General features: G+C 42.9%; 7 protein-coding genes across 10 annotated transcripts in view; 3 read left to right on the top strand and 4 right to left on the bottom strand.

The window, feature by feature from the left end:
* The window catches only part of LOC139343133 (multiple PDZ domain protein), a 35,811-nt gene extending 24,884 nt beyond the window's left edge, over positions 1 to 10,927 (top strand). Inside the window, exons 27-45 of the mRNA XM_070980610.1 lie at positions 138 to 209; positions 716 to 815; positions 2,012 to 2,220; positions 2,638 to 2,729; positions 2,853 to 2,973; positions 3,196 to 3,288; positions 3,995 to 4,069; positions 4,216 to 4,560; positions 4,850 to 4,933; positions 5,379 to 5,572; positions 6,995 to 7,142; positions 7,255 to 7,326; positions 7,521 to 7,644; positions 7,802 to 7,845; positions 8,163 to 8,285; positions 8,679 to 8,783; positions 9,445 to 9,548; positions 10,175 to 10,298; positions 10,763 to 10,927. Coding sequence (XP_070836711.1) covers positions 138 to 209; positions 716 to 815; positions 2,012 to 2,220; positions 2,638 to 2,729; positions 2,853 to 2,973; positions 3,196 to 3,288; positions 3,995 to 4,069; positions 4,216 to 4,560; positions 4,850 to 4,933; positions 5,379 to 5,572; positions 6,995 to 7,142; positions 7,255 to 7,326; positions 7,521 to 7,644; positions 7,802 to 7,845; positions 8,163 to 8,285; positions 8,679 to 8,783; positions 9,445 to 9,548; positions 10,175 to 10,298; positions 10,763 to 10,909 — 2,376 coding nt within the window. The 3' untranslated portion in view covers positions 10,910 to 10,927. The remainder of the gene's footprint in view (positions 1 to 137; positions 210 to 715; positions 816 to 2,011; positions 2,221 to 2,637; positions 2,730 to 2,852; positions 2,974 to 3,195; positions 3,289 to 3,994; positions 4,070 to 4,215; positions 4,561 to 4,849; positions 4,934 to 5,378; positions 5,573 to 6,994; positions 7,143 to 7,254; positions 7,327 to 7,520; positions 7,645 to 7,801; positions 7,846 to 8,162; positions 8,286 to 8,678; positions 8,784 to 9,444; positions 9,549 to 10,174; positions 10,299 to 10,762) is intronic.
* A 6,419-nt stretch (positions 10,928 to 17,346) lies between these two features.
* On the bottom strand, positions 17,347 to 22,969 carry tyrp1b (tyrosinase-related protein 1b). Its single transcript, XM_070979648.1, has 9 exons — positions 22,933 to 22,969; positions 21,678 to 22,036; positions 21,300 to 21,408; positions 20,488 to 20,698; positions 19,929 to 20,133; positions 18,442 to 18,609; positions 17,984 to 18,163; positions 17,745 to 17,891; positions 17,347 to 17,657 (listed from the first exon to the last, which is right to left on the bottom strand). The coding sequence occupies exons 1-9, from the start codon at positions 22,944 to 22,946 to the stop codon at positions 17,452 to 17,454; spliced, it is 1,599 nt and encodes a 532-aa protein (XP_070835749.1). The 5' UTR covers positions 22,947 to 22,969; the 3' UTR covers positions 17,347 to 17,451.
* A 46,242-nt stretch (positions 22,970 to 69,211) lies between these two features.
* On the top strand, positions 69,212 to 215,847 carry ptprdb (protein tyrosine phosphatase receptor type Db). Of its 2 annotated transcripts, XM_070986640.1 has the most exons (45): positions 69,212 to 69,344; positions 69,530 to 69,642; positions 94,758 to 94,783; positions 110,292 to 110,367; positions 111,722 to 111,766; positions 152,972 to 153,121; positions 164,381 to 164,526; positions 166,943 to 167,084; positions 174,638 to 174,826; positions 176,105 to 176,113; positions 178,015 to 178,032; positions 179,785 to 179,895; positions 181,577 to 181,846; positions 182,127 to 182,236; positions 182,732 to 182,929; positions 183,046 to 183,171; positions 183,282 to 183,429; positions 183,558 to 183,703; positions 183,940 to 184,084; positions 184,934 to 185,236; positions 186,475 to 186,668; positions 187,407 to 187,433; positions 188,073 to 188,190; positions 188,479 to 189,066; positions 189,477 to 189,571; positions 190,135 to 190,391; positions 191,600 to 191,693; positions 193,232 to 193,456; positions 193,544 to 193,704; positions 195,333 to 195,344; positions 196,005 to 196,117; positions 196,237 to 196,278; positions 196,820 to 196,917; positions 199,026 to 199,149; positions 201,357 to 201,532; positions 203,026 to 203,049; positions 204,790 to 204,909; positions 206,223 to 206,377; positions 208,068 to 208,353; positions 212,105 to 212,283; positions 212,434 to 212,560; positions 213,794 to 213,919; positions 214,002 to 214,156; positions 214,549 to 214,684; positions 214,782 to 215,847. In XM_070986640.1, the coding sequence occupies exons 6-45, from the start codon at positions 153,037 to 153,039 to the stop codon at positions 214,848 to 214,850; spliced, it is 5,847 nt and encodes a 1,948-aa protein (XP_070842741.1). In that variant the 5' UTR covers positions 69,212 to 69,344; positions 69,530 to 69,642; positions 94,758 to 94,783; positions 110,292 to 110,367; positions 111,722 to 111,766; positions 152,972 to 153,036; the 3' UTR covers positions 214,851 to 215,847. The 2 variants fall into 2 exon arrangements, with proteins under 2 accessions (XP_070842741.1, XP_070842747.1); XM_070986646.1 differs by lacking the exons at positions 69,212 to 69,344; positions 69,530 to 69,642; positions 94,758 to 94,783; ... (7 more) ...; positions 178,015 to 178,032; positions 179,785 to 179,895 and adding an exon at positions 180,952 to 181,039.
* A 6,020-nt stretch (positions 215,848 to 221,867) lies between these two features.
* Positions 221,868 to 250,736, bottom strand: kdm4c (lysine (K)-specific demethylase 4C). Of its 3 annotated transcripts, none has more exons than XM_070975199.1 (22): positions 250,613 to 250,736; positions 247,891 to 248,057; positions 247,365 to 247,540; positions 247,102 to 247,216; positions 246,364 to 246,557; positions 243,583 to 243,632; positions 242,739 to 242,842; positions 242,339 to 242,476; positions 241,935 to 242,128; positions 241,292 to 241,521; positions 238,989 to 241,075; positions 238,764 to 238,875; positions 237,451 to 237,632; positions 236,306 to 236,549; positions 233,622 to 233,698; positions 232,782 to 232,837; positions 232,506 to 232,614; positions 227,598 to 227,792; positions 226,802 to 226,972; positions 224,366 to 224,485; positions 223,090 to 223,182; positions 221,868 to 222,960 (listed from the first exon to the last, which is right to left on the bottom strand). In XM_070975199.1, the coding sequence occupies exons 2-22, from the start codon at positions 248,032 to 248,034 to the stop codon at positions 222,793 to 222,795; spliced, it is 4,959 nt and encodes a 1,652-aa protein (XP_070831300.1). In that variant the 5' UTR covers positions 248,035 to 248,057; positions 250,613 to 250,736; the 3' UTR covers positions 221,868 to 222,792. The 3 variants fall into 3 exon arrangements, with proteins under 3 accessions (XP_070831300.1, XP_070831303.1, XP_070831302.1); XM_070975202.1 differs by having other exon boundaries at positions 223,105 to 223,182; XM_070975201.1 differs by having other exon boundaries at positions 241,292 to 241,518.
* Positions 250,737 to 252,284: 1,548 nt separating this feature from the next.
* On the top strand, positions 252,285 to 267,907 carry ecpas (Ecm29 proteasome adaptor and scaffold). The gene is made up of 49 exons (XM_070978854.1): positions 252,285 to 252,342; positions 253,139 to 253,269; positions 253,573 to 253,689; positions 254,040 to 254,158; positions 254,388 to 254,537; positions 254,663 to 254,840; positions 255,071 to 255,210; positions 255,417 to 255,495; positions 255,582 to 255,701; positions 255,855 to 255,940; positions 256,048 to 256,123; positions 256,259 to 256,308; positions 256,409 to 256,475; positions 256,561 to 256,683; positions 256,802 to 256,905; positions 257,075 to 257,198; positions 257,319 to 257,399; positions 257,488 to 257,704; positions 258,050 to 258,141; positions 259,055 to 259,189; positions 259,295 to 259,463; positions 259,594 to 259,766; positions 259,955 to 260,056; positions 260,189 to 260,312; positions 260,494 to 260,639; positions 260,943 to 260,997; positions 261,125 to 261,239; positions 261,360 to 261,428; positions 261,554 to 261,671; positions 261,782 to 261,949; positions 262,054 to 262,133; positions 262,417 to 262,522; positions 262,663 to 262,710; positions 262,806 to 262,924; positions 263,151 to 263,301; positions 263,415 to 263,480; positions 263,606 to 263,695; positions 263,862 to 263,928; positions 264,018 to 264,109; positions 264,213 to 264,279; positions 264,453 to 264,650; positions 264,775 to 264,986; positions 265,070 to 265,113; positions 265,229 to 265,421; positions 265,515 to 265,674; positions 265,895 to 266,000; positions 266,151 to 266,239; positions 266,328 to 266,399; positions 266,917 to 267,907. Exons 1-49 carry the CDS (start codon positions 252,321 to 252,323, stop codon positions 267,054 to 267,056), a joined length of 5,550 nt encoding a protein of 1,849 aa, XP_070834955.1. The 5' UTR covers positions 252,285 to 252,320; the 3' UTR covers positions 267,057 to 267,907.
* A 934-nt stretch (positions 267,908 to 268,841) lies between these two features.
* Positions 268,842 to 276,752, bottom strand: smc2 (structural maintenance of chromosomes 2). Its single transcript, XM_070981750.1, has 25 exons — positions 276,425 to 276,752; positions 276,057 to 276,206; positions 275,833 to 275,955; positions 275,707 to 275,745; positions 275,500 to 275,610; positions 275,327 to 275,371; positions 274,964 to 275,197; positions 274,609 to 274,758; positions 274,260 to 274,493; positions 273,962 to 274,121; positions 273,621 to 273,738; positions 273,248 to 273,386; positions 272,997 to 273,116; positions 272,647 to 272,851; positions 272,202 to 272,337; positions 271,915 to 272,039; positions 271,518 to 271,711; positions 271,253 to 271,396; positions 271,056 to 271,130; positions 270,702 to 270,821; positions 270,346 to 270,546; positions 270,135 to 270,251; positions 269,778 to 269,938; positions 269,518 to 269,665; positions 268,842 to 269,369 (listed from the first exon to the last, which is right to left on the bottom strand). Exons 1-25 carry the CDS (start codon positions 276,590 to 276,592, stop codon positions 269,184 to 269,186), a joined length of 3,603 nt encoding a protein of 1,200 aa, XP_070837851.1. The 5' UTR covers positions 276,593 to 276,752; the 3' UTR covers positions 268,842 to 269,183.
* A 1,322-nt stretch (positions 276,753 to 278,074) lies between these two features.
* On the bottom strand, positions 278,075 to 279,763 carry exoc1l (exocyst complex component 1 like). Its single transcript, XM_070991314.1, has 3 exons — positions 279,643 to 279,763; positions 279,138 to 279,316; positions 278,075 to 278,344 (listed from the first exon to the last, which is right to left on the bottom strand). Exons 1-3 carry the CDS (start codon positions 279,761 to 279,763, stop codon positions 278,075 to 278,077), a joined length of 570 nt encoding a protein of 189 aa, XP_070847415.1.
* Positions 279,764 to 280,968: the final 1,205 nt, after the last annotated feature.

Here is a 280,968-nt window from a genome sequence, read left to right as displayed (position 1 = left end):
TAGAGGCATGAGTCACTTACACCTACATGGCATTCCAAAAGTAACGAAGACGCTTTAAAGGGTTTTTTGAGGGACAGATTGCTGTTTTGATGGTGATGTGTACAGGACTACATCTGTGTTTCCCCTCATCATCATAGGAAGCAGAGACTCTCAGTGGTCTGTTCCTTAGTCTCTCCCCTTCAAACCCCTTCACTCCCACCCCCTTTAAGGTTGGTATATTGTTATGTGTATGCGTGTGTGTGTGTTTGCGCACACGTGTATGTGTATGTGTGTTATCATGGGTATGCAGTATCTTAAAAGCAACCCTGCATTAGCATTTGGGCGAAGCCAACTTCCAAAAACTTAATTAACGTGCATATTTGTAGATAGAACCCTTGTAGTTCAAAGTCCCTTGCAGCTACCTTGTTTGTTTAAACCCTTTGTTTTTCTCTTTGGTGGAGATTCATAACTCTCTAAATAGACAGCACATTCTTTTGAAGTTATTTTTCCATGCACTTGTAAGTTAGTTGCAAAATAATGCATGATTCTGGTCATCTTTCATGTTATTTTTAGCTGACATTAAAATTATGTTCATTAATTCATCCTGTTCGTCAGTTTTTCCCAGTGCTACATCAAGCACATTGAACAAGCCCCAGGGGTAGTCCAACTCATGCCTGAAGGACCCCTGAGGCATTTCCAACTCTGCCTGTTCAATAATGCAAAAACTTCTCCCAAGGTACCTTCGCCGACATCAGATAGAATGACTCGAAGAAGCCCCATAACTGCAACAACACCAATCACAGCGGCAGCTGAAGGCGAGGATGACACTGGCAGGAGTAAGTCTGCATCATAAAGACGTCACATAGACATATGCAGAGGTCCTCCAAAGCCCCCAGGACCAGGAGCTGTGTGGAAACTTTTGTATAGTAGCCATTGTCCCTCAGTTCAGGTCACATGAGGCCCCCTGGCTTTTGAGACTTTATGCTGGACGCCATCCATTACAAAAGAAAAAGCTGTCGTGAGCGTCACATACATTCAGAAACTACTCTTTGAATTAACACAGTTTCGAACATTATTGAAAAGTCTATTGTATGAAAGCCACCAAGGGCCATATGAGCAAATTGTTTCCATGGCGTGCTCATGTGAAGCCAGTTTGCAAGGCCTAGACTATAATGAGAATGCATAATGAGACCACAAAGCAAAAGCTTATAAATCGTGTTTTTACTGTACAGCTTGTCCTTGGAGAGAATTGAGACTTTCAGTCACCTCTGTGGCACAAAAAACTGTTATTCAAGTTGTATTGCTATTGCTTTGCTCAATGCACATACAGTATTAAAAGAGCCCTGCTGACTTTTCTCTCTGTTTACGTTCACTGTTACTCACGAAAATCCACCATGTGAATCCCTGAGGTGGTGAATATATTTATGTCCTCATAAAACATGTTCAAAGCCGATGTTTTCTGAAAAGTTTGAAACATGCGTTGTTTACATCCATGTTTGTTGACGTGGCGCAGCTTCCTGTAGACCAGCAAAATAGTGTGAAACTTGCATGCAAACATGCTCGTAAGTAAGTCCACATGACCATACATATTTACACATGTGCGAATATGATTCAAGCAAATCTTTGTGCGCATAGTCTACGCAGAAGTAAATACACATTGATGCAGATAAGCACACATAAAAAATTACCAAGCACAGAGAAATCCACACTGACACACGGAGCCTATATATATCATCTATTTTGTGGTACAGTACATGCGCGTGCACACACAAGCCACGTACAGTCATACTGTACGTGTGCATTATGCAGAAACACAGACATCCTTCATCTCTCCCTCAGCATGACTGACATCATCCCTTCCAGACAAATTGCAGCAACACACACTCACACAAGCTCCTCTAGGGTGTATTGCTGCCTCTCCACATGAAGTGTCAGTCATTACATGTAGCATTTCACTTTTTTTTTTTTTTTTAGCTTACCCATCATATCCTCCTCCTAACAGCCCCCTGTTTGTTAACTCTGTCTCTCCTAGAAAAGATGCTTCAGCGTTATGGCAGCCTGTCTGGGAAGCTCCACATGATTGAGCTGGAGAAGGATCCTGCAGCTCAGGGCCTAGGAATCAGCCTTGTAGGGAATAAAGACGGCTCCAGGGCCCGTATGAGTGTCTATGTGGCCGATATAGACCCTCAGGGACCTGCTGGTTTAGATGGGAGGATATGGGTTGGAGACGAGCTGCTGGAGGTAAGGAATGTGAATGGGGAAAATAAGGAACAATCAGTTAGGAGGGTCTGAGATTAACAGATGGGAGGCTTTTTAGGGGCCAAGAAGTCCTAGAGAGAGACACCACATCAGAGTCAAAATTGAGAGCAGCAAAAGCAGTGGGATGTGGGTACGAGGCATGGATCAGTTGAGAGCGTTGAGCACCTGCACAGTAGATTTATCAGACAAATTACCATTTGAAGGATGGTTGGTGCTGGGCTGGATTGTCGCAATGAGCAACCGTGATAGAAATGGTGAGGAAAATCAAGGCGGAGGAGCAGCAGAGAGGGGGAGGGGAGTTAGATGTAGATGACAGAAGATGGCAGATTCATGTGGAGATGGATGGGATGAAGGAAAAGATCGATGAGGAGATGGAACATGACGTGATTTTTCTTCTAGATCAACGGTCAGATCTTGTACGGCCGAAGTCACCAAAATGCCTCCACCATCATCAATAACACTCCGTCTAAAGTCAAGATAATTCTCATCAGGTAGGACGTGCCGGGTGATTTTGCGGGGGTATTTCCATTTCTGCAAAACTTTTACCAAACAGGATTTACTGATGGTGTTGATGACCATCCCACTGATCATTTGTTTTGGTTTTGTTTTATTAGGAATAAAGCAGCTCAAGGTCAAATGACCCAGGGATCCAGAACAGAGTGTGAGGACACAGTCGACTCCCAGACAGAGCCTGGAGGATTTACCAGAGACATCCAGCACGTCATTCTGCCTCAGGTGCAATATTTTCAGTAAATCTTGGCATTAAGCATTGTCAGACCTCCAGCTGCATATATCTAGCAGCTCAAGCAGCCGGCTGGGTGGTGACAGACCTCTTGCTATAGCAGAAACAGGCTTAATACCACAGGAAATTGATGGCAAATACATACATTTTACACACAACTTTCATGAACTCTTGGTTCAAAATTAGAGTTGGTCATCTGCTTTTTTCCCCCGCAGGATCACGCAGGTCTTGGCCTCTGCCTGGCAGAGGAGGAGTCCAAGGAAGGAGTGGTGGTCAGGTCCCTGATCCAGCACGGCACTGCCAGTAAGGTGTGATGACATGATCAGTATTATTGTCATAATCTTCATCATCGGGACATAAATCTGCGTGTAGCCTGCATCCTATAACTGTATCTCAACCATTTTGGTGTTCCTCTCTCATCCATAGTTTATAGAAATCATCACTTGTTCATTTATTATCAATATATAGTACTTCAGTAGAAGCACTACAGTACTAAAATGTACTTGAAGGTAATGGAGTGGCCCCTGTCAGAGTGTTGTAGGATATTATTTGAGCCTCTTTCAACTGCTTTATCCATTGTTGTGCAGTTTATAATGATGCATCTTATTTTAGAAGATAGTCCTGTTTTGAATGTAAAATCTTGATCTTCATAGTAACTCATCTCCTCCATCACAGTGGACCTCATCCTAATCATTTGAAATTTGCAATCAATGATCTATCAGGATCACTGTACAGTACACGCAGCTGTAAACTGATGCGCTGGCTCTCGTCTCTTGGTATTTCTGGTAATATTTAAAGCAGATAAACTTTGAGATGATGGTTGCCATGTTTTGAAGTGGTGTCATCATGTACTAATAAGCTTTCATGTCGGGCCCCAGGCAACAGTTATTCAGATATTTGTCCAGAGGGTGTGCTTGATTTTTAATCTCGCTTCCTAGCCCTCCCCCTGTTACATACACTTTCACGCATTTTGCTCATCTTCCATTTTTTATTCATGTTTGCCTCTGCGTGCAGGACGGCAGGGTAAAGGTTGGAGACAGAATCATAGCGGTGGGTGATGAACCTGTGGCAGGACTGTCAGTGGACAAGGTGCAAATACACACACGCACGCACACACACACACACACACACACACACACACACACACACACACACACACACACACACACACACTATGATCTTCAAGGTCAGGCAGATTTAATAATTTATGACTCACCTGTCTTCTCTGTATTCAGGTGTCCAGCTTGATTCTCAAACACCGGGTCACTGTCAAGCTCTCCATCAGCCGCTCCAAGAGCCTCTCCTCCTCTGCCTCCCTACCTCCCCTGACATCTCTCTCCTATCCCTGCTCGCTCTCTCCCGCTTCCTCCCTAACCCTCCCTGCGCCCTCGTCTTCCTCGTCATCCCTCAGTACAATGCAGACCTCCCCCACAGGGCGGTCTGATTGGCTAGGATCAGCTCCTGCAACTTCTGACCCCCTGAGCTGTCCAGTTGTGGCTGGCAGAGAAACAATCATAGAGATTTGTAAAGGAAAAGTAGGCCTGGGCCTCAGCATTGTAGGAGGATTTGACACTCTGCTGGTGAGAGCAGCCAATGTGATATTTGACATCAACTTTTCATATAGTACTGTTAGATGAAGGGACATTTGTTAGTAATTTGTAATCATTTAAAAAAAATCTAGATTTACAGCATTGCATTAGGCAGTGTGAGCTTGTTTAATGCGTCTGTGTAGACAGTGAAAGTGGTGATGCTGTATTGTGGAAATAACTTTTTATGTTTAAGCGGATGTTGTCTAAAATACTAAATAGTAAAATATTGATTAAATGTAGATGCTGTAATAAAAGAAGTGTTTTTTGATTTGGCCACCAGGGGGCAGTAATAATCCATGAAGTAAATGATGGAGGAGCGGCACAGAGAGATGGAAGGCTGCAGGCTGGAGACCAGATATTAGAGGTATTGTGTGTATACACAAACAATATATTCGTTTGGCTGAATCAGTCTGTGACTCTCAGGGAAACCAAATGTGGCCGCGTTAGTCAGTCAGCTCATTTTAAACTGCAGTGTTTTGGCAAGATGCTGTAAAACCAATGAAGCGACACAATCAGAAATACAAATGTAAGACAATAAGATTCTGAAAGCAACAAAATCAGCATGCACAAGGCAGCGCAGAAATCACGCAGAGCAACAGAAAGAACTGATGGCTCAAAGCAGTGACATGCTTGTAGATTGATGCCAGGGCCTTTGATGGAGCCGTGAGTCATGATAAAGCACTCCTTGTCATTAGTTGTGGTAAAATCCATCTGTCGTCTGTGACACTACAGCAGTTACTCTATTCTCCTCTAACCCTGTTTTACAACTACGGGCCGTGTTTCCCCTCATCTCTGCCACTTTCTCCCAGGTAAATGGAATTGACTTGCGGCAGGCCACTCACGATGAGGCCATTGGCGTGCTGCGACTCACCACCCAGCGTGTTCGCCTGTGCGTCTTCAGGCACCAGGAGGCCTACAGGGAGGAGGACCTGTGGGACGTGTTCAGCCTGGAGCTGAAGCCTCGTCCTGGAGAGGGGCTGGGGTTCACCACTGTGGGAAAGAGGCATGTTCATCATGTTGATTAATAGAATGAAAGTTATTGGACATTGTAGTTCAAATCCTAGATGTTACTTTGTAAAGCTTGAGTTTGCCTGGCGACTGTAAGCCAGTGGAAGAGGTTGATATTGACATAAACAAGCAGCAGTGGTTTTGAATTTGACACCATCTTGGCTGTCTGTGGCTCGGGAGGTAGGGTGGGTCTGGATCCCGTCCACATGTCGAAGTGTCCGTGTGTCCAAAGACGCTGATTCCCAAGTTCCTCCTGATGGATGAGTTAGTGCTGTTTGTGAGTGTGTGAGTGAATGGGTGAATGAAAGGCCAATTGTAAAGAGCTTTATCCGTTAAGGCAGACAAGAGCTACATAAATGCAGTCCACTCTTACATCTACTGAAGAGGAGGAACAGGTGAAGGCCATGCATTTTCTGAATGACGCCGCTCTGTAAAAAAGCAAGTGATTAAGCAAGAATGTCAGTGTTGCTAGAATTTAGCAACGTTTTTTATAGTTTCAGTGAAAAACAACATTTTCTAATCTCCTGATAGTTGGTTTAAGCTGAATCAAAAGGCCCACAGTATAATTTTCATGTACAGAAATCGTGTTGATAAAGCCTCTGAACCAATCAAAGCTCACCGATCCAACTCACTGTGGTCTGTCCAGTCCTGGATGTGTGAGTTTAACTCAGTTGTCCTTATTCGCCCTCTGAATGTAAAACTCATTTTTGTTCTTCATTTCAAAATATCAAAAAAGACTTTGAAGCCCACTTTGTCTACCCTCATTTGATAAAGCAAAAATAATCACAAAAAAGTCAGAATCTATCATATTTGCAATTTATTTGTCTTTTTGATGTAGTATCAGATGCTAGCATTTGCTTTTAGAAATTTCAGTAGTGCTTTCATTTTTGAAGTAGATTTTTGAAGTATTTTTGAAAAAGTGATACAGTTTTTGCTCTTTTTTTAATTGACCCACTTTAGAGAGGATAACTATTCTTATGTCATTTAAAGTATTATAAAATTTCATGTCAAGGGTGTATGATAATGAAACGCCTTTGTGCAACATAAATACTCTGAGACCTTACAAAGGGGAGAGTGTTCTCGAGCTGTGAGCCCTTCACCAAGTTAGATTTCAGCGACTCTGTAGCAACAGGGATCATTATTGTAAAAATAATGCGTGATGGACACATAATGAAATCACACGCCGTTGCAGCATGCAGTAATGACCATAAAGGTCAGAGAAGCAGGCTGTAGGGTCACACTGCAGGGAAGACATGGGAAACATCATCTCTGAAGAGTTTAGGTGCCGATTTTCAAGCAGCTTCATGTATTTACACAATCAAGTGTGACGCTCTGCAGAACAGCAGGCTTATAGGTCATAATTAATTCTATGGGCGTGGAACAGATGCCGTGTCTGACCTCTGTTTTCCCCCAACAGTAATGACACGGGCATCTTTGTGTCAGATATCATCAGAGGAGGCGTAGCAGATTCAGATGGCAGGTTGTTGCTAGGTGACCAGATTCTGTCAATCAACGGGGAAGATGTCCGTGCAGCATCACAGGAACATGCACAGAAGCTTCTACAGGTCTGACACATTCACACTTACACATGCAAAGTCTGTAAACTAATTTGTGGTGAGTTATGTGTTTTTTATGGATTCATCATGAGATGAGTGAGATGTGTCACTTTGCTCTCAGTGTTGCAGTGGAACGTTCCACCTGGAGGTGGCTCGTTTTAAAGCCGGGCTGCAGTACTCACAGCGGAGCCAGGTAAACTGTCCCCTGTCTTCGTCCAACCCCTGTCAGGCTGTCAAAGAAAATATGATGTTGTCAGGCTTTGAGATTTCTGATTTAGCTCTGATTTCTTTCATACTGAGTCCAGACTTGTCAATCATTTTACTATTGTCTGTAGTTGAACTATTACTCTTTTGCACTATTTTAACAATAGTACTCTGTGAACTTAGGAATACTTTAAGTTGTGTTTTATCCAGAGCGAAGACTCCGACTGTTCCACCCTGACCTCCTCAAGTGCATGCGATGCTTCCCTTGGCCAGCAGAGGGAGACAGACGACAAAACAGGGAGTTTCTGTGAGTGGCCCCCATGTTCTGAAAGCAAAAGCATATAACTAGTGAGACTTTAATCACTGTCACCTGTATTTCATATGTGCAGCAGTTTACTTTCAGCAGGAATAACGTTTTTCTTCAAGCTTATTAAGTAGACATACATCTCCTTCCACTCCCACAGCATTTCAAGACCACCCTGTCATCAGAGAAGTAATGATACAGAAGGTGAGACATAAAATCATGGAATAATGATCAATTTTTTTTTTCTATTTGTGCCCCATACTGTCTAAGAGAAACTGACTTTCAACACTTTGATGTACATTTTCAGAAACAGCCTTTGTTCTTTATCTCTAATGATGAACTATATACACACATATATGTATATATACATAAATATGTATATACATATATATATATATGTATACACACACCGTACCAAGCTGGACTCCAAGCTTTCATAACATTAGGTGTTTGTGTCATGTGCAGAATCTGCCGTGTGCATTATCTTACATATGTGTTATGTGTGTGTGGTGACACCACAGGGCCCTCATGACGCCCTGGGCATCAGTGTAGCAGGAGGAGTGGGCAGTCCCCATGACAACGTACCTCTTTTTATTGCTACCATGGATACCAATGGACTGGCTGCCAAAACACAGCAATTACAGGTGGGGAGTGTTGATGAATATGTGCCTGTGTGTGTGTGTGTGTGTGTGTGTATTGTGTATTCATCACGTAGTGGAGACAAGTCTGTCACTCTCATCACAATGTGAGCTGCTTTCCTGTCTGGGGTCAAAAGTCAGTCCTCACACAGTTAACCGTTTATTTAAGTGTAATGACTTGATTTTAGGGTTAAGATTTGAAATGTGTCTGTGTTAAGGTGAAATAAAGGAGAAGCTGCACACTCTGCTGCATATTAATTAGAATAAAGACCTGTGTTGCAATGCCGCCTTTCTCAGGGTTTAAAAATAGCATACCGCAGGTTATACATATGGGTCGCTGTAGAGTATCCCTCTTGTCGACTTGGAAAAGAAGTGAGTGTGTTTGTGTGTGACAATCAGACAGGAGACAGGATCCTCAGTCTCAACGGTGTGTCCATGGAGGGAATGACTCACGTCCAAGCGGGAGTCCTGCTGGACAGCGCCTCCGGAACCATCAGTCTGCAGGTAATGTCGAAGGGTGACATACAGTAGTTAATCTCAAATGCCTCTGAGGCACTAAGTTGCAGGTTTTAGTTCAGTGTTGTCAGAGCAGTCATGCGCCACAACCTGGTTCTTCACTTTTATGTAAATGAACTGTACAAAACTCAACTCAGACATCACGTTGCATATAATAAAAACAGCTCAAACTTCAAGTCTCTAACAATGAATACAAATTAGATAGTTTTAGATAGACAGTCATCCTTTCATTATCAGTCGTTTGCATGTGAATGCTATACTGTAATTTTAAGACAATAGTGTGTCTGACGCTGATTTCACGCTGTTTGTGTTCATGTTAATAAGCCTCTGGAAAGATTTTTCTTCTGAGGGAGAAAAAGAGGTATTTGTCCGGATGTCATTTGTTCTTGACAAGTGCATTGTGTGTAAGCAAAATACATAAATTAATGAATAAAAATCAAAAGGTTTTTCTTTTTTATTACTCACACTGTATTAACATTAGTGCAGGCATGACCATGTTATTCCAGCAGAAGGATTATTGTGTATCTAGTTCATGCCTTTCTGCCATGCTGCAGAAATACGTTCATCTACCTCAATTTTACTCTGTACCTTTTCTATAATGCTTTGTGTGCGTGTGTGTGTGTGTGTGTGTGTGTGTGTGTGTATCTAGGTGGCAGCAGGTTCCAGTGGGTGCAGCACAAAGGACCACAATAATGTGCATGCACAGTCGTCAGGCCAACCCAGCAGCGCGCCCCGCTTTCACAACAACCTCCGGTGAGAATCAGTTTCGTGACGGTCTCCTGCTGTTGTACAATCTTACTTCGGTTCCCCGATGGTTTATTCACTGAATAAGGACAAAGGCAGACCCCGGTCCCCTTGACGATAATGACATAGTGCAGACATTGTGTGAGAAGCCTTGGGACCAGTGTGCTTTTGGCTGGAGTGAGCTGCGCGGTTTGTTGTGAATTGTGTTTTTTTGTTTTTTTTTTTCAGTTGATTACTTTCAAGTTATTTTTAAGGCAATTTTCAGCTGAAATATCAAAGACCAATTTCTTGGTTTCATTTCATTGATCCACACTAAATAGCACATGCGAAGACACTGTAAAACGTCACAATCTGGTAACAGAAGTACATTCATTACTTGTACTAATAATTATTTTTAACGCCAGAAATATCAGCATAGGCTATTGGTCTTAAATCTGCTGCAACTGTAATAATTCTGGGATCCATCACATTTAAGCTTACAGCTCTTCCTCTCCTTTCTCACCTACTGTCTGTCTTGATGAGATGAGGACACAAACTGACAGCATATTTCAATGCAGAGTTAAAGCAACACTTGCCCTCGAAAGCACACTAGCAGAGCCCAGCGATGCACATTGTTTGGCCTTATATTCCCGCAGTGCTCGCATGTATAAGACCATCACTCTGGAGAGAGGCTCCTCAGGCCTGGGCTTCAGCATCGTAGGAGGGTTCGGCAGCCCTCACGGAGACCTGCCGATCTACATCAAAACCGTCTTCAACAAGGTGAGAGAACATCTCCCAGGAAGGAATCTGTCATGGGAGATCCTGGTGCTCGGAAATCTAATCTCAGCACAGCAGGGTGTTCAGTTATAGAGAGCAACGCAAAGGTAGGAAGCTCCAGTTAGAAACTGCAACAGGCTTGAGGTTTTTAACAGCTGCTGATAATAATATATGCTGTAACTTGTAAAAAAGATAATGAATTATTTCATTATTTCACCCTACGCACGTCATTGGTTTATTGTGTTGCATCCTGTCATTGTGCAGCAGTTTACCATTTTAAACATCTTGTCATGTTTGATGTGTTCAATAGGATTGAAGTTCTAATGATATTTCATGCTGTCACATTTGATTTCGCTTGTTCCATTTTGTTGTCTTTCGTCTGCATCTCTCAGTGTCGTGGTAATGGTACAGACAGCTTGTGATGTCTGATCTGCACGCGCTGACGGACTGGTCTTTGTGCTCTGCAGGGGGCGGCCGTAGAGGACGGCAGGCTGAAGCGTGGGGATCAGATCATTGCCGTGAATGGACACTGTCTGGAGGGCGCGACTCACGCCGAAGCTGTGGACATCCTGAAGAAGACCAAGGGAACTGTTGTCCTCACCGTACTCTCCTGAGACACAGTTCGTCATGTCTTTGCATAATGCAGCCGCCTCCTGCACAACTTCACGCACATCTTAGAAGGCAGATGTGGACACCTCAAGTTATATTTGTTTTGTTCATAGTCCTAAGAAGAGTAGAAGTGTACATTTATCTGCATTTAGTTTGGGGCAGCTACCTCTAACTGCAGCACAGCCTGCACACAGTATTCCCATTTTAAACCCATATTCCTGTGAAGGTGTTATTTGAATTCATGTGTTCATATTATACGAATCTTCATATCCCAATCATGAACGTCTCTGCATTCATACAAACATGATTTTTAAATTACCATGAAAGCGATGCTCATAGAAACCAAAGCACCATAAGCTGACATTAAATAAGCCAATACCACAGGGTCCCAACTGATGACAATATACTGCATCTTACGTAAACTGTTCGAGGTATTTATTACATAGTTATGCATTGATATGCGTCATTGCTCGTGCAAACATGCTCATGAATAAATTACCATCCCTAAACCTCTCAATCTGCCGACCGCACGTATGAATGCAGTAGAAACGTCTCTAAAGGCACAGTGTCACATGTATTTAATGCTGTCTCTGGACGTCATTCAGCGTGATAAACTCCGAACACCCAAAACATGCCAAGTGCTTCTGCCAATCTTTTGTATGGCAATAAGCTTTTAGGACATTTGCTTTACTCTTCATTCTCATATTCTTATCATAGATAGGGCGCTGCAGTTGCTTGAATAATCAATGTGTTGCGTGGCATGTTGATAATTAATGATAATCACCTTATGTTACGCAGGTAGAATGGAAGAAACTCGTTTTGTTACATCTGCTGAAAGCATCTGTTAATACCGGTTACTTCTGTGGGATATTTATTTATTATTTGACTTGGTCAGTTGTTTTTTAGGACTTCAAATGAATATTGTCATAGCGTAATGTGCAATCTTTATTTAGAAACATCTTCATATCTGTTTTATATAAATGTATGTACAATGTGATATTTATGTTTTCTTCACGGTAATTTGTCAGTAACCCTCATAGCCCCAACACACACACACACACACACACACACACACACACACACACACACACACACACACACACACACACACACACACACACACACACACACACACACACGTATAACATTGTTTAACTGTTTGTACTCAAAGCGATCTTATTAAATGTTCATTTGTTAGAGATTTGTATACAAAACTACTTCACTGTAGTTCAGGACTTGTTTTATTCTGCTCACGTGTACCTCTGTGTATGATGTCACAGTGTAAAAAGCACTCACCTTAAATATGATTTTTTTAATTTTAATGAGGGGTGACAACAGCACAGAAGTCTTTCTTGTTATCTGATACTGTGTGATGTCCCTCTCTGGAATAATGTTGAGTAGGGTAAGCCAGTGGATATCACATTGTTTGACTTTCAAAGCCGGCAGATACGCAGACCAGAAAGAAGTATTTGAGAAAATCTGAGATTCCTGAACTGTTGAACAAGGACGTCTGTGCCTGCAGTTACATTTTTAAGCAGGGATGCAAGAATTTTTTTTCACATTTTTTGCATATTTTTGCATCTGTTTCCAAATCAGTGAGCTGAATTTTGCCTTGGAGATGTTTTATCGCCGTGGTTGTGCTCTTTGTCTCTCGCTCTTTCTCTCGTCTTTGTCAAGTGCGAATACATATTCAGCAACACTCAAGTTTAGTCAAGGTGCCAGGATGAAATGTCATACAGTATATCATGGAATGACAGGGTAGCACTGGATCACAGGGGAGAGAGGAGAGGAGAGGAGAGGAGAGGAGAGGAGAGGAGAGGAGAGGAGAGGAGAGGAGAGGAGAGGAGAGGAGAGGAGAGGAGGATTAGTTAGGGAAGTACAACATCGTAGAGAAAACTAAAGAAATTAGGCCAAAGTTAGGGCAAAGATACTTTCAACCTGAGTCATAGAAATGCCACAGGGGCATAATCAAGTGCCATTTTTTTTTAATGCACAGAATTTTCAGTTTAATTACCAGAGTTACTGGTGACAACTTGACAAACAATACATTTGCACACAAATATCTCATTTAGGAAATAGAGCGCATCTAGGGAGATCCTGTCTGGAGCCTCCGCATTAATCAAAGCCATCTGTTCACGTTGCAAGCTTTATTGAAACCCCGCCATCGCGGGCTGGTTTATCCTTCTCCAGATGAACGATTGCCTTGCCTAAAGGCTGGCATGAAGAGGGTTTTAAGATTGAGAAATGACGAGATGCTCTTTGTGCATTTAAACAGGATGCGTCTCAGGATATAGTGGTTCTTCTTTATTGAAAAATAACGCTCATATCTGCTGCTTGTTTGGCATCTAAAAACAAATCTACATATTTCTAATGCTATATTTTGATCATGTGACCTTGCAGCTCTTGTGGGAGTGGCAGGGTGCAGATGTATTGACATCTCCCTTTCTTCTCTTTCATGAAAGCAGAAAACTGATCTGGTTTTCACAGCCTGGCTCATATTCCCTTTCCCTCAAACATTTATGAGGAGTATGCCAGCAGGCCACTGGCAACGGGACCTTTTCTACAGCATGGCCCATCTTACCCTCTTTTAAAACATACAGAGGGGCGGTCTACTGACGACAGTGCATGTTTCTGCAGCTGAGAATAAGATGACTTTCATGAGCGCACACTTGACATGAAAGGCACTAATGATCTTCTCTCCTGGGAGGGTGGCAGCGGCCAAATTATTGCTCTGTGTGCGACTGTCACATCTATCCATATTAATAAATCCACAGGATTGTGTCTTCTTGCTGTCAGTGTAACCTGCTGGTACAGAGGGAACAGCCAACTGACGGTAGATCAAAAAAAAAAAACCCTCTTCTTCTTCTTCTTCTTCTCTTTCCATTCCTGTAAGTTCCTTTTTCAAGACACCAGCCTGCACTGCACAAATGCCAATCCTAAGTAATTCAGTCCAGTGCTGAATCTTAAAATCGTGCTTTCCTTAAAGCCAGATAAAAATATCCCGACTGATTTGCTGTAGCCACTGTACATACTGTAGGTTTTCAGTAGTTAGAGTAAATTACAGTTATCAATTTAGACGCTACCAGTTCCACGTCAATACAGAGCCAAGTTTGTCACAAACAATGAGCTGGACTGATGGGAAATCTGGCACAGAGAAACATGCGCGGCTGTTTTAATGCCGTATTATTCAGTGGCATAGCCCGAAGCCAGAAATAATTTGACACAATCATGCAGTTATAGCAGAGAAGCTCTGCATGACACGCCACATCATCTTGTTATGACTTTTAAAACCGCTCTGTCTCATTAAAAGAAGAATCTGCCCATCAAATGATTCCACTCTTCTGAAAGCAGATTATTAGGAAGCTTCCCTCCTTTATCCATTCCCTCATCCATCGATACTGTATATAACTTTAGGCAAGGCTGTAGCCAGGATTATAGAAACACTGATTGCAACCAGCCCCTCCAGCTGCATATCATTTTGAAAAACCTGAAAATATTTCGATTCATTTTGATAGTTTTCCCTGTTTTATTCATTTATTCCTTGAGTAAAATTCTTAATTTATTAAAAAAAAAACAGTGACAGTTTCTCACTTTCACCTCATGCAAGATTGTTCTCTAAATTGTTCTGTTTATTAATGTTTTTTCATTTTTCTCATCTGTGAAAATGGTAAAATTCAAAACACTGAGCGCAGAAAAACTATTGGTATCCGCATTTTCAAAAGCTATTTTGTGTAACTTTAAACTATGAAAGGTAAACTGCACCTCAGCCCACTGAATACCTAGAGAAGTATACTACGGACATGACCTTTCTGTCCTCAAAGACAACTACTGTACAGCTCTGCTTAAGCCTCCACAAATTCAACCTTGAGCGATTGCTTTAGTGCGTAATTACGCAGAGGGCTGTAATCTCTGAGAGGGAGCGATTGCTGGCAGATGAAAAGGTCATAACAGGACATAGAAAGTCTTTATCCGTCATGCATTCAGCAGCACAGAACCTGCCCTTTGTTTGTTCCTTACGCCTCACAGCAGTTTTGGTTTCTTCTTCAAAATGTAGGACAAAAATTGAGCCAAAATCACTAAGGCTTACATACAAGAATAAAACTGAACTGAACTGTGTCGAGGTTAATTTGAGCGCAAGGGAAGATGACCTTGACGTTACACGTTGTCACTAAGGAGTATGTGCAAGTTCTGCAGCCTGCTTCCCTTTTGAAGATATGTATGAGCTTCAAGGTGACATCCTCACTCAGTGATGTATTAATATCAAGAATTTAGACTTTAATAATGGTTTTATTATTTAAGATTGTATAGCATGTTCGCGGCATGGTAAGGCAGCAGGTAGCGTGCGTGCCGGTCGCCGGTTCGATCCCCGGGTCGGGCGGGGCCTATCTGTGTGAAGTTCTCTCCGGGCACTCCGGCTTCCTCCCACAGACCAAAAACATGCTCATTAGGTTAATGGGTGACTCTAAATTGGCCTTAGGTGTGAGTGTGAGTGTGAATGGTTGTCTGTATGTGTTGCCCTGCCATCGGCTGGCGACCGGTTCAGGGTGTACCTCGCCTCTCGCCCGCTGACAGCTGGGATAGGCTCCAGCACCCCCGCAACCCCGAAAGGCATAGGTGGTATAGGAAATCGATGGATGGATGGATGGATGGATGGATGGATGGATGGATGGATGGATGGATGGATGGATAGCATGTACTTAAAACATTTGTCCAAATCTCTTTAGTCATACTCAGGTGGTGTTCTGTTCATTTTTAAGAGGGGGGGCTGCCCAAAAGGATCACCCTCCTGCCCCCATGACACCAACCAACACACACACTTACATTTATCTTCTAAAGGGAATTGTTGCAGGACGCCTTATATATATATAAAGATAGGATATATAGTAATTCTAAATTAATTATTGATATAAGAATTACAATTTGAATTCAATAGAACTGCTTTGAGGCTAAATGCAGATTTTCTTTCCTTTAATGAATATGGACATCACATGACCTGCTTCACTCCCAGGTTACACCAAACATCTACAGTATAGTATGGTGATGCATTTTTAAGAGCACAGAGCTACTGAACGATCATATTCTGTTATACTGTGTCTCTATGATCCTTGCTCCCTCCTCTGTGACTACACATTGCTACTTGTCACTGATCATGAATGTGACACTACTCTATAGAGTATATAGGCTACCATATAGTACAGAACGGAGTATTTATAGATTAGAGAATATTATAGATCCACAACAAAACTGACGGAAAAGCAGTACAAAGAGAAAAGGGCACATTTACAAATCTGTTTTCTTCAGCGGCACAGACGGCTCTGTGGATAGACAGCAGAGTTAGGCGACTGATATGTCAGAGCCGTGGCTGGAGCCATAGATTCTAACTTGCACAAACCTCAGTCAGATAAAGGATCAATGAGTAAGGCAGACAACATATTCAACTAAACGACCCCTGTGCCCCAGCACTCTCTGTGCGGGGATGGAGAGGGGAGATGACAGGTTAACAAGGAGGAGGCATTTTGGTCATTTTGCTAACAAGGTGGATGGTGTTCCACCCTCATCTCTACTCAAAATACCTGCTGTTCATACTTCAGTCGTTCCTTTTGGTCCAGCAAAATTGCAGGTCTTATTCAGCCCGACGTGTGCTATTCCCTACATGCGGCAAGATACTTTGGTCATTTTTAGCAAACTTGTTGACAGATGCAAACATCCCCATAATAAGCAGAAATACATAAAGAGAAAGAAAAATAAACCTTATGTCACTAGAATCCATTTCTTAAGTGTGAACTAATCACAGATTATCATAATGACTTGATCATGACAGGAATTCATGACACATCATGCATTAAATCATCATGGCTCATGCATGAGTTAAATAATGCCTAAATATATGATGTGTACCTTTATTACAGCGTTACCTCCTGTCGCAGTAATGTGCTATATCCACATGGGGGCATGTGTGTGCCGTTATGGATATTTGCATAGACTTGATCTGTCTCACTGGTGAGACACAACATTAAATCTAAGTGGTTTGATTTGAGTGTTGGCCTCAGGCTTCAGACAAGCAAATATGTGCCTGCAGCAAAAGGCCTCTAGTAGAAAGACCTGTCTGCGGTCTGTTCATACCATACAGCACATTATTTATATTTTATTTACAGTTACAGGCCTAGATTAAGAATGAATGGAAAACGGAGTCTAGCAATCACATTTTGTCTGCATGAGCATATTAGCAACATGTAGCTGGAATCTAAAAAGAGACATAATCGGGGAGAAATAGTCCCTTATATTGTCTACCACGAGCAATTTACCCTTTTTTTTTCTTTTTTGCTGAGCTGCTCTGACCCCTTGACTGCAGTCTGATCTCTTCTGCTGTATGTGTCAAAAGCAAAAGATCCACTAGACTCCCTGCAGATTATAGCAAATACGCCGACACGGACAAACGGACTCTGGGTTCAAAACCAGTTCAACTTTATTAGAAGAAGTGGGGGAATAAAAAAAAAAGCAAAACAAGTGCATGAAAATGTTTAGGCCTCTCTGGAAAGGCATGGATTTAGACAACAGACTGTGATTTATCCAGCCTTCGGTCATCCTCTGAGTAGCGTCGGAACGTCTCTCCCAGCAGTGGCTCCAGGGCCTCGGCTGAGCGGTAGGAGCGAGCGCGCACGGCGCAGGCGATGACGCCGCCCACCACCGCCACCACCAGCACCGCCGCAACAATGGCTATGGTGATGATCTCAGACAGGGTGTAGGCACGGGCTGTGGAGAAAAAGTGGAGGGTCATCAAGGGTCACCGGGTTTTGTGGATGAGTGTGTGTGTGTGCATGCGTGTGTGCTGCTGCTCACTTGGCCACTGGACCTCATAGGAGTATCCCAGGTTTTCTGGGGCAGAGAGAAACATCTCAGCATTGGTGACAGGAGGCCAAAAAGGAACCATGTTGAATCTCCGGTTGTGCCCAATGGGAGCATTCTCCTCAGGGTAAACTATTTCACCTGCAGGAAGAGAACAAATAGGTGTATCCATCTATTCACCCTTCTGACTGGGTTACGTTTCTGTATGTGCATCTAGTTCAGTCTGTGCGCACCTGCTTGGTGCCTGCTGAGCCACTCGTCGAAGACTGCATCGGTGAATGTGTGCAGCAGTACAAAGATGGGATCGTTGGGCGAGAGATGGGTCTGTCCGCCCGTCCCGTTGAGGAAGAGGTGGGCCAAGTTGTGGAGGCTGCGGATCACCGGGTCATACGTCCCCTGGGGGGCGCTGTAGCCTAGAAAATATGGAAAAACAAAGCCATTAAATGAGAGCTCAGATTTACCAAAATTAGGAACAACAAATTCCATATTGGAGCTAACTATATATGCATGTGGGTGGATGGTTTAGTGAGTGCGTGTGTGTGTTTTTGGCTTCATGCTTGTATCTATGCAGTCGCACAGCATTTTAGCAGCTTTGTAGTCAGAGCTGAGCCCAACTGAAGAGCCCTTTGATTGACCAGAGGATGTTAATTAAGTGCTGTTTGAGTCTGACTCATGACGCATAACTGTGCACCTTCAATGGTGTTCCTGAAGCTCTCGGAGGAGGTGGAGTAGTAAGGTGGAGTGTCGAAGGTGTTGAGCTCCAGACAGTCCAACACATCCTGGGGTTGTGGCAGTCTCTGCACCATGGGCCGAGCCACGTTGCCCGCTGGGTTCCTCCTGATGGGGCTGGTCTCCGTGTCTGTGGGGTGAGGACAGAACCCAAAGTCGGAGTTAAAATGATCTAACTCAAATGAAATCTATTTACCTCTAAACTCAGCCAAAACACTACAAGTTCACATTTTGTCTAAGGGAGAACTCAATTGTAGATCAGACACATGCCAGTGGTCCCCTTAGAAATGGAAAGAGAGATGATTAGAAATGTTGTATTATTTAACTACTTTCTAATTCTATGTAGGAGTCCAGACTAGTTTGATCTGTCTTAAACATGACAGGATGGCAGTTTTCCTTTTTAATTATTCACTAAATGTCAACATTCGTGAGTGAGAGCTCTGCGACTGAACAGAAGTTTTTTTTCCCCTCTCGCTTGCGTGATCTCTTTCTTTCTTCCTTTTTTTATGCTTTCTCTCCCATATGTACACACACACACACACACACACACACACACACACACACACACACACACGCACACACACACACACACACACACACACACACACAAGTGTCTAAACAGAAGGCTACATCACTGAGTTGTCTGTCTGTTTGAAGATTATTCCCTCAGATCAAAGGAACCAGTAGACTGCTAGATTCCTGTCTTCAACAAGCACATGCACAAATGAGGCAACCCCCCAACCCATTTAAGGAGACGCTGCTTGTTGACGCAGGAAATACCAAGCTTGTCATGACTCTCTAAGGGGATTAATGAGACGGATCACTCACACGTTGGCCACTCACATGTTATACCTGCCATCAAATTCCTTCAGCTTTTATATTACACATAAGAAATTGTTCAAAAAGGACGCCCTCCACTCTTTTAATGTGTTTGTAGTAAAGCACTACAGTAAAAGGAGATTAATTCCACAATTTCCAGATGAAAAAAAAATTCAAGCCATTGTAGAGATGGTTGTAATCTGGTGCCAGTGTGGAATGAGATCCAATCCCTGCAAATCTGATCACCTAAAGTCCAGCTTATTACAGTGTTACACAGAGCTGCCTTATTCTAGTTTAAACTGCTTGACCCATTGAGAATTAACACCTGAAAAACTACTGCGCGTTCTCATGTGTGCTGTAGAAAAATTCGAGATGCAGTGTGCTGTACTTAGGATGCACGCAGCAACTGAGAAGAAGTTGGTGTGGAGTAGTTTCAAACAAATTGTAGTAATAGCGAGCATTATCGAATGCAGCACAACAGCTGTGGGGTATTATTTATAGCAGCTTATGTTCTACATGCTCTCTTTATGAGCTCTTTGCCCTCTTTTCCGATGCAGCTCAGACTATGCTGTACATCAACGCCACTCTCTTGCACAGTGCATTGTGGTGTGTGTCTGAGACGGCCCTCACTGTTGCACACAGTGCCCAAAGTGTCGTAGTCATCCACGCTCTCACAGATGACCCTCCACTGGGAGAACACGGAGTTGGCGCTGATGGAGCTCGTGTCAAAGGAGCTCCTGGCTCCCATCAGGTCGTCGGTGCAGATGTCACACTCGTTGCCTCCGATGGCAAAGTTCCAGTAGGGCAGAGCAAACGTGGCGTCGCCCAGCATGTCCTGCATACGGTGGGTGGAATAGAATGGATCAACAGATACATGCATGTGTAAAAAAAAAAAATCCTGATTCAAGATTGGCTTTGCACTTTCATTCCTTTCATTCCCTCACTTTCTAACCATTTTCCACCTTTCATGTCTTTCTGTTTTACCCCTGTCTGTTATCCTCCCCCCCTGCCCCCCTCTCCTCCAGGATAGCTCCCCACTCTGTCTCCATCACTTCAAATCCCCACACTCTTTCCTTCCTCCCCTTACTGTATCATCCCTTCTCCTTCTTCATCACTCAATCAGCCCCAAAAGCTTCCTCTGCTTTCCCTTGTACTTTGCACCACCCCTCCTCTCCGTCCCTCCATTCACCTGCATGTCTCTCTCCAGCTGCAGCAGATGAAAACGGTGCCAGGTGACAAAACCGGGGCCCTCGTGGGAGAAGTCTACACCACCAAAGCTGACCTGGCCCGGCCCCAGGTACGTTTTACTGACTGAGTAGTAGTGGGTCCAAACAAAGTAGTTGTAAATTGTGACGTTCTCAAACTGCGGGGTGCCATCGGGCCCGAACACCTCCTGGTACCTGCAGATGATGGGGACAGTAAAGGTCGCTGTGTGTTGTTTTGCAATACAGAAACGACGCTCACAACTCATATTAGTTGATTTGATGTGTGAGAATATATGCTTTTCTTTCTGTGCATAGCCGGCTTGGGGGACGTCAAATATGAGGCCTGTAGCTAAGATCCTGCTCGGCCATCAATAAAAAGAAATAAAATTTTTTATTAGCAGGTTAAAAGGGTTCATCTACCTACAGCTGAGAAATGCTTAAAAATTAATCTACTATAATCCTCAGCTGACTTGGAAGGAGGTTATTCACAGATTTATGTACTGTTACTCAGAAGATTAGAAATCCCTTTACTCCTGCCTAAACTGATAATTTGTTCTTCCACCTGCAGCTTAAACAGAACGCTGCCATGAGAATTTTTCTATGATTTTACTGATAATTTTTAAAACACAGCATGGGTTCACCCATAGCTATATTACTGAGCTTTCAAATGCCAGACTCAGCTAGACTGAGCCTGTAAGTCCTTGGGCTAAACTATCTGCTCTACAGTCTTGATACAAGACCAAATACTGGCTGAATAACAATCAGTCTTCCTTATATATATATGTAATATATGTACCGTCGTGTACAGATGACCAGGTCAGGGTGCACAGTCCTCTTAGCTTGGTCCAAAGCGTTAACAAATGCCTGCTTCTCAGCTGCACTCAACAGCATGATATTCCTCCTTACTGGAATGAGGTTAATGGAGGAAGGAGACAGGAGGGCAGGAAGAGAGAGTATAAAGGGTTGTTGAGATGTAGGAGGAAGAGAGGAGGAAAGAAAAATGTTATGAAAAATTTAATTACATCTCTTTCCCTAACAATAAATGTTGTCTTCATTCCCTTGACTGATGTATTTTCTTACATATTTGAGCCCCACTCAGAACTTACAAGGTGCAGCAAGAGCTAAGCATTGAATTTTTTTCCAGTGCTGAGTTAGACAGCATCCACTGTCTTACCCACAGAGATCCTCTGGTCGCAATTTGGCCCCGTCAGCCCATGTCGACATCGTCCACAGTTGTAGCCGGTGAAATTCCCATTACACCGGCATGTGCGGTTGAAAAATCTCAGAGGCCACCTCTCTCTGTCATCACGCCCCGCATAAGGGTACTGGGGCCCATGGCGGCGGTTGTCTGCGGCGATGAACACACATTGGCCCCTTCCCGTGCTGGAGCCACACTCGTCCCCAGCAGCCCCTGTAGGAGACGGGCAGCACTGGCCACTCTGCAGCCCCTCGGGGGTGACGCACTCCCGGGGGAACTGGGCCAGCGTTAGCGTGGCACACAGGGTCACCACCAGGAGAACCACTCTCCATACGCTACCAAAGTCCGGAGAGAAGGACGAGACGAGGATGAAGCGAGAGGAGCGGAAGAGTATTTTAGGGACATGAGGTGAGTTAGATGTGAAGATAAAGTTAAGAAACGCAGAGAGTGTAGACACATTTTACATGTTGAGAATTGTTTGACATCCATCCATCCATCTTTTTCTAAACCGCTTATCGTGTTTAGGGGCCGCCGTCTATCCCAGCACACATTTGAAGCCAAAAAAATTCAATACACTGCAGACACACACTTCAGTTAAGCTCAAAACTCAAAGGGTTGGTGTTCTCTTGTTCAAGCCAATTGTCTTAACATTATTCCAAAACTTCACTTCTTACGCTTCTTACACGCCCCTGCAGGCAGCACGAGTCGTTATTCATAATTCACAAAGCCATTAGCTTTCAACTCTTACAAGTTCAGAAATGCTTTCAACAATAGACATCTAGAGATGATTTGCTTCAACCTTTTTTTGGAGTTCGACTTGCTTGTCTTTTGAAGTTTGTTGATTACGGACGAATGAAGGAGTGACTAGTAATTTGGCAGGAGCAATTATTTTAAAACAAAACTGTGGTATCATCCAAGAAAAGTTACCAATTTGAAAACAAAAAAAAAAAAAGTTTTTTGCAAATCTTTTGCAGAGATACTGCATGTTATGAATGATTGAATGCGTTATTCAACCCTACGCAACATGGGCTGTTACGTGGCAATCTGTTGCGTATCCTCATCTGAAATAAAACTGGATTCTCCTTATTTAACCTTGCCAGTAGCTTAATCGTACATTAGTATCATGTCCACTTTCAATTTGTAAATGATGCTGAATGTAGCAAATTGTAAGACTTCCTGAATTCAGTAGTTCATTATGCAAAAGACCATCCATGTAATGTGTTTCCCGTACCTCTGACTGTGCATGCTGCTCCTCTCTGTCTGCAGAACTGTAGCCCCCCAAGAGTCGGCTCATTCTCATTTCCTGGCTTAAATAGCTATTGAGCGCATGACCAGCCCTTGTGTAAGCACACACATGCACGCACGCACACAGTACACATGGATACACTTGAGGGTTCAAGCTCTCAAACACTCTTTGCCTTGTGATCATAACCCAAATGACGCCAGTGTGTATGTGTATGTGGTCACTGACACAATAAAAGAGCATTCATGCTTAAGTCAGACTTGAGTAAATTTTTGTGCACAGTCCATAAGTATGCAGGGATTTTGCTCCTCCATTCTCAAAAAAATTCTGCCATTTTAACAAAAAACTCTGCATAGGAATACGCAAAAACACCACTGGTTGGCTCTTTCAGGAGAATAACCCTAAAGCCAATGTTGCCGGTAGTCTACCTGCCACTAGAGGGCTGACTGATTTGTAAATTTGCCATCAGATCTCATCTGAAACCAGCGACGTTGGCTGCGAAGTCATTTGAGTGCTGGCTTATATAGCAGTGACCGCATTCTGACGCCACTGAAAGACACTGTAACAATGGAAGAGTGACTCAACTTTTAGGTATGTGTAGACATGTAGAAAGTCCAGTTAGCGAGGCTAGCGCCAGCACGATTACGGGAAATTGCCTCGTGTAAAGAAAGGAGATAAAGCGCACACTTTGTCTCACAAGGAGTTTTCTAAAAGCTCCATTTTCAGTGACCTAAAACTACTTTTGTGTGTGGACAAAAGGCCAGAATTCCTAGAAAAAGCCAAGTTTTAAAGAAACAGCCGCAAATGTGTGGTCTAATCACCAGACATGTAACAATGTAATAATGGTTTGGTTTGTGTGGAGGTAGTCAGGCATCTGGAGAAAAAATCTTTGTGGGCACAAATGAATGATTTGTTCCCTGTAATGACTTCATTTATATGCTGAAGTTATCAAAAATTTCAAACCGGTGGGGGGGCAAGAACAAAAGCACAAATTCAACATTATCACTTTAATTTGGCTCAAGTCATAAAGGATGATACAAAGGTCAGGAGTTATGTGGAATAAAAATCAAATCAAGTTTACACTTCATCTCAATAATGAAAAATCTATGTGTTTTTGTAGGCTAGTGTTGTACATTTCTATGACACCGTGCAGATAGTTCTCCACGATAGAGCCAAAGCACTTTGTGAATAAATCAGACTGAATTGCTGGAAAAACTGTTCATACCCGCTGCCCTCTTTACATCATGTTCAGCAGCTTTGTACAGCATGACTGATTTGGTTGGGATGAAGAACATTTCTTAACAATTTCAATTCTAGCCTAAAAGATCTCGCAGACATTTAACTCTATTCACAACATTTTTATCTCATTTACATACACACTCACATACATGCTGAGAGTAATTTTAACATGCTTTAACATGCGCTTCCTCCTCACTCAGTCACACAAGTGTGCTCATCTGTTAATGTGCGCACCTCCAAACATTCACACATGCCAAATATGTTAATCTCTTTCCACTCACACACACACACACACACACACACACACACACACACACACACACACACACACACACACACACACACACACACACACACACACACACACACACACACACAGAGCGATAAACACCAATACAAATGTGTTGCATGTACAGTAGTTATTACAGTTAGAAACCAAGGCAGTCTGTGTTGGGTTGGTTAGGGTTGGAGAATTTAGGGTACTTCACTGGATAAATTGGGGTTAGATGCAGGTATGGAGAGTGGCTTTTGGGGGGTTTATTTTGGTAGGAACAGATGAAACATTTGGGCCCCTAGAGAATAGAAGTCCTGAGGTCTTGTGAGGAGTCTGGTCCTGGTCCAGTGTTGGCCAACTCCTCTGTGGAGCGGGGCGGGAAGTCAGACATGGCTATCGCATGCTCCTCTTCATGTTGCTCTTTGTTCTGGGCCAGGGTTGAAGCCACATCAGATGAGTCAAGTGCTGCTATCCTGGTAGAGAGGACAGCAGAGCAGTTGGCAACCTTTTAACGGTTGTAATGGATAAATTGCACAAAGGGAAAAGGCAGGGCCGCTTGATAGCATGGATAGTCACTGTGACTGGGTGTAATACAAGCTATTTGATACAAATAAGCTTTGCTGTACACAAACACAAAGACAGGTTGATTCTGATGGCACACTTAGGGTACCAGTAAAATTCCAACAACTTAATTTGATGCATTCATAATGGCTTTCAAACTGCTGTTGAATATGCTGCTGTGAGCAAATGTGAATATTTTCACTGCAAGGTCTGTTTATTTAATGACTTCCACACCAGATGGAGAAGCACACAGACTGTGGTGGAAGGAGATTTGCTGGAAGGTAATGACACAGCCAGATATAAATAGATCACTTGACATTATTGACTAATTGCAGGTGACGGTGTCCTGGATGAAAGAATTTCTAAAAGTGCTGCGTGCGTTTTAACATGCCCTCGCTGATTTAGCCTCAAGGGTATCCAAACCACCGTCTCAAGTGTCATTCCAGATGTACAAAGCATGTATGCTGAAGGGCTTCCTCACACCCAGAATGCACTGCGGTCATTCATTACTTCTTCTGCTGTAATCTGCTGCCCAAACCTAATGCGTCCCACCGAAGTAGAAGGTTTTCTGGGTCAGGTCGGCACTGTTTGGTTCTCTACAGCATTTTATGCAATTACTTTTATTTTTAATGCAATAACTTGTGGTTGAACTTGTGGATCTCTTTAATTTATTTACTTCCTGCTTTCCAACTGGCTACATGCATGATGTATGGCGCTATGTGTTCCCAAGTTGTAAGTACAAATAAAGGAAAGCCTGTTTAACCGTTCATCTGATCTGCCTCAGGATTGTAGAGCAGTCAGTCAGGAGCAGCCCTTCCTTGTGACTCCAAAACCACCATTTTGCCTCTGCAGATGCTGTATACCAAGTTCAATACACCAGAGCATATAACAGACTCGTCGATCCACCAGAGGATAGCGTGGCAGTGTCACGCTTAGCCTCACCCAGGCGTGATAAGAACACGTGTGTACGAACGTGATTATGATGTGAGCAAAGGAAGAACGTAGTATGAATGGAGGAGAAACGTGTGTTATTTCGACTCAAACTTTGATCTTTTCCAAAAACTGTTCAAGCAGTTTTGGCGACTCAGCAGGCTTTACTTAGAAAGTCTAATTTGACAATTTGGCATATTTATTATTGCTAACTTAACTGCGGAATGAGAACGTGTTCTTTTGACGTCTTGGCATTGCAAAATGTGGCACTGACGCAATGACGTGTCGATACTGATATCTTTGGTCGGTGGCAATCGTGTATCTGCTGCACAAATTACAGCTTCCATTTTCAACACAGACAAACATCAAGCTAAAGGAACACATTTTAGGTTCCAACATGTATATGATCTCTTTTCCCCTGGCTTCCACCTTTCATCTACACAAGCTTGCTTTGCACCTCAGCTTCCAGGATCCTTGTATGTGCAATGAGCCGCACTTTGTGCCTTTATTGTTAAGATGATGCTTCTGCTAAAGAAGTGACTTTTAGATAGTATTCTAAAAGTGACTTCTGGTGTTTGTCGGCCGTGTTTTTTAGTGATTCCCTCTTCCAATGACAACTGGATTGTCACTTCTGCTATAAAATCTCTTAACAAGGACACATTTCAAGATGACTCTGTCGACTGTTTAATAATTCAGTGTTGCTTTGTTATCGTCTGTGCTATGCACACACCAGACTTCTCCTTTCACTTGCACAAGCAACAGACATACACTCACAGGATCACATATACTTCACTTAAAGTGTGCGCTTGAGTTTTGCTTCTATAAACAGACTGTCAGTCTTTAATACTGCTGTCTTGTTTTTTCTCTTTTTTTTTTTTACACACATCCTCACTCCATACTTTTACATATTCACTCCACACACGTGCACACACACACACACACACACACACACACACACACACACACACACACACACACACACACACACACACACACACACACATACACACAAATGCCTTTGGCTTATTATTGATCCGAGCCTGCTAGTCTGATTAGGAAAAAAAAAAGTGGTATTATCCAGTAATGCTTTGGGTTCACGGGACTCACCCTCTCATGTGACCAAGTGAGCAGCCTCCTGAGTGCATAGCTTACAAAAAAGCCAGAAGGAAATCAGCTGAGAAACACACAACTGGTGGTTCCTATGAACCACAAGTTTTCAGGTCAGTGCACCACATTTAGGCGGCCGACAATGGACAAGTCTGACATATGGCTAGTGTTAGTGACAAGGAGACCGACACCGACAGAAAAACCTACTCGAGGGGGGAATCTGGGAGAGAGAAAGGAAGAGCCTAGCATAAAGGGAGTCTCTCAGCTCAGTGAAATCACGTCAACCTTGAAATGGTTTAAATGAGACAAAAGACCTGCGTACTGTATTCTTAGCTCCCAATAAATCTATCGTAGCAGTGTTTAGAGGTCGTTGTACGTCAATCTGTGACAAAGGCTCATGAAGGCTGACCATGGGAGCTTTGTCTTTGCTCTATTAAATTTATTGGGAGGAATCAGTACAGTATGCAGACAGTTCACCTAAAGTTTCATTTTTTTGATTTAGCGACTGTGAAAAAAACAAAAAAAAAGGAAGTGTTCCCATACACAGTACAAGGGGTGTTAGAGTGCGCTTGCTCATCCACCATCATCTAAACACCGAATGAGGAAATATCTGTTGGAAAAATGGTGTTCATCCCTTCAGCAGAGCTCCAAAGACATGTCAAGAAGCACTGAAGCTAGTTCTGGCAGTTCATGGTAGTTCAAAAGACCTTTTTTTTTGCTTTAATTCATAACCCATCTGTATGAAGCTTTGTATGCAGTTTTCTATGTTAGATGATAGATATTTGAACGTACTGTTGAGTGTCCCCATTGCCTGCAGGAAGTGTGTCGTCACTGCAGTCACCTCCTGTAGCTGCCTCGGGCTCAACACACCCTTCCTCACATGCCCGCTGTGGGGCCAGGGTACTGCATACACACATACACAAACAAACACATAAAAATCTCAGATATTACTGTTATTGCTGACTGCTGCCCTTCTATAGATTAATACATGTTGCATTGGGCCATGAGGAAAAATAATCTAAAACTAGTACAGCATATTACTGAAAGACCATTTTCTTTTTGTGAGCAAGTTGCTGAACTAATACTGAGCACAGTCTCCTCATGTCATCATCTATCAGTGTGGAAATGTTAGCCACAGCTCGGGCAACATCAGAAGCAATCATGTACCAGCACTGCTGTAAGTCCCATCTGTGATTGTAGCGCTGTTGGTACTGCAAATAGCAATCAGATGGCTTATTTAGGCTATTAGAGAAGGAGCGCTAGGATATGGTTGGTGCTAATGTGAATGCAGACTGAACATTAATTTAATTTCCATTCATAAAAAAATGAAAAGAGGAAGTCTGTTTCACAAAGACTGAGCCAGAACAGAAATGCATGCTACAGTATGGTAAGATTAGGATTGTAGTGGAAATCTATTTCTGCGTAAGGCTGTTGGATGTACAATGTAGCTCAGCCTTCCCCAGTTATATCAATGGATGACTGGCCACAGGAAATACTATTGGCTAGAAGTAGAGCAGGATTAAATAAAGGATATCTGGACTGTACACTGAGTCCACCAGATATTTCTGGGCTTTAAGACAACTCTTTTGAATAAATCTTGCCTGAGATTAAGCGTACAGAAACCGTTGCTACCTACCTGTTTCTGTTATGACATTTGAGGATATAGATAATGATCACAGCAGTCTCCAAAACCAGGAAGGCTGCAGTAGAAATAGCGCCAATCTTCCATGCCTCCAGGCTCAGCTCACGTGTCTCTAAACAGACACATTAAGGCAGAGACAGCCAAAGGGGTGTACAGGAATTTACCCATCAAGAACAAGACATCTGATACACTACGCTTTGCAACAGCTAAATCAACGGTCCCTCAACTGCCCATAAAGGAGGCTGTACTCTGACATCCCATCTATTTTACATCATATTACAGTTTTCCAGAAAAAAACAAGATACTTTCTTTAAGGTCTACCATCCAGCTGTTCTGAATTATGCTATAAGTCAAAAAGGGGCATGCCTTCGATGCACAGGGGCATAGAAGGAGTATGAAGTAAATATTCATGTCAGTGAGGCAGAAAATAGCATTTTATATTGTGACGAGAGGTCCCAACTTTCTGGTCTTCCCCCACCAGTGTGGAGTTAGCCTGCTCCACTGCTTACTCAAATGGAACAACATTAACTTGGCCATCTGCATATTTTGTTGGCAGAATCACGATGATGGTCTGTTTTCTTTTTCTTTATTCCACCCAAGTTTTAAGATGCAGAAAATCTGCTGTGATATATAACCAAACCCCTTTATAGTCTGATACACAGTTCTGAAACTGTACTTGAGAACTGCAGCATATATTATTTTTATTTCAAAGTTCAAATGAAATGCTGTCTTTAAGGAGAAATTAAGGAAGAATATGATCAAAACCAGAAGTGTACATAAGGGCCCAAGGAGTCAGCTGTAATATATTGTGTTTTCCTTTAATATGCTGATGTCTTCTTCTATTTTACCTTTGGTTCCAGCTATATCTTCCACCAGCTCATTGGCCTCTCCTGGTTCCTCCCCTGCTGCCTGAGGTGGTTCAGCGAAAGCATCCTTCACAAAATTATCCAGTGTAGGTTGGACCACAACATGGTCATGAAGCAAAAGGTCATCTGCAGGGGTGATGATCTCGTTACCATGGTTAGATTTCTCACCCAGGGTATTTTCTTCAATCTCCACCTGACCTAGGGATGGGCTTGTGGTTGGAGCCTTGTTCCCAAGGCTCTGCTCTATGGAGGCGTCAGCACCATCGTCAGGCTCGGGGGCAGAGATCACCAGCACTTCTAGAAGAGGGGTTTGGTATGTGACACACACATGAAAATGAAGCCAAGAGGCCAAAGTTTAGGGTTTGTCGAGTGGACCTATGGAATGTAGAATAATGCATAGAGGTGCTGCAGCTGAGAGTAGCAGGTGGGTCGTGATTTGCATGCATTTCTAACATTTCATAATATCACAGTGTCTTTACAGTGCAGAATGTGTGCTTGACAGATCAGTCTTTGCATGTGTCACAGTAATCACTGGGCTTTTAGAGAATTTTAGAAGTTTCCACTGATAAATAATTGATGTTCATGTCAAGACATTCTGAGTAAACATTTTCTCAAGTGCTTTCCACCAAAAGCCTCTGGAAACATTTCAAAACCTTGCTCGTTTTCAAGCCAAAATGCACAGCTAAAACAAGAGCAGGCATGCTGAACGTTTCTGCCTTATCTTACCAGGGCATGGGCTGGTAACCAATATTATTGTAAAGTAATATTGTAAGTAAGTAAGTAAGGACTTCTAATCTTCATGTAAGAGCTTTTCTCTCTTAAAGTAGGTTAAGATGCAAACAATGCAAGCTTAACCAAAGCTGCTGAGTCTAATGTAACTGAATGTTTAAAGATAAATACCATTGCAGTTTTAGGATTTTGTGACCCACATTAGGAACAGGTTTTACGTATTCAACATTTCAGATAGTTAATAGATAAGGATGTGCTGAAAGTAAAGTCAATAAGGCAGCTGAGGTATGGAGCTCATTAATAAAATGGGATGTGGAGAAGATTTGTTGGTTATTTTGAGGTTTCAGATGTTGTTTGTAGGCTCAAGGGGGGCACGTGGGGGCCAGTTTCAGACCATCGCACTAACGCCTGATTTGTGCCAGCTTTCAATTCCACTGCACAAACACATATACAACATTTTTCTGCTATTTCCATGTTGGAACCATTTCTCACCTTGATCCTCTTTTTCGCTGACATGTGAGGTCTCTGAGGTGATCTGCTCCTCTTCTCCTGCTTGTTGGTCACCCAGTCCCTTGTTTACCAATGATTCCTCCTTGATTACACTCTCTCCATGTCTTTCACCCCCTTCTGCTTCCCTCATTTCCGCATCCTGCGTTTCTTCCTCTTCACCATCTCCTCCATCCACCACTAAATGTTGGTCCACCACTATGTTTACATCTTCCTCTGCTGGCTGCTTTTCTACAGTTTGTGCAGTCTCAATTTCATGATTATCAGAGGGCTTTACTATCACCTCACTTTCCATTTCATCTACCTGAGTTTGTACCTCCAGAGCTTCCTCTTTTCCCTCTACATCCCCACCCTGCTCCACATCAGCCACCACCAGGCGAGGGTCAGACTCTACCACAGCTTCCTGCTCTTGCTCTGCACTTACTGCTACCTTCACAACAGCTGGAGTTTCCTCTGTGTGCTGTATGTCTGTTTCAACTGCTCCCTTTTCTTCTGACAACTCAACCTGCTCCTTGTTGTCCTCCACACCTGCCTCCTCCGGTGCAAAATACCCACCTGTCTCTTCTAATACAGCTGCAGTTTCCTCTACAACGTCATGACTGACTTTGGTGTCTAGAGACTCATCGATAACCTCCACCTCCTCTGCTTTTCCAGTTTCTACTCCTGCCGTGGTCTCCTCCACAGATCCAGCTGCAGTCTCACCCACCCCAACACCTCCTTTATCCTCTTCAGCTACATCTTCTAATGTATCCACTTCTGCTACCTCCCGCTCGTTTTCACCTCCAGCATCTCTCCTCCCCATATCTTCACCTTCCACCTCCTCCTCCTCCTCCACTGCCTGCTGCAACACCTCTGCCTCTGTGTCACTTTCAGTCTCTCCTTTTTCATCCCCCAGTGCATCCTCCTCAACCGTTTCCTGCTCTGCTGCTTCATCTGCTTTTGCTTCACCCCCTACTTCCACCTGCCCCAACGCTGCCTCCACCACCCTCTCCAGCAGCTCCTTCAGCACTTCTTCTGCCCCACGGCCCTCCACTTGCTCCGAAGCCTCCTGCACAGCCTGCTGCACCTCTTTCAGGCTAGGGGGGGCCACCACAGGTACCACTTCTGAGGGGGGCAGCTCTGGTTCTTGGGGTAAGGCCTGGCCATCCTGAAGGGTGACCACTGTGGAGGACTGGATGGAGGCAGACTGACCTAAGGAGATAGTATATATGTATATATATATATATTATTGTTTTGTAGAAGCTGGAAACACCAGAAAAACTTGGAGTATGTGATCAATAGTGCTATGTATTATGATACTGATGATGAACAAATGTTGACCAGTCAAGCACAAGGTCCAAGGATTGTGGTAATGCCATATGTGATGCCATAATTACTGCAAATCACTTCATGAAAAATGTAGCAACATTCTGCATGAATTTATTTGTTCCTTAGTTCATTCATTCAATCACACAGTCATTCACTCATTTATTCATTGTTTCAAAATACAAAAACAAAGGCACGTGGTTAGATGCACATCTACCTAACCTATTTGCATGATGCCACCCTACCTTCAGACGTCAAGTGTTGTAACAACAAAACCACTAGGAATCCTCTCAAAAAGCAGTACTCCATGTTGTCAGAGAAAACATAAAGAGATATACTCCAAACCAGTCCCAGTCTCTCACAGGAAAACACTCTTTACTTCCTTTCGTCCCTTCAGTCTTGGTCAAACGTCAAACGTGAGTGTGTACACCAGTACAAGATGTACGCTGTGTGCATAGACTCTGGATGGCTGGACAGTAAATTAGGCAGGGAGGGTAATGTTAGCAGGTGACGCTGAAAGGAGGGAGGGTGAAAAATATTACCACCCCGAAGTGTCTTTGCACCACCAGGTGTCTCTACGAGAGTTAGGGGTTGAGGGTAAAGTAGCACTTCAATGTTAAGTGCTTTTGAGACCCTTACAAGGGCTGTGGTGAAGCTTGGGCGGCATGTCACACACACAATGAACTCTTGAGCGGCAATTATAGGTGGGCTGTGAGTTTGGGGCGTGAGTGATGCTACTATTAGGGCTTGGCATAGAGCTAGAGGAAGTAGATCTGAGCGTAACACAAAAACACTCGAGGCGAAAGTTTATAATAATGCCACAATGCACCTGATAAAAAGCAGCATTGCCTTGAGTTAGTGTGTCATGCAAAAGATGTAGAATGGCTTCTCTTGTGTGTGTTAGGAACACACACAGTTTTTTATGAATCATTTTATATGGCTTTTCTTTCTACCATCATACACTATACATCTACTGTATGTCACCAGTCCTGCATGGCTGCATGCATAGCTAGGATTAGAATGAGACAGTGATGCCTCATGGTTTCCACTGTTAGGTTATCCAACAAAGACGCCCATGTCTATCCTGTTATGTAATACAAGGAATGTTTATGCCACATGGATGTCTAGCATGTCCCTGTTCAGTCTCACGATGGCATGGTTAGTGTAGGAATACACGGAAATTGTAAGTAGGTGTTACATTAATTGGGATCTATCTGTAAATGTACAGTGTCAGCCACGGTGTAACGCTACAGGCAATGAAATATCCCCAGTTGAATTTTTTTTCAATTACTGCATTGCATTATTTATATTCATTCACAAACTTGTCTAGCAACATTGAAAAAATATGATGAAACTGATGACCAAACAAACATGCTGGATTGATACAGTGGAGGTAATAGGAGCTGGTGTTTTTGTAGTTTTTTGCCATGCTAGCTTCGAGGCTTGAGCGGTGGCAATGTTGGACTGAATCATCTCAACAGCTCACACAACTTGGATTTCCATAAAATGTTTGTACAGACATGCATGATTCCCAGACAATTAAACCTAAAGAGTTGGACTTTTCCTCTATTTGTGGCTTTGAGTGAAAATATCTCAGCTACATTATTGGATGATTTTTACTTATCACTTCATTGACCCTTTAAGTGCCCATCTAGTTCCATCAGCAGGTCATAAAGTATTGGCAAAACTCACATTCCTATCAGCCTCAGCTGTGCTTTGTGTTCAGTGCTAATTAGCACATAATAGCATGTTAACACATTAACTAAGATGGTGAATGTGGTTAACATAGCTGCCAAACATCTGCATGTCAGTATTGTCATTGTGAGCATGCTAGCATGCTAACATTAAAGCATGGCTGTTCGGTCTTTTTTGGTGGCATTTGACATAACTGTTATTGAGACAATGGCTTTGTGTCAGTCAGGTTAGCTTAAAAGCAGAGCATCATTGTGGAGTAAAGAGAAATGCGTGCTGTTCAAATCACCCCAGTTCACTATAGTAGAGAATCAATAGCACCTAATAAACATTACTTTGGTCACACCAGCACAGATATCAGAGTCATAGTTGGATCAATTCTGCACCATCCATCTTTATGCTTTATTTTCAGTTGCTTGATTTATTTACAATCATTTATTGTCATGCTAAATGCATTTTTACATCAATTGTGGCATCATGAAGTGAGCCATTTATACTTAACATAAATAGCCCTATTCATTGATGGCAGGGTCAGCGGGATAAGGACTGAGGCTTAAGTAGTTCTGTCTAAACTGAGTAAATGGAGTTAAATATTACAAGAGAGCCGGCATTGAAATGTGAAATTCTCAGCTATTCCCTCCAGGTAAAGATATCATAAATCTCTTATGTCTGTCTGCCCTTCACTGTCCCCTTCCCCTTTGAGAGGAATAATGCGCCTTTGGTAGATCATACGTTGTTGCCCTGTGATCTAGCCAATAAAAGTAGCCCTTCTGGGCAGCTTTAATGTAGCCTTTCAATGAAATCAGCTGATCCTGACTGTACGCTCCATTGACTCTCATGCCAAAAGACCAGCGTGACAAAACTATAAACCTGTGTCATGGAACCAATGAGATTTCTTGACCCACAAGCTTATCATCTAGCTGGCTCCGCAGCAGGAACACTGACAGTCTGCTCTAAGCTATAAAAGTAACTACGGAAATAATAGACTTTTTCACTGTCACTGTTTGTATAAGAACATCGTCTCAGTGTTATTCTCCGTGGTCTTTGTGCTGCTTTTGAAGCCACGGGGGGTTCTGCACAGCGATCTCTGCTTCAGTTCGATTGACTCGACAATTCAGTGCCAAATCTGCACTTCTGCATATGAAGAGTCTCTGTTCTCTGTCTGAAAACAAACTGTGGATAGAAACTGAGACTTGAGGGCTTCAGAGGAGTAACAAAATATACATCTGAATTGTTTTCTTCTCCTCTTGCTTTGTTGCATTCTTTTGAAATCTCTCAAACTCCAAATTTTCTGCACTCTCTCTCTCTCTCTCTCTCTCTCTCTCTCTCTTTCTCATTTTCTCTCATTCGTGACTGCAGGAGATTACGTCTGAAAGGTTAATACAGTCACATGAGCTTCACACTGTGCTTTGTGCTACCAGGCAGTAGTGCTTCATACTTGGCTTGTGACTGGACTGGAGAGGGGGATTATAATGAAGGATACTGTATATTGTTGCCGTACACATGCAGATGCAAAGCCCCTTCACACACACAGCACAGTGTTAGAAATATGAAATATGAATTTAAGTGAATGTGAGATTCACACACAAATCTGATTTATTAGTCACACACACAATATGCAGAGTTAGGGAGGGAAACTGCACACACCATGCTTCTGTGAAATTCTTCTCCGCATTTGACCCATCCTTGGTCAGTCCTTCCTCCACGGCAGACCAGGAGCGGTCAGGTATGATCTTCTTGCATGTTTTTAGTGGGGTTTTTTAAGGAGGAAACCCCAGGTGAGCACGGGGAGAACATGCGAACTCCACACAGAAAGGCCCTTTTTCCTCGAGCAGCAGGCACCGAAGGCATGGTGGAGGACACACCCCCAGCGCCCACAGCAGGAATCAAACCGGGACCTTCTAGCTGTGAGGCGACAGTGTTGCCACCATGCCAACGTGCCACCTAATTTTAGTAATGTTAATGTTAGTTTGCACTCTCATTCAGACGAATTATATTAGGATGCATATGGGAATAAACTTAAAAATGAAATCAAATATTTCTCTATAGAAACATCAGTGATTGGTACTGTAAACACCACTCTTTCTCGTAAGGGTCTAAGTGGTTAGATCACCCTTATTGCACGTCATTTAATAAACCAAAGCTATCGTGGTGAGAGTAGCTCTGGTGTTTGGTTGTGCAGCATCTGAAGCCGGTCTATGTTTAGGCCTGGGAGGACCACCACCCTGTGCAGCGCTGTGAGTCCATAGGAGTTGCTGTCTGTATTTCACATGTCAGTGTTGGAATTTCAGATGAGCTCTCCGTGAAATGGGGGCAGGGGAGGTGAGTAATCAACACTCTGGCCTGGTCCACTGCCAGTAGTCACCGACACTAACTACTAGTCTGAGCAGCAAAATATGACACATGTAGTCCCTTTGAACACTTTTATTTAGACACTTACACACAATTTCAGCTGACACAAATTTTTAAAGTTTTCTATTCATGTTAGGAATTAGTGTTTCATGATGGTGTCAAGTTTGTTAAAGTAAAACACCCTAAACCTGGTCCAGCTCATGCCAATCAGCTGCACACAGTGTCAACATTTTCAGACTTAGATTTGTAGTTGTAGTCTTACTTATGCCACTTTTGGGCAAGAAAACTACTGTCACATTTATAGTAAAACATATGCCGTCCCTCATAGCACTATACAGCACATAAAGTGATCATTTTCAGGACAAGGGTGGCATTATCTTGGTGGAGCAGAGATATTTGAATCCACCACACTTGCTCTAATAATCAAGAACAGTAATAACTAAATAAAATACCTGCATGTAGATTCAATGAAGTTGTTTACTCGTGCTTACTTCAATTGTGCATTGAGAGGCAAACTACTAGGTGAACCCAATGTGGGTTAAGGGCTCTTGCAGTTGAGGTCATTGCCAGGGGCCAGCAGAGGGGGCTATCAGCTTTAAATGTGCATTCATAGTGATGGCATGACCATACTATGATGCACCGTTCATTGACACTGGGCAGAGGTTGAGTCTGAGGGCATCAACGTTACTTTGTAATGTACAACCGTGCTGCATCTCTCGAAAGTACTAAACAATTTTTGAAGTGAAAAGAGAGCCGTGCTTTTGATTGATTTAGCAGAGAAATGTCTGAAATTATATGCCACTAACAATACAGGAAGGAGTTCCATTTCATCTCTTCTCTTCTCTCTCTCTTCCCCTCTTTGCTCTCTGTCTCTCTGTCTGTAGTTTCAGGAATTTTTCAAAAGGATGTTCCCCAAATATCTAGGACATCTTTTTGGGTCACCATTAAAATGATCCTCCAAACTTATAAAACATGCAGAGAAGTTACCTTTTTTTGCATATATGGAGATCTGAGCCTTCCTGCCGACACAAACAACAACAACATCAACCAGTACCAACAACAGGAATAATGTATGCTCTCATTATTATTCCTATTTAGAGTTCTAATTTATTCGGCCTTAGTGGGGAACAGCAGTTTCAAAGGAAAAACCATGAAGAGTGGCTTGTTGATAAGGCACGAAAGTTAAGTCAAATTATTCAGTCTTCCCCTCTGTTTTTCCCTCTCATTTCCACTCACACATGAAAACACAAACACATCTTCTACATGCACACATCACTCAGCATCCTCACTTCAAGCGGTGACAATTTACAATTAATTAGAGGGAACCCATATTTCCTTGCTTGTTTATGCCTTTTGCAAAGTGATGATCCTCAAGCTCAAAGCAGAGCAGAGAAGACAGAAGCCCAGAACCTCCCCCGTCTGGTCCATATGCTTGGAGCAGCCTTTATCAGTGAAAGATTGACAGCCGCATATGAACTGCCAAATAAAACATCCCAGTCACTCCCCCTCATAAATGCACATCCAACGCCAGAAGAGAGCTGCACGAGTGGCTAAGTGCTTGCATTTTCTTTTGTTGTGCTGTTGTTTGGATAAAATGATAATGATGGTTGTCACAGAGAATGACCTCTAACCGTGCCTCGCCGTTACGTTAGTTATAGGTGTGTGTGCACACATGTATTCCTCTGTGTGAGCACTTAATGTGCAGGAACTGTAGAGGGAGCACATTTGTCCAACTGCTTTCAACCACTACTCTCACATGCTCACTTTATTGTCTGCCAACATACAACAGTTTCTTTCTTTTTCTGTGATGTCAAAAAAAGAGAGAAAACAATACCTCCCTGCACATTTCTGCTTCTCCTTGTAAAATGGAACACTTATATAAGGCACCATTGTGGATTACATAAATGTCTCAAAGTTATCAATATTTCATCCTCTGTGCGTTTGATGTGTTTGGTAATTGGATATTTATGTTGTCGGCTTCCTCTCTCAAAACCCCCGTCGCACTTTAGCATTTGTGCACATGTGAGCGTGCATATGTATAGTACATGCATAACTGCAATGTGTGTGTGCTTGCAAAAGCATATTAGCGTGTGTATTAGTTTTTCTGTCTGTATGTGCTTGTATGTTTGCATGTGTTTCTTCTTGTCTTTTGCAGTTTTCTTGGAACAAAGACAACAGTTCTAAGAGCGGATTCGTTCAAAAAGAAAAATGCAAAGTCTTTGTGTGTTCGTGTGGTGGTGGTCTGAGCCCTTTCTTACATTAGGCATGGCAAGTCAAGGAGGGCCCCCCACAGGAGAAAGAGAGTCTTTGTGTGTTCAGATGGAGCAGTGCTGCTATTAGTGCATTTATGCGTGCATATGTCATTTCTCATCTTCTCCTCACTCTGGGATGGTCAGGTAGAGAAGAGAGCTGGGAGGTTTGTGTGTCTCGTGCTGTCTCCCCGGAGCAGGCAGAGCTGGTGGTTCTCCTTTGATGAAGACAGCGTACAAGAAGAGAAGAGAAGAAGAGGAGGAGAAAGAGGAGGAGGAGGAGCAGTAGTATGGAACGCCTTAGTGGGAAGTTGAATCTAATAAATGTTTCACATTTCTGACAGTTAACGTGACAAAAGAACTGTCTGTGTCTAGAAAGTATCTGACAAACCATTCAACGACCGGCCTGGGTATCGTAGTATGGTGACTGGTGACTCAGTGGAATAGCACGGAGGCAAATGGAGGAAAGGAGGAGGAGGAGGAGTGTGCACCATATTTATGGATGGAGATGAAGATAGAGAAGAGAGCATACAGGCAGCAGCTGACATTTCTGGATGCAGTTCCCTTTTGTGACCGAGCGAGGGAGCTGTTGGGTTTCAATACAGTGATCCCAGAGGAGCAGAAGGAGAAGCCTGCCAAGACAAAAAAGAAAGTGAGAAAAAACATGGGAACAGAGAGAGGGAGGGAGGGTGAAACAGTGAGACAGCGAGGAGGAGGGAGCGAAGAGAAGGAGCCTGACTAGTACCTTCACGGTCCATTACATCACTGTTCTCTATGAGAATACTCCTCTCTGGCTTACGTCAGTGGGAAGGACTCCAATCACACTGTTGGTACAGGAGCAACACCTTCATCATGCTATAACACAACAACAAATACATTCCTTCAACTCCTAAATGCTCAGAACACTGCAGAGGATATATGACATTCAGTGTGGCACATGTGATATTTACTGCACGTTCCATGCGTCCAAGCCATGCCATAGCGGAGAGCAGAATGTTACGAGGAAGAGTGGATTTTAGGCTGTTAAACATGAGAGCAAATGCAGCTCCTCATAGTTATTCTGGTGCTCTAGACAGCTTTACTGCTCATCAGACTAACAGCACCTCTGCCCCGCTGCTGATGTGCCTGCTTACCTGCCTGCCTCCTCAGCAGTTCAGCAGAAACTTGTCTCAAAGTACACGAGAGGAAGGGAGAGAGAAAAGAGGCAGCGGCAGAGTGCACAAGAGTGTGAGCTGATACGTGATATGAGACTCCGCTCGCATGTGCAGGCATTTGTGCATACTTTGGGCCCAGGTCTGTTGGTGCATGCATGTGAATGTGTGGGTAGGGGGTGGTGGGTGTTACAGCCCTGTGTGCTTGGGATCATCACATCAACAGCCCTGAGTGTGTGGGTTGGGGGGTGGGTGTTACAGCCCTGTGTGTGTGGGCTAATGATCCCAGGCACTCTTCCTCTGCCATGTGAAAGCAGCTCAGTGCCTGGAGGTCCCAGATAACCTGTTTGTGTGATTTTGCTGTGGCTGCGGATATTCCAGTCTTATCATCAATCATTAGACTTCCTCGCTAGCTGTTTGAATCAGGTTTACCCTGCTGTGAACACATTTAGTGTAACAGGATCTGCGTGGGTGTGTGTGTGGGTTTGTGTGAATGCGCTCGTGTGTGCATGTCCTGCTGTGAACGCAGATACAGCACCACTCAGCACTGGACATCGCAGCAGGCAGCACCTGAGAGAGATTGAGAAAGGAAGGTGTGTGCATGTGTGTATTTTTACAGCTATCTTTATGAGAACCTATTTGAGTTTTAGATCTTGAGACTGAAAAAAAAAGTAAGGACATTTTGGCTGGTCCTTATCTTTGAACAGACCTTCAAAGGTTCAGACTTGGATTGAAACATTACAAATAGCTTTAGGTTAGGGTGAGGCATTTAGTTGTGATTGTTAGGGTTAGGGTAAGGGGCTAAGGAATGCTTATGTCAATGAGTGTCCTCACAAGACTAGAAGTGCAAACGTGTGTGCCTGTGTTCGTGTGTGCGGTGTGTGAAAATGCTGTTCTATGAAAAGGTGGAGAGTGGAAAAAGAAGACGGGAGGAGGGAGTGAGTGTGCTTCAAATCAGCGAGCAGCAAACAGAGCTGTAGAGTAATACCTAAGAGACACTGGGCACATCGTTTCACAGGCACAAGCACACAAACATGCGCACGCACGCGTGTGTGCACACAAACACACACACCATCCAGGTGCAGCGGCTGGTGTCTGCATGTGATGAAGCAGCTCCTCCCAGGCAGAAATAGGTCAGAGACCTCAGGGCCCTTAGAAGGCTGGCCTCTCTGTTTCTCTGTCTATGTCACAAACACACGGGCACACACACACACACACACACACACACACACACACACACACACACACACACACACACACACACACTACAGACCATCCAGTCCCAAGACAATACTCTAACCTACAACCTACACATGTAGGCCCAGCCATTGTCTGCCTGGATTGCTTTAGCGCAGTCATATTATGAACACACATACAAAAAGAGACATTTGTTGTGTGTTTTCCTAAAATATCAGAATCAATTTTATTATGTGAACAGACACAAGTAGGACACTATTCTGTACATACAAGCAGGTGACAAATGGATGCATATATAAGTATATGTAAAAAGCAACAATGAACAACAACATACAATGTACATTAACAAGTTGCAAAAAAGAATACAATGTTGTTTGATTGGCCTATAAATTAAATGCAATAATACAGTGTGTTGTAAGAGGTCAGTTTAAACTAACTGGCTGTGGCTGAAGAGGTGAAACAGGTCCAATCACAGGCTTGGTGGTTTGACCCCCAGCTTTGACCCCCAGCTCCTCCTGTCCACATCTCAAAGCAAATTGCTGGTCAGGCCAGCACCTTGCATAGTAGCTGGCTGCCACCAGTGTGTATGAATGGGGGCCAAATTAATTTTGTATTAAAGCAAGTGATTAGAGAAGATGCTGCCAACACCAAGTAAGATATAATTCACATGCAAGTGTGTGATTGGACAAGTTATTCACCAGAGTTTACATGCAAAGTTGCAGTCGGACTAGCACAGACCATCCGTAGTATCTGAGGCACAATTTATGGCTGACAGCCTGCACATCATCACCATAAAGGGCTTAGAAGAGTAAGATCCATTGTGACTAGAAACCAGTGAGCTTTACGTCTTTATCTTTATAAGGTGACAAAATATGCACCACCTTCTATTAAATTTGAAAGAAGAATGGTGACATTTGTAGAGCACTGAGCCACTGTGGTGCTAATTAACCACAGCTCACAGTGAAAATAAAGTGCAAATATAGCAGATCTAAAAGTGGTAACTGTATGGAAATGTGATACAAAGGTGAACTGGGGGATTGACCGTGAACACATGCGACAGTTTCTCATTTTTTTGTCACTTCAGCTCTAGTTCAGGTGCTTTGGTTTTTTTTTTTTGTTTGTTTGTTTTTTAGATACGGTTGAAACAGGAAACAGTGATAGAATCAATATTTTGTCTGCAAAATATTTTCACTCAATTTAAAAACATCCTCAACTTTTACAGAAAACTTCTGCTTAAGTTCCTGCTAACAATTATAAATGCACGAGCAGATGTGGCATCCATTCGAATTTCAAAAGTTGGTTTTAGAGTAACCCCAAAAATATTCGCTTTCTCGTGGCTTTGACCAATTTTTCTGACGCCGTAAGCAAAACTGGCACTTTCTTTGACAGCTCCTCAGGCTGGTTGAACTGAGATTTGTTTGAAAGATGGAAACCACTAAGTTTTACAGTATATGCAGTATACTTTGTATTAATTAGATTTACAAGAAGACAACTTAGCATTATTCATGTTCTAGTATGCTCTTGAAGAAAGGTTTTATTTTAATTTCGGTCTGTGGCATTATTTTAATCGTCCTGTTCTGGTTGGCTGAGAGGCTGTAGAAAGTCCTCCTCACAAAAAGATATTGTTTGGTATGAAAAAAGTAATGTTTTGTACATGACTAAGAAAGCACTGTAAACTCTAAAATAGAAATAGAAGGTTAGTCAAAGGTTCGTGCTGTTGGAGTATTATCTGCCCATACTCTGGATTGACAAAGCCGTTTCAGCCTCTTCAATCTAACCAATGAGTAGACTGCTGAGGGCCAAAGGAAAATGCCTTCCCAAAATATTTAGAGCCTAATTGCACCATTACGGTTCAGTCATGATCCAGGGTCACTTTTTTTTCTGAACTGCAAAACAAATTCAGAATCGAAGGGTATTTGGAGGAAGAAACAGTTACAACAGTATTCTCCCCTAGCATGCAACACTGTGGGGACATCGACTAAATGGAAGTTTTAATCACTTAATAATTCTTCTTTTGGAGCCAAAACTATTTCTATTGTAAATAATAAAACTGGTGTTAGGGCTGCACGGTGGCGCAGCAGGTAGCGCACGTGCCTCACAGCAAGAAGGTCGCCGGTTCAATTCCTGGGTCGGGCCTTCCTGTGTGAAGTTTGCATGTTCTTCCCGTGCCTGCGTGGGTTTTCTCCGGGCACTCCGGCTTCCTCCCACAGACCAAAAACATGCTCGTTAGGTTAATTGGTGACTCTAAATTGCCCCTAGGAGTGAGTGTGAGTGTGAATGGTTGTGTGTTTGTGCCCTGTGATCGGCTGGCGATCGGTCCAGGGTGTACCCCGCCTCCCGCCCGTTGACAGCCGAGATAGGCTCCGGCCCCCCCCGCGACCCCGAAAGGGATAAGCGGCATAGAAAATGGATGGATGGATGGAAATCTGGCGTCTGAATTCCAGAGTTTTTACATATGTTAAAATCACCATCACCGATGGAGGGAAGAAAACCTCCAAATATCAGGTTGGCAGGCGGTTCCAAAAGTGGTGTGTTTAGAGCTGAATCTGGGTAACAGCCAGGTCCTGACCCCCTGATAGAAGTCCCTGAAATTAGTCAGCAACCATTAGGTCATGGTTTTAAAGGGGCGTCTGCTCGCCAGACAAACTGACGCAACCACACATAAGCTGCCTCTCTCTTCTCGTCTGTATCTGGATGCTGGATTAGCAGTTATGGCCGAGGTATGGGAATGAGGCTTACCTGCGAGTGGAAGCCTCAGTCCCTTAGCGGAAGAGAGGGAGATTAGCCCAGTACATAAACACATTGGGATTACTCACTACCAGGGATTAATGGATGCATGGATACAGTTGGTTTATGTTCCTACAGCATGTATATTTATGCATTTATATGAGCTCTGAACGCAGGGCTTTCTCCCTCCATGCTCATGCATTTCAAAGATTCCTTGCAGTGAGATTACTTCCACAGAGAGTTGGGGCACTTTGAGCCTCTCAAACACAGAAACCGATGAGGGGGGGAGATTAGTCAGCGAATCTAAATCGACACATGACAAACTGCTGAGATACCCTCCCCCATTTCAAAATTGAATCGTGCTATCTTGTTTACTTACAAGTTTTGCCCGTGTCAGTCAGTTGGTGGCTATTTATTTGTTTGAATCAATATTGGTATTTTTTATTCTGTTTACTTGCAAGTTCTGCCCAGTCAGTGAGTCGGTAGCTATTTGTTTGTCCAGAATCAATATTTTTGTTACATCCTCACCTGCTAAGCAAAGCAGCTGCCATCGCAGGGAAAAGACCTTATGTAACTCAGCAAGGAGCCCGCCGAACTGAACAGATGAGTTACTATAGACAAAGGACATGTTAGTGTGTGTGTGCGTGCGTGTTTGTGTATACACATGTTTGCATGAATGCATGGCATATAGTCAAGGTTTGCTCTCATTTTTGCAGGAGCCAAATCAGGGAAGGGCAGCGATTCGTCGTGCCTCATTTGAAGTACAACTTGGTAAAACGTAATTGGTCTCCTGACACATGCAATCGCACACAAACACGCAGTCACTCACTCACTCGCTCGCTCGCACGCTCGCTCTCTCACTTGCTCATTCTCTGTTTTCCATGCCTTTGAACACATCAGATTGCATTAGCCGGAGAACAAAGACTGTGTACTTTGGATGATGTTGATTAGTCAATTACACAACAGGGAGTATGATAAGAAAACTCTTGCAGATCTCATGAATATAATGCATCATTATGTCCTCAACCAACTTCTTTTGAAGGGGTTCCCCATACTTTTGATAGACTGTGCACACAGCATCTGTGTTAGGATAGGGAGAAGCACAGGTTGTCAATCAGGCTGTGAGTATCTCCGAGTAAATGAGGAAGTCTTATTTCGTAGCTGTGACACATACTTGCATACTGAATCCTCATCACTTGTGCAGTGTTAACGTTCCCTTTATTTGAAATGTCACGAGCGCTGATGGGTGTCTTCACTGTGGGGTATACATGACATTTTCCACTATGTAAAAATGTAATGTTTATCTTAACAAGGTTTCACACAGCGACACAGCAGTATGAATGATGCGCAGGAGTTTCCTCTGCTAACAGAAGAACAAAGGAAGTCGTTTTCTTTTGGACTAATGGTTCAGCCACAGCCACCTAATAAAACTTAACAATAAAATGCAATATGAGCTCATCTTTCCCTTAAATCTGCTTCTGGTCCCGGGATGCGTATGTCTTGACGATCTGTCAAATATTAGGTCAGGCATTTCAGAGGAGCCTTCGTGTTGTTCGTTATTCTCCGGCTTACTGAGGGAGACATGAAGGAGCGTCTTCTCCCTGCTTCAGGTTTCAAAGCCTTGTTACAGCTACGCGCTGGAAACAAAGCATATGTTCTCATCTCGACTTTTAAGAGAACCTACTTGCTATTTATATCCCGTCACCAGGAGGAGAGAGATGACAGTTCTCGCTTCTTCTGCTTTCTCTCTCTCTCTAAACTTCCTCTGATAAAAAAAAAGAATTAAGCAATCAGTCATTTTCTCTTCTCCCTACAGCATTCGCCGTTGTGCAGCATTGGCACCAGCGTGTGTGTGTGACTAGTGTCCCTGATGCTTCACCTACTCATAAAAAGTACCGATCCAGTTTGCTGTCATCCTTGGATGACAACTGCAGCAAATCAAAGGCGCATCAACACTTGTAACTTTGTGAAATACACGACTGCATGTTTGACGCTACATTTTAAATAAAATAACATTTAAGTAATATCTTTCTAACAAAATGAGTGCTTCCCGAGATGCTATGTGTGAAGATGAAAGCGGTGTTGTGCTCAGGAGGGTGGGAAAACACAGAGAAGTGAGCAAAAAGGAGGGAAACATATCGCCTGACAGGCGGCACACTTTCTTGGCATTGTTGATGATAAGACGCCTCACAAATTAAGTTAGAAAACTTAACATTGTTCATTGTTTGTTCTCATTGTTTGTTCTCAACTGATTGCGCCGCAATGTGCAGATCATATGGAAGTGACTCCACCTGAGGGAACGCGTTAGGTCGAAGAAGCTCCGCTTCATTTTAAATGTGAGAAGAGGTTAAAACTGAAAGCATCTTCTATACAGTAACTCTTTGGTGAAATCAGTGCTTTTTGATCATTGTGTTTGACATTAGTTAAATCAACCTAATTCACATGGAACAATAAACAATAGAGCTTTTACAACAGCGTGGTTGCAAAGATTCAGCTGTGCATCTTTCACAAGGACAAAATGCAAAGGAGGTGATTTGCTGTGAGCAAACACCTAACTGAAAACTGAAGTGAATGAAATACGATGAAGCCTTTCCTGATGTCACGTTCACTGTCAGTACAGAATTAAAGGCTTGTGTCTTTTGCGCTGAAAGCTGCTTGGTTTAAAGTTTAACCTGCATCCTTCATTTAGACGCCAGTAACATACGTAAAGGTGACAAGGAACATGCATCATGTTCATGATGTTATCTAAATGCAAAACTTATCACTGATTTCCCCAGAATCATTAACGCTTGATCACCGCTGACCTGGTCGCTGACAGACAAGACAAATACACAAATCCAGGATGGAAAGATAACAGCTCTGAATTATCTCTGTAATATGCTGCAGTTACAACATTTAATGCTGATTTTCTGGCCACTGAGCTTTACACATCCTCATCTAATGGGATTCATCTAATTACACTGTTTTCTGGTTGTTGTCTTGCCTCTGGGATCCCTGACTGTTGAGTTCTCTCACTGTAGCTCGCCTCCAGGAACCCTGTAATTCTAAAGATCACAGAACCTGAGAAACATTTTAATGGCTGCTGAATTGAGCATCTCTTCAGGCAACAGCTCAACTTTCTCCCACTCAGAAACTTTTCCTGGAGCATTACATGCGACCCACCAACTACTTCTTCACTGTTGCCTACTCTCTTTCGCTCCATGTGGGGTCCTCCCACCACTGCCTACATCCTGTGGCTGATAGTGAGTGGAGCAGAGAGGGGAGTTCTTCCCATTTGAACTGCTTCAGAGACCATCTAACTTAATTGCCTTCAGGGTTATTGTGGGGTTTCATACTTTGCATGAAGCCTTCAAGATGGCCCTCAATGACAACAGTCATTAGTATCTGAATTACTACGCAGGAGCATTCAGAGCTTGATAGCTGCTGTACTGGTGTACTCTCTGGTGTTCTTGTTTGTGCTTTCTGAGTTTGTTGCATGTAAATTAAATGGCTGTTGTTGCCATTCTGCCATGGCATCTCATCCCCTCTTTTGCAAGGGAAAGTCTATGTGGGCATATTGTTGCTCTGCACTACTCAGACTGGACAGAAATAAAACACAATTCTCAAGAGTTGCAATATTTTTGGGGATGATTAAATAAGTTGTAAGACTGGTTGAAAGATAACTGTATGGTGTTAAAGTCAAACTAGAGTTACAAAAAAAAAAAAATCGCATGCAAGTGATTGATCATTAAAATTCAGAAAAAATACATCTGTCAAAATGTGCCTGTTTAGTCTCAAACCTCAAGTCAGCGGGCCATAGTGTTTATTTGAGTAAAGAAGCACCATGTCTACGTGTTTAGCCTGATAACTTGAGCTTGCATCCCAAGAGAGACAAGATACTGCTGCAGCTGTTTTCACTTGTTTTGCCTGGTTAGATCGCTCACAGGACATCTCAGCTAGTTTTTTGTTCTCTTTAATATTTTATTGCATCTTTTATGGAAGGACCACCTACACTTTAAATACTCTAACAATGTATTGTGTTGATGTCAATTACCTGAACCTGAGCAGAGTTCTGATTAGCCGGACTAAGTGAAAACACCTGTGTGCGGGTGCAGGACCTTTAGTGTTTCACCAGAGTGACAGGTAGTGGTCAGCTAATTGAAAAGATATCCAGCTCCTCTACCAGAGGAAATTTGTTGTACAGGCAATCAATACACCATTTCCACAGCCAGACATTTTAACTTGGCACTGCAGGAAACACACAGACATGATTAATAACATTCATGATGACTCAATTATAGTGAGCGTCCCAGTAGGCTATGTAAGTCCACCAGCATGCACAAAGACATGTTTCACAGCACATTTTGACCTGTCGTAGCAAGATGAGCACAGGGGCAACTAATAACAGCAATGATCCTGCATTCCATGGCATGCATGTTCCAGAGGCCTGGGATTATGCACACTGGCTCACTGGCTTTGCTTACTGAGACACTGATCAGTGTTATCCGTAACACCTGTTCTTTTCCTGCTATGACAAGTCAAAACGTTTGCAGTGGAAAAAGGTCTGTTTGGTGTTTCCAGCGCACACTTGAGCAGCTTCTTTAATAAGGGCTGCTTGAATCTAATAACTTTCAGTCGATACTGGCCATAACTTTATGTTGTCTGGTATTGGGTTTGCAAACAATTCTTGCATTACCTTTATTCTGAGTAACCAAAAATTGTTTCCTAATGAGTCCTTTGCAATTCAAAGAAAGTTTCTAGCATCCTCAATGCAATGTCATCACAAACTATACCATATACTACTGATATTTGATATGACAACATATCAAGTTGAGCACAGTAATGAGGAGTCTTTAGCAGATATGTAACTCATCTTAGCCACTAACTACTAGTGGCATCTGAGGAAAAGAAAAACGTAGGTGTAAACTATCCTGACATAATAATAATAATCATGAAAATAATGAAACTTGCTTCTTGAGTCTTGCTGCCCACAAGAGAATAGCTTTCTCAGTCTTCCCACTCAGCGTGTGTGTGTTAACTTGTTTCCCCATCTTGGCAACTACACAAAACATTCTCACTCAGCATACCTTTTTTTTCCTTATTTTGAAATGTATTAGTCATTATAATTTCAAAAAATGTTCTTGGTGTTTGGGACAACTGTGAGTAAAGTTTGTTTTATTTTAATTCCATTCTATACATTGATGTTTTGAGTGTTTTTAGTTCATAAAAAAATTAGTTGTCCACCATTTCTTCCAAGTCTTTTTTTTTTTGGGTTGGCATATGTCACACTGCAGACCAGTTGCAGTTTCTCTGTAAATGCCAATATTATGCTCGAAAAAAGCATTAATTCTATTTGCAAATTGTACTGTTACTAAAAGCAAATGTCTTAGAAGCATATCACTTCTCATACTGCCTTTGTCTCACCGAAGTGCAATGAATTTCATTTTAGTGCTACTTTGCTGTTGGCAAGCTGAGACCATTTAACTAGTTGTGGATTTAATGGCAGCTGTACAGCTCCACCATTCAAAAAGCCCATCTGTGTTAGGAATATTCATAGTATAAGAGGTAAACAGCACAGAATGTCAGCATTTAAATCTGCGTTTTCTCTTATGTTGGGGCTCCATTGTCCTTGCAGGAATGAGGTGTCATCTCTGCACACTGAGGTAAACTAAGAGCACAATTCTAACGTAAAGCTGCTGAAGTTATAAACATTAAGACAAAAGACTCGACTGTGGAACAAAAAAAAAGTTATTGCACAGCTTAAGGCTCTACATCTGTTTGACATGATAGATTTGTCTTGGATCCCGGCTTTGAAAAGATATGTCTCTACACAGATAGTGATTGGACAGTTCTGGGTCAGTGGAAAAGCATACAGTGTGAACTGATAAATGACTGTGAATTGTAAAACGTAATACAGATGTGATGTTCCCACTAAAATCTTGTCATGCTCTATTGTCTCGGTTTCCTTATTTTCCCTTTTCTTTGGCAGTTTCACATAATAAACTGAACTCGTCCTGCTCATGTCAGGATTATAGCTGTCACTTTGGTTTCCTGACAGGCCTGTGGGTTTGCCTTTGGAGCACTTGATTTGGAGACTTTAAAAGATTTTGTGGTTCATTCACCTGAATAATCAATTATAATGCCAAAACAAAAAAAAAAAAAAACCCTTCACAGTTAGATTCTTTATTTTGGTATTGGCTCAAGGTACTTACTGGCACACTTAATGAGCATGCCATCAATGGTGAGAAGATGATTCAATGATCTTACAATTCAAGACTGTAGGTAACATTTCTTGTAATGAGTATTTTGAGACTGAACCAACCAGTGTTGTGGTGGTTCAAAGGTCCTCTGTCAAATGAGTTATAGGAGACTTCCCTCCAAGAAATGTGACAGCATCAGTCATTTCAGCTGATGTCCCACCACAGCCTGTCCACGTTGAAGTGACAAAGCCTTCTAGTAGCTGCTGGTATTATTATCATTGGGAGCAAAAGAGGAAATAGTGTGATGTTAGACAGCCACAAAGACTGCAGATGGAAGACTTCAGGGTGGTTTGACAACCAACAGAACATCTGATTGTAATGCCATTATGTACTGTAGACAATGAAATTCAATTGATTGTTGGACTATTTGCCAGCGCAGTCTGTCACAGAGTGATGAACCCCTTCCCATCTTTCCTTCAGAAAGACTCCACCTCTCTGGGAGGCTCTTTTTATACCCAATCATGTTCTCACCTGCTGCCAGTTAAGCTAATTCATTGTGAGATGTTCCACCAGCTGTTTTCTTTCAGCATTTCACAACTTTTCCAGTCTTTTGTTGCCACTGGCCCAACTCGTTGAAATGTGTTGTGTTGTTGGCATTAAATTCTAAATGAGGACATCATTTTCAAGAAACAATAAAATTTCTCAGTTTCAGCATTTGATATGTTGGGCTCTATTTTCGATTCCGCCGCCGGCGCAGCAGAGGCGCGGCGCAAAGTCAGGTCCGCTTCACTGATGGGGTGTGGTGGCGCACACTGTGGTATTTTCGTGCACTGCCCTGCCGGCGCAACTACTCCCCTTCTCATCTCAGTCCCACCCAGCGGCGCAACTCGGAAGGAGGGAGGGGAGAAGGCATGGAGTGGGTTTGACACAGCCGAGTCCAGTCTTCACCGATCACACCAGCTCCTCGCCTCACCTTTAAAAATGCTGCTGGCGAGGTGCATGGCGAGTTTTGAGGATGACTGAGCCTGCGCAGGAAAGTGTCCAACGCCAAAACTTCTCCCAGGAGGAGACTGACGTTCTGGTCCGGGAGGTCCAGGCTTGCAGTGGCCGGATCTACAGCCTCACGAAATTTATTTCAAAACTGTCTATCTGTTTAGTGTGGAAAGTTATTGATCGTCAGATGTTTTTTGAACTGATTTAACCGCAAATACTCACTTAATGACAAAGCTGGGCGGCGAGGCGCTCCCTCCTAAAACTATCAAATGACTCTAGCACCCATGAATTGCTCTCCCACAGAGCTGTCGCCCACTGTCCTGCTTTCCCTCATAGTAAATTGATAATATAAGCTATCTTAGCCCGTTCACCAGGATACTACGAACACTGTAGTAGGAAACGGCTACAGGACCCCGGATCCCTGGCATACTGCTCGGGTGGAGGGACAAAGGGCTCTGGACAGTGGTGGAGAAGCAGAATGGGTGGTGAGCGGCGTTCTGTCTTCCTAAAGAGTATTTTCTTAAGTTCACTGGAGAACACTCAGAGGGCCACTGAGAGGCAGAAATCATCTGGCACTCTCCGCAATCTCCGGAATTGAGATCGACACCAGCTGTGTCAGTGCCAGCTCCCAAACTCCGCCCAACCTCACCTGAAAGAGGACAAAACGAAAAGACATGCCACACACAACTATAAAGGGAACTAAAAAACATATATGTCGCACCAATCATAACAATTAGCTTTTTTGAAGTTATCTGCATTCATCTGCACATATCTGTTCGTAAAGATTGTTGTCGAGTTTGAAAGAAAAGTTTTAATCAGACTGTAAGACTGGAAGTCCCCCTGAGGCTAAATGGTCATCAGATGGGTCTTTAGATTGACTAGGTTTTTACCCTTGAGATGGCAAATTCTCATATTAATCATATCGGCAACCATCAAATGGTTTTCTTTTGTAAGGAATCAATGAGCAACCTGTTCTGCTGTTTAGGTATGACCATATTTTTTGCTGTTGAGTGACAACCTTGTATCTATAATTAGTCAAATGATGAAAAGCCTCAGTTATTGCTTGATGAAATGTTGATAATAGCCTATTGATTTTAAACTGCTTTATTTTCCCATGAAGGCGGGGGGGGGGTTACCCCTCAGAGAAGCGTGTAACCCTTTATTTGAAGAAGTAGAGATGTCAGATATTGGATTTTCAGCAGGTATATGTTCATTCATCACCTGACAGTAAATAATACAGTAGAATAGCAACGTGATTGCGAAGGCATCGTAAGGAACAAACATGATTTATATGTCTTTGTGATAATAAGTAGTTTTAGTAAGAGACAGAGTCAAAGTTTATTGTTGTTACAAATATTGCCATCATAGCTCTGTTTAAAGTGTCTTTCTTGCCTGATCTGACAGCCATGCGTTAACAACTGGGCAAACCAAAAATGATCTTTACGTGGAATGTCATTTTTTAATATCACTGATCATTATTCTAGATACTTAACTTTGTTTTTTGCCCTGCAGGCAACCAGACTGTCACACGTGGCTATGATTTGCCATAATTTTCTGTTTGTGGCATTTAATCAAGTTCATTTTTCTGATAATAAATGGAACAAGACGGCACCATCAGTGTTATATCAGATGATTTTGCATACCGTTTTTATTTCACGCAAAGACAATTTATACAGAAAAGTGCACACTGTGAAAGCAATGAGTGTCGTCTGTTCGTCAGTATAATAATTTTTAGAATGTGTGAGTTACTTGTCACTTTTATTATTGCTATGTGCAATATGCTATATTGTTAGTTAGTCCAAGAGCTATGAAACATTCCTGCACTGGCACTGAGGACAGAGGAATGATTAACAAGTGTTTCATCATTTCATTATTTCAATAACTGGTGTTGCACTGATTAAGTGCATTCCTTAAATTGTGATCACTCATTCTCATGTTTATGAGGGTATTAATCTCTGGAGAGTTAGACCCGACATTTGTTATTACTGTGTGCTTTTCCACTTTCTCCTCTGCCTCAGACTAGCCCTTATAACTGTGATCACTGAGGCCTGAAAAGAGACAGTTATCTTACTCAAAGTCTCAAAGGTTTGGTTCATCTATTAAAACAAAAAAGCTTGCTAAATGTTAGCGAACGCTGCGCCACTCATCTAAAGTTTTGTCTCCCGAAGTCGAACCACCTGTTCTTAAATGAACTTTCTCACAAATGTCAAATATGTGAATAGAAAACCGAAACTTAGCTCTCCCTTTGTATACCAGGAGCAGTAAAGAGTAACAAAACAGTGGTTTTGCAAATCGTTCTTGGTCAATTTGCATTCTGGTTTTCATAGAGATCGTAGAGGCGTGTTTATGTTTTCATCTTTTACAAGTATGCAAATTCAAATCCACGCCATATTAAAAAAAGAGTCCCCAAAATAAAACTTTAATAACAACTTTCATTTCAATATTAAGGTTACACCGTGCTTTGTGTCAAAATAACAGATTATTGAGCCATTTCAAATACGTCTCTGCAAGACCAGGATTACATTCAGTGACACGTGAACGGCATTATTGGTAAGACTTAGACACTCATCTAAGGCATCACAGACATTCCAATAGGCTATGTAATAGCTGCAAACTGTATTCACACCACTGTGATGATGATTGTCGAATGAGCGCACATGTAGTTCTGCATGATTTGACAGTAATATATTCTGATTCAGATACTTTGGACCTCTGACCCTCAGGAAAAATTCTCAAAACCTTACAGATGGACTCCTCACTCCTAGGATGGTTGCCCACAGCTTTACTGTATGACTGTGAGTGGCATTATCTTAGATCACGGATGCCCAAACTAATGATAAAAAGGTAAACAGTTGTATTGGAAGGATTTGTGGTATTTCCTCACAAAATAAGGAAAAGTGAAAATAGGGCTTAATCTGTTTTTGGTAGCTTATTATTAGTAATGCAGCTAAATCTCCATCACAGCTGAGGGGCTTTGCGCCTCAGTAACCCCGGGAGAAACTACTCCATGATCAAAGTGAGACCTCAACACAAACTTGCAAAGACCGAAACATCAGGGGGGGGCTTGACTGAGAGGAAAGGTTCTTGTTGGACGTTCAAGGTAGCCATAGACCGGTGGCGCACAGCTCACACAGTTTAAACACAAGGACACTTGGGGTTCGAGTTTCCAGAGAGGTCATGGACAAATATCAACATTCAGCAGTGCAATATCTTCTAGACACAAAAATAAACAGCTGGACCAGCTTGGTAGATCCAAACGCACAGTATAATGTGGATTTGCTGAGAAATCCTGGTGGATCAAGTCTGGCTGAGGGGACACAGAATCAAAGAAGCTCTTTTCAAAACCTCTATCTGGTAGCAGCTATGAGGAGCTGTAGAGGGTGTATGGATTTTGTCATATATGCACCCCCTCTTTTTTATGAAATCTATATCCTCTGTAGCAACCGTCATCAGTACTTGTGGCTGATGGTGACTCATGGTGAGTTGTGAAAGGGTTTCCAAAGGTCCTTTAAAAGTAACAAAACTACAAAACAAAACCAACATGGAACCACCAACTGCAAATGCAATATATGCAGCCTCTCAAATTAGGAACTTTCTCAAGGCATTGGAGTTGTATGGGACATCAGAAAATCGTGTTCTGTGCAGTTATGTTCTGTTGAATGTTCATGTTGAACAGGAATAAATTCACTTACTTTGCAAGTGATTCTGAACTCTGATTTTCTATCACATCTTTTCTACTTTTGTTGCCTGTATGGATGTGAAGTTGGTCTTAAATTGCATTCATAATGACCTTAAAAGGTTTTAAACTTAACTTGCTGATGCCTGAAGAAACCCTGTGTGCTTCATCTATTCTTCTCAGGGATCTTCTCAGCAAGTAAAGAAATCTTTTCAATGCTAATTGCTTTTTCAAAGACAACTTATTTCATATTACAGAGACAACTCGCCTCTCTGCCCTGGTTTGGTCAGACTCTAATCACTGCTGTCTCCTCAGCTGCTGCCAGTGACATTAGGGCCAAAGAGTGTTCAGTGATGTCATAGGTGATGGCCTATGCACCTAAGTATTTGCATAGCATTAGCTGTGAGAAGAGAGTGTATGGAGATGCAAAAAGTATCATTACACTGGGAAACACTTGAGAAAAGGCAGCAGAAGCACATATAATCAACAGGTGTGAGAATACGGCCACAATTAACAGGTTTGGCAATGAAAATGTTTTTTGGATTGTTCAAATTTCTCTAGTACTTGTGAATTTTCTTAATACAAGAGCAGAGATTCATTTGCTCACAGAACCCCTTGGACTTTGTTTCATGGACTGTTTTCACTTCAGGATTTTGTTCTGTTTTGATCATAAGGTAAAATGTAAGCTACATATTATTACCATTAAAAGAACAACAATAACAGTATAAATGCTTGGACATCGACTGCTTTAATTATAATTTCTTTGTGTTTTTGAAATACAGATCTGGTCATATCACCCAGTTCACTAATACAGTTTTAGTTGGACTTCAAACTGAAACTATTTGCCACCAGAATTAGAAACATTATACATACATTAAAGCATGTGGACAATTCAGAAATGGTAAAAACTGATTTTTCACATGTATATCAAAAATAAATAAATAACATGCTGCCTATGGTGACATCCATTGTCATGTTTCTTCCCATAGACCTCCAGGATGAATAACGCTACCCTTGGAAACACCTCTTTGCTGCCCGTCCCTGACATCTCAAACATCGATGTAACAACGATGCTCAGTATATTCAGCCTGATCCTCCAGTTCCCTGTCAATATCTACATCCTGCAGCTGATCATATCAAGGCACCGCATCACACTGGAGTTCTTTACTTTCATAGAGGCAATTTTTGAACTCTTCATCTGCCTCTACTACATTTTAGAAATGGCTGCATATGTTTTTCCAGATGCATATTTGCTGAAGATCAGAATGCTTTTCTTGGGATTTTTAGTCACAGGTCGTCCGTGTGTCCTGTCATTGATTTGTGTGGAGCGCTATCTAGCAGTCGTTAAACCGGTGGTTTTCTTGAGGTTAAAGCCACTGAAGTACAAACTGGCCATGTCTGGGATTATCTGGTCATGGACACTGCTTATTGTCTGCGTGAGATTTTTATTGAGTTTGGTATTTCACCACATTGTTGCAGTGCAGATTTCTGTGTGCTGTGTGGTGAAGCTTTACTGCTGTATTGCATGTCTTCTGGTCCTAAAACAGCCTGGTCCAGGAGAAGGGGACAGGCAGAAACAGGGGATGAACAACATAAAACTTAAGGCATTTAGGACAATATTGATCCTCACAGTATCAGTTATCCTTGTATACGTCCCCTTGGTGGTTGCTGTGGCTTTAAAATATTACTTGACAAAAAAACTGTTTCTGACAGTCATTAGTGTGTGTTACACCTGCACCACCTTTACAGGGTTTGTTCAGGCTTTGCTGATCCTGCAGAGGTTTGGGAAACTGCCTTCTATTGAGTGGCCTTAACATGGAAGTTTGAGTGTGAAGCCAGTGTGATCTTTGATACAGTGTCCATCTTTGCATTTTCAAGACAACATGTAACATTACTGCTCCACCACAATGCCATTCTCAATGAGTTACCACTCATTTCAACATCAATGCAGCAGACTTTCAGCCTGGACATTATGCAAAACTACAATTTCTACTACAAACAATCGAAGCCTTACTTAAGGTCATTGACTTTGGTGTGTTTGCATATCATTTGCAAAAGGTTTTACATCGGCATTCAAGTTTCGAACAGCTGAGACCCCCACTGGAAAATGTTTCAGACAACATTAGGGTTGTGCTAGTACCAAAGTAGCATGCTACCAAAGTAAGATGTCATTTTTGAGAGGACAGTGCTCAATCTCCCTGCCAAAAATCATATGGGCTTGTTATTTTTATTCTTTTTTTAAGTTACAATCCATTTTGTCCTGGTAAGTTTTACAGCAGTTTGCTTATTTTTTGTGTTTATGATTCATGTTGATTTAGCTATCATATGTAGATTCAAACTCAGATTGTGACTAGCTGATTGCAGCTTACTTACCTTTTGATACCCAGCCAGTGGCTATAAGGTAACCACCATAAATTAGCCAACACAAACCATAAATCTGCATTTCAAAATAAAGCTTTTCTTAAATGTAATGTCGACTTTTAAGATATTCAACTGTGCTATACCCTCCAGAATTTGCACTGGTTCACTGCAATTCAATGGACATGTCTTATTGCTTAAATGTAGCATGCTTGCTTACCAGAGATTGAAGGCATCTGATTATATTTGTTTTGTTAGTCACTGAAGGAATTGATTTTTCAAAACTCCTGTTCCTCCTTGTCTGAAAATAAAAGATATTCTGCAAGTATGCTTAATCTTTTTACAGGGCAGCTAGAAGGCAAGATGGATGGAAATCACGGACTACTGGTTGTTGAATCTCATCTGATCCACTGTGCAGATGGCCAGGCTCCATTCATAATCAATATCGTTCTTGGTCTCCCTGCCAACATGTGTGTCATGTGGTTAATATTGGCAGGACCCGGAGACAAAGCTGCAGAAATCTTTTGTCTTAACCAGGCCATTTGTGAGGTTGCCATCTGTAAAGCAAATGTGATATTGTTAATTGCAAAAAACACTACAGTTTCCAATGTTGCAAATGTGACCAACCTCTGGTACACTGTCAGATTTTCGTTTGGATTCCTGTTGTCAGGGTGCCCTCTGTTCATGAGCACTGTCTGTTTGGAGTGCTATTTGGCAGTCACACATCCTGTGACATTCTTGAAGTACAAGCTGTTGGCACACAGGCTAGCTGGAACTGTACTTTCTTGGCTGTGTGTTGTATAACCCTTATATGGATACCATATCCGGCCATTTACTATTTGTGTTTTAGCATGTCTTTCATCTGGTTTCTGGTGCAGCTCTTTTGTTGCGTTGAGACCCTTCGTGCTCTTGGACCAGGAGAAAGGATGAGCAATGGGATGAACAGTGAAGATCTCACCTGTCTACCCCACATCATTTCAATCATTTCGCTTGGTCATTCAGAAGAGGACAGTGCTGAACTCTTTTGCTTTACCACGTACATGTCTTTGGTTTGAGGATTCATCCCACCCCTCCTCTACATTCACAGAGCTGGAAAATATTGTTTCAAAGATACAGGATAAACATCAGCAACATGATGCTCAATACTTAAAACATCAAAGTGATAACTTTGATCATCGTAATAGTTACTGCTTAAGTAGAAAGTAGAATCACATGATGGAACAGTTTGGGAAATATGCTTACTCGCTTTCTTTCCAAGAGTGAAATGAGAAAATCAATGACACCTCTATGCGTGAGTTAGCAGCTTGAGCCAGGAGGCGATCAGCCTGTCTTCCCCAAGCGAGGGGAAACAGGCAGCCTGGCTCTGTCAGAAGTTCACCTACCAGCACATCTAAAGCTCAAACAAATGAACACGTTTTATCTTGTTTGTGTAATCCATAGACAAGCAGACAGTTTGTGGATTAGTTGGACATACAATCTTCATGTCAGTCTCAGAAAGAAAGCAAACAAATTTATCACCCAAAATGTTAATTTTAGCTAATAGACTGCACTCTTCTGATTGCTGCCTGCAGGTTTGCTCAGTCTGACAGCTGCGTTTCACCAGCTTAAAATCTTGTCTTTGCAGACCTCCACTGATTTAACTGGGGTCCTTTAACCCCGCTGCAGTAATGTCAAAGTGCACTCACAGGTGTGACATATTGCATAAGTGACTCTTTCGTGTTACTTGTAATTCAAACTCATCTACCTTTCAATTCAGTTATTGATTTTTCTTCTACATGTACTGCATACAATCATGTAAATGATGAACTTTAAGGTGCCTTTTTTTTTTTTTACTTGAGCCTGCTCTGTTGTATGGGAGGGTAAGACATGCTCACTTTTTGCTTTAGATGTTGTAGCATAAATGTAGACCTGTCAACATTTGTGCTGATCTGACATTTACTCATGAACTGTGTACTCTAAACAGTGCATATTAGAAAAATCACTCTGTACTCTTTTCTGTTGATTTGACATCACAAATGGAGGTATTGTGTTGTACACCTTTCAGAGCTGTTTGGCTTTTTTTCACTGAAGGACAGCGTGGCAGCATCTGTGAGCTTTAGGACTTTGTGAATCGTGCTTCTGTTTTGTTAACAGTTTTCAGCAATGACTTCACAACTGATCATTTGAATATGCAAATCCCAGACCCCATGCTCAAAGCTCTGTCACAATCAATATCCTTTTGTATCTCAATAGAGGTGATAAAGAAAAAAACATGTCACCACATGACTGACTTAAAAATTGAAACATATTTCTAAGGTTTAATACTAAAAGTGTGTGAATGTTGTGTTTGGTATTTCTCCTGATCTTTTTTTTTTTTTTTTTTTTCTTTTTCATTTATGCTGTTTGCCATCAGGGCCTTTTATAGATATATATTTATATATACACTCATTTTTTCACCTTGATGTGTACATTACAGCCCTGTCTATTCTGTACCTTTATTCACTTGCTTTGTTGTCCCTGTTCTTAGCAGTTGCGCATCTGTTCCTGCATAAGTACATTGGGGGCAATGAAAAAATTCATATGTGTTCACATACTTGGCCAATAAAGATCATTCTGATGTTGCAGAATGAAATATCTTTAAATCGGTGCGTCTGTTAACTTTGAGTCGTTGCCTTTTGTTTCTCTCTAACTCAGCTGAGTGCAGTTTCTGTGATGACTAAGACTGAGAGAGACTGTTCACTAGAGACCCTACACACACCCCACCGCCACCGCCGCCACCACCGCCACCGCCGCCACCACAGCCACCTGCTTGTCATGAACGAAGTCTTTGTGATTGACACAACTATCTCATCTGCCTTCCTCTCACGGCCAGTAAACTCCACAGCCAAAAAGCAGTGACCTAGTCTGTTTGATGAGAGCAGATCATAAACTTGATTTCCAAGAGAAAGTATTTTAAATCTGAGTTGAAATTGGAAGTCACCTCAATTAAATTTGCTCCAGGCACAAATTGCAACCGCCATTACTGGCTCACAGCTCTCCTTCAAAACATGTGAAATACTAAAATGTGATTTGCTTATCCTTCACCTTCTTTATTGTCCTGTTTCTTTTTTTTTTTTTTTCAGCTTTCTTCTCGTCCTTCCTCAGAAGCTTTCCGGTTCTGTGTTCGGTTAGAAAGTATGTTTCACACTGGCCTTCCTCCTCAGTCATTTCAAGGATGAAGAATTACAATCATACCAATAAGCTCAATGACACATCATCAATCAGTGGTACATCGCTTTGGAAGATTCCCTGCTTCAAAAAGATTTAACGCTCTAGAGTGTTTTTAACTAGTTTAAACACAAAGGAAAAGGAAATTGTCAGTGGGCTTTTTATTTGGTTTATCATGGTCGAGCATGTAATGTGTGGGAATTACAGAGGAACCGGCTCATTTAATCCTTTTTCACAGATTTGCAGATTGATTAATGACAGATGACTTTCTATGTGTGCACTCTCAAAACCAAAGGATGTTTTTGAGCGGCACGACAGGTTTTATTAGAGAAAACAAAAGAAATCACATCTTATTGGCGTCATGTTTTAATATTCAAATCACTTGATTTCAGTGGACTAACTGATCCCACATAAAGCAACCACTTGTTTTAATGTTGGCTATGTATTCAAATGGTAAACCCATGAAAAGCAACCGCTTGGTTTGGTGTTGTGCTTCTTGCGTTGTTCTGTCACTTTATTTTTGGAAGGAAAGTAAAGGCTTTAAGTGCAGCTGCAGGCTAGCCTGTTGGCAGCTGTATGCTAATGGCTGGCCTTGTTTGTCACTTTGAAATCAAAGCAAGTCTTATTCTGGTCAGTGCTGGCCTTAAGGCCATCAGTTTTAGGCATGCAATGGAGAAAAAAAGAAATAAATAAAACCAGTTTAGTTATTGTTATTGACAAAGGACTAGTGTCATTGAAAAGCAACATGCTAAAAGCTTCTTTTTACTTTCATAGTTAGAGAGGGTTGGTCAGGAAAAACTTTTGCAGTGTTGAAAAGTGTAAAAACTCTATCTGTGAGTTTATTATGCAAAAAAACATGAGTTTTGGGGAAGGAACCAAGTACAAAAATAAAGGCAGGATCCCACAACTGGTGCTGCAGAGGAAGTGATCGTCACTGCGATTTCTCTAATCACTTCGGCTCTGTCACTCTTTTTTTGCACCTCACGCTCCCTTCAACTTCTTCTCCCCCTGCCCTGATTCTTTACCTTATGTCTTCGCACCAAGTTTCTCTTTGAATCCTTTCAAGTCCCCCCTCAGTTTTCTTTTCTTCGTATCAATTCCCTTTCTATCTCCCCCTGTCTCTCTCTACCTTTCTCCTCTCTCTCTCTCGATCTTTCATGCCTTCCTCCCTTCCTCTCCATGTAGGCTGTGTGATATGTAAATGCGCAGACAGCTGCTCTCGTTCCCCGAGTTTTGATTCAGCAGTCGGCGTAATTAACGGCTCTGCGAACTATGACTCATCCCAAACTAGGTGAGAGCAGCTCCATCAGCCAATGAGCTCTCTCTTTCTCTTTTCTCTCAGTGTAGTCTCCTCTTTCCATATCTCTCTCTCTCTCTCTCTCTCTCTCTCTCTCACACACACACACACACACACACACACACACACACGCACACAGTGCGATATTTACTGAGACACTTGCACACCTATCCCCTCCCCAAAGACAAACCCTAAAACACTCGGGGTCATCTCCCAGTGGCGGACTGGACTGGTGCACTGTTTTTCCTGCCCTCTCTTGTCCTGGGTCTTCCTTCGTCCTCATCTTCCTCCTTCTCTCCTCTCTCTTTTTGACTACAACCTGCAGTAACTTCTCTGCTCTCTGGCCCTCTCATCCTCCCCGAGTCTACTTATCTCTTTAATGGGGATATCAATTAACACAGGAAACTGGGACCCCAAGGCCCTTAGAGAATTAATGCATAACATCTTAAGCCACTGAGACAGGCTCCAATGTGCTCATCTGCTCGCTCTCCTATACTGTACTCTTTCCCTTCCTATTTTTCTTCTTCTGCAGAAAAAAGTGATTCATTTTCTCTTCCAGGGGTTGCTGTTTACACAGTGGCAGAAGGTTTTATGTTACCTTTTTATAATTTGGCAGAGGTTGGTGAACTGCATCTGTACACCCTTTCAGGGAAGTTGCAAACACACACTCTGTTTTGACAACGTGGCAGGTGTGGAGATTCGACTGTGGGAATAGCCCACAGGTCACTATGGGCATAAAAAAACACACACGAGGGAGGTAAAATGACTTTAAATATAAAGGCGGTTTAAATAAAAAGACTAGTTATATGTGACCACATGATATGTGAAATCAGCATGTCATCACATTATTCTTCCTTGTAACACAGTGCTGTTTTAGTGGTTTGATTATCAGCAGTAAAATTGCAATTACTGTAATAAAGTATTTGTATGAAGCAAGGAAAAAATGTTAAGTGCACGGTGACAAAAGAGGCTCGAGCTTTTGGCTATTGCAGCTATTTTTGATTTGATGCCACAGAAAGAGCAGAGACCCCGGCCAACAAAGCTGAACGTATAACACGACCGTCCACAAACACACCGCCACCTTTCATCACACTACATAAGCATCACACTACAGATTGCATTAGCACTGGACGCTGGTATTGGATATAAATCTTATCCTGCAGAATCATCCAGTATGATTCATTTATACAGGGAAACTGGGCTGGGCAGCGTGGTGTAAATTCTGAACAAGATCCCAACGATAGGTAAGAATCGATATCATTTTTCAGAAGCAATGAGCAATGCAATCACCCTCTTAAAGAGTGGAATACATGGAATTTCGTTAGGGAGAGAGAGACAGCAGTAACAGATTATTATTTTTCCCATAGTAACTTTCTCAAGCAGTGGCAATCAGTAATATTTCATTGCACTGCAGAATAATTAATACACCAGCAGGGGTTTGCAAGTACAGCTGTTCAAAGTCATTCACTCCTCTGTTAAATCAATGGCTGCTTTACTTAAATTTCAAGCGTTTTGAACTGTGAGGCTGCCTTGATTGTGTGTATTTGCTGGGAAAGCCATGGAAAAACACTAGGCACTCCAATCCAGAGCCAGACTTCACCTTCAGAGCACATGTGCTCTGTGATAGGCCTTTTTCACAGCAGACAGCATGACTTATTACACAGAAGCGCAGATGGAACAATAACATTAACGGCGACTTTGTTCTATGCAAGTGTCCCAGTAAGCAATGACAACGTGACAGTGAGCAAGCATGCACAACCCTGAAACTGAAGCAGCTAAATGGAATTCCTCCATCGGTCATTTTATTATTCATATCTGTGTTTTTCCTGCTTTAATTTGTCATATTGTTCTTCGGTGATAAAGGTCTATTTGTTCATTTTCTTTGCAACCAAGTGCAGTGAACTCAGGTGCAGCATTTCAGAAGCAAAAGCAGCACTCGACATTAAAACTGAAACCTTTACAAACACTCATCACTATCCTGTCTTGTCTTTGTAACTATGTACTATGTATGGGTGACACTTTGAATGCACGTCATGCTAATTTTATCTATTAGTTCTAGCTTCTCTGATCTGTTTGTAGTCAGTGGGGATGCGCTTGCCAGTGTAAAAGTCAACATTTGTCTTAACCTCGAATTACTGAAGGTGGGCAGCTGGAAAGTGAGACAAATCAGGTCAATGAAGAGGTGCTACTTTCAATAACGTTAATTCAAACTGATGCTTCTTTGACATGCTGTCAGCATTTAGGTCTGAGCATTTGAAAAATGTAATCAGCAAACACACTAAACAAGCAAAGCGTAAATGGATTTGACTTATTTACACACAATGTCATCTGAAATATTGTGCTTTTCACGTGTGTCTGTCGCTGGTTTTCATTCCTGATGTCTGAGAGCTGCCCTGTCATCATCTTCTACTAATATTTGTGTACAGGCATATTTCACTGGTTGCACCTTCAATAACAGTGAATCAGTAGCTGCAGAAGCATAAGTAGTGGAAACTAAGGTGAACAAAAGTGTTATATAACTAACTGTGTATTTCACATGAAACGCTTTGAGGCCACAATCTTCAAGATGACTCAGTGTGTTGCTGCCTCCCCTTCCTCAGCTGAAACAAGGTATCATAAATATTTTCTTAAACCTCAAAAATCCAACAGGGTGACTTGACCTTATGGTGTGAGGTTACATTAGGCTTCTATTTTCTGCTGTGTCAGAGCCTAAGGTCAACAGTGAAATGACAATAATCAATGTCTAAACGGAGGCACAGCCGGGAGGTGATGACCTGTAGAGGCAGAAGAGGATATGGGCTAATATTAATGGCGTTATTGATAGTCCCAGTCATCTTGAAAGAGAAACACTCAAATCCCACCCACGCTTCACCCTCTTGCACACAGAAGTAGTATTAGTAATAGTCTCATGGGAGTTTATTTTGCCTTCTTAAACATTTAAACTTTCAAAGATGAGTCTGAAAGAGGAATATATGTTGGAAAATGAATCCTTGTCCTCTTGTTCCTCACAGTGGTTTAACCATGTCCTATCAATAGAAGCGCTGTCAAACCGAGCACACACACACCTCACGAAACACACAGCTTTCGCTTTAACCCATCCACCACTGATGCGATCAAAGAGGTGAGTTAAACCGCCACCTCTGAGATAAAATTCAAAACCAATCAGAGCTGATCCCATTCATATCCATTACGCTCTGAACTGGATCAATAGTGACAAGGTCTGCAGCTCATCGCTCTGGGGCTGTCAGCAGGGGAAGCCCTAATCTATAGGAAAATGGCCGGCAACCAGCTCGAGCTGGAGGAGCACCGTATAAATGAAACATGGATGTTTATCAAGCTGGATGAGATTTATTTAGATATGTGTATGATTAACTGTTTGATGTTACTCTTTGAACACCATGTGAGCCAGGGCTTTATCAGATGGGAGGGGGGTGCCTGTGTGTGTGTGTGTGTGTGTGTGTGTGTGTGTGTGTGTGTGTGTGTGTGTGTGTGTGTGTGTGTGTGTGTGTGTGTGTGTGTGTGTGTGTGTGTGTGTGTGCATATGTGTTGTCTTTTTACCCCCTTTATGGCGTTTGAAATGCTTTTTTTTCCCCTTATTTTAAACCATGTTGCTTTGGTACCCCCTGAGCTTTCAAACCCCTGGGTGGTCGATATGGCCTAGTTTTTGAATTTCCTGCTGCACACAGAGCGGCACACAAACAACTGGCACACATACAATGCACCGTCAGCCACACTCATGCAGCACGCACACACAGGCAGCAATACATACCTTGTAAGCGAATTGTCAGAACACATATGAAGGTGCCTTATTTTTTTTTTTTATCCCTTTTCATTCCAGAGAGGACAAGAAAAGCATCTGAAGAGGGAAAAGGGAGGATGAATCGAGGGAGGAGGTGAGAGAAGAGGACAAGGAGGAGAGGAGGAGGGGGGAAATGAAGGAGGAAGAGGAGGGGAAGAAAGGGAGGACTGAAATATAATAATGTGTCACAGTATATGGAGCTGAGCCAAGATACACGCTGTGAATAATCTGTGGTGGTTTTTTGCTGAACCGGTTGTTGTAGCATTAAAAATATAATGCCAAATATGTCCCAGTGTCTGGCTTGCCTTAATGATGACAGCCTGGGGGATGGATAATTAAGACAAAGGGATGAGCAGTTTGCCTCTATATAGTTTTAATAGTTTTCCAATGAGTCTTATTCACTGTTATTGTATAGCACATTGATACTCTGACCGACCAGTGACTCCATCCGTGCTACTTTATCGGAGATCCCACTATAAAAGACTCCTGAGCAGAAAACGAAAATGGTGTTACGAGGTGCTCTGAATGTACAAAATAGCAAAAAATGCCATAAAAAGTGAAAACTCTGCTTTGTCCATTTTTAAAAATACATCCTGCCAATCTCCAAGGTCTGCAGCTGTTTTATACAAACAGCAAAGCACATGGAAACTGGCCTTGGGGAGCCTGCGTAAGAAACACTAGGCAAAGAATTTCATCTTATTATTTGGGTGAATCACAGAAGCGAATACAGATGGACAGATGGATACAGATATAACAGCAGGTGCATAGCAATAAGGTTCATCACCTTGAAATCCAGGTTTAGACCTAAATCTACTGAAGTGTTGAGTCCCAGAGTGTCTTAAATAAACCGCTGTGAAGCCAACGTAGCTTTTCACAAGCCTGAAACTTTAAATCCAGAGAGTGAAGGTTTTATAATATGCACTTCTGCCCTTCTGTATGACTTCCTCTGTCAGCCCTTCACAAGGAGAAATGAAAACGATCTGATTGATTAACCAATTATCTGACTGACCAGCTGACTCAATGATTGTAGGAAAAATCTTATAACACTGTTAAAAGAACATTTGTCTACCAAAAAAAAATAAAAAATCAAAGAGCTGTGTCCCATGCGGCGCAAGCACGGGTCAGCATCCCACGATGTTGGACCTAACACAAAAAAAAACACGCCAGTGAACCTACATGCATGTGCATACGGACACACACAAGTTACACAAGTACAGAGCTGACGCACGCACACAAAAACACACACACATTTCATCCCACATGCGCTGTAAATAGAGAGCAGGATGTTGCAGACATTTGGGTGCATGAACAAACAAGAGATGCTCCTCGAAAGGAAGCGGTAAAAAGAGAGAGAGAGAGAGAGAGAGAGAGAGAGGGAGAGAGAGAGAGTGAGCAGGGAAGGAGGGATGGATGACAGAGGGGTAAAGAGATAGAGAGGATGGAGAAAGAGAGAGAGAGAGAGAGAGAAAGAGAGACGGGAAAGTAGAGCTAAGGGTAGGTGGACAGATGAAGTGGTGACTCAGGAATGAGATATGAAAAGAAAAGATTCAGCACTTGGAATTATTCTCCTCCTCCTCCTCCTTTTTCCTCTGTCATTCTCTCTGTGGACAGTTAAGGTAGCATGAGACAGACACGCATCTCGCCATGAACTCTGCCCTTTTTCTGCTCACTCTGTCCATCTGCTGTCCTCCCTCTCTCTCCTGCCCTTCCTCTTCTCTCTCTTTCCTCTCACTCCGTCTCTTTGTCTCCTCGTGCGGGAGAGAGTCCACGGGTCTGTCACTCTCACCTTGAGCGCCGCAGCAGTCACCAAGCAGTCAAGATTGCACTTATTAAAACAGGGGATTTTGGAGGCACAAACTCTTCTGCCTGCAGGATCTGCAGAAGATTCATATATGTGTATAAAAGCGTGATGCAAAAGTGAAATAGAAGATAATTCTAGTCAAATAAAATACTACAGCAGTTGGCACAGTTGCCATGCACCAAAAAAAGAATCCCTTTGAAAATGAAACATTACACCTACACATTTTTTCACAGCTTTCAACTCCTGCTAACATTGTAGCAGTCCTGTAATGATGCTGTAATGTCTGACCGGTGTATGGAGGTCTATTTGTGCTCTGCATCCTGCCCTTGGCTGTGTGAGGATGACAGAAGGCTGTCACCTGTGTGATTTGGAGGAGGAGTGACAATGAAAAGCATTTTAGATTCTGCTTTCCATGGTGTCATAACTTTTTATGGCAATGTCCAGCATGTTTGACGTGACATATACATGCAGATAGAGGTACAAGTCCAGGAGCTAAAGGCTTGTCATCACTGCATGAAAGCTTTGTTTGTGGAATTTGTAATATTGATACAACCATATACTGCGTTTGACAGTGGATGTAGTATCACGTTTGTTTGCTTTCTTTCCTCTTTTGTCATCTCTTGTCTCTGTAATGTACATGCAGGTTTTCCATCTATGGATAATCTCTAGCTGAGGTGGTAAGCTTCCCAGATGTCGACGCATCTTGTCTCGTAATCAATTTAATTGGTAGATGATGGCCTAAACACTACATGGCATTTGTTGTGTGAAACAGTGCCAGGTTAAGGCTTTGTTTCGTAGATGTTTTTTTAATTTGTAAGATGTTTTATAAGGGGGGGGGTGTCTCTGTTTAACACAAGGTGGTCCAGTCCTGCTTCAGAACGCTGCTGTAAAGGTCTAACATGCTCATTCATTCATTCATTTCACACTGTGTCTAAGGTAACATTGCATTACTGTATTCTTCTCTGTAAAAGCAGCGATGCAATTTAATTAAGTACAATTTGAGGTACTTTACATGAGTATTCCCATTGTATGCAGCTTTATACTTCCTCTTTACTACATCTCGGAGGCACGTGTTGTACTTTTTACTCCACTACATTTGTCTGGCAGTTTTAGTTACGAGTTACTTTTCAGATTACATTTTTTCATACCCTTCCTGTCTGATGAAAATCCATGTATCTCTAAATTTGGCCATTTTGAATTGGAATGTTTCTGATAGACTGAAGGATTAAGTGTTCCTTATGGGTTGAGGAAATTCCCCTTAATCTAAATAAACTATTTAAACCCTTCTTGGATTAGTTGGAAAATGCATTGTGGAAAAGCTGAAAACAGGGCTGTTTTCGTGAGCTCATGAAAAGTTGACTACTTAGAGATATGGCTCCGAAAAAGTGTCTCACAGGAGGGGGACACTACAGACACGGTGGTCTTATAGAATATGATGCATTGCTGTAAACTACCCAACAGAATGTGAAGTGGTTAACATTAGCAACCACAGCAGCATAATACAACACATTAATGCAGCAGTAACATCAACCCAAAATCATCATATATAATAATAAAACACTGACAGGGACCATTTTACTGCAGAATGAGTACTTTCACTTTTGATACTTAGATTTTGCTGACAATGCTTACATACTTTTTGGTTAAAAAGAGTTTTGAATGCACTCGAGTATTTAAGAATCTGCAGCAGTCGGCTACATTCATCAAAACAGCGGAGGACTATTGCGTTTGTGGTTCTCACCAAATTAATTTGAGGGTTATAAACACTGCGAGTGCTGCAGGTCTCTGGAGACGCCTCCACCACCTGAGGTAAGTCTGACCGCTCGCCAAACAGTCCCAGGTCATCTCTTTGAAAGCATCTTTGGGGAGCCTACTGTACCTTGAAGAGGACGAGGGAAGGTAGATGTATTTTGAAGTTACCACCCTCTCTCTCTCGCTCCCATTTTTATTTTCCAAAAAACAAATTATCTTTACTGGTGTTGGAAATAAGTAGGTTACAATATTTCCAACAGGGATTGTAGAATAAATGTATCATCTTTCCGTGTGTGTGTGTGTGTGTGTGTGTGTGTGTGTGTGTGTGTGTGTGTGTGTGTGTGTGTGTGTGGCAGGACCCCACAGTCTTTCCTTGTGACTGCGCGCCTCAGGGCAGTGCATGTTGACGGTGGCTGTATCACAGCGCTGTGACCCTAAAGCTGCACCTCAGATGCCTTTGAGTGCCTCTGCAGAATTGGAAAATAGTTATCAAGACTTTGGATGAGTTCACCTGGTATATTTTCTCGTAACGCAAAGGTGGTTTGCGTCTATATATCTTGACCTACTTGAATAACTTTTAAGTGGTGGCTTGTTTAATTCAATTCACTGAATCTGTCTCTCACCGCGGCACCTCTGATCTCTCTCTCTCTCTCTCTCTCTCTCTCTCTCTCTCTCTCTCTCTCTCTCTCTCTCTCTCTCTCTCTCCTCCGGAGCTTATCTCGGTGCGCATCGTCAGCATCAGTTTGAAGTCAAATCTGACAGCCGCTGCCTTGCCCGGTCCTTTTTTCCGTCTCTTTCACTCTCTGGTGGTCATCCCGTCTCATTTAAGAGGTACAGACTCGGATTAGTGGGCTAAACGTGTGTAATTATTGATGTACTTTTTGGGGGGAGGAGGGGGGTTGAATGGGTGGGTGACTGGTGGAGGGGGTTGACCTCGATTGCCGCCCGGGATGAGAGACTCCATAGGCTGCCGTGCTTTCTCTCAATGTGGTCTTACCTTTTCTCCCTCTTTGCAGTTCAGTCGGGACTGTGGGAGAGCGCGTCTGATCGCTGTCCTCAACTTGGGGCGAAGAAAGACGGGAAACTCCTCGGGATTCTCCGTACACCGAGCTCTGATCCGGATATTCTGGTGAGCACACTTTGGCCAAAAAAAGAAAATGTTGCTTGATTTGAATCCTTTGCATTGTCACTTGAAAGTGCTCCTTCTGGTTTGTTGTCGGAACGGGCGTGTCTACGCGTCCCTCGCACTTTTTCCTCTCCTCTGAAACGGTCGCACTTCCAGGAGCATTTCGTGGATTGTTTTCTCGCGCCAGGAGCTGGAAAAGGCAGCGTGGCAGCGCAGCTCCTTCGCTCCTCTCTTTCATTTTTTTTTTCTTTTCCCCCATGGCTGCGAAGTTCTCGCTTATTTTGCACGGGAATTAAACGTGGCCATTTGTGAGAATTATCAGTGGGCATTCCTATCACGGAGGGGGGGAGAGAGTGAAATTGAGGCGGCCGGGGGGTGAGGGAGTGGGGGAGAGATGAGGTGAGAGGAGTAGGAGTGTGAGAAGAAACATTTGAGGGATCCCTCAGGGCAGCGCGTCCTCCCTCCTTTTATGAGAGGGATTTTATTGGTCTTTTATTCCTCTACAATGATGACATTGTCTGATATTGTTCTAAAGCCTCTACTTAATATGCTATTATTGTCAGTGCCATTACTCCCCTTTATGCTGCATATATATAGTGACATCCTACAGTACTGCTGGCTGTGCTGTAGGCAGAAATCTATGGGGCCATTTGCTGCTTTTATTATCCTGTTTATCAATTAAGCTTGTCTATAATGGAGATATCACACTTCCTCCAACATAAAACATTACTCTCCCACACACCATCCGTTAGCATCTCACCTCCCACATAGCCACACTTGCTGTCCACAGCCGATTATCTGGTTATGTGCCACCATTTGCACTAATAGAGAGTCCCTACTTAATGTAATGACAACTCGATCTGTCAGCCCATGCACAACAGAGGGCCGCTTAAAGGCTCATAAGCGGTGTCATAAAGGGCAGATTGAGAAGCCGTAAAAGACACAGAGGACATGACAAAGTGCCTGTGGAGGTTGTTTGAGTAGTTTGCTGATGTGTTTTATTGTCCATGTACAGTATGGGGCTGTCACTGTGAAGCATGTACCCAGGAATGTGTGTGTCTGAGTAGTTTTGTGTGTGTGTGTGTGTGTGTGTGTGTGTGTGTGTGTGTGTGTGTGTGTGTGTGTGTGTGTGTGTGTGTGTGTGTGTGTCAGCTCTGCTCAGTCGTGTGTATGCAAGGAAGGAATGAGGGAGCAAAAGGAAAAAGGGGACAGAAAGAGGGAGAGAGAGAAAGAGAGAGATTATGCTAACTCAAAGTATTGGAGGAAGAGGAAAACCCATGTAAGCAGTTTTTCTTTTCACTCATATATTTATATATTTAGCTGTCAGGGCCTTCGCTGATACACAGTAGGTTCTTCTGGCTTTGACATGCTTGTCACCAGGATGAGGTTTATATGAAAGAAGGCCACTGCTTATTTTAGCTAAGCTGTGCAACTGCAAGACAAACAAGGGGAGGCTAAGAGGATTGACCAAACAAGACCACCGACTTAAACGCAAATAAAGGCGGATTATAACACAGGTAGCATGAGAGGAAATTGCTGGACAGCAGATGAGGGTCCAGTGGAACGTGTCTCTCCGCTCAGTTATTTGCAGCGGCCCGAAAGCTGAGGTGAGAGCGCGGGAAGAAATGATGCACTACACCGGCGGGTGATATTTAATCATGAGAATTTGTGCCATGTTAGGAGCTAAGGGTAAAATTAACAACAAATCAAAGGGAGTTTATTTCAGGGGGAGAGCACTGCATGTCATCCCTCCTCAATTTCCCTCCAGTTCAGATGAGTGGCGGTCTGGGACTCTCACAGATGCTTCGACAGAGGTGCTTAACCTCACTGCAGACACGGCCGGGCAATCATGCAATGAACCGATCATTTCAACTTTCTCAGTTGATGTGCTGACACGGTGTCACTGATGGCAGTCAAGATGATGATGATGACAGTGTTCTGGCTGATGATAGTTATACCACAGATCATCTGATTATCGCCGATGCCGTTGATAAAGTAGGCAGGTAGGTGCATTACATCATGGTGTTACAGCGCTGCAGTCAGCAGTTCAGTGCTACATCTTAACCAGATCAAAAGGACTTGATTTCCCAGAATGCTCTCCACGCTAAGAGCTATGTGACTTGGATTGGAGCAGAGGCAAACATGGGGTTAAAGGGCTCCCGCAAGAAGCAGACAAGTTGAGTATGTTTTGACAGCGTGAAAGAATGGATCCCCTTGTATTTGGCGTTGTTGTTAAGATGGTGGGCTGGCAGCATCATCGCAGTCTTAAGAACATGACAGTCCGTGCAAAATGGTAGCGGCACACAAAGCCAATCCTGATTTTTCCATGTGACAGATTGTGTGTGTGTATGTGTGTGTGTGTGTGTTTTTTTCTTTCCTCCGGTTGTTGTTTGTTCTCTCAGATGCACACTTACTAGATCGCACATAACAGGCACATACACACTCAAACATACTTACGCACATTATCTAATATTTAACATTGATTAACATGACAAACAAAGCATTCAACACGTTCTCAAAAATACAAAAAACACATTGATTCAGGGCCGCAGTCACACTTGCCCACACACTTAGGTAAAACCTTATTGTGTCTTGAACGTACCCACCCATTCTGTAATACAGTACGTGGCCTTGGGCTTAAAAATATCTTGAGTACAAACACACAGGCACACACACACAGTTTTAGCAGGGACAACCCTGTTGTGCTGGCACAAAACCAGAGAGCTGGTGATAACGAGGTTGAAGTTAGTTAGGATTTTAGCTGTGCCTCAACCTCCTAACACCCTTTCTAAATCTGATTCATCCCAAAATGAGATGTTTTTCCAAGAGAGGGAGATGAAAACACTCTCTCCCTCTCCTCTTCCCTTGCCAAATACAGTTGAGCCCCCCCCCCACCACCACCTTCTATTACTCTCATACTCTCACACACTATCTGTTTCACACCCCGTTCCTCCCTCCCGTTCTCTCACATCTCTCTCTTCTCTCCTCCCCTGGCACCTCGATGTGTTTCTCTTTAATTGAGATGCATTTCAATGTGGTGCAAATTAGCTTTCTACAGCTCCAGTCTAAACTTGCACTGTGTGTGTGCCCATGCATGTATGTGCGCACGTGTAATCCATACGTGTGTGTGTGTGTGCGCGCGTGTGTGAATAGAATTCCCACAGTTGAGAGCGCTACCTTCCTGTTCGTTTCTCCAACGCCTCCTCTGATGCCTCCTCTCTCCCACAAACTTACATTTTTAGTACAGCATTAACAACGTTGACTGGTTTGGACTCCTTCATTTTCTGTCTCCTGGCTGGAGGAATTAACTCGGCCTCCCCTCTCTTCGCATTTGAATTCTGATGTGTGCCTCCGAGAGATGACAGTGCGTGGCAGCTCATTAGGGACGGGGCTAGGTATCAGGAGGGTCAGGGGGCTTTATAGAGACATGTTTCAGCTATGCAATGCTTGTCGTCCTCAGCTGATCTGATCTGGTTACTGTTTTGCGAAAGGGAAAGGCAAGCTGGCGATACTCTGTACTCTGTGCAGGTTTAGGGCACAAGTGCACAGGCGCTGCCAGCGAAAGGAAACTACGGTTTAACTCTCTTAAAATGTTTTTTTTTAGTCGACTGCTCAAGCAGCAGAATCACGTTCACGAGCAAATCATTGCCAATTAATGGCTCTTTTGAGAAAATTATCTAAAAATTAGAGCAGCGGTTCCCCCCGCTCATCTTCCGAATCCTTCCCAACTCAGTGGTTCGGAAGATGAACCCGATCAGCAGCAAAAGCACTTTTTCAACACGGCACATCTTCACTTCACTCTGTCTGACCTTTCTCTAATTTTTGCTTTTGTTTTGGGAAATATTGAATTTTGTTTGAACTTTCCAGGCCCCAAAAAACTCTTCAAAGGAAACAATCTGAGATGATTATTCTTGGGTTGAGCATGTGTAACCTGTGATAGGGGATTTGCAAGTAGATGTGATAGTAAAGATTTTTTTTAGCTGTAAGATAAATACGGCGGAGTATCTCGAAGCAGGTTTTTCCAAGTGATCTCTGGTGTGTGCATGTTCGTGTGTGTGTGTGAGCGTGAATGTTGCATGGTGCACTTTGTGGCACTTTGTGCATGTGTGTGCGTGCACACGTATACGTGAGAGAGCGAGAAGCGCAGTTAGGGAGAGTGATGCTGACAGTGGGGTGACCTTGGGGCTCCCAGTCTTCCTCCTGTCGATGAAGGGGATGACTTAGTGCCTCCCTCCCCACCCATGATGGCTCATTTATTATCATTAGGCACACAGTCAAAAGATGCTGCTCAGGCCCTCAAAACAGAGTGGTACGTCTGGGGTGTGTGTGTGCGCGCATCACAGCGAGTGAGAGGCAATAGGACAGAGACAGAAAAGGAAGTCTTATCTCTTATGATAAGTGCTGCACACCCGAGCATATGTGTCTGTCAGTCTGTGTTTGTTACAGGTGCCACTGCCTTTGTGTAAGTGTCTGAACGTGTGTTTACCCGTATCTTGATGGAAGACGCGCTCACCTGTCAGTCCACATCTGCCACTGGGACCTGCCTCCCTGCCTGCTTACCATGCAGTATAAATAACGGTTAATGCCATAACCCTAACCTTACGTCACCAGTCAGCCAACGAGCAACATCACTGGTATATGGGTGCATCAGGGCGGGCCTCTGTGCTATCGTTTCTCAGCGTGATGGATGGAGACTTCTGCAGGCCAGTCAATACCCAATCTGAGCCCCACTGTCCTGATTTAAGATACAGCAGCACCCAGGTGACACACTCAGAAGCACGCCACTTTAATCACTCTGAGCATCAACTCCACACTGCCAAGATTGGTGTGGTGGTGGGTAAAGTGTGTGTGTGTGTGTGTGTGTGTGTGTGTGTGTGTGTGTGTGTGTGTGTGTGTGTGTGTGTGTGTGTGTGTGTGTGTGTGTGTGTGTGTGCGTGTGTGTGTTTGTTTGTATTAGTATCTCACTCAGTCAAGCACTGCTGTAATCACACAGCGATCGGCAAGTGCCTGCACTTCTGACAGAGTTAACACTTCTTTAGAATGGAGAGGGAGACACATAAATAATGTTTACAAGGGAGGATTTATGCGACGCGTCGCTTGCGAGGTGACAGAAAACATACATGAAGAAAGAATGTGGAGTTAAGGGCATAAAATTTGTATGAAGCCTCATGTAAGATGAAAGTTCTTGTGCGGTAACCTCGTCTGCCACAAGACATGTTTATGCACGTCTAATTGATTGCAAAACGGAGGAAATGTCTTGTTTTTTTGCCTGGATTCGATTCAGAGGTTTTTCCAATCTGTGAAGTGTGACATCCTTATAATAAGTGACAGAGAGGAGGCCAGACTGAATGATTGGGCATTCAACGCATATAAGACATTCGTGGGATTTGTGTCCTGTGTCCTGCATGTTAAGGCTACAAGGCAGCTATATTCAGGTCAGGGATAGATTGTGGTTTTGGTTTAATATCCATCTCAAGTCAGTGTTTACTTTTTCAACCTTTAACCAAGATTGTTACTTTTCTCGAACCTTACCCAATTACTGAGTTACCTTCACTAACACTTAAAAACATTGCTCATGCTTTAGCTGCCAGGAGAGCATTTGGAGGGAGATACAACCCTAGTCAAGATCTAAAAAGCCTTTTTTTCCCCTTCTTTGTTCTCCAAAAAAATTCCATCCACACAAGCAGATAAAAACATCTCCACCATATCTCCATATGAAAATGCAAAACCACAGCTGAAGCGTTGCCAAGCATGCCTCCTATTTCTGTACAATCACCACTGAGGTAATTGGCTATATCTTGACATAATTGCGCACCATGTTTACATCAGTCTAGATACAGGCATGTAAACACAGCATTTCTATTCTGTTTTATTCATATCCTATTTTATTTTACTTTATTTTTTCATTATTACATTTTGCCCAGCTGTGCACCATGCATATGAATGAATGACAATAAACAAATCAGTCAAATCGGTCATCAGAAGCCTGAATAAAATCCTTTTCCGGGAGGCTACTAGAGGTCCAACTATATTCCTATATTTGCAACCAGATCTTATCCAAAACCAGCGATGCTGGGAGTGGAGCTAGTGTCACTGAAGAGTTGGATTTTGTAGCATTGATGCCTCCGTTCATCAGTAGAAGTGGAAGACTAACTGTGCATTTATATGTAAACATGTAAAGAATCCTGTTAGCAAAGTTTGCGCAAGCACTTGTTTGGCCATTGTACAAAATCTCCTTATTTAGTCAAAGCAGATCACGGTGCATTTCTTTGTTATCCAATAAAAAATATAGTCAGTACAGCATAATTTTACTTAAATTAGTGGCATCTAAAAGTAATTTTTGTCCAACACGGTTGCATTTAGTCCTGTCCAAATCTATTGGGCCAGCACGTCAGATTGGCAATCGTTGTGCTTTATGCAAGGATGGAGAAGTGAGAGTATTGCATGAAAAGGTGGGCAACTTATGTTCTGCATGCTCAGTGTGTGCAATTTCCCCACTGTTTCAGTTCATGAGCGCATCATTGTGCAGAAAATGCTTCAGTGCGTGTGGTAATCCAGAGAAGATTGTGTTTGTATGAACAAGCAGCTGGATATCGCTACTTTATCAGAGAGTAATCTGTTTGCATTGGCTCAAATTGTTCCCTCTTGACATTTCATCTTTCACATACGTTCACAACACATACTTGACTTGCGTACACAGAAACACACTTCCACACGCACACACACACGCACTTCCACAGCCCCTCCCCTGCAGCCCCTCCACTTTGGCTGTTAGTCTAATTTATGAGGTGCCGTTAATTTGGCCTAAACGCTCGTTGCGAGACCTCCCTCCTCTCTCATCCCTTCATCTCTGCATCCCTCCTTCTCATCCTCCTTCTCATCAGTCACTCGGCAGAGTAAATCAGAGGGGTGGTATTGCACAGCAGGCAATACATAGACTGGACACCTTGACTAATATACCACTGTCCTTCTCCCTCCCTCCCTCTCACCCTGTCTATCTAACTCTCTCCGTCACTGCTCCCCCTCCCCACCTCCATCTCTCTTGCCCGCTGTCTAAATCAAATTTGGCTCCGCTCCTCTCCTCTGTTCATCTTTTAGTTTTGCTTCTTCCTCATTTCTATCTACACTTCATTTACCCCTCCAGTGCACTTTCTCGCCACTCTTCTGCCCCCCCACCACTGCCTCCACGCTTCTGCCTCGTACCTCTCTTCCTCTACGCTCTATCTTTGCTCCCTTCGTTCGTCTTGCTCCTCCTTGCCTCCTTCCCCTTCTCCTGTTCTCATGTTAGGTGTAAATTTAGAACAGAAGGCATGAGGGGATGCTTTGCATGTGTGTGTGTGTGTGTGTGTGTGTGTGTGTGTGTGTGTGTGTGTGTGTGTGAGAAAGAGAAACTCCACATGAAAGCTTCTCAGAGTCCCCATACAGCGCTCAGATGGGGCTGATTAAAAACCTAAAGCCTTGGTTTTCATCCACATTTGGATTCAGAAAAAAAAATCAGATACAGAGCACACACGCTCTCGTGCGCATTTGCATTCACACATTAAGGCACACACACACACACACACACACACACACACACACACACACACACACACACACACACACACACACACACAAACACACATTTATCTTCCTTCCTCTTATTTCACTCTTTGCCTCTCTACTTGTGTCTTTCCTCTCTCTGTGTCTGACTAAAGGTGATTCTTCCAGAGACAGTGGAAGTGAACAGAAACAACATCAGGCATCTGAAACTCCCTCATCGCTTTACGCCACATTGTTCTCTCTAATTCCATACATGGCGCACACTTGGGAGTAACCCTGCGCTGTACTCACTGTGCCGGACTGCCCAGCACACCTATACATCACTGTCCATCTCTCCGGCTTTCTCTCTGTCTCTTTTCCAACCCCCCCCCCCACACACACACACACACACACACACACACACACACACACACTCTCCCCAATCCCCCCACCCCATCGTTCTGGGTTTCATGTCTATTTATTTTCCTTCGTCTCCTTCTCATGTCTCATCTTTCACAGCCATCTTTGTCCTTTCTCCTCTCTTCTTCAAATTCCCACAGCACAAAGGGCTTAGCTACTTCTCAATAAATGTAACAACATCTAGCCTCCTGTTCTCTGCCTAACCCCCCCCACCACCACCACCACCACCACCATCTCTCCCTCGCTCATCTCTTCGTCACTTCTCCCTCTCTCAGCGGGTTTCCTACTAGTGCACACTTACAGTCACAAGATAAAGCATGCTACCTCTGCCTTATCCCTCTGTGTATTATATAAAGCCACCATGGTTATCATTAAGCAAGAACACCTTAGAACATTGCCTCATTCTATATAAAGATCAGACTCTCTTTGGAGCAGAAAATTGACTTAATTAGAGTAGAATAGAATACAACCAGCCAGCAATGGAATTATTAAGGATGATACGGATTTGAGAGTATATGTGCTGATATTGACTTATATAAACATTTTGACATGCTTATTTTTTATTGTTTACTTAACAAGGGCGATGCAAAATTAGTTTATTGTAGCAGATGTAGCTAAAAGTCTCACCTGTGATCCCAGGGGGAGTGCTTTCAGCGATGTGCTGGTTGGCACTGCAAAGGAGTTAAAACACTTTGCCTCAGAACAAATATAATTAGACAACATTATTATGGCCAAATCTAAACAGACGATGAAAGTGCCCAACTAAGCAGCCTAACATCAGTATTCTAAAGTATAATTAGAATAAGAGAGCTGAGCATTTTCCAGATACCTATGTAACCTTTAACACAGCGCAACATTTAATTTTAATACAGCGTAGCTTAGCTCTGCAAGTCTGAGCGTCATTACATTTCTCCCGAATGAAAGTAGCAGTAGCGGTAGCAGTAAGTTGAAATTACTGCACCCCCTGATACTAGATGGTAAATTCCACATTCAGGCTGCTCTAAATTAAAAAGAACCAAATTTTCGCTTTCCATTTGTGGAGGCGCTTGTTGACCCCCAAGACGGCACTACAGGTTGTCACAAAGTGCTAAAGCAGTGGTGGATTGTGGTACCATAAGCCAACATTAACCCTAGTTTACAAAAAGATCCTTCAAATTTGGCTGTTGATGAAAAAATGGCATATGGTTGTGGATTATTGTAAAATGTAGATTCTAAATAAAGATTGTAGCTTTTAAAAAACATATATACAAAATAAACTTGAATTAAGTCAAGTAGGGCTGCAACAATTACTCAATTGACAAGAAAAAAAGTGATAAAATGTGCTGCTTCCAGCTTCTTCGGTGTGATTATTTGCTGTTTTTCTAAAATGTAAACAGAATATTTTGGGGTTTTTAACTGTTTGGTTGGACAAAATGGGACATTTGAAGACATATTCTTGTACTCTGGGAAACTGGGTTGACATTTTTTACTATTTTCTGACATAATAATACATTTTATTTATAGGCGCCTTTCTTGACACTCAAGGTCACCTTACACCATCAATCATAAAAACAGACACAATATTAAAAGAAACAATAAAGATAAAATGCAAAATATAATTTAAATTAGGCAATGCAGCTGTGATCAGAGGGAGTAAGCTAGTTTAAATAGACATAGACATATTGATTAATCAAGAAATAAATTGGCAAATTAATCAGTAATTAAAATAATGTTGGTTGCTGCCTTAAGGAAAGCAAAAGTTAAATATAGATAAAAATGTAACCTATAATGTTTTTCCATATCTGCCAACATTCATACTGATATTTCCGTGACAGGCCAAGACAGCAATAAAATAGAACCAAAAATAAAAATTGAACAGGATTGTGGTTTTGGAGGCATTATACTGTATACAGAACGTTAACCAGTCAATTTCAGCAGGAGCTACTTCGTAGATATATTGCATGCTCGCCCATACAACTGACTTGCAAAATTTAATTCACCAGTAAATACATTCAGGTCATGTTCTTTGGCTCAACAGCATAAATCAGGAGTTATCAGCTTCTGGCAATGCTGGCAGCCAGCTAACACAGACAGGTAAGTGCAGGATGATGAATTATTATTACCGTATATAAAAAGATTTTTTCTCTCTTGATCCCAACTTAGTTTTGGGGGATCACTGGACACGTTTAACACACTTATTGTAAATGTGGTAATATATGGATTTACACATGTGAAAAGCACATCCCTCATATCACAGTTCCCCGCCCACCATGATTCAACACATTCAACTTCAATAATAATCACATTCAATGACAGACATGAAACCCGCAAATCAAGTATGAATTGGGTGTATTTTCTTGTGTGAATCCATTATGTGGCTGTATCCCTGTGAGATCTCTGGGAGGCAGGCCAAGTGTCGCTGGCTGAGCCATCTCCATTCGCTGTGTCTGTTCAGTCAGCCACACAGAAGACAGATAGAACCACCAGTCTGCTCACCCCTCCAGTCGCACCAATGTAATCAGACCTCAGCAGCCATAAACCACCGGCTATGGACACTCTGCCTAGCCCGCTGTCACACACACACAAACACACACCCACACACGGAAACACAATCCCAAGTACACAGATACAGACAAATGAATGCAAGTGTAGACCCGTGCGCGAGCGACGGATTTGCACGCGTGAGCTTAGACGCAAGCTGCAGACACACAAATCTGAAAAATAGCGCTGCAGCATTGGCTCACACACGCACGCGTATCTGCACACGCCGACACATATATATACACACACATAGCTTAAAGTGCGCCGTCGAGTACTTAGCGGCGGTCCTCCATAAGTTGAGGTTTTCTGCCCGAGGAGCTTAGCCCAACATGTCCCACTCTGCTGGGGGAGGAAGGATGTCTTCTGGCCCAGAGGGAATCTTCACCATGTTACTCATCCTGCCACCATTATGTGCGTGTGTGCGTGTCTATGCGTGCATAGATGGACTACCGTCTACTGTGTGTGTGAGTTATGTGAAAGCTTGTGTCTTTATCTCCCACCCTCTCCGTCTCTTCCCTTCCATCGCTGTTTTAGCACCTCCATCAGTGTCTGTTTTGCCCCTCACCACCGCCTGCGTCTCAGGCCATTTTGTGTCTGTTTGTCTTTTTGTTATCGTGTATCTTTTGTTCTCCTCCTCAACAAACTAACACTCACTGTCTCCCATCTCCCTTCTCCCTGTCTTTCTTGACTCTCTCTCTCTCTCTCTCTCCCCGGCTTTGTGATGTGAACGATGGTGGATGACTGTGCTTTAGGAGATTTACTGCTGGATCCCGTCTCTGTCAGGTGTGGAGACGAAAGGAAAGCGATGAAAGGGGGGGCAGGGGTGGGTGGGGGGAGAAGCAGATGGAAGATAGAGCAGTAGACAGGGAGATGACGAAGGGAAAGAGGGGAAGGAAATGGAATCAGAGGATGAGGGTAAAGAAAGGGATGAGAAAGAGAAGATTATGCAGGGGAGCATAGAATGAGATAGAATAAGAGAACTGAACGGAGTATAGAATAGAAAGAGAGGCTACACTATGAGTTTTGAAACAGTCTCTGCATATAACTTGACAGAATGGCTCCATGCTCGGATATAACCGAGTCTCCTTTCTCTTTGACGTTGCCTCTTTTTCTCATTTTCTCACCCAAACATAAACACAACGGAAATCCAAACTCACTCTTACGGATACAAATATATGAATTGTGTTGGTTCCAGGTGAAACTTGCATTCGCACTGCCCACAAACCAATTTTTGTTCCTTGGAAAATGCAAAGATTTGCTGATCACACTTTAAAACCAACTCTCGGCGGTTAAGCGCTGCGGGCATTGTGAGGGGTTAAAGTTGCGGCTGAAGGGTCACACTGAGTGTGTTTAACCCACTAATAGACCATTCGCACACTTTAATGCCCCCGAGGAGAAACACACACACCTTGAAAGACCAGGCTGGCTGTCTTAGTGCAAAGCAGAATATATGGACACAAACATGCTATGCTTGTGAGGACCATCCATTTATTGCTGTTTTTCTGGCTGTGGTTCAGGAGGCAGAGCGGCCATCCTTCTATCAGAAGGTCAGTGGTTTGATCCTTGGCCCCGGCAGTCTACATGTCGAAGTTTCCTCGGGCAAGATACTGAACTATGAATTGCTCCTGATGCCGTGCCATTTGTGTGTGAGTGTGTGTGAATGGGTGAATGCAGGCTTGTGTTGTAAAAGCGCTTTGAGTGGTCATTAGACTAGAAAAGTGCTTTAGAAATACAGTCCATGCACCATTTCCATCATTCTAACATTATGACTCACCATAATCATCATAAGCATTGAATTTTGAAGTTTTTGAGTTTGGTCCATTTGAACAATTTACCTAAATAGAAACAAATTAGAATAAACTGACTCAAATATATGTCCCTTGACCATATTTTTCTCTAATGATTCACTTTCACTTTGGCATACACTAATGCATGTGAAGTGATTGTAGGCGTAGATAGTTAGATTATTAAACGTCTGTCAGTTTTCTGCAGATTGTTAACATCAACATGAAATAATGTGCTTTTATCATATTATTTTGACCATATTAACTTTTGCTGCAGCAGTCAAACTTTGACAGAACCAGATATGCAGTGGGAAAACATGCTAATGTATTCATCCAGCATACAGCTGATGGTTATGATCAACTTAACTAAAATAGTTACAAAAAGAAATTGTGGCTACAACAGACTAGAATCAATGACATCTGGAGATCCAGTTTAATTCCACAGTAATTACTCCACAGTAATTAAATTAAACATCCTGTAATTACGCTAGCAGTTGTTTGAGATTTAAGTGCAAAAATTTATATTAGCTGTGTTATGAAGAAACTTGCCGTAAAGCACAACTGCTCCTTATCCTGGAAGGCCAAAAATAGCCTCTCATCAAAACAACACAAGGGGCTGCACTGGTGTGGGCGTGTGGCTGCAGGTACTGGTGAGAAGATGAGATACAAACGAGGAAGTCCAGATTGAAGCCTTATCACACAACAAGACACTGCGCAGCAGTTTCCACTCCTCCGAGGAAGGATTTTACAACTCTTATCTCATCAGCAAGAATTTGCTCCTCTGCCCAGGCACAGATAAATACAATTTGCACGTTGCTACATAGCACAAGGCTATAGGTTTATAGACTATACATACAAAAGACTTAACCACAGAAACAAGTCATTGATCTGTAAAGAACATACAGATGGTGTTGGGAGTAAAGCATTAGAAAAGTAACACATTGCAGGACTTTATCACTTTTTGCACTAACAAAGTGATATGTTATTAAATCTCAGTGATAGTTTTACAGTCATTATATCACATAACGTGTTACTTTGAGCTTTTCAGTGTAGAAAAACTCTACCATTTAATGATGTTCAACACAGGGAATACGACCTGAACAACACAGCGTGGGTCCAGAAACTGGACTATAAAGCTATAAACTAGCACAAAAATGAAAGTTACCAACATTAACCACCATGTTCTGCATAGATACATTACAAACACTATTGTGCAAACACTAAGTAACGTTTTGGAATATAAAACAGCAAGCTGAAAGTCATCTAGCCCAGCATGGCATGATGGGAAATGTAGGCCATCGCTATAGCGCCCGCTTTCAGCAAACTTGGTGCAAAAGAGGCGCGTGTATGTGTGTGTCCGTGTGTGTGTGTGTGTGTGTGTGTGTGTGTGTGTGTGTGTGTGTGTGTGTGTGTGTGTGTGTGTGTGTGGCTGTCTCTGTCCAGAGAGCAGCACACTCTGCTCTGCCTAGGTTGCAAAATGTAGATAAATATATTTATTCAGTGCCTTTTTATTGGCCATCACCCCGGCGTATTGTGGAAAAAAATAGACTCGAAGCGTAAATAAACCCTTCAGGCCGCGGTTACGCCCGTGAGACACAGCTGAAATGCCAGCCTGCACGGAACAAGCTGCAGAGATTAAAATGAGAGTGGCTCTTGTGCAAGTAGGAAAAACAGGTTTGATAAAATTCCTGTCAAAACCAATCATAAGGTAAGCTAACATTGCCATAGAGACCAGGCTATAGCGGCAAGAACGTTATTATTACAAACCAAAATATAACCGTGACATATAGTCAAATATAATGATAGTTGTACTTTTGCAGCTACTTTGGTGATTGCAATACAAAAGTTGTGTCATCAGTAATTCATTACTCTACACAGACAGTAATATATGTAGGTGACTTATCACTTTCAAATGACAGTAACTAGTAATATGTTACATTATATTTTGAAAGCAATCTGCCCAACACTGCATGCAGATGACTCACATGGCTACATCTGTGGTACTACTCTGTGGTTTTTTGCAAAATGACTTTTAGTATTAAAATGTGTTCACGCCAGGATGCATTTATTGTCAGGCTTGTACAATCCATGACTGGTGGTCAGGTTCACACTATGTTAGTCTGTCAGTGACAGCAATGCTGGCAGTTCTGTCGGCACAATCGGGACACCTCATGTCATCAAAACATGGCTCATCCTCAGAATGCTGCTGCATACAATTAACACTATTTTCCAAGATAGAGTATGAGAATGGTAATTAACGACTCATGCATTTTCAGACGCAGTCAGATTTGAGTTAACTGAGTGCAATGACACCAAAACGTCTGCCTTCTGCAGTATTACCCACAATGAATCTGACCCATCTCCATTGTCATCAGAGGAGGCTGAATCCAGCATAAGAACAAATTGTGTACCTCTGTTTGCATCTTGACACCTTATGCTTTGGTGTAACTCACATAACTTAAATGGTTTCATTTCACTTCATTGTACAGTGTCCCTGCTGTAATAAACAGCAAATATATATTTCATAAGTAAATAAATATAATAAAAAAGTTTATTCTCCAAAGGACAGCCAACAAAAAAACTACTAACCTCACATTTACACAGAGAGATGTTCAACACACAAACATGACAAACGTCTGTATATGCATGAATGACCACGTTATGTGCTGTGGAGAAAACTAGAAAACCAAAAATGGGTGATGTATTGAGAGAGAGAGCAGAACCAGAAATGGTTTGAGGCACCCATCTGTCAAAGAAAAGAAGAGGAGAGACGGGCTGAGAGACAGACAGAGACGGTGAAAGAGAGGAAGAGTGAAGGGGGTAGGATTGACAAACTGCAAACAGCGTGCGGATGTACAGACACGGACTGTGAGACAGAAAGCAAGAAAAGAGACAAAGGGGGCGAAGCGACGGAGCGCAGAGACAGAGGAAGCAGACAGAGACAGGAAGAGGGAGTGAAAGACAGGCAGCCTGAAAGAGTGACAGAGTGCAGTCCTGAGAGGGAGAGTGTGTGGGTGAATGTGAGAGCAGCGCTAGCTAACTCGTCTGTCAGTCTGAATCTGTGATTGACACCTTGGGGTCCGGCGCTCCTCTCTTAGCCCGCTGGCTCTTCCTGTCAGGATGTAGGGCACGGGGTCACACACACACGCACACACACAAGCACTCGTACATACCTACTGTGAGATTTGTGACAGCCACACACATCCTTACATGATGGAAAATATGGAGTGATTGTCCATTTGTGTATACGTGTGTCTCTTTGTGTCTTCTTACGTGCACAAACACACACACACACACACTAACGGCAGACGCACACATTCAGCTGGGGTCTAGCAGAGGGGAGGTCTCCTGTGGGGTCTACTATTGCTGACTGGACCTTAACCTTTGACATATGACCTTTGACCTTTACACTGTCAGCAGTACATTTTTTCACTGGACCCATCTTTCACTTCAGACAGTCTGCGTGTGGGTATGTGTGCTTAGTGCGTGTGCATGTGCACACAAGTAAATTCACGATTTTATATTTATGCACAGAAGCCAGTTCCTTATTTATTGCTCAGGATCTTGCTCTTTCTTTCTCTCTCTCTTTCTACATACACACACACACACACACACACACACACACACACACACTCTCACATCAATATCATAAAACAAAGAGTGTATCAACATGCATAAAATTGCATATATGTGTTTAAATAGTTATACGTACATGCATACACACACATATCAGTGTCCTTTGATGATGATTACAATATGTCCTCTACAGTAAGTCCTGACCTCACACTCCACGCTGAAACACTGCATCTGTGTGTGTGTGTGTGTGTGTGTGTGCGTGTGTGTGTGTGTGTGTGTGTGTGTGTGTGTGTGTGTGTGTGTGTGTGTGTGTGTGTGTGTGCCATAAAAAGAAGAACATTAGCATAGCGCTGCTAAGAGTGAACTGTGTTTATGCAACATAAGGAGAGTATTTTATTTGATTCTTCTGTGAATGGACACGTGTGTCTTTTCACTCACATGCTAACTCAAGGTCCACTTTTTAGCTTTGTCTGGAGTTGTCAGTTACATTTCAGTGCGAATGGTCTGTTGTCATGGAGATGACTCAGTTGTCATCATGTGATGCAAGTATGGAACTTGACAGTCCGCGACAGCAAGTGGTCATATAGGTATGGGAGACTGTAGCTGTAACCCCTTTAGTGCCGGACCATACAGGCACAATAATGGCTTGAATTTAATTCTGACATTGCTCTGTATTTGAATATCACTCTTCACGTCCTTGGAGGAGCTTTGTTTTTGTACATGTCTTTCTTACATTCTGAAAGTCAAGTGAAAACTTTCTTTTGTGCGTGCATATAATTAAAAACATCTATTGAAAGACATGATCAAACCAAAGGGCAAATTTATGCATATAATGAGGCAGAATTTTTTGCATAATGCAGATGCATAGATTTCTAAATAAAAAACAAATAAAACAAGAATTTATGTTCATGATTATTTTAAAATTGTTAACATGTTATTTGAATAAGAGCTGATGATTAAAACCTGATCTTGGAAAAGTTTTACCATCAACACTGACCTTCATAAATTTCACCAACAAAATATGGTCCAATTCCAGCTGAGATGACATTTTTGATCTTACACATATTACACATTTCAAGACTGAACTTTACAAGCAGCTTTCATTAATGGGAAGAGATGTGATGCACCAAATGTTCCTACATCACATGTATCTGTGTAGCTTTAATTTCTTTTTTTCAAAATGTCACATGTACATGCACACACATACGCACACACACATCTTCGCTCTAATGAGAGGAAGTGTCCATCTGGCTGTCTGTATGTGTGTGTGTGTTTAAGTTTGAGTGTGTGTGCTTGTGTGTGCACCAGTAGGGGTTTGTGACTAATGGGGTCATTATTGATGCTGAGTCAGGAATACCGCTGATTGCAATGGTTGGATACCGACCTAACGAGTGTACAAATACACACACACTACACGCATGCATGCACACATGCATGAATACACACTCTGCCTCTCTCTCCCCCTCATACACACACATTTTCATTTCTTTGAGACTCTCATAGGTGCACTTATGCACATAAACCTCCCACCTCAGCTAATAAACTTACTCACCCAGACATCCTTGTCTCAACCTTTTTAGACCTCCCACACACATACACACACGCACACACACGCACACACACATGCATGCACGCACAAACACACACACATGCACGCACACACACACAGTCCTGTTTCCATCACTTCCTTAGCTTTACATTCAATTCCTGCAGACTTACCATAACCCTAACCATTACCATTACTAACCCTAATCCAAGTCTTAACTTAAGATTTAATGATCTATATTATGGAAACTTGCGTTGTGTCCCCAGAAGGAAGACAGCATGTTCTCTACATCACCAGCCACGTGGCAGTTGTTGTGTCACCTCCTTATTTGTGACAGTGTTACAAATGAAAAACCTGAAACATAAAACATGATATAAGTGCACATGTTAGCTCATACAGTGTAAAGTCAGACACTTCCCAGACAGAAAACTGTGATGAACTGTGGCTGAGGAACATCCACCATTCTTTTAAGCGTGATAGTTAACCTTGAGCAAATAATAGGTGAATCATTTCAAATGGAAAGTTTCATCTGAGAGGTACGATAGGTGTAAAAGATATAACAAAGACGTGAGCTCTGAAAATGTGAGCAAATGAAATGAAACAGGATGAAGTCACAGTATACTGAAGTGTGTTGTATACTCCTGACTGTGTGATTCCCTCGCTGTTCATCATCGGATCATCAGCAGCAAATTTTCACATATGCAACAAAGTATCTCAAATATGCTTGATGGATGGGCACATATTTCCGGTACAGACATTAATGAACATCAAATGATGTCTCCTAAAGACTTTTCTTCCAGTGTCAGCAGCCGGTTGACATTTGTAGTTCACAGTAGGTCTCCATCCAAACGTGGTGCAAACTTTGATCGAATTTCGCGAAAATCTGTGAAAGAAGACGTGAATTCAATAGTGTTTCCTTAGGGTTATGTGATTTTAAGAAGTTGGTTCGTTGAGATAAACAGTGACAAGATGATGTAATCAAACCAGCGGCAGTCTCCTTATTGCTCCACACAAATCTGATGTTTTCATTAGTGCGTTATTAACGCATTAACGTAAATCAATTTTAACGGCGTCATTTTTTTTTAGCGCAAGATTAATGTTCTTTGTGACCTAGTGCACTTGTAGTTTTTTATGAACAAAACAATAGGCATGCCCCACGCACGTGTTTGGTCTTGCCTGCTTGCTAGCTGTGAAAGAGTAGGCTACCGGTTTGTGTGGATGTGAAGCGCGAAACGCAGAATTGGATGCGAACAAGATTCTGAATGAAAAGTTTAGTTTCAAAAAGTTGTCAGATGGGTCGACTGACAAGATCAAAGTTATCTGTGTGTACTGTCGGTGTGACCTGAATTATCACCGTAGCACATCCAGTCTGAAATACCACTTGATGGCCAAACACATGGCGAATGCGAATTCTCCACCACCTCCTTGTCAAAATCAGGCGACAATGGATGGCTTTCGACGGAGGTATATGGATGCTATTATGTTGAAAGGAAACTTAAGAAAGGAAAGTTTAAGCCATGGTAAATTCATGGGACGTTTAGAATAGATAAAATTGTGCAATTAATTGTTAGTTAACTATGACATTCATGAGATTTCGTCCCTCCATTGGACCATAAGCTTCAATGGATGTTTGAGTCACATGCTTCATGTGCAGAACCTCATGAGTCTGTTTTCAATGGTCATTATATGTCACATTTTGCTTTTATCAATACAACTTTTCTATCTCAGCCCACCTAATATTTTGAGATTTTAAAAATTTTAAAAATTTCTCAACAAGCTGCTAGCGTGACAGTAGACTCAATGTCTCCTGAATATGCCTCTTGTGAGTGCAACTGTAAATTTGTGAATTTTGTCATTTTCTATGATTGATCATTCTTTTGGACAACAGAAATTTGTAAAACATGATCACAGTGTCTCTCTTGTTAAAGCTTAGACACTGCTGATCTGCTGACTGTCTGAAGTAATCACCACTTCTCTCACTTTGGGAAACCAAGAGTTCAGTGAGTCTAAAGTAAATTGTAAACGATTATATGAACCTTTATATAGGCAACGCACTTAAGCAAATCAGTAGGAAACTGACTGACATGTTCACTTATAGCTGTGTGTGCGTGTGTTTAATGATAAGCCATTATGTGTGCCACCAGTATGTGTATCTTTGTCGTCTGCAGTGTGTGTTTGTGCTTGTCTGCCCTCTCAAACACAGACATAGTGTCAACTTTGTGATCACCTTATCGCAGCATCACGAGTAAACGAGCATTCACATCACGATTATTCCCAATGTTTTAGCCTTCAGTGTAAGACTGTGACTGTCTGGATTTTTTCTTAACGTGGTGAAAAAGCAATGAATCCTAACAATTTTTCAGAAGATTGTTCATCCAGCCTTGAACAGCAATGTCTTTTTGGCAGACTTCGTAAACTGAATCCACCGCTGAATTTCTGTTCAGTTGTTTTTGTTTTAAGCCATCCACTGTCAATCCCATTAGAGTGATGGCTCGGGTTGAGTCTGTCGACCCTGCGTCAACCCACGTCAGACTTCAGGGTCACATGGGGCTTGTTTTCTTTTTGTTGTTGTTTTTTTTTTGGATGGCGGTTAATGATAACTTAATGATTATTGTGTTTATTAGATTTCATATCACACTATGATGTCATGGGAACTCTCGCCCTGTGTCACAGCCCTAATTCAATTAGACATTTGCATCCATGTTTGTGCACACATGTGGTTGCACATGGTGTGTGTGTGTGTGTGTGTGTGTGTGTGTGTGTGTGTGTGTGTGTGTGTGTGTGTGTGTGTGTGTGTGTGTGTTTCCAGCATTGATGTGACAGTGTTCATTGTTTCATTGTTCCTGAAAGCCACTGTAGTTTCTAAATCAAGTCTTTATGAGGCTCTGCTGCTCTGGGCAGGCCATTAACATTTCATGCCACCCTGGCTCCCTCTCTGTCTTGCTCCTATGGGCATTAAGCAGAAATTCCCTCCATGAATAATCCCTAAACCACAGTGACTGTGTTTATTCACATCTTAGATCCTTTTGTGCTTTTGTTTAAAAAAAAAAAAGTTTTAGAAGACAGCTGTTGACCTTCATCCTGAGCTCAGCCTTTTGCACATGAACTTTGTATTCTAGTTCATTTTGACAAAGCGATTTTCATAATGCCTGTGGAGGAACAGATTTTTTGAAATCAGAGTAGAGCTGTAGGGGGAAATTTTTCTCTTAAGTTTCATCACTTTGCCAGACTTTATTGTCTCTGTCTCTCGCTATGTCCTCACTCTCTTAACATTCACCACTCACTTGTCAGCTCTGAAGCGCAGCTTGCCTTAAGTATCGGGATTCAGCGTGTAAGCTCATCTCATTATCCCCGTTTGTGTGTGGACGTGCGCGCGTGTGTGTGTGCGCGCACTTCATGTATGAGTGTATAACTGACTGTGAGAGTGTGAGTGAGTGATGGGTGTGTAAGCCCCCCTCTCTTGCGCTCTGTTTGAAATAAAGCGACAGATAATCGCAGGGCTCTGGCGAAGCGAGCTCATCTGAGCGCCAATCGATACGGGTGCCATAGCTTCAAAGCAATCCTTCAAAGAGGAGAGAAATAGCCATATGCTCTACGTGCTCTGTGTGTGCGTGCGCGCGTCTGAGTGTGTATGAGAAAGAGGCAGGGCGAGAGAGCCGGAGCCGGTGTGTGTGGAGGGAGAGAGAGAGAGAGATGCAAAAGGAGGAGAGAGACAGAGTCAGGGAGTCTCTCTGTGCAGATGAAAACAGTTTTCATTTGGTAGCAAACATTATCATATCACAGTTGACATGCGAAGCGCTTGTGATGCAACTGATGTCGCTATTTAAATTGGACAAAATCATTGTTTCGTTAGCTGGTAATCTCCTGATATTATGGCTCTGTCATCTTTTATTCAGCAAACCGGCAGCAGCTGTGGCCTTTGTTGAGAAATTGGGCTGGGAGGAGACACACACACACACACACACACACACACACACACACACACACACACTGAGATAGAGTTTAAAGACCAGGAGGTAGTGTGTGTGTAAGTGGTGAGTGAAGCAGTGAATAGACTATACAGTGCACCGTGAGACAGAGGGAACTGAATGTGTGCAGGAAGGAAGAGTGCAAGGACGAGAGAATGACAGAGTGAGAAAGGGAGAAGGAGGTGTACAAAGATGTGTTTATATGTGAGACTAAAAGCAGGAGAGAGATCCCCCCGCCATGCCGTGTTTAGCAGTGCCATCTCACCTTCCTCAAAGTGAAAATGAGAATGTATTTTTGACTTGTTGGTGTAAAAAAAAAAAAAACTTGTCTGGAAGTTTGTGCGGCAGTCTGTTGGTGAGTGCGATAGGATATGTGTTTTTTTTCTCTCTGCGCGTGCAAATGTGGTTTTATCAAGTTTGCATGTCTGTGTGTGTGTGTGTGTGTGTGTGTGTGTGTGTGTGTGTGCAAACTTGTATGTGTGTCAGCATGTCTAATTAGCTGAGACAAGCAGGTGTAAAACAGTAATTAATGACACAACTGACTGACTTCATTATCTCCACATGAGCTTCTCGTGCTGGCTGAACAAACACACACACACACACACAGTTGCAAACATACTTTACATGTGGAAAAGATTACGCCACCAGTTTGTACGTGTGTGTGAGAGAGACAGAGGGATTGAGTGTGTTTTATATGCTTTATTACAAAATAGTAGAGCAGCGGCATGTCGAGCAAGTGGACACAATCATCACACATGTCGTCGTTCGGCCACTCAAACACTCATTTAGTTTGCAAATGGACTCATTACTAATGAATCACAAGCTGCTTTAGAGCAGGCTGAGCACACAGTAATGGTTTGGCCAGCCTCCAGAATACAGACACTACGACACACACACACACACACACACACTCACATTGACAGAGATTGAAAGCGAGTGTCCAAAAGCTCCAATTACCTTCACATCCAATGTAAGAGAACAAGCTGGAAAGCTAATTACAAGTCCCACACATGTAGATGAGAATCATTCAAGTACACACTCTCGCTCTCTAGTAAATGCTCTGTCACCAGAAATAGCATTTTCTTGTTTTTGCCTGCGATTGTTACTGCTAACAACAAGCTTGTTATGGGAAATATGGCTGTGTCATTGTTTTATTATCGTAAGCTGTGATTACAACCCCTGAGCCCAGCGATCTTTATTGAATCATCAATAAGCCTGTATAATTGAGTAATTCCAGTTTTAGCCAGATTGATTTACACTTCAGTACTCTGCTAGGCTTCAGTGAGATCAGATGATATTAGATGCCTCTATGTTGTCATTCAGTAAGTGGAATAAATATGTTTTTATTTATCATTCAAGTCCTATCAGTCTTTTTCTCCCAGTGGTTTACCAAGACATAAATACAGCTGATGCTGTCTCTCGTCCTCTGGTGAGCGAGTGCGATGGCAGTGATTGGACAGAGTAATTGGACCTAATGAATATGTCAACAGCCTGTTTCTTTCTCTCTCCATTAAACACAACTGGATTAGATTTACCGTGCTTACTCCGACAACTTAAAGACTCCATCAGTAGGCTACTTTCCACACGCACACACTCACACATACACACATCTGCATGCACATACACACACACAGAGAATTGGCTGAGCTCAGTAGATCAATGGCCTCTTGGTCAATGTCTCCTTCGGGAGGGTAATCTATCTGCTCCTCACTAATGAATCAGTCTGATCGCTCTGCGTGTGTGTGAGTGTGTGTGTGTGGGTTTGAATGTCTTTGTGCATTCATGGGTGTCAGGTTGTCTCTGCAGTGTATGGATACGGTGTCATGCTGTTTGTTCTTAGGTTAATCGCAGACTGAATCTATCATTCTGTGGAAGTCACACACGTGCACACCATTAACCGTGTATGTGTACTTTGAATGTGGAAATGACAAATCTCATTAATACAAGAGCATGTCAATAATCCTGAAATAAGACATACATCTTCACCTCGTATTAAAAGACTCTCGCGACTACAAAAACCCCACAGTGGTGGTGACGCAGATCTGGAGTTTGTTGCAGTTTGCTGCCACTTTTTAAAAGCGTTTTCAACACCTTTCTTTTTCTAACAGCTTTCTGTCAGCACCTTTTGTCAAATTAGTTTTCCCAAAGTATCTTTGTTAACCAAATTGTCTTTGACACGTGAAAAAGTTGCTGCTGTTGTCTCAGTTGCCTGTCTCTTTGTTGCTGAAAAGACATTAACATTGTCCAATATTTGCCCCCCGTTCACTTCCATTCTGTCCGAGCAAAAGGGGGAAAAAAACATGTGACATGTGACCGTGCTCTTACTCTCACAATTTTGGAACTGCTAAGGTCATTTTGGTCAGTCATCACCTCTGCTCATCCTCATGTCAGCCACAAAAGACCTCAAATTCTGCAATAGTTATTGTATTTGTCCCCAAAACCAAACTTACCAGAAACCTTCTCCAACTGCAAAATTGGCAAAAAAAAAAATGACTCCAGGCCACAAACCTAACCTCTGAATTTATATGGATACATTGTGGAGACTCTTAAATACAAATTATTGTCTATTCAAGTTCTATTTAGAGTAAAATAAGAAAATGTTGCCTCGATTCTATTTTGGTGACCTTTTCAGAAAGAGCTACAGCTTCTTTGTGCAGCAAGAACACATTATTTTTCAAATGAGCTCAACCTTTACAGTATGTCTGACTGCAGTTTAGGTAGCATCTGCTTGTTAGTTTGCTTAATTAGGAAACTTTTTTCTAATCTGTCAGTGTATCAGAACAAGCTCGTAGGATGTGCTGTCCGACCACGTCAGAAATCATGTGTTGTACCAAATGGCCACAATGGAAGATGGAAAGCCGGCTGCCATATAGAAGGGTAAAAGCTATGTCGTTTAAATGTGGGAATATATGGTGCAGGTTTTCAGTCAGTCTCTCCTGGAAGACAGAATAGTTGAGTTAAGAATTAAAAAGGAGACAGAGAGAGAGAGAAGTTCAAACCCTGGCTCCTGGCTCACCTCTCAAAAGCTGGCCGAGCGCGGCGTGAAGTGGATGTGAATGTCAGATCGGCGGTTTTGAAAAGTTACAAAATGGTCGGACACAGACCCCTGTAATCCGACGTCGGAAAAAATGTGAGGAGAGAGGGTTTCCAAAGCTATTCAACCAACCAACAAACACTTCTGACGGAGTATACTGGCAGCTTAAGGCCGTTTGCATCCAAGGCTGCATGTATTGCAGCCAGGAGAGCATAGCAGTGTGAAGTACAGTAGGTCAGTGGTTGGCAAGGGAAGACAGAAAAGAACAACACCCAACAAACCAGTACTATCACCACACTTCCTGCTCTGCTGGACTGGGGTCTGATAAAGTCTGGATCTGCAGAGGGAAGGGAGGAGAGGAATAAACATTGTATGGGTTCCAGAGACTCAGTAAAAACCATGAGGGCTATTTCGAGATTTTTTTTTTTCTTTCTGTTTTTTCAAAGTTCTCTCTGGAGCAGCCCCCTCAAAAGCGCATTTAAGGACAGCCTCTGTGATTTTTTTGTATTTTAATGATGCAACTGTCAACTGGTATTTGGTGCAGCAGAAGCTGTCTCATTTTGCGCTGTGAATCCACTCCAGCGCTTTCAAATCTCTGTACTTCTACCTCACATATTTTCCTGTGAAGTGTCTTCGAAAGTTCTTGTTCTGCAACTTCGCCCTATAATAATCTAATTTCAATCTTTCTCCTCTTCCCCTCTTGTTCCTCCGTCTCTCTTCTCTCTCCCCTTTTTCTCTCCTCTTTGCAGTTTGACGCGTTGAAGTGCTTCTTAAGGTAAGAGAGACTCTCACTTGTGTTTTCCTTTTCTTGTACTTTTTTCCTCTGATTTTCAACCCATAAAACGCAGCATGCCATCAGCGCTTGGCACAGTGTGCGTATCACGAAACAATCTGCGTCCTCAAAATTTATTTGGCTCAGGATCCTGCTCACTGAGACACAATAACATTGTGTTAAGGTAACAAAGAGACACTCTGTGTAGCTCTCCCACTGCACTCCCCTGGTAAAGCCATGATCAGAAATGCACAGAGCTGAATCGGTAGCCAATAGGACACCTCAATGGGGATTATACAGCATGTATAAAACATTTACATCTTTCCATTAGTCAATAAATAATTTTAATCAATAAGTTATATCAGAATGGCTGTGTAGTTATTCTGAGCAGTACACACAGACAGTAATAATACACAGTAAATCCTCTTCCACAGTGTTTTGCAACTGAATCTTCCCGTCACAAGCAGTTAGTCATAACTGAGTCTGTCTGCAAAAAAGAAAAAAATGCCTTATAGTTTTTAAAAGGCAGGGCCACTATTATTGTTTATTTATGGATTACTGGTTTCAGCTGTAGTATATCTCAAACTTATTACTTTCAGGCTGGGATGCTCTGTAATAATATCAGCAGACTCACAATACTTTCAAGAGAAAATTAAATGTGCTACAGTACCATACAACCGCGCCTGACCTTGTGGTGGGGCATACGGGATGTGTGTGTAATATCAGACTGCAGTGTACAGTGTGAGCACGGGCAAACCAGGTGGCGTGCATGCAGTGTGTTTTTGTTTATCAGTTGAAACGGCTTTCTCTTCAGATGTCTTTTGGTCGTATGTGGTGTAATTTTAGAGCACAGTGGTTTGAGTTTATCTAACTTGCTATGAAAAAAGTGTGAACCCCGTAATGTGCATGCATTTCTCTATGGTTCCTCAAAATACAGCTGGACTGTAGATTACTGTTTATTGTCTCCTCATGTGAAAAGGTAGCTTGGTAAAAAATAAATAATAATAAAAATAAAAACATTAAAGTATCATAGTTCACTGTGTATTTTTTAAGAAATGAAAGAAAGCTGCATATTACCAACACTTTTAATTTGAAAAGCCCCACACAGCCATGATAAACAGAGCCCCGAATCTGACAAAATCAGTAAAAGGCTGTCAGATAAGACAAATACATATGAATATTACTTAATAAGCTAAAATAAGTATATTAGTTACATAAGTTATGTACATAAGTTTAGCTATGTTATGTACTTGACCGCGGCACGGTGGAACAGCAGGTAGTGCGGGTGCCTCACAGCAAGAAGGTCGCTGGTTCAATCCCCGGGTCAGGCAGAGCCTTTCTGTGTGAAGTTTGCATGTTCTTCCTGTGCATGCGTGGGTTCTCTCCGGGCACTCCCACTTCCTCCCACAGACCAAAAACATGCTCATTAGGTTAATTGGTGACTCTGAAATTGCCCCTAGGTGTGAGAGTGAATGGTTGTATGTCTGTATATGTTGCCCTGCAATCGACTGGCGACCGGCTCAGGGTGTACCCCACCTCTCGCCCGTCGACAGCTGGGATAGGCTCCAGCCCCCCCGCAACCCCAAAAGGGATAGTCGGTATAGACAATGGATGGATGGATGGATGGATGGATGGATGGATGGATGGATGGATGGATGTACTTGACCTACGTTAATTACGTCACATGAACTAACGAAGCTAACGTATACAGAAGCTGAAATAAGTCAGTGTTGACTTTTGGTTTCACACAGGACATGAACAAGTGAACGTCCTGTGTTTGACCCATCCATCCAACCCAACCATCCACCTTGATCTCCTCTCTACATAGACTTGTTTGCTCTTTATACGACATCACCACTTCCTCATTTGCTCCCATCATAATTAATACTGAGCACAGGTCCCGTCAGCCAGGATAAGTGAAAACACCTTTAACTTGGCTACTGTATGCATCACATTTAAAAATTTCTGACCGTGGTCATTCTCAGACCCAAAAACACTCACACTGAAAGGCTGAAAGCAACTATGAACTGCACCCAGTATGACAGCACTGTCTCATTTTTGTACAAACATTGCCATAAGAACAATTCAAATGTTACTATAATACCATAAAATGCTGCACATGTCTAAAAACAATAATATAATTTTGTTACAGAGCAGCACAAAAGCAACTAAGAGGTTGTCAAACTTTCTGCTCTGCATTTGAAAATGAAATAGTGCCACATATCAATATTGAGCAAACGCTGTGATACTGTAATTATTGCTGAATTTTGTCCAAGGCACCCACACCTTTCTCAGAACTGAGGACAACTAGAGAGGGATGCCAATCCTGCAAAGAAGTCAAGACATAAAAAGCACAATAATTGCAGCTACAAGCTTTTCACCAAACACAGATGCCATGTTAGCGTGCCCTTTAGTGGTTGTTTTCTTTGGTGCCCAAGGTTGTGCGTCAGATTTTAACATTTCTGTGTGTGTGTTTGTCTGTGTACACGAGGGCATATGTCTACATCCTGTCTCCCTCCTTGTGTGTGTCTGGTTCCCAGTGTTTGGAGTATGCTCTGGTGGGACTGTGTGAAGAGCCTCATTAGTGGCTAAGGTTTGGCCGGCCCGCTGCTACTGGAGACTCACCCGAGGGCACAAAGTCATATGTTGCTCTACTGCTGGCCCATCTGCCACATTGGAACTCACTTGAGACTCTAATTTTTGTATCATTTTCTGTGCGCTAGCATCTGTGTAAGCAATGGTAAAAGGTAACCAAGCACATTTGCTCAAGTATTGTAATCTAGTACAATCAAGTCAATACGCAGCACCAAAGAAAACAGGTCCAGATATTATATAATACCTTAACTTGCTCCATGAGCTGTGTGTGACAGTTGATTAAACTACCCTGTGTATAAAGCACTTCAAATTAGCTCCACCTTAAGCAACTGCAACATTCAACTACAGCACCAAAAATCATGACATAATCATAGGAAACTAATACACTTTCACACATGTGCTGCAACCGTGAACTTATCTAGACATCACGCTGTATATGAGAACACAAATGCATACGTTTTGCATCATGTCCTGCCACCTGCACCCTGGTGCCACCCCTTGCATAGACCAGAGGCCTGTACCATAAAGCTGGATTACGGCTTAGCGAGATAACTTCAGGCTTAACCCTGGCTTTTCGGTACCATAAAGGTGGCTTACTTTCTATCGGGCTGCGTTGCCGTGGTAACCTATGCTGAACACCTAACCTGCTCCGGAGCAGGATAAGTTCAGGATAAGAGCTCAGCTGGTATAAAAGCCCCACCTACTGACCAATCAGTTCTCTTGGAAAATGGCCTGTCCGTTTTATGAGAACCCGGTGGATCTTGGTGCACAGCTTGTGCGAAGAGCACTCAGGCACGAGAGAATATTTAGAGATCGCTGTAATCCGTTCGAATTGTCTGAACAATCACTGTACGAAAGGTACAGGTTTTCGGGAGAGGGGTTACAATACATCTGTCAGCTGCTGGAGCCTTACATCAGTAATGTAACGCACCGCAACCACGCGCTGACAGTCCCGCAGACAGTGTGCATTGCACTGAGGTTTTTTGCCACAGGTAATATATTTCTTAGTGATGTTTGTAATTATTATGATGTCTTTAAATCCCTCGTTGGATGGGTTACAAGCAAGCCACAGATAAAATGCCATTAATCAATTATTTGTTTAAGTAAATCATGGATTGATTCATTCATTCATAGGTACTTTTATGTATTCTGTTGGCGATGCCGAAAACCTCGGGAAAAACACAGTATGTAGAGCTATTCATAAAGTCGTGGGGGCCCTGACTGAGCTTGTCGATGCATTCGTGGTGTTTCCCGGCCACCTGCCCACGCAATGCATCAAAGAGGGCTTTTATGACATCGCAGGTAAGCAAGGTTGCTGTGTAATTTGCATAATGTAGACTAAGCCCTGGGATGTTTGCCGTTGTATATTGTATTGTATATAGCCTCCAACATGTAGGCCTGCATATACATATGCTACATGTATAAGATATAGTAAGCGTACTGACCACTTTGAAGTATATTTTTATACTTATGTTTGATTTGCTCCCATGTTCTCTTTGCTCCACTCGGGTTGCATCTGAAATAATAAGGCTACGATCACATGCCATAATGAAAAATTTCATACACACATACATTTATGGAACACACAAATGTTACTGTAGTCAGATATACAAGTGCAGTCATAGTGGGGAAGTAATATTATAATGGCACTAATTTACGCATTGACACAGTCGGCGATTTTTTGCCAGCAATCCTTGCGCCGTTTGGCAGCTGCAACTGTGTTGCTTTTTGCCTGGATTATTGATTTGTATTCCTCGTATTTATTAATTATTATTGTTTGCTCCTCCGTAGTGAAATATGCGGCTCGGGCTGATTTTTCCATGTTTGCGATTGGTCGCATGCAGCAAACTCCGCCCTTTTTATGTGAGCGCGCACAGATCTAGACTGGACAAGCCTGAATTGAATTAGTGAGTTGATAGCCGGCTTTATGGTACCGAAAATCCAGAGGGCGGATGTCTCGTTAAGTGAAGCCCGATAAGTAAGAGGAAGCCCGGCTAGGTTAATCAAGCTTTATGGTTCAGGCCTCAGGAGTATTTCCAGTAGATGAGAATGTATCTGTTGTTGTTGTGGTGCGCTGCATGTGTGAAAGGCCAACACTTGATTCGTGAGTTCATATGAGAAAACGGCTCATGATAATAATTACTTTTACTTTTTAAGTGGATTTTGTTGCTAATATTCTTTTAAGCATATTTCAAGGCAAGCATGATCAAGCGATCAAGAACAAATACGACTGCTTGTACAGTGAGCATGTTGCTAACTATGAGCATGTGTGTTTACGTTGTGAAATTGTGTAGCTGTCTGGATGTCGGCTGATAACGTTTTGGGGGGCTAGTTCAATTATGATTTCATTGCTGGCCAGATACATAGATTCATTTATAGACATGATTGGACAGAGTGACCCCTGTGTCAACGAGTCCAACGCATGATGTCACTGTATGTGTTCAACAGCTCCAAACAACTGAAGTTGTGTAAGGTGTTGTGTTTGTGATAAAAACTCATTTAAAGCCTTGGCTTTAATAGCTCCGCTCAGCAGGAGAAAGGTTAATTATCACATCCTGTTACTGACAGATAGGACACCTCCTCCTGTCAAGCACACACACATACACTTCAAACCACACAAACGCGGAGACCATCAAATGAAACTGTGCGTGCGTGCGTGCGTGCGTGCGTGCGTGCGTGCGTGCGTGCCTGCGTGCCTGCGTGCCTGCCTGCGTGCGTGCGTGCGTGCCTGCGTGCGTGCCTGCGTGCGTATCTGTCATATAAAGATGTAATCCAGCATCTGTTGTCCTCATTTCCCTCATCACTCGATTGAGGCCTTCATTTCTTTTTCCTCTACTCATGTCCCCCTGCCTCCCTCCTCCTCTCACACCACCCATAATCACAATATGACGGGAGCGATGCCACGAAATTCATTCATGAAGTCGTTCCTTAGGAAGAAACGGACGAAGTCCCCTCGGATCACGTTTCTTCACTTTGAGAGAATGTGTGAATTGGGCAGGTTTATCACGTCTCTTGAAAAACGGGGCGCAATTCAAAGATGAAATGACAGTTGAGTGGACAGAGGTGTTCAGTGGGTGTGAAGCAGCGAACCACAGAAAATGATTGCTGTTGTGTTCTCTGAAAGATGCCAAACAGTCTAGAGCGAGGAAAATTAAGATGACAACTGAAAAGGAACCACAAAGAAGTAGAGGAATTTCTTTTCTTCTAAAAATGGACCACTCCACTTTAGGTTGTGAACCCTTTCACAATATTTCTACGCTCTTTCACTCGACTCTTCTTTCCACTTTATCTTGCTCCTCAGAATTCCCATCTTCCTCCTTTACCCCCACTCACCTCAACATTTCTTTTTCCTCTTATCCTCCTATTTTTGTGCGCATCCACCCCCTACTTGTGGCGTCTCCCTCTCTCTTTCTCCCACCTCCTCCCACTCTCCATCCTCATTTCATTGCCAGTCTAGACAGCTCCAGCAGCAGGTGCTGAGGCCGGGAGAGGTGGGAAAAAAATAGGGTGAGAAGACGGGAGACAGGGAGGGAGCAAGGGAGGAAAGGAGCCAAGGGGATAAGGAAGACTGAGTGGGAACAGGGAGAGATTAATAGATCAAGCGTCGAGGCATATGATGAAAGTTTAGAGGAGTATGGAGAGGAAAGGAAAGGAAATGAAAGGAAAGGAGAGGGATGGGTCAGGTTAAGGTAGGATTGGAGTAGAGGGGGGGGGGCAAATATGGGTAAAGCAGAGATCTGCGTAAATCAGGTAGGTGTTATGCAGAGGGGAGAGGTGCGGAAGAGGCTATTTTAATGCAGGGTAGAATTCAGGTGCTCGAGGTGGGAAGAGAAGGAAGTGGCAAAGAAAGGAGGAAGGGGAAGCGACAGGAGGTGTGGAACAAAGGGACGAGTGAGAGAAGAAGTGTGGAGGGAAGGGGGGGTAAAGAGGCTGGGGGGAGAAGAAGGAGAAAAAGTCCTAAGAAAAGGTGGTGGGAAGTGAGAGAAAGGAGGGGGCACATGGATGGATGGATGGATGGATGGATGGATGGATGGATGGATGGATGGATGGATGGATGGATGGATGGATGGATGGATGGATGGATGGAGTATGTGCAGGGGAGAGGACAGGAACAGTGTTGTGCTTTTTACGGGAGGACGCCGGCTGCAAGGAAGTGAGGCAGGTAATAAGGGCATAGCTCATTCCTGTGGAGCAGCCTCTATCTTATTAGTGACTGCCTCTCACTGGATGAACTCATATGCACCTCGTTTTTCACCAACAGTATGACAGCACATGCTTGGGAAGAAACAAACACACGTGCGCACACACACACACACACACACATTCATGCATGTTCATACAGCCGCGGGAGCGATGACAGGAGAAATCTGCTCCTCCTTCCTGATGTGAGGAGAGAATACCATCAGTGCAGAAAAACCAACAGCTCACAACAAAGTGTCAGGTTGGAGAATTGCCCTGGAGACACATGTAAAGCAGTTTTTGAGATGCTCTACATTATGAGAGAGAGTCTGAGTGAAAAAATGTAATCAGTTACTCACTCCTCTACATATTAATCAATAGAAAAGTATCGCATTACTTATTAAAATGCAAAACTAATTGGATTACTTTCAGAACTCAGCCCAACTGCATCAAAGGTGCTTTTAAACAGTTTCAAAGCTTCCACAGCCAAATGTCTCAGAATCTGCATTTAACTCATCATCTTTCTGTTCTATTGTTATATAATTAATGCCTCTCATGAAATGGTCTGTGTTGAACAATGAAAAAAAATCAGGAGAGACTTTATTCTGAGTGAAGAAATAATGTTTTTTATTGCCAATAAAGATGCGAATTGGTAGAGTCCTTGGGTTGCTGAAGATGTGAGTATTTTATGAAACCCACCTGATGGAGTCCAGACACTGGTGGTGAAGAGCATGCTGAAGATGTGGATGTGATGAGGAGTGGATTCTGATGAACTCTGCATGGCAGGAGGGGAATGGGGTGGGGGAGGGTCGCAGGGATTTGGCGTTAAAAATGACAGCTGACAGCAGCAGGGATGAGAACAGATTTAAAGTTTGACAGCAACACCGTGATTGGCTGATTGAAATTGTGGCAAAATCTGGTTTAACTCAAAGAATAAATGCACGTACTCAGCTGACTAGACTAGAGGAAGCTGGAAAAGAGAGAGAGAGAGAGAGAGAGAGAGAGAGAGAGAGAGAGAGAGAGAGAGAGAGAGAGAGAGAGGGAATTGTGAATGAACGAGCGTAAAGATGATTGAACTTAAGCTGAGCTTCATAAATATGTACAGGCTACTATTATGACTATTTACTTACTGATTTATTGATCTTATGAAATAACCGAAGCAGAAATGTGTTAAACATTCATTCAGAATTTCATTTATTAAACATCGTTCATTCAGAAGTATGAGTGCTCCAAACAGAATGACATGACGTGACATAATACAACAAAACTAAACAGAACTTTCTGATTCTGAGGGGAGCAAAAAGTGAGCAGCGGACGTCAATGGGTGCCAGAAAAATCAGCACTGTTGGGATTCTGAGAAACTTGGCAATGTCAAACATTTTCATGTGAAGGACCTCCAAAATAGATGCACAATAGACCACAGACCCATGTTTGAGAGGATTTTGTCTGAAAGAATCCCCTCTGAGAGGATACATTATCTGGCAGTTAGTGTGATAAAAGTGAAATTCATTTATTTGCCCTCTTGCTGGGAACCTCCTGCAGCCCTCTCAAGGACCCCTGGTGGTCAGATAATAGTTTGGAAAACATTCTTCTAGACACCTCGATAACCTCAACACAAAGTGGGTCAAATTTGGGATATCACAAGAATCAATACATAGATAGTTTACCACAGATCATTCCATATCAATGCCAGCATTTTGAAAACTAATACTATTGTCTTTGGCTATCAGTAGTATCAAAGCTTCACTCTGTAAGTCTGCTATTCTAATATAGCCAGTGTCGGTTGCAACAAAGTTTCAGTCATACAACTGCAATTGTCAAAGTAACAAAGCGTTATGTTTAGTCAGTGGCAGACTGAGGCAGTCTGAGCAGCAGGTGTGGAGCAAATAAAAAGGACACTAGCTGCATGCAATGCAGCATCAGTGTGCAGAAAGTCACGATGCATTCATGGTGAAACAGTTCCTGCATCAGGTTTTCTTTATTTTTTTTGCACATGGGGCCACCGCAGAAGGCATTTTATCATGTTTGCTCTGTTTTTATATCACAGGAGTATCCAAGAGTCCACCAGTGTGTTCAGTAACTGTATTCTAATTACTGAATTACAAAAGGAAATCACATTACTGTAACTTGTTCCTAATGCATTACTGCTCAGTACTGGTGAATGAAAGACATTTCAGTGGAAGAAAAGGCAAACAAAAAGAACACAGCCTCATATCTGTGGGAACCAGATGTGAAGCCAGTCATTTGTTGCTCACTCAGCGAGTCCAAGATCACTTATATTAAGAAGCACCTGTGGAAAAACTCAGCCTGTTCCAAGCACAGAAACAGATCATCTTCTGTTCAGCTAACAACCTTGTACACTTAAAGTGGGTGTCTGAGTGCTGTATAATCAGTCGCTGCAGGGAATTTAGTAATTGCAAGATATTTAACAAAATCCCCTGCTATCTTGCAAGGGTTTGCAATTTGGACCAGTCCCCACACTTCTACTTCATAAACCCTCCCAAATCCTTTTAATTTTAACTAAAACAGTGTCATTGTGTCAGAACAATTCAATCAAAGAGGTCTAGTGAGCATTTAGAAACAATTTCAAACAGCTGTTAAAGCAAAATGAGGAAATAGAGTCGAACTAATTGTCTTACAGTTTCGCAGAAAAGCCACCAGGAATTCATTACAGTCAAAAACGTATTTTACAACAAAGCCCAACTGTCTCGACGCCACACACATGAAGGCACACATGCACGGTTAAAACATATTTTCAATCCCATCCTGTCCTTTAAAGTGAAAGTTCATTTGTGTTATTGTAATTTACCGTCTCCACTGTGACATTTTCTGCCGTGAATGAAGACTGACCCCGTCAGACTTCTCACCCGCTGAAGTCTATGCAAACCCAAGGACTAATGGTTTGGAGGAATTTAAGAATCTATTCCAATCATTTTAATTAAATTTATGCATATTCTTCCCTGTGAAGAATTTGGGGCAGCTATATCAGCAAGAGGGGGAAGAAAAAGAGAGAGAAAGAGAAAATGGGTCACTTTGGCAGAGGGACTGGGAGGCTTCATTAGGAAACCCGTTGCAGTCTTTCTGTGGCCATTCTAATTCTGCTCCAGCATTCCCATTCTGCACTCGTGGGATTCCAGTATCTGCCTAACATTCATGACCTCGTCAAAGGCAAGAAATAAGCAGGTGTCAGGTCGTGCTGGCTTCACCCACCTCCACCTCTGTGACACTCTGCCACCTTTCCCTATTTATTCAGCCTAGATTAACGCTCCGTCTCGCTCTCCTTGAAGGAAAAAAAAAAAAAAAATGTCAGGTATTTCATATCCAGAACTTTGCAGGTGCTTAGTGAGGAAAGCTGCATGCATTGTCTTTGCCAGCGAAGGATTAGAATGTTAACACTGAGACAATTTGATGTTAACTGTGCGAGAGAATTAGATGTACTGTGTAATTTTGCCTTTCGAAGATGGTGACTGAGCAAATGGAAGAGGGCAAACCCTCCACTTCGGAAGCGCTCCTTCCCTCTTAGATCTCATTTGCCCTTCCTCGTTTGCTATAATTGTCCGTGCCTCCCTCTCTTCTTCACCCTGTAACACTGGTTCATTTTTCTTGCTTCCCCTCTGTGTTGTAGACACTTTCTTTCACTTCTTTCGCTCCTTCAGTCCTTCATTCTCTTGGCCTCGAGCACAGTAGCGTCTAATATGTCTTTAAAAGTAGGACACCACTGAGTAATTTGTTGCACCTACCAAATGATAACTCAGAATTGTCACCATATATCCATGACTGCAGGGCCACCCCAAGCTCACAATAGCATCTGCTGCGCTGGAGAACAGCCATTGTGATTTTCTCATCATTGGAGTGTTAAATAGAATTTCAAAATATAGGATTATTTCACAAAGACGTGACACCGTTTCACAGCAGATGTTTGTGCCCTTTGTGTAAGCTGCATTATTACGCTGCCATTACACAGAATTTGCTGTGTTGTATTGCTTACAGCCTCCCTCTGCTGTGACTTTTCTTGCTGCCAGTGCGCATGAAGAGAGGAGCTTCTGTGTTTCAGCCTTTTTCTCTGCACTGTTGTGAAGTAGGTCTAGAGGCTTGAAGTGGTTTGGCCTCTCAAGGGGCAGAATGGAGAAGATAATTACTTCTGTGCAATCGTCAATGAGATTTACCAAAAGCCCTCGACACTGAAGGGACATTCCAACAGTTTTAGGCCTGAATATCAGTTTACCAGTCTCAATGTCATCAGGGTTATCTTATCGTGGACTGGGAGACTACTTTTTTTTTTTAACACCAGAATCATAAACTGGGGTTCGAGAGTTTGAAGAACGTAGGTGTTTGTCAAACATTGAGAGTCAAAAAGATGCTATTCAGTTGTATTATTGGGATTGTCGGATGGAGCTTGACCCATACTAGGGACTAAAAGTCAAAATGTCCATTCTTATTTCAGACACAGGAAATCCAAAACTGAATCACTGGAGAGCTCTTGCAGTGTTGTTTCAACATTTGAAACACGGCCATGTGTTTTGTGGACCACTGTGTCTCAGCATGTGGAGCAGGTTGTCCACCAATCCGAAGGTCGGTGATTTGATCCTCCAGAAGATACTGAAACCCAAATTACCCCTGATGTTGTGAAGTGCTCTGAGTGGACAAAGTAGACTAGAAAAACGCTTTATAAATGTAGGCCATTTACCATTTAAACCAACCAGCACAACCACCTGTTAACACAAGACTAACATATTATCATGCATCTGACATGTTAGCAAACAATTGCCTTCTGGCACATTGAGCACACACAGAGACAACATTAGCATTAGTCATGTTTTCAGCCAATGTAAGTCCAGCATTGACTCTCCATTTAGCTCTGTTTTGGTGCCGATTCTCTGCAGGGTTCATCAGCTAGTTGCTAACTTTGTCTCTGTGACATTTCATGCAGGGTATGTCGTGTAAAGCGGGTTTATCAGAACTTTTATGCTGGAGTTGATGAAGTCAAAAGACGTGTTTTTTGGTGACAATGAATCAAGAACCAAGTTAAGTTGCAGAAACCAAAACAATGAGCAGAAAGACAATAAAATACTTTGTAGAGCTGAGGGGAGCTGCAGATTATGTTATTGTCTGTGGTTTGTCACTACAAGCAACCATTTTACATTACATTAAGCACATTTTTTCCATTATTAATATAACAATGCTGTTTAGTGCTGCTGTAAAGTCACCACTGTGAAATGTGCTAAATTGTCTAAGACGCAGTATAAAAGCCCTGTGTGCCAACAAGGAAATCCAAATTCCAACCCTTTAACTCTAACCGAACTATACAACCTACTGTAAAGTCAACGTGAAGTCAAAGGACATGCGCAACGGTGGGTATTTCTGTCATTGTTCTCGTGCACATGTGTGTCATGGATTGACGTCTGCTCGACAGGGTCAATAGAGGTATCAGATTTAAAACCAACTCTCCAGTTTACATCCCAACAAATTCAGTTGCATTAATCTGTTCAATCAAGACGCGAAGGCGCACTGGAGCATTGTAATCTGACTCAACTCAAAATGCCAGATTTAGCTGTACTTATCCTGCTTTAGGTTTTAAGAGGAGCTAATTTTTTATGTAGTTTAGGATTAAAGTGTGACTTGAATTCCTATCCTGTGTGTGCTTCTTCTCTGTCTCTCTGTTATCTCGCTCGTCTCATGTACAGGTTGCTGGATGAGTACACAGAGACGATAACAGGCGTTCAATAATCCTCAGGCCACTGCAGGCCTTCGTCTGTCTCGAGAGTTTCAAGATGTGCGGGTCACTTCAGAACGCTCGCTTGACTTGCATTTGTGCATCATGTATCACCCCAAAGTGCTTAATCATCCTTGCCGGGGCAGATCATACTCCTATTCCTTTGTGTCAGACGCACACATACACAAGTTGTAAACAAGTTCAAGTTGTTTACGCAAAACTGTGTCATGCTGCTCTGAGGGTCCCTATTGCCAAGTTGACCTGCAGCAGCCTCCTCAACATTCTGGGCAAACTTGGATCAGTGCTGCATACGCACCTCGAAAGAGTAAACATGTTTACAGAGTTGCTTCTGCAATATACTTTCTCTAGAAAATTACACAACTGATGTGCATACGATCTTGAAACATCACTTAACGGCCACTGTAAAAAGAGACGGTGCAGCGTGACGGGGGTTTTGTCTGGAGACTAATTTTGTAGGTAACCATGTCAGTGTTATGCATGGCCTTACTGTGGCACCACATTTAAAGTAGGGCTTAAGAGATGGCCCTCTGATGCCCACTCTGCTCACCCTCCTTACCCACTTGCCTTGATGTTGAGTCCATTTGACAGAAACCTAAGAAGAGTGTTTCACACATGCTGAGTGAAGCCAAACCAAAGTAAACCGAGTTCCACTGAGCTGCCCTGGTTAGCGTTAGACATCAAAAAATTATCTGGGCCATTGCTGTGCAGGTCAGTGCAGAAATAGTTTGGTTCATGGAGTGAAAAGGGTATGTGAAAGCACTTTAGTGACCTAAATAATATGCAGCTTTGCCAGTGAATCATTTCTGCCACCAGCAGAAACCTTTAAGGTGATGTCCAGACGGCGCAACAAGAGTTGAATTCCCTTCATATTACTATCAACATTTTGACTTTCACTGAATAGTCACTTCAGCCATCAACATAAAAGGGTTTCAAAGGCTGCTCTGAAGGGTTCCCCTGGGAGTCCTCACAGAGATTCAAAGCAACTAAAAGGGTTCGCAGATAGACTTTCACCATGGGTGCCACTTCATCACAGAAAAATCAGGGAGAAAACTACAGTAATGCAATGTCCACCGAAAACAGGATAAACATAACTTGTCCCCAGCTCATTGTGCAAGACCTGTAAACTGAAATTGCTTTCGCCAACATGAGCTTTCCAAATGATCTACTTTCTAAACTCTTCCACTCCCGCACAAGGCTGCCGAGGCTTTAATTACTTCTGCTGGGCCAGCACAGGTGAAGCACATTCTCACTAACAAGGTGGTTTCCAACCAGGGAGCACTGAAACACCAACAGGAAAACAACAAGATGGAGAGGAAAACTGGCGCCCACAATAGAGGGTAACCGATGCTTATAATAATCCTCCACCCAACTGATTTCACCAGCCACTGTCAGATCATTACAGAAGGAACATGGTGCAAGTAGAAAGGAAGCTAGGGAGGAATGTGTCATCGACTGAAAATAAAAGTATGAACTAGTTTTCACACATGGTGCACATACATTCGCCACAGTGCTCGCACTGTATATGCAGCACTGAAATCTATCTCGTGTCTGAATTAGATCATCAGAGCACAAATTCCTCCAACGACTCTTGATTACATCACCAGAAATGTGGCCATTATGTCCTGAAAACGGTGAGTCGTTAGAGGTCAAGGAATGCAATAGAAATGATATATGGCCTGGTTTTCATTTGTAATTAAATCACCCTCAGTCTTTACATCATCAGATCCTGCAGTTAATGTATGCTGCCATCATCGTCTCTGCCCTTATTTAGTAAGTCGGTCAGCAGCACAAACACAGGAGTGGTGTAACAGCACAGACTAGTGGTGACTCTGTGTTATGGCACCTTGCACCACTTGCCACTGATCGCATCTATCTAACTATCTTAATGTATGCTGTGCTCTCGTTTTTGTTATTTTTGCTGTAAAATATCCTGCCTGAAACTTGGCACAACCTTCTGCAAAGTGTGTTCTGCTATAAATGAGCTCTGACTGAAGAATCAGAAAGTGTTAAATCTGCTCAGACTGGATATTTACGCAAAATAGGCTATAAACAGCTGTACTGCAGTGGCTGATTCACATCACTACTGCAGAAGGCCTCAAAGTTCAAGCCAGATTTCATAACAAAAATAACTATGCAACTGCCTATGAGACCTATCCCGATTTCACTCCACCGGTGATGTGATATCTAGTTTGCTGTGACTCGGTGCGCTCTGCTGCACTCCATAGACGGCAGAGGAATTCTGGACAACAGCATCGGGTCTGTGCAATCGCAAAGAGTAACATCTGGATGTGTGTGGATGTGGATGTGTGTTACTCACATTGTGGGGACATAAATCTCTTAACTCATTGTGGGGACTCGCCTTCCTTATGGGTACAAAACGCCATAATCCCCATAATGTAAATCATTAAATTTTAGGGTGAAGACTTGAATTAATGTTAGGTTAAGGTTAGGGTGATGGTTAGGGTCAGGCAAGCAGTGGTTATGGTTAGGGTTAGGGTAAGAGTCCGGGAAATGAATGTAAGTCTGATGGAAACACAATTGGATGTGTGTTTGGTGTGTGTGTGTGCGTGTGTGTATGGTTTCTCTTTGCTTATGTCTCACATGCCTCTATGCCAGTATTCACACACGTGTCCTAATGTAACCCCTTTGATCTGTCAGAGTGTGTTCTTATCCTACTGAGGTGCTGTATGCTTTTCAGGCCCTCATCCTCTCACAGCCCGTACGGCTTGTAAGTAGCTTGCGTGGAAGCCTTAAAAGCCTTCAGTATAGGAGTTGAGCCTGGGCTGTCCACTTCACCTGAAGCGCCCCTGGAAAAATTATAGCATTCAATCTGCAGGCTGTGATCAATATCATATAAACACGCACACAAAAGGCACTTGAATTGCAAAGGCAGGTGCAAAGCAGACACAAACACGAGGAACTTTTTCAGAGTTGGCTTCCAGAGCGTTCTGAAAGGCTCTGTTCCTAATCCCTTTCCTACTTTATCTCTTCTTCTCTCTGCAGGAGAATTCTGGGGAGATTTCTTACTCTTTCAGTCCTCAAGGATGAAGCAGCACAGTGGACCTGCGTACTGAAACAGGTAAGTGCTGAATATCACGATGACCTTCAAACAGACTGATGCACTCACATAAACTTCCTTCCCTCTGTGTCAAAAAGCAGATTTGTTCAGGGCCAGATTTGTGTATGATTTATGATGGTAAAAGGCTGTGCCGTGTCCACTGACTGAGACGTTCAGAGGGGAGAAAGAGAGCGGGATGGGATGTCGCTTCTGAGAAAGAGAGCAAAGGAAGCACATTGAGAGACTCATCCTCAGGGACAGAAAGAGCTAGTGAAGACACCGTGGACAGGATGAAAGTTTAACCAAACATCAGCTCCCCGCAGGAGCGGCAAATCTGCTGCCGTCGCAGTGGACAGACTGGGGGAAAGACATGCAAAGAGACAGACCGGCAGACAGGACAAGACAGAGCGGCGATCCCCAGCTGTTTTTAAAACGCTGCCTCTGATACATTATTGAATACGCAGCTCTCCAACGCATCGCTGAGCTTTCCTCTCATGTTAGCGCTCAAGTTCGCATCGCGTCACCATTCTAAATATAAAGCATTCGCTCACCCCTCTTCGGTTTGTTGAAAGATGCAGAGGCTGTGTGTGTGTGTGTGTGTGTGTGTGTGTGTGTGTGTGTGTGTGTGTGTGTGTGTGTGTGTGTGTGTGTGTGTGTGTGTGTGTGTGTGTTGCTCTGAGTGGCACTTTCCTTTTCTGAGGCTGGCTGGAGTTTGAGTTGAGTAGGTGCGTGTATGCGCGCGTGCGTGCGTGAGAGACTCATTTTTTGAAGCAAGCCTCAGCAAACTTCAAAAAACAAAAATAGAGTTCATCAAACTCTTTGAAAGTGTCGTTAGACGATGCACGGAAGATACAAGGCAAGCGGAGCGCTTCACTGGGAGTCGCACGTACTGTACACTGAAAGAAGTGAGATGTTATCGAGGGGATTGATTTTGAATCAGACAGCATGTGGAACACTGCAGGTCTGACTGTCAATGCAGCAGGAACTTTGTTTGCACAACTCAGCTATCCCTCCTTTATCCTAGCTCCCATTTTCCCTGTTTAATAAGTTGGGTTTGGGTGGATGATTTGAGGTCAGTGTCCTAAGACTCTGTGCAGGTGGAGTACCAGGTCTGGTCTACAGGTGGCAGCAGAGCAACATACCCAGCAGGCATGTTTCTTTAGCACCCTTGATCGGCCCATTTTACCAGCAAATCCCAGCACTGGCCTCCCTTTAGCTCTCTCTCTCGTCTCGTGGAAGACAAGTTTTCAAGCAAATGATTCTTCCTGTCCAAGAAAGGACTGTGTAAAGAACAATCAATAGGACTTTTTGTTCATACATCAAACGTGCAGACAGCTCAAACTGACATGAAAAATCTTGTCTTGTTCTATTTCAGCTCCCGCTTTAAAACTTAATGTTTCAGGATGAACCATGAGCAAAGGTAAGAAACTTGTCTTAAACCTGACCTTATTTCAGCGTGCGTGTGTGTGTGCGTGTGTGTGTGTGTGTGTGTGTGTGTGTGTGTGTGTGTGTGTGTGTGTGTGTGTGTGTGTGTGTGTGTGTGTGTGTGAATGAACACATGCCCGCAAGCGTTTGTACACAGATGCACGCTTTCCTATCTTTTTGTGAGGATGCATGGACACCTGGGTCCAAGTGCTGCTGGGGGTCCGTGCAGTTGTGTGAATGTTTGAGGGTGTGTGTCTCTGTTTTCTGACAGATGTTGTAACGACATGATTGGCCCTCTGGCTGCCAGCAGCTCTGTGTGAGGTTGCTATAGTGACTGTGGGTTGAGTGTTGGGGAGGCCAGAGTGGAGTATGAGGGTGCTGAGAATGAGGAGAGGGGGTGGAATAGGAAATGAAGTGCCTGGTGCCTCCGGCCTGTGTGTGTGTGTGTGTGTGTGTGTGTGTGTGTGTGTGTGTGTGTGTGTGTGTGTGTGTGTGTGTGTGTGTGTGTGTGTCTGTTTCTGTTTTCGTGTGGGTGTGTTTGTGTGACGTTTATGTCTATTTGTTTGTGTATTTGGAAAAGAGCACAGCGCTGAAGAGACACTCATCTGTGTAATTGGGAATTTGATCAAGACAATTCACTCAAACACAGTCGATCATTTATGCACACACACACACACACACACACACACACACATGTTGAGCCTGCGTAGGAGCGACAGAGACGGGGTTCCTGTGATGGCTGGAGCGTGGGCTGAGGATAACCTGCTCTGCCTCACAGACCAGCACCACGAGTGGGTCGCACTATGTATCACTTATCACTTAAATTGCAGTGTCAGTGGAGCCGTTATGCAAACTGGTACAAGTGAGGGAAATGCCCCCTGCCTTAGTGAGACTGTAAGACATCATGCAGCCGCTGCAAGATCAAGGCTCAAGTTCAGCTTGTTCTGAGGAAGTGCTTATCAGCCCCAGGGTCAAGACCACTGCAAGGGGGTGTAAATCAACCTGAGGGGTCTCTAGCTTTTGCTTTTCTTTTTTGAAGTACCAAACCACTTTTCCATCCTCAGGCCTCAAGCATCAAATGAAACAACCTGAGAGGAGAAAACGTATCTTTGGTTGAACTGAGTGTATCTCAAACGTGACATGATTTTGAGTACCTCAACTCAGGATATCTGCCGGTATAGAGAGCTGATCCACGACCAGTGCTCTCTTTTTTAAAATCTGTATACCTCTTAGTGTGGAACTCATAAACATCAGCCCAATGCCAACAGGCTGTGAGTGACTGAATGGAAGTGATATTGAAAGGACAGAATTTTATCTTGACATGGATGAAGACACTGTGGATCGTCACATCATGGCCGTTTAATAAGTCACTGATACCGATCGAGCGTCTTTGATCCCTGCATCCCCTGTCGTCTACCCTCCAACATGACCACCTGTAAACATCAAAGTTTACAACATCCAACAATAAGACACCGGTTTTCTCCTTCTCTGTGAATGGCATCTATTGGTTTGGGAGGTTATGGGTCAAAACCTGAGACTAAAACTTTTATTTCTATTTGAGAATTCATTAAGGCGTCCATTTTCTCTTTTGGACATTTCTGGTCCATTCAAATTCCACATAATCTGATCTTTTGAATCTGTCTTTTTTCTTATTATTTTTTTGATAAAGTTAACATAAGTTTATCGTCAACATCAATTTATTGTATTTTTGGCTTTGCTGTCATAATTACTTTTTTTTTTCTCATTAGTTGTGTTTTTGTGTGTGTTAGTGTGATATGTGTAGGCTGTGTTTCCTTTTCTTCTGAGAATTAAACAGAAGAAAATGAATGTTAAATGTTAATGCAAATATGAAAAGCTAGCAGATGGGATTTTTTTTCAAGAAATATGTGACAGGGTGTATAAAAATCTGAGTGTTTTAATCACTGAGGTGAAAAACATCCCATCAGAACTCTGAGTTATTTGATGTGTTCCCGGGGGACCACCTTAAGTGAACCAATCGCAGTTTACGTAACAATCACAGCAACCCTGAGGCTCTGCTGCCAGCCTGCTTTGTATAATAGACATGGTGAGCGATATAATGTGCTGTACCATGCAGGGCTGGCTCCACACAGGGATTACACCTAGATGATTCTTCAATAGAGAATTTAGTCTCAGGTAGTCAAGCTTAATCCGCGCCTGTGGAAGCGGACCACAGTGCCGTGGAGCCGTGGCCAGATATGACAGAGAACAGAGAGCAGCCAGATTAGTTCATACTAGGAAAAAGGGCTGAGCTTGAAGCCGCCTGACAGAGCGTCTCTTGACAGCTCCTCCCAAATCTCTCTACTCTCTCTAATGCAGTCTGAGGGAAACATTGTTCCCCTTTCAGTCTTTTTGACTGTCTCTTTCTTTCTCCTGCTCTGCCCCTGTCTCTCTGTGTGAGGTGAGAGCGAGACATAGAGTAAGAGAGAGAGAGAGAGAGTGTGTGTGTGTGTGTGTGTGTGTGTGTGTGTGTGTGTGTGTGTGTGTGTGTGTGTGTGTGTGTGTGTGTGTCTTATCGCTTCATTAGCCTGTAGATTTCTGGGTCATTCATAGCCTTGTTCCCACTGTTTCAGATGCTGTAATTACCCTCACATGAGTCACATCTGATAATTAGGATGGTCTGAGCAGGACTCAACCACACACACACACACACACACACACACACACACACACACACACACACACAGTTCGTGCTTACACATGTGACACACATGCCCACATACACACACATCAGTCATTAGTAGGGAGCTTAACATGCAGTACAGTGCTAATGGGATTATCATTGGTGAGGGTCCCACTCATCAACCTCTTACTCCTCTCTATTCATCTTCAAGCACCGTTCTTGAACACTAAGGAGAACCTGTCATTTTCCACAGGATCTTTCTTTCTTTCTTTCTTTCTTTCTTTCTTTCTTTCTTTCTTTCTTTCTTTCTTTCTTTCATGTCTTCACATACCTCACTGGGCGCCTCTCGTCTCTTCAGTGTTACAGTGAATATGCTCTATTGGCCTGATCACACCTAAGGACAGACTCAGTGGGCCTCTGTGGGGGCCAAGGGGTTTCAGCCGCTGACGTCCCCAGTTCAAGTCCAGCAAGGAACCTCTGTCGCATGTCTCCTTTCCCCTCATTTCCTGTTTCTCTCTACTGTCTGCTTTCAAGTAAATGAATAAAAGTACCCCAAAAAGTTTCCTTAAAAAACAGGCTGTATGATAGTGGTTCTCAACATAACAAGCAGGTGACCCCTTAAAATGAGGGAATGTTGACCCTTCATCATGGATTGCTTATCTCTTCCAGTTGTGACCACTTTAACAAAGTGTTTTGTTTGTTATTTTTAGAGGAAAGTCTGACAAAATGAACACAGTGTAGCAGCATTTTCTTCTCTTCTGCTGTCTTACTGTAAACTCTTAATCATCTCATGAGCCCTTGTGTTTATCTTTTGACCCCTCGTAGGGTCTTGACCCCCAAAGTGGGAACCTCAGTTCTGTTAAAAGCTGAATTAAAAAAATCATTCTGCATTACAAATAATGTGCTGTGAGAGGAAAATTTAGAGAACTAAGAGGATGTGCATGCATGTTTGTCACATAATGTCCATTTCAGTAGCTAATTCTAGGGTTAGGGTTAGATGAAAAAAGCATCCTCACATTGTAATAAGGTATAACAAGGCAGATATGATCAAGGAAAAGATGATAGTGAGGATTATAACTGCTCTTTTATCCTTTAGCTGCTCATAATCACCTCTGTCCATCTTCAGCCACTTGCAACCCTCTCTCCTATCATCACTTCACCCATTTCATCAGCTCATTTAAAAGTAATATTACCCATAACCATTCAATTTTCACTGTGTTTATTCTGTTGACTGAAATAGTAATGGAGATATTGACAGCGTAGTGCAGAGTGATTCTGTCCAGGCAGGCCATTGTGTTGAGTGGTTCGATGGAGAGGAGTGGATGACTGGAGGGCTATCTATGGTATTACATATAGTGTAGAAGGCGTGGGAAAGAGAGGCCCTCTGAAAGCCAGAAGCTTAAACACCATGCTTCACATACACAGACATAAAGGGACAACTCACACAAACACACACACACACACACACACACACACACACACACACACACTCAGATACACATACAGGCAGTGGATTAGGATGGGGATTATGGGAGCACAGCTGTAAAACAGGCAGAGACAGATCAGTATTATACTTCATAAACACACTGGATGTGTATTAGGAATGTACAGTAAGATGGATTTATTCCGAGGTGGATGGTGTGATGACTTAGGTTCATGTGTCATGACTGAACACTATTCAAGCTTAAATAGGAAGACAGTTCAATAGGGACGCAAAGAAGCTTTAGCAATCAATTACTGAACTAGAATGGCAGGAACTGAAAGCTACTGAGATTTCATGTCTGGTGCATAAAATATTTTGCAGTGTTCATGAATTTCAATTTTGTACTGAATGACCTACAGATAGAACTACAATGAGGTGTAGAATAGTGAGCTTCGAATGTTTTGTCTTATATCCGGAGTCTAATATACCATCGCATACAAGGAAAGACAACCTTGACATTTTGCCAGGTGAACAGGTCCCAACTTCGTCACCTCCATAACTCAAGTGATGTTTATTAATAAAACACCTCGGGCCCCCATTGTAATAAATGTTAGCTGGATGAGTTTGTGAAGAACTTCACTTTTCAATGGCCTTATCTACAAGGACAGCAAGACACAACAGGACACCAAAGGAATCAATGGTGTCCAATGCAGCCTAATATGACTAAAGAGGTTATACAGCAGCTCGATGAGGGTTAACGCTAACATGCTAATCAGGTATAATGTTTGCATTATGTACACTAAGTGTTATTTGAGGACACCAGTAGAGGGCACACCAGAGAAATAAGACCACATAGAACTTGAACATGATGTAATTATAAACAGAGAAACACTTGAGGACGTTACTGTTACTGAGATTGCAGCATAAAACATGACAGCGGTACCATCATATGCAAGGCCTCTAAATCAAGCACATTGTGAATACTTCTCTCGTTCTGCCAATGCAAGAAACCGATGATGAGAAATGATGAGAATTCATCCTGAGGGGGATGTGCACCAACTTTCATGGAAATCCATCCAACGGCTGTTGAGGCATTTCACTCAAATGTGAGCCTCAACAATTCCAGTCTGGACCTACTGACTGGCATCACTATCCCTAGAAGCAGGGCACTAGCAACACCTAAAAACAAAGGTCGATCTATATTTTAGTCAGAAGATCTTCGCTGACATAAGGCAGAGGAATGAATGTGATGGCTGAGCCATGTGCTATGAAAGGAGGCAGATCCCAGAGGTTCTGCAGAGATTGACTCACAAAACAAAACAAGGCAGACCAAAAAAAACTGACTTTGACAGACAAGCTAGTTAAGATGAAGTTTATTTGGAGTGAGTCTCAGCATCGAGGATGCATAACAATGGAGAGAGATCATGTGGCCTTATGTCGCACAGGACGTGATGAGGATTGAGTAGTCATTAAGCATATCTGGAATCTAAATTGAACAATGTTTTCTTCTTTGGTCTACCAATAGCAGTAAACATATTTTCCTCAGTTACGACTGGTGTTATCTATCCATATTTTCAGTTTTATGTGTTGACGATTTGAGGTTTCTGTTCACTTTTCTCCACTGAAACTTCTGTCATCACCCCAGTATAATGAAAGTGAATGAAATTTCGTTTGTGATGCTCACAGAGTTGAAAAATTATATTTTAAATATTCATCTGCAACTTGTCATTCTGTCCTGGTTACTCCGAATAATGCACAGTATGTGTGAACAGCTTTCATTCAGACTACTTCTTTGGCTGATAATGGCTTAAATGAAATGAGGAGGTATTATCCTCAATAGTCGGGACATTGTTTCTTCAATAACATACTGCTGTTGAGTTTTTCAAAAGTCATTTTCAAGTGATCTGAGCACCATATAGGAAAACCCACTTATCCGCTTTGCGTCAGAGTGGCTGCAGAATGGATGGGACGTTCACAACCTGGACACATCATCTTCCAAATAGGGTGAAGTGACACCAAATTATGTCATTAATTATCACTTCACGAGCAATTTAAAGGTGCAATCTGGAGGCTATGGTTAGACTTTTAGTTTAAAACATTCAAATTTGAAGAAGTAACAGTTCTGTCAAAGACGACAACCTGTTATGTTCCAGTATATCTACTGAAGTTAGCATGCTAACCAGCTAGCCCTGGCCCATCCAGTCTCATAATGCAACGCTGTACCTCAGTAGGCGATTGTACCTCATCAGTTTGGTGATGTGTGTGAGCCGCAAGTTTGCTGTGTTTCACAAGCTCTGTTAGCTTTGTTAGTCTAATAAATAAACACAATACACTCTCAAAACGTCAAGAAAGGCACTATTCTCGCACCTATAGAAAAATACAACTGTGCATCTTGCAAATTCACATTTCTCTCCTTCACCAAAATAAGACATATTTAGTCTGCCAAGTTAACCTTTGTCATCCAACTGGTCCATTGTTCAGTCCACCTTTTTTTTTTTTTCAACAAAAAAAGAAGTCTGATCATGGAGAAAATATGAAATTCTGTGTTTGTGACTGGTGTGAAGTTTGAACTGTCAAATCAACATATTGTTTGATGTGATGAACAGATCATCCTCATTAGTCCCTGTTCAGACTCTGCTCAGCAAAAACAAATTAATCATATAGCTTTGACTGAAAAAGTTCAGATTCCACCTCTAATTGTCATCGGAGCTTTGTGCCGTCACCGTGGTCTGATTAGCATCCATAATGGCTGGATGACTTTCTAACCAACCGTAACGCATATCGTGAAGCTGAATGCAGTGAACACCCACACCCACATTATGAGAAAATGAGAGGAAACAGTTCACCTTTCCACAGCCCGTCTTGTTAATTTGAACAAATTGCCCAGTCATTGAAAGGTACACACCCCTCTCCATCGGAGCGGATGTTGTGGTATATGGGCCCTGCTGTCTGTTCTTGGAGGTAAAAGTTATACTTCCAAGCCAGATGTTGTCATATAACAATTCAAAACCAGGCCACGAACTGGTTGCAGCTCAGCCACACGCTGCTCATAAATGATGGAGCACTTGTCGATCTAGTCAATCTGCAGCCATCTACGCTTCGGCCCTGCTGCATCAGGCATGTCTTGGTCACCAGACATCTGTCATCAGCACGCAGCTCACTGGAGGTCCATGCCCCCCCCGTGATCCCATCTTCTCTGCAGCCGTCAAATATAATCATCAGTCTCTCTTTTGTTTTCCTTCATATTCACTCTGCATATTTCTGCCTGGCCTCCTCAATCTCTCCCCTCTCACCCTCCTCCCCCTCTACATTTCTCTTCTCTTCTTTCAGTATGCTGAAATCTATAACTAGCAATTTGCCAGTCTCTCCCACTATGACACACTCGTACATACACACATGCGCTCACAGACACATGCAGAAACATCCAGACCGCAAGAGCTGCTGTGGTGTATAATGACAGATAATTGGCTATTGTGGGTTCGCCCTCGGCAGCAGGAACCAATCACAGTGACAGCCACTTCTCCATGACCCGTGTGTGCTCGCATGAGTGTGTGTGCATGTGTATCGAGTGTCTGAATGGGTGCGATGGACTAATTGTATTTTATTTTGCTGTCTGCCTTTGTTGCTCTGTGTATAGGATTATTTGCTAGTCAAGTGTGTACATCACACTATGCTAGTGGCAGCTCTCCTTGTAGTATACATCATGTCATTGTTGCATTTATGTAAACATAAATACACGATTGAACGATGCATTTCTGTATGAGCATGTGTGTGTGTGTGCATGTAGAATATGAATATCCATCGGCAAATACTAAAATTTCTGCGGTCTCCACACAGATGCACTTATATATTATCCTTTTACACAAGTATAACCTCAATAAAACATCTTTATGTTGTACCAATGTTCACTCAGTGCTTCTCATTTTGCATTCTCAGGGTTTACGCACCTGCCTCGAGGTTCCAGAGCACCACACAATGCCGCCTTGCTGTTCTTCACTAATGTTATAGCTGCTTAGCTTGTCATTCATCACTCAGTTTGATGGAGTCAGCAGCCCTGGGTAATGGTCTGTACGCTTGCCATTTGTACAGAACCTGTTGACTCCAACTTCTCGAAATTGGTCAGAATAATTTTCTCCCCCTGTATAATAATCCTTATGTGTGAATTGTGGCGGTATCAGCAACAGCTTTTAAATAACTAGCCACAATGTCAGTGGAGGATCTCTCTCTTTGCTTTTTCATTCTTACCCTTTATCATTCACTCATTTATTCCTTGCTCCTGTATTCTGTCTCTCTCTTTCTTTGCCACTTCCTCTTCTCTCGCTGTGTTTCCCCCCTCTTTTCTTTCTCTCTCTCTCTCTCCCTGTTTGCACCGTTTCTCATTTCCGCTCTTTCAATAGTAAAGGAGTGCTCATCCAACCCCTGCACACGGAGTAAATGAGATCCTGCGCGTGCGTGCATACAGCTTTGACTCTGTAAATATGATATTTTCTGTATTGCTAATACGTGCTATCATAAAAAAAATGTGCACATTTGCGTGCATGTGCGGAGGAGGGGCTGTGCACTTCATCGTACGAGCCAGCTCAATATGCCCAAATGCAATTTCCTCGATGTGAAAAGAGCAGGCTGGATGTTCATCACACCATACTCCCCTCTTAGTGTTCAATAAAAGCTTCTTCAGGACTGCTAGGCTGTCACTCCTTAATTTTCACTCTCTCTGACTCTGCACAGAAACACACACGCGTGCACACACACACTCCTGCCTTTCATGGAACACCATGTCTCTGTCTCCTGTGCATGATTAAAGTGCATATCGCAGCATGTTCCCTCAGAGTTTCTTTGTGATGCTGTTTAGCATTCTGAGCCTATAACATACAGTGTAATTCAGCCCATCTGAGCTCATCTGTGTTGTGTTTGGGAAACATCAACCCTAGCAGTGGAGACTTTTACAGTTGCGTGTGAATAGAAATTTCAGCCCTGCCTCTGGTAATCTGATCAATTTGTGGTTCCAAAAGCTACAAATTACCTTTTTCTCCACAGCTAAGCCAGTGGAGGATTCCTATTGTCAGGGCTGAATCAACATGTTTGCAGCAGAGGTCAAAATGAATCAATCGGTTCCTTTTAACACCTGAATGGCAAAGAAATCCTAAAAGGAAGGTTAGATAAAAAAAATGCTGTCATCCTTGTTTATCCTTGTAGTGTAGTCCAGATATTCGATTATGGACAAGGATATTGCTTTCATGTAGGTATGATAAACCAACCAGCAGCCTCTCTCCTTACATCCCTCTGACTGCGCTCTCCTTGTTAGCTGCATTACTGTCTCCCTCCATGAAATTATGGTTGTAATTGTCCAGGTGCAGCGAGGGAAGGTGCCATCTCTAATACCGGCCAAGCCACTAATGGTTAGCAGCCCACTGCACCCTCACATGTCTGGGTAGAAAACAAATGACTGGTGAACTGGCAGCACGGCACACCGGTGCCTAAAAGGAAGGAAGGATAATGATGTGGTCTGTGTGTGTATCTGCCAGCGACATATATGGAGTCGCATTTCCATACACACCAAGAAAGGATGGGTGTGCCAAGTCATCAATCTTTGAAGCTGGAGCGATGTTTTTCTGCATACATATGCGTGTTTGTTGGTGGGGTCAAGTGTCAGTGGGAGGGTGGGGGGGGGGTCAAGTGTATCTGTGGGGCATTAATCATTAAGCATCACTGATTAAGTTGCGTGTGTGTGTGTCTGTGTAAATGGTGCAAGTGGGTGGCACTGTGGCTCTCTATGATGCTGAGATTAGAGGCAATTATTGAAATGTCATGGCTTTAATGGGCCGCCGCTCTGCTCTCCTCTCATAAGTCATGAGTTGAACTTTCAAGGTGATGAAACGAGGACCCATGCGCTGAGTCTCTCTGTGTTTTTAAACTTTTTTTTTTTCTTTTCATATTGTTATTCTGCACCTGTCAGCCCTCTTTACTCTTTGCACAGTGCAATTTAGCAGGCTGATGTTCCACACGTTGCAGGTCAGATAAGGGCATGTGTTTTTTAATCCTTAATCCTTATCAGACCTTAACCATGGCATTGTCACAACAGAAATTGTGATATAAAAATCTTAAAAACATCAAGTTTTAAGGTATCCATGGTTTGCAGAAACGTACAATGCCACCATTTTATTCTGGCTATTGAGTTGCATGAAATGTTGAAAGATACTGTTGACATTGTCCCAAAGCCCAGGCTCACCCAAAAGTATTCATCTTACTATCATAGATGTTTAGAATATAAGCAGATATTCACATTTCATAGACCACAAGAGACCAGTTAACTTTTGGCATTTTTGCTTGAACAGTGGTTTAGAGATCCAGTGTGTTGGATTTAGGGGAATCTGAATAAGAGTCCTTGCGTTTTCATTACCTCAGAATGAGCCCTTTATATCTTCAGAGGGAGCCGATCCTCTTCCATGGAGTCTGCCACGCTGCACAGCCATTTTTCTACAGCCACCAGATCTTCATTATATAGAATAGAATAGAAATTAATTGACCAATCAACTTCTGTTTTCATCTCAAATGTTCCTATAGACTTTCTTCTTCATCTCTATTTATTTATTGATGGTGTGTGTGAGCATTTTATTCAAAGAAAAAAGTACAAAAAAAAATCATCTGAACTTTAAATAGACTTAAATGATGAAATCTGTTTCATTGATAGAATAGCATATATTCTCTATACAATATTCCTCTACTGATTGAATAAATATTTAGCCAGTGTAGTGTAATTACATGTCTTTTTTCTGTAATGACTATGACACCCTCTTATGCATCTTTGACTTGTCCAACACAGGTGTAAGTAATGACATTAATGATGTTGTTTTCCATTTACAGTAGATGTTCCACTTTCAGGGCTCTAGCATTGGGCGTGCTGACTCACTGGCACACCTAAATGGAATGGAGCCATCATTAATGTTACTGGTTCTCTTTATGTTTTTCCTGCTGAATCAGAGTATCTGCAGTAGGACAGGTCATTTTGACAGTGGCCAGTCCAAGATATACAGGAGATCCTATTTGTCCGGTGCCCCATTAGTCCATTGTTCAAGCAAACTTTTTGTCTGTTCAGCAGATACACAAGCTCTTATTGTCCAGCACCTAGTAGGCCAAAGTCTGTAGGTCACAGGCCGAACATTTTCCATGTAAAATCGCATTCCAGTACGTTAAAAATCAAACAAATAGTGGACATATTTGATATTTTTTATCAGTCTCAACTATTTTTAGAACATTAGAGCATGCAAAGCCCACATGCTATGATATGTTTAGCATAGGTCTTATTATCTCGGGATCACAGGATTAAAACCATAAGTGAGCAGGACATTTTTTTACGAAAAGCACAAATATTTCCCCTGCTGCAGCTTAACAGCCTGAAGTATTTTATTAAGCCTACTTGCTAACCCTGTTTCAGATCTCCAATAAAGTAGAGACAGAGTTTAAACTTGTCACACAAATTTGTGTCTTGATGCAGGCTTAGCGAGCATGGATATGCTGATCTCGGTGTGTCACTGTAGATACAGAGTGCTGAGGAAAGGCAGAGTTCACGCGTGACTTAAAAAGCATTGAAAACTGATAATGTGCAATATGCCTGCAGGGAGCGTGTGAACCCGAGTGAGTGTGTGTGCAGACGGTCGTGTGTTTTCACATACAGAAAGCATCGGTGCATGCATGCAATGAATATTGAACCCACATATCCATACATATTTATCAGTGGATTACTTAAATATTTAATCAAGAGTTGCTAGATATCACTATAGATATGTGTTGACAGTGAGAGGCTGCTGGGATGCGAAGCAACAAAACAAAACATAAAAAAACATAGGACATATTTATTGGAGGTATATGACCTCTATACTGTCTTTGCAGCTCAGTGCATGTGCATTGAGCAAATGTGTGTGTGCGGTGTGATGTCATGAGGCCTTTACAATACAGCTCTAGACTCTATTTTACCCTGTGAAGGTATCTGGATGGAAAGCCCCTTATCTCTTACGTGTGAGTTATTATCTTATGAGTGTCTGTGTGTGTGTGACTGTGTGTAACCCCAAAGTGTATGTGTGGGCATAGACATCTGTCTCTGGTGTGTGTGTGAGGGCGTGTGTGTGTGTGTTCCCAGCCTGAGGTTGTGTTTTCTTGTGTGCACTAAGCTGAGGAGTTTCTGCAACAAAAGCACGTTTACGCTCCTCCATCTCATTTACATCGCGCTGATGGGAATCTGCTGCACCACTGATTGTGTTTGGTGTTCTAGGTCAGCACACCCAGATAAGTCTGGGTGCAGGCAAGTGTGTGTGTGTGCGTGAGTGTGTGTGTGTGTGTGTGTGTGTGTGTGTGTGTGTGTGTGTGTGTGTGTGTGTGTGTGTGGTGCAAACATGTACTCAAAGTCTGAGAACTGGTGTTAAAGTCTGTCATTTTCTCCCACTTTTGCTGACTTCCCGTCTTTTTGTCAGCACACAGACAGTCCCGGCACTCTTAAAAGTTTATACACATCATGTACATTCATTTTCCATTAAGCACACACTATATCAAATATTGATGTCCCCCTGGTGCTCGTCTCTGTCCCTCTGCTGGTATTTTTAATATTCTGGTCAAGATTAGCAACAGAGAGTTTTGTGTGTGTGAGATCTGCTGTGTCATTCTGATCTGTTTGATTTTATGTTTTCACCAGAGAAGTGATTGAAACCCTGGGCTGACTGTCAGGTCTGTGAATTGTGCCCCTCATGTTACAATTAAGTGGATGTTAAACTGCCTCCCCAGTAAGACGACTGATATCTGCAAGTTTAAGGTACTTGTTTTTCAAAAGTGTGCAACCCTCAGCCTAGTTTAGGGTATGAGTACTAGCCCCATAGATTTCATTGACCTGTGCGCCTCTGATCCCCTATGTATTTTATTTGATAGTACTTTCCAAAGTGACATTGTAAACAAGGCTCAAACAATACACTTAATAGGGAAACTGTATCTAAATTTCCATTGATTTTTCCTGCCACCAATTGTATAACCGATTCCTCAGACACAAATAAGCTGACGAATGACTTCAACCTCCTTCGGACATCCACTTTAGATTCTGTTGCACCTTTTAAAAAAGGAATTTAACACAGCGTGGGATTGGACCTTGGATGAATAAAGACATTCACACTCGTTAAAAAGAGAATGCAGAAGGATGGAACGCAGGTGGAAGAAGGTGAGGCTTCAGGTATATTATCAACAAATTGAAGACTTGCTGGTTAGAAAGGTGAGGGCCAACTATTTCTCTGTTCTAATTCATACTAATAAGTACAGTTCAGAGCTCATTTTAACACTGTGGACGCTCTTTTAAATCCAATATGTTTGAATCAGTGTAAGTCATCTAGTGAGGAATGTCCTGGACCTTTTTTAAGGATACAGTCAGTGAGATATCATCTAAAACTGTTTCTCCTGATTCTTTCCCTGATGCCCCAACTGTGCTAGTTTATCAAGTTTTCCGCCAGTCTCTTTAAATGAGCTTTTAATCGCTATGACGCACCTCAAATGCTCCTCAAGCTCTGTTGATGTAATGCCTCCTAAATTTCTCTGTGAAGTAATGGATGTGACTGCCCCTTGGTTGCTCTCAATAATTAACAGTTCTCTATCCTCGGGCTGTGTCCCAGAATATTTGAAGGCTGCCTGTGTGCAACCACTCATTAAAATATCCGGCCTTGATCCATCAGAATGCGACAATTACAGACCAATTTCAAAATTACCGTTTATTGCGAAACTCCTTGAGAAGACTGTCTCCACACAACTCCCTGAAGCGTTGAGACAAAACAACATTTATGAAACATTTCAGTCAGGTTTTAGACAGTATTACAGCACTGAGACTGTGCTTGTTAGAGTAACAAACGATCTTTTAAGAACTCTGGTGCTGGTGAGTGTTTCATCCTTGTACTGCTCGACTTAAGTGCAGCTTTTGGTACGGTTGACCACGACATTTTGATTAAGAGGCTGCTGCACTTGGTTGGTATATCTGTGATGGCCCTGAAGTGGTTCTGAGTTGACAAATCATAGTTTTTTATTTCTATTAGTGATCATGTCTTCCCTCACTCCATGGTAAATTGTGGAGTGTCCCAGAGGTCAATACTGGGACCTATTGTATTTTCACCATATGCTCCTACTTATAGTGTGGTATCGGTAAACTTTACAGCTGTGTCACCAAGTAAAGCCTAGCCAGTACATCTTCTTCAATTGAATTCTAATAAAATAGCAATCCTTATGATTGGTCCCTACAGTCTACCTCCTATCTCTCTTCCTCCTACTATCCAGGCCTCTCTTGGTCTCTTATCAGTCAAACCAAATGTCAGGAACCTGGATGTGCTTTTTGACTCCCACCTCACTTTTGAGAGGCACACTAACAAGGTTATCAAGTCATATTGCTACCATCTGACAAATATTTCCAGTGTACAATCAATACTTGACTTTAATTACCCTCAAACCATCATTCGTGCATTTGTTTCCTCGTGGTTGGACAACTGTAATGGTCTTATAACAGATTTAAATTACAAATCAATTAACAGAATCCAAATTGTACTAAATGCAGCTCTCCTAACAAAAACCAAGAAAAGAGAACAGATTAAATGAGATTCTCATTTTTGCTTCTCGAGCTCTTCACGGCCCTTTGCTCCAGAATAGATATCGGAACTGCGGTCCCCTTACCAACCAGTGTGCAGCCTGAGATCCTCAGACAGGAACCTGCTAACTGTTCCCACCTCACCCTGAAAGACTAAAAGAGCGTTTGCTGTGAGGGCTCCTCAGTTATAGAACGACCTGCCTGAGGAACTCCGGCTTGCTATGTCAGTATCTGCTTTTAGATCACTTTTGAAGACGTATTTTTAGCACAAGGCTTTCTTTGCATTTTTACTTTTACTTATTATTTTTATTTTTATATCTGCAGCAGCTCATGAAGTAGACGTGCACTGATGTGTACTGTAGTTACAGCTAAATCACTCTCATGCATGCTGGCATAATCACATTGAGCGTTCCCAACAGCGCCAGCTGGGAATATTTCTGATTTGATTTTATCATACAACTGTCTGCAGTCTTGTTGACGCAGTGGGAAGACAGGAACCTTCAGATTAAACGGTCAGTCCTCACATCTGCTCTGCAAAACTGTAGCAAAATATTTCTTTTCCAGTGACACCCTTAAAATTACCCCATGGGTCCCTTTTTTTTTTTTGTTCCTCCTGATCACAATTTAGAAAGTGTTGTCCTAAATAACATGAAATGTCCAGGCAGCATCTGAGTTTATCTAAGGGCTGCTTCTCACTGCAGATAAGATCGACTCCACTTGTCTCCACGGATAAATTGTGCCTGTGATTGCCCGTTTCCTAATCTCCAAAACCAAATATCATCCCAGAGAGTCTTTTCAGTCAGTTGGGGTGGTTGGGGGGCGGGTGATTTTTATCTAGAATTGAGTTTTGAGTTTTAGCAAAATGATTGAGGAAAAAAAAAAAAAAAACCTCTTGCCTGTGGAGTCATTAGTTCACTTTTTCCACATTAACTGGAGTGTCTTACAGTATGTTATCGCACTTGTGTCCAGAATGTCATTTAAACAAATGAAACTGCAGTTGTCAGTTCACTGGCTTTTGTAACTACTGTTGACTATTTAAACTGAATCTGTGAACATGTGACCAAATGGTTTGACATTACATGCGGCGCCCGCGCTCCTTATTGATCCATCCTGCCGACTCCGTCTGCCGGGGACGATCTCATCTCTTACCGGGCGAGGGAGTGATGACAAAGGAAACCGGGGCCTTTTTGGGGAGCGGGGGGTGACTCCAGATCGTTCCACACTACATTATGGACTCCCCCAAAATAACGTCGCAGGGATTACGCGCCGCGTCTGCATCTTTAAATCGACCCCAACTTCACTCCAGCCACCATACCGGGGGGATTTAGCAGCTACCTTTCCGAGTCGTATACTCACAGGGTAGAGGAAATTATTGGAGCGAGAGAGAGAGATAGAGAGAGAGGGAGGGAGGGAGGGAGGGAGGGAGAGAGAGAGAGAGAGAGAGAGAGAGAGTCAGACGCACGGAGCTGGATTATTTGGGCAGAGCGGCTGCAGCCACGGTGGATGTAACACAGTGAAGACGACGAACGGAGAGCTTGAATCCATTAAGACTGCGAGTTTTTCCAACGGCCGCGCCGGGCAGGATGCTGATATGGTGAGCGCTTCTCCTGTCATTCGTACTGTATGTGTAGTTTGTGTCATTGTGGAGCGACAGAGCGCGAACTTCTTATGATAATGCGTTCCCCGTCCATCCGCGCTTCACCGTTCAGATACACGCATGTGTGCGCGCGTCCTCCGGTGTCAAACACATGAGTGACACCCATGTCTGCCTCATCTCTCCTCACTAGCGTGAACATTTAGTTGTTTTATTGGTGTTTTGGGGTGAGTCTGGGCTTTGCATTCGCACCAGTGGAAAATCGCGGTGATATTTCAATAATATTCCCTAATTTAGGGAATTGTGTTTGTGGCAGTCAGTTGTGAGTTCATATTGATCTCAGTTATGCCTAATCAATGGTTTATTATTATCTGCCATGCCTTCATGGTGTTGTTCGTAAAGGAGCTTGCGGTACAATATGACTGACTGTCACCCAATGCTGATCTTGTTGTTCTTTATTTCCTGTGGTGCCACAGTAATATTAATACACAGTGAATACAGTTTTGTGCTGCTTATGACATTGCACCCTTGTCAAATGTACTGTGAGATTATTACAGTTCTTTTCGCTACAGGGCGCCTCTTGAAATGAGGTTTTTAATGCTGATGAGAGATTAAGGAGGCTGTAAACCGCTTGCTTTTCACTGGGGTTGGTGCCTGCCTGGGGTTTGGTGCTCCCCCTCAAAACATACTCAGAGGTATTTTCTCATGACTGAACCAATGCCACCGGCACACAGCACACTGTGGATGGACGTTTGATGGTGTATACAGACACAAAGCAATAGAATTTGCTAATGGCAGTCAGTCAGTTCAACCAGTTTTGAGTGGGCTGTCTGCGAATTTATGCAAAACTGCATGAACACTTTAGACTCAAATAGGCCACAGTGGATTAAATGGGGGAATTCCTGTCTGTGGATTTCATCCTACTAGCCTGTATCCGATCCATTTGGACAAATTTTAAACAGGCTGCCAGAAATAGAAATTTTGCATTGTAGTTGATTTCCCTGGAGCACAGCACACCCAGGTTAGCAACCTACACTATCACCTTTCACCCGTGAGATGTAATGATTATATACAACTGCTGCAATGTTGATTCAAGGCATTTCTATTTCTCTTTATGCCACTGCCACAATTCAGTGTGCTGATGGCTGCGTGTGTAAGTAAGTGTGTGTGTGTGTGTGTTCGGCAGTAGTCAGCAGTCTTGATCAAACACTGTCTATGGCAGCATTACAGACCTCACTAGCTTATAAATCAATCATGCAAGTACTTTTGCAACAATTAGGTTTAAGTGTGTGAGAGACGCATATGAGAGAGAGAGAGAGAGAGAGAGAGAGAGAGAGAGAGAGAGAGAGAGAGAGAGAGAGAGAGAGAGGTACCTTTATGCATTTGCCAGATCATACACATGCAGTGTATGCATTCAGTTTCTCTGCTAACTGCCTTCATCCATATTAATTGTTGCTATGAAAAACCTGCACAGTAGGAGCCATATGGCATGCTTTGTTTCCAGAATGGAATATCTACATGATATCTACTTTAATAACCCAATTGATTGACAAGGTATGGCGCTGCTGTCATGGTGAGTGATTATCTTCTATAACAGCAGTGCATGAGGTTTAGGAAACTAGTATTTCATGTAAAAATGTGTCCACGAGAGCTACTTCTGCTGCTCCCTGTCAGATATGTTTGGACACATCAGGCAAGTGGACTACAACCTGCTTTACGACCATAGCCTGCTACTCTCAGGTCAGAGGTGCCTCGTCACATGCCAGTCTGTGGATGAACAAGTGCTTTACCCCAGCTGATCTTCCACTGTGTTTGTCTGCTGTGTGTGTGTGTGCACATGTGCACGTGTGTGTGCATGTACATGCGTGCCACTGCAGCTGTTCCTCCTCTCAGAGAGATTAAGTTTCACAAGATGTGATGGATGCCAGTGTCAGCCAGTGCAGAGCCAGCTGTGTGTGTGTGTGTGTCTGTGTGTGTGTGTGCGCGCGCGCATGTGTGTTTGTGTATTACATGTTTGTCAGCGCATTTCTGCATTTCTGTGTGCCTGCACATGTATGCACGTATGTCGTAAACGTCCATGTCATTGCCCCGAGGGTTGGGTCAGGTTAGGAGAGGTGATGTTAAGGTCAGGGATGTTATGAGTTGGGTTGGTAATTATAGTGACTGCGCTTTGGTTCCCACAGACCAGGCCAATGCAGTCTAAACCAGGAAGACATGAGCAGGTCAACAGAGCCGCATCGCTGCTCGGGTCAACTTGTCCTGCTGCAAACAAAGACCTCGGCCAAGGAAAAAACCCACAAGATTATACAGAACAGAAAAGATTGTTTAAAAAGCTCCTTTGTTGTCTTGTAATCAAAAGTTTGACTTATTTGGTGCCTGATCATGCAGAGGAGTGCGAAAATAAGCATACCTACATTTTTCTTGTTTTTGTGGCGATCGCAGTCTTAAGGCTACTTCTGGAGAATCAAACTGCATATGTAAAGAGGCTATTTTCAGAGACAGCCTTGTGGTGAAAACAGGCTGTAACAGTCAGAGTGGGCAGGCGGGAGGCTCCGGCTTCAGCTGCAGTTAGCCAGCATCCAGCTGCGCTGCTGCTTCCAAAAGTGATGGGATGTGGAGCCGAGAGGAGCGGAGGAGGTGGACGAGCAGCTGAGAGGAGTGGAGGAGGCGCAGCGATGCTATTGATTTACCTGGCAGTCGGAGGGGACAGCTTCCAATCTATCTGAGCTCTCCCTATCATCTGTCCGTCGGTTCACCCGTGTCCCAGCCTTCCTGTCTTTTTCTCTGTCTGAGTCTGAGATTGCCCCCCCCCCGCTCTCGCTTTCCCATACTTATCCAACATCTGAGCCAAATCGATAGTATGTATTTCTGTCATCGCTCCGTTTGATTTGTTTGTTTCCTGCTTGATCTGTTTGTCCACCTTATGCCTTATTATCGCTCCTTTTTCCATGTTGGTCGCTGCCTTTTTTTTTCTCTCTGTTGCTTTCTATCTGTTTTCATCCATCCATCACACCGTCACACCCACATACAGGCTGTGAATTGGTAATTAATAGCAAAGATGTCTTCACCTGTGGAGAGGAGCATATGGTGAGATATTAAAAATTTAACTTAAGACTTTTCCTCACTTCGTCTGTTCTCCACTCAGGCTCTGTTTGTCTCTCCTGTAGCGCTCACATCCTCCTCTTTTGCTCTTTTCCTCCTTTTCTCAGTACAAAATTGCCTGGTTGTTTCCTTTTTATTTTTTAACAAAGTAGCAGACAGGATGAAGCAAGCAAACATTTATTTTTTTTGCTCATGGACATTTTTAGCAGTGCTCTGCTTTCTATTCCACAGCAGACACACTAGCATCAGATTTCCATATTTATTACATGTGCTGTGTATGCCTACTGTGTGTGTCTGTGTGTCTGTGTGTGTGTTTGTGTTGGATTCTTCAGAGAACAGGCATAAGATGTGCGGTGTGTGCAATGAGGAACAGACAAAAATAGAGGAAAGTGAGATTCGGAGAGCGAGAGATGAAAAGACAGAGAGACATCGAGACAACGACGGAGGCAGAGTTTGTGGTTGGGGCGATCCCTTTGCAGCCCCCGACCCCTCCTGCCCTCATGTTCCAATCAGAGGGAGACACTCTGAAGGAGCCAGGCACAACCACAACAATGCCATTTTTCCAACCACACTTACACACACACGCAGACACACAATCCAAGCCGAACGTGTTCAGCCCTCCACCGTCAGGGCTGAAGTGTTTCCCTCCGCTTCCCACATACTCTCAGTTTCTTCTGCGCGTTTAATGGCTTTGTCTTCCCTCTCTCTCTTGTCCTCCTCTTCAATTATTGTCTTTTGCCTGTCTCTTTCTCACCCATGCTATGCTCCCTCTCCCCCCGTCTTCTCTCCCTGTGGCACGCCTGATGGTTTGACAGAGCTGACTGGTGCCAGACCACAAAGCCTTATTTTCCCTCTGCAGCTCTTTTTCCTCTCTCTCTCTCTGTCTCTATCTGTCTCTCCCCCCTCCTCGTCTCCCCACCCCTCCTTACTACCATATAGTTTAATCTGCAGCGGAGGCTTAGTGGCACAGCTGCAGGACTTCCACATCACTTCTTTCTCTCTGCCAGAGGATTTGCTGCTGTTCGGCCCTCTCAGTCCTGCGCCCTCTGTCCTCTCCATTTTCTAAAGCTATTTATTTGTGTAATAATTTATTCATTTTAATTTCCTTTCGTTTTGGGCTCTTGCCCTCTCCTCTTATATCGTCTGTTATCTTCTCCTCCCTTTGCGATACAGTGGCGCCTGTGCGACATGTGTTTGCATTACATCTTATTATTCCTTCCTTTAATCACTGTCACATTGACACAGCTGTAAAACGCAGTTGATGTCTGTGAAATCGCTGTCATCAGTTGATTTTTTTCCCCCTACAGATCCAAAGACAGGGCTCTGTCTTTATTATTAAGTTATTCACTTAAATTGGCCTCCATCCAAATCTTTGTTTTTTCTTCCTCTTTTTTTTAACTTTTGGCAACATCTTTAGCGCCAAGCGGTCACTGCTGTGGTATTTTCCCAGAGACGACATGTCAGTTAAACATTGTGGGCAGCTCTTTAAAGAACTTTCAGTCGGTGGCGCTCGTTTCTTTATTCAGCTGTGGTAGTTATCACTGCTCATGCTGACTCCTCTAACTGCTTGGGCTGCTGTAGGAGAAAGACGTAGCACTACATGTGCCAAAGGATTTTTGTCTTTTCTTGGAAAGAACTAACCACCGCCAGGTGTTAAGAACAATAAATGTAAAAGCCTTTCATGTGAACCCAGTCTGAATCACAATTGTGTTATATCAATCAGCTATGGAGCAGCAAAACAGACATTTCTATGAACATTTCTCACACATTAAAACTTCAGGCTAAAGCGGGGAATTTTCCAGTCTGTTATATGAGTGTTTGCTCTGTATCCTCTGTGGGAGTCTTTACCTCTGTTGTCCCTGCCATGGCTGTAGTCCTTGGCTCAGTCTTACAACCTCTCCATTCACAGATGACAGGGCCAAGCAGCGGCTGGACGCCTCAAAATGGCTCCCACCAATCTACCGCTGCACATTAATTCTATTAGTCTCTCTTAGCTCCTAATTTTTCTGCCTGTCCAGGATTAGCCCTCACCACTGTTTGTTTGTAGATTTATAATTAATGACTTTGATTGTCTTATTTGTTTGCTTTTGCCAATTGAATCAGGATAAGGCTGTTGAGCTGAGCTTTTTCTTTTGTCCCTTCGTTTATCCTTCATCCTGTTGTTGTTCGTTTCCCCTGTCCTTCTCTCTGGGGGGCTGAGAGTCCAACACAAATCCCATTTCTTGTTGTTCGTGTTCAGGAATTATGTTCTGCCTCCCCATTTCGCTCAGACTCCCTAAGGCACCTGGGATTAAATGATGTGTGATGTTCGTGTGTGTGTGTGCGCGTGTGCGTGTGTGTGCAGTTTTTTTCAGGCTTTACTGTTACTCTTGATTGTGTAAGGGCTTTCTATGTGTAACGATCACAGTAAAGATTGACCTCAGACGAGGTGTAAAGTTTTAAAAGGTGTGAGTATCGGCGTGCTGTGCGGGCCGTCTGATTGTGTGTGCATCTGTGTGTGAACAACCCTGTGCACGCGTACGTGCGCGCTATAGCGTGCATGCGCGAGGATGAATAATCTCTTTACAAGCACCAAACATTTGAAATTACTAGACAAGCCCTGTCGTCAGAAGGCAGGATGCCACAGGCTTGAATGCAATTTTACAAACCTGGCCTGAAAAGACCTGCTGCATCTGGTGGATTTAGTGTTACGTGTTTCATTTATTTCATTATAAACACATGTGTCAGTGTGTATGTGAATGGGAGTGACAGTGTATGTACGGACGCTCAACATAGAGGAGGGCTGCACATGTCTGTGTGTCTTGGAACACGTGTAGTCGTAAACCTCGGTCGCTCTTGTGGGGAAACTTGATTGTACTGAAATCTGGTGTCAGAATCAGTGAATATAGTGCACGTAATAGGAAGACTAATAACATTAGACATGCCATTGCTTTAGATGGGAACTTACCAACAGACAGTCTTTGCGTAATTACACCGTGCCCGTCCTTTACCTTGTAAACATGCACCATGGAGCCATTTCCTTTCCTCTCTAATGTATCCCAAACCCCTTACTCAGCGTTTCCCAACTACTCCATTCCTGGACGGCCTTTAGACACAGGAAGTGCCTTAGCAGGTCTCTCAATATTGCAATATTAAATTAAACCTGTCATTTAATACATCCCCTCGTGCAGAGATTGGCATCGTTTTCCCTGTGCATCCTCTCGATCTCCAGGCCAAAGCAAAGAGACACCTAACCAACTGCCGGCCTCCCCTGTGCCTTTCATAAGAAGCTCCTGTAATAGGTTTATTGAAAATAACAAGGTTGTCTTCTAGAGTTACAGACGGGACTCTGCTCCTGTCTCGGCTTGAACGTCAATAAACTGTGGAGTATTTTTCAATGGAGCCGTCTTTCTGGTATGCAGCGCATGGATTAACAGACAGAATAGTGTTTTTCTGTGTTCATGTTGTAATTCGTTAATGCAAAATTGCATTAAAGCAAGAAAGTACGAAACCAGCTAACCGAAACACATAATACACAGAAAATGAATAAAAGAAGGAATCGTGCTGCCGAGATGAAAAGTTGGTTTTAAAAAGGCACGAAACAGATTCCTCTCCATCAGCTCCAGCCTTTTGTTTTGCTCTTCAAACCCCCCAAACACTGGAACATTTAATTAATGTATTATAGCAAATGCTTGCTTTTATGTGTGACATTTTAGGAGACACAGAGAGAGCTTATTAAGCAGCTTCTGGTCATCAAATAAGTTAATTATATAAATTTAATTGGCTCTCAGTTGTTGCAGCAGTGTGTGTTTTTATTTTAGTGACACTTCAGTCAGGTTCAGAATTCAGTCACAGCACAGATTGATCCCCTTCTCCTGCACAGCTCTGCCACCTCCTGACCCTGAAACTGTCTGCGCTCCCCTGTGAGTGTGTGCGTGTGCGCGAGGGTGGTTTTGTGTGTTTGTGTGCGGAGATCTGCGTCTCCCTTCTTCACAGACAGGCAGACACAATAGGCCAGTGTCGAAACCGTGGCGCATACAGTATATGTGTGCAGAGTTAAAGGCACTAAAAACGCAGGATTATAACGTAATCTGACATTTCTTGGCTGATATGATGATTCACCGATTAGAAGCTGTCAGTCTGCCATGTCACCAGTGTGTTTGTGTGTGAGGTGGAGAGACATAATGACAGATAATGTGTTTTTGTGTGTGTGTTCGTGTGTGTGTGTGTGTGTGTGTGTGTGTGTGTGTGAGTGGAGGCGGCCGGGGGTGGGGGGGGCGGCAAAGCTTAACGTATGCTGCCTGCTAGACCACATGAAAGAGAACAATCATCTGAATGACAATTGCAAAGCTACATCTCTCTGATTGGAATTCCACAAACAGTCAACCTCCGAACTGACTTCAACTCACACAGGCAGCACACACTCTATCACTCACACACACACACACACACACACACACGCAAGTGAGGCAGTTTATGATAAGCTTGCTTACCCCAAATGGACTGTCCAATTCATGCACACAAGTACACACAGCCACACAAGCAGCATACATTAAGCTTGCTCAACAAATTGGCTGCCCAGCACACACACACACACACACACACGCACACACACACACACACACACACACACACTGCAACAGAGTGATATTTTTTTCCTGTTGTGGCGTGTGCTCACTGTAAGCAGCCTAGCCGTGCCGCTCTGCTCTCTCCTCATAGACTATTTAGCTGCTTCTCTGCTGCGCTGGGTGGAAGCCAGTAAAATGGTGGCGCTCATTGTGGAAGGCTGCTGGCTGCCATTGATTTGGCCCAGCAGGTCTCAGAGGATACACACTGTTGCCCTGCCAGCTAGGCCCGAGGAAGGGGGATTGTGGTGTGTGCACGCCAGATATAAAAAGAGAAAGGACTGTAAAGTGCATTTATTGGTGTGCACAGTGGTGCAGTGCGTGAGGACGGCTCTCTCTCTGCAAGATCCCGCTCTGCCGCCCGTCTGCGCTAGCTTTATATTCCAAACCGTTTAAACCCCTTCGGGAAAACTCTAGGAAAGTCCAGAGCGATCAATTAGCTGTAATGCTTTTGATGTGATTTGTTGTGTTTACCCATTGAGAGGGAAGAGATGGGAAAAACAGCCCGTTCAGGAAAGTGCTCTTTTCTGGAATACTCCTCCATATTTCGCTGTCATCTGTCCTCCTTTTTCCTCGCTTTTTTTTTTTTTTTTCTCTCACTCTTCGATCCCTCAGACAAGCTTTGAAAAACAAACAAAGGGAAGCTGGCATCAGACTATAAATAATGCAGACACAGATTGGGGTCAAATGCTTTGGATTCCACAACACATACATACGGCCGAATGGGAGCTCATGCACACACACACGCACACACACACACATTAGATTCACATTATACATTTCGGGGTTTTGATTCCTTTAAGCAACATTTATTCCCCAGTGAGCCGTCAGTGTCATAATTAGTGCACATACACACTCATTACACACTCTGACATATACAGCCACGCACACACTTTGCACTATATTTACACACACACAGACTGTTTACTGCCTTGATGTCCCTCGATGACAAAGCGTGACAAACAAGTCTGTTCAGAACACATTTCGGTCTCGTTGTGTCCCCCCCCACTCCTCCACCCATCCCTCTGCTCTCCCCTCTCCTTTTCATAACTCCGACAAGGGCAACTCAGTCATCCTCTCTATCCACAGCTCCTATCCATCAGCACACTGCCATAACCTGCCGCTGCTCTGTGATAGATGACTTTTCATGTGCTGATGCATTGGCCTATCAGACTTTGAGGAAGTGACAGATTAGATCATTATGTCCCTTTATGATTATGAGTCTTGTTTTTTCTTTATATATTAGTGTTTGTCCAATGCAAGTCATGTTATATAAGGAGCATTTTTCATTGTTGTGTACCTCCAAGGAGGGCGAAAAGGAGGCGAGGAGAGGAGTCGGGTCTTTATGAAGAGGGACTACGACACATAAAACAGCACTTCTTTTCTAAAGAAGGAGAAAGAGCTGGTGAGGGAGACACCTTTGTGTGCTCTTACAATGTATGCTCTTTTACAATTCCACCACCGGTAATTGGTGTGTGTTGGATTTTACAGGAGAATTCTTCAAGTGCGTTATTCAAAACCTGGTGCAAAATGGTGAATGAAGAGGAATCTTAAGGACTGACACTGAGAACCGACACTTTGATCTCATTGATTTAATAAATGGAGACAAAAAAAATCTAAGAACTGAAATGATGTGAATGAAAATCCATAACACAGTTACAGTTACATACAGGGGTCTCATTGTCAACAAATTTCAGCATCCATGAAATGAAAATACTAAAACTATAAATTTGGCCTCAATTTGTTTTTAGACTGGATTTCTATGACTGGCGTTGACACACTGAACTCATTTTTTGGGCTTCATTTCTAACTATTTTTGGTTGTGAAAAATCAAGACGTGCTAAACTGTCAATTCTAGCTGTGAGCCAGCACCTCAGTAGATCAGGTGCGTGTTTTCTTTCAGACCCTCATTGTTTCTAAGTGAGCATCTTTCCTCGGCTGCACGTGACACGCAACATTATATTTACCAACTGCTACAGAGCGGTATTGCTTTAATGATCCTGCAGTTCACTGAGCACACGTATCGCTAATCCCGTGAGAGAAACCGCTGCAATAGACTTGCATTACTTAAGCTAAATCGCTCATTTATTCCACATATACATGTATGTAAATATTGTATATGCTTCTCTTTGAAGGTCTACTAATCTCATGCATGCAACAGATTATATTGATATGATGGTGCTGCTGTAAGAGGCTTTGTTTACACTGAAGTGTATCTCCGTCTCCTGTACTTCCGCGGCTTCATCATCGGCACCACATCGAGCAGCCGACTCTCTTGCCTCGATACTCTACAATATCTGGATGCAGCTGCCGCACGTTATGAAGTTTTTCCTCGTCTCTAAACCTGAAAAAAAAACAAGCACTGACACTGAAAGTGCACCCAATGTCAGGGTATCGTATTATATCCTCATATTCAGCATTTCATCATTATTGGATGCAAGTTCAATACATAAGCCCTTTTTTCTTAACCTAACCCTGAAATCAATTGCGCAAGTGATGCACGGTTCAAGCAGTCAGAAGCAATGAAGCTGTTCTTTGACCTTCTGTGGAGTTTGTACAGTACAGAGTATTTACAATTCATGTGAGCTGTTTAAGTGCTGGTCCCATTCAGCCTATAGGCTTTCTCCCTGACCCCTGACTCCTAAATCCCTGCCAATGGCGCAGTGTCATGATTGATGACATCATTAGGAGCATCAGTGACACATAGAAATGAGCACACGCTTTGATAGACAGCGGCTTCTCAACATCCATCTTTCTCGAGCGTGTGGTGTGTGTGTGGTGTGTCCATTCATCAAATGCAAAGCTGCGAGGTTCCATGGAACGTTTCTGTCGGCCTTCATCATCATAGATTGTGATTGTATTCCTCTTATTACCAACTAAGAGCACGAGGCTACTGCATGTCCATGTGTGTGTGTGTGTGTATGTGTGTGTGAGGAAAAGCTTACCATAGTATCACCCTCTCCTCCTCAGTATTCACACCATGGCCCCCAGTCCCTTCTACTGTAAGACAAGCCCTGCATTGCTGTCACTAGCCATTATAACATATACGCCACTGTACAGGGCTTCTCTCCTCTGAGACCAACAGATCAAACACATACAGAGAGAAACACATGCACACACATACTGTATGCATGCATGGCATCTTACCTCATTCACTATTCTGTCTTCTCTGAGTCTTGCTCGAGTTCACTTTCCCTCAATTTGAAGGAAAGTACATTTACTCATGTACTGCAGTTAAGTAAAATTTTTAGGTACTTCTACTTAACTTGAGTATTTATTTACTTTATACTTGACTCCATCCAAAATACTGTAGTGGCAACATTGTAAGTCCAACCAAAAAGGTCTCAAGTGAAATATCAGAAATGCCCCTTTTCATATTTTTTGCCTGGAGAGGCATTTTGTTGTCCGTGTTTGATTGACAGTAGCTTGCAGGCTGAGGCCCTGTACTGTTGGAGACAGTGTGTTAGTGTATATAGCAGTAAGGCTCACACCAGCAACTAAACAGACTGAAGTTACATTTGCGGGCATGGAAACAAAAACTGAAGTGTAAAAATAACAAGTTGCTACATTACATTAGGTTAAAGCCTGTGGGAAAAGCCCTTTGAACTCCTACAACAATATATCCTGCTAGCTAATTAATGACCTGAAGATGTCAATGACGTTGTTGATGCCTCATCATGGAGGGTTCATCTTCTTGAGCGCTGGCTGCAGGCGTGCCAATGTTTCTTTCAGGCTACCCAGCACGGTACACTCTTCAGCTTATGTACTTTATGTTTGACCAGGTGTTTTGCCTTGGGCAGATTTGCATTTTGCATTACAAATATTGCAGTGAGTGTTGTCTGTGTCGGGTTTTGAAAAGTGTAACCACACAACAAGCTGCAGGGTGACGCAGTCTCGCTCTCTCTCTCGCTCTCTCTCTCTCTCTCTCTCGCCTTGTCGCTGTACTCAAAGTTAGTCTCTGACACAGATGTGGTCTCAGGTACCAAAATTTGACACTGATTTATTTAAAGTGAATCAGTACTCAGTCAGACCAACTTAATTCAGTCCACACTGTTTTTTGAGATGAGAGAAAGAGTTAAAGATTATTGAGTTTTAGAGGTGCTGGTATGCAGATTTTGTTACCCATGGACAGACCCAGATGAGCTGATAACCACTTTTCAGTCTTATTGCAATGCTAAGCCAAGCAGCTGCTGTCTGTAGCTTTACATTTAATGGACGATCAATCCCTTCTGCCAGAAAACGAATAAGCTAATGTCCTATTGCTTAAAGTAAAGCCTCTGAATACTTCTTCTTCTTGTCTAAATACTCTCTCGATAGAGTTGCAGTAACGTGAACCACTGATAGATCGACATACGGCACAAGTCGAATTTTTTAAGTCAGTAAGTGGTGAGATTCAAATCTGTTTAACGTTACACTCGTCTCTCTCATGGGCCACCCTGCTGTTATATAAAGTGTTGAATCGGGTTGAGACAGATGGAGCACTGGTAGCAGCAACCAGACCTTTTTGGGGGGCTGTTTGGGGAAACATGTCAGTCTCTTCATATCTTTTGTTTCTGTCTGTCTTGCTCACCCCGCCTGCCTCTCTCCCTCTTCTTTTTACACACTCACATCTTCAAACCGCACACACACACACACACACACACACACACACACACACACATACTTCCCTCAAAACTTCCTTCCTCAATGACATCATTGAGTTGTGGTGCCCCCAGCGGCAGCGAGCCTAGGAAGGGTGGAAGCGCTCGCCCTGGTGCTCGGACGTCTGATTTGATTCACCCTGACAACCAAGGACCATTTGGGAGCCCTGTAACCACGGCAACTCCCATCACAACATTCTGGGCGGTTGGTCGACGGGGCCAGTCAGGGCCGGTGTTCCTCGCATCCATTTTTAATGGCCAGTGTACTTAGTCGTTCTTCCTGGGCCTGTCTCCCTGCGGTCCCATCCCCAAGAAGGAGAGGCAGCCGCACTTGGTGGAAAAAGCCCCCATTACATATTTATTGTCCCCAGTCTTAATTACTGAGCCAGAGGGGATGTGGGTTTTGCTCTCTCTCTCTCTCTCTCTCTCTCTCTCTCTCTCTCTCTCTCTCTCTCTCTCTCTCTCTCTCTTCTCCTGTCTCTCTTTTTAACTTGGAGGGATGAGATCTTCTCTTTCCTTCTGTCTCTCCTCTCTCTCTCTCCCTTCCCTCCAGTTGTCAGACCTCCATCCTCCTAAGCTATGCAACTTCATATCCGTATAAAGAAACCACCAATGGAAAATATGATGTTTTGTGTACACTGCATTCACAGCAGCATGCGGAACATGTGAACATTTCTAGTCGTGTTCACATATTCCACATGCTGCTGAGAATTCCTGCTGAAAACCTGAGTAATTGGCATTTGTGATATGCATGTGACGTTATAAGTGTCTGTCACAGCTCAAGGCAAATGGTTTTGTGATCTTTGCATGTACTTCTATTTTCGTGCGCACACACATCCAGTTAAGCGTTTCCATTTGTGGAAGCTGAGATTCAGCCGTTCTTCTCAGCAGACTTCTTCCCAACTTTCAATTGGCAGTGCCATATGCAAGATATAATCTAGTTTCAAGCACGTGTTACGTTCCTAATTATAATAGTTATGGCTGATTATAGAGTTGGCAGGGAGTCTGCAGAATGTTGCCATGCACAGAAACATCACATTCACTTGAAAAACCCATGTATAGTGTTCACGTCTTTGCATTTCCCCGCATGTTATTTTGAGTCTTTCTCATGTACTCCCACTCCTCTGCTGGCCAAAATCAATCTGAGGAAAAAGGTTTTGTAACCTCATCCCTCTCTCTCAGCCATTGTAACATGACATTGGAGAAGATTGATCAAGAAATGTATTTTTGGACTCAATTGTCCATGGCCTCCCCTTTGACCTTCAAGGCGAGTTTATTGTTATTCTTTATGCTTTAGTTGTCAAATTTCTTCTCTCTCTGTTTCTGCTGGGCTGCCAATGTTTGTTACTTTTGCAGATAGATTTTTATCCTCCTCACATTTTTCCATCTGAATAGATGAAAAGGGGAGACGAGGCTTGTGCTTAGCTTTGTCCATTCCACACGCAATCACCTTGAGGGAGGGATGGATGAAGTGTGACTTATTGCATTCACATAGAGCTTTTCTTTATCTGGCATAAGTGTCTCAAATGCTCATTGGAGAGGACTGTGTTTTTTCCTCTCACAATAGGAAGGCCATCTCTTAACTTGTGGTGCACTGTGGAATTCAGTGAATGCATGAAACAGGGTTCATGAACTGCTGCGTGGTTCCTCTGACGCCTCCTCCCTCTCATTCTCTTCTACCTCAGAAATGGAAAAACAGGACATTCACTCAGTCATTGTGGGGTGTTGTGATGTGTGTGGCTGTTTCTGTGAATGAATGCATGCTTGCCTCCTGCTTAAGACCATTTAAATGTGCTCTTAATAGGGCAAAGAGCGGGAGGTAAAGGGCTGTACTTTCTATTCCGCATTTGAAGAACCACCACCTATTGAACACCCAGTTTAGATAGTGTGTAATAGAAGAGGATGTGGGAGATGGGTTATAGCTGGAGCACGGTGTGGATAAAAGGTCTAGTTATTGAAGGGTTACCGCGCTTCTGGCTTGGAGGAAATCCATATTTTATTTGACGTTAGAGCCGCTCAAGGCCTGTAAATTATTACTGCTGCATTCCACCTGCTTGTGGAGGTCACCCAGCCAGCTAGATCGGTAGATGTGTGTGTATGTGTGTCTGTGTCAGCACACGTTCATCCTGATGTGGGTGCAGCCCCGGTAGCCTGCAGTAGTACTGTGTGTGTAGCATGTCACAGGTCCACAGCAGTCACACCGTGACCATACTGCAGGCTCATCCATCCACAGATCTATCCTTCCCTCCATCCATCCATGTAGTAAAACACATTACAGAGATGACTGCCTCCGATGTGCCACTTCCCCTCCAGCATAAAAGGCTCCCTACTGTACAGTGTATACCACTGGAGGCAGTGTATATCATGGCCACAATGACAAACACAAATACACACGTACACCCTCACACATGCACAATTACATCAGAAGTATCAAATGGATTTTATGTACCGGTATTCTACTCAAATGTTTTATGAAGTGTCATCACTATACTTCAGTGCAGAGAGTATACTGTCATCTTTACTCCTGTAGTGAGTTTGCAGATTCAGATTTTATGTGCAAAGCATAAAATAAGCTCATGAAATATTATGCATTTCTGTATAAAATACTCCTCAACATATCAATGGCTTATCGCTACAAAAGGGAAAATATCTCAATGTACAACGGACACAATCAGTGATTATTTTCATTGTTGATTAGTCTCTTGGTGCATAAAACATCATAAAGTGAAACATGCCATCACGATTTCCTATAGAGCCAATGCTGACATCTTCAGATTTCTTTTTTTTTGTCTGACCAACAGCCTAAAATCCGATTCTCACCCTCTAAGAAGCTGAAACCAGACATTTTTGTGTGAAAAATTATCTAAATGATAAATTGATTGTCAAAATACTTTCTACTGCTATACAAATCTCATCAACTAATTGTTTCAGCTCTACAATGGACTTCAAATTTTGATTTACAGCTGATGCTTACTGACTTACTCAATGAGGGACTCATTGGATTATTGCTACTTTTCCACTTAGATTAGCTCACGTCAGAGCTCCATTTGCACACGGACCCGCCGCACACTTGACCACATTACTTCCTCTGTCTCTTTTCCTTCCTCTCATAGCTTCTTTCCTACTGTACCATCCAGTCTCCATATCCTTCTTCCTTAACCTTTTTGCCCCTTAGCTGCTGCTCATCTCTCATCTTCCTCTCACTTCCTCCCTCCATCCCTCCCTCTGCAGTCCTGCTGCTATCTTTACGACCCTCTCACTAATGCACCGCTCAATTAGCCTTCGATGAGGTTTCCACTAAAGGCTGGGTAAATAGGTAATTACATGTTGTCATCCCCCCACCTCTTGCTAATCCACTCAACTTCACTCCTCTCTGTCTGCCCCTCTCTCTCCCTCTTGCTCTCTCAATATCATGGATGGCTGCCAGAGATGGTCCAATAGAGGTCCGGCATGGGCCTGTTAGTCACAGCTGGCTTAACCCTTCGATTGTCCACAGTCAGCACTCTGCTTAGCGCACAGTTTTCACTGTTTTCAGCCTGCACTTCAGCTCTGTTATTTGGGATGCTTTATCATCAGAATGGGAAAACTGGAACCACCCACTGGCTAAATGCTGATGAAATACAGTCTGCTAATAGACACATTAAGCAGGTCCAGGTGTTTTGAACACTCCAGCTACTTTGTCAGAGAGCGTCAGTCAGAGAGGTGAAATGAATGGTGGCAGGTGGAAAGTAGTAGTGGGAGGGATTTGTGCTTTTTTGTGACGGACAATCAGAGAGCGTAGGCTCTGTGGCTCTCAGCGCTGATGGCTATTGATGCGATCAAATTGCCTGCCTCAAGGCAGCAGTCCACAGGCAGTCTGTGAAGCTGGTGGAATGTATTATTTTGCTCGTGTCTGCGGCCGAGAAAGGAAACAGAGTATTTATCAGCTTTGCTGCTGCTGAAATAAATTGACGCAAACGTGTTGTCTTTGTGTTGTCCTCATCTGTTACATCAGCAATAACAATGTTTACCATGATATATAAATGTCCATTCGACATCATCCATCCACGCAGGCTGAGAAATTCTGCCGTTGTCAAGGCTTGCCCATTATTCAACAATGTCGTAACAATGTGGATTTTCATCTTTCATGTGTTGGGAACAGGCTGCTTTCAAGCAAGGAGCTGCTGAAAGGCCTCGTTCTAGGAGAACCAACTAAAAGCATTGAGGACATAGGACAGAGAGGAAGAGAGTAATGCCTCGAAAGTGACCTTTGAAATCAAAATTAAATGTTTATTCTGGATGGAAATTGAAGCTTGACTTACAATCTAAAATGACTAGATGTTGGTAATAGTGTAAAAAAGAAAATGTGGGATTCCTATTTTGGATACAAGGGAATGTAATAACCCCAAAAATAAGTGTGAGTGAGAAACAGGATATCACTGAGACCACGAGCTAAAGAGGGAGAAAGTACAAAAGGGGAATAATAGTTTGTTTGGGCTTTTGGAGATAGGTAGTGAGGCACAAAGTGAGAGAAATAGGTTGTGAAAGGAGAGAAGAGTCAGGCTGAAGGAAGGAATAAATGAAGGTAGAATGGAAGGGAGGGGTGGAGGGGGGCAGAGTGTTTGGGGGAACCAGAGGAAGTGATAAGTTGAGTATAGCCAGACAGCCTAAATCCTCATCTCAATCAATCACATTTTCCCTTCCTCTCCTCTCAGTTTGTCTTATTGATTTCTTGTTTCTGCCAGTGTCCTGAAAGCCCAACTCAAATGACTACTCAGAGTTTTTGGGGCTCCATCTCCCAGTGAAAAGGACCATTTGGCCATTTGTCTCACAGCTATATAAGGGAAGTAAAGGGATCACTAGGGTCTTATCCAGCAAATGATGAAGCTGCCCAGTCTCCCACGAATTCCTTTCGTACAGCTTAAACGACTACCTCACATTCGTCCATGATGTTTTGGGAGAAACTTGGTGCTTACTTAATCACACTGAGTGCCAAATCAGGGAATAGTGTGGCGTTAATCAGAGCTACGTGTCTGCATTGTGCACATCAGTTCCTTCGCAAGCCTCCTCTCTGTGTGTGTTCGCAGAGACCTTTGTGTGTAGTTTTGCTGAAGCATTATTATTATTACTTAACCATGTCCTGCACAGGTCATACGAAGACCTGCGGCAAAACAAAGCCAGCAATGACAAGGAGAACATCACCCGTCCTCTTCAATTTTATAGATACATACAAAATTGTTGCATATGAATCTGTAGAAGATACATTTGATACTGTTTTTAATATGTGTGAATCTCTATAGCCACACAATACAAGTGTTTGACTCACATTCGTGAAGATTAAAGATTGCGTTTGCTGGAGTATTCGCTCTCTGACCCCATTTATCACCTACTACTGAAATGCGATCTGTCTCCAGACATATTATCCAGATCAGGAATGCAAGGTGTAAATGCATCATGATGGGAATTGGTACAAGTATTTGTTTTTAGCTAATATAAAATATAGTCTGCTGTTCAAATTTAAAGAGCAAGTGTAGCCCAGAGTAACTGAACCGGTCAAAAAGAATCCCTACTCTGTGCAAACATGCATAATTTCATACAATTGCTTTTTAAATAAATACAGTCATGATTTAAAAGCAGTTAATATAAATAGAGTCATGGGTAAAACATACAAATTCGTTTTCAATAAATAAACAGGTTTAAAAAGTGATAAAAATGGTAAATTCATGTGATTAAAATACTCCAAGAGATAAAAAGTAAGTTCCTGTTGACAAACTGGTTAATTAGCCAATTGAGTCAAGTTTATGGTCGCTGTGACCAATCAAATTGACTGGTCACGGAAGTAAAGGTAGATTGATCTGCCAGTCGTAGCTGAGCGCTCGATGAAAACGAGAGTCGACACTGAAGTGTGTGGATGAAAGGGGGGAGAATGCCATCCGTTTCACCGAGCAGTCTGAGGCCTGACGCCTTTCTCCATGCTAATGCACTATTCCTTGCCTGGTCAGGTTTCTTTTGTGTGAGTTGGAAAACACCCTGTTCCGGTACAAGACTTCGGAGGAAGATCTTGGAGCCAACAGAGAGTGACTCTAGAGACCTGGGAAGATTTCAGAGAAATCCAGAAAGAGATGTTTCCAGTGCTGGATGGCGAGCCTAGCCCAGAGCGACTTCAATCTCCCTGCTTGCAGTAAGGAGACTGCAGCTTACGGAGGAGTCAGATATTCCATCCCTTCCTTAAGTTGGGGAGGATTTGAACAGTACACCTACATACTGGTCCCACAGCCGGTACCTGGATCCGTGTGCTAGTTGAGACAATATAAGACCCGGGTATTAGTTTATTTTGATTTTTTTTTTTTTTTTTTTGTGGCCACAGTTTGTTATTTTAGTTTATTGTTTTTACATGATCTCAGAAATTTAAAGCTGTACAGGAGAAATGGTATGGTTTTCCACCTGTTTATTACACATCTAAATATTCATTACAGCGTGCTAAAATTTTGCTGCAGTGTCCTGTGTCTTTATTTCATTGAGTTCGTCCATCCCCTCGGCTCCTGCTGTTCCTAAATCTTCTGATCTGGTCCAAAACCTTTATTGACTGTATACACTATCACAAGGTAGCAAGAACTGGTTACACAAGCAAGTGAGAAAACTGAAAGAGACACACTTCTAATTACTGATTATAAATCTGTTCTGTGCCATGAAAGCACCAAAAGATGTGTTATTTAACAGAATTTAGTGAGAAATGGAAGCAATATGGGTGGGAAAACAATGATATACTCTAAGAAATGCACTCTGGAACAAACTGACACAATATTTTTTATACAGAGGAATAACTTAATGTATTGCATTTGCTGAATATACAAGAGGGGACAAATAATTAAGAATTTGTCACAGACAGTGTTTCGCAAAGTTTATAAAGTTTCTCCAGACTCAATAACTCTTAAAATTCTATGATTTTTGAAAGGAATCTGGGGTTGACTTGCCACCACCGTACATTACTCAGGTTTTGCTCTGGAGGACAGAGATCTGATCTCAACGGGGTTAGGGTTAGGGTTAGGGTTAGGGTTAGGGTTAGAGCACATTAAAAATACCCTGTGTGAACACAAAGTCATCCCATTTTAAAACCAGGTGTGAATGGGGTGCCTGTTCCCTGCCTTGTGTCTCCAACACACACACGCACGTTCTTAGAGTACAGTACATGCATACAGTGACTGCTCTCGGGCGCTAAATGTAGGTGAGTCAACCGCACGCAGAGGCAATTAAATCTCTGTCACAGTGTGTTGTCATCAGCTGCCATTCGCCCACATTGACACTGAGTCATGTGCCGCTAAAGATCAACGTTTTTATCTCAAACATGCTGAGGGGTTACTCCTGGAGTCTGTTTGAATCTGTTTGTGTACGGCAGAGGAGACGGCAGATCACTGGTAATCAGTGTGTGCATGACTGTATGTGTACACACATGCTCAGTAGTCATATACATCAAACTAACGCTCCCTTCAAGCCATTTCCAGTTCTGTTTTGTTTGTTGTGCTGTGAGAGAGGCAGTTGTATTTTGCTGGCATTTTTGCAAATCATATTTTCATTCTGCTTTTTATCCATCTGCAATGAGTGTGTGTTAACAGGCTCTTCAGCGGCAGCGTCTTTGGTCTCTCGGATAGATAATCAAAGTGTTGTTGTCCAAGCCACCTGAATTGAGGCGGAGGAATTTAAAGTACAAGTCGTGTTTGTCAGACAGTAGTCAGCTTCAGCGCTGCCTTACAAGGCGGCTACAAAGGACACAAACGGCAGCCAGCACTCTCGAAAATGGGACATGATGGCGATACAGTTGTCGACTGAAAACCCCCCTGCGTCCTGAGATCAGAGTCAAGCTTGAGTAAAATGCTTCGAGACCAAGACAAGAAGTCCTTTTCACACCCGAAGTTCGGCTCATTTGCACCCGACCAAAGACAAAGTTGTTACCTTTTCTTTCTTGTCTTTTGTGTTTGTGTTCGCACTGACCTTTTGAAGACAAACACGAAGCCCTTTGGACTGACAGTGAACTCATTCATCGGACAGTTTGTTGTTTGTTGTGTTTTTGGTTATGTCATCCTGCATCATCTGATGGAGCCGTGTGGGAGAAAAAAACACACAATTATGAACATGAATAGCGAAGACATAAATAGTGACCAGTCGGTCGAAAACAGGACAAAAAAAGGACATCTTGTGGGTGAGGAGTAGGACACAAGGACAGCACACCTTTGTATTAACTCCTCTTCACTTTCTGTTTGGTCAGGTAAAATCCATGTTGCCACGGTTACCAAATGACCTTGTAAATGCACAGCTTATACAGATGACTTGTAATATCACTTCCTTGACAGTTTAAAATAAGGGCAGATTGATTTAATCGTGTTTTTTCATGAGGAATTCATGCTAACGTCACATCTGTTGTGATGAAATCCTGTCGTCGGCCCATTTTGCTTTCACACGCTGGCACGCCATCAGTTTGATTGACGCTCCAGTCCGAATGCACTGAACCGAACGGGCGAATGCACCAGAGTTAATTTCAACCGCTCGCACAGGTTTGATGCGACAGCTCCCTGCGACCTTCAACATGTCGTCTTAAGAAACTTACTGTTATCCTTAACGGAGAAGGAAGGGGACGCAAACTTTGTGGGGGGGTTTTCGCTCAGCTTATCTTGTTTTTCATGCAGCGCTATGATGCAACAAATACAAATTGTCTCTCCATTGACATTTCTGTCAGTCTGCCACTGCTTCAACAGGGCAGATAGAATAAGTTAATTAGTATGTCTAATTGCATTTGGTGGCTCAGCTTTGGGAATATCAAATCAAATTAGGATACTCAGTGTTCTTTTTCCATGGCACACGGTTTGCCTTAAGCTATGCTTTTTAGGATCTGTCTTTTGTCTTTGTCTCTATCTTTCCCTACGTCCCTTCCAGCTGTACTACGCCTTCGCTTTGTAGTCTACCCTCCTCTCCGGCTCTCATCATCCACCCACACTTCCTTTTCTTTTCTTTCCATTTTTGGATCTAATTCTCTCTTTTAATTTTCCTTTTTTTTACCTCCTTCCTTCCTGTCCTCACAACTTTTCAGCTGCACCTCTCAACATTTTCTCTCTCTCTCTCTCTTAATTTTAATGTCATAACCAGCACATAATGTAATACCTTGACCCTCTAAATGGAACAAAAATAAATACAAGCTTTTAATCCAATAAGCAGCCAGTTAATGCAGTAACAACTTATGATTAGTACTGCTTTTTGTTGCCTGGTGATGATGTAACAGGCAGCATTATGGGAATAGCTTAGCAACATAACTATATTTAATCAGTAGTTTCTAACACATTGTAACGTAGTTGTAGGCTGATTTAAGGTATTTTTAATGAGTTTGGGTGGCAGTAGCTCAGTCTGCAGGGACTTGGCTTGGGTCCAGCGTAGACCAGTCAGTACGGAGTGTGGACTGGTATCTGGAGAGGTTCCAGTTCACCTCCTGGGCACTGCTGAGGAAGTTGTGCAAGACACCGAACCCCTAATGTGGCCGCCTACCCACTCTGACATCTCTCCATACATTAATGCATGTGCATAGTTCCTGTTTGTGCATAAGTGTAAAATAACAATGGTGAAAAAATGTTAATTTCACCTGGTGGGATTAATCAAGTATACTTTCTTCTTCTTCTTCTTCTTCTTCTTAATTGCCAACAACTGTAACTCCTCCTGTGAAGAATCCATGACGTGATGCTGGTATATAAACAGATAATAAATGACAGCATATTTTGCACTATAATACAGAATATGTCTTCATAGGAGAATTTTAATGACAATGTACATTAACAAACACTTTTAACACATTTTATTACATATCTATATACCGCTTGTAGATGATAAAGAGTAAATTGTTACATTATCGTTTACAAAAATTAGTTTTAATCTCATATTCCGACTCTTCTGTCTCCCTCTTTCCCCCTCTTTCTCTGTTCTCTCCTCTTCATCCCCTGATGTGTACTTCTGTCTGTCCTGTGAAAAAACATAAGCCAGTCTGTCACTCTTTGAGTCAGTCTTTGTTCTGTCAGAAGTTATCCCAGAGATAAGTGTGACTGATCGCTGCAGGCCCGGCCAGACAGTCAGTGTGTAATTGAGTGATAGGGACTAATGTAAGTGAATGGCTTCGAGCCGACTGTGATCCACAGCAGTGGCAGAAGCTCAGGCACAGAGGGAGGCTTTCTGTTAGGTCCTCAGTAATACTAGCTACAACAGCCACCCAGATTACAATCTGGTGACTACCTGGCTGTGTGTGTGTCTGCGTGTGTGTGGCTCAGGTTATCTTCTTTTTGTCCTCTTTCCATCCCGGGTCTCTTCTCTTCTCTGTTTCATAGCTCCACTTACCTCTGCTTTCCCTCCGCACACCTTTTCTCATCCCCCCTCTCTCTCTCTTTTCATGTCTCCCTCCCTCCCTCTCTCCCCGTTATCTTAGCTCTTTAATTAACGTGACATACTGTGAAGTGAGATACTAAATAATGCAAGCTTTTCCAGTGACATTGAATCAGCCAGAGTGATTAGTGGCCACACACAACACACACACACCGAGACAGATTTGCAGTTTTTTTAAGCAGTGATCTACCTTCTAATATCTGTATTCATAACGCAGCTCGAAATCTGTCTTAATTACACAAATATGCACATGAATGCTCTGTTGAGAATAGAGTGCACTACCAGTTTGCATTTTAAATGGCTTTAGTATTTAGGTGACAGTAAAATATACAGTAGAATATATAGGGGTTACTGAAGTGTTGAATATCGCTTTTTAAAATGAGCACAAAAGGGGTTAGTTAAGAAGCTTTGGTTAAAAATAACCGTGCAACTACAACTAAAAAACAATTAATACACTTTAAACAACAAGAAAAAGTCACTAAATCCCCTTAGAAATTAGAATTTAAATAGAGCTGATTTTTAATGTCCAAAAATAACTGAAAATAAACACAAAAAAAAATTAGTTTCCCTGTGCATAGGTTTATGCCTTTTCTCACCGTACAGTATTGCTGACTTCCCAAATATACGCCAGTTGTGTAAATCACAGTGCAGAGGACTTAATTTGTGCAGGCAGAGATCTAGGTTATCCCAAAGCAATTGTTTCAGACCAAACCAAGTGGAAAATCCAGTGTGGGTTTAGTTGTTTGCTGCCTTGGCTGCAGGGATGCTGCGAGCTCTGGGTTCCAGCGTTCTTCTACCCCTACCTCCCTTGTCTTTTTTTAATCAGATGGCTTGTTCAGGAGTGGAGGGGATTAAGACTGCCGCTGCCACCGCTGATGACTCTGTCCAGTTTTGGAAAGCTCACAAACACATGCACGTAGATGCACAACACAGGAACACACACGCTTTTCAGCACAAGCAGTTCAGGACAGGCAGAGGCAGTCGGCGTTGATCTACACTACGTGCACATACAGAGGCATCGACATATGCATGAGTTAACCCATGTGTACGTACAGTACAGGCCTATGCAGTCATTCATGCAAAAATGCACATTGGACATCTGAACGGCGTCCGTCTCTTTTGCCGCCGCTCGTTTTCGGCTTCCCTCACTCAACACTGTCGTTTTCTGGACGGCAGCAGTGATCTGCCATGTCTCATTGTGTCATGTGATTTGAGCTGTGAGATTTCTGATACACAGAGTGACGCCTGTCTCTCCTAATGCCAGACACTCACACCAGGCGCTGCAGATGGCAGAGAGACAGACAGACAGAGGGACGGAGAGAGAGAAAAATCCGGCTGACCGAAAGGAGAAAGAACAATGTGGGGAGAGAGTAACAGTAAGAGACAAGATGAATGAGGAGGAAGAAAGGGGATCTCTGAAAACTGCAAAAGGAAGTGAAGGGAACACATTTGTGAAAGAGGACAAAGATTGGAGAGTAAAAGAAAGGACTTGAGGGCGAGACAAGTCCTTGTAAGAGAGGAGGTGAGCTAAGGATGACAGGATGGAGACACTGAGCTGCATGTTCGCCCAGCACTGTGTGCAGCGTAGCCAGCAGATAACACCAGCCAGTCTCCTCCCTCTTTAATCTCCCATCGTCCATCAATCCCTCACTCCATCCTCCCCACCCCTCCATCTTAAAGCCATTCACTCCTTTTCATCAATCTGAAATCATCCCGTTTTTGACTTACATTTGGAGTAAAATCTGGCATTGAAGTGCAGCCCGCTTTGTAGATTGTGTAACGGATGAAAACTAAAGCAAAAGAGAAAAAAAAAAAAATCGAGGCCGCTGCTTACTCATGAGATGAACTTTAGAAGCCGACTGATGTTTCAATGCCAAATGTTTGCCATAAGTTGAAATTCATCAGCTACTTATTGAACTCTCTCGCACGCACACACAAACATGCGCACACCAAAACACACCTCCGGGCGATGAGTGTATGGTCCTAATGAAGCGAGAAGAGGAGAGGCAGCTGCATAACTGGAGTGTAAGGCCTAGAGGGAACTCACACACTTCAAGTCTGTGTGTGTGTGTGTGTGTGTGTGTGTGTGTGTGTGTGTTGGTGTGTGTGCGTGCAAACTACATAATGTCTGAAACTCTCTTAATTTGGATTTTTGAGCAGATCTAATGACTTTTCTCTTTCCCTCTCCTCGTTTCTCTCCCCAGGTTGTGAGGGCCTGTTTCTATCGTCCTGTCGTACAGTGAGGCAGTGAGCTCACGGTGGATACAGCATGCATGTGTCGACTTATCCCATGATGCACTCTGCCAGTCCGGGCCTGCTCCTCCTCAGCTTCCTCTTCCTCGCTGATGCCGACTGTGAGCCCCCTCACACTTATGCTCTCCAACACACACACACACACACACACACACACACACCTTCTCACAGTTGCATAAATAGAAACAGTTACATGTGTATATAAAGTACAGTACATATCTTTTGAACACACATGCCGCCTGTATGTATATACACGAGCACACGCACGCTTGGATTGACCTGATTTTGTCGTTCAATCCCCTCCGCTACCGATGTCAGATCCCTCCTGTATGCGTGTGTGCCTGTGTTTTTATCTGTTTGTGTGTGTTGTGTAGCAGGTTTGATATGAGGCCAGCTGTTTTTGTCCATCCCAGTATTACTTGGCATGAGTAGACAGACCACATATGGCAAATCAGATAATTTCCTCACTGCCTGTGTGATCGTGTACATACACCGCACGTGTTTCCGAGTGTGTGTGATCCCTGATCGTGGCTAGTCTGATGTATTTCTCAGTGAGCAAGTTGACGTGCATATCAGTATAACAGTTATGAGTCATATCCTGGTTTTAATTGCGGCTGCAGCTATTGATTATTTCCTTTATTGATTAAGCTGCCGATTGTTTGTTTTTTTGATTGGTGAATAAAGCGCCAGAAATTGATTGAAAATGTCCTTCAGCAGAGCCAAAGATAACATCTTCAGAATGATTGTTTAGTCCAACTAACAGTGCAAAAGCCCGAAGATAATCAGTTTAGTGTCATATACAGTAAGGGTAAGAAAACTCAGAATTTCTGCCACCTGTGCATAAAAAAGTAACTTTAATTAACTAATCTTTCGAATAGGTTTTCTTTCTGAAAATTGACTAATAGATTACTCTGCTAATCGTTGCAGCCTCAGGTTTTCATCATATTTGGGATATGACATTTACATGGAACATAAAGACTCTGGTTATTCATCTCCTTGTGCATGAATTTAAAAGTTTATTTCTTCTGTTTTATTCAGTAATGACTGATTTCATTCACTTGTGTGTCTGGTTTTCTGGACACATCTTATCATACATCTTAAGGGAAGACAACAGTAACAAGGGATAATCAGTTTAGACCCCATTAAACCAGTGCCAGACATCGGCCATCACTACACTGTCAATCATATATTTGTATGTTTTCTGGCCAACCACCACCGGGCTCAAGTTGAAGACACGCCCACACAGACAGCAGGTGATGATCAGACACTTGAATAAGTTGTTTCCATTTCTTTTGTTAAACCCAGCTGTCACGTTCTCAAAGCTTATAAATAAGAGCTTATCCAGGTTTCTGATACCAGGATATGTTTGTTTTTAAAAGGTACTTAGCCCTAGTGTCTACCTGTGTCAGAGAAAGTCTTGGCCGGGCATGACTTCTCCATCAATCAAGTTGATGATTAGCAGTGAGGCTTTGAATCTCATAACAGGGGTGATGAAACTGCCTGATTTGGGCTGAGATGAAGGATAAAAGGTATGAAGACAGAAGGGGAGTGTGGGAGGACTAGAAGATACAGACTGAAAGGGAATAATGTAAGAGCAAGAGGAGGAGGTCATTCAAGCTCACCACGCAGACTGTTAAACATCTGTTTAAGTTATCCTGTCAGAGACATCAGAATTGATGCTGTCTAGTAGAACTGTGATTTGCATATTTGTTGTTAAAAATGCTCCATACGTCTAAATCTGTTACGCTAAATATGGTACAGTTTGTAGAGCACATGAAACACGCAACATGTACAGCAGTCCGACGTTTGTTGGAAGGAAAATGCTGCGTGGCTCCAGGCTTGTGGTTGTATGACGCTGAACATATATCATCAGCACTCTGTAACACACAAGCGTATAAGCACACAAGTATAGGCTTGAGGCAGCCAATCCCATCCTGCAGTGTTTAGAAGCACACCGTGACACAGAGCCCAGTAAAAGCACACACATCCACAAACCACTCTTGTTTTCCTTTCAGCCTACTGCCCTCTTGTCCCCTGTGTAAGTTCTGGGGTCGGCCAGTAAAGGCCCAGTCATCCATCAAAACGATGATGCTCCCAGACTTTCTCTATGACGGTTAGGGGAGCAGCACAGACGCAGCGAGGGTGGAACAGATTCATACTTTGTCTCCTCTGTCTGGATTTTTCTCTTCCCCTTGCCCTCGACTCATTCGCTGTGACTCCCTGCATTGCTCTTTTCCTGCTCGCTCTCTGCCTCTTCTCGGCACATCCATATAATCTGGTGAAAAAGGAGGGACAGAGGGCTTGAGGGGGGAAAAGGGAGGAAAGGCTCCTCTTTTTTCTTTTTATCTCATTGTGCACGACATACAATGCCTCTTTTAATATCAACAGTGGGGACTCAGAGATTTGAATGTTGAGAATTCAAACAGAGGCTGCTGGGACGCTGACATCTCGGCGCTCGTCTCATGTCTACATGTTTTGAAATGTTAAACGCACTCTGAAATATTGCTTTCAGCTGCGCTTATCTTCACCAAATGAATGGAGTACATTTTAAGCCTAATTCACAAAATAGAGGCCAGTCTGCTCTGTCTGGACAGTGGCATCACTCCTCAACAAACTTTAGAAACACCATCAGCACACATGCTTGCTACACAAGTTACACCCGTGTACACACAAGTGGACTAAGGGTATTAAGATGCAATCAGATGGAACAGCATCCCGTGTGCATAGTTGGAAACATTGCATGACTCTGCACCATATGTGCATCCTGCTCGCAAGCGCTGGTGTAACAATACAAGCAGCGCGTTGAGCTTTGTAGGTGCGAATGCATGTTTTTTTCAAATTCTCCCCGTTTCTCTCTCTGTGTGTCTCTCTCTCTCGCCACCATTTTTGTTTCTCAGTGTGTTTGTGTGCGCGTGCGTGCATATGACATCTATCTGGTGGATTAAGAGTAATGCCCTGATCCTGTCGCAAACTAGGCCACGGCTCCATGTACGCAGTGAGATGCCCCGTGTGAGAAACTGCATCCCTCCGCGTGTCATTCAGGGCTACGGGAAACAATGCAACAGCAGGGTTCTTTCTGCTGACCCATGTTTGCCCCAAAACCAACAAGCTGTCGTCCTTCCCCTTTGCAGCTCGGATGTAACAATAAGGATTCCAGCTGAAATTAAACTCCCTGTCTGTGCGCAGCAGAACACAACTAAACAGCTTCTTTTTTGGGAGGGGAGGCAATGCTGAGTTGCAGCACAGTGCTTCAGTAAGCAGACTGTACATTTTGAAACCAGGCGAGGGTAGTTTAGGATTCTGCCTCGGGAGGCTCCTGGTAATGTGAAATTCTTTAGCCTCTGTTTGCTTCACATCATTTATGTGTTGTAAAAGCTGCTCCTTTTTCCAAAAGCGTGATGTAAAAAAAAAAGAAAACTGAAAATAAGACATTTTCATATATGACATATTAGGCCTTAGTACGGCGGCGGAAACATAGAATTTGCTCATGTTGTGACTGATTAGCCTGTCAGCATTTGACCATATTGCCAGTGCTCGCATGGCCTCGAGGTTGACTAGAAAGGTGGTTGGGTCAATCTCCCATAATGCACCGCTGCTTTTGCTTACTTTGGGTGCCCTCGAGTGATGCACGTGTTCAGAGAGGAGCCGTCTTCGGTTACCTGCAAGTATTTCATTCAGCTTTCCCTCAGGTTCTAAGCCCAGGGGTCTAAGGACCCTCTAAACTGAGCCCAGTTTTTCATTTTCTTTTCACTTCAGTCAGTTTCAGTTTGGTTATCTTTTTCAAAAATTTCAGATTTTTGAACAGCCAGTTCAAAAGCTCACTGTGCAGAGACAAAGTGATAAACTTTGAAAAGACAACTTTCTCTCTGAGGATACAGTAAATCATGTTGAATTCTGTGCATATGATTTCAGGCCGTATCCATAAATCTCACTTGACTTTTGCTCCATGGGGTGAAATTGGCACCACTCTTACTCTGCTAAGGACATAAGAGGGCAGAGAAGCTGTAATACGGTACATGTGTATCAAAGATTTGTGAGTTCAGACATGTCAGTGAGGGTTTGCGTGCATGCATGTGAGTGTGTTTGTAGTTGTATGTTTTATGTGTGTATGTATATAAGCATGTGTAGTGCTTAGAGTAGACAAGAGATTAGATTGCAATAAGTATCTAGTTTCGTGCAAGCTTCAAGGCTCCTTGGTGCTGATGGATGAGGGATCGTCAGGATTCACTGGCATGAGATGAAGGGGCAGGATCACAGAGGTTAAAGGTTTCTGCCCCGGGGATTAGTTAAGGGTGTGAAACAGAATCAAGCACTTATTTTCTTAGATGGATTGTGTGTCTCCTCTGTGATTGATTGCTATTGCCCAACTCACTGAAAACGCAAAGAAAGACCAAGATCTGGCTTGACATCATTGCCTATAACCACAGTACAAAATGTCAAAATGTCAACATCTGCTCTTGGCAGTTTAGACCATGATGGAGGTGTTGCTTGATTTCTCCTGTGGACTGAGAAGTGATCAAATGACCAAAAGGCCTCCACAGTTACACTGGTCAATATACTGATCCAGTCTCAAGAGATCATTGCAGAATTTAGTCTCTCACTTAATTCTTTATGGTGACAGTTTTTACATGCAGGAACCAGTATGACAGATACTTTGAGATGCTGCCTTACACATAACAACATGGAAAGTTAATTTAGACATCTTTAGAGGAATACCTCAACATATTAGGAAATGTGGTTATTATTAATGCAGAGAGTTCATTTGAATGAGCAGATTGATACCATTCTCCTATCTGTCCACTTGATATGGAGCTGGAGCCGGTTAGCTTAGCTTAGCATAATGAGAATGAGGGAAAACAGCTAGTCCCAAAGGCAGCAAAATCTGCCATTTTCTTTGTTTAAAATGTACAAAAAACATTTTTCATTTGTGTTTTTCAGATAATTTCCACAGGTAGTGGGGCACATAACTCCCCATAAGACCACCAAGTGTTGTTTCTACACTTTGTAAGGATTCAATAAATGAGATATAACATGTGAGGCTTATGGCTGCAGGAAAAAAAAACCTACAATAGTATTTTTAGCCTGATGGTGTACAGCTTTATTTAAAAAAGAGAGTGCAGATCACTTACTTTTCCTAATGCTAGGGTCAAGCCAGGAAATGTCATCAGATTTCATGCTTAAATTTTCTCTGCTGTTAAACAAATAAAGGGGTCATTCATTACCCTTGAGACATTTGGAGGGTTAACATGGTTAGGCAATGTTTATTAAAAATAAGAGGAATGAAATGTGCTGTGACAGTTCAGAAAAGTCTGCAGCGATGTTGCGTAAGGAACACAAGAAATAACCCTAATCATGCTGAAATTGTCCTTTTATTTCTTTATTTTTAACTCACATGCTCCCTTATCAACAAGACTAATTCCAGTCATTATCTAAATAATTCATGGTATATATTCAGGAATCATTTATTGTATTGTATTAAAATTCAGCTCTCATGATGATGTGCCAGCTCACGCTCATCCAGAATATGACATGAAGCCTTAAAAATAAAGAGTCTCATTTAAATGCTTGACAGCCTCTTTCCATCAACTCTGGTCTCACATGTTTCTCCATAGAAAGCGACAGAAATGGGTCGCATCACAAACATTTTCAAAAGTAAGATACACACAAAATTGATATGGCAATCACAGTTATTTTAGATTTTTAACTGTTTGCTGCCAGCTTTGGGAGTAGCCTACTGTTAATATTCTGAGGACACAAAATAAACCTTCAAATCAGTAATGCCATACTCGGCTGAAGCTCAGTGACCCTTTGGACTTGCTCAGTCTCTTCTCTGCTGTGATCCATTAAAGTCAATCCATGAGTGAGAGTGGATGTGGCTGAGAGAAGGAAAGTGCATGTTGATGAGAAAGAGGATGAAGCAGTTCTGCTGCTGAAGCTTCTCCCTGTGCTGCTTTGCATGCCCAAAGCAATGAGGCTATTAGCAGCTAGCATAGCTGCGCGCCCATCCGTAAGTAATAGGATCTGACCGGCGTTAGCTTAGCATTAGCTTAGCAGGTGCACCCGTCTGTGAAGCGGCCTGGATAGCATCAGCTTAGCTCTAACTTAGCTAAGCAGTGGTCTGTGAGTAATGCACTGTGACCAGCACTGAGAAAACCCTCTGTTCATCTTTATGGGAAGCCAGGCCTGACCCAGTAAAGTTGTGTACCCAGTGGGTAGCCCATGTGTTTCTAATGACCTGTGTAAAAGAAGACCCTATTTGATTAATTCCTCCCCTTGTGTTTCTAACAAATTAACACTGATTAACTCGGCACTAGCCGCACCCTAGGGCAGCTATGGTGGGTAAGTGGCATGCTAAGTGGACCTGCGTTAATATCTGCTGTAAACGTGCATTTTACCCTTTTCTGTTGCTTCGTGGTGTCGTTTAAGTGACGCACGGTGACATCAGCTGGTAGATGTCCGACAAAAAAGAGATGTTTTATATGACAAGAAAACAATGTTTGAAATAATCCAATGCTCCAGATTTGCTGAGATAGATGGACACTTTGTGAAAGTTGAATACATGTGAAGTTTTATCAAAAGCTACAGCATTTCATTGTGTGTAATTACATTTTCTATGCTGAAATGGCCTGTTTTAACAAATGTTTTCCAATTAAACACTTATGTGTGCTGTAGAAGGATGATAGCGGTCTGTGTTTATTGGCCCCGGCAATCCAGTTTCATTTCCAGGACGAAAGCAAGCAGCTGATAATTTGCTCTTAATGTGTCGGTTTGATGTTAATGTGTTTAAAGTTATGGTTCTGGCCAGCTGCCCACACACTCTCAAGGCTGACTATCATGGCCCTGGCTCAGGCCCCGATATTGGCCTCGTTCCTCAACTTGTCTGACAAGCCTGCCTCAGTTCTCATTTGGGGAGTCATCAGCTAACCACCCACCACTGCATACAACAGTATGCAGCTGGATCTTTCCCTGGCAAGGACTGCGAATTACTCATTACATGGCTAACTATCGACACACACACATACACGGGAAAATGTGAGGCGCAGACACAGATGCTTGGCAGGTTGTACCAACATCCAGAGCAGCTTTTTCAGATGTGATCAAAACTTCCAACACGGAGACACGAATACTCTCAGGCTCATGACCACGTGTCCACAATGACTGGACCAGGATCATCTGTGAACATGATATCTCTCTGATCAGGAGGTGTAATGACAAGTTTTCCCCTTCCTACTCTGAGGGATGATCCACCGTTCAACCTGCGAGCAGAAACAGCCAATCATTCAGCTCGAACACACACGCGGGATGAGCTGCTGTTAACGTTTCAGCTTCCCCATCTGCTTCTTTTACCCAACGCTACACTAAAGCTCAGTCGTTCTATATTGTTATCAGTGATTTTATACTTTGTTGGCTTCTCTTTTCCAATTTGTAACTTTCATACCTGCAGTGTCAGACAGAGTGGATCCATTTCGTGCTGCCGCTGCTGCTGAGTCTGTTGCTTTTTGTTGATTTGCTTTGCTTTGACAGGCCGGTCTGCTTCATGCTTTTTTGCATCAGATCAGCTAAGTGATTGAGGGCACACGAGATGAGGCCGAAGGGCATGTGCATTTTTTTTTTGGAAAAGATCTGTGGGAGTTCAGTTTTATCATCGGTGTTCCTACAATAAAACACACAGTTGTCATTGCCGCATAAAAAAGTATGGGAGCCCCTTATTTATCGCACTTCTGAAGCTCTAGTTTTACAAACTGAGACGCGCTGCATCTTTTCGTGATTAGTTCCACCTGCTCCCAAATATAGACTTTCTTGCATTCTTACATTTATACAATTTTCCGATCTTAATACACTTTATTCGTAAATCACACTCCCTGAAGGTTTGTGCCAGCATCTGTTCTTACAAACTCAATCTCTCTCGCTGTGTCCCTCTAGGTTAAGACAGCATCTGCCAGCTACAGTATGTCCCTGTAGTCTCCTACAAAGTGTCATTAGCTCCATTTAGTCTTGCTGTTTGTTTTTGCTGAGAGTCAATTGAACCGTCACCCCATTATGGCGTTGCAGGTTAATTTAAGGGGATCCAAAAACAGTTCTGTTTGTCACAGTTAACATATATAAAAAGGGTCCAGTAGTTGGCAGAGTCTGGTTTTTACTTGTATATCAGCTGACGTGTGTGTGAAGAAGTCCAAATTAATGACGTGGTAATGTTTTTAATTTACTACACAATTGTTCTCTGCTCCCTAAATCCACTCATTTAAACCCAAAAAGACATAAAGACCATCCTTGACCGCAGAATCAAAGTTTATCACACGTCTTCAGCCGTGACTCGAAAGTGGTCCGGAGAGGGCCGCTGACTCGGTAATCCCTGCCATCTGTTGTGTAGATCAGATCCCACTGTATGGCGACCTTTATGTAGGCCACCCTCCATCCACGCCGCACACACACACACACACACACAGACACACCAAGAGGGGAAAGATTGGCACTGTCTAATTCCATCTAAATCTCTCTCCACGGACCCACTCAGTAGTTTCCCCTCACTTCCATCTTAGGTCATATTGAAGGAAAAGAGGGAGGCTGTGAGGGAACGCCTGGCGACATGCACGAGCAGCTAAGCCTGTGAGTGCTGCAAAGTGCCTCCCTAGAACATGCTTTTGTGTGAATTTCCCAAGTCCATCTTCTTCTTCTTTTTATTTTATATCCATGAAATAACAAAGCTGCATAATAAACCTCCCCTTCCCCCCTCCACCCCTTCCTTGGCCCAAATGTCAAGGCTTAATCCTACCAGAAAACCCCTGATGATCTTGGCATAAGACAGAACACTTTGGATGTAGATAGAGAGCAGAGCAGATGAGTGAGGGCTGAACAGGGAGGATGAATCTGGAGGAAAAGGTGGTGGAGCGAGAGAAGGGAGAAGAGAATAAGGATGAGAGCCGATAAAGAGAGGGGAGGAGGAGGAGGAGGAGAGAAGAACGGGAGAAGAGGAACTGCAAGAACGAGTTGGTAGAAGTGTGAAGCATACGGTGCAACCCCCCCAACCCTCCCCCACCACCTCCTCCTCCTCATTAAGTCAGTCAATGTGACAGGAAGACTTATGTAACACCCCAGAGATGGAGGGAGGAGATGGAGAAAGAGTAACAAGCAGGAGGATGAAAGAGGGAGCAAGGAGAGCAGCTGTGAAGGGGGGGGGGAGAAGTGATGCAAAGAAAGAGGAGCTGGTAGAGAGATAAAGGGGCAAAATATGAGAAAGAGAAAACTTAAGACAATTAAACAGGAGATATGTGAAGGGAGAGATCCGGGCTGGAGAGATGAGGAGAAGGGGGGGAGATAAAAAAGCAATTGAAAGATCTACCGTGCCTTTTAGTGTGGCTCTGCTGGCTTTACACTTTTCATTTGTTTTGTGCGGGAGAGATTAGCAGGAGGATTAAGAGAGCGATTCTCCCGCTCCTCATTCTTTCTGTTTCCATCCCTCTTTCTCTCTCTCTCTCTCTCTCTCTCTCAGATGGGCGCACGCACATTTGCTCACTCACTCATCACACAGGCGTACAGTATAATGACATGCATGTAGAAAGTGTGTGCATGCAATAATGCACCGTACATATCAGGGCTGCGACTGACTGTTATTTTTGTTCATACATGATTCTGGTAATCTGCTAGTCAAGCATGCTTGTTAAGTATGCAAAATGTAAGAAAGGGGGGGGGGGGGGGGGCACATCACAATCTCCCAGAGCCCAACGTGACAATTTGAAGTAGCTTCTTTTGTTCAACCCACAGTCCAAAACCCAAAAATATGAAATTTACCATCATGTGAAATCAGCAGATTCTCACATGAATCATTACATTGATTAATCATTTGTCAGTCTGATTGTCAGCGGATCGACTAAAGCACAAAGCTCCTCCATGCATATGCATGTGCACAGTTTGTGTATACGTACGTAAACAAGCATGAACAGGATGAAAGTAAGCAGACGCGAAAATGCACACACACACTTTCCCTCTCTCACACACACAGATACACACACACACATACACACACTGTTTTATTCAGGCATTGAGGTAGATTTGGCTGTGAGCCAGTGAGATGTAGAGGTGATTGGGCAGCTTGGGGCTCTCAGACCATGTTTGCCAGTACATCTGGCTTGTTCGCTCTTGCTCTCACTCACTTTATCTCACCCTCTGTGTCTCTCCCTCTCTCGTATCCACCTCCTGTGCTCATCTTCCTCTCTCCCTCCACTTCTGCTGTTCATGCTTTCTCTTCCCTTCCCATTCTGCTCTCCATCTGTCTCTCTCACTCGTTCCCTTTATCTCAGTCACTCTTCTGTTCAGCTCTCCCCACTCTTTCAATGCTCTCTCTCTCTCTCTCTCTCTCTCTCTCTCTCTCTCTCTCTCTCTCTCTCTCTTTTCCTCTCCTTCTGTGAAAAGCTTAGCTTTTCTCCCTCCCTCCTTTTAAACAGCAAAAAGCAATTTCTCTCCCTTTGTCAGGGCGGTTGGCGGTAAGCCCTTAAGTAGGGATTTTCTGGTTTGGCTGGAATGCCATTAGGTGAGCTGGCGGTGACGTGCCGTGACTGACGTGTCGAATCTTTTTGATGTCGTGATGTCACAATCCAGCGGAGGCTGTGGTTATGATATTGTTGGCGTCCCCGGAATGAGGGGCTTTAGTGGTCATGTCAGGAGTAAGTCTTCATAAATCCTTTATGGCACAGAAATATTAAGCTTCTTTGGTGGTACAGGGACAGAGGGAAAACATGGTGGAACGTGCACACGTGTACAGAAAAGACACACAGACACAAAGCCACCCACATGCACGACTATGCTGAAACACAAACGCAGGTGCGTGTGTACTCCAAGAGTTGGCTCACACTGTAACACACACACACAACGAGTCACAGTGTTCAACAATGTTCTGATTCATTTCAATTTGGGATCTTTGACACCATCCTAGTGGCCTGAGTATTGTCCTCTTTTTCACTTAAACTGCACACACATACACACACACACGCACACCCACACATCTGGCAGTTCCCTTTCCGGCACGCTTATTTTAGCAGAACAGAGGTCGCAAACATAAGTGTTACAGATGTGAAAATAACAGATTATACTTGTATATTAAGTGGAAATTATTTAGAAAAACACAATAATCCATTAGAGAATGCGTACATGAATGCGTGAATGCTTATTAGGATCATATTAATGCCCATGTGAATGGTCGTCATGTTTATTAAGAGCATTATATAACGGTCCATCAAGTCTTCCTTGGTTCCTGTATTTGCTGACATGTGCACACATGCACAAACACACACACACACACATACAAACACAGATTCACTTTAGCTTGAACTTGACTTAACTTTTGTACGCATCTTTCCGTGCAGCACCCCCCAGATTTACACGGACCCCAGAAGACCAAACAGGAGTCCAGGGGGGAGTGGCCTCCTTTGTGTGCCAGGCCACGGGGGATCCACAGCCCAAGATTGTCTGGAACAAGAAAGGCAAAAAAGTCAGCAACCAGAGATTTGAGGTATGATGCTGAGATACTAGTGGAGGAAGTGTCTCTTTTTTCTCATAACACGAACTTCTTCTCATGCTGAAGTGCTGAGAACTCAAATGGGAACGAGTTAGCATCCCACAACACAGCACAGCAGAGGTTCTCTGGCTGTGTGGACCAGCTGTGCTGCAGGTCTTGCTGTTTTCCTCTTATTATTCCCTTTATTCCCTTTCTCGCAGCATTGTATATGTATGACTGGTCAAACACAGGGGTAACTCATAACATTAGTAATGGCTGTAGAGCTGACGCAGATTAATGGTTAGTGTATAGACAGAGTATTCATCAGAAACTCCTCTGATAATCCATTAATAGTTTAAAACATGGTTATTTCCTTTCTTGCAGGGAGTTAGCCTGAATGAGGAGATCAATACCACTCTTGTGTCTGTCCATTAAATATGGAGGTGTAGCCAGGAGCCGGCTTAACCGAGCACAAATGGGGCAAACAGTTAGTTAACACCCTGCAAAACCACAAATTGTCCTTTTTAAACTTTGTTTTTGTTGATTAAACAAACAAGATGCAACATGTTTTTGGAGTTTAGAGGTGCTGGTAGGTGGATTTTTTACCAGTAGACAGAGCTGGGCTAGCTGTTCATGCAAGTCCTTATGCAAGCTAAGCTAAGCATATTCTGGCTGTACCTTCAGAGCCTGTTAGACCAATAAAAGATTAATCTTCTCCTGTAACTCTAAAAGAAAGCAAATAGCCACCTGTTGAAATGGCTGAGTTACATTTAGGTTAGCCAGCTTCAGTATTGCTGCTGCTAACTCCCTCAAACTGCCTAAATGGAGCAGAGCCAGCATTAATATCAACACTTCCACCCGTGCTTTCCCTTCGATGACCCTTCAATCGTTTATTGAAAGTTGACTTTTAATTCAGTAATGAATGTTTTGTTTGGGGTTTTTTCCATCAGTATACATACAATAAAAAGTCTTATTCTAGCAAATACCCAAACATCATCCATTACCAATTTGCATATAAAGCCAAAATTATTTTAACAAATAGTTTAAAGGTTTGATCAGTTTACCTGCTTCTCTTCATTTGTACTGGAAAGGTTAGAAAACTGTTTGAAATGCCATCTACTCCAATGCTTTCATATGCCAGATGATGCCTTGGGCTACAGTATATGAAATTCTTATATGATCCGTGCTATTAGTTTCCAGAAGGCTCTAACCTTTGATTTATTTCTCCACCTCACAAGTCACTCTTAGATGGAGATGTTGAACCAGGCTCTCCCCTCCACAGTCAGTGTCACCCTGAGCTCAGGGTGCTTTTCCACTTTAATAAGTGGAGTTTCCTCCCAGGTTTAAGTTCATCTTGCTGTCTTCCTATTTGTGATTAAATCACTTGGGGAGATGTTTTATTTTTAATCCACCGTATATAAACTCAGACTACCTGCTGTATATTTCTCTTTCCTGGCCTGTCAGTCAGGAATTGTTGTGGGATTTCTTTTTATTGGATTTAGCCAGCAGAAACCTTCTCAGAATTCAGAATCCAGATTTATTACATGCATGTATTAAACTTATGCAAGGGCACTGGAAATGCACAATCCAGTATTTCTAGAAGAATCTGGGATTCTTACATTTCCTAAATATGACAAGGCCAAAAGAGATGACCAAGGACAAATGTAATTTTAAATATCCCTTTTTCCCTCTTTGTCAATTCAGACATAAGTTGCAGTGGGCTGCTTGTGTGCCGCTGCCTGAAATCCATTTTAATGTGTGTAGTAGCGATTGATCCCAGACTGTGGATCCAGGTATGCCTTGTGGCTCAGGATTAAAGCTGACAAGTGTTCTCACACTCTCCCGGCTCTTTCTCTTCAGCTTCAGCTTGCCCAAATTAAACACAATAAGGCCCTCTAAAACTTCTTTTTGTCTCTGAAAATGACTGTTTATCACTTGGCTGCAAACAATGTTGAAGCTAAAATTAAAACCAAACAGCAGCACCAGTCATGGTCCAATGCTTGAGCTGAACATATAAACAAGCCTTCTGCTACTGGATCTGTAGTGCAGCACAGTATTTTGAAGCCTTATGGTTTTAGAAGAGGTTTCTGTTTCTTGGGGGCAGCAGACTAAAGCTAGAAACACAACACTGACTTAGTTGCCCATGTATAAGGAATGAATGTATGTATTAACTCTCTTTTAGCTCTGTCTTTGCTCTCCACCACTAAAATAACTGGCTCTTTAGCTGCTAAACGCTCCTCTGTCTTAACCAGTTAGTCACTAACATCTGTTGCCCGGTGCCAGTGAGGTGGTGTACAATGAGATCAAACCATGACAGTCGAGATTGGGGCCACAAAGCCAAATATTAACTAAAGACTAGCATAAAGCTGATAATTCTCTACGTTTGTCAGTCACTGATTAAAGCCGCTTTAACATCTTTTCCCTACAACAGGTAATAGAATTTGACGATGGGTCCGGCTCGGTCCTGAGGATCCAGCCTCTGAGGACCCCCAGAGATGAGGCAATTTACGAATGTCACGCCTCCAATTCTGCAGGAGAGATCACTGCCTCCACCAGATTAAGTGTGCTACGAGGTCAGTGTGAACACACACGTGCATGCTGTGTTTCTGTTCTGCTGCCAATCCGTAATTTTTTTTTTAATTCATTATACTCTGACAAAAATCAAAGCCTTGTATAAGATACAGTCTCTGTATATCTGTGCATCACCAACCTGTGAGCAGAACTGACGTAGCGGAAACACTTTATTGTTTCTGAAATGTAATAAAATCCCTGTAATTTAGTGTTTGCATCCAGCGGTAATACCGTGTATACAGGTGTAACCAGAGTGATTTAACATCAGCCGACCTGCTGCTCTGATAAAGCAGAAGATCTTCAGTTTAAAATTGTAACCATGAATGGGGATGTTTGCGCTGGATGGAGTACGTTAAGGTATAATCCAGTCGAAATCAGTTTTTAGCCAAATTTGAGTTTTGAGTTGAGTCTTTTTTGTTTGTCAGTCTTCTTGTAAAACTAGCGTGTGTCCTCAGATGCAAATATATATGCAAGCGCAAGCATGGGTCCACTGCGGTAGATGGCTTTGTTAGTGTTAGCAAGAGTCCATTAATGCAGATAGTGATGTTAGTGTTAGTGGAGTCCATTAGGAGAACATTATGTACCGGTAGTTTGAAGCTCAGGAGTGTCTTAGTGAGTGAAGCTGCTCGACTGTGGATAATCATCGCCTGCCTTTACAGTACATGCTCGTGGGGAAAGGACGTGCAGCCTGTTGTTCTAGCTTCTCATCTCTCTCTTTCTTTCCCACTTGTCTCTCAGAGGTAATAACATAGTCTACACTTCTACCTCTCCACTCTCTTCTCTTTCTGTCGCGTCTGTCTGCGTTTTTCTGAGTTCATTCCCTCATACTTTCTCTTCCTTACCACCCTTTCTCTCTGTCTTTTTATACACTTAGGTCCTTCACTCTCTCTCTCTCTCTCTCTCTCTCTCTCTCTCTCTCTCTCTCTCTCTGTCTCTCTCTCTATCTCTTTCTGTCTCTTTATACGCTCTTAGGTCCACTACACAGCAACCTCTAAATTATTCACATCAGACCACTCTTTGCATCTTCTGCGCTGTTCCGCTCCATCCGTTCAGAATTTTTCCTGTCTCACATGGTTGTCTTTGTTCATGTGTGTGTCTGTTTGTGTGTGTGTGTGTGTGTGTGCGTGTGTGTGTGTGTGTGTGTGTGTGTGTGTGTGTGTGTGTGTGTGTGCGTGCAGGCAGGCAGCCATGCTCAGTTATGCGTGTACATGTGTTTCTGCATCTATTTTTGATTTCTCCTGCCTCCCATGATGGATGCGAGCTGCTCGTGTCTAATCTTTAGCTTTATGTAGACCATAACCACTCATGCACGCACACACACACACGGGTGGACACACACATATATGCACGCACGCACACATACACATCTACAAACTTATCCTCAATCTAAGACAGTCAGTCTTTATGTAGTGATTAGCCTCTTTCTACTCCTCTGAGGAGTCATTGTGTTGTGGATGAATAAAAGGCCACCTGGGAGCAGCTAATAGCCCCTGATAGACTGTCAGTCCAAATGTCAGTAACAAAGTGCACACCTCCCACACACACATGTGCGCACCCACACAAACACAGACACGCAGATTCACTCACACACACACGGTCTTGTCAGTCATGTCTCCCTGTCTCCCCTGGCTCTGTAAAGGCACAGCTCCAGTGACTGACTGTCTGACAGGAGGGATCCGGTGTTAAGGTCAGCCGGCTTAATTACTGAGGATTAGAGCCAGGCTAATTGAAATCTTGGTTTCCAGTAAATCACTGTGATTGGCAATGGCTGAAATAATAATGAACTTGAGAGCAATTATATGCTTTAGGATCCAGTGTACGGTCAGATACTGTATAATTCATGGCTTGGTAAAAGTCGAGTGTGCTTCTGTTTGAATTCATCTAGTTGAGTCTTAAAGTGCTTCGGTCTGAAAATTCAAGTGGGAAACTGGAAAGATGAAGTTCTGACCAGTATCCGTTTCTTAAATATAAGTTAAAGGACCATTCTGTTTTTGGACTACGTGGGTCTGCATACGAAGCACTGAGATGGGTACAATGAAGTCTGACGGTGAAAGAAACATGAGCGGTCAGATGATCAGACAGGTTGTAAGCAAGCCAGCAGTTTAGTATCCAGACCACTTTATTCGGAGGTTAAACTGAACGTGAGTGCAGCAGAAATGTTGTAGTCTAAATGTGGTGGGTCAAAGTTGAACCACAAAGTGGGTCTGTAACTGTAGTGGCTCTTTACAGCAGACATAATACTGCCTCTTGCAAAGAAATTGGGCAAACCTGAGGGTTTGTTTAAAGCCTGTGATCATCTGAATGCTCTTTTTTCTCACCCTGTCAGACTCTCAGTAATGTCACTGCATTCCCAGATCTCAACAGCTATCTAGGCTGATATGTCATGTTCTTATTACTGACAGGAATGGTGCGAAAAACTAGGAAAATAAGGCCTAAATTATAATAATTTCAGTCATGGCTTCATTATTTATATTCCTCCCATCGTAATCCTAGATATTCCCACCTGATCATATCATCATAAACTGACTGACACAATTGTAAAATCTATGGCAACCCCATGGTTAGGTGTACCTCACATTAAGTCTACCTTCATATGGTCACAACGTGGTGGTGCAGCCCGCAAAACAACTTAATCTGATGCAGAAATGAAACAAACTTGGACCAGAGTTGAATGAACGCATACATGTAAGAAGCACAAAGTATTGCAGGAGTGCTGTGTCGGATTACAACATATCATATAGGTGTTAATTTTATTGCATCCATCAGTTTCTAGTGTTAATCCCCCGAGTCAGTCACGGACGGCAGAAACAGGGTTGTTTGCAGGTGCAGATCAGGCTTCTGATACAGCAGCCAGCTCATGCTTTAGTTCCCATGATCGTACGGCCAGACGTGATTTGTGGACTGTCCAGATTTGCAGATGACAAACTCAGCGAGCGATGTGTGTGGATTTCATTTTGGGTCTCACATAAAGAGGACAGTGTTCGCACAGCAGTTCCCATGATTGGGAGTCCGGGCTTTTCTATGAGCTGTGAAATTATCTGGATCTCTCACAGTGGAAACAGAAGTGGGAGCGCATCCAAATGAAACAGTGGGATGTGTGGAAGGCTCCGTCAACAAGGCAGTGTAGGGTTACGCATCTGCTCTGACCTCAGGGGGCTCTTAACTGTTCAGCAGCGCACGCACGCACGCACACACACACACACAAACACAAACACACACACTAGAGCAGCTTTGTCCCAAACGCACTTTGGTGTTACTTACACCTGTCCCCATGATGGATGGTGGAGAGCTGGTTATGTGCATGTGTGTGTGTGTGTGTGTGTGTGTGTGTGTGTGTGTGTGTGTGTGTGTGTGTGTGTGTGTGTGTGTGTGTGTGCATGCGCGTCAGCCCATTCAATCCGCCCTGAAACACTTTCACTTGTATCACTTCACACCTTGTCAGCTTTAAATTAAAAGAAGCTGGTTTGGTTTTTATCTGCACAGAAAAGCATCTGTCTGTCTGTGTGTGCGTGCGTGCGCGTGTTTTCGTCCAGCATGTGTGCATACAGTACCTGCGCTTTTGGCTGACTGTGTTCTCGCACACACCTCCACCTACACATATCCGCAACTTTCTTTCTTCTTCTATTTTCTTTTGCACGTGTGAGTGGTTGTAGAGGAGGGGCAGCGAGAGATGCGTGGTCTCAGGGAGTAGCATTTGAACTGTGCGTCGACACTGTTCAGCGCAGTGTCCCACCCCAGGTAGATGAAATAGAATGCATTATTCCTGCCGACGAGGGGCTGGCTTTGAAGTAAGCGTTTGCATAATGAAAGCGGAGAGAATCAGGATTGTTATGCTGTATGGGTCCCTTGTGCTCTCTCTCCCCTGTTTTCTCTCTGTTTTCCTTTCTGTCACTCTTTCTTTGTCTCACTATATTCCGTTCCACTGTGCCCTCTCTCTTTTGCACTTTCGCCGTCTTTCGCCAGCCGCCCACACACTCGCGCGCGCACAAACACCTTCTCATCTTGTTCCTTTGGTTTATTATGTCCATGTTTCCATTTGTCGGGCGTTGTGATTGATTGAAACTGGAGCTGTTAAAAGGCCACACATGCACAGCAAAGCCAGCGTCTCACGCCCGGTCGGCTATGGTTCGATGGGCCAGTACCAGAATTAGCATCTCCTTGGCGAGGTTCAGCGCTAGGATTTCCCGTTAATGAGGCTCTGTGTGGTTGAGAGGGATAAAGTCACAGGGGATTCTGGGTAAAAAAAAAAAAATTGGGGAAAAATTAACTGCCTTCTAGATCAAATACAGCACAAACGCATGCAGGAACACACGCTCCTTGCTCGTCTGTCTTTTTTTTAACCTGTCTATCTTTGTCCTCTTTATTATGGATGACTCATGAATCTGACATTTTACCTCGCAGTTTCAAAGTGCAGCCTTGAACAAAGTTGAGAATGTGGTTTAAAAACTGATTTGCTCAGAACATATTTGATTCCACGGGTGAATACAGTATCTTTTCACTCTGACTGAGTTCAGGCGTCTTTGATCCCCCACCTCCTCCAAGCATTGTCCCCTCCTCTCCCTTAAATCTCCCACTTCAGCTGAATGAAGTTGGCCCAGTGCCTTTGATTTCCTTTATCACGGTGGAACGCCTCTTCATGTTTGATTTAATTGCCTCAGATGTCTATGAATTCACGTTTGATTTGCCATCCCAAAAGGGTGCGAGTCCCGGTGGATGTGTCGTTATTGAGATTCGCCTATTTGGTTCGTGCAAAAGGAGGGAGGATCGTGTGCAGTAGACTGAGCCAGGCAAAAAGTGTAGCTCAACTGCTGGTGATTCCCAGCAGAATAGAGAGTATTTGATTTCCAATTGATTCATATTCGAACAGCGGTTGCCTAAACCTTTGGTGAAATAGTTTGTCAGGTGCAATGAGATGTTACTTATTCTATTTGACCTCACTGTTGGATTCTTGAAAAATCTTGCCCCCAGGCTCAAGTCTGATGCGAAACACTTTTAACTCTAAACTAAATCAAAATTTGACTTTTGCATTTGACCAGCCAGTTTCCCTTAACATGCTTAGTGTCGGTTCAGGACGTAAGCTATACACACAACATTAAATATAGGTTGTTGTTAAAATTGAGAGAGCAGGCAGGCAAGAAGGCTGAAAGAGACCTGCCTCTAATTACTGATTATATGTCTACCGTGCGCCATGAAAGCAGCAAAAAAGGCATTATTCAACAGAAGTCCATGAAAGATGAACGATACGGGTGGGAAATTAATTATATAAATTAACAGGTAACTGTGTTTGCAATGGTGTGCGCTGCTCTCTGTGCAGCTGATTTGCTGTTAACAAGGAATATAATTCATCTAGTCAGAGAGCAGCCTCCATGCTGGTACTGCAACACTGACACAATAGTTATATACAAAGAAAGGAAAAGAACTTGATGGATTACATTTGCCAAATTTACAGGAGGGGACAAATAATTAGGAAACTGTCATAGACAGCATTTCACAAAGTTTCTCCAAACTCAATAACTCACAAAACTCTGATTTTTAAGGGAGTCTTGGCCTAATTTGCAGCCACCTCAATTTCACGTGCAGCTTTTCCTCTGGAGGACAGAGATTCGATCTCAGTGAGGATAATGAGAACTCATTAAAAACACCAGTTGTAAATGCAGAAGCTAGAACAGATTGTTTATAATAACAATAATGGACCTCGATACAGATCCCATTTTAATACCAGGCGTAAATTGGGGGAGACTATCTGCAAGTTAGGATTAATTAAAGCAATAGTTTGACATTTTGTGAAATATGTTCACGGACTTTCTTGCTTGAGAGTTAAAAGACTGATACCATTCTCATATCTATTCGTTCCTTGTGAAGCTACAGCCAGCTATTGGCTAGCTTAACATAGCATAACAGGGAAGAGGAGAAGCAGCTAGCCTCCTACCAGCATCTCTGAAGCTCACTAATTACCCCTTTATATTAGTTATATTTTGTTTTACACAAACCAAAGTGCTGACAGTGTGAATGACAGGTCGTAACCAGAGAATGGGGTTGTAAAACAATTATGTTGACCAAGCCCTTTACATAACGTTGTATTCAACATAAACAGTGTTCACTCATAAGAACCGGAGCTTTTACGAGGCTTTTACCACAGAGCTGACTGATTGTTAATTAGAAAAGGGGGGAGAAAGGTTCCAGCGTAGTTAGAATAAACTTAAATGTCACAGCCTGTTGAACCTGTTGAACTCGCTGCTGTCTCAGTCTCAATGGTACATCTATACTAGCCTGAGAAAAGGACCACATCATCTTAAGACCTGGGTGTAGACATGACAAGGTGAGGTTACGGTACATATTTCAAGCTATAAACTGGTAAAAGATCTCCATGTACAAGACATCTTGTGAAATCCGAAGGAGTGCTTGCACCCCAGGATGTACTTCTGCAGTTACATACTGTGCTCGTTTCCAGTTTATTTGGTACACCTACACCAGAATAAATCCTGTGCTCAGGAAGGCTACAATGTTCCTTTTTTGTTGAAACTGTTTTAGAGAGATTTAATTCTATGATAATCTTGGAGGCTGCGGTGTGTGGAGCTGTTCAGTTGTACTTCATTATATTCATTATTTTTTTCATTTTGTCCACCATGTTTAAATCAATAAAGGTACACTAAATATTAGAAACACCTCTCATTATGGCCCAATACTGTTCAGTCTCCAAAATGACCATAAAGTTCAGACAGTTTCAACAAAAAATGAGAATTATACCAGTAATGAAGGCAGGGTTTATTGCAGGATTGTTGGATTAGGCTGAATGAACTGGCAGCTGAGTGTATATTTGTGATTTAGAAGAAAAATAACATCTCTGCTCCTAGAAATGATGATTATATGCAACCAATTTGCAACAGCAAGTTCGTTCTGAGAGAAGCCAAATGCAGACTGATTTATGTTTTCTATTAACGTAATGAGGTAAAAATGTGATACTGAACATATGTTTCCTGGCGACATATTTCATCTGTTTTCCACCAAATTCTTTTAGTGCACTATCCACTCAGAGTGACTGCAGCATTATTCAGCGTTTTCATGGTTATGTTTAGGCACTTGGTGAAAGTTAGGGAAATATGGTGGGTTTTTTCGATACAGAAAAAGTCAGCAATGACTTGAGACAGTACTTTTAATATTTAAGCATTTAACCAAAACCGTGATTATGAATGCAAATTAGTTGCATTTAAACGTGCCTTGTAGGAGCCTGGGTGGGAAAATAAACTCACACGCAGGCGTGAAGAGAGAAAAAATGTGTAGAGAAGTTAAAATATTAAGCTCGAAATAAAATGCCCAGCATCTTCTCTGCATTGGTTGTACTGTAGCTGTGTGAATGAGAGGCAAAGCTTAGACGTACAGCGTCACTTTTTCTTTGAAGCATGATGTGCGATGTGGATGAAGGTGTGTTTGAGCACCGATGAGACTGTGGGGGGCTGCAACAGGATAAAAAAAAAAAAAAAAAAAAGGTTCGAGGGCTTGCTGAAGAGTCGTGACCGCCTCTGTTTGACTCGTATTTTGTGTTTGATCCCTCTAGAGGACCAGCTGCCCTCGGGGTTCCCCACTATAGACATGGGTCCCCAGCTGAAAGTGGTGGAGCGTTCTCGGACCGCCACCATGCTCTGTGCTGCTAGCGGCAACCCTGACCCAGAAATTACCTGGTTCAAGGATTTCCTGCCGGTCAACACGTCCAACAACAACGGACGAATCAAGCAACTCCGCTCAGGTAACCGCTGCTTTTATCCCTCCATTCTTTCCCTTCCCTTCAATCCCAGCTTTGATTTCCACCGGAAGGTTTTTTCCCCCTCCCTCTATGCTTTTATCCCTCTTTCAATACCCCCCCCTCCCAACCCATTTTTTATTTTCTGTTCCTACAAAGCTTCTGTTATTCTTGCCCTCGTTCACCCCTTTTCTTATTGCTGTTCCGCACTCTGTGGTTACTGGCTGTGTTTCTCAGCTGCCCCTCTCTGCTGCTGCTGCTGCTGCTGCTGCTGCTGCTGTGGTATCAGTTGACTGTGTGTGCGGTTGCCAACTTTTCCTAACTCCTCAAGGCCTTAATAAAAAAATGAAATCTCCACTTTTCTCCTTCGCTTTCCTCCAAACTCTCTGAGGTCCTGTGCAAATCACCATCACGTGTTTAATTTTTCACTCACTGAAAACATTATGAAATATTTGCAACAGCACGCATCAGTGCGCAACATGTCTCCAGTCACATCTCGACAAACGTCTCTCAGGATTTGGGAGGTAAATCCAGGTGATGGTGGCGTGCGCTGTCGGAGCAGCCTCTCCAAGATGGCTCACTGCTGTGACTAAACAATCAAATAACCTTCTGCTTTTCCTTATTTCATGGCAAATGCGTCTTGCGTGGGTGTGAAATTGACTCACGGGCGTTGTATTAATGTGAACTGAGGAAGTAAAGTGACATAGTTTGTTAAATTCAAAGACACAGAACAAAATCTTCTGCAGCCAAGCAAGTCAATCCATCTCGATCAGCTTTTCAATAGCCACAGTAGTGTGTAAAATCCCAACTTGTAGCAAATTCCCCTCCCTCCTCTTTCCTCCTTCTGCTACCAGGGACCGACTCTGGGCCCAAAATCCCTCTCTTGTGATTGGACACCCAACTCTCTGGCTTCTTTATGAATAACAACCTCTTTGCTTCTGTCCCTGACTTTTATTTATTTTTTTTAATTCTCTGGCTCAACCCCTAAATGCCCTGCTCAGACTCCCTTTTTGACCTATATTTAAATAAGAAAAATGAAAAAGATTGACAAAATTGTTTGAACTTACAATGTCAAATACTTGCAATGTTAGCTTCTTCTGTGTGATGATTACAAACTTTTAAGCACAAAGTTCTGTGTAGATGATCCATGACTCTTTTGGGGGGGAGTTCCAGTGCTTTTTTTCAAGGTGTTTCTACTAATTGAACTCCTCTGTGTAACCAATGGTCCGATTGTAATGCCATGTCTATGCTGTTTCTTTTCTCTTTATATCTTTTTAACCACAGAGTCCTTTGGTAAGTGCTTCTGTTCCGAGGCCCACACCCTCACTGTCCACTTTTCTACATACTCTTCACTAATGTTGCTCCTGTTGCTGCTGCTGCTGCTGCTCACCTTTTACAATGTTGAGGTGTTATTAAAATGCATGGCATGCATTTTACTAACAGTCACACACGAAGATGATGAGAGACATATGCATCATATACATCATTTTGCTTAATGAAGCATACTGTAGATGCTACAAACTGGATATACACACACACATAGATATGAATACACACGTGCACACACATATTTAATCACCCTAGAGGTAGCTGGACTCACCCTCACCTGTGCACCTGCAGCCTTTCCACACCCAAAGAATTACAACAACTTGCTCCTCACACTCACCTGTTTACTTTCCCACTCCTTCACTTATTCAATTATTCTCTCCCTCACTCACTCACTCACTCTGTCATTCACTCACCAACTTACTCTCTCCGCTCTGCTGTATAGAGTTACCGCTCAATAAGCCATCAGCCGTAGATGGCTGTTAGGTAGGCCTCAGGTGGAGCCACTGTAAGGAAATCAATGGCAACCAGGTTTCAGACTTCTAGAGGTTGACTGTGCAGTGTAGCAGGTAGATACTGAACCTGGTTACCGCTGCGTAGAAGTAGTAAACTGGTCATAGACAGATCAGTATAATCAAGTCTTAAAAGAAAAAACCCACCCTTCATTACATCACTGTTACGTTAGTCCCAATCGATCACTTCTTTGTTTTCCGACACTTCAGTCAGTGATGTCCTCAGTTTCCCAGAATGCTTTTTGACATCTTCTAGAGAACATGCCTGAGATGTATGCATCAATAACAGCTTTCATGTTCCCCTGCGAGACAGAGATTCACATCTCTTAACAGCTGAAACAGTTATTTGATTAGTCGACTGACAGAAAATGAATTAGCAGAGAAATGTTAAGGCTTGTGGTCCCAGCTTCTCAAATGTGGGGATTTGTTGCCTGTTCCTCCGATTTATGTCATTGTAAACTAAATAGCAAAAAACATTGTAAACAAAACCAGTAATTTTGACAGATGTCAGAGAGATGTTTTCCTGACAATATATGGACCAAATGATTATTTGATTTGGCAAGAAAACACTCAACACATCAGTCAGTAGTGGAAGATCTCCTGTTGCCGCACTGCGTTCTGGTCTGTCGAGGCCACTGCTCCCTCTTTTTTTACACCTGACTCGTCACTGTATGATTATTGATGCTCGCTTTGAGTTTTGATTTTGCATCTGTAAACACAACCGAGACATGAACTTGAATCTTCACAGTTCATGTGACGTTTTCTACCTTTTGCCACTTATCTGGGAGATTTAGAGATGCCGCCAAACAGCAGAAAAATCAATATAATTTTAGCACTGTTTAAGCACTGGAGGGTGGATTTTTCCTTTTTAAACAAACAGATTTAAACACCACACCACAGGATTACAGCTGTTTTTGAGAGAAGTGGTGGACAAGTGCAGGTTGAGACTCAGTTCAGTGTATTTAGAGTCCCAGTCCACCTCTTAGAGACCCAGATGAGTGCAGTGGAGACACTACCCTACTCTTACAGCCACATCTGCCCCTGCTGCAAGTCAATGAAGTCAAATCAATAACCCTCCTCCTTATAGCTCTGTCACTCTATCTAGTATCTGTCTTTCTCTTCTCAGGCTTATTCTGTCTTTATTTACTCTGTCTTTTTCTTTTATGCCTCTCTCTTCCTCTCACTCTCTAAGGAGCTATATTTTGAGTCTTTTCTCTCTAATTTGATTCTTCTCCTTTACAAGTTTACCCCTCTCCCCCCAAAGTCCCTCCCTCCCTTATCCCCTTCTCCTCCTGTGGTACTAACATTTTCTTCTTCTTCTCCTTCTCTAATCTCGTGCATTCATTGCCCACTCAGGTGGCACGCCCATACGAGGTAAGACTGCTGGGAGGACCAACATGACACAGTGGCCTGATTCCTTTTCAACCCCTGGTTCCTACTTGTCTCACAGATCTGAACAGGCAGCTCTGGGTGGATTCATAAATATGGGTTTGGTCCAAAAGACGGCCATATTGGTAACAGTCATCCAGCTGCTTCAGATCTGCAGTAGGTGCAAGAGGGGGGAATTGGAATTGAGCAACCAGTTCATTATTCTATGACTTTTAATCACCTCCCTTCTTCTCATCCTTCATCCTCTCTTCATCCTTTCATTTTTCCATCTCAGCCTCAACATTCACTCTATGACACAGACCTCCATCGCTTCCTTCCTTGCCATATTGTGATCTCTCTTTTGTATCCATCAGTTTAACGTCATCTAGCTTCTTACATCTACTTTGTTTTCAGTCGAAAGCATGATGTGTTTACGACTTGTATTTATTTCTTAGTGGCTTAGCTTGAGGCGATAAAACGTACCTCTTACCTCCGTTTGTTTGCTTTTTTAATTTTTTTTTTTGTGACCGGATTTTCTTTTCTTTTTCTATTTTTTTCCTTTTTTTCGGAAGGGGAGGCGGGGAGGGGGGGGGTCTTGACCTAAGTTTGACCTGGCCTCTCCTCCCACCTTGTCTATATTTGCCCAATCAAACGTCCCAGTTTTGTTTTCCCTCCCAGCTGTTATTCGCTCAGCCTGAAAAGTCCAGATGGCAAAGACACACTTGCAGACATTAGTGTGCTCAAACACACACACACACACACACACACACACACACACACACACACACACACACACACACAAACGTGCACATACACAAACACATTTCTTCATGGTTTTTTACCATTACTTCCTCTTTTCTCTGTCATTACCGATAAAAAGCCCCAAACAACCACTTTTTTGATAAAGTTTTTCTGGGCGCTTTTTTGCCTTACCACACCATCTTCGAAGGACCTCTGGTTGACTTTTTTTGACAGTTTTTCTGCTTTCAGGGAGCGAGAAAAGCATCGGTCCCTTCCCAAGGCTTTGCGTATGTCGTTCCATTTTTTTTATCTGTTGGCCTTGATGGAGCTCGGTTGATGTCTTTACCTCCTCATTGGGTGTGTTTTTAAAATGACATCACACTCCTGATCCCATTGGTGGATCCGAAAGGGTTGGGGATATCTTATTGCCATGGCAATATCTCTGTAACGTTTTATACGTGGAAACTAAAACATGATTTGCTCCCTAATATAACTGCATCTTAATTTTCAGCACAGAATTTTCAAAATGCTGTATTTGTGAGTGGATTTCTCCACGTTTTGGTTGCTTGGTTCATTTGTTTCTGCCTTGCATGAAGACTACATTCTCCGTTTTTGTCGGCTTTGTATCAGTGTTTCCTTTTTCTTTTTTTCTTTTTTTTTTGTTTTGTTCCCATTTCTAAGTCAGGAAGCTGACCCTTGTTTTGGCCGGTTTCTTGCTGACAGTGGTAGAAAGTTGTTAATTCTCTCAATAGATTTTGCTCCCTTTTTAGCCCTGTGCTCCTCACACAGAGTTCAGCTTGTTTTTGCTGAAAACTCCCTCAGATTCATTTACCCTTTATGCAGTTCTTACCATTTCTATGTTGTGTTTATTTCTGTGTATTTATGAACTGTGCCCAATTATCTGATGATTTCCACTTTTGTATAATTGCTCTTTCTTCCTCGCTGTCTTTCTGTGTGACTCTCTCTCTCTTCTCTCTACTTCCACTCCTCCTCCTCTCCATCCCTCCGTCCACCCAGGTGCCCTCCAGATAGAGATGAGTGAGGAGTCAGACCAGGGGAAGTATGAGTGTGTTGCCACCAACAGCGATGGGACACGCTATTCCACCCCAGCTAACCTCTATGTCAGAGGTAAGAGGAGGATAAAAAAAAAAAACCCTGTCTGCTGAGCACCAGGCTCCAATTAGGGCACTCAGATTTAAGGATCACATTGTTAATGGATGTGCAGAGTGGGGCATCTAGTCCAAGAAGATATTCATAAGTTTTTTGCATAGATTGCTAAGGATGTGCATTTATCATATTAATGTAATGGTTTAATGCTGTTGAACCTCCTGTGTTTAATCCCTCTTTCCTGTATAGCCGTAAAACAGGATGGTATAAGGTCCTTTACATCAGCTATGGTGGCCCTCAATGCTTCACTCAGCCTATTAATCTCTCTGCCCTCCCCTCTTAGCCTTTAGACCTCAGAGAAAAAAAACAAAATCATTGTCTGGTTAAGACTTGTGTTTTTCCCCAAATCTGACAGGCATCTCACCTCCTCAGGCGCTGTCTCTTCAGCACACACACACATGCACGCATACCCACCAAATGTTTGAATCTTGGAGACATTTTTATTCCCGTGGCCTTTTGCTCTGTTGTCTGCCCGCCCAGAAGAGAAATTAATAAATAAAAGCTTTAAACAGCGTAGCATGCTTTTCTGACTCCAACATGGCTCCGAGGGATATGAAACAAACATACACACACACACACACACACCCTGAATGGTCACACATAAACACACATCTAAGTCATACACTAAACTATATATATATATATATATATATATATATATATATATATATATATATATATATATAAAAACACACGTGCACACACACACACGGACACCCACGAAGAGCGCGGAATCAGTGATGTGCGTCTAACAGTGCTTGCAGGGCCAGTAAAATCTTGCAGTGCTGCTCAGTGAGTGTTTGACAGGCGGTCTATGGAGACAGCCGACAGTGCCTGAAACAGGAAGGCTTTCAACAACACACTGGCCAACTATGGCCTCTGTTTTCTTTCTTCGCTCTCCTCATTTCTCTCTTTCTTCCTGTTTCTCTTTGGCTCTCCCTCCGCCTGTTGCCACCTTGCCATGCTCCTTTGTCTAACTTGTTTTCTCTCTGTGTCCCCTGTCTCCTCTCTGGTACTTTCCGTTTTCCTCTCTTTTCTCTCCTCCTCCTCCTTCTCCTCCTCCCGCCGTGCTCTGTCCTACCTCCCTCTGCAGAGCTGCGAGAAGGTTGGTACAGTTACGTCTGTGTGTGGCTCTTTTGAGTCTCTCCCGAGTATTTTCTTTTCTTCCGTTAAACTGCCATTTGTGTTTGTGTGTCTCGGCTGTTTCATGCAAGGTACTGAAGGTTTAAACCTGCCTGTACACTTTACTCCTTTGAGATATACTGTACCCCACGTTCTTCTCTTTCTTCCCTGTGAGTGCATGTGTGTTTGCTGTGAGGTTTTTGTGTGTGGGTGTGTGAGTATCTTTTGTGATTCAGTTCATAAAATATTTAATGGAGCACACCTAAAAACACCATGAATAAAACATTTTGATATCACATGCGCCCTAGTGGTGATGTACCAGACTGCCTGAATGCTTGCAGTCTCCTTTGAATGCCATAAAACCTCATTTCAGAGCACATGGAACAACATAAAAATGATCATCATACGATACAGTGCATAGACTCTGCTTGTTATCCACTGTTCTACATTTTACTGAACAACACGGTCATGAATTTCTAATCACCTACTGCCTTCCTGCTTTCATTGCTGTCTGGTCCAGTGCGTCGTGTCCCCCCTCGCTTCTCCATCCCCCCAGCAGACAGCGAGATCATGCCAGGGGGGAACGTCAACATCACCTGTGTGGCAGTGGGATCCCCAATGCCGTACGTTAAGTGGATGCTGGGAGCAGAGGACCTGACGCCCGAGGATGACATGCCCATCGGCCGCAACGTCCTGGAACTGACCGACGTGCGCCAGTCCAACAATTACACATGTGTCGCCATGTCAACGCTTGGCGTGATTGAGGCGGTGGCACAGATCATTGTGAAAGGTGGGTTTATCAGCATGGATATGGGGTGAGGAGAAGAGAGCATGTGCTTAAGAGAGGATGTGATTTTTTGCCCAATCATTGTCATTGGTTGTGTTCATTGTATGATTCTAGGCTATTAAGCTGGTCTGGTCATCGAAATGTTCCCCCTAGTTTTCACCAGCAGAAGTTGATTTTCTTGTTTTTTTTTGTGCAAATCATAAATCTGAGTCTATCAGATGATTTCTTAGTTATAAAGAGATAGTGTGAAAGATCTCCCCCGTCTCTCTCTTCTCTCTCTCAGCTCTGCCGAAGGCTCCTGGCACCCCTGTGGTGACGGAGAGAACCGCAACAAGCATTACACTCACTTGGGATTCTGGCAACCCCGAGCCTGTCTCCTACTATATCATACAGGTGTGTAACAGACAAAAAGGCACACTGGGTTTTTTGAGATGCAGAACTTGAGATGCCGGTGGAAGCTGCACAAGATTTTTATATGAACATAAAGTGTTATTAAGTCACTAAGTAGGGCTGCAAAAGAAAAGAGTTCCTTGTCTCTCCTGACAGTCATAAAATTGCCAAATTGCAAAATGAAATGTGGTGTCTTATGGGTACTCTCTGTGCACAGGGAGTAATGAATTGAAATACAAACTGTAGCACAGATGCAATGACTCAATACTCGTCACAAAAAGCATTCCGCATGTTTTGGCATAAATCTTGTTTCATAGATAGATAGATAGATAGATAGATAGATAGATAGATAGATAGATAGATAGATAGATAGATAGATAGATAGATAGATAGATAGATAGATAGATAGATAGATAGATAGATAGATAGGTCCTCCTCTGCACAAAGTTGACTAATGCAGCTTTAAATCAGTATATTCTTCCTCTGCCTTCCCTCCAGCACCGTGCCAAAGGTTCAGATGACCCCTATAAAGAGATTGATGGCATCGCCACAACACGCTACAGCGTGGGTGGCCTCAGCCCATATTCCCACTATGACTTTCGAGTGGCCGCTGTTAACACCATTGGCCAGGGCCCCTCCAGCGAGGTGGTGGAAGCTCGCACAGCCGAGCAGGCCCCCTCCTCTCCTCCTCGACAGGTCAGGGTTTATATGAAGTGAATTCATGAAATGTCATTTTTACAGCAATATTGCATCCATCACTTGGAAGTAAAAGCAGCGCAGTGTTGCTGAAGTTCTTCCTGTTTAACCTGCAGGTCAGAGGTCGTATGCTCAGCACCACAACAGCAATCATCCACTGGGATGAACCAGAGGAACCAAACGGACAGGTGGTGGGCTACAGAGTCTACTACACCTCAGACAACACGCTGCCAGTCAACCAGGTGTGTACACACGTCCGCTTGATTTTGCTTAATTTTGTTGCTGCTTTTATGAATCACAGATGACTGTTAACTTGACTGCATGTGTGCATCTGCCTGCTTGTGTTGTGCAGTGGGAGAAGCAGATGGTGCGCAGCGCCAACTTCATCACCATCCAGGGCTTGACTCCTAACAAGACTTATTACATCAGAGTGCTGGCCTTCACCTCCGTAGGAGACGGACCCCTGTCCCAGGACCTGCAGATTATAGCCAAGACCGGAGGTAAGAGACGGGAAGCAGTGAGGCTTTTCTTGTGGTTATGTGTTAGACAGATACACCATGTTAAACTGAACATGTATGCACTCATCACCTGCAAGGTTCACTAATCCTGTTTTTCCTCAACGCTGCAGTACCATCCCAACCTTCAGAATTTAAGGGTGAGGCCAAGTCTGAGACCAGTATCCTGTTGTCCTGGGTGGCTCCACCCCAGGGTGGTCCCGACAACCAGATCACAGGATATGAACTGGTCTACCGACGAGCTGACGACACAGAGGAGGTAAAGATTGGTATCTGAGAGGACTGTTTTTCTAGACCAGTTAATCCATGAATGGCTTGATGGATGAGTGTATGAATTAATGAATGGGTGGTCAGACAGAAGATCTATTCATCTACAATTAAAAGCTAACTCAAGTCTTTAAAGGATGCTCTTTTTGAATACCCTGTAGAGTCGTTACCAACCTTTTTCGTTTGTTTTCTCGACTAAACGTTCCCGTTGTCTTCCTGTCTTCTCAGAAGAAAGTGAGCTTTGAACCTACCACCTCCTACCTGTTGAAGAACCTGAAGCCTTTCTCCACCTACACCTTCCAGTTGGCTGCCAGGAGCAAGCATGGCATTGGGGCGTATACCAACGAAGTGTCCATTGACACGCCGCAGACGCGTAGGTCCAACCACAAATACTGTGTGAATGTGTGTGAGTGTGTGTTTGAGAGAGAGGTTTCTCTTTTGACAATGCATAAATGAACTGACACCAAATCTGAAATGCCAGATCTGACTAAATTTGTAAAACCACATTTGGCAGCGTCCGCTTTTTCGCATTGTCAAAAAGGAGCCGCCATGAATCCAGACCTTAACTGACCTCAGATTTGATATTTCAACAAATATATCATTAAATAGCAAATTATTTTTGATTCCCAGAAATTAAATGGTATTGCATCAATATACATCAATATACTACCTAACAACTTATGGATGATTGACAAAGTCACTTCATTTGTTGGCTACCAATCTGAGGTCTGTAAGAGAATCAGTAAAACAAGGTAAGAAGTCAGAGGTTTGTAGGTAGAGATGAACTCCATCATGGATCACAGAGGCTTGGGTAGGCTGTAAGGACAAGTAAGTTATGGGCAGGTATGTTTCTGTGTCAAAGCTCTAGTCAGTGTTTTTGTGTTGCATCTCTTTTTAAACCATTCACTCGTTTTCATGAATCAAACATTTCTACCAAGCAGAAGTTTGACACCCATCATTCAGTATCTTTGTTCAGCCATCTTGCTTTCTAGTCACAGGGTCATTTTTTCGTAAGAGCTTCTGTTCTCCAGTGTTTTGTTTTCATTTTATGTTTCTTTGTCTTTTGTTCTCTGTCTCTTCGTCTGCTCAATTTCATCCCCATTCCTTCATGGCAAACCTCATTTCCTCACCTCTCCACCCACCAATAACTACGCGCACACACAACCAAATAACATGTACCCAAACGACCCCAACTGTGCTTCCTCTAAAACTGGCCAATCAGTTCCTTCAGCGCCTCCCCAGGACATCACATGCACCAGTCCCAGTTCTACCAGCATCCTGGTAAGTTGGGCTCCACCTCCTGTGGAGTTTCAGAACGGCGTCATTACAGGATACTCCATCCAGTACTCCACCACCGAGGGCGACAAGGTGTCTAAAAGAATTGATGGAATTCCTCCGGAAAGTTCTCCGTATCTCCTGGAAAACCTAGAGAAATGGACAGAGTATGGAATAACAGTACGAGCACAGACGGAAGCTGGAGATGGACCAGAAAGTTTACAGCTGCTTATCCGCACCGAGGAAGATGGTATGTTCCCAACAAAACCCCCTGCCTGTCCTAGGACAGTCCGCCCCACTAACAATGGCTGCCTCACTAACATAGCACTAATGAGTTCAAAGCACCGTATACTAACAAGTTTCCTCCACTGGCCAGTAAAGGTATTTTGTCAGTCCTTGAGCTGCAATCCAAATGGATGACGGTGCATTTAAGAACCGCTGTCAGACCCTCCAATTTTGAAAACCTCTCCTTTATTCCTTCATAACTGCCAGAAACCTCCAGCATCCGGAAATCTCCTCCTGCTACTCCCTCACCGCTGCTCTCTCTTGTCAACAACAACCCTTTTTTCTCCAGAAGCCGTTTTTATCCTCTTTATTTACCAGCGTCGTTTCTTCCGCACTTTCCCCTTTCTTCTAAAATCCCCTAGTTTTTTGTGAAAAGGGATGGCTGGGATTTCCCACTATATTCTCCACTAACAAACCCTCCAAAACAAACCCCTTGGCTGTAGCTTCACCTTGGCCTTTCCACACCTTGGCTTCTCTCCGTGACCGTCTGCCCTTCCTCTCCAGTTCTCAGACAGTTATTTGAACACCTTTAAACTAACTTTATTCAACACATTTAATCGTGACTTGAGTAATTTGTAATATTTTCAGCAATATTTTTGATATTCATGCTTAATATCCCATACTCCTAAAGATTTTTTTCTGACTTGGGCTTTCTTTAGAGTGCTTATGCATGGGTCAGATAAAGAGAAGTGGCTGGTGTTTTTTTTTTTATATATATATATATATATATTTTTTTTTTTTTTTTTTTTTTTTTTTTTTTTTTTTCAAGAAGTGTAGTTTTTGGCAGCGTGAGCAAAGGTTTTTCTTGATAACAGTATTTTCTCTTTGACTGCCTGCCACTGTTTATCTGCCCATGGCAACAAATCCTTTTCTATCTGCCATTCTTATCTTTCTCTACATTTGCTTCTTATCCTCCACTGCTTTTTTCCTCCATGTTTTTCCTCAAGCACTCTCATTTTTTTACTGTTTTGACTTTTTTCCCAGACATCAGAACAGAGTTTTAGACTTTTTGGAAGGTTTTTTTTTCTTTTTTTATACCTTTTTCAGCTTTTGGGTATATATTTTTTTAATCTGACCCTGAAACCAATATATTTTTTGATTAAAAAATAAAAACTTGTTTCACTAAAGTGAAGGCCTTTACTTGAGAGGTTTGAGTGCCCATCATCTGTGATCCTTGACCTCTATCCCAAAATGCATTTTTAGTTCCAAGTGGTCCTCCGCGAGGGGTGGAGGCAGAGACTGTGAACGCCTCGGCCGTTAGGGTGAAATGGCGAGCACCGGCGCCCGAACGGCAGCACGGTCAGATCCGGGGCTACCAAGTCCACTATGTGAGGATGAACTACGGAGAGCCTCAGGGACAGCCTTTCATCAAGGATATCCTCATAGAGGACTCTCAGGTGACACTAACATTGACTCTCTAACAAATGAACTGTCAGGAACTGTTTTATGAATGAAACTCTTATTTTATTCTGTGTGAGCACCATTTATATAATACAATAATATTAAATGTAAACCAGATATTGTTTTCGTAGCAAAGCTTCTATATCAGCTTCCTCTATGACGCCTGACTGTATTAGAAATAGTTATGAATGATTCCAAATAAATCGACAAATTGAGCAGAAACCTTCCCTTAGATTGTTTAAAACAAACATTTAGACATTTTGAGAAATATTCTTATTTTTCTTCTTGCTGAGAAGATCAGTACTAGGAGATGGGTAGCTTAGTTTAGCATAAAAACTCGACAAAGAGTGAAACCTTTAGCCTGATTCTGTCCAGAAGTAACTCCGTCTGCCTACCGGCAACAGGGTGTAGCTTCATATTCAATGCACAGACATGAGGCTGGTATCTATCTTCTTATCTAACCCTTCGCAAAAAAAAAAGCAAATCTGAGTTTTTCCCAGTCTGGCCTTAAAGCAACTACTGATCTGGACAGGTTAAACAGAGCATCATTAATTTTCTGTCCAGGATAAATAATTGACATTAATAGATTCATACCTGCCAATTACTGCTGTTGATTTCAAACGGATGCTTATATGGCAGTGAAATATGATGCATTAAACTTGAAAGTCTTTCATATCATATCCTAAATATTATGAACTGTTTCTCCCTTTTCTCCATACTGTACCATCGTTCAGTGGGAATATGGTGACTCAGCTGAATACGTGAGTAGACCCTCCTTTAAGCCTATTATTTAATAGTAATCACAAAGCGCCAAGAGTAGATGAGTCATATTTATGAGATTGTAGCTTTAAAAATCTCCAAAGACCAGAGCGAGGGCTTAAAACCCAGCAGGAGGTCTCGTTTTCATTTCTGCATTCTGTGTACTCCAGGATTTTCTAATGAAGAAAAAATGGAAACACATAACATAGATAACCGATATGAGTCATTTGTGCGAATTGCCAAAATATTATGACTATTTAGGCTTTCTGCACGCCAAGATATGAAGAAAGTATTGTGATTAGCTATTAGATGGAGGAAAATTTAAATGAGTTTTGAGGGTCTGCAAAGTTAAATGACATTTTGTGTTGGGAGTGAAGCACATATTGAGGTCTGTTGAGAGAATTTGATGTGGTTGTATTGAGTTTTGTTGAGCAAATGTATTTCCTGTCTTACAGCAAAAAACTGAGTAACTGTCTGTACTGGTACACTGTCAGAAAAAAGCCCTAAAATGTGCCTTTGGTCACTGTGGCTGTGACTAGTTTGACCTGGCTTTTTTATTACATTGAAGCCCTGCTCATTGTCCTGAGGGCACACATAAGTAGTTACCTTTGCAGCTGACAGTGCTTTTTGTTGTTGTGCAGGAGGTGGTTCTTGGAGACCTGAAGGCAGACACTTCCTACTCTGTATCAGTGGGGGCTTACACTGCCAAGGGTGATGGTGCCCGGAGCAAACCTGTTACTGTCTGTTCTGCCCTACCACGTAAGTGGGCCGACACAGACTTCTACACAATCACACTGCAAAAGTAAACATGACCACACGTAGCTACTAATGATCACTAATGATCATTAGAGGCCGTTCAATCACTGAATTGGTTTATGTGTCGCTCTGTCACACCTTGCTATTCCAGTATGAAGCCATCATTTGGTACCATATTAATCATATGTTGCCGTTTTGCTTGAGGCAATCAATAATGTGCTTTGCAATTATCCTCTAATTATCCTTTCATCATTCTCTCTCTCCTGCTCTGCCCACTTTCCCTCACTTTAGTGCCTGAGAAGCCCAAACTGATGGTGAGCGCCACCGATTCAGGTACTGCTCTGCTCCAATGGTACCCATCGCCCAACCCACCCACCCCGCTCCTGGGGTACCGCCTCACCTTCGGCCGCATCGACGTCCTTCCCTTTACGGTGGTCGAATTCCCCACCAAGGAGAACCGCTACACAGCCCAGGACATCCACAAGGGAGCTAACTATGTGTTCAGACTCTCTGCCCGTAACAAAATGGGCTACGGAGAGGAGGCTGTAAAGGAGGTGACTACTCCAGAAGACGCCCCAAGTGGATACCCAGAGAATGTAGTCTTAGAGGAGGCTTCTGCCACCTCCCTCCGGCTGGCATGGAAATCAGTCCCACTAATTGAGCAAAATGGGAAAATTGCGAAGTACTCTGTGCTGTACAAGGATATAAACAGTCGAGGGAACGCCTCAGAAGTTGTGGTACCCGCTCCAGGGTCGAATGTTTTGTTGGAGGGTCTGAGTGCAGATACTGTGTATGATGTCAGGTTGTGCGCGTTCACAGCTGTCGGCCCTGGGCCGTACAGCCCCAGTGTCCAGTTTAGGACGCAGCGGCTGGACCAAGGTAGGACTCACACTCACCTCCTAACAACCCATCTTCATCGCTCAGGACACAACACACGCTTCCTAACAGCACATTTGTGCAAGTATCTTGCACAACAAGTCCCACATGCACACTCAGACACACAACATCTGGTGACAGCATCCTAAGTGTCCTTTTTTCGTTGTCTTGTCACTGTAGTCTTAGACCCAACGACCTTTTCCCAAAGCAAGGTAAGAGTCTTGGGTCTTGGGCGAGTGTCCCCGTCCAGTCACACTCACTGTGTGTTGATTAGAGCAGATAGCTAAGTTGAGACTGGTACTAAAGAATGATACAGGTAAGGCCATTCATTTTGCTTGAGTGGAGCGATGAAATGGACTGGAATCATATTCATGTTTATCTGTTTTATTTATTTATTTATTTTTGCACCTTAGTTTTTGCCACCAACTTCAGAGTGAAGGCTGCCATGAAGAACTCTGTCCTGCTGACCTGGGAGATCCGAGACAAGAACCCTGCCCAGCCATTCACTGTGAGTAGATTTGTATTTTATCATACTTAAATGTAGTTGAATAAAAACCAAACTCAAATAGGCCAGGCCTCAAATAGTAAACAAACTAATAAAGGCAGGGTGCAAATACAGGATGGGGAAATGAGCTGTTCTACGGTGACTCACACTGTAAAGTTAGCATAATTTATTATATTATTTCCAACCATTCATTGCCTGTTTTTCTCTGTGTTTGTTTGCTGTTCGTTAATTTCAACACTTCCTGTTTGATAATTGATAAAGCCTGGCAGTCATACAGTTCTATAATGCCTCTTGAGCTGCTGGAAAGCTTTTAATGTAAAATAGATAGAAGAGGTGCAGCCACAGCAAAGACAACAGACAAAAACATGGAGACTTTGTGATAAAGTATAATTAAATATACTAAGAAAATTAAAGGGGAAATTAAATAGTAATATCCCCTGTGAAATAAAGCCCTGCTTCTTTGTGTTGAGGCAAATAAAGGCCGAGAGCTTCATTTGAGAGCTTGTGCTGCATTGTGTCTTACCCTGTGTAGTATGCAATTTCACTCTGACCTCCCCCATGTGCAGATCCTGTATGGAAAGGGCCAGTCTGTGGAAGTGCATGGGAAGCAGACTCAGAAGCTGATCACTGGCTTGGAGCCGGACACCCAGTACTCCTTTCTGCTCACCAACCGGGCCAACAGCGCCGGCGGTCTGCAGCACCGCGTCACCGCCACCACCGCCCCAGACATCCTAAAAACCAAACCCACGGTGGTGGGAAAGACCAACGCAGACGGCATGGTGACTGTGCAGCTGCCAACTGTGCAGACCACCGCCAAAGTCAGGTAATGATGATGGATGAGTTAAGGAGAGTGAAGAGAGTGAGAGTGAAGGATTTGGTGTACTGTAATGGCAAGATGTGAGTATTTTTAGTAGTATCCTGTGCAGAATTTGTTCCAATTAGGTTGTTTTCAAATGAATTGTTCCACAGATGTAATTTCACTTCTTCCTCCTGCTGCTGCTTTTCATTTCTCGGTCTATCCGGGGGATTGCTCTGAGTTGGCGCCAAAGCAATTCTGAGAACTCCAACAACAGGCCAAATGAAAGCGCAAAGCTGATAATCTCATCTGCTTTTTGTAACCAAGAACAGTAGACACCAAGTGGAAGCAGTCCTTCAGCGTTAAAGCGTGACCTGAGTGACTCCAGCACAGCTCACATGTTCTCAGTCATTTTCCTCTGTTTGTATCTGTCACATTGGAAACCTTTTGATACTGAATTCGAGATTTCTACGCTGATTATCTCTCCTCTCTGAATGCAAAATTGCCAGATTTACGCATGTCATTTTCTCACATTTGACATAAATAAGCTATTTCTACTGTATCAGTTGGCATGATAGTGTATGCTCAAGTGCGAGCATGGAGCGCTGGAGTGAGTCATCTACTGAGGACCCATGGATGATTTCGGTGTGTGTGCCCTCACCGCTTATGGTCTGACTGCTTCTGAAATATTCCCCTACTCCAATGATTCTGTTTTTGTTTCACACGTGGCTTCAGAAAAGTCTCCCTCTTCCAAAAACAACCACACTGTTTAGATTTAGAGTGCTGTGTCACAGCTGCTGCTGCTGCTGTAACACGTATACTGTATTAATGATACAGCTCTCCATAGAGTAGAGCACTGAAGGAACACTTTAGGAAATGTCCTTATTCGCTTTCGTGCCTAGAGTTAGATGAGAAGATGTATGTACCGTAAATATAAACATACCTTTAAAACCTTTTGGAGCCAGGCTAGCTGTTTCCCCCTGTTTCCAGCCATTGTGCTAAGCTAAGCTAACTGGCTTCTAGCTGTAGCTTCATATTTATTGCACAGACATGGGAGCGGTTTCAATCTTCTCATCTCACTCTCAGCAAAAAAAGAAATAAGTACATCCCAAACTGTCCAACTACTCCTGTAAATGTCAGAGCACTGATGTGTCTGCAGGGTCTGAAATATTGAAAACATGGCAAGTTTATAGTCAATTTCCTCACACCTCAACCCAGTGCGTGCTGTGTTTCAGGGGTTACTATGTGGTGGTGGTGCCACTGAAGAAGCAGAGAGGAGGGAAGTTCCTGAATCCCTGGGAGGAGCCCGACCAGATGAACCTGGATGAGGTGACACATGCAGCACACAGGAGATTACACCAATAAATAGCTAAATCGTGATCATAATAAAGAGCTTAATGCCAAGGTAATACTGATGTTGAAGGGATTATGATGGCGGTGATCATTAATGAATATGACACAGAGAAGGTACGCAAATACAAGTAAATGTTATATGTACAAACAGCTTATTTGCTTTTAGATCTTCAACTGGTTTGAATCGGTCTGTGCTTCCACTGGTTCGCTGCAGGACTGTGTCCTTTTTTTTTGCAGGAATTTCTGAACGAGTGTAGAAGATCTTTTTTTATCATTTAAATGCATCCAAAACTGAAGAAACGATAATATCACCAGAACACATAGACAGTCTTCCAAATCATTCGTGGCATGAGCGCTGAAATCATCCATCCTAAGAATGCGTGGGAACCGTGTTTGATGACAGATTGAGATTTAGCGAAAATACAGATGTCATTGGGGAAAAAGGCTCAGCAGCGTCTGTGCTGCCTACATAAACTAAAAAAAAAAGCATGTTAAATTATCAACGACCCCACACACATCCTCTGTGACTGCTTTAAGATAATGCAATCAGGAGGTTTTAGATTGCCTGTATGTCAAACAAAGGAAGTTTGCTTTTAAGCCAGAAGCCACAGAGCAAGAAATGCTAAGTTTACCTTGTGTGTAGGCTGATAAATGCACTTGCACTTTTGGATGTTGTTGGCCAGCTATGGACTGACCACTGCCTTTAATTCCTTGTGTATTTCAACTCTTTGATATTTGTTTTGGGGGTTTTTTTTTATTTTTAAAAGCGTACTTTGTTTGAAAGCTCACTTGCCTCAAATTGCTCTTGACAGGAGAATAAAGTATTTTGAACTGAGATTTCAGGTCACATAAAGAAAGAATATTGCTGAGTCTACCGGCTCTGTTGTATCAGACAGACTATTTGCATCTTATTATGCAAAGGTAGACGGCCTGGCCATCCGTTTCCTGTTCAGACCAAACAATACTTTCACATAACATTTCCCACCTAATTCCTTTTTCTAAAGACTTCATCAAGTCATTGCGCTGTTCTCAAAGCACATTCATGTGTGAGACATTAGTTTCAGTGGAGTTTTTATGGTACCCACTGTCTCAATGGATAAATGTGGTAGCTATTCAGTTGATGAAGACATTTGTGCTGAGGTGATAATGCTCTATACAGCCCATCTTCCCTTCACTGATGAGGGGTTTTGTGTGGGGTAAAATTGTCTAAACTGCCCTTCTGAAGAAAGGAGTACAATTTCCAAATATTATGCAAATGATTTTTTAGGAAAATAGTATCACAATTACAGAGGGATGACTCTATTGCTTTTACTGTAATCAGAGAAATTAAATTGTTGATTTGCAGTGTGACTGATGGCATTTGATGTTGCACCATTAGATGAAAATTACAACTAATTGAAGCCTATTCTGCCATTTTCTATCATTTCTCATCTTTTCTGCCAAACTCTTTGTTACCTTTGTTTCGTTCCTCTAATTTCTCGCTCTCTCCTGTCCTCTCTTTACTTCTCTTTCAGCTCCTGAAAGAGATCAACAGGACCAGTGTCAGCCGTGCCCTCCGCATCCGCAGACAGGCGGGCCAATCCGATCCCAGGGCCTATGTCACCGCTCACTTTAAGACCCTCCCCCTGGAGTTCACGCTAGGTGATGGGCGAAACTACGGTGACTTCCGCAACCGTCCACTGCAGAACGGACAGGAGTATGTTTTCTTTGTGCTTGCGCTGCTCGATCTCTCGGAGAATGTGAGTAAAAACAGAGTTCAACCATAAGAATCCAGCTTTTTGTCTCATGTATATGTGAAAATGCATTAAAACCATGTCCTCCTCCAGACTATGTACGCCACCAGCCCTTATTCTGATCCCGTGACCTCATCAGATGTGGATCCTCAGCCAATAGTGGACGAGGAAGAGGGTCTGCTGTGGGTGGTGGGGCCTGTGCTGGCTGTCATCTTCATCGTCTGCATCGTCATCGCCATCCTCCTTTTCAAGAGGTAAGTACGGCGTGATGGGAAGATGTAAACTGGATTAATAAACTATCGGATTGGCGAGGGAAGGATGAGGGAAATCAAAACAGAGACAGAGTGAAAGATTAAGAGTTTTGGTGAATATGAGATAAAGAAAAATAATTACAAAGGCAGCTTACGTCTTCACAGAAGGGCAACAGCTACTCTGGAGGGATTAACTTGTTTTTGTTTCCAATTTGGATCGTTGCTCCTCTGTGTATTCGACTCAAAATATCTGTTGAGCAATATAGTATATTCCACAGATACTTTAATATATTCTTTGCATGTGGTTCGGCTGTCTATCAAGCAGCAGTTCTTAAATTGCCTTTAACAGAGCAAGGTCAGGAGCAGTGGTTTTCCCCCATCAGACAAAAGACCCCCCCCCCCCCAGTCTATTCTACAGTCAAAAAGTACTGTGGGTGCTACATGAAAATGTTCTGAAACTCCGGTTCCCATAATGCTTTTGGAGATGTGCTTTTTTTTTTTGTTTCCATGCATTCAGTTAGCTGCTTAAGCCCTGTTTTTTCCAGCCTGCATTAGTTCACAAGCAAAGCAGCACCATTCAAAGTATAACAAATTAGCAATTAGCAACTATTAGCAATTGGATGTACAGACGACTCACTGAATTAATTTGATGCTGAGGAAAACTCAGGCAAGCTCTGGTGTGAAAAGGACCATCTTTTTTGATTTATGGATTTTTATGGATTTTATGGATATTATCAGGAAGTGCAAGTCACAACAGGAAACAGGAAATATGTGTGTCATGTCCGTGTGTTCAGATTTGATTGATCTGAGTTATAACACAGAAGAAGTTGCCATGATAATCGGACACTAATGGTTTCAAAGTGCCTTTCAACTCATGCTGTATCTCTGCCTTTCCCCCTTCGACTTTCCACCATCCCCCCGCCCCCCCAGTTTGAAAACCTCTGTACTTACTTACTGTAGGGCCAAATATAGTCTGGAGCTGGACTTCTAGCTTCATTAAGTGTTTTCATCAATTATGAATCATACAGGACTAACATCTGTTATACTAATCACACCAGAGTTTAGCTCAGAAGTTCTCATAGTAAATTAAAAGTATTTTTTCTGTCATTTGTTCCTAGACTCTGTACACAGGTACAGGTACATAACAGATAGGGGAAGAGAGCATTATCATCCATTAGCATTATTCATGATAATCATCTGTTGTTCGGGCTTGAGCTTTCAAATGCACATGAATAATTGCTGTGACTGATGTGGCCTTGCAAAACTATTAACCTTGATGCTAATGCTCTAAAGTATATAAACCCTGGAGTGTAACCTGTTAATGTCTCACTTGTGGCTGAGTTGCACTTCGCAGCACACTGTATGTTATTGTATAGTGGATGTCACAGTTAGAGGGTGTGCATGCAGTGTTGTGTGACATCAGGGTAAGAGTTTTCGTCTTTAGATTTAAATTCACTGAGTGTCTTTGTGTCTATAGTAGATGCTATTTAACATATCTAACATTGTAATGAGACACTGATTAGTTTTAATGAGAGGGACAGAACGATAGTCCCTGATGTTTGTTGATTGGACACTAATGTTATTCATCCTTGTCTGTTCTTTTATCTGCTCTTCTCCCTGTTTGGATCCAGCAAACCTGACAGGTAAACAAACACCACCTATTACCATATCCCTGTCCTACAGGGGTATTTTCTTTGCAAAGCCTTTGCAAAGAATGCTTTAGATAATAATCCCAGAAGAGTCAGGATTTACCTGATGTTTCTTTGATGATTGCATATAAACCACAGTAGCTGGGTAAAATATACTAGAAGTTGAACAATTAATCCAGTGCATTTGATAAAGATAAAGGGCATAAACTCAAATTGTGAATATTCAGAATAGGGAACAAAGAAAGCTCTGCAGCATTAGTTTGTTCACGTCGATGGTTTTAACTAAAAGTCAGCGTAAAAGCAAAGAAAATGGGAGATGCCACTTTTAACCCCTGGCAGATTCTGTGAAATAGGCAGACCGCCATCTCCATCCCAAACAGTGAGGCAGTCATTAACATATAAAAAGCTGCAACGCTAATCCAGCAGTCAGCCAAAGCTCTGGTAGAATTCAAAACAGAATATTCCTGAAAATTACAGCTATCCTTAATGTCCAAGGAGCACTTTTTTGAGGCTTACTCTGGTGCATTTATCACAAATTCCAAAAACTGAGCTTATGCCAAAGTTTACAAATCCCACATTTTTTTCATGTGGCGAAAGGTTAAACTCATCAGTTTGAGGTGCATGTAAACGCTGCCTGTCGATCCGTTATTCCAGGAAAAGAGCCGAGGCTGAGGGCAGGAAGGGCAGCTTCCCCTGCAGCAAAGCCATGTCGTCCCACCATCCCACCGATCCCGTCGAGCTGCGCAGAATCAACTTCCAGACTCCAGGTACGCCGGACGCACCTGCACACGCACACAGGCACAAACGCCATGCGTAGTTTAATGTGTGGTTTACAAAGTATTGGTTGTACTTATAAGATTAACCATGGTGTTGTTTCCCTTTTCAGCCTACCGTGTATCAGTGTACCGCGGTTATCGACGTTTGTCAAGTTAGTTGGTCGCAGTCCGCCATAGATCTTCTCTTCTGTCCGCTGTCATTGTCTTCCTTACGTCCACATTCATTTTCTCATCTCTTTCTTTCTGTCTTTCTCATCCTCATGCTAACTAACCTTCCATCCCACATAGGATGAAGCTGCTTGAATTGACAACATTTCATCAAAATGCCTCTGGAATACTTCCTTAAACCCCCCCCCCCCCAAAAAGAAAAATATTTCATGCTAAATTTTTAACCGCCTGTGTTATATTCTTTTTTTATCTTCACCAGCAGTGTGCATATACTCTGAGGACGTGTTACTGTGCCTCAGTAACTTTCACAACACGCACATTGTTCTTTTTTATGTCTGCCTGGAGAGAAAATGGTCACTTAACAAAAAAAAAAAACAACATTTCCATTTGCTTCCTCCACTGACTACGGACAGAACACTAAACAACACCTCCTCTGAGAATCCTTACTCCTAACATTTTCCTCCAAAAGAGTTTAGTTGGTACACGTATTGAAATGGCCTCTTTTTCTGTTTCTGTGCTCGGCAGGCATGGCAAGTCACCCGCCCGTCCCCATCTCTGAGCTGGCAGATCACATTGAGCGCCTCAAGGCAAACGACAATCTCAAGTTCTCTCAAGAGTACGAGGTAGGAATGCTGATTATCTGTCCCTGAAAATCTTTAACTTGGGAAATTCATCTGGTTTTGATGCAGTCACACGCACATTTATAGTTGACTCGTCAATTCTTTTGCCGTTCCGTTTCGATTTCAGTGGCGAGCGCCGCAGATTGAGCCGTGCCTCTTAACTCTATAGTTAAGTCGCGTTTTGATTTCGTCTTCACAGAACGATGCGAGATAAAGCACATTTTCCTCTCTCTGCTGTCTTGTTGTTATCTATACAAATATAAGGGGCGGGGGAATTGAAATTGCAAGCTCAAAGAGAGTTTGTCAGATGGTTATCAAACCCTCATTTCTGCGCTCGGGTGGAGAAAGAGGCGAAACAGAGATAGAAATAAAGAGGCAGTGACAGAGAGCAGACTCACCAAGAGATACAGGAAGCAAGTGTTCTCTGTAAAAAAAAAAAAGAAAAAAAAGACACTTCTTGATTAGTTTCCAACTTGCAACACAGTTAATGTGGAACCAAGGAAAAAAAAGGGCTTCCACTCGGAGATAACAATGTGCCTGAACTTGGTGTGCTGAACTGTGGCATTAAATAAGAAAAAAAACGCATCAGTAGAAATAGTGCCGGCATTACAATGAGCTCCACAGAGAGCTATTAAACGGGTAAAAATGTTTTCTTTTCCCGGCAAAACAAAAAAAAAAATCAGTTTAGACCGACGGCCTCTGGGTGAAGAAGGAGACATAAGGCTCTAATTGGCTACCACGAGAGAGAGGCAAATTGTGTGCGACAGAGATGCGTATGTAGAGGAAGACAAGGTCACATTATGCAGAGCAGAGTAGAAAAACAGAGTGAGGATGTTTTAGGGAGAAAAACGTTGGGAGAGAGGATAAAGGAGGGAGGAAGAGACAGTGAGGGAGAAGCCGTATGTAATTGTGGTGTGAGTTGGAACCACTCTGTTGAGCCTCACATTCTCTCTGCATGACTGTGTGCTTTGTTCAGTGCTGAACCCTTAACGAGGGAACGAGAGAGATGGATGGAGGAGGGATTGAGGGAGAGAGGGAGGGAGAGAGGCCAGATATGATTGCGGTGTAATAATCAGACACACATGATGTTGGACAGAAGTCTCAAACACACACACACACACACACACACACACACACACGCAGTCATCCAGTACCACTCCTGTCCATTTTTCCCCCAAACCAAACCATAATTATGTGTCGTAAAATATTCAGAATTGCGAAGTTGCTCTGGCTCTCTCCTCTTCGTCCCTCTCCATTGACAGCCCCATAATGACCTCATGTCTGCCTCTCCCAGCGAACGGCAGAGGTTGCACTGTAATTACCCTCCAGGAACTTAATGTGTTGGTCTAACACAACCATCCTTTCTCTCCCAGATGAATTTATTGTGCTTTTATCAACTTTCTCTGGTAGCTAGTTATTTTCTTTTTCTTTGCGGAAAGTCCCCGCATCACTGTTGTTTCTTGAAATGGGGTATCGTATTTGCAGACATTTCCCATCCAAGTTCAATAATAGCTTGTTAATTTTCAATTTGTATGTGGTTTCTGATGGCGTGCTTCTTCTTGCGGCAACATTGGGTAATGCTTGTAAGATCAGATTCATTCAGTTCTTGCCTTTCCCGATGAAATCTACTGCATTTCAAGCCAAATTTTGAAGCGATGGCAACCTTCTTGCCAATGCTCAGTTTTAAATGCTGATGCTTAAAGCGTATGCATTATATCATTAGAGGACTGGAAAGGGGCACGCAATTACTGCCTCTCAGTGTCTTTGGTGAGTTGAGTGAGCTCTGATTGATCAAGAAGAGCATTTTAGTGAGTATTCCAAGCAAGAAAGAGATTTTTCCTTACTCAAATGAATGGCCTCAATCGTACATGCGTCACCGTTTGCTAGAATATAATGTTAGTGACACGCCAAATGCTGGTATGACAATTTGAAAGCCAATAATTTAAGTTACGCTTTTAAACCGAAGCATTAAAACCAAAAGATTTTTGAAACGTATTAAGCATGCAAACACTGTCGAAAACAGGCTGAAATTGTCAGCACAGATAACCAGTGTGGTGTATTTTCTGTTGATGTTTTCTCTTTGTACCGACCTTGTCTTTTGTCTCTTGTAGTCCGTCGACCCCGGTCAGCAGTTCACATGGGAGAACTCCAACCTGGAGGTCAACAAACCAAAGAACCGCTACGCTAACGTCATTGCCTATGATCACTCCAGGGTTATACTCTCCAGCATTGAGGGTAAGACACGCCGCCAGTGTGTTTGTGTGTGTCTCTGGGCTTTTGTAATAATATCTTTGTGAGGACTCATTTGAGAGTGAGGGCATTTTTAGGAAGTGAGGGCATTTGGGTCACTTTCTCGCTTCTTTCAAATGCTATTTGAGGTTTGTGAGTCAGGGTTAAGTTGGGGTAAGGGTTTACATTGGGCATGTAGTTGTGATGGGTGAGGTTGGTGATAGATTGCATTTTGTGTACAGTATGTGTGTTTGAGTACGACTTTGTGTGTGTGAGAGCTGCTATCCATGAGGGATGGGAGGATTATTAATAGTCCAAAGATGTGTTTCATTGACATTCCCATACACACAACGCATACAAAGTACTCTGTCTGCATCAGCCATAAAAATGTTGATGTCAGGATTCAAACAAACGTACCTACCTGCATCATACAGCTGATACGATCTCTCGCTTGACCATTTTAATGTTGATGGAGATAAATTAGGCTCGTGCTTAATTAACAGCCTGTTTACCGATTTATCTTCATGATGCACCTTTTTTAAACGGCCTAAAATGAGAAGAAAAAAATAGTCTCGGTCCTGTTCTCAGTGTGCGTTTTGAAGCGCGCTAACCCACCTAAGCTGGGAAAGACCTGAGGCAGAGAAACTGGCAGCTCCAATGCAGAGAGAGGGAGGCAGTGGGAGGCCAAGCCCAAACAGATGAGCCTTATCTGGGCAGAGCATGTGTGAGCAGCCCTTCCGCCCCCGCCTGTCCTGGAGCCCTGGCTGTCTGTCTTTCTTTCAGCTTAGAAAACACATATACTCTTGAGCATGTCCAAAAACGCATTCACACACGCACGCATGCACACACACACACTCGACTATAGATTTAAAACACATGCCCAGGATGTGCACAAGCACAGATATGCACTTTTGCTCCCAGTCTCCTCCGCACATGCTCATGAACGCACTCCCTCTGCCAAGCCAGTGTAGCCACCAAGTGACTGGAAGTGTGTGTCTGTGTGTGTTGTGTGAGTGTGTGTGATTGTTTTATCTGCACCGTGCTTCTGCTGTAGTCCCTTGCAATAAAGTTGTAGCACATCAAAGCATTTAGCCAAGCTGTCTTTTAAAGACTGAGGTTGATAAACATATGTTGGAAGCTCCTCTTACCGTCTGTCCCCATCCCATTTGAAATAAGTTGCATAAACACCCTGCACTCCTCTGTCATTTAAATGTGTGTGAGATGAGAGAGAGAGATGGTGGCTTGGGGTTTTATGAGTGTATGTGACTGAGTTGTGTTCAGAAAATAAGTTGCAACAAGAGAAGCGGCTACAGGAGTTTCGTCCTGTTGGGATTCTACTGTTCGCTCATTGACTTCTATCTTTTTTACATGTAAACCGCTATCAGACGACTCCAAAGGAGTTTTGTGTCCCACTTCGGCAGAATCGGGTCACGGCTGAATGCATGCGTACACGTCGGTGTGTATGTCTGTGTGTGTGCTTTGGCGTTTCGCTGCATGTGTGCATGTTTGAGCTATGACTCAGTGATTTTTGGGATTATGGTATTAGGCCCCAGATGAGCAGGACTGATCCTAAATCAAACACACACAGCCGGTCTCTCACATCATACACACATACACACACATACACACAATCCCTTCCAGGACAAGCAGTGTCAGCTGAGTCTTACACAGAGACAGCCTTACAGTCATATTGCCATTCAAAGCGACACATCCAGAGTATACTCAGATTAGGCCCATGATCGTCTTAGCATGCATTATAAAACAAGACGGCTGAACAATCCAACACCAAAGGACGCTTGGCCCTGTGAAAACATTAATCTCCCTGCCATGACCTCAAATGATCCACACCCTTTATTACTGGGACATAAACCCGCTTTCATGCTTTCAGTAGACTTTAAATAATCCATATAGATTATTTCACTGGGAATCAGAATAAGAATCAGGTTCATCTGCGAAGAAAATTACACGGACAGTGAATTTTTCTGCGTGAATCAGTGCCATTCATCACACATATGCTGCAGTGGCCGGACATGAGCGCAGAGTATTCAGAGCAGAGTATTTCAGCATCAGTCGCATCTGTTTCGCCCACCTCTTCTCCTCTGTTTACTCACCCCTTTCTCTCCCGCCTCAACCCATCAGCACTCATTCTCCTCCATCTCTTTCCATTCCCTTCCCTCACCCTCCATAACTTCGACTTTTTCCTTATCTTGCAGGTGTCCCCGGTAGTGACTACATCAACGCCAACTACATCGATGGCTACCGCCGTCAGAACGCCTATATCGCCACTCAGGGATCCCTCCCTGAGACTTTCGGAGAGTTCTGGAGGATGGTCTGGGAGCAGCACACAGCCAACATTATCATGATGACCAAGCTGGAAGAGAAGTCACGGGTAAGACAAAGTCACGGATAAGAAAAAGGCGATGGGATGACATGGAGTATGGGAAGGCGAGGACAGGGTAGCATTGCGCTAAGCCAACACAATGTTGATGTGGATAGGTCGCTTTGAGAAAGTTGGGATAGGACAGTGGATGGTATGCTGGCATAGCACAGTGGGCAAAGTGTATATAGTAGTAGATAAGCGTAGGGATCTGTGTGATGGGATAGACTACAGAGTCCCTGTAAAGTAGCACAGAACTCAAGACATAGTGGAGCAAAAGGTGTTAAAGCAAGTGGAATTTGTCCATTAATGTTATCCCAGGAAAACAGCTGGAGAAACAAAAATGTACATCTACAGATTTTTATCAGCAATAACAGTTTTACAATAAGCACCAAAAGCCTAAGAAGTCTTACAAATGCTACTCCAATCTACATCCTGACAGACATTTTTTGGATGAAAGTGTGGCAGACCTTTATTTCGTTTGTCTGTGCCAGCGTGCATTAGTAAGCAAGTGACTTCGGTAAGCCACATGCCGTGCAAGGCAGTGCATTATTTCTTTGATCTACCAAAGCCAGTCTGCTTGTCAGATGTTTTTTTGGGGGGAAATGTTGTGGAGCTCAGCAGCTCTCAGAAGAACAGGAGTCGCATGTAGTGTAAAGTGCAACTGGATGTTCCACTAACAGCACAGAAAAGGCTAAAATAGATTAAGAGTAGAGCAGGACTGGGCTTGTTAAAGGAGGATGTGGTTGGATAGACTGTAGTGCAGCGAGGTAAGAGAAGAAGAGTAGATGAGGTCACAGAACATGATAGGATGTGGAAGATCTTTTTTGAGGTTAAATTTTTAGAGAAATGTGCAGGTAGGTTTGACAGCAGCGAGGGGGTACAGGACAGGCCACTGCAGGCCAGAGCATTCATTTTTTAGCATGTGGAAGGACAGTGGAGTTCTGATGGATTCAACAGAACAGGGCAGACAAGGAGAGGACACATCATGTTGTACAAAAATAGTTTATAAAATAAACCAAAAACCAGCTGACATCATTATGGTGACCGAGCCAAAAGTGCTATGTTTAAGTGAGAAGTTAGATTAGGCATGAAGGATAGAACAAGGTGTCATGAAGATGAGGATGGAATAAAAATACAGTAGAATGTAATGGAGTATAATGGTGAGCAGGACCTGGGGTAATTACAAGTACAGCTAAACAGGGCCAAGGTAATGAATTAGAAAATCATTTAGCTTCGAGGCATTTTGCTGTTGTTAACAGAATATGCACTTGAGTAAAAATCCAATGTAATGTGAATGTCATGATAGAATAAAATGAGCAGGAATGGCTTGAGGCATGAATCATGATTAAGTGCTAACCAATTATGTCCGGAGCCCTGTTCAGAAAATGATCCTTTCCTCTCATCTGTGCTTCTTTTCCTATTAACCTGTGTCTTCTTTGTTAAAACTCTGCTTCCTTTTCAACTTTTTCCAACTGTCTCTGTTGTGTCTGTTTGACCCTCAGATGCCCTCTTATTTCTTCTCTAAGGCAAGACCCTTTCTCTCCTTTGCTAATCCCTTTTAAAAATGCAACCTCACCTCACATGGTTTTCTCCTTACCTTTTTTCCCTATTCAGTGCCCCTCCCCCCATTTTTTTCTGCTGTTTCCCCCTTTTTCCTTTGTAATAGCCCGTGCATTGAGTGAGAATGCAGAATTGTTTTCAGCTCACCACAAGGCACTCACAGCTCTGACATGGATTTCATTGTAACCGCAGCAGTTCAAAAACAGTGCACATCAGTGTCCACAGTTTGCATGATCACACCCACAAGTGTTTTCCTGTTTTCCTATCTAGTGGCTATGCAGTAGAGGATGTAGCCATTAAAGAAACATTTTTTTTTTACATGATGGAGTTCAGTAGTTCTGCAGAATCACTACAGAGTGAAGGACTGCAGAGCACCTCATTGTAAGCCATAGGCTGCTACCGTGTCTTAACATGATCAATCTGTAGTTTGTGAACGGCTGGCTTTAAATTCTCTAAATTCAATAAAGTAGTTAGAACATTATGCAACAATGAAAGCTTTGGATTTAAATATACTTAGCTGCTTATTCTCAGCCCACTACCTCCGTATCCACAGTTGGAAGGAGTGGTGGGCTGTTTGTTGGAGAGAACGATTTAATCTCATTTAACACCTTTCAACATTATGACATTATGTGTTCACGCATTAACGACACAGATGATCACAGATGGCCCCACTGTGGGAATCTTGTCGGTATGCTTCCTTTTAGCACCGATCAAACCACACAAGAGCAGGGCGCAGTTATGCCATTAGTCCATATATCAAATGGATAATATAGTCTTCACACCAGGCATTTACTGTGACCCTGTTTACTCTTTGGCAGTGGTCTGGCCCCCCTACGTGGACGACCATTCCTGTCCCCACAGTGTCTCAAGGTCTGGTGGGAAAACAACAGTTGAAAAGCTGTAATTACAGCCTGAACGTCCCGGGCCAAAACGCATAATCCCCAGTCTGGAGCAGTGGAATGCAGAGCGAGCTGAGCTGAGCTCCCTGCTGTCTTTGATGTGAGGACTGGAGGGATCAGCACATAACGTTTGGTTTGGCCTGATTCTGCCAAGGCCCTCCTCCCCTCCCCCTCCCCCCTCTGGGATTTTTTTCCCCTCTCTCCTCTGTGGTCTCTGAGGCTGAGCTAAGAACTACAAATATGACCGCCTTCTGCAGGGGAACTCTAGGTGTTTTTGGTGGTTGGGGATGCTGGGACTTGGTGTGCAGGGTGTAGTTTTGTCAGGATTTGTGAGGTTGGAATGTAGGGCAATGTACAGCATCAAATACGTGAGGGCTGAACTTTAGGTATCACTCGGCTTTTCCAGCTCTGTGGTGGATCTTTGCGAAAGCCCACCAACCTATGGTAATCTCATGCCACACAGTTTTCTCATCTTTGAAACAACTCATGCAGGATCGCACCCCAGAAAGCAGAACTCTCTCTAACCCTCCCAGTCTCTTTCTGTCACTCTTCACCCCACACACTTACTAAACCTCTTTCACATGCTGGGTTGTCGCTATATGCATATTTTTTTTCCAAACATTAGTGTCTGAACTCTGCAAACTCTCTCACTGATCTGCTTCAACACTCCCCTCCTTTTTTCTGCCTCTGTACACGTGCACACGCACCAAAGTCAGCTCTGTCTTTCTCTCTTCTGTCACAAAAATGCGTGCAGACATCTGCAAAGTGCTCTGCAGCTCTCACAACTCCTTCCCTCTTCCCTTGTAGGTGAAGTGCGATCAGTACTGGCCGACGAGGGGCACGGAGACCTACGGCCTCATCCAGGTCACTCTGCTGGACACAGTGGAGCTGGCCACCTACTCTGTCAGGACCTTCGCTCTTTACAAGGTAACATGACATGTGCAGCGGAGCGTAATGGGGTCGTGTGTGTATTGATCTGTTGAAATATTTATGCATACTAGTTTGTGTGTTTGCGCTCGGTTCTGCGGCCGTGTCGCCGTCAGCACATGAATATGCAGTTGCTTGTGTTTGTGGCCCAACATAACAAACACCCTCATGAACAGATTTTTCTTTTTTTCAACTTTTTCATACATTATTGATCCTTCCAATGAGATTTAAAGTGATTCATCACAAAATAGTGGCCTATTTTCTTCTGCGAGTTACTGGTTGTTGAACTGAAAAAGTGCATTGGGATCAATTATTGTCTCACCTAAAATGGATTCGCTGTCAGATCACAAGCAACATAAAGTTTGTTCACATATACAGTACGCTATGCTACCCATGGGCTGTTAAATAAAACCTGATAAGTCAGGTGTTATTCTGCACTTTTCTTATTGTCGACAAATGCCAGAAAAATTAGAACCCCATCCTACTAATAAGTGCTGTCTGTGTCGCCAAAGCCTGATATCCTGCACCTTATTCCCCTCCACGGTCCTCCATTGTTGTTCAAAAAACAATTAAAAACACATCAGTGAGCCACGCCGTTGTGAATGACATGTTCCTTTATTACCATTAATGCACACACTGTAGTTTGTTCCGAGTCAGTCCCGCATACACCATCCTGCTGCTGTAAATACTCACTGGGCCACCAAAAGTATATTAATCCGTGGTTGAAAATAATCCCCCCAAAAATAAACTGTTTCGTCCTGCTTAATAAGCCCTTTTTAATGAAACTATACGCTATATTTAACACACTGTGGGTTTTGGTCTTTTCGTGGCATACTGCATGTTTGTTGACAAGAAGAAAAATATTAAGTGCAGCTTTATTGAGGAATAAAGAATTACTTTCAGGTCAAGCTCTATTTTGGTGAGAAAAAAACAAGAAACAGAAGCACTGTCTGGTCAGTCTCCGTTAATGAATATATTTATTAAAGTGCTGCAGCCAGGGAGCAAATTTTTGACAACAGAGGCTGCATAGGTTTTGCTTGACAAAAACATTTCCAATAGGCTACATATGTAAGGTAATAAAGAGAGGCGCGTAGGCTCTTCTTATCTATCCCATCTAAACAAAAGAATCCAGACTCCATCAAGCATATCTCAAAAAAACTTCTAATATAAATCTAAAGACAGTCTCTCATATCAGAGAACGCGTAAAGGTTGAAGTGGCTCTTCTCGGTTATCCAACGGACCGCCTAACCACGATTCAGGGTTTGTTTGTGCTTACATTTCATAAAAATTCAAGTACATTTCTACTTGTCCAGAGCGGCTCCAATGAGAAGCGTGAGGTTCGTCACTTCCAGTTCACGGCCTGGCCAGACCACGGGGTGCCTGAGCACCCCACCCCCTTCCTGGCCTTCCTACGCAGAGTAAAGGCCTGCAACCCTCCAGATGCGGGACCCATGGTCGTCCACTGCAGGTGCGTTTGTGTGTTTCTGTCAACGCCTCGTCCGCGTTTGTTTAGTTATGATAATTTACTGCACCAGAGTGATTCCTAAAATCACAGAGGAAGACAATCCAGTGGTCCCTGACCAGAAAGAAAACAAATTTGGGCCTTGGCTGTGTGTGTGTGTGTGTGTGTGTGTGCTTGCATGAAACACTTATCTGTTATTTTGGGTTTCACTTGGCAGCATAATTTTCAAAAGGCCGGGAGTCTGTGAAAATCAACCCGAGTCCAAGAGCACTTGTATAAAATCATTCATAGGTCCTGAACTGAAATGAGATTGACCTGCCATTATGCAAACCCCAAACCATCCTCACTGGCTTAGACGCCCACATTCCTCCCTTAACAACCTCCATCATCTTTAAGGTTTAGCAACAACAGCAGCCACCGTGCTGACCGTAGTTTCCATGAAGTAGCTTTCAGTGTTAACTGTTTACTGTTTAAGTGATGGTAGATCTGAGTTCAGAAGTTTGTATGCAAATGAGCTGCTGTCTGAGCAGCACAAGGCTCATGCGTTGGTTGGAGGATGATTCTGGAAACCTGTCATTACCGTCTTGGCACAGTGGTGAGCGCCAGAGCTGGAATGAGGCCGCTTTTGCTCTTATGAGGGAGCAAAGGAGAGAAGGAGATAGAGGTAGCAGAGGGAATATGGAGCAGAAGCTCTTGGGAGGAAGAATTAGCAAGGTATAGATGCGGAAGGAAGAGAGGGAAGGGGAGGAAAGGGGATTGAGAGATGATTGAGAGGGAGAGTTGGCGAGGGACTGGGAGTTAGAGGAGGAGATAGGTGCAGAATGAGAGAGAAGGTGAGGTCAAATCCAGGACACGGTGAATGGAAATGATGAATTAAAGAAAAGGAAAGGTGGAGAGAAAATGGAGTCTAAAAAAATGTATGAATGCGAGAGTGAAAAAGTGGTGGGGCTGGTGTGAGAGTGTCGGTAGGGTACTTAGAGAGAAGATAAAGAGGCAGGGAGATGAGGGCGGGAGGGGGGGTGAAAAGGTTGGCAGGAGGGGAGCTCTTACTAATCTTCCGCAGCAGTCAGATGGAGTGTCTAACAGGATTATCAGTCAAATTTAATTATCCCGGCAAGACTCCATCATAATGTGCCTTAACATATCAACCAGCCTCTGTATCAAACAATGGACCGAATCTCATTCCACCTGAGCAGTATACACACACACACACACACACACACACACACAAACGCTGCTGCGGACTAACATAAACACACTGATATTAATTTAACCATATGAAGAGGTTTTTATTCAGAAACTTGCTTGGTCAGGGTGTTTCACCATTTAGGCACTAGCACAGCAGAAATGTGAAGTGTTTGGGTGGGCAGCTAAATGTATTATATTTCTGGATTGTATGTCCATAGGAGAAGATATCTTCCTAATGCCAGTCAGACAGCAATGCTGACTCATCGCTGATGTCAATTTTTACGTCCTCTGTTGGAAATATTGCTGGCTGGCATCTTTGTGATACTTAGTAGATTTGGGAACAGTATGTCAGAGCTTTCGCTGCACGCAACAGGGGCCAGATTTGTACCAGGTTTGAGGACACAGCACACACTCAGGGAAATTATTTGTTCAACAGTTCATACTGGGTTATGGGAGGAAATCACATCACCGTCTGCTCCCCTTTGCTCTCCTCTCATTTTTGGCTCAGCGCTGGAGTGGGTCGCACTGGCTGCTTCATCGTGATCGACGCCATGGCGGAGCGAATCAAACACGAGAAGACCATCGACATCTACGGCCACGTCACGTTGATGCGCTCCCAGAGGAACTACATGGTCCAGACGGAGGACCAGTACATCTTTATTCACGACGCACTGCTGGAGGCTGTGACCTGCGGGAATACAGAGGTCCCCGCAAGGAACCTGTACTCCTACATCCAGAGGCTGACGCAGATCGAGCCGGGAGAGAATGTCACCGGCATGGAGCTGGAGTTCAAGGTGAGGACCAATCAGCGCGTCCTTCAAGGTTGTAATGCGAGGTTGAAAACCGATTAATGATAGCAATGTGATGCTTCACTGGTCTTTTATGGGAGATGTTGACAGTCCAACAAAATATGAATTCCTTTTTTTTTTCTTTTAAACAAAAAAAATAAAACATATGAACCCACCATACCCATCCACCTTAACAAGGGGTCCACACACCTAGAGGAGCAGAAAATAAATGAAAAAATAAGGAATTTAGATACATACACATCATATAGATAGATAGATAGATAGATAGATAGATAGATAGATAGATAGATAGATAGATAGATAGATAGATAGATAGATAGATAGATAGATAGATAGATAGATAGATAGATAGATAGATAGATAGATAGCACATATGAGCAAGGTTGCATTTAGCCATACACACACACACACACACACGTGTTCATGCATATATGCCTGCCTCAGTCTACAGGATAAATACATAATAAATACAATATCCATGCATAATAGGCATATACCCAAAGGTATTTTGGCACGTTAGGAGAAATAGACCACCCAAACTCTTCTTTGTTGGAGCCTTTTTGTACATACAACACTAACAAACACTAAAAATGACAAGTATGGAACTACTGAAGTAATTTTTCTAGAACAGACATAGATGTATCCTAAATTGGGAGAGGGTACTGAGGGGTGTCAGGCATCATTTTAAGCTGATCTGAATATGACATAATCAGATTCCAGATGGAGACGAATTTGTCCCTGGACCCTCTAAGTGAGGATTTTATCTTCTCCTACTTACATGAATTACATCAGGTCACTCAACCACATAGACGCTCGCCGGTCTCTGTAAGGGAGACTTACCTTCCTCTTTCCATCGCTGCACTGAAGGCCAGACATCAGAGTCAGCGACACAATAGCACCGTGCCACACGGTCCACATCAGCAGATTTGGTTTGTGTTGAGACTTCACATTTATTCGGAGCACTTTTCATCCACGTTGACGTCAACGCTGAGGCCCAAAATAAATTTGTGACTTTGGAAACACCTCCAGGTCTATTGCGCAGTTGCTCAAGATGTTCATAGGAAGATGTTTCTCTTCAGCACAGTTTCCGAACAACCTTCTCCACAAGGACATACAGTATGTATGAACCTTGTATTCCTGACCTCCATAGTGACTGAGCATCTTTCCCAGGGCTGTTAGCGGCTTCCCCCTCTGAGAGTTTCATATACTCAGGATGGAGGGTTGGATTTGAAGGAGATTATGGGATTGCACCTTTTGAATCCGGGCTAAGAGAGTTCTACTGAGGGCTTTAGAAAGCACCATAGTTTGGGAAGTTTGATGGGCATAAACACACAGAACAAATAACGGGGCCAAAGAGGTGCAGTTCATAATAAGACCTTTGGGAAGGGTCATATGGGCGAATTCAAACATTTAGGGAGCGCATCAGAATTCAGAGCGACAACACCGAACATGGGCATCAGTGCCCAAGCAAGAAGAGTGAGCCCTCACGGGATTCAGTGTTATTCAGAAGTCATATTTTTATTTCAGTCCAGCTGTTTTTATTTTGTTTACTGTGATATTTACCTCTTGCCAGACAGGTTCTCAGTGGACCCTGTCTGGTTTGGCTGGGGTGAGAAGAGAATCAGTTTTAGCCATACAGGTATATATTGAAAGCAGGTGGCTTAAATTGTTCCTGGAATGGTTTATGTCTGCTCAGACGCTCAGAGGGCAAAGTAAACACAAGGCCACTCTAAGCAATCTCCCTCATCCTATGCTCTGGCATTCCTGTCCTAATGGCAGCGGTCTCCTCAGAATGACAATGAACCAAGCGCTCGCTGAGCTGTTTGCTCAGACTTATATTGATGTAAAACATATGCCAGGGTCGTTCCAGTCACCAGATCTCATCACAGTCGAACACTTATGGGACAGAAACGGCACTTTCCACCTTCATCAACAAAACGACAGAAAGCATGGAGTTTCTCACGGAGGAGCGGCTTCGCTTCGCTATCCTTCAAGTAAAAATCACAGAATGTTGAAGAGCGTGTGTGAGAAAAGAAAGAAATGAGGCTGTTCTGGCAGCTTTTGGTAACCCAACACCATATTAAGACATGCTGTTTTTCTTTCCTTTCACGGAGGGTTCACTGGTTGAGTGTACAGAGGTTGCCAGCAGGGCATGGGTTTATCCAAGCCCAACAGATGGTGCAAATAACAGCATGTATCGAAGCAACAACAACTTTTGTGTGTTCCAGACTTTATTGATAAGACCGAGTCGAATTCAAACCGAATGACGCAAAGCTATGCTATTGTTGCCTCTGGAAACCAGGTTCTGAGTACCCAAATGAACCGGTGAACTTGTGGTTAGTGTGGGATTTTCCACCTCGGTCTGTCTGTAAGAAAATAAGGTACTCGCTCTTACTCCCACAGCGCCTCCGGTAGCCACCGATGGTCGAGGCTCAGTTCATGAGACCCCATTGTTTTCCCCAAGTCTGCGGTTTCCCTCTGCCTGTTCTCTGTTGTTCAGTCTTTCTTTTCATGCCATGTCATCCAGTGTTCGAGTGTGCGAGAGAGAGTGTACGCTGTGTGCTCTCGTCTGCCTGTCTGCACGTATCCGTATGAATGCGTGTGTTCTTCTTTGTTTTTTGTTTTTTTTTGTCGGTGCAGGATCAACCCTGGTTCACATATGTGCGTTGAGACAGTGTGGGGCCTTGTGGTTTCCTGCCCCCCGACTCTTGAATTTCTTCTTCTTCCTCTCGTTCATTTTATTATATTCCCTCTCTCATTCCCGACGGCTGCCCTCGTCCCCCCGCATCACCCCTCCTCTGTTTACTTAATTGAAGATGTCTGACTAAATGTCCTCAGGCCTGCCGAGTCAAGCTAATTTTCTCATTTCAGTTGTCCAGTATGCCAGAGGAAAACCAGTATGCCAGAGGCTTGTGCTAAATACATTTGAATGAGATCCTTGAAATTGTCGGAACCTACTCTTTATTTTTCTTCCTTCCTTCCTTCCTTCCTTCCCCTCTGTTTTGTTTTGTCTCAGTTCCACTGCACATGGTACAGTTCGACTCGCCTCAACTGGACCCGACTTTCATTGACAAAAGTTGTGCGTAGTACCTTGTGCTTTTTTGCGGATGCTAAAAGGTGGAGTTAAAATACTGCAGACCACTGATCAGAAAGAATCCTCACTAGCACAACACAGAGCAACCAGAGACCTTTGTCTTGCTGCATTTAGACTATCCATCCATCCATCCATTTTCTATGCGGCTTATCTCTTTCGGGGTCGCGGGGGGGCCGGTCGCCAGCCGATCGCAGGGCACATACACACAACCATTCACACTCACACCTAGGGGCAATTTAGAGTCACCAATCAACCTAACGAGCATGTTTTTGGTCTGTGGGAGGAAGCCGGAGTACCCGGAGAGAACCCACGCATGCACGGGAAGAACATACAAACTTCACAGAGAAAGGCCCGACCCGGGAATCGAACCTGTGAGGCACGCGCACTACCTGCTGCGCCACCGTGCAGCCGCATTTAGACTATTCTGAAACAAATTTATCCCTTTGATATCTACCATTGTTTTTGTGTTTGTGTCTACTTGAAGATGATGTTGAGAGCGTATTATCTGCAGTGGGAAACAAAATTGAGTAAAGCACCTGCCACCAAAAGACGAGCCAAGCCGTGCCGTGCAGTGGACACGAGGCTGTGTTTGGTCTGCTCCCCTCAGCGCTGTTTCTGAAGTCCATATCTCTTCTGTTCCAGCGTTTGGCCAGTGCCAAGGCCCACACGTCCCGGTTTGTGAGTGCCAACCTGCCATGCAACAAGTTCAAGAACCGGCTGGTGAACATCATGCCCTACGAGACCACACGTGTGTGTCTGCAGCCAATCAGAGGAGTCGAGGGATCTGACTATATCAACGCCAGCTTCATTGATGGATACAGGTCAGATTTCCTTGCTTTCTTGTCGGCATTTAGTTTCAGGTTTAGTTCATTCACTTACTGTGTGTAGACTTAAATAGAGAATATCAACCTATTTGATTAATAAAGTGGGAACATGCTCGCAATATTTAATTCATGTATTTGTGTTTGTAGGCAGCAGAAGGCCTACATAGCAACCCAAGGCCCGCTGGCTGAGACCACAGAGGACTACTGGAGGATGCTGTGGGAACACAACTCCACCATAGTCGTCATGCTAACCAAACTGAGAGAAATGGGACGGGTACAGATACGAATACAAACACACACTAATGCAATCAAGTCCGCTATGTAGGGTGCATGTTAGTAAGGACTGGCTCTGCTGTGTCTGGTGATTGTAGGGATCAAAGCTGCAGACAGCTGATATTATGTGTCTGTATTGATAGTGCATCTTTAAACTTTCCAACTCCGTTTCCAAAAAAGTTGGGACTCTGTATAAAATAAAAAGAAACAGAATGTGATGATTTGCAAAACACTGAAACCACAAGTTTAATTGAAAATAGCAGAAAGGCATCAGATCAAATACTCAAACTGAGGAATTTCACTGTTTTTTGAAAGTGACATCCTCATTTAGAATTTGATGCCAGCAACACATTTCCAGAAAGTTGGGCCAGTGGCAACAAAAGACTGGAAATGTTGTGAAATGCTGAAAGAAAACAGCTGGTGGAACATCTCACAGTTAATTAGGTTAACTGGCAACAGGTGAGAACATGATTGGGTAGAAAAGGAGCCTCCCAGAGAGGTGGAGTCTTCCTGAAGGGAAGATGGGGAGGGGTTCATCACTCTGTGACAGACTGCGCTGGCAAGTGGTCCAACAATTATGAATGTTTCTCAAAGTAAAATTGCAAAGAATTCGGGGATTTCATTGTCTACGGTACATAATGTCATTAAAAGATTCCGAGAATCTGAAGACATTTGTGTACAAAAGGGACAAGGCCGAAAACCAATATTGGATGGCCGTTATCATCAGCCCCCATGCAGAGGAACCCGGTCCAGAAACACCCCCATCTTCTCCGGTCCTGAGCTCATTTGAGATGGACTGAGGATGAAATGAAAACTGTCCTGTGGTGTGAGGAGTCAAAATAAAAAATGTTTTTTTTTCTGGAAATCATGGACGTCATGTCCTAATTCCAAATGAGGATATCATCTTCAAAAACAATGAAATTTCTCAGTTTCAACATTTGATTCTGTTTCTGTTTACATTTTGCACAGCGTCCCATCTTCTTTTTTGGAAAATGGGATGCAATAAAAGAGCGTAAATGCTCTGAAGGAAAATCCAGCCAAGAAAGTATTTGCAATCCACACTAATTCAATTCTTTTAGGTTAAAGTTAAGAGTTAAAGAGAAGGATAGAGAAGGTTAGTTGTGTAGTTATATCTCATCAGTCAGGCAGACATTTTCATGACGAAGTAGACAGAAATTGTTCTCACACTGATTCCTCAGACCTGATGTAAAGGCTCTTTGCTGTCCTCCTGTAGGAGAAGTGTCACCAGTACTGGCCTGCAGAGCGCTCGGCCAGATACCAGTACTTCGTGGTGGATCCCATGGCTGAGTACAACATGCCCCAGTACATCCTCCGAGAGTTCAAAGTCACTGATGCCAGGGTGAGTCATCAGCGTGTTGCTTCTACTGTACGACCATTATTTCTGCAAAAATAATAAGAAAAAACACACTCTCTTCCTTTAGGATGGCCAATCACGGACAGTTCGTCAGTTCCAGTTCACTGATTGGCCAGAGCAAGGAGTGCCAAAGTCAGGGGAGGGATTCATCGATTTCATTGGCCAAGTGCACAAAACTAAAGAACAGTTTGGCCAGGATGGGCCAATTACTGTGCACTGCAGGTAAGAACTGTATTTTTATAAACTTTGATCATTATATTCATTGTCATAGTTTAAGAAATGCCTAAATAAATGAGCGCAGAAACAGATCTCAAATGACTTGAACACCTATAGGAAACTTTGGACTGACATGCTTAGCCTAAGGGTCAGTGCCCTATTCATGAGGCAACACCAGCATGTGGTCTCCTCCTGCTAATACATCAATAATATATACAGTGGCTAATCTGATCTGTCTGAGCAAAAAATCTGAATTAGGCCACCACTGCTAACATAACCAGGGGAAGTTTCTCTATAGGGTTGTGAAGACGGCACTTCAGTGTATTACACATGACTACAGGGGCTACAATTCTGAATATATCTGACTCTAAATATGATTCCACCATGTCCACCAACAGTGCTGGAGTGGGGAGGACTGGTGTGTTCATCACGCTCAGCATCGTGCTGGAGAGGATGAGGTATGAGGGCGTGGTGGACATTTTCCAGACTGTCAAGATGCTGCGCACCCAGAGACCCGCCACAGTTCAGACAGAGGTGAGCATTCCCGCTGTTGTTATTCTGTCTCCTCTCTGGTTCATGTGCTGTCTTTCTCTGACACTCACTGACCTGATACGACTCTGCCTCCCTCCAGGACCAGTACCAGTTCTGCTACCGGGCCAGTCTGGAGTACCTGGGAAGCTTTGATCACTATGCAACATAAACCCAGTGGCCGTCTCTCATGCCACATCCCACCTAGTGCACTTTTCCCAGGTCACATGCGGCCTGAATTAATGCACCAGGCTGCGATGTGTCTTTGAAGATTGTTACCACCACATGCAGAGTGAAGGGGGACCATCGGCTTATCCCGTACCCAGAAACAGCACCTCTAACTGAGCCATAGCAACCTGCTTGACAAGGGTGTTTCCCTCCACCCTCCCAAACACACCCATTGGTCAGTCTGAAGAAGCAACTTCAACCACTGTTCCAATCAGAATACTTGATCAGATATTGATTTTTATTCGTTTCAGTGCTTTTGTGAGCACCCAGATTGCTTTACATTGTTTGGGTGTGGAAGTCTCACCTCGTCCACCACCAGTGTAGCATCACCAACCTAAATACAGGACCCGGCTACAGTATTTAGCTGTCACAGGAACTTTTGATTTTTTCTATCTTGAGGACTGTCTAGAAGGAGTCTACACATCCATCTTATGGAAGCCTCGTGGACTGAAAGAACTGGGACTCTTGAGCACCAGAGAATTGCCAACAGGAGACGGAAAGCACAGAGCACACAGTATTAAAAAGACAAAGAACACACATCCCAAAAAAAAAAAAAAAAAAAAAAAAAAAAGAAGTGTTTTTTGTTTCGGAAACAGACTCTCGTTTCCTGTGAATGGAAAAGAAGATCTTTCTACCATACAGTAATAAAAACCACCAGTTCAACCTTATGCTTCACGATTCAAGATAAGGGAAATTTGAGAGAGGTTTAAAATGCATACCACAAAGTAAAACATTCATTTAGTTTTTTAGAAAAATATAGATATGTGACTATCTTGTTTTTTAAAAACTGGGTATTTCTTGTGGCACGTTTCTGTTTTTCTTCTCTTTTTTTTTTTTTGTTTGTTTCTACAGATTTATGACTTTGTCCCCACTGACCATTCAAGGGCCAAGTTGCATTTTATTCTTTTTCTGTGTAATCCAATGAGCTGTAGCGATTTTTTTTTTTTTTTTTTTTTAAGTGATACAGTACTGTTTTAAAGTGTACAATCAAATCTAGCGTGGAAATTCTTCACGGTTCTATGAAAAACGCCACCATCGAGTGTCACCCTCCTGTATGCTCTACCCACTCACACGATTCGCATGCACACTGGACTCTCAACCTCATTTCTCTCTGGCCTGCGGTGTCAGAGAGGGCGGCCATTTTTGAACTCCCAGGGGCCCGCAGAGGTACGGTGTTCACCCTGCTGCTACCAGAAAGAATAATCTTGCCAAGTTGTTCTGTGTGCAGGTTGAGAGAAAGCCAGATAAAACACTACAGAGAGTATGCACAGCAAGCAAAATATGAAAAAAAAATTATTTATGTCTCCAAATAAGCTTCACAAAGATTTCTCAAGCAGGGAGCGAGAAAGGGATGTAGAAAACGGGGTGGGATGGGGGTCGAGGGGTCTGGGAAGGATGAATTTTCTCACTGGAATGCTCACCTTTGACTTTTCTCTCTGTCTGATTCAGTGTGCAATAAGTAGATGTATTATATATTTTTGTGTCAAGTCACTAACTGCAGTTACATGCCATTATGACGACGATGATATTGATGATGGTGCATCATTTTCCAGACACAAGGATGTTACGCTCAGTATGGTTCTCGCCACCGTTTAACGTGTCCAAACAGAGGTGCGACCCTCTGACCTTTTAAGACCTTTTATCACGTCACAACTCCAGTAGATGATGTCATCCTTCTGTGTGTCACGGCAACCGACGAATGATCGAACTCATATTTCAAACAGCATCTAATAAGTATTTTGATTTTAGATTTCTAGTGCCTTATATTACACGCCTATTTTGATAAAGTTACTTTAAAGGGTTTTTTGTGTATTTTATGTATGTATGCTTGTACGTATGTGTACTGAATGTCTGTGTATATGATTTTGTTATGTTACGGTATGTGAACGTATCTTGTAGGTTCTGTTTTTTGGCTGTGAAAATTTTGTATGGAAGGCTCTGTGTAGGCTGGATAGTTGTTATCATTTCTCAACCCAGCAACAACATCATATAACTCTTTTAATCAACAACAACAAAAAAATCGGATCTGAAATGTGGTTTCAGAAATAGGTTCGCAGAACGGTCTGACAGATAAAAGTTTGTATGTTGACAGCTTTCCGTCTCTCCTTCCTGGGACACTTGCACAAGCTTTGTGTGTATATACTCTTTCATTGAGACTTCAGTTGCCTGCCGTGAAATTTTGGCCACACTGGCGACTTCAGCACCGACTGTGAGCTGGCTCAGGCAAGTCATACTTTCTCAGCTATACAGAAATCTATATAAAGCTGAACAACAGTGGCTATCTTTGTCAGTTTGGACAAAAAGCAAAATAAACCAGACGGATACGCTCACAGTATCCCACCTGAAGCCCTTCACCTAGAAACAGTCTGGTCATCCGTGCTCCTTGTTCTTATATCTTTTTTTTCCTTTAGCGACAAACGCTGAGAGAAGTTCAGGTGCTACGTCTCCAACGACACAGAACCTACAGCATCTTTTCTTTTTGTATTCATTAACGCTTGACCATTTAAGGGATCGTTGACAGTTTTCCACCATCTTGCAGTAACCCTGTTGTCGTTTTTGTATGCATGGTACCACTTTTGAGATGCCCCTTTGGTCGCACCTGTTATGGGAAGACTTGCACTTTCTCTCTTTGTACTATGCACTAATACTAGTATCCTATTATCTCTGATAAGCCCCCACCCCTCCCCCCCAAAGGAGTTTTACTTGAACTCAGTAAAGATGGACCCTGTAATGCTCACATGGTTGTGTATATGTAAATAACACAAGACACAGAGAGTAATTGAAATGCATAAATACATGAATAAATAAATGATTAAGAGTGACTAAAAACCTATCAGCTATACAGAGTGATATAATTAAAAGGATGCACCTGAAATCACAGTTTATGGCACAGCAGTATGTGCAATACATCACATTGTGGATTTGTTGTACCACAAAAGAGAAGTTTCACAAAAAAGTGTTCTACTTTACCCCCCGATGTATCATGTAGATGGATAAAACTGGAGTTTATAAATTGTATAAAAATGAAAAATATGGTGTGTTACTTGGATCAGTTACCTCCAATTGGTCTGTAAATGTAAACTTTTTTTGTTTTGTTTTCTGCTCCGGGTCAACAAGTGCTTTTTATTTTCTTACATTGGTTCTCGGAGCGTGTGAAAACCGAAAAACAGGTCTGTATGGATTTCTGTTCTCTGTCGACACAAGTTTCATTTGTTACAAATAAACTCAAGTGAAATAATTGCTGCTGCTGTCATTTTGTATATGGATACAAATAATGAAGAGCAACAAAAATACACGATTTTCTGATAACCATGCCATAAAGTAACTGAAAAAAAAAAAAAAAAAAGGTATTTGACTCTTTCCAGTTTATGCAAATTTAGACTACTATTCAAATACATCTCAGAGGTAAACATTGTACTTTTTACTCCAGTAATATTGCTCACACAGCAACCATCCCTATAAGTGTTCCCTGAACACAACACGCACATAGCAGTGGATATCATATCAATGCATCATGGAGAATGTCAAGAAAAGTAGGTGTAGAATGTCGCCATAATTTTTTTGTTGAAGTAAAAGGAAAGCCAGCCTTTCGGTGGGTTTGTTAGTTGTAGGGACAAATGCGCTTGTGTAAAATTAAGGCTCTCTGGTGGAGTTTGGGTGCCCAACAAGCAGCTTTCACAACACACACTTCTGTGAGCTGCAAATACTTGCAGTTCTTTAGAAGACTGGCTCTTGGACAAACTCTGTACCCCTGAAGACTGATTATGAGTGGCATCATCATCATCATCATCACTACCATCTGACGTCTCACCAAAGACAAGCAGTTCTAGCCATCGCAGAGGTCAGTGTGATAGATGTGTTCAATCATTTGTAATGGACCCTGAAGGATGTCATAAAAATCCAAACGGCCTTTGACAGGGAAAATGTTCCTCATGTTCCAATGTGGACCCGAACTGTGCCAGCAAAATGCCCCTGTCAGCAGAAACAAGCAGGTCCCCTCACTGTAAGTGTTCAGGCTGCTCTCTTGGTGTATGCCACACATGCTCTTTGCCCACTTGTTGAGAATATGAAGGATGACTCATCTGACCATATCACATTTTTTGGGTTTTGCACCACTGACCTCTCAAATGTGCATTCATCTTTGTAATGAGGGCTTTATGCACTGCCACCCTGCTACAATATCCCTCGCTATATAATTGCTAAGAGACAATTCTTGCTGACACAGTCCGGTCACATCCCGCATTGGCATTCTCAGTCACCCGTAGGAAGAGTTGCTCTTCTCTTTTTCCTCTCGTCGCACTAATACACAAGCGTCACGGTCAGCATGTGAGCTGTCGACCACAATTTCCAACCCTGTTCACTGATGTCTTTCTCATAGATCTAAATGCACTGAAACACTCACACATGTTAATGTGGCTGATCCTCTTTCAAAGCTTCTCACCTTCTTGATGCAAAATCAGAATCAGCTGGGCCTGCTCAGCGTTTTCTACGTGCCACAGAGCATGACTGGATGTTAACTGCTGAATTGTACCGTGTAGTGTACCTGTGCCTGTGTGGAAGCATTTGCTTCTTCTGTTTCTCCTCTCATCTATTCGGGTTTCTCCCTTAATTTGTCGTCCCTGTACCTGGTTCTCACAGGACCGCAACTAAACAAACATGATGATTAGAGAATATGGTGCATTGCTGTAGATGAAACTATCCAAGAGTATATGAAGTAGTTCAAATTTGCACAACAACAAACATCTACAGCAGTACAGTGCAGAATGCACATTAATGGAGTTGTCATACTAATCCAACAGAATGTGATGATTTGAAAAAAAAAAACAACAACAACCCATATTTGATTGAAAATGGCACAAAGACAACATATCAAAAGTTGAAACTGAGAAATTTCATTGTTTTTTGAAAATTATATCCTCAGCAATACATTTCCAGAAAGTTGGGCCAGTGGCAACAAAAGACTGGAAAAGTTGTGAAATGCTGGAACGTCTCACAGTTAATTAGGTTAACAGGCAACAGGTGAGAACATGATTGGGTAGAAAAAGAGCCTCCCAGAGAGGTGGAGTCTTTCTGAAGGGAAGATGGGGAGGGGTTCATCACTCTGTGACAGATTGTGCTGGCAAATAGTCCAAAAATTATGAATGTTTCTGAAAGTAAAATTGCAAAGAATTGGGGGATTTCATTGTCTACGGTACAAAATGTCATTAAAAGATTCCGAGAGTCTGAAGAAATCTGTGTACAAAAGGGACAAGGCCGAAAACCAGTGCTGGATTGCCTCGATCTGCGGCCCTCAGAGGGCACTGCATTGAAAACAGACACAATTCTAAACTGGCCTGCCTGCCTGCAGTCCCGACTTGTCACGCATTGAAAATCTTTCCCACTTTATGAAACATAAAATATGACAAAGGAGACCCCGAACTGTTGAGCAGCTGAAATCGTAAATCGTAAGCACATTTCAAATTGAAAATAAGAAAATTTCCAAAACTTATTTTCTTCTGTTTTCAGGCAAAGCAATTCAAACTATTCTTCATTGTAAGAATACAACCCCAGGATAGAAATGACTCTAGAGCTGAGCCTGACAAGCTGAGTCTAAGTAGTCCTAAAATGTACAAACAGCTTCTCTACTGTGGCATCCTCAGGCCTTGATTTACATTTTTCTCCCCCCTCAGAATAGCAACATTATTTGTCTCGATTTAGCATCATACAGAAATGTTTCAGCACCATTTTCTGCCTGTGTAATGAGCGTCCCAGCCTCACAGGCCTTCTTGCATTGCTGTAAACTTTTTATTCTTGTTAAATCCACGTTGGGAAACAGTTCGAGGCTACAGTCTGCAGTGCGTGGAGAGTTGCGGCTGAGAGGGCCTTGCTCATTCATGTCTGACTTGTTATTGTAAAGGCACCGCAGATTATCTTTCAGCGCCTCTACCCGGCTGTAGGGAGACCGTCTTGGTCCTGGGCTTCGGGCTGAACAGTTGAGATCAGCCTTCTCCCCGCTGCAGCCTCTGAAGCTCTGTTGCATTTGCCATGAGCTGTGTCATCAGCTCTATTCCCACCACTTCAAGATTTCCTCCAGTAGACTGTGTGGGATGTTCCCATGGTCTGTTAGAGCCATAAGCTTCTGCTTCAGCCCAAAGCTTTTTTTTTTTTTTAAATCATGCCCCCATGGCAATGCAGCAATGCCAATGCTGACCATGTGTTGAACTGTTAACCCACACCAAATAGAGGTAAATGAAGAGGTGATGTGACGCAAATTAAAGGCAGATAAAGTGGACCAAAATGTTAAATTCCACACATACAAACCTTTTCCAGGAACAAGAACACAGTTCTGTTTTCTTGCCTGGGCTTCAGTATCACAAAGAGCCATCTGAGTCAGGCTGTGATGTGGAACCATGGGAGTACAAAGCTTTTTGAAGCCTCGCCATGGCCACTTAAGGTGCCTCCTTCCTGTCTGCTCTGCCAGGCTCCGCATCAGGTCCTGCTTGAATACAAGAGCTGGGGGCTGCTGGGAACACTCTGCTCTGCATGAGGCAGCATTTCACCTGCAAATGCTGGTCGGGCAGGTCATTGTCAAAGTTACTTACCACTGTCTGCACACACTGAGTGCAATGCTCATACTGGAATCAAAGCCTTGTATGTGCAGATATACTGTGCTACCTTTGGCAGTGTCTCTTTACCTTGCAGTTCAGTAGATACTGATAATCTATGGACATTTATTAAAATCATAATACAGCAGAAAATGCATTCATTTCCCGTATATATATCATCATTTAGGAATAATTTCTTTAAAACAACTATGGAAAAAAGGACCTGACATAAAAATATTATCTTCACACTCTCTGAATGGGATTGATCATATTCATAAATGTTCACGAAGATAAAAAGCTGACGATTTAAATATGCGCTCTTATTGAAATTTCAGTCCATTCTTACTGAGTTACTTTAAAAAACTGACAACTCAATGAAAAAAACATATGTCATTTTTTATTGTTTTCCTTACAGCAGTTAGTAATATTTTAACGACAGCAAGCCAAAAATAAATACAAATTTTAAATAATTTCAACAATGTGTTTCATTCAACAGAGCAACAGTAGCATTTCACATTAATTGGGCCCAGAATCCAACACACAAAGGCATGGCTTCCTGTCCGAAATGTTCACCTTAGCTAAGTGAATAACATTTACTTTTTTCCATTCAGAAGAGATTCAATTTTCAGTGTCAATTCTCATAATCTGGTCCGTCTGGATTAAAACACAGAGAGGAAGTCACCGTGGTGGAATTGGACTCGGCCCGGCAGAAGCATTTAGGAGACGATGTTGAACATGCGCGGAGAAACAGTAAGCCATGAGGAAAATACTACAAGCAAAAAAAAAAGTGCATAAATATTCAAAATCAAAACTGGAAATTACAGACCTGCAAAAAGCTACTGTAGGCAAGCGATTTAGAAAAATCTCACCTGTGAAGTTTTCATGTACAAAGGAAAAAGTTTCTGTTGTGTATTTCAAAAAGGGTGATGTGACAAACTAAGTCACGTTTATTTTCCCTGACGGATGTGAAAGCACGAGGCAACTGAGGCAACGGCGCCCTCTGTTTACCCATTCTATAGAGTCCCACTGTCCAATCACTACTCTCCAGTCTCTCACGGCATCCAATCACTGATGTTTAATGTACAAGCACAAGCAACTTAACATCGATCGCACTCCAATTCATCCGTTTCCCTTACGTCATTTCCTCTGATCCATTCACAGGGAAGGAGAGCGGCCAGACGGAAGTAGATCCAAAGAACTTACACACGAGCACTCACACATTCACTCACACAAACACGCTCCCCTCTGCATCCACTGGGAACTCTGAGTGCATTCGTTTGTCATCGATGCTCCTCTGTGACTTCATTTCCCTTTGTGGCTGCGTTGCTCCCATGTGCTTTTGGCAGTTGTACGGAGGCCTGGCAGGGCCACATAGTCTTTCTGGAAGCGTGAATTGGGCGTTCTCTGTCGTTTCCTCTCCCCCTGCGTGGTGAAGAAGGCGTCCTGGAAGCGCATGCTTGAGGCCGTGGACTAGAGAATGAGGTGCGAGAAGACGCCAAAATTTAAAAAATGATCCAGGTGGAGAGAATCTTTAAACTTTCCTGCCTTTAAATGATCAAGCTTACAGTTTATGTGTTGCCCAGTAAGTCTAATACTTACAAGTCTACGTTTCACCTTTTTAGGCAGGTCTTCATCTAAGGTATAGACATCTTCCCTTTTTGCCAGCACCTGAGAGCCGTCCTCAAACTCCACCTGAGATTACATGAAAACATTCAGTCGTTACCTCTGCAGTTTGAAATAAATGGACTGCATTTATACAACACATTCATTACAATTTGCCTCTTTTCACCCATGCACACACAATCTATATATTTTATTTGCAGCTAATAATCTCCAATAAAGATACTAGAATTGAATATCAGTCGCACATAAAGCAGTGATCTTTTTGCAAGGATGCAAATACAACAGAATGTATGATCAAGCACACATCATACATGACTGCAAGTAGGGTTAGCGCATTAACAATGCAGAGGTTCACATAGCATTCCCATTGTTTTTAATAATACCATCATTATCTAAAGCACGATAGCCTTTTTTCATCATAAGGACAATACAACTCTTTCTCTGACTGTATCAACGGCTTCAAGTCTAAATGGTGAAGCAGAAGCAGCTCAGACTGTGCACTGACTTTCATATTACTTCTGCTCTCAATAACAAATCTTTGCTGCTCAAGAAATTCAAGCCATTCGATGGCGTTCTTGAAGTAAAACACAGCCTGAAACGATTTCGTACCTGAGCACACCTTGACAATGGAAAGCTCTTGTTCAGCCTTTTCTAAAATCTGTCCCACCTTAAGCCGAGTGTGTGCGTCACAGATGCATCTGTGCATAACTAATGGTTGACGCCCAGCTCAACTAAATAAAGCTTTAAGTGGAAACCGCATGACTCTTAGCTTAGTGAATATTTCAGTAAGTTTGAATAATGCAGATTGTCACCTCCTCCTCATCCTCCTCTTCTCGCCATCCCTCCTTTTTCTACCCATCTGCTTCCACTGTGTGTCTGAATAGCTCTGGCTTCCTATGCACCCATCTTTTCATCCTCCCATCATCTTCCATCTCATCTCCGCTCCTCCTCTTTAGTCGCCATGACTTTCAGCACCTCCCTCAATCTCTGTCTCAAGTGTCCCCTTTCTTTTTCTCATCCTCCACCTCTCCATGAACAGACCTGGGGACCTTAACGACGTCAGAGAAGTCACGAAGATTCTGGTGTTGAGGGAGTTTAACAAGTTTACTGCGGTCTCGCTTTGACCGACGACTGAGTTCAACATTGACAGGAAAAGGATTAAATCTGTGAAACTGGGTTATATCTCCCTCTCTCGTACATTTCAGCCTTTGTCCCGATGATGTCTATCTACAGTGAGCACATGTATGTGTACCTGGTACATGTAGGAGACGTTGGATCCCAGGTATTTGGCACCGTAGAACAGCCCATCAGGCCATTTCACTTGAACAGCTTCACCGACTTCAGGAGGACCCAAGTTCACACAATCTCTGCTCTAGTAATACAAGAGAATAATGGTTGGTCCGTGTCTGAGTAGGTGTCAAAATGTCCTAAAAAGATGAATTCATTCAAAGTGAGTGGTTTGATGTTGTAAAGAACTCTTTTTATCTTATTATTTTAATGTCGTGGTTGGACTTGATTCATATGTATCCTGCGGTTGATAACAAACATTTGGTCAATACTTCTGCTGTGAAACTTTCTAACATACCATAATTTCATCATCTTATTTTTCACACTGTGTATATTGTTAATGGGGAATGGGAAGACAAGACAAAACGAGCCCGTTGCTCACTTTTTCTTGTGCTGCCTCTCATACAGTCTTTATGAGAAGCTTCAACACTGCACAGTGCACATGCCTGCAGTCTTTCTACGGTGCTGTAAAATGCACACCTTCTATGAAGCAATACAACAGCAATAGCAATACACAACAGTGTTTTTAAAATCACCTGAAAGCTTGATGGTTAGAAACTATGCCGAAAACATTTTTTGAAATTTCAAATAAGTAGAATTTGGATTTGCTAATTAGATCATTTGTTACTTGCAGAACTTCATATTGCACAATATCGCAATAGATTCCGGATAGAAAGACTTCAATGCAATTGATTATTTTAGAACTACAATTACCATCTCGTGGTTGTTTACCTCCACCAAACAGTCAAGTTGCAGTTTATATGCATGCTAGTCCAGATTCACATAATATATGTGGTGGTTATCACTATGTTGACACGTATGATTCCAGTGAATAATTTCCAGTGAGAAATGCTGTCTTCACTTAGAGGCTATTTTCACAGAGGACTGATAGAGAGCTTCATCATTTGGCACAACAACAATCACCTGAAGCTCAAATCAGCAGAACCAATGAGCTTGCGCTGAACTACAATGCTTCAAATATGGATGCTGCTGCAAAGATGCTACAAATTATAAAGAGTGGATGCTTCACACACACCATCAACCCTGAAACACATCTACACAGTCTCAAGGTGGACACCCAAGATTAGTGTCGCCAATTCAGTATCTGACCAAATGTGAAATATGGTCACAATCTATGGGGCTGGAGCAGTGATTTTTGGCAGCGAAAATGAAGAAAAAAAAAATGCCCTTGAAACACTTGTATTGGAAAAAGTTGCGCCAACACTGAGAGTGTGAGTGTTAGGGTTAAGGTTAGGGCTAGATTAGGGTTAGGGCTAGGGTTAGGGTTAGGGTTAACTAAAAACTGTTCCACTGAAAAATAAAAAACAAACATTAAAAATAATTTCTTATTTAGATATTTTTTGTTTTGATGTGTTTTTCTACCATCTACTGTCTTTCTTTACACTGCTTTTCAGTTTCAGCTTTCTGTCGCTGTTTTGGCGTGAAGAGAAGGGCTTTGAGCGGAAGGGCAAAGAGAGCGTGATTTACATATCTGCATACTAATGAGAAAACATTACTCCTCTGCTCTGGACCCGAGGTCCGCTCCGAAGCCTCTGACATGACCACACAGCATCCATGAGTTCACCTGGAACTCCCAAACCGCAAGCACATCAAGTCTGTTTCACTCTGCCGCTGTGTGTCCACGTAGAACCAGACTGGGTTTAAGTTAACTTAACTGATGTTATGCTGGTCTGGTAGCAATATGTTGGAATAAGTACTAACATTAACTGATACCTGACATGACTACTGATGAACTGACTGCTCGAAAACTAAACGCCTTTGGCCATGGCTGTCCCTGGCACAGAGGTGTAATTAAAGGGAGTGTACAATTTGCTGTACATATAAATAAGACTGGGTCAATTAAGGCTGAGATTCAGGACTGAATGCAAATGAGTGGAATGTCCACACTCATGCAGTAATAACGGTGTGTGTTTTTGCCTGTCACAACCACTTCTTTTGAACAGTGTTAAGCGCACTGAGGGAGACTTATCCATTAGCATGATCACTTGAAGAAATCCCTGGATTTCAACTCATCAAGACCTGTCATAGGTGTGATGATTTGCTGCTTCCGGGAAAACTCAGCAGTCCAATGATATCCTGTTTTAATTTGAATGACCTTTTCAGAAATCCATGTTATTTCATGGTAATTGCAGAAAGGTTTACAGTGAGAGAACCTATTCACAATAACCTTTGATCTCATTGGTTTTGCAGATGCATGCCTGACAGTCAGATATTAAACAAGCTTATAGGTAATCCCTCATGCAATGACCATTTGAGAACCAATAATAGTCCTTGAAAAAAGGAAGCTTCTTTCAAAATGAGAGAGTTTTAATATGTGAAATGACCTCATACGACTGGGACGTGACCTCTTGAGCGTGTCCGTAATTAAACGTATTCTCACCACTATGTCCTCGGGGTAGGTATCGTTGGAGAAGGAGCCGTCATCAAACATGACCTCGTAGAACATCTGGGAGGTGATCTGGGTGACCTTTGAGCTGTAGTAGCGTAGGTTCTTGTGTTTGGAGATCACCGTCTGCCCCAGTGAGATGGATGCTTGACACGCTCGCTGCTTCTAGTATACACAAAGGAGACCAATTAGACTACTGTACGACAAGCAATACAGTATCCTTTCAAAGTAAAACTTCCATGGTACTGCATCATGTGTGCCGACTCATCGCTACATCACTACTGCTTAGTCTAGCTGCATTTTAAAAGATTTGTTAAGAAACACAAGAAAACCAAAACTATGTGCATGGCCAGGTGCCAACTGATGTAAGAAATTTATTTTGTCCAGATTTTGTGACATTTTTGACTTCTGCCACCACTACTTGTATGTAAGTACCACCAAAGTTAGTGTGAAAATCAGTTTTTTCTGTGTGTGATTTGGGTGTACTGAAAAAGTAATACGTTTTTGACGCCATATATTTCTAAATGAATTCCATCAACATCCATTTTTACATTCCTACACTAAACCACCAGAACACCTTTTACTCTACTTACATTTATGTGACCGACATTCATATGCCCACTTCTACAGTAATGTCTACTGTATGAGAGTAACTCCATCAGGCACAACACTACAACCAATTATCCCTACTGATCTTTTATAATGACATGAAAGTTGCCTAAAAGTGCAGATGCTCTGCCATCTCCTAACTGAGCACTACCTGCTCCATAACACCTGTCCTATGACTTACAGCTGACGAACTCCGTGACTGGTGTCTATGGCAGGTGATTGACACGACATATGGCCAATCATCAGGCTCCATGATGACACCGGCAGCATGGGCACAGGTCACATGAAAGGAGGTGGGACACCGGCCACACGAGCACTGGATGCAAGCACCCGCCTGCCGCTTCCCCGCGCAGCGCTTACGACAATAGATGCACCTCTGCAAACACAGACCAGAGCAAACCGTCAACACGACTGCGGACGGTGACACAGAGGAATAAGATCTATTTTTGCTGTGGCTAATCAGACAGTACTTAAATTGATTAACTGTTGGTTTTGGACTTTTCATGGGATTTGTTGACAATGAGAAAATATGGCTAGCCTCAACCTTTAATACTACAAATACAGTATGTAGTATTAGTATTAGAAAGTGCAATGTTGGTGCGCAAATTTACACTGTAAAAGGTGTAAAAGGTTGGGTACGCAAACAGGATAGGAGGACATTTAATATTTGCCAACCTGTCCAAAAAGGGTCAAAACTGTCCTTGACTTTTTGCACCTTGCCAAGTTCCACACCAGCAAATGTGATGGACGACAAGGCAAGAAAAAACATGCAGTCTTCAAATGTTTTTGATCAGAAGTAAATAGGAAAACAACTAAATTTTGCTTCTAGTGATGAATGATGCATTCTATATCTCTCATTAATTAAGCACAAGACCCCCTGTCACATCTTCTCCTTCCTTCCCATCATCAGTCACTGAGTGTCTTTGTTGCAGTAAAGCAAGCCTGACATTATTCAGTAATGTAGCCTTTGGAACTTGGAAAAAAAGAGTGGTTTATAATCTGTATTTCCACTTGAGAGACTCTGAATATGGGCTCAAGAAAAACAGCAACGAATTAAAGACAAAAGGCCGCTCAGTGAATCATCGCTCGGCTGTGCCATGAACCTCTAACATCACTTAAAACCATTATGGGCTCCAAATAATCAAATCTGTGAAATCTCTTCAATGAACTGTTATTGGATACAGTGGTGTAAACAAAACACAGATACGAGAGAAGAAAATAAGAGGGAGAGAGAGCCCGGGTGTAACAGTCAACAGAAACACGTTGTTTCACCGCTACAATACCAGGAAACCCTCAAATAAGATCATACGGATGACATCATTTGAGGTTTCCACAACAAACCAGTGCTGCGATGTCTGTGTTGTGGTGTTTCCCCCCTCCCCTGTTTGAGCTCTGTGACCAGCACTCAACTGCGCAACACACATAGCCATCCACCGCACGAACATCGCTATACATCCACGCACAAACACACTCACACCTAAGATTTTTCAGACTGCCCCTCGCTTCTCTGCACCAAACAGCCCATCAAGTCCACTTCCTCCGCCGTGACATCTCCCCTCTCCTCCTCTCCCACAAATCCTCGGCGCTCCCACTAAAGGGAAAGAATGACGACATCCTCCCATTATAGCCCCACTCTCTCCCCATTCCTCTTTTACCCGTTTCGCATGCCTCCCATCTCACTCCATTTCCTCCACTCTCCACCTAATAAAACACCCATCTGCGCTCTCTCTTTTTCGCTTCGCTTCCCTGCCCCGTCTTCTTCTCTCTTGTGGTGCCTTTTCACATCTCTTTGAAGGTAATTTATTCATTAATCTAATTCCTGGGAACGCATCCTGAAATATCCATACACGTTGAGAGTTAATATGCCTATATATAGATGAACTCCTGAGAGACGCATATCAGTGGTAAGTGAGCTCAACTGGGAATAAGCTGGTTTGCAAACAAATTCCAGCCTATAAACTGTCATGTTGCTATCTTATCATATCTATGGAAGGACACAGTGAGTTTAAACAGCATATATGGGAGTATGGGCATAGTACAATATTAAAAATTTCAAAAACAAAATTTCCTGGTACATGGAATGGGAAATATTCACTGCCCCAGGAAGAATAACACAGCATTTGGCAGGTGGATTTTATTTATAGTCCTTATGAGCTAAGCCTCTGAAATAAATGCCGTTCATTCATTTGTTTGAAAAATCAATAGCTGATCTAATTAGTTACCTAGACAGCATTAATTAAATCTAACCTCTGCAGCAGGCCCGGCTTTGCCTTTGCATTTATCAGCTTAGCCCACTTAATTCAGATATCGGCTGAGGATCGGGGGGGTATTGAGCATGGAGAGACTCTCAGAGAAGTCCTCTTTTTCTTCTTGCTGGATACCCAAAAAGGTAATGCTTAATTTAAAAAGGGTGAAATTCCATAACTATATTCCCCTTTTTATAAATTAATGGAGCCTCTACAGCTTCACAACTCCTCTATTTCTGAACTGAGGGACTTTTACTCAGCGCTTTTCTCGGTGACTAACTTGGCCTACATTTCACAAAACCTTTTCCCATACCTCCTCCATTATGGAAAGCTGTGTGCTGATGAACTAGCCCGACTGTCTCGTCCACCTATTGAGGACAGCATGACAAGATTCTGACTGACACGCCCCGTGTGGGTGCAGGGGGAGGTGTGCGAGTGTGTAAATTATTAGTATTAATGTACATTTACTGGTGGGAAAACAATTAAAATACATCAATATGTCTGTTATATGTTTTGTGTGAGTTGTTGTGAGTTGTGTGTGTGTGGGTGAGAGAGCCTAACCCACTTTTCCCCATGCCTGCGCCTTCTCCGGGGTGTATTTGGGTGCCTGTGTGGAGCCATGCGTTAAGAACATTCCCACAGTAAATTATGAATGTGTATGTGTGCACGGCTGTGTGCGTGTGTGTTGTGTGATAGTAAATTATGAATGTATCGGCCTGCTGCAGGGGCAATGGGTCCAATGCGAGCTTCAAAACACGTGGCTCACAGTGTGAACATACAAAAGATGAAGCGAACAAAAGGGAGGTTTTCTGTCAAATGTCAATTAAGACAAAAGACCTGTGTCATCATAACACAAGTGTTTTCTTCCTGCCACAGCATCTGCGAACGGGTTTATAATTTATTAAATCAGTCTGTGCTGTTTTTCATATTTTACCTTAATTTAGAACTCAGCGAGGTTGTATAAAAGAGGCCCATCTGTTTTATCATCAACTGAAGCATGGGTCAATCCAAAAAGCGCTTGTGTCAGCGTGTTAATTAGTGAAAAATTGGCAGCAGAGAGTGAAGATTTTGTGTCATCATGGAGTTGTGAGTGAAATGATTGGGGTCATATATCTTTAGATCAGACACATCTTCCAATGGGAAAAAGCTGTATAGCGCATGATTATCAAAGAGCGTGCTTTCAGCTGCTTTGCTGGAAATCTCTGTAATCTGTGGTGTCAAGCAGAAACTGGCACTGTGACAAATTTGTCAGCGTTGAACATTTTAAAGGAAGGTAGTGCTGTTTTCCCAAAAAAAGTCTTCAGATCACGACAAGATCTGAAACGTTTTGGCCATCATCAGAGTCATGTCAGAGGCTTTTTTTTTTATAAGCGCCCTGCCCTTTCCAGCCTGCAATACAATTTTCATTTTGTTCAGATTTTGGCCTGTGGATATGGAGACTGACTTTGTGGTTTGTGCTTTCATATCCAAATGAGCTTAATTTCAATGTGGTGTCAGCAGATATGAACCATATCCCTGTAAATACTCTGTGGGTAATGTCACTGTGTCCACAAAGTTAGCAGCCCGTTCAGTGTCAGTGCAGTAGTATCCCCTCAACTATTTTGGGGAAGGCACTCATGTAGGAACCTGGATTGTCTGGTTTCATTATGGTGGAGTCTGACATTTCTGTTACAACGCTCTAAACCTGATACACTCAGCTGCCAGTTTTTTTAGGGAGGTCTAAACACATAACAGCTAAATTCATTTTCATACTATCGCTTTACACTGGGAGGTGTTTCTAATATGGATTTAAATTACTGTCCACTCCATTTTTCATCACTCCTTTGACAGTTGAAAGTAGAGCGATGGCAGGACATGAGGGGAGACAAATGGGGTTACAGAGAGCCTCAGCTGAACCGACATGGTTGCGGTTCAAGGTTGGTGGCCTAACCCCTACGACGGAACCGAGGAAGCTGTGGTTCCAGATTGGCGGCTTAACCCCTACGCCACCCCTTATCCATGACGGGTGACTTAATACGAGAAAGACCATTCAGTATGATGTCAACACCACAAACTGCAGCCTCCAAAATGACCATGAAGTTGAAACATCTAACTAAAGTTGTAACTTTATAACCTTAATCAAATCAATTTCAGGGCTGTCACATTAGTCTGAAATGTTTTCAGCTGAGTGGATCCACAATATCTTGACAACAAAATACAACAAATACTGAATATTAATCATGTTTTAATGTCACTGTCACTCTCAGCTCGTCTACGTCTACTTTTGGAAAGCAAACTGGTATTAATGTAAATCAAGCGCTCTAAGAAATCATATATGCTTCTTAAAAAGTTTTCAATTACATGCAGTAAGTATTGCTGAAACAATAATGTAAGCAGGGAATGGACAGGCAGAACTCATCTGTGTTGGGATGTCCCTCTCCAACACTTTGCTTTCTGCTGAGCTCTCACGGTGCCTGCAGCAGAGAGCTAACTATAGTGGCAACATGTCAGGTCTGCTGAGGCGCACTCCAGCTCTCTCATTAAGCAAACATATATACACACACAGACACACACACACACAGGCAGGCAGACGGACATGCCACCACACATGTATAGACAAACAACCACACAGAGACAGCCCAACACACACAAACCCCCACTCCCACCCACCAGTGGTTAATTATCTAGCTTTGATTGCGGGCATGTTCGTCTCACATTGTTAATTAGAACTGTGAACACTTCATTAATTAGACCAAGCCAGTCCTCAAGGACCTGGGGAATTCCAGCACTGCATCAGTGTGTGCGTGTGTGTGTGTGTGTGTGTGTGTGTGTGTGTGTGTGTGTGTGTGTGTGTGTGTCCTCACCAGCTTATATCGCTGCATGGGGATCCTACTGGTGTCAATGGGACTCCTCTTGCCTTCATCGCTGAACCTTGCCTCTGGCAGTGCTACGGCACACATCACATGGGCCCATCTATATAGTGCGCGTGCGCACACACAGACACACGCGCACACACACACACACAAACAAACAAGAGAATACATTGTGATGATTAAAACGCACAGATGATTAATTCGTCTGAGCTCTGGAGATCAGAGATGAGTATGCAGAGATAATCACAGAACAAAAGCCTGTCTCACTTGTCGTTTTGGGTTTTCTTCAGCGCTCCACCTCTGAGGTTACAGAGACAGCATTCCTGAGAAAACATAAAGAGAGAGTGAGTAAGAGAGAAAGAAGATGCTTTTCTTTCATTCACAAATATCCTTACAAACGATTAGATATTTAGAATACCTGCATGTAAGAGCCGCATTGTGTGTGGCACAAGGACAAATGTGTGGAAAATTGCTGAGTTGTTTTATGTTGAATAAGGTAGATGAATTTTAGCACAACATAGATGCAAAATCACCTTTTCTTTCAATAGAAATGCTGTAAAAAATCTACATATATCTATTTCTTTCATCAAAATTTGTTTGTATTGTGATTTCTTTGTGATCTGCAGGTATGTCTGGCCTCGGAGAGGGATCCCTCCTCTGTTGCTTTTCCTGAGGTTTTCTTCCATTTTTTTCCATATTAAAGAGTTTTGTCAGGGGAGTATTTCCTTATCCGAATCTAAGGTGTAAGGACAGAGGGTGTCGTACAGACTGCAGCACTCCTTAAGGCATGACGATACCACAAAGCAGCTACAAATAGCAACATTTCTTTGTGAGAGAAACAGTGAGGATTTTGTGAAACGTGTCTTTAAGAAATATTAACCCTAGTGACACCCCCAGCATGAGATAAAGTCTATCAAATGTCTTAACTACAGTCATATTTCTTTATGTTATAACAGAGACGTATAGAGGGATGGGATTTCCAGTCAGATGGTCTGCAGATCCTTCTTCCATCAGGTGATAAAGCGTGAGAGGGATCAAAACATGTGCAAGTGTTGCACCAGCACAGAGTGTGTGTAACAATCACACAAGGAGAAAAAACTGTCTTACTGCTATAAAGCTTCCTTCCGTGCAGCGATCACACGACCACTGTTCGCTGACGTCATGCGCAGCTACACCGTAGCAACCTAAAGGAAGAAGAAGCGATTGATGAAAATCAGGGGTAAAAATACATCTGGTAAAGTTAGCCGTCTCTCACTCAAGCTCTCATTCAAATGCTGCTGAAGCGCTTTACTCTAACCTGGTGGCATGGTGTCCATGAACCCTTCACAGAAAACAGCAGACTTGACAGCAAATGGTAAGTCTATCATCAGCTAGAAACAGCAGAATGAGATGCCACGTCCACATAGTTTCCACAGATTTTCAGCAGAAAAATGGCATTGCTCCGTGCAGAGATGCATAGTATTTCAGACTATGTGGAAATGGAGAGGTCTAACATGTGCGTGTGTGTGTGTGGGGTAATGGTTGTGGTTGAGCAAGAAAAGCAGACAACACAAGAAGAAGAGGAACATTTATGTGTCTTTGTTTCTAAATGCATCCGTTTTTGTGTTCATTGATCTACTGAAGAGTGACAGAGAGACTCGCAGTGACTTGAAACCACGCTTTCACTTCACACACTCGTGCAGCCTTTGGTAACCCGGATGACATGGCTGACAGATGCCGCAAAACATAAAGCAGCATGAAAAACAAGTCTGTGTAAATATTGCAGTTCTGTTTGGTTTTGGTCTGTGTCCTTGGTGTGGCAGAACGGCATAAATGTTTTAGAAAGGAAATAAATGCTGGTGGCCGCTCGCAGGAAAACATTTTGAATTTAAAAGTAAGACAAATGTGATTCTTTTCAAAGCTGACAGCTAGTTAAAATCCATGGGCTAGAGGTTTTAGACACATAAGCTGAGGAGGGATTTCTATTTGTAAGAAACACTTTAAGTCTGTATATGAGTGCATGTCTCTGTTCTTTTCCCCTACTATCCATCACCAAACCAGACATAGAAACTAAGCTCACCTCTCTTTCCTTTCCCAAGTTCAAATAACAGTCGAGAGGGAAAGCAACATCAGCTTGTGCTTATTGTCGGGTCTCGAAACCAAACTTGTGGCTTTTTCATCAGTGTCAAATGACATACTCTTCATCTTCTACTCCCACACTACTGTACCTCCACATAAAGTAGTAGTAGTAGTCCATATAGTAGATGCAGTAGTTATATACATAACAGCCAGACCCTCCAGAGTACAAATTAGGTGGGATCAACACTAGCGGCAGGAGAGCATGAGGGATTGAAACTGACTTAGGAAGAAGCAATGTCATTTTAAAGCTGTGGATTCGGGATGGCGCGTGAGACTTTCAGAAAGTCTGTGTGTGCGTGCATGTCTGCAGGGGACTGGCTGGAAGCTTAAGATACTGGCAAAATGTGTACGGATTGGGAAAGAGATCTGGGGCTGTTAAAGTGCGTGAATGAGGGATTGAGAAAAAGCAGAGTGTATCGCGTCTGTGTGTCCAGTGGAACCGAAAGGCTCCGGGGATTTTTAAGAGTGTGTGTGAGGGCTTGATGCACTGGCTTGGGGATTTTTGCGCAGGAAGTACGTGTGGTGAAGACGGAGGATTCACCCTCATTCGGGTGACGGGGAATATAAAACACTCCAAACCACAGAGAGAGAGAGCGCGAGGGAGAGAGGGGCAGAAAGGGACACAGAGGGGGTGGAATCAGGACTCAAACCCACTGACCCTCTCACACTGACATCAGAGAGACAAGCACGACATGTCGAAACACACTGTGGCTGGGTGAGGTAGGTACCAATAGACACTTTGAAGTTTAGGCCGCTTTCACACCAGAGCTGTTTGGTCCGCTTTAAACGGACCAGAGTTCATTTCCTCAGATAGTCTGCTTCGTTTGGGCAGGTGTGAAAGCTCATCCGAACTCTGGAGCGGACCAAACAAGCGAACTCTGGTCCGCCTGAAAACATGGGTCTCGGTTCGCTTGCAAGTGAATCCTCGGTTCGGTTCGTATGCAGTGTGAAAGCTCACCGGACCAAACACGGGACCAAATGTACGTAGTGACGCTATACGCAGTGCATACGCATGCTAAAATACAACATATCTCATCTGTATTTATAATATAGCTTGATTCTGCATCTCTATTTACAGCTCATTAGTCCTTACGTGAATGTTTATTGTTGCTATGGCAACAAGTGACCACTGACATTAGCAGTTGCTAGCTAGCTTAGCTCAATTGTCTGAACAACAATAACCCATAAATTCACAATTTGGCATATTTAAACAAAATCAAATCACAACTACCAACAGTCACAGTCCTTAAACTCTGAGCTCATGTGTTGTCACGTTAGATCGTCAAAGTCAAAAAAAAACCAGAATCAATCCCTGACAAGCTACGATAGCATTATAGGAACAGTTGCGTTCACTGTTGTTTTTCCGGGCTGGGAGGGAGGGATTTCCCCTCCTACTTTGTCCAATCGACAAGCGCCCCTTTCAACCACGTGATGCTGCTCAGAAAGTTCGGTGCGCTTTAGAAATCACAGTGTGAAAGCAGAACTGAAACAAGTGATAAATGCAACAATGTTGCGACTTTCAGCTCCCCAATCGAACCGAGTCCGCTTGGTCAGGTGTGAAAACGACCTTAGAAACTGTGCTTACAACACTGGGGTCTACCTTAGGAAAGGCCACATGCTCTCTCACACACTCACACACACATACACACTGCTCTGCCCTTGTGCACACATACTTGCATGGACTTGCAGGCAACAGCCTTGGCAGTAGAGCAGAGGGGAGGTGCCATCTTCCTGCAGCAGAGGGTTAGTGGGAGTTGGCGGGCAGTTCTGCTCCCGGAAAGAAAAGCAGATCTCTGGGACCAGGGGCTTGGTCCTCCTCAGACCACTGCAGGGATGCGTGGGGCCCTCCATTGAAGATGAAGACATTGAGGTGTCTTTAGCTACGATAGGTGTATTGTCCTCCGCTTTGTCTTCAGCCTAAAAAAAAAGAAAAAATGTGAGTGATTTTCATTGTAGCCAGTGGCAAATTAGAGGAGCTGGTTCTGTAACAAGGCAGATAAGCTGCAGGAAAACCACAAAACCTCCATCACCAGCAGGCTTTGTAATTATTTTCAATATCAGCGTTACTTAGCGTAATTATTTAGCTGTAGCTCATCTATTAAAACACAGTAGAAAATACTCATATGTCTCTTTCTGAATGCCAGTGAATTAAAAAGGACAGTGTTGTGGACAGTACATGCAGCTCTCGACTGTACGCATCAAATCAGTTTGGCGATAAAAAGGCAGACCAGCAACAGCAGAATCACCACGAACATGACATTACAGCAGCTGATTAGATTAGTTTGAGGGGTTTCTACTTTTTCCATCATTGTATGAGATGACTGATGTTACAGAATGTATTATCAGGTTAGCAAAGTCATTTCCTGAGCCGATGAAACTCAGTCAACACGGTTCTATTTATAAAAGAGATGCAATTCTGAAAGTTCAAAGAACGTCCAAATAAAGGAGGGACCTGCGAATTCGGCAAAAAACAGCGGGTAAATGTGGCTATAAATATTACTAGGGTGGGTAGGTGAAAAAGAAACAGAATGTGCTGCAGATGGGATTAAATCACTGACAAGTGCAGGTAAAACTGAAATCATGCCTCAGAAATAAATCCTGTGTGATTGTGGCTTAAGGGGCAAAAGTAAAGTGTCTATAGCTATATGTGATGTGCTAGTATTGATTTCTCTATCTTCAGCTCGGCGGCTGGGAGATACAGTCATCTCTTTAAGTGAGTTTATGCTCAATACATATACATATATGTGCTCATAAAACTTTTATGCATTTTGGATACAAGCATTCACCAAATGGCACAGGTTGCTGAACTCCCCCTTACCTGGTAATAGGGCATAAAGAGTGTGCACACAGCGCAGTATGGCTGCATGGTAGCTGCATGAGCATTGTACTCCCTCTCCGCTGTGAAGCAGCTCTTCCTGTTCTGCCACAGGTAGATGAGGGGCTTCGCCCACGCCTCCATTTCCTGCTCCTCCTCCTCTGCCAGGTTTGCTTCAGGGGGCTCTAAGTGGAGACAGAACAAAGCCTTACAACCTTGCAATAACTTACTTACTCTTTAACCCAAATGATGACACACGCAAAACAGAGTGCAAGCCTCTTATTTTGGTAGTTTGTTAATTAAGCCTTAAGAAGCAATCGTACGGCCTGAACATTAAAAAAAACAGCGTGCATCATTCTCACGACTGACTTCAGCGGTATTAATAGACTTGATGCTAAGTCGGATCTAATCCAACCACATTGGTGACAATCTGTCAAACAGTTTCAATGAATAGGAACCTGTCTGTTTATAAAATTACCCAAAATGATTAAGAGCTCTCATCATCATAAACAAGGCTCTCACTGCCATGGTCATTTCATGGTCATTTCTTACTCACAGATAAACAAGTAAAACAGCTGCTGAATTATTCATTCTCTTTTACAACCACAGAGATGATGAATGTGACTGTGTGCGTGTGTGTATATGTGCATTAGCAGTTGTTAATTGAGGGCCCTCCCTTCCACACTGTTAAACCCATGAAAACAAAGAGTATCTATCACTAGGCCATTTTTCTGTGGTAGGCCCGACAGTTAAATTGTTTGGTTTATGCGTGCATTGACGTCAGAAGAATCATTTGGGGGGACATAAAATGTGAAAAATGAGGAGGGGGAAGTGGGGTCGGCAGAGTGGAACGGTTCAATGGTTATAAAAAGCTACGCTGTGGGAGCAACACAAATGTTACCTGACATTACTTAATGCTTAAAAGTTACAATATTAAGTTGACAAAGTCAATTCTATTCCTTCTGAGCTCATTTTCTTGCTAGCTATTCTACCTTTTAACAAAAAATGGTTTTCAAGAATACTTTAAATTGGGTTTTGGTTTATAAGCCAGAAAGAGTTATGACAACTGTATTCTGGTTCACAGCAATGCAACCAGCAGAAGTCAAAGGATCATGGTGTCTGGCCTGCTGCCACCCACAATGCAGCCCCAACCACAACAGGAAATGTCCCTAGGTTTTTATTGAAATGAGCACGGCTCTTGGCTCACAGTATGAGCATGTGTCAGTGTCTGGATGCTGAGAGTCTTTTTAAGGCTAAACCTTCATGATACCTTTCAATGAACTATGTGAGCTGTGTGAGTGTGTGTGTGCCCCCACCATCGTCACTGGCAGCCTGCTGTTTGACAGCAGTGGGTACAGCCCTTGCAGTAGGTTTCCTGAGTGGGTGACGCCAGCTCTTAGTGGTCCTTTTCACTGACAGCGCAGGGTACTGGCGGCAAGAACAGCCATCATTGAAAGGCAATAGAGTGCAAGTAATCTGTATTTGTATAAAACTTGAGCAAAAGACTGACTGTGTATGATTGTGTGTGAAAGAGCACTCACAGCACAAACCTCCCCTGGTTCCAGGCCTGATTCGAAACACTCGTAGTTACTGGTATCATTTTCCTCTTCTTCCTCTTCTTCCTCCTCATCAGATGACTCACTACTGCTCTCTCCCTTGGTACTACTTTGCTGCTCCGCCTCGTCGCCATCAGATCCCCCTTCTTCCATATCAGACACCCCATCCTGTTCTCCTCCTCCCATCACAAGAGGTGAAACAGCAGTGTCTGAGTGCTGCCTCTCCTCCGCCTCCCTTTGTCTCCCCAGCTCTCTGCACAAGGAGAGGGCTTCAGACCCGTCCGCTTCCCCTCTGTGGAGCTCATAATCTCCACAAAGCCCCAGGGGCTCAACAGCACCGACTGAAACTAGCGAGGTGGGCTCGAGCTGGGCCCATGTGAGTGGGCCACCTTCCTCTTCCCGGTTCTCTGACTCACGGAGGTCTTGTTCTGGGTCCTCCAGGTCTGTGACCTCTTTACACTGAGGTTCAGTCCACATGGTGTAGGGTAGGGGGTCATGGGTAAAGTCAGAAGGGAGTTCGGGGTTCAGACTCTGGATGAGCACTGCAGAACTCTGGGAATTTAAGTTTTTCCATATGCTGCTAGAGAAAGGTTTGGGGTCCATGTATGGGTTCTGAGAAGTACAATGCGAAGCAGAGTATGTAGTGTGCTGGTGGAGGTGTAATGCTGAGTGACTGTCACTTTGAGTGCATAATGGAGGGGAAGGGGCTGAGGGAGTACTGTTTGAGGTACCAGTTAAAAGAGAACTGGCACTGCTCAGACTCAACGCAGACGGAACGTCTCTTTGAACTGGGTCCTCTGAGTTATCTTTACTTGCTAACTCTGCTAAGCTGTATTGGTGCTCTGTTTGCGGTGCAGTGCTCTCTACTAGCTGGCATGGGGAAGCATCGCTCTGTCCAGTTGTAACATTTTCCAGCTTTGTGCGATCATTTTCTGCAGCAATTCCTCCCATTATTAGCATTTCATGGACACCACCAGATGTTATTTTGTGCATAGCATTGGCAGTTAAATGAGCCATGTTTCCTTCTAAACCAGACACTGCTGCCCCCTCACAATTATACGGAGGATCTAAATGCCAGTTGTTGGCATGTTGTACAGTATGAGGTTCCTTATACATCATTAAGTCAATTTCTCCCTTTTCCTGTTTGGTTCCCTGTGAGGATGGAGAGTCAGTTGGTGTCTCCCGCTGAAGCACAGGTGCAACCTGGTGACTGCACGACGTTGATTCTGGGACGTCAGTTATCCCGTCATGAGCCGGGGTGAGGGAGGGCATCTCTTGGGTCAGGACAGGTGGCAGAGGGCAGATTCCGACCTTATCTATTGGCTCCGGAGTGAGTTGTGGCATATCCACTGCATTCCTCTGTAGCAGAGGGGGGAAAAGATTTTCCTCAGTGCTGCTTTTTTCTAAAATGCAATTGTGTCCTGAAGGGGAGAAGGAGCCACATGATGTGTGACTATCTCCCTCTACTGGCTCAGTTTTGAGATCATAAAGTGCTTCTGTAGTGGAGTGTGGATTGATATGTTTTGGATCAACAGTGTCAATTTTCTCTGCTTTTGCAGTGCTGTCAGTGTAATTCTCAGAACCTGTGTCCATGCTGCTGTCAGTGTTTGGTGTTAGGCTTAAAGTGTCTTCTCTACATGAGGAACTAGATGTCTGAGCTTTAGAGTCAGGGGGACACAAGCTCATCTCAGTCTCAGCAGAAGTGCTTGTCGTGTGGTAGGATGAGCAGAGTTTGTTGTCTTCCAGGGGAGGGACCCTGTTAGAGCAGTCCTGAGAACTTGAAAAGTCTTGTGGTTCAGGAGAGGAACACCTTGGCTCATTATTTCCATGATGCATTTGGGTGGCCTCGGGCCATTGTCTGAGTCCTTCAGGAGTCCTGCTCACGACCCCTGACCCTGAGAGGCCTTGAGGGCCAGTATGAGTCTCTGTCTCCACCTTTACATTTTTCACCAGTGAAGCAGGGGAGGGAAAGGGGCTGCACTGAGAGTTACTGGATGGCTCCTTATTAGAAAATCCCAAACTATTACTCTCCACGCGATTTACCTTGACCACACACATCTGTCTGCAAGGACCTGTTGAGGATAAAAAGATAGATAAAATGTGAAATCCACCATCAAGGACTGTCAAGTATTTTATAGATCTCAGTTCAGAGAAATTCCCAAAATATAAGAAAATAGGCACAAAAACATCCATACGCAAACACTTCCTACTTTCAGGCCTGTTTTCATCACCGTTCAGATCAAAGTGATACCCAAAGTCTAAAAAATACCTTCCACTGCCACTCTTACCAGAAAGCTGAACAGAGTTCTGATTCTGGTTGTGCTTTGAGTCAGCTTCATTATTCTTCTCTTGCTCCTCTTCCTTGCAGGTTGTTTCTGCCATAGACTTTCGCACCTTTGGCCCAGCTGGACCGCTCAGGCCTTTCCTCTTGCTGCTGGTCAGTGCTGAGCTGCCATCCAGGCCAACGGGCTCCTCTGTGGTTCTGAGGCGCTTGGAGCGCATACGAGAGTGGCTGCTACTGAAGAAGGGAGAGAGTTCAATGAGGAGTGAAGCCCAAACACCTTGAATCACGCTGAAAAGCAATGAGAGCAAGTGTGGAATTTTGAGACTGAGGAGAAAAATTTGGTTTTTGTATTCCTGGCCACATATTTTAGGTCACTGGCCAATGGTGGCCACCATTACAGGCACCAAGTGTGAGGTTCATCATCACAATCTGATGCATCTGCAAATGTTCTTTTTTTTCCAGACACATGTTCATTTCAGATTCAAATTTTGCCTGTCCTTGCACAAAGACTGTGTTTAAATTAAAAGCATCATACCATAAATATACTACTGGCAATATTCCTGCTCCACATTAGCAGCAGCAGACTACTTACAGTAACTGTGTGGCATACAAACAGAGGAAACATTGCCTGAGTATGACTACAGTACCCTTTATTGGCAGGTCTGGCCTTGCGCCGCCTCTGCAACCAGCTCTGCAGCTCCGGTGTAGTGCTCGGAGTGGCATGCGTGTGGTCAATAGGTGCAGAATCTTTGCCCAGCATCCAGTTCGGGTACCGGTCAGGTTGAAAACGTTTAACAAAGGGTTCCATGGATATCTTTACCATGTCCCTGCTACAAGTGCACTGGAGGAAAGAAAGAGGAGGACAAATACTGAGCTTGAGAAGTAAAACATAAAGAAGCCTTGCTGTGTTCACTTTAAGCCTAAATTATAATGTTCAGTTTGACGCTGTGTGATTTTACTTGAAATTACCTGCATTCAAATCTGGGACACTTCTTTGTCTGTTTTTCAAAAGACATGAGGAGGTGCACAGTTTCAGCTGAACTGAATTTACCTGCGTGGCCACTTTGCCATAGTCTATCCAGCGCACAGTGGCAAAGTTGGTGGACTCCGCACAGTTGAAGCCATGATTGAAGCCAGCATGGTAGCCATAAGGGAAGGTGATCATGAACTCTCCAGCTTCCTGAGTAATCTAGCGAGGGACAAAGACACAGGGGGAGAGTTTGCTTCATGAGGACACAAGAGTGACGAAACACTGAATTGGAAACTTCTGGGTTTTCAGGAATTAGCAAGTGAAACCAAAGAAATAAAAGAATTAAAAGATCAGTCAAAATGAGCACTGCTAGTTTCAGTGGCAAGAAAAGCTGTTTTCAGACAGTTGGTAAATAAAAAAGGAGTATAAATGGCAAGAAGAGGAGGACAGAGTAATTTATTCAAAGGGGCTGAAAGCCTACCTTATCAAAGGGAATGCCATACTTCTTCAGTATGGAAGGGGAGATTAGAGTCATCTTGTGACGAAGAAAAGCCTCACATCCCTTGAAGCTGTTGGGGAAGAAACCTGACAAAAACATGCACATACACACACACACACACACACCATGAACATAGCCTATAAGCCAAATACTTTTTCTGGTTGAAACATTTTTCAACATTGAGATTCATTTGAGAAAATAACAGGGAAAAATGTAACATTTTCACCTGCCAGCCCTTAATTTTCTGCCAATCATCTAATTGATTAATCAAGCCTTTGCTAAGTGGATTGCTGTCCGTAACAGCTAAGCACATGGTAGCCGACTGTGAAATTGGTAGTTTAACTCTCACCCTTTCTACTTTCACTTATCCGGTGAAGTAATCAGCACTGCAAGCTAAGACCTAATAGCCTCATTTTAAATGAGCCTTACATGGGCTTGACCATGTGGGTGGGAATTTAGCTTCTTCACTTGAACACTTGAAAACACCTGTTAGTTGTAAATCTAGTCATATGCATTGCAGTTTTAGTTTACTAATGTCTGGATTTTCCTAAAGTGGCTCAGAAAGTAAGGATCTTTGTCCAGTTTATATCTCTACTAGTTGCACTTTTTGCTTGTTTGTAGTCAGGGCTCATTAGCATTCTGCATCTTTAGCTGCGCTGTTACCTCAAGCGCCCTCTCATTGCTGAGTTTAATTTATGTGCTGTACTTTGCTGTTTAATGCAGACTTGCTTCTGCATGCCGCAATTGTTATTTAATAATTATTTCATTACATCTCCCACTTCCATTTAGAGGGAGAATACAAAGAGAAAATAAATTATTCTTTTACCTGTAGCCAGACGCTCCAGTCTCTTCCCATGCTCAGGGGGGATGGCGTACCTGTTAAGAGACGACAGACAGATATGGAGCAGACAGAATTATTTTCGACTTTGCATGCAAAATTCTGAACATGTATTGTTCATTATTCCTAGACTGGAACATACGCTGACTGATGTTTTAAAGAGAAGCCTTTTCAATTTCAAGACTGCCATCAAGTGGTGGATAAATGAACACTTGCAAGAAGGCTGATGGACCCTCTCCAGCACTGCACTATTGTTATCCCTTATGGTGGATGTAGATGACTGTAAAAATAACCAGCTACTAGCTTTTCTAGACAAATGCTGACCCTTTATAATTAAGAAGCACAATGCATTTGGTCTTTGTCTCTGTTTCAAAATAAGGAGTCTAGTTCTGTCACTAAAAATAAGCAGCGCTTATTGCTGTTAAGACTTTAGAGAATCTTTTTTTTTTGACCTTATTCTGCATTTTCCGGTGCCACACTGCTGACGCAATCTGAATTTAAAGCCCAAACCCCAAAGTTCCCAGCGAGAAACCTCGGCAGCGTGACAGAATTCCCTCAAGGTTTGACTAGGCATTCCATTTGACTAGCACCATCCGCCCTCAGGTCTGTGGCATTTCTATCATCATATCACCTGTCAGCTTAACAGAGCAGTGAGAGACAGGGTGAGAGGGAGAGGCAACCTCAGGTAGAGGTGACATGGGGAGTTGGAGGGGATTGAGAAGAGGAGAGAGAGAGAGCTGCATCTTTAAGCTGCTCCCCTCCAGGGACGAGATGTCAAAATAGTAGCAAGATGAAAGAGTGTATGTCAGTGCGTGTGTGTGCGCTAGATGATAAGGGTATGGATGTGTGTGGGTACTCGCTGCATTAGGTTGCTCTTTGTGAATGTGTGTCTGTGTTGTGTGTATGTGTGTCACTGTCTGGCTGTGACACTGATCCCTGTGGGGTTGCAGGGCTCACTGCTCTAATGAGCAGAACTCCCTCCAGGGCAAGAGGGAGAGAGAAATGGAACAAGGCAAGCTGGCAAAGAAATAAAAAGCAAACTCCATTTTCATCTACCTGCATTCTTCACCTTCTTTCGCTTCATCATTTTAACCTGATTCTCCTGAAAAGCCAGCTCCTCTTCTATTGAAGATTGTACATACTCTAACAATTATTAATTAGACATGTGAAAGACGTTCTGTGACTGCCTTGCTCATGTTACCATAAAGTATTTTCTTTGAAATTCACACAAGACAGTTTGGCAACTTCAAAGTATGCAAATGTTGTATGTATCCCTGAAAATCTGCCACCTGGGGGTTCATTTCAAGGCAGAATATGTAGAATTTTCCTCAAAAACAATGTATAATACAAAAATAACCCCTCTCAAACATCACTTGTGAGCAACTAGAAGTGTGTGGCAGTGTCTGTGTGTGCAGAGACCATGTCCTCTGCCTGTATCTTCCTATTTTGCCATGGTTGGGATGTCTCTGGGCATTGACCTTTGGGCAGTAGACATGTAGCCCCCAGCCAATAACAGCTTGCAGGGTGTGAGGGTGGCACTCTATAAAAATGCAGAGACCGTTTTAATTTGCAAAAACACGGAGAGATCGAGAGCATGCAGCTGACATAGTGCTAGTAAGATGGTAATTAACAGTGTTAATCTATGTTAAATCTACAGAAAATAAATGTACTGTATAGTCTATGGATGACTGGTTATGCTATTACCTTTTGTCTTGAAAATAATAACTTCAAACCATATGTTTACACCCTTGGAGAATAATAAAGCTCCATGCACGCTTCCCTCCCTCGACGTGTTATCTAATCCCTACTGCTCCATATGTTGTACCTTTTCTCCTCTCAGTAGTATTTGAAGTCTCCAAAGTGTAGTCACTTATTACAGGTAACCATCTCTTCCGCGTGCAAATGAGCACTCGAGGAACAAAACCCGAAGGCCATGTGCAACAGAATGGCTGGGTTAATCAAATGAAAGCTGTGAAATTCAATGCAATCCACCATTTAAATCCACTATATTCATAAAAAATATCTGAATGGAGATGGATTTTGCAGCCCTGAAGCAAATATGCATATGTAGCATGGATAAGACATCTGCAAAGGTTTTACACACTTACTAAACTGTATACTCCTCCCTGTCTTTCCTTAACATACTGCATCAAAAAACTGACAGAATCACAATGAATCTCAGTCCTAATGAGAGTAGTGAAAACATAAATAAAATGAACAGATCCTTAAATGGGAAAGCTTTTATGTAAATATGCACCACATGTAAAAATACTGAAGCAGCTAAATTTAGCTAATGGTAGGCTAAACACTCCAGTATCACTCTAGTTGCCTGTGCACTGCCTTTTTTTTTAATCACAACCAATGTTTTTATTTGATTTAATTTGATTTGACTCTTGACATTTAAGAAATTACAGCTCTGTTGTGAACTCCAAAACTTCAAAAAGGTTAAATAGTCAGCATAACACAAAAAAAAGCAGCATGGCTTCCTTCCATTTTGCTCCCATGGGAAGAGAAGGAGAGAAAAATGCCACAGTGGTTATCTAAATTAGGGTAATCTATGGCAACAAGCACCATCAGTACCCACAGAGAAGTGGATGTGACGCTGACCTGCTGGTAAAACAAATGCTTTTATGAAGCTTACACTCTTGATTTTCATTATAACATTGAGGTACTGATTCAACAATAAAGCTGTATTTTGTGGTGGTGCTCTACCGGATTGATTCCTTCTGTGCTCACCCCCCTGTACCTAAATCCCTGTCCCACACTAACCAGGACTTGGGCTCTCCAAAGTGGAGGTAGTTGATGCTGTACAGGTCCATATCTTCCGTGTGCCAGGAGAAGGTGGTCTTCCACATGCCAAAGTACAGATATGGAGTGTTGACCCCCTGAATGGATACACCGCAGTCTTCCTCGATGACGTCCAAGATAGAGTTCAGGTGGCCGATGTTCCACTCTTCCACATCCTAGGAGATTAGAAAGAATTAGAACAGTCAAACAGGTTTAGGGATGTCCAAAGTCGATCCTGCAGATTGGTACTGCGGTTTAGTACAGCATTTTAAATCCAATCAGCATCAGCTACTGTACATAAAGTATAATATAACCACCTGTGCTCCAGGTTGGACAGCTGTCAAATTTCCCATATACCCGTACAGACAAATAGACTTGCTTCTATTTCAGTGACAAATGTCAAATGTACCAATGGACTGTTAGCTTAAAATGACTCATCTTAGGGTTTGGGCCAAAAAAAACAAGATCAGTGAGTTTTGGATAAGTTTGCAAAAACCCAGCCTCAAGTCAAATTGCAAGATTCAGTTGAAATAAGTTTATGTACAGTCCAGCAAAGTGATTTCCACAATTACACCTACTGGAAGAGCTAATAAAGAAAACTGAACCTGTGAGGGAATGAGTAAAAGCTAAACAAACATCATATGAGGACTGAATAACAGGCGACTGAAAGGGACCACAAACGGTGAGAAAGCAACACAAAGAGGGAGAAGAGCCATCTACCTCATCATAGAGGCTGCCACTGACATCAGCACCATATATGGGGGAGACGAAGGTGAGATTCTTCCAGTATTTCCTCTCAAGATCTTCATAATTCAGGTAGCGAGGTGTACAGTACCTGTGGAGGGGAAAGACATTAGATTTGGTGCTGTGCCATTTGTAAGCTTAAAATGAAAATCGTCTGTGTGTAAATGTAAGCGCTTTCCTTTCCCCATAATATAATTAATGAGGCGTTGAAAACAATGAAATAACTCCATGATACTCACATGTCACTGTTAGCTAATCGCCTGAACTCCTGCACACTAAGAGGCTTCTTCTGGATGTTGTACTGAGTGAAGAGCCCCGACTGACCGGCCACCATCTGCTGGATGGGAGCGTCAATCATCAGATCATCTATGTCATCATAGGTACGACGGGGCTTCCAGCCTTTAGGAGGAATCACCTGAGGGACAGACAAAGGAGGGAAGGTTTGCTGTTGAAAATAAAAGACGAACAGAGTCATCTTATATAAAGAGATTACTTTGAGGAGCAGTAGTTAACCCACTGTGTCCACAAGGGTCACAACCCAAACATTTATTCTGACAGACTAAAACTGCCTTCAGTATAAAATGATGTATAATCAGCCGATACAAGTCATCAAACTGCACGCCTGTGACAGAGGAAACTTTGACACACCAACCTCGTGGACACAATGAAGTCTATCAGTCTGATCCACCACATTTCTCATATGTCACACATGTAGACAAGCAACTGTTGAACTTGAAACTTTGTCCTCGTTGAAACGCTCCCTACCTTAGCCAGGCCTGCACGGTGCGCGCCCTGAGACTCCATATAAACCAGGTACTGGTTGAAGTCCTTGAACTCTTCCATGGTGGGCCTGAAGGTCATGATCTTGCAGGTGGGGTTTGCAGGGGTGAACACCTCTGCTCCCGCCATCCTGCTGCCTCACCAGATATAACCTGTGGAAAAAAAACATCACCTTACATTTTAGAATTGGCTTTTAAACAGTAATAGGGATAAATACTGGTATTGATATTTTGTTCACTATGTTGGGGAGGTAAATAATTCTGTTATTATAGGAAACACGCTGTGTCAGGGGTTGTAGGGGCTGCAGCACCCCCTGCTGGCCACAGTGAGATAAAGTGGAAATATCTTTTAAAATAAACTCCAATAAAAATCAGTAACTATTTCAACAGTTTCTGTTCAAGTGCTTGTGGATGCATTACTCACTTGTGGTTCAAGGATGTAAATGGTCACTTTGAAGGATGACCATATACCTGGCTTTCTGCGTCAGTATGTCTGCCTTTACCTCAGTTAAACATTTAGAAATGTGCCTCAACATAACTAGCCAAATAAAAATAACGGCAGTGAAAATAACACAATATAGCAGGTTACTTCACTTTAAATTGTCCAAAACCAGCTAAAAATAAGCTCTATGGAATAGTACACCCCCAGGCACATTTATGCTGTACTGACATTGGTTTTCACTCCTGGCTGATTTCATCCTCTAAATCCGCTTTCTTATATGTTGAAACAGAATCTCAGGACTCTATTTTAGTGTCAGCTTGGCTGCACTGAGGTTATTTCCTTCGCCTGAGGCAGTTTGCAACGTTATGTGATAGAGATTGTTTAGGTTCCATTTTATGGCGGTGGTGACAGAAACAAGATTGAAATCCTAAATGATCCCCATGCCGATTTATTTGTAGATCATTAAAAAAACAGATGTGACCATTGGTTTTTCGCCATGTCCAGAAAATCAGTCATCCACTGTCAATGTTGTCATGACAGAGTCCTGTGTTTACATGAGATGAAATGAGGGAATGTTGCTGCCACAGCTTAAAATACACCCACCTCCAATGTAGGAAAAAATGTATTCTTTCAGATCCCACCCCATGTCCAAGTGCACCATAGGAGCACCAAGGGAGCCTGGCCACAAAACTAGCAGATGTGTGTCTGGCATGCTCTAGATGCACTGGGCAGGACGCATTTGACCTCCATCTGGCCTGGGTGATAAGTGGCAATTAAGTAAGTGGTAATCAGCCGATGGATGCTAAGTATGTGTGTTTAAATATTTTTTTTTCTTTTCAGTCCGCAGCAGCTGAGCTGGTTGCAGGTTCAAATATCCTCAATTATATGGACATTATTTTCATTCAACTTCCAGATTTAACTATTAACTATGTGCATGCATGTGCACCCCCCCTCCCCCAAACCATTTCGGCAAATACCCCGGTGCATGTTTTATCATTTATATATTTGACAATTAGAACATCAGCACCCCTAGATGTAATTTACAGGCGTCTAATTGGACTAGGGGGCAGTTGACTTGCGTGTTGGCGAAAACTTCACCACTAGATGGAGGTAGAGATTCCATAAATGTCGATTTGATCCTTTGATCCTGCTGATGCCAACAACCCTTTTCAGATTTTTGTCCCATCCACCATCCCACTCCCAACTCTGACTTTCCTGTGCATCCAGACAAAGGATCATATTGCCCCGAGAGAAGCTATTGTGATTTCAACCTCATATTTCTTCATACCGCTATTTCACAGCAAACCACATTACAATGGCGTACGACCCGATTATGTAACAAGCAATTGCAGGCTGAAACAAGTTTTTTTTTTTTTTTTTTTTTTAAATGTTTAAATCAGCTATAGTGTTTACAGACATTGTGTTTAAAACGTAACTTACCCTTACTCTTTGTACAGATATGAAAACAAACATTTCCAAACGTGGGTAACCTAGTCGGGCCTATTATTTCTTAAAGCAAACCTGTTAAAAACCTTGAAACAAATAAATCTCAGCTGAATTGTAATTTCGCTTCCAACACACCATGAGCGTCTGTAGCTTAGCAGATCTTTGTTGTCTACCAAGCCAGCTAACTAACGTTAGCCAACCAGCCTACGTTTTGTTATGATGCAAAGTAATGGCTGAACAGTTAGCGGAGCTTGCTAGCTCAGTTGACAAGGTAACTTATCCTTAGATGGTGGACTCATTGTGTACTCTTTGACTTGAATTTGATATGTATTCATGGCACCTGACTCGAAAACACTCGGGGATCGCGGTTAAGACAAGGAAATCATAGCTAACCATTAAGCTAACCTAGTTAGCAACCGCATTAGCTAACTTCTTACTGCAAGAGTCAATGGGGTTTAAATGTCCCTCGCAAGGGAGCTGCAGATAGGCCCGTTGCTACTTCGCTGTATGACTTTGTGTAGTACAAAAGATTATGTAGAATATTTAATGATGTATACATTATTTATCGATATCGTACTAGTTCAGCAATAGACAGACGAACAATGACAAAGCACACAGTGCGAGATGCCCACTGGCATGAGCGTATGCCAACTTATTTGGTTGCCAGCGCTAACTGTTAGCTGTTGATAGCTTGGCTAATTCTGCACAGGAGTCACGAAATGCACACCGCTTTCTGGTAAACTGGTACAATGCTGGCTACCATGTCGATTTTCGCCGGTATATCACATGTATCATTCCACCAAAGCACATAGCATTTTACCTCGATATAGAAAGACGGGTTCGTGTTGTTGTTTATCCCCTTCCTTGTTCGTTCAGCTGATTCACATGACAGCTGCTGAGGCTGCTACTGCTGCCGCTGCTTCGTGCCTGGGGAGGGCGCCGCGCTCCAGACCGCCTCAGCTCAGCTCCAGCTCAGCTATGTGTCAACGTGCTCCCAGGCACGTGAGAGGCAGCCCGTGCCGTGGTAGACTTATCCATCTACTGTGAGATCTGCGGATTACACGGCGAGTCGATGAACTGGAGCGCAGCCAGTGTTGGTACAAAGTGCACCTGCACCTCCAGCACGAAACTGTTTTATGACACCTCAGATTTGTTTTGTTTTGTTATGTTTTTATGTATTTGTCTCGACGCTTTTATGTTTTGTCTGGTCAGACTCACTTTACGGCCCTGAACTGAAAACATTTAATGCATTTTTTACAGTTGAAATGTCAAACTTAAACTTGACTCTTGAAGCTACATTTTGGAGTTGTTATTACAGTACTACGAATATTCACAAATTACTGACAAAAGGTATAATTAAATAATTAACTAATCATGGTACTATAGTACTACTTGTTAATAAGGTACATTGTATAAGTTGTAACTAAAATTATCAGTAACTTTGTAATGCTTTATAATCAGTTATAAGCATTAAATAAGAACAATCCTGGGTTGCCAGTCTTGTTGGAGTTTATCCCTCTTTAGCATGGCATTTACTTTGCCTTCTTATAGGATGGCTCTAGTTCATTATGAAGACCACACTGACTTTAAGTATCTCAGTCAGTGACTACAGTGTGTCAGTGAGTCAGCACGAATACTACCAGAGACACTGAAACTGAAGCAGCTAAGCTGAATTCAGCCATCATTAACTGTATTATTTTCACCTGTGCTACACTTGATTAATAACATATCAACCTGTATAAGGAAGTGTCAGGCTGGAGGAAGAGTGTTGTTCTTATCAGTGGCTTATAACCAAAGTATAAATCTTAATACATGATTTACTCACAATTAATAAAGTCATGTTACAACTTGTTTAAATGTTTCCTGGTAGAAAGTGGTATCAAATCATTAAAATCTCAGGCTGTGTTGTAATGGCAATATCATGAACACTAAGTATGGTGCTGCACAATTTGCATTATTGTGATTTATGTTAGTATGTTGTTATGTTTTGCCCATAATCAGGAGAAGCAGCATAGTCACACACTGTGAACACATACTGAAGATATGCTTAAACTGTATAGAGATTAGTATGCATGCATGAATACAATCAAGCACAAACATACGTGTGTGTGTGTGTGTGTGTGTGTGTGTGTGTGTGTGTGTGTGTGTGTGTGTGTGTGTGTGTGTGTGTGTGTGTGTGAACAGTATAAGTAAATACCAATATTATTCACATGCAAGTATATAATATGTACATAACATACAAGAATACAGCAGCATAGCATAAAAATGGTATGACATAAATTAGCATGCTGTGTTGTAGTCGCCCATATGTATTATAGTCATATTGATACCTTTAAGCGAGTAGAATTACTATGAATTAGCAATGTCATGCCCACAGAGTCCCATGATATTTATATATACAATATGAGACAGTGATTTATGCTTGCTCGCATTGGCGTGTGTGTCATGAAGCAGCTGCTGAGGAGTGGCACTGATGAGTGCAGTGACACTCGGTAAACTGGGAGGGTCGCTAATGACTCTCTGCAAACATGGCTGCCCAGGATGAACTCAGTAAGTTTCTCTCTGCGTTATCTGTGATTACTATCTCTCTGAATGTCGTATTCGTGGCTGGCAAACATGCAGAACAGCCGGCCTGCTTAATTCTAACGATTAGGGTGTTTTTTAAAGTAACGATAAAGCTTTTTTCTGTTTAAAAAAACTGGGGCAGGAACGATAGCTAGCTACTCAGCTATATTGCTAGCTAGAATGCTAACGTCAGGAGGCCGTTTGCCCAGTCATGGTCAAAATGAAAGTATCACGCAGGCTATTAATATATTCTCATTAATGAAACTTTTAAGGTGTAAATCGCCTACGTGGGTATTCAAGGGATTAAGAGTTAATTGCACAAGGTGTCACTGGTTGTGAAAAGCCAATGGTATGGCACAGAAATGCTGAAATGCGTTAATAGTCTGTCAGTTGTTACACGTAGCTAGCTGGTTGGTGAGCCATGCCGAGAGAAAGAAGGCAGGGCAGGGTGATGGTTGCACCAACACAGCAGCTGACAGGACAAGCTTATTAGCTAAACTGGAGCAACATGCATGAGTGCCTGTCTGCTTTTGCTTCATTATTTGTGTATTTTCTCCCCTCGGTTTGAAGCTGAAGGTCGTACAGACTGGTTTTGCAAGAGATTGCATACAACCAATGGGTTGCTCCTCCATTATTGAATGGAAAGGTGTTGCCTAATCAATTATAGCAGACGTATTGTTTTTAGCAGATCCCATTTTTATATTCTTGGGGTATGACAAATATCACCCAGAAAATGGGTTGTGAGAGCTGATTAAGGTGTTGAATGTGTTTGTTTTGACAGATCAACTGGAGCGTGTGTTCCTTCGCCTGGGCCATGCAGAAACAGATGAGCAGCTACAAGACATCATCTCCAAGTTCCTACCCCCTGTGCTCCTCAAGCTCTCCAGCGTTCAGGAGGGTGTGCGCAAGAAAGTAAGAAGGGTGTTGCCTATCTCTGTTCCTGAATAGATTACATTGACTCTTGAGTCTGTGCTCTGTAGCTACATGTCATAAAAATGTGAATACATTAACCTCCTGCTCAAATATCAGCTCCTTTTTACCAAAACCTTAGCCAAGCCCATAAAACTTACACTGTATAGGTACAGACTCACCTCCTCCTGATGCAAACATGCTTGTTAGGACCTTGTATCGTTCCTCTTTTGCCAGTGAATATTGATTCATGTCTTTGGTTCATATGAGCAAACACTAAATGACTTTCTGTGCCTCCTCTGCCAGGTGATGGAGTTGTTGGTCCACCTGAACAAGAGGATAAAAAGCAGGCCTAAGATTCAGCTGCCAGTGGAAACATTGCTGGTGCAGTACCAAGACCCTGCAGCTGCCTCCTTTGTTACAGTAAGAATCAATCTTTGCAGTGTTTGCATTATGAAGTCAGACATTTAATATATTGATAATACAATCATGGAGTAATTTCAAAATTTGTGAGGTACATGCAATCCTTATTGAGAGTGTACTGAAAATAGTCATCTACTAGTCATCTAATAGTCATCATCTTCTTGTCTGTGTGTGTGTCTTAAAACCTTATGTTTTAATCCCTTATAATAAATATATTGGGTATATTTGGCACTGATGTGCATTGTATGTCAGTGCAGCAATAGTAATCTGAATCTTGTTTTCATTTTGTTTAAGTAGTGGTCTGCAGCTTGAGCCTAAAGTGCTGATAGTTTGATGTATGTATTTTGCAGAATTTTACAATCATCTACATCAAAATGGGATACCCACGTCTGGAAGTGGGGAAACAGTGTGAGTTGGCTCCCACCCTTCTCACTGCCATGGAAGGCAAGCCACAGCCACAGCAGGACAGGTGATGGGACCAATACACTCTCACACCTTCAGATGAACAACGATATTTACTGTTTTCGCAATGCTGGATTCAACAGAGTATGTTTTTCAGATACACTTGAGTTTTCTGCCTCAGTTGACCCATGTTTAAAGTTAAACAGATGCTGCCTCAGTCGGTCCTCTTCTATATGGCATTCTGTTCATCCGTTGTTGGACTGTGAGTTCACTTCACTCTCTCTCTCTTCTCTTAGCCTGATGCACCTGCTGATCCCCACTCTTTACCATATGAAGTATCCTGCAGACACCTCCAAGAATGCTTCTCCATTTAATCTAACAGAGAGGCCGAAGACAGTGCAGCTGCTGCAGGAGTTCATGTTAGATGTTTTACTGATGCCTTACGGGTGGGTTCCTGCTGTGTGGTTTGGATGTGGTATGACTAAGGGCCTCCAGTGAAACGAGTGTATTAGTTGTTCGCTTAAAAGCAGTTGAGCCAGAATGCTGAATGTTCTCTCTTGGGCTCCTTTAGGTTTGTGCTGAATGAATCCCCAACTCGCCCTGCTTCCTCTTCCTCCCAAGGAAGTTCTGCGGAGGGGACAGTGGCTGCAGGTGGCCAGGGTCTCCCCCAGCCACCCCCAGGGATGAGTGTCTATGCTGCCAAGAGGGTGATTGGAGAGGCCCAGTGGAGCGCTGAGCAGCTAGAGCAGGTACAACACCTGAAGCTGGAGGAGCAGTGGCTATGTTATTGCAATATAGGTTTATGCATAATTTCAGCTCAATCCAGAAATTGTGCATTGACTGTCAGTCAGTAGCTATTCATGTAGTCATAAGTTTATGCCTGATACCCTGTATTTTAAAAGCTGTACAGTGATTTGAATGTGTATGAGGTTTTGAGTATCAGCTAATGGTTCCTTCGTTGTGTATTTGGTATCAACAGTGTAAGCTGGGCATAGTCAAGTTCATTGAGGCGAAGCAAGTCCCCGAGGTGGAGACAGTGGTGCACCTGGTGGTGGCATCAAGTGACACGCGACACAGTGTGGCCACTGCAGCTGATCTGGAGCTGAAGAGCAAACAGAGGTAGGTGAAAGAGCGTGAATCATCTCTGCATTATAGCATGTGCTTTACAGATTATCAAATCATCCACTCAGTCATCTTTCCTCTAACACAGTAAATCACACAAGGGATCGCCAAATTATTAGGAACAGCTGCTAAAACCTGTTTAATTCACAGGCTGGTCCCTCAAAGAGAAATCCTGAATATGTCCTTGTTTTATTGTCCTCCAGCATCATCGATTGGAACAATCCTCTAATTATCAACAAGATGTACAAGGTGTATCTGGGGGATGTTCCTCTTAAAACAAAGGTTTGTAAAATCATATTTTCAAACTTAACCTTTGAATTATTAAAAAAATGTGTTAAGCATATAATACCATTTTGCACGTGCGCTAGGGAGGAAATATGAAGCAAGAGCTTAAGCACGAGCCGGTAAGCACGAGAGTCAAGCTGAAGATCCTGCCACATCTTCTGCGGTCTCGGCTCGCAGCTGAGTGCTTTCCAGCTAATATCCAGGTAGGCTCTTTGTCCACACTCGTGGGTACATTTGTTTATTATTAAATTTGTTCATTTTTGCAGACACATGTTACAGGAAGTCTGGTGGTAGGCTAAATTACTTTAAGGAAACGCTCCGGGATGGTGTAATTATTGCTTTCCTCTCCTCCGCAGGTTGTGTATGATGGTCTGTTTGGAGCCAACACCAACAACAAACTGCTGTCTCTCACCTTGCAGTTTGTCCATCACATCTGCATGGTGTAAGAAAAGCACTCTTTTTTTTTTCCTTTTATCTAGACATACCTGTGTTTCATATTTGGGTTTTTTGTATTTGAAAAATATAATTTGAAATGTTTATGTTTTTTAGATGTCCTGACACTAATAAACCTTTGGGACTGATGCTGCTTAATGGCCTCACCAAGCTCATCAATGAATACAAGGAGGTAAAAGTACACCTGGAGGCACACATTTATTAGTCCCACTGTTGGACTAATAAAGGAATATCTTAAAACAGCAATTTCAGATCAAATTAAAAACTAATTTGATTTATACCCACTAAATAACCTTTGTGCTTGCAGGATCCAAAGTTACTATGTGTTGCCTACTCTGCTGTTGGAAAGCTGTCGAGGTATAATGAAATAATTGTCTTTTTGCCTTCAACATTTCCATCTTGGTCTGTGGTTTTAGGAATAGGAAAAAAAATCTACTTTTTATATCTCCTCCTCTAGTCGCATGCCACAGCTGTTCACAAAGGACATTGCTCTCGTACAGCAGTTTTTTGAGTCCATGTGCAAGGTACGTGACAGATCTCTCCAAAATCAGACATTCAGTTCAATATGGAGATATTGATAGTTCCAAAATTCTTTGTCATCTTCTTTAGGAGGAGCCCGATGTGCGTCTTGCCATCCAGGAAGCCTTGTCTATGATGGTTGGAGCTTATGCCAACCTACAGGGGGCACTGCTGAACCTGATGGAGGCCCTGGTGGCTGCATACATTGGAAAGGTGAGTGTATGTGGGCAAAATAGATATTTGTTTTATAAAGAAACAAACCTTAATGCTGACAAGTTCAGTACTAGGTGTGAGACAGATCAAGCACTCCAGATTTTTCTTTTTTGGGCAGCCGGAGGTGCAAGTTCGTCAGGTGGCCATGAAGTTTGCCAGCACAGTGTTTGCTCCTGATCACGTGCCATCAAGATACCTGCTGCTTCTGGCAGCTGGAGACCCGTAAGTGTCAATAGGTCAATACATTGCAACACGAAGATGCTATTAGCATTGTATGAGTATTGATCGCACTTTTAATACCATATACACAATGAAACTGAAACGAGGGTGTTAATGGTTGTCTTTCCTGAGTGGTACGGAAGCTAAAATGAGCTGGTTTCCTGTGTTTCAGGAGGGAAGAGGTTTCTGGGGAGGCCCAGAGAGCGCTGAGAGCTTTTCCTACCAAGAGCTCGGAGAAGGAGGGACCAAAGCCAATGCCCTCCTTTCCTGACATGGTGGCCTATGTCCAGGAGAAGGTGAGGCTCTGTGCATATTTGTTATTATCTCTTAGGCAGTACACCCAGGTTACAAGATGGCTATTTTCTAAAAGAAGTAATGAGTCATATCTTTTATCTTTTTGGTCTTGTCATTATCAGGCAGCTCAGAGGATCAAGACTCCAGCCAAGTACATTGTTGGAACCTCCACTATTCCTTTCAACCCATCTGCATTTGCGGAGGTACATATCAATTAGTGGTCAGCCACGAATCGCGACATGAGATGAGTCTGCAAATTCATTTATGTCTTGTTTTTCTTTGTTTTCCTAGATCGTGCTCTACCTGAGGATGTGCTTAGCCTACAGCGCCGGGGCCACGCCCATGTCCACGCGCCTGGCAGACATGCAGGATGACGCACCAGCCATCGGCCGCTACATCCACACACTGCTGTCCTCCGAGCATCAGCCGTCAGTGTCAAAGGGCTCTGAAGCAAACCCAGTTCATGTCTACATGGATCTGCTGCAGCAGCTGCTGTCTGCTGTAGGGGGTGAGATGAGTTAACCTGCTCTGTTTTTAGGGCCGTCATACTTGAGGATCAAGTCAGGCCTCCATTGTTATGATGGGCCTCTTAGAACATTTGAAATGATTTTCAAGTCGCATTTATGGCTTTTATTAATCACTCTGAGGCAGAATCAGGTCTTGAGTGAAGTTTGATGCAGTGTAAAGAGTGTTGGTTTAACTGTTTATTGAAGCTATTATAGGTGACAGATGTAGTTATATTGTGTATATATTCATCTGTATTGTGAAAAAGCAAAAGAATTGTCATGACAATCATGGTTGGAAACACACTCCATGTGTTATTTATTGCATTTCATCCTTCATCTCTCAATAGGAATCCCAGTTATGTACTGTCTGCTGGAGGTAGTGTCTGTCTGCCCAGAGAAACTGGCCCCAAGATTTGCAGATAAAATTGACTGGATAAAAGTGAGTATTTCATTTATTTGTGTGTTTATTTAGGTTTAGGATGGAGGGAACTCTGCATCGGCATTAGTGCTAGCAAAGATACCCAAGGGGGCCACCAAACTACTGACAAGTGGTAATGTTGTCATGCATTGTTGAAGTGAAATAATTTGGTGGTATTCTCCTCAAAAATAGTAATTTCTTATTCCTTTCCTAATAATCCGACTAAAAACACAAGGAGAAATCACTTGGGTGTAAATGCAAGGACATGCACGTTTTACATTGACTGAAATGTCTGACAAAAGGTCAGTTCTGTGGTTCATCAGTGAAGTGTGTCAACGACACTGCAGACTGGAGTCTCTGTTAACGGTGACATTATCTATCTATCTGTTATCTCTTCTGTCTGTATGCTCACTGCTGCTGCTCATGTATTAGTTGTTCACTGTGGAGTTGCTTTGACACAGAGTATGTTGTTTTTCAAGTTTGCTGTCTGCTGTATTGTAAAACATTCTCAAACTGTTGTAAAATGTTGTTAACAACTGTTAGATTTTTTTGGCCATTCAAATGTAGTCTGATGTCATTTTATTGACGGTCCCTCTCTCACATGCGAGGTAGCACGTAATGAGGTCATAGCAAATTGACACCCTAACCCTAATCCTAACACATATCCAAATAATCTCATGGTGTTCTGTGTGTTCTAAAAGCCTTTCAATGGATTTCCATTTTCCAGTCATCCCTAGCCTTACACTGATAATGGAGAGAACTTTGACATGGTTTTATTAAAGTGAGGGGCCACAGTGAATGAATGAATTCCCCCTTGTGCCCCCTCATGGCACCAACCCACCATTAAACAATTCTCTCATCGCTTAACTGCCCTGTGATATTGCTTAACCGTGAGCTTGATTCACAGTTTCACAGCTGCTTTCCTCTTCTTCAGAGTCTGATGAACACAAATAAGGAGGACATGAGGGAGCTCGCAGCCCAGCTGTATGCGCTGGTGGTTTCCACCATGACTGGCAACGAGCTGCAGATGGCTGTGCACAACCTGGTCAAAATCACCAAAGATAACCACGTATGGCACTATTTTCCCTATGGAGCACTCGATATGTTTTTTAGAAAACACATTTTAAAAGTGCATTTTCACCTTGAGCTGTTTATCGGTTTTGTTGAACCACAGAGTCCTGAGACTCAGCATGGCGCCATCTTGGCTCTCGGCTACATGGTGGGAAGGTACATGAGCAGGAAGAAAGCCATCAACAGTGATTCTGCGCATGACATGGGGCAGCCGATGAACATCACCTCTCAGGAAGATGATGAACTTGTTGCGATGGCCACCAAGACAATTGGTATGTAATTGTTTTGGCTTTCTCTCTTTCCTGTAACAAAACCTTGTTCATTTTATTTGCTATTAAACATTTTCTGTCATCCTAAATTAAAATAAAGCGCGTTCACCCATTTGTGCGTGTGTCCTTCCAGGTTCCTTCCTGGACAGCAGCAGTGCTCTGCTGTGTGTAGCAGCGTGCACAGCTCTGGGAGAAATTGGGCGGAACGGCACCCTGCCGATCCCCGCGGAGGGGGAGGGCTTCAGCAAACTGTCAACTGTGGAAAACCTGCTGGCTCGCATCCCCTCTGGCAAAGAGAGCACAAAGGTAACCAGGGGCCCCAAAAGGAATTAGTTGCTGTGAAATTTTGCTCAGTGACGGCAAGTTACTGTGCTGCATTCCTACTGCACGTACAGTATTAATGACACATCAGATTGTTGGCTAAAAGATTTTCGGCTCATGTCGTCTTAATGATCTTGTTTGTACCTCTTTGTCTGCCCGTGTATGTGATCCAGATGAAGGAGCGATCAATCCAGACCTTGGGTTATCTACCTGTCGGAGATGGAGACTTCCCCCACCAGAAGAGGCTGCTGCAGGGTCTCATGGACTCTGTAGAGGTATGAGATATACTGACAGCAGAGCTTCACAAAGATAACAAAAACCATAAGATTTAGAAGCGCACAAATAGTCTTATTATATAAGAGGTCTCACTTCATTGTCGCCTGTTTTTTTTTTTTTCCTCTCTTAAGGCCAAGCAGGTGGAGCTGCAGTTCACAGTTGGAGAAGCTATAACCAGTGCTGCAGTAGGCACCAGCTCTGGAGCTGCCCGAGATCCATGGACCTGCACCGAGGACCAGTACAGTCCCCCACACAGTCCGTATTTTCAGTTGTAGTGTTTGAGTTGTACTTAAAACAGTGTTTGCATGTTTGGACATGTATAAATGTGTTAATATTCAGTTTTTATCCAAAGCTCTAATACTTCCTCAACAAAACTGGAAATATTTTTTGTTTCTCTTCCGTACCAACGTTTCCACTCACTTCCTTTCCCTGTTAGATGTGAAAAACAACGATGTGGTTCCTTGGGTGCTCAACTCCATCCTGTCCAAGTATATACCCAGCCAAAACCCCCATGTGCGACAGGCAGCCTGCATATGGCTGCTTTCCCTGGTCAAGAAGCTCAACCAACACAAGGAAATCACGGTGGGTGTTTTGTACAATATACTTCTGAATCTAAAGTCAAAGAGGACTCACTGTTCAGAGGAGGAGCTCTGAACTCTCAATAGGGAGTAAAGAAGCGCATAAATAATAATAATAAATATCAGTACTTTCTTTTGTTTTTTGGTGCATAAGATTTTGAAAATGTCAGATGCTATCAAATAAATACAACCTCGTGTTCATGCATTTTCAGTCATCACTACTCAAAGGTAGCATGTTTTGTTCTTTGTCTACATATGTCAAGCCACTGTTGCTTGAAATACAAATCATTTTCCTTTACTCCTTCAGTCCCATTTGAAGGAGATTCAGGTGGCGTTCATCTCTGTCCTCTCAGACCCTGATGGTAAGAAGTTGCTTGCACCAGCCAGTGCTTTTCAGATGTGCAACATTACAAAAAAAAAAAACAGCCGTCACCTCTTGCTCTCTGTGCTTCCCGAGTATTCATCTATCCCACTTTTTTCCTCTTCTAGAGTTGAGTCAGGATGTGGCGTCTAAAGGCCTGGGCCTCGTCTATGAGATGGGAGGAGAGGGTGACCAGCAGAAGCTGGTGTCCACCCTGGTTGAAACACTCATGACTGGCAAAAGGTGAGTGGATGTTTGAGTGAAGAAGGAAAGAAGAGAGGTCAAAGGAGGTTGAAGAAATAAGGTCACAGTGTTCTCAGTGCGTCTGTATCTTGTTAAATTCTTCTTTATCTTTGCAAACAGAGTGAAACATGCCGTTTCAGAAGACACAGAGGTGTTCCAAGGAGAAGGTTTGGGGAAAACACCTGATGGGTGAGTCATACGTAACCACAGTTTTTGCTCCAAACAGAATGAAAATGCTAAAAATGTTTATTTACATGCGTTCTGCCTGCACAAATTGACTTTCTTCTCCCTCTTGCATCAATACCTCCTGGCAGTCACGGCCTGACCACATACAAGGAGCTGTGCTCATTGGCCAGCGACCTGAACCAACCAGATCTCGTCTACAAGTTCATGAACCTGGCCAATCATCATGCCATGTGGAACTCCCGCAAGGTGTCCTGCTCATGCCTCATACTCTCAATGCTCTTTCCTGTCCATCACACAAGCCATTTTTCTAACAATCTGGGTTTGCCTCACCCTGCCTCCCACCCACCTCTTTTCAGGGAGCAGCTTTTGGTTTCCACATGATTGCAGCCAAGGCTGGGGAGCAGCTGGCTCCCTTCCTGCCTCAGCTTGTGCCCCGTCTGTACCGCTACCAGTTTGACCCCAACCTGAGCATTCGCCAGGCCATGACCAGCATCTGGGATGCCTTGGTCACTGATAAGACCCTGGTAGGAGTTCAGTCCTGTGCATGCACAAAAAAATGCATACTCATGCATGTACCAACAAATGGATGTAGACATAATGTGAGCATGTTTGTTCTGATGTGTTTCAGGTGGATAAGTATCTGAAAGAAATCCTGCAGGATGTCATTTCCAACTTGACCAGTAACACCTGGAGAGTGCGTGAGTCCAGGTACAATAACAGCACACACAAAACGTCTCAAACCTAAAAATAAAGGTATTTTTATGTACTTATTACTTATTTAGCCTGAGAAAAGGCTGAAGGAACACTGTAATGGTCCTGACCTTTAACCATTGTAATTATTGAAATCATAATTTATGATTATAATTAGGATAATTGTAATAATTGTACTCTAGCAGTTTAGTTTGTTCCTCTGTTAATAGTCATTACAAAGTGAGCTGCATTGTAAACGTCAGAGAAGAAAATGTTTTTGATGAGCTGATTTTCCTTCCAGCTGCCTGGCCCTGAATGACCTGATTCGCGGCCGCCAAGCTGATGACCTCATTGATCACCTGGCAGAAATTTGGGAGACGCTTTTCAGAGTCCTTGATGACATCAAGGTGAGCAGGAAAGGATCAAAAACAACGTTACTTTTATTCTCCAAGAGCAATAGATACATTTGTTAATGGACACATTGCAAAACACTGTAGGATATAGGATAGGATATTTATGGTTTTTCAGTGATTATTTTGCGTTTCAGGAATCTGTGAGGAAAGCTGCAGACCTGACACTGAAGACACTCAGTAAGGTAAAGTGTGTCACAACATCGGCCTGCAACTATATCTGTTTGTGTGCACATGTGCACGTCCAAATGTTTGCCCCTCTCTCTCTGTCTCTTTCCAGGTGTGCACTCGAATGTGTGAGTCTACAGGCTCTGCATCCCAGAGAACTGTGGCGGTGATGTTACCGACCCTGCTGGAAAAAGGCATCGTTAGCAACGTGTCGGAGGTCCGCTCACTCAGGTAAGAGCTTGTACCGAGGCAACTTGAACTGCACGTTTCAGCATTAATAGTAGGGGTAGACAGAAAATTGTTTTGTTCAACCACTGCAAAATTAAAGCAGACGCGGCCCTCAGTGTGCCGTTTTTGCTCGTCTCTTAGTCACCACATGGCCAGGTTGTAATTTTGCGCCACAGCAATTTCTGCCTTGTTCTCTCGTAAACAGTGTTTTTTATTTATCCCCTACTAGTATCCAGACCCTGGTGAAGATTAGTAAAACAGCTGGTGCCAGACTAAAGCCTCATGCTTCCCGGTTGATCCCGGCCCTGCTGGAGGCCCTCAGCACCCTCGAGCCTCAGGTGCTCAACTACCTCAGTCTCAGAGCCACAGAGCAGGAAAAGGTAACCTCAGCCATCTGCTGCATCTTTACCCGAGTCTGAGAACAAAAGCCTATAAGTTTTCTCACAGGTTTCACTCCATATTGTCACGAGTTGTGTTCTTTCCCTCTCTCCAGAGTGCCATGGATTCTGCCAGGCTGAGTGCTGCCAAGTCCTCTCCAATGATGGAGACCATTAACATGGTAAGAAAAATGGGGTATTAGATCCAGGGTCTAGATGTCACAAGAAATAATATGATTGACAAAACACGACAAATGTCAATGAGATCTCCTTTGTAAGCGTCCGTCTTGTGTGTCCCTGTGCTCAGTGTCTGCAGCACCTCGATGTGTCTGTGCTGGGAGAGCTGGTTCCCAGGCTCTGTGAGCTACTCAAGAGCGGAGTCGGCTTGGGCACAAAGGTAGACACACGCTTCTGTAGTCACTCATTCCTAGACTGTGCGTAAATGGTTGATGTTGTCTTTTAAATCCACCTGATTCGTGTGTGTTAGCCCTTGTCTCCCTTATGTATGTAAAGATATAGTGTGTCTTGCAGCCTATTCATATTCGTCTCTTTTCTCGGCGTAGGGTGGCTGTGCTAGTGTAATTGTTTCACTCACAGTGCAGTGCCCCCAGGACCTCACCCCATACTCAGGTAAAGCACAAGTACACTCATCAGTTCCTGTAATGTGTTCGCTGTCTGAAGGAAGTGAACTAACGACGACGATATTTTGCCGTTTCCAGGTAAACTGATGAGTGCCCTGCTGAACGGCATCCATGACAGAAGCACTGTCGTACAGAAGCAATTTGCCTTTGCTTTGGGACACCTAGTCAGGGTGAGCACCACATCTGTTCAGCAGTCTTAGCACATTAATCACGCTGTAGGCTGTTCTCAGTGACTCAGTATGCATGGGTTGTTGTACTTATTTTCCCCCACAGACAGCAAAAGACAGCAGCGTAGAGAAACTACTACTGAAGCTTAATAGCTGGTACTTAGAGAAAGAAGGTAAGATGGCAGAAAATGCAGCGACTTTTGCATGTGCATTAAACTAGAGCTGCAACAGTTAGTCGCTTTGTTTAATCGGCAGCTAGCTGATTGATTGATTTGAGTAATTTTTTAGGGGAAAAAAACTCAAATTTCTCTTCCTCTCTTCTGATATGTGTGTTTCCTCAACCCAGAGCCGGTGTACAAGTCATCGTGTGCGTTGACTGTGCACGCCATCAGCCACTACAGTCCTGATGTCCTGAAGGGCCACGCAGGAGTGGCTCTGCCGCTGGCCTTCCTGGGCATGCATCAGGCGCCAGGTCCCGACGAGGAGAAAGGAGAGAGCCATGACGCCACGCTGTGGGCAGAGGTGTGGCAGGAGAACGTTCCTGGTGAGAAATACTCATACAGCATAAAAGAGCACCGGCTGATTCAACACCTTGATCAATAATTTGTTTTTATAGAATGAATGTTGCTCAGAAGTAACGAAGGGACAAAACTTCTCTTTGATTCTAGGAAGCTTTGGAGGCATCAGACTCTACATGACAGAGCTGATCGCTATCACGCAGAAAGCGCTGCAGTCCCAGTCCTGGAAGATGAAGGCTCAGGGTGCAGCTGCCATGGCAACCGTTGCCAAGGAACAGACCGGCTCGCTGGTAGCACCGCACCTTGGCATGGTGCTAACGGCTTTGATGCAGGGGCTGTCTGGACGCACGTGGGCTGGCAAGGTAACGACGGATTATCCAGGAGCAGAGAAACAATAAGACAGAAGTTTTGGTTTTATGTGTCTTACTTTTTCTGTTCGCTTCAGGAGGAGCTGTTGAAAGCCATTGGATCAGTAGTCTCTAAATGCAGGTGAGGCTCCTCCTTGAACTTTTTTCCAGTTAAAGCCAGTTTTATTCAAGTGCAAAGATTAATGTACTGTTTTGTTTTGTTTTCTGTTTCGTCCTGTCTGGCCTCTGGCTTTTAGCACGGAGCTACAGAAGCCTTGCGCAGGCCAGCCCACCGTCTCGGAGGTGCTGGAGGTCGTGTTGAAGGAATGTCGCAAGGAGAGTCTGGTGTACAAAATGGCGGCTCTGCGCTGTGCTGGAGACGCACTTCAGAGCAGCCAGGAGGACCGTTTCAGCGACATGGCTGAGATCCTTTTCCCTCTGATCAGAAAGGTGCAGTGGATATTTCCTGTTTGTTATTCTAATACCATATTTGAAGACATCCCTGGATTTTAAAAAGCCTTTTCACTTCCTGATTCCCAACAGAGCTGCCCAGAGAGCGGCGGTAAATCACCAAGGTCACAGGAGGATGACGACGACGATGATGATGACAGAGACGTGAAGGCCAAAGAGCTGCAGACAGAAGCTGTGCTCTGTGCTTTTGAGACTCTTGGAAGGGCTTGGCCCAGAAACCCACAGACTCAGGGTAAGTTACAGCTTGTCCTCAGAACAGACAGCTGGACCCCTGCTCGGACAGGACAGGTTAAACCACGTTTTTCCAACCTGTACACCTGTTTGACATATTGTACACTGTGTGGTGGGAAACATACTGTAAACAGTATGTTGTCTGTCAGGTGAGAGGGCAGCTCTGAAGCTGAGATGTGGTCCTGGTGCAGTCCTGTTCTGAACACTGTGTCTGTCTGTAGCTCGTTTCCAGGTGGAGGTGTGCAGTCTGATGTGTGAGAAGCTCAAGCTAAGCACCTGGAAAGTCCAGCTTGCTGTTCTACAGTCCATGAAGGCATACTTCCAGGGGTAAGCACCCAACAAAGAATAGCTTCACCAACATTATCTTGTCATCTGAAATCAAAATTGAACACTGAATTTATCAAGCTAATCAAAGTGTGCTTGTGATACACGTCTCTGGCTGTTTTTTGGCTAAATATGGGTTGTTTTTCTCTGCAGGTTATTGCTGCTAGAGAAAGGCAGCGAAGACTTTAACGCATTGTCGCAGATCCTCACAGAGACCTGTGCTGCTCTCACTTACCCTTTAGGTAAGGGTCTCACAGTTTCAATGTGCTCTGAATTATCGTCGAAAGCGCCTGCATTTCATCACCGTATCTGTGTTGTTTTTCTATCCAGAAAACAGAAGTTACTCCTCTGTGCGGACAGAGGCCTTGTCGGTTGTGGATCTGATCGTGAAGAGAACTGGAGGTGAGTGTGTACAGCTGTTGTAGTTGTTGCATTAAAGTGTATTGTGCTCTTTCAGGGTTCAGTTTGAAGTGCCATGAAACTTTGCACAGACTTTCATGATTTTCAGACAACTGATCCTGACTGTGGGGGTCCCCTGACTTACTCCAGTGCGACCATCGGGTTCCCATTTCTTGTTTTTGTTGTGAAATATTTGAACAACTCTTTGGATTGGCTTGAAATCTGGTCCAGACATTCGTGCTGCCATCATCATCATTCCCATTAGTCTGAGCTGTACTTTGTGTGTAGTGCTAATTAGCACATGTTAGCATGTGTCACAAACTGGCTGAGGGAATGTGGCACAAGAGATCTTACCCTTGTTTTTTTAGTTCATAGTTGACATTAGAGACGGAGGATTTGTGCCTTGTAATAGTCTAATTGTTGCCAGCTTCACACTGGTCACAGACTGGGAACATGAATGCATCATAGATGATGGAAGTGTCACTGCTGAACTATTCCTGTGCCTGTGTGACGTTAACAGAGAGTGAACAGTGGGACTGTGTGTCAGTGAAGAGCCGGGAGCAGCTGCAGCGCTCCCTGTCAACACTGCAGTCAGACAGCAGACCTGACCTGAGGGACAAGGCCCAGGAGCTGCGCAGACACATCCAGAGCCAACCCTGAGCACACACGTACACACACATAACACACACAACACAGCTCACACAGCCAGCCAGATACATGCAGTCACAAACACAGTGCAACAAAATAGAGCATCGACTTCCTTTTACTTCTCTATCAGTAAAACAAAGTGCATCGGATACTCTTCTGTCTGACCTCTTTGAATTATCTTCTCATTAACATATTCACAAACCTCTCAAATATTTGCTTTACTTCTCCATATTACCTGTGAACTTTTGAAGCTGGCTGCTCCGCTCCAGCTCACAGACTGATTCACTCTTGTGGCTGACGAAGCTTGAAGAAACTACAATAACACAGCTCGCTCTGAGTCTGAACCCACGGTGACAGGGGGCAAAGGGCAAGGCTTTATTGTAATGTGTCATTTTTTTATTTGGTTCATTTAAATGGACAGTAAGATCATGATAAACAATACTATATAAACCAATGTGTTGGGTTTGTGGACACTGTATACCTATAGCCCCAAAATGGGGACTTTTACTACTGTTGTGGGTTTGCCTACTCTGAGCAGCAGCAGGTTGTACACCTTAGCAGACAGTTTGACTTCTCGTCTGTTGTTTGAAGTTGCACTTTTCATGGGTGTGGACACTTCCTCACTGTTTCACCACAGCTGCTGAGCATTGGTGAAAGAACTGAGGCGTCGGAGGGCTATTTCTCGGTGTCCTGTAAACGGTGTTCCTTCTCCTGTTTGCAAGGTGAATGAGCAAGACAACAGCCAATTTTGTGAAGTCTTGAGAATAAATAAATAAATAAAAAACAACCTGCTATTAGATTCAAAGTGATGCTATTGTTTGAATTTGTCCCCGATGAAATAAAACTACATTGAGAATTTGGACAAGTGACTTTTGTCTGTTTCCAGATGCATGAGAAGGAGGTACAAAAATGAGCTGCACGGTTCCCAGAGTTCCCAGAAAACGCTTGCTGAACAAGCCTCAAAATTTATGGAATATCTGAAGTGATGAGACCAAAATTGAACTTTATGGTCACAACCACAGACAGGATGATAGACATCTTCCAAATTCTGCTGTGGTTTGTAAACTGAGCAGAACTGGGTACAAATGTACAGTATTGAGTGTCAGATGTAACAGTAATATGACATTCAGCAAAACACTCATGTAGTTTGTTACTAGTTCCTTTTTTAAAAAAAATATCTTTAGTGTTTTGGGGTTTTGTCACACAATCAGAACTTGGCTGCATTAAATTAAATCTAATGAGATGAAGCAAAGAAAAAAATTCACTAAGTTATTTACAAGGAACAGTCAAGTGCACATTCCACAGGTGGGAAAAGAGGGACTCAAACTATAAAAGTATCATTTATTTGCTAACTTATTTTCAAGCTTTGTGGTTGACATGATATATGACATAATCTTCTGCATTTGAGGTGGTTATAAGAATCCTGTTATATTGTGACTGCCAGCTTGGCAGTTAATGTTTGTCTGAAAAACCTTAACAACCGATCAAAATGCAGCGGAGCTGTTAACACGTGTTTCGTCTGAAATGTATGCAGCAGTAACAGTGCCACTCAAACAACACAGCCAAACAGCTTGTGTTGGCCTCAAGGCTTTTATAAATTAAATATCAGATGTATTTCTATGATCTGTTACCGCTCAGTGTCCCTCACTGCAGGTTTGGGTGTCCTTGATTGTACCACTAGGGGGCGCACACATTGCACAGCTTCAGGTTCTACAGGATTCCTTTTAGTTTTATCCAGTTTGTAAAGCAGTTTTACTACATGTGGCAGTGGAGGGAAAAAAACAGGAGTCAGCTGTTACTAATGGACAGGCTTTATTTACTAAAATATATGGACACATATGTCAGCTGCATATAACCTGATTGTAGCAGAAGAGCATGAACATAGACCAGAAAAGAGACAGGATGATGAGGACAGTTTAGACAAAAGACATTTAACATTAAAAAGTTCTAAAATACATACTGAACAAAGAGAGGACATCTGTTGCTTTGAGAATAAAAAAGTCATAAACAGCTCGCAATGACTACCCACACAGGAAATTTGAGTATACATTAATCACCACAAGTTCTTAACAGATATTACACTTTGTGATACAGTTTGTGCAGAAGAAGCAAAACCAGAGCAAATTTAGAGTACACCGTTCAGCCAATGAGCTGTTTGTTCCTCTTGTCTTTCTGACGAGCCTTGTCTTGGCCTTTCTGGGGAAGGATGGCGTCGCTCTGGCTGAGCGCGGTCCGCGTCACTGTGGACATGCCGTCAACAAACTTGGTCTTGAACAGGACGTTGGCGTTGGTGAACATGCCGTCCTTCAGGGACACCACCACAAACTGCAGGAAGAGAAAACGGTAACTTGAGTCCATGTTTTACATATGTGGTAAATGTGCATATTATGGTTTATGGTAAAGCCTTTTAATTAGTGGAGCCTTCTGCACAACAATGCAAAGCTACTACATGTGTATGTGTGTTTCAACATACCTGGGAGTGTCTAAAGTGTGTGCGCAGCATCTGTCCAATGTTCTGCGTGTGCGACAGATCCAGGGCAGCGTCCACCTCGTCTAAGATGTAGATGGGAGCAGGTTTGAACAGCAGCATGGCCAGGATGAGAGACAAGGCCACCAGCGATCTGAAAACACAATCCCAAAGAGGATTAAAGTGACTGACGTCATTGTTGTCCATGGAAGTATCACGTGGTTGTACCGCTGACACTCAGTGACCATATCAGTGCTTTTGCTGACCTCTGCCCACCGCTGAGCTCAGTGAGGTTCTCCTTCCAGGTGTTGCCCAAGGCCACCTTGAACTCAAGGCCCTCCAAGACACCACAGCCCTGGGGAGGAGCCAGCTTAGCAGTGGCCCCTGGCAGCAGCGTGGAGAAAATAGAGCCAAAGTCCTTGTTTACCTGCCGAGGAAGAGACACATGACAGCTTGAGTAAAAGTAATAAATACAGACACTACAGTGAGGTCAATGGCACTTTGGCAAGTGTGTCATACTGTTGTTGACTGATCCCTTTCAACTTAATCACTGATTCTAAGGCATTAAGGGTGATCAAAATATTTAATTAACATAGCTGTGATTGAGACGGGAAAACAAAAACCTTCTGCCACGCCAGGTTGAGAGCCTCGTTCTTCTTCTGGTCCAGCTCCTCGATGGTCTGCAAGATTTTTGCTTTGTCGTTCTCCACGATCCTCTTCTTCTTCATCAGGTCGTTGTACTGCAGGACGGGAGACAGTTGTGCGGGACAGATGTAGACACTCAAAGCTTTAACTGAACAACCACCCAAGCCCTCTCTGTGTTGCTGCCCTCACCCTTTCTTCCGCCTCGTTCAGCATGTTCATGGCCCTCTTGTTGACGTTTCTCTCCAGCTTGGCGGTGGTCTCCTCCAGCTTCTTCAGCCGCTGACCGGCCTCGCGGGGGTTGTTGACCTTGAAGTCATAAGACGTGTTGGGCTGGCCGAAGAAATGACGCTCCGAGGGGATCCAGTCATGTTCCTCCAGCATCCGAGACACCTAAGGAGATTACGACAAAGGGGAGAGAAGTGAAGTGTTTAGAGGACACTGCTCATACTGGATGAAACTCTGAGGGACCTCAGAGATCATGGACAAATATTATTGTATTAAAGGACTGCCAGAAGCACGTTAAGAGTACATGTGTGTGTGTGTACCTTGTCAGCAGCTTCCTGGCTGTCCTTGCGGTGCTTACTAATGTTGTGTTCCAGTTCCTTGATCTTCAGCTGGACTTCGTTGTTCTGCTCCCTTATTTTATTGGCCTCTGTGCTCTTCCCCTGGATAGAAATTTATCAAAGAACAAATAGTTCCAAGCAGTCAAATTAGTCTGCATTAACCGATTAAGAAGGAGAAACAGACAAATCTAAGAGCGTGATAAAATAACGCATCTTCCAATGAGCTTCCAGTCGAGGTACATTAACTCTATGATTTGTTGTATTACTTAAAGCGTCTTCGACCTCAATCCTCATTCAAAATATAGTGTTGAAGTTACAACTCAAAATTGCATTCACCCTGAGCTCTTTGTCCTGGGCCATGATCACCTCCTTCTGTTGTGCTAGCTCCTCCTGGGCTTTACGCACTGCCTCCTGCACAGCAAGAGACAGTTATAGTGAGAAAGTGAAGTCAAATGAGAAGAGCACAGGACGGCTTGTTTTGAGCTGTGACACATGATGTGTTATTCACCAGACAGTTCATTGATCACAAATACCTTGTTCTGGGATACAGTGCAAGCCATGCTGTCTATCTGCTCCTGGATGGCTACCATGGCTTCATCTACAGCCTGAATCTGCTGCTCATAACCGGCCTGCTCCCTGCGCAGCTCCTCCAGTTCCAGGGCCACAGCGTCAGACTCCTGTGCACGTGTGCGAGAAAAGAAACATGTTTGATCAATGGGCCAGAAGCAGCAGCAGATTCTGGCTGTTGCTGAAAGAGGGGAGAAAAGAAAATGTGGTACCAATGTCTAGTTGGTGTACCTGCTGCTTCTGCTTCAGCTTTTTATTGAAGGCGTCAGCTTTGGCCTTGGCTGCGTTGAGTTTCTGCTGGGCGGCTTTCAGCTCCTTCTCCCTCTCTGCCTCAGCGTTCTTCATCTTGTTCTCCAGCACCTTGTACTTTTCCTCAGCCCGTTTCTGCACCTCCTTGGTGACGCGCAAAGTCTCTTCACTCTCCTCTGGGTAGGCAAACACACCGGACATGGTTAAGTCAACAAATAAAATGATTAAAGCTGTGTTTTAATTGCAATTTTGCATCAGACCTCTGCATATGTAGACCTTATTAGAATCACAAATCTAGTGGCCGTTTGTTTACAGTACGCACAAACTGCCTTGTTATTTATTTTAAATGGTGTGTTTGAGCACATTTCAGCATTCTGACCGATGGCCTTGCGCAGCCTCTCCAGCTCCTCTTGCTGCTGGTGGAAGGAGCTCTGCTGCAGCTTGGCCTGCAGAATCTGTTCCTCCTCTACCTTCAGCTCGTGCTGCTGCTTCAGCTGACGGTACCTGGAGGGAGGAAATGTGGTGAGGTGCAGAAGAAAATGTCAGGGTAGGTGGGAACTGGCCAACATGTTCACCCATACAGATATCTGTTAAACTAACACTGGCTGATGCAGCAGCCTGGACAATTTAACTGTAGGTATTTTGTGCGAGTTTGTGTCTGCGTACTTCTCTGCGGTTCCCTTAAGGCCGGCCAGTTGTCGTTCAGTTTCCTGAAGCTGGGCCTCCTTGTCGTTCAAGCTGTCTCGGACCTCCTTCAGTTCCTGTAGGCTGGACAGAACTGATGCTGACTGGGAGCGAGCACCTGGAAGAGGAAAAAGCAGGAAAAATAAATAAAAATAAAAGGTCCACTGGATTGTTAGACAAGCAAGAGTAAAGAGCCAAGAGGGTGAACAAAGTCCTTTATCCTCATTCCTTTTCAGGGAGCATGCATGTATATGTGTTTGTGTGTTTTTTGAAATAACATGTCAGTTTGTTCAGAGCTTTTATAAAAGCATAATGAAGTAAACATCATTTGAAGCGATAATTAAAAGCTTGCTCTGCACAGGTTCCCTCAACCAACCTTACATACTGCAGATGTCTCAGTGACACACACACTCTCACAGGTTCTCACCTCCACTCAGAGTTCCCTGTGGGTCGAAGATGTCCCCTCCAAGAGTGACAGTCTTAGTCATCACCTTCCTGTCGAAAGCCACTTTTTTGGCATTGTCCAGCGTGTCACACACCAGTGTGGAGCCAAAGACGTACTCCATGGCCTTACGCAGGTCGGCCTCGTAGCCCACCAGGGACAGAGCTGTGTGGACATTGTCCTTTCCAACCTGACAGCAGAGGGAGGAGAGACAGAGAGGAGACAGGACAGAGTGAGGAAGAGAAGGAGAGTCATCAAGGAGAAGGTGTCGTGTTACAAGATCAGACAGAACGGCGGCTGAGTTTTCTAAACCGGGCAGTATTTAGACCTCTCACCAGGCTCTTGGCGGCGCTGACCACACTGTCATTGAGTGTCTTGGCAGAGATCTTGTTCAGGGGAATGATGGTGTACCTCCGCTGCAGCTCTCCCTTCTCCAACAGTTTTTTACCAGTCACCTGTTCGAAGACAAAACTCACATCACTGACTCCTGGTACACCGCCCCACGAGCCTGCACGTGAATTTGAACATACGTCACCATGACATGACTTGCACTGACATAACAGGCACACCGTCCACTAACACTTACCTCTGTGTCAACTACAATGTTATAGAGCCGTCCTCCTGCAACAACCTCCAGTCCTGTTGCATAGGAGACGTCACGGACTGTGATCAGGTTAGCTAGCAGCCCCTTCACTTTGCTACGGTCCCATCCTCGCTCTGGGTCCCTATGAGGCAAAAGAAAACACTTTGTGGAAACTATTCTCAAAGCCCATGGCAACATGAGACAGGAAGTTAAGATTTTATAGGAGGGTTCATTAGGAATTTTCTTGATGTCTCATTGACTCTCCTGTTATTTTGCTCTACTGGATTACAAGGAGCATAACAAAAAAAGAAACATCTAGATTCAGAACATGTAGCACAGTTGAAGAGGTGAGTAAACTAATTTGGCAAATCCTTACTTGTAGTCGAAACGCAAGTTGGGGAAGCGAGACATGAGAGTCTCGTAGGTCTCTTTAAGTTTAGCGACCTCTCGGGACAGCTGCCTTCTTTTGTCCAGCAGATTCTCCTCCTTTCCATCTGCAAACAGACAGACATACAGAGGCCTCAAATATTACAAAATGTTCAACATAGAGCAGCTGCCATGAGGCTGTCTGTGTGTGCGTACACACACACACACACACACACACACACACACACACACACACACACACACACACACACACACACACACACACACACACACACACACACACACACACACACACACACACACACACACACACACACACACACACACAACCTTCATAGTTGAGTTTAGCGAGCTCAGCCTGTAGTTTCTCTCTGCTGCTTCTGACGGCCTGCAAGGCATCCTGGTCTTTCTTGTAGCCACCATCCATCTTTTTCACTTCTGCCTGTTTGGTCTTGAGCTCAGCCTGGGCATGCTTCAGGGTCATCTGGGCCTAGAGAGACAGCAGGACAGAGACAGGATTGATGAGCAATCTTTTTAAATTGACAGGACACAAGCACAAAGCATGAACATTTGTACTGAAAACTTGCTATTGAATACAAAGTAGCAACCTGAATGTTTTTCTCCTCACCTGCTTGGCCTCAGTATCTGCCTTGCTCATGTCATTCTTGCAGGTCATCATCTGCCCGGCCAGTGTGGCCTCCTCTCCGTCCTCATTGGTAGAAAGACCTGCTGACACAGCCCTGAAATGCTGCTCAGCTGCCTCGAGGGCTGCGCTGTCCTTCTGTCCCTCGTCCTGTAGGGCCTGAAGCTGCTCCGTCAACTTGGAAACCTCTTTTTCTTTTACCACGAGCATTTTCTTGTCCTACGAATGAATGACAACACTGCCCTCATTGTATGTAAATTTTATTTGCTATAGGTTAAATTGCTAAATGTCACAAGGGCACATATCATCAATCATAAACATATCCCCTTGTTACCTCCTCCATGCTCTTGACAAGCTCCTTCCTTTTCTTGGTTTCATCTTTGAGATTCTGTTTTTTCAGGTCAAATGCACTCTGAGCTTTGGCATCCACACGTTGCACATCAGCAAAAGCCTCCTCCAGGGATTTTAATACTCCATTCACCTCCTACAAATGAGCAGATAAACATAAAAGCATATAACTCAAGATTCATTTTTCTTGCTGTAGTTTGATCTAAGTGCAGCCAATGATCCTTCCCAAGAAAATTTGTGTTAAAGGCTTACAAATGAAAATGCAATCTAAGTTCACTATATCTGAAAAAACGAAAGTTTGAAAAGCACCCTAATCTTAGCTCTCCCGTCTTCTGGCATACCTGGTCTTTTTTCTTCTGCAGCTCCTGAATCTGGGCAGAGAGCTCCTGGACTTTGCTCTCATTCTCAGCCATGCTGGCTTGCATCTTGGCGATGTTATCCTGCATCACCTTCAGATTCTCTGCTGACTTCAACTTGGTTTCCTCTGCACACACAAACAGCCAGGCCACATACAGTCGTGACAAGTGCTGGATCTCTCGCATCAGCTTCTGATACTCCAAGTATGACGATCTTTCCTGCAGAGAGGGGACAGTTTAAAAAAAAAAAAGGGGGGTGAGTTAATGACTAACAAATTAAATGTAAAATGTGAGATATATTTCTGTCACAGCAAGAAGTTCCTAAGCTTTGATTCTGCATGAACCCACCTCTTGCAGTTTATGCATAGTTGGAGTAATTTCCTCATCCAGAATCTTAAAGAGTAAACAAAGAGGAAAAGATAAATATTTAAACATGAGTTCCAATAGTGTTCGTGGCACCTTCTCACAGCAGAATGAACACGGATACAATGGTCAAAAATGAGTTTGGATGTCTAACATACTGTCTGAATCTCCTTCAGCTTGGCCTCCTTCTTCTCAATGGTTTTCTGAGCGCTTATCTTTTTACATTCATACATCCTGGTTCCCGCTGCTTCCTCGATCATGGCAAGTATCTGAAAGAAAAGAGGTGATCATTAAAAGTCCTCAAAAGGGTTGAAAAACATGTATGAAAAAGCAGTGAAATGGTGGCCAACGTATGCATGTTTTACCTCTGGTGGCTTCATGTTTAGAACTTTGGTGATCCTCCCCTAAAATATTGGAAACATCACATGATGTCAAATACAGAAGAGGACCAAAACCACAACCACACACACTGCTGCAGACACAAGACTGACCTGCATGATGAGAAAATGTGGGTTGTTGACATTGAGGCCGACAGAGCAGAACAAGTCCTGCACCCTGGTGTTGTTGGCATTGACTCCATTGATGAGGTACTTGTTCCTGCCACCAATTACCACCTCAATGAAAGAAACAGATAACACAGATTTAGTATTAGCATCGCACAATAACTCTGTACACCAAGTACAGAGCCTTCGGAAATGATGGTTTCTTTGCCAACCTGTCTGGTGACGGTGATCTCATCATGAGTTTCAAACCCCAGAGGACTCTGGCTTTTGTTGGAGTTGTCAAATGTAATAGACACAGTGGCTTTGGTGATACCACCCTGTCCATTTTTGTAAACCAAGTCCTGGAGGTTGGAGGCTCGCACCTTTTAAGTGAAAATGAAAGGAAGAGATACAAGAGCGTCAAGTGGTGTTAAGATACTTCTAGCTAACAGCTAGCTAACTCTGTTTCACTAGTAAACGATAGAAAACTAACTCCGCTACTAATACCATACCAAACTCTACAAACTGATTAATTAAAGGTCAATAACTAAGTAACTATTATCATAGAGCTTAATGACTTTACCGGCAATAACACACTTACGTGGGTGAGATTGGAAATGCCCAAAAGGAAACATATCGAGTCCAATATATTGGACTTGCCGCTGCCGTTCAGTCCTGTGATGGCGTTGAACAGCGGGTCAAAGCCGTTGATCTCTGTCCGCTGTGCGTAGGACTTGAATCCTTCAATAATAATAGATTTTATGTGCATTTTTAGGCCGTCCTCTCTCCACAGATTCTGGAGGTAAGATTCGTGGTGGCTGGATACCAAGCCGGTAACTTACAAGGTGAGGCACGAACTTACTGTCTAATGTTTACAACCGACAGCACGAAAACTCGTCCTTGTCTCCTCTAACTTGAATTTTGGCGGCAGGAGCTGCTGATTAGTACGTCGACGCTGTGCCGGGATATATATAAGATATTAAAAATATCTTAACACTAGATGTGCACTCAGTCAATACATTTATTGATGAATAAATATGACTGATTCTAAATTTAAAGATGAAATGCAAAGAACATTGTTGCACATATGTGTATGTTTATTTATTTTACGTCAGGCAAAGTTTAAGGCTACTAAATACTCCCGATGTCTCTGGAAATGTTCTGGCGCCATCTGTAGGTCGACGAAATAAGGATGTAGAAAAAATGTTTTTCATCAGCAATGGGTAAGACTAACAGTGGGACATTGTAGTAGTGCAATAGTTTAATGACAGCAGCATGTAGGCTACCGTATTTTCTTCATTTTAGTGATGATTGTATTATGAAAAACTTCAAGCTGTACTCTCCATCATGTAGTATATCATATTAATGTTAACATAAAGTTCACTGAAGGTGTCACATTCATGAGTCAAAGTCACGGGTGGTCATTTAACTTCATCAAAGTCTTAATTTAACCAGATACTAAGAGACTATTAACATTTGAACATTTTGTGTATTACAATACTTATTTCATATTATACTTATTCGCGTCACTGATCATTTATTATTATTGATTATTTCTTATTATTTTCTGTCAATTTCAGTTTCAGTATGAAGGTTTCAAAACCTTCTAAACAAATCAAAGAATACAAATCTTGTATGGTAATACTGAATCCTTTATTTACTTTTCTTTTCTTAAAGGTAATCAATATATCGAGTACAATATATTTTGGAATCAGCCTATAAAATATACATCAAATGTTAATATATTTATATTGTTATAAAATGACTGAAGACATGAACTACCACTGTTGAGCTGGGGGTACCACAGACAAGCCCCTATAGAAATAATCCAAAATATTGTGCAAAGTGAATTACTCAATGAATACCACATTGTGATTATTCCAATTTTAGGAAGACTAAAGGAAGACAAAGGCGATACATTTGCAGTTGTTTTATTTGTTCTCCATTTGAAATTCACTTTCATTGCACATTTCCACAAGTGTGTCCATTCATTATTTTTTACAGTAGCACACAGAATAGAATACTTTGAGTTATAAATAATTAAAACATCACAAAAGTTGATTACACAGTTAACAAATACCAAGCTGTTTGAAACTTGTACTTGCTGAAGATCAGCAGAGTATTAATGGAAAAGACATTTTCATTGTGAACATCTCCCCATCAAAGCCCTATTAGCGTAAAGGAAGCCACAACACACACACACACACACACACACATACACACACACACACACAATCATTGTGTCATACCATCATGCATCCAGGGGCACGGGACACATGGACAGACATACCAAATTGAATGCATAGAAGCATATCTGTGTTAGAACAACACAGTCTCCTCTATTAGAGTAAAAGGAGGTGGGCTTGATGTAGCTCCAGTCAAAGTTCCGCAGGTTCAGTGACCTCTGACAGTGCTGGTCACTGAGAGCAACCAGGGCACGCACAAAGGAGTATTTGGCTGAACAGCTGACGGCCGTCACTGTGCGCACCTTGTCAAAGTGCAGCAGGAAACAGGGGTCGTCCTGGAGAAAGAGGACACAGACACAGAGTGAGAAGGCAAATAAATAAATGAAACTTTCATGTAAGCTTTTTAAAAAAATAAATAAAAAATCAGAGCTGACATGGTGATTGAACACAATGGCCTCTCAACTAATTCAAATTAATTCTTAATCTTAGAGGAAGCTATCAAAGAGATATGTGAAAGCAAACTGGCTGTCGATAGATGAATGCAAAAATATGAAATAATGTGATGTAATGCAATGAACTGATTTGGTTTCAAATATCTGCTGCATAATTTTCATATTCGAAGAATGGCTTGCATCTCAATGACTGATCCCCAACTGAGAAAACTATAATGAAAGTTGTTTCACCGATGAAATCTGGTTGAAAGCTTCAAATAAAGCTATATGGACCCTGAATTAAGATCTTTTTTTGTTGTTACTGAAACAGATCATTGAGGTGGTCGTACAAAGCAAATAGGTACAGGTATATCTGTGCTTTTTTTCTTTATGCATTTTACTTATTTGGTTTTTATTTAGGATCCCATCGAAAGATAGTTCATATTCATTTCTTTGTCCACACAAAACATCATAAGAGTAACATGCAGTAGTGAAAAATTAATATGTGACTGACAATGTGAAATTGTAGTTTGAGATCATTTACACTGGTTCAAAGCTCTCATAATAATAAACAATAAAAGTGTTGCTAAGAGTCAGTTTCAGTGATTAGAAAGGAGAGAATTGAAATAATTCTATTCTAGGTACCAATCATCCCAATAATAAACAATGGAAATTGCAATTAAATTTGCTTAATTACCACATCAGGGTCCCGTCCATCAACAAGAGTCAGGTCTTGGAGGGAGCAGACCTCTGTCCTTATGTAGCAGTCCTGAATGCTGGAGCGTTTGGTGTGGGACCTCTTCGATCCAGACTTTTTGGCAGTCTGAGCTATCTGACATCGCACGATACTTAACTGCACCACTTTGTTTTTGGCCACTGCAGAAAAAGAGAAAATCACAAACCTTTTTGTAGAACACAGATGCACTGCAGCAGCCAGCATTTCATCTGCAAAGTAAAACCTTGACTCATTTCAAGCCCCATAGACTTTACATGGCCTACAATAGTACAAGGACATGCTCAAGACATTTCCTTATGGATTCATACAACCAAAATTATATTCTGTATGATCTGTCAAGGAATTTTCCCAAAATAAAACTGTTACAGTAATTAAAATTGAAACATATGGAAATTATCTGGAGCATATTTAACCCCCAAAAACAGCTCTGCCGCAATTTTATCAAATGAACAAGAAAGCTGTTTACCTGAGACACAGAGAAAATGTCTTCCTTGCGGCGCCTCCTCAATCTCAATAAACTCCACCAGTGTCTGTTTTCCAGGTCGGAATAAAACTCTCTGCATCTCCTCCCTCAGAAGCGACGACATCACTGGAGAGAGGAAGAGGCGAAGAATCGAGATCAGTTGTTGGGGAAAAAACTGAAAAATCAGAGACAGTAAGGCAGAAAGACAACGAGAGAGTGGCGAACAAGAGACGAGAAAATCCAAGAGAGACAGGTGAGGCGAAAAGAAGAGGATCATGACACTGAGACCTGGCAGTGGTGGGGAGGGTGGTGGTGGTGATGTTTCCTCTGGTCAGACCGCATCAAAGTATGTGGTTGTGTGAAATGAGCCCTTGCTCTACCACACACACACACACACACACACACACGCACCCCGCTCTGAAGCAGTTAGGTTTGATGATCAATGTTTATCTTTCATTAAAGTACTGCCTTCGTACAACGTGCTCAGGAGGGATTTAGTAGAAAGGGAGCAATTAAAGGCCAATCTCTTCATCATTTTACCCTCATATTGCTTCAATTAAGATCCATTATGAAGCTGATGCTCAGGGTTCCTGCAAATATGGATTTCACTCCTGGATTTGTGTTTACTTCAGTGGAGTGTGTGTGACTCAAAGCATAGACACATACCGGCATGTACAGTAGTTGCTGTATGTGTCCCCTCACAGAGACAGACTCTGTCTTTCTTTCTGTGGTCTTTCTGTCTCCACTCACTCACATATAGATGTTGATATATCATGTGGCAGAGTGCCCAATGTTTGTCTGTGATTAAACGGTTGTTGTGTGGGAAAAGGATGTCCCACAGCACTCTGCATGGTTTCCATTACCCTGTAATAATTCAATCTCTGAGGACGGGTACAAGAGGGGTGGAGCACTTAAACGGGGGGATTTTACAAGCACATAAAGGATGCTACACTTATTTAGTGATTTTTGAGCCAGTTCCAGTTTGTGAGAGGAGGGTCAAAACAGCGTGGGAGGACTTTCCATAAGCAAACTGGCCCAGAATGAACCAGACCGAAGCTCTGATTTGATTTGTTGGTCGGAAAGAGCGTGGCTCCATTGGATTTGTCACATTTGTGAAAACAAAGATGGGTCATTCCACAACTAAGTGCTTTATTGTTGTTGTTGATGGTTTTGCGGGTGCTCACTTGAAAGGCTTTTTGCCTCTGAGATGGAAAGACGAGCGGATGGGCAGGAAGTAGGGAGGGAAGGAAACATACAAGTGTTGAATCTCATGAATAACACATGAGGTTTGTTGTACTTACTTATCATAAACTTTAACCCCCAGTATCT

Source organism: Chaetodon trifascialis, chromosome 2 (genome assembly GCF_039877785.1).
Source record: "Chaetodon trifascialis isolate fChaTrf1 chromosome 2, fChaTrf1.hap1, whole genome shotgun sequence".
Classification (NCBI taxonomy): Eukaryota; Metazoa; Chordata; class Actinopteri; order Chaetodontiformes; family Chaetodontidae; genus Chaetodon; species Chaetodon trifascialis.
The sequence above is the reverse complement of the archived record's forward strand: the minus strand, read 5'-3'. Positions and strand labels throughout refer to the sequence as shown.

Coding starts and splice junctions, on each gene's coding strand:
- ecpas (XM_070978854.1), top strand. CDS start 252,321: ATGGCTGCCCAGGATGAACTCA. Junction 252,343..253,138: donor GGCTGCCCAGGATGAACTCA/GTAAGTTTCTCT, acceptor TTGTTTTGACAG/ATCAACTGGAGCGTGTGTTC. Junction 266,400..266,916: donor GATCGTGAAGAGAACTGGAG/GTGAGTGTGTAC, acceptor TGACGTTAACAG/AGAGTGAACAGTGGGACTGT.
- ptprdb (XM_070986640.1), top strand. CDS start 153,037: ATGCATGTGTCGACTTATCCCATGATGCACTCTGCCAGTCCGGGCCTG. Junction 196,279..196,819: donor CGGTTATCGACGTTTGTCAA/GTTAGTTGGTCG, acceptor TGTGCTCGGCAG/GCATGGCAAGTCACCCGCCC. Junction 201,533..203,025: donor AGCTGGAAGAGAAGTCACGG/GTAAGACAAAGT, acceptor TTTGACCCTCAG/ATGCCCTCTTATTTCTTCTC.
- smc2 (XM_070981750.1), bottom strand. CDS start 276,592: ATGCACATAAAATCTATTATTATTGAAGGATTCAAGTCCTACGCACAG. Junction 273,387..273,620: donor AACTTGCGTTTCGACTACAA/GTAAGGATTTGC, acceptor TTTGCCTCATAG/GGACCCAGAGCGAGGATGGG. Junction 272,852..272,996: donor TCAGCGCCGCCAAGAGCCTG/GTGAGAGGTCTA, acceptor CTCTGCTGTCAG/GTTGGAAAGGACAATGTCCA.
- tyrp1b (XM_070979648.1), bottom strand. Junction 18,610..19,928: donor TTTGGGCACTGTGTGCAACA/GTGAGGGCCGTC, acceptor CTCACCCCACAG/ACACGGAGACCAGCCCCATC. Junction 18,164..18,441: donor CTTCAGGAACACCATTGAAG/GTGCACAGTTAT, acceptor CATATTTTCTAG/GCTACAGCGCCCCCCAGGGG.
- exoc1l (XM_070991314.1), bottom strand. CDS start 279,763: ATGTCGTCGCTTCTGAGGGAGGAGATGCAGAGAGTTTTATTCCGACCT. Junction 279,317..279,642: donor ACATTTTCTCTGTGTCTCAG/GTAAACAGCTTT, acceptor CTTTTTCTGCAG/TGGCCAAAAACAAAGTGGTG. Junction 278,345..279,137: donor ATGGACGGGACCCTGATGTG/GTAATTAAGCAA, acceptor CTCTTTCTCCAG/GACGACCCCTGTTTCCTGCT.
- kdm4c (XM_070975199.1), bottom strand. CDS start 248,034: ATGGCGGGAGCAGAGGTGTTCACCCCTGCAAACCCCACCTGCAAGATC. Junction 246,558..247,101: donor GTGGCAGCCTCTATGATGAG/GTAGATGGCTCT, acceptor CTAATCTCCTAG/GATGTGGAAGAGTGGAACAT. Junction 242,477..242,738: donor ATGGCATTCCCTTTGATAAG/GTAGGCTTTCAG, acceptor GTCCCTCGCTAG/ATTACTCAGGAAGCTGGAGA.